Here is a 288,358-nt window from a genome sequence, read left to right as displayed (position 1 = left end):
TTCTTTTTCACTCTTTTTTTAGAGAGATTTTTTTTAATGTGAATACTGTACCGAGTCAAAACTGTTCCCAACCGTCTAGAGAAAGTTAGAGTATGGAATCTTCAGTTGGGGTATGTTGCGAGGTTTAAGGTACTGAAGAAGGGGAGGAGTTTTAAAAAAAAGAGCAAGGTAGGAAAGTATCTGGCTATTCAAATCAATTGAACGTTTAAACGTTTTAATTCTGGATGGTGGTCTTACACCAGGGCAATTTTGAGAGTATATTCCACTCCTAAACGTGTAGCAAATATACCTAATATTATTTTAAATGATTGAAAGGTCCAATAACCCAATTTTATAAAATAAAATTTACTTGCGCACAGATTTGGCCTGTGACCTTTGGTTTACTAGTAGAGAGCTTTACCTCTCGACCACAGACAATAAATAATTATAAATAATGCAATTCATTTGTGGACCTACATATTTTTGAGGATAGTATAATTTGCCTGCTAACATAACAAAAACTTTTTCCAAAAATATTTTCGGCTCTATTTAAATTCCATTAAATTACTTCAATCTTCCAAGAATCTCCCTCCGATTCTTCCAAATTTGCTCACAAACAATTGAATTTTTTAAGCGTTAGATTGTTAATTTTATTTATTTATTGGATAATTTGTATAGCGCCGCTTTTGTGAGATATCACCTCAGGGTCGCTTTACAGTTGATGCAGGAATTACAAAAATTATAAATATTACAAAAATAAAGTGAAGTTAAGTTAAGTAAAATGAAGTATAGGAACAGGTGACACGAAAATAAAAGATAGAGACTTTGCAGCAAAAATCCTAGGCGGTGAAGAAACTGGACCAGCTGCTGCAGCGAAATAGTCCACCACCTCCACCAACAGCATCCAGGTATGTGTCTGCTGCTAATAAAGCACTGACACCTCACATATATAAGAGACCGTGGCAGCACTGCTGTGACGTTCGGCAAGTCCATCATTCATCTCCATGTAATTCTGTTCCTGGTGATTGTGGAAGTGGTGCATTCTGCCTGCAATAAAAAGCGACGTTCGGGATAATAAATTACCCTGGGCTTAATCTCACTCATAAATCATAATTTTGTATTATTTTCAAAACGCTCTTATATAAAGGGCAATTTAATGAAAATAAAACATGAAAATCAATACCAGTATCCAGATACCTAGAACATTGGGCCCAACCCAAGCTTTTCAAAATATCGCAAGGTAATGCGTTAGAACCTGTTCACTTAATAAAAACACTCTGGGTTTATGCATCATCCTGAAAAGCTTAAGTGATTGAGATCCTTATATTCCTAATAAACCCTTTTTACGTTCTGAAGTTAAGCCGCTCCCGTGTCATCATTATTTTCAAACACACTCATTATAAATCCAGGCTTAATATTAATCACCCGCATCCGTCTGCGATCTTATTCAGGTGGAGCCTTCCTTCCCCGCTAAGTAATACTGCGAGGCTAAACCTTCCCGGCTAGATTTCCCAGAGGGATCCTTTCCAGACATGGGGATAAGTTCAGCAGGTAGAACTATGTGGATATATCACACATAGGTCTGGTTTACTGCATCATGTGGCCAAAAATTTTTTTTAAATATTTTTATCATTAGATATTGTAGAAAAGACTTCGATCTTATTTTTTTTTTATATTAACTCCACACAGGAGGCCCTGAAGAAAATAATTTCCCTCAGGGCCTATGTCATCTTTGGGGATGCTGTGTGGAGGGTCTTTTTGTGGAGAGGAAGGAGTGAATATGGGTCTTGAAGAGTCCCATGTTGTAGGAGGGAGGAAACACAGAGGCCGGCAGTTCGTTCCACAGACGAATCGTAGAAGCGACCCGTTCTCATGTGACAAATGTCAACCGTGTGCAAATGTTGGGCGCGCGTTTGGCGTGTATCTTGACTACGCACCGGTGCCGAAGGGATTAATGACGCTAGTTCCTCAGAACATCTTCCACTGTAATACCGATAGAACAAGGACAGCATACCTACCTGACGCCTGTGTTCTAAAGATTGCAGTCCGTTTGTTAAGATTGGGGAATCTATCAAACGGACTGCCCGTTTTTGCACAGTCAAGGGTTTTTTTCAGGTATTTAGGGGCTCCGGACCAGAGATGGCTGCCAAATTCGACAGTAGGGCGCACTTGCGATTTATACAGAGTCAGCAGTTGTGTACTATTAAAGTATCTGCGGGCCCTGTACAGTACGCCCAGCTTCTGAGAGGCCAGCTTTACTCTGGCTTCGATGGAGTCCCCATACCTGAGCTGGTCACTTATAGTTACACCAAGCATATCAATGGAAGGCCTGTTCGGAAGATTGCTTCCGTTGAAGGAGACTAGATTATCATTTAGATCCCTTTTAGACGTAATCAGACAAGATTGGGTCTTTGAAACATTAAATTCGACGAGATTATTTTTACCCCAGGAGGAAATACTCTCGAGATAACCGTCCATTCTCTGCTTCAAAGCCCTCCGAGCCGTTGGAGTTTGTGTGCCCTTTGGGGGCTTGTCAAACAAAAAGCTATCATGAACTGTACTGTCATCCGCGTAACAATGAATCGGTGCACATGTCAAAAGGTCATTGATGTGCAACAAAAACAAAGTCGGAGACAGAACCGATCCCTGTGTTACGCCAGCATTTATAGAGTGTGAAGATGAGGTGAAACCGTCAGCAACTGCCTGAATCGACCTATCCCTTAAAAAGTCAGCAATCCACGTACACAGGAATGCGGGAAGTCCGTAAAAAGGCAATTTGTTGACAAGTCCTCGGTTCCATACCCGGTAAAAGGCTTTGGATATGTCTAGTGCAACCGTTTGGGTCTCACCGTGACGTTCCAGGCACCGCCCCCAAACATGCGACACATACGCGAGAAGATCACCGCACGAGCGGTTCCGCCGGAATCCGTATTGACGGTCGTTGATAATTTTGTTCTTCTTGAGGTATGTGAGGAGTTTGTCGTTGATCACACGTTCCATCACTGTATCATCAAAATTATTAACAGAAAGATGACTCACCTACTTTGTAGCAACTCATCCCTTCAATATCCCTTCTCGCGTAGACTCTGAAATAATGAATTGTTTTTCCTTTATCAACACTCCAGAACTTATGGATATCATTCACCAATGTCCAGAATAGTCAAATCAAGTCAGGGCCTTAATTTTTGTTTTTTTTTGGTTTCACAGGTTTTAATATTTTGTGTTCATGTGTTCCTGAACTGGGAACCTTGTTCCTGCCTTGACTTGACATTATTTTTATGGTTTATATACCCAATTTTTGTAATAGTTATTAATTTTATCGGTGAAGAAATAGATAATAAGATAAATGAAACATAGTCAATACATCATATGATCGACAATAATGACGTAAAATGATTAGGTCTCAATGGCCGAGTAGTTAGAAGCGTTATCCCATTAAGAGAGAGATCTTTTACCTTTTTTACTTTTCGGTGTCTTGTTCTGTTCTATGGTTCGTTTAGACATGTTACATTAACGGGTATAACCTCCACAAGTCATTAAAAGATAAGTTATTATCATAATTATTTTTTTTTATTTCTCCTTGTATTAACTTCGTGTAATATGTAATGTATTGAAATTGGACCTGGTTCGTTAATAAAAAAAAATAATGCCCCAAAATACCCTGATAAAAACAATTATTACTGTTGACTGTGTAGAAACGCGGCCTCTGTGGTTGAAGGGTAAAGCTTTCGACTGTAAATCAGGAGGTCTTTTTTGATTTAGAACTTTTGTAAAATCGTATATTTAGCCATCTAGTGATGTGATCTGGACCATTGTGCACAGGGGCACAGATCGCTGCATTCACCTAGGAGAATTTACAATTCAACGTACACGGAAAGAAGGGGGATACCAGACGCTGTTCCGTGTTCCCTGTTCTCTGTTCCCTACCAGCTACCTAGTACTACCTGCTATCTAGCCCGGAGCTTTGTATTCTTCTAAACCCTCTAAAAATACACTTTTAAACTCTAATGCTACTTACACCGTAGTTTTTTAGAACAGTTAAACATTTCACAATGGGACGTGTTGCGACATTGTGAATTGTCATGTTAATTAGGAAAAGAGCTAAAAACGCAAGCACTTTTAAATAGCAAAAAAGCGCGTATTTTAAAACTGCTGCAAGCATCCACTTCTAAATGTTGAGATAAGATTAATGAAATATTTCACTGTAACCCCTAAAGTCCCATACGAGAACTTTGATTGTGCAGAAAAAATGATTTTGGATATATTCGCCGATTTTTTTACTAATTTCAAAATATAAATACTTTACTCGAAAGAAAACATAAAACTCTTTCAGATTTTAATGTTACAAATACCGTTGAGTAATTTAATGCTGCTTATAATCTAATTGAAGATATTTTTTTCAGTTTAAGACCCACATAGATACAATACAAAGAGATACTACAAAAATACAAAGATATATTATCAAAACGAACTGTGAATTTCGTCAAACTTTCAGAAAAATTACTAAGATGTATTTTGATGCATTTTATTTTTTTAAATCCTCCTTCAAAATCTCTTTTCAAAATAGTGATTCATACTATTTTCGTTTTGGTTTTAACCAATTGATGTGCAAAAACATGAAGTGTCAAAACGCGAAGAAAAATATATTTTTTTCACGTCACCAACCTTTGACAATATTCGTCTTATTGTAATGCGAAGGCCATCGAGAGTCACTACCTGGAGGCTGGTTAAGAAGGACCTCTCAACCCTCTCCCACGAGAAAAGCTAGCACGTGTATTCATTTGCCTGTGGGATTTCTAGTGAGAAGACGCCTAAGTTAAGCCCCGCATTCTAAATTTCAGTTCTGAAGTATGATCTGAAACTTAAAATAAACCCGTTTTGTTCTCTTATTTAACATGTTATAGGTGTGGAAGAAATTCACTATGTATCTTTAATGCTACTTTACACATTTGTTGAGAGTTTTTTGTTCGATTTTAAATAAGTTATCCTCACTAGAGCGTTCTGATATATAATCAATTTCAGCCTTGAGCACTTTTATTTTTCTATTTTTTTTATTTAGTTACTTTTTTAAATAATAAGGTACATTTTTGTATGGCACATGAAGAAAAAAAATATATAAAATTAAAACAGATCATTGAAGTCTTCCTCACTAGACAAATATACATACATACTACGAAAAAAGATCTTATACTCGCTGTACTCGAAGCAATAACAAAGACTTACTTCAAATTCCTGTAACGCACACTACTTTTGGTCAACGAAACTTTAGATATCTTGCGACAAGACTTTACAACATTCTTCCTGATAAAATAAAAACATGTCATTCACAAAAAAATTTCAAAGATAGCGTAAAAATTTGAATCAAAAGTAATGATAGGGCCTTTACCGGTGCACTCATCCAAATTCGCAGTTATTGATGCAACCTAATTATTGTATGTATTTTCATATAATTGTAGGTATATTATTAGGACTATAAACGAACTTGGTAAATGATGTATTGATATTGATGCTACCTAACTATTGAGTGTTCGTATTTTTAAATAATTGTAGGTACGTTATAGTACTATAAATAAACTTGGTAGATAGCTGCCTCAACACAGGCTAAGCCTAGTGAGGGGGGTATGATAAACCTTAACATATAACTACATTAACATTTCTATTATTTACATTTATTTTACCTAATGTTTATATATTCCTTTCCGTTGATAAAATTATACACTCATCTTATTTATAAACCAATGTACACAAAACAGTCTTTCATGTATTTCTATATTTATAGCTTGAAAATTTGTCACAATAAAGATATTATATTATTATTATTATTTTTATATTATCCTGTGCTGAGGGGGACTATATATGTTAGTATACGTTTTCAGCGACTAAGATGATGTTTTTAATATATTAGCTAGTTTTTCTTCCGATATTTCCCTAAGCCAAGATTAGATGTCCTTAATGTAGTTGTTTTTCGTTTCCTTTGTTTGATGTTGAGAGTGATTGAGTGCTTGCTTTCAAAAAATTATGTCTCCGAATTCTAATATGGATACGTATAAAGTGCTTACAGTACTAAAGAGCCGTTAAATGCCTCTACATTCGTTTGCTTATCGCATATGATTAGAATTCATGAAAATTTAAAAAAAAACGTTTTATTTTTAAAGCGAGAATTCTGCTGATTATTTACTTTAAAATAGCCATTTGTGCTACCTATTTCAAGCAATATTAAATATTATGACTTTTGTTTATTGACTATGGCCAAATTGATAAACACTGCTATAAATTGATATTTTAATACGCATTTTTTAATATGTAAATACATAATAAATGATTTGTAAGAAAAAACATTTCAATAATTTTGGTTCATGGAATGTCAGTGACGAATAAGTAGGAGAGATGCGAGACATATTTTATTAGAATGTAAAATTATTAATTTAGTTTTACAATAACCGAAGATTTCAACGTGCTGGAACTTACGAGACAATTCAAATAAATTTTTAAAAATATCTCGTCAAATTGCCCACATTTAGCCATATAAAATGTGGCCAGATAAGGTCCAGTGGTTATTAAATAATAATTAATTAAAAATTAATTAAAAATTAATAAAATACTTCGTTTTAACCACTTTTATTGTTTATTACCAACATGTTTCATGAGCAACGCTCACTTCTTCAGGGTTTTTAATAATAACAGGGTTTTTAATAATTGAAGAAGTGAGCGTTGCTCATGAAACATGTTGGTAATAAACAATAAAAGTGGTTAAAACGAAGTATTTTATTAATTTTTAATTAAAGTGGTGCCACAAAATAAGTTTGCTGAGTTAGAAGAAATAATTAATTATAATAGTTTTTTTTATACTAACTCTCTCCCTCCAACATTCGTATTTAAATATCTCCCTTTAAAATAACACTTTTCTTCTAAAGTTTAATACTGTACCTACACATCAAAATATTAACAATTCGTGTAAGGCTTAAAGTTAAAAAATACATATAAAAAATACTCTTTCTATTTTACCAGTACGCTTTATTCCAATTTCAGGGGTTATTGGTGAACATCTAGTAAAAATGTTGATTTTTTTTTCCTTAGTGCCGAAATAAAGAAAAGTTATGATAAATTCCCTTTGCATCTTTTACAAATTGTAATAAATAGTCACGATGTAACTTACAACTGTTGTTAATGAGTAAAAAATTCATCATGTATTGACTCATTGTGGAGAATTATAGTTGGTAGAAGTCATAGTAGGATACTGGGATGCGAAGGACTCTGTCTTTTCATGTTGCAAATATGTCCACATTCTTAGACCAGATTAACGCACCATGTACGCGTAACGGCTGTGACCAAAACCTCCTAGATCACAAGGCCGGGAAACTAATTCAAAGAGGCCTCCTAACTTTTAAGGGATTTTACAAAAAGTTTCGTTTTAATTTTTTTTCCAATTTATGCTTAATTATTAAAACATCTTAAAATGTTTTAATTAGTTGCAAAAATAAATAAAAATACATTATTTGAAGGATCTCATACAAGTTAGGAGGCTGATTTGATTCAGTGTCCCGGACTTGTGATCTAGGAGGTTTTGCTGTGACTTGGTTGTGCTGTGTAAAAATAATATGCTCCCAAATTATCTGCAAAGAAATGTTATGTTCCATGAAAATTTTCACAATTATCCTAAGAGAAGACACAGAGATTTTAGGCTTCCCAAAACTAAACTTTCATGCACACAAAACAGCGCGTTTTATAAAGGGCAAAAACTTTATAATAACCTACCAAATGTCATAAAGGAAGCCCCAAGCCTTAGCACTTTTCGTAGGACATGTGCTTTATATGTAAAAAATAATTTTTGATTGTTGAACATACTCACCAATATTATTTTAGTCACCTTGATATCTTATATAATATATTTTGTATTTTTTATATTTTCCTACTAGATGTATGAAAAAATTTGCGTACATCTAAATAAAGATTCAAAAACAAACAAACAAACAAAAATTAAAAAAAAAAAAACAAACTTAGATTTGTCGGAAATTACGTACCTATCGAAAATATTATTCTAATATTGAAAAAACATTGTTTCTCAACCCTCCCCATATTTGCTAGGGTCCGACAGAACTTACCAGGCTGTAAAACGGATGTAACTTCTTCAATTTTTGCACGCGATAGTCGTGCATTTTAGTACTGCCGATAATGAGTCACTCTATGAAGAGAATAAGTTCTCCCCACGCTGCCCTCGGATACATACGCCGTCAAAGTCTGCGCGGGTCCCACACACCCTACAAGGCGTATTAAGTTATTATTATTAAGTAGCTATATTTTTTATCCCTTATGATTTAAAAGAAGAAAAAATAGACATACCTTTCAATAGTAAAAAAATGTATCTAAGAATCAAAATTATATTTATAAAAGAATACCTGATAAAATAATGCACTAAGCACCAAGTAAGGACGCTGAGATGGTTTAGGCATGTAGAGTGAATGAGCGAGGAAAGGAAAATATATAATGCAAATGCGAATCGCAGCAGAAGTCAGGGACGCCCGAGGAAGACATGGCACGATCAAGTGAATCAGATACTTGAGTCGGGCCATCTCAAGAGTCAGAATAATAGAATAGTATGTATTAAACGATGTATGAATGTGGATGAGGCAAGGAGTTTGTGCCAAGACTGAATTGTTTGGCGGTCCGTCCTCTCTGCCTAACCCTGCGGGGAAACGGCGTTATGGTTAGTTAGTTAGTTAGTTAGTTAGTTAAGTACCAAAAATAAAATGACATCCAGGATTTTGACAGTAAATCATTTAAATTGGGAGGGGGTAAAATAGAATCATATAAATAAGTCGTTCAAACGTGGTTAAAACCACAGTTTGAAATTGGCCTTGAAAGCCGAAACAGCTGTAACAACAACAAAATTAATAAAAATACTTGCAGAACTTAATAATTTTATTATTAAATTTGACGATATCTAGATGATGAACTACAATCAATTAAGCATTTCTCCCCCCGTAGTTCTTCCCAGTTACCCTATTTCTGTGTCAACTTTCCGCTGTAATTTCATTCCTCTGTACTTCACTATTCCCCAAGCGACTTTTACTGCATTCATCATTCCCAACTTCACTTCTCACGATCCTGACGTGACGGTAATACGGAAAAATTGTCATACATTTTATTCCGATGGCAAATATAGCGGCTTATGAATATTAAACGCCGCGTCCCTACTGGTTATGGGAAAAGACGGTACAGGGATTCGTTTTAGATGTGTAATTGTATCAACTGTATCCTATAAATAATAACAAAACAAAAACTACACTATTATTGCTCTCCTGTATAATAGCCATTTGCCACTTTTAGCCTAGAATATTCGAGCATCACGAATTTCATAAATATGTTCTAAATTTCAATTTAAGAACATATTCATGAAATTTCTGGAATATTCGATCTTCATGAATTTCATCAGTATGTTCTAAATTTGTAACTCCTGGAATATTCGATCTTCATGAATTTCACGAATTTGTTTTAAAATTAAAATTCTTAACGTTTTTAAAATTGATATAAGACTTACTTACCTACCTATATATTTTTTTAAAATATATTGAAAAACTTATGAAATACAGGGTTATAAAAAAAATTACAAAAACAAATAAAAAAGATTTTTTAAATATATAGTATAGTACATGTTTCAAGCTGTTAATTAATGCCTCCATAATTTTGAGAATAACTCGTGTTTAGGGTTTATTATTTTGTGTGTATTTTTTATTCGGCTTTATTAAATTACATTTACATTGGTGATGTGCCGTACCTCTGTCACTAGGAACTGATGTTTTGAGAGGAGGCGCAGTTTATCACATAGTAGTAAAAATAAGATACAATACTACATTTAAAATAAAATAAAAGTCAAGCAGCATCTTACCATAGAAATATATACTTATATATTGGTTATAATGTGATCTATGGCTGATGATCCAATACTTTGTGTTTGTTCAATTTGAAATATTTTGTGTTTTTTCTAATGACCAGTGGAAATCGTACCATATTTTTTTTGTTCAGAGAGCTGAATGAACCAACGTAAAAATAAGAGTGGTTTGAATTATGAGGAAGGCAGGAATGAGAGACAATTGTTCATCAAAGAATTCCATTTTATTCTAGTTTCCAACATACAACATTTTGATTCTGGCACAATTCAACATATTTCCTAACAAATTTTCGTAATTTTTTTAAAAATGATTTCAGATACTTCTTCGTATTAATTCTTAAATAAATAATTATAAAAATCATATTATACAATGTGTGTGATCACACTACGCCCCAAATCCGAAAAATGTAAATCTATGTTTACCTAAATGTAAAAAAAAAATATAATCTCAATGCTGTTTTTGTGTTTTTTACAACGTTCCTATTTCTAGACAAGGGTGGGATTATAAGCTTAAAATAAAATACTATAGAGACGTGTTAAAATCTTATATTTTCATAGTGTTTGAGTACTTTCGCAGGAGACAAAATAAGATTACATGCAGTTTTAATTACCCGCAAGATTACTCGTAGTTAAAATATTATTAACAAATTATTTTAATTTATTATACTTATTTGTCTGAAACATCCATACAAATAGAAAAAATCTCTGTAGAAAATTTTATTTATATTTTTTTTCTTAGGAGATTTTTTCAGTTTCTTAGTGTGTTTCAGTCTAATAATTATTGCTTATTGCGACATATTACATATGATTGTTATCCTTTGTGCTATGCATAAATAATAATATGCATAATCTTGTCTAAATAATAGTCTTGTATAAGCAACAAAAATTACCCTAAAATACCCATACAAATTGAAAATATTTTTTTTTTCTCTGGCGATTTTTTTCAATTTGTATGTGTGTTGCAGTTTAATAATTATTGCATATTTGTAATAAGAATTAATTTTGTTGCTCATCATAATTTACAGTAAACATATTTAAATTTGTTTTATTCTTCGACAGGAAGGGTGCTTTAAATTAAAATGGTCTAAAATAAATTTATATGGTAATAATTATTGCTTTTAATAATTTTTTATCCTTCGTGCAATGCTTAAAATTTTTGTGTAATGAACATTCATTTGTCATTAAATTAAATATTATTATTATTTATTGAAATAGCAGATAAAATATATAAAAAAGAGCCCATCCCACATCACTGTTAAATGTTTTGCAAGCTTTATTTCGTAGTAGATTGTATTCCGGTGCTTTCCAGTTGCAAAAATAGCAACTTATGAATATCAAACTCCGTTACTGCTTATAGTCAGTTCAGCGATTCGTTTTATTTTGGCATTGTTTCGCAAGGTTGTCGGGATGGTATGATTTTGAATTCTGAATTAAAATAAACTCAGTTCGTGTTATAGAGTTCGAATTGGCACACAGCTCTGCAGTACTTTTGCAGTAACTTTTGTATACGAAATGTTTTCCCCAAACAGCATCTTTTATATTTCCGTTACGTTTTGTTTGTTCTGAAGTTTTATATTATTAGACGGTTCCAATTCTTTTATGAAAACAAGTCTCGCTTCTACCTCCAAAAGTAAAATAAAAACTCCGCATTTTAAGCACTTGTTTTGAAAATCGGATTTATTTGAAAGTTTGTTATTGCTATTGGCGTGACTGAATCTTATGTTATATCATTGAAGAAGAATATAATACTAACAAATATAAACTAAACATGAAACATAACAAGACACAGACATGAAAGGATAACGGTCTCAACTGGGAATCGAACCCAAGATCTCAGTCTTACCGGCACAACTTCTTTCAACTCGACCATTGAGACCTAATTATTACACTTAATTTTTGCTGATCTCATATTTTAAATTCAGAATTAACAATAAAATGTTATAACTATTTTTTCTCATATTTTTGGTATACCTAGTAGGTATCCGATATGCATAAAAAATCGGTTACGTTTATCCGAGACACTATCTAGGTCTCAAACCAATTCTTTAGAAATTTGTGATTATTCAAAAAGCTGTCAAAAATTTGGGAAAAATAGTGAGAAAATATTGTTAACTCTAAATTTTGAATTTGAGGTCGAAAAATATGGCGTATCTATAAGAAATGATAACATCCCAATGTTCGAGTGGATAAAGTCGTTTTCCCGATAAGACAGTCATCTTGGGTTCGATCTCGAGTTGAGAAAGTTATATTGTTATTTTCTGTGTCTTATTCTGTTTCATGTTCCATTTAAATTTGTTAGTATTGTCATCTCAAAAATTTCTCTTTTTCTTATTATATCTTAATTTAAATAGAAAGACAAACATTCCAGGGTTAAGAATAAACTGACAATATTTGAAAATCTCCTAATACCACCACAGTAAGCGGAAAATATTGATTGTGTTGCAATGGAGGACTTAGCCAGCCGAGGAATTGAACACACTACGCCTGGGTGGGACCGAACGCGATGCCAACTCATCCACTAATCGTTTCTTTATTGTTCTTGTTTGAAAATCAAATGTTTTCCGATGAAAAATAGTCCAGATCACACACGGAGAGTATTGCTAATGTTTTAAGAACATCCCCGAATTATTCGTAAACGGGAAATAAACGGGATTAACCAATGAATTGATATGTTTCCTGATAAGCTCTCAGTAAAATAGGAATGTATTATCACGATGTCAAAAACGTGTTCATAAAAATCCAAATATTTTCACATTTTGTCACTATATATAAATAAGGCAAATACAGGTTCATGAAAACGCGATCGAGTTAGGAATTTTCCAAAATTTTATCAGGAAACGGCCTGCAATCCCGTTTTCAACCGGATCACAAATCAGTTGAAGAGATTCTTAATAAGTTAGCATTACTCATTTTCTTAATTAGTTTTCTTTTTTACGTGAACATTGGCAACCTAATTCTGTTCATTATTTACTCCTTCTTGTAAAACTGCGTAGCAAAATCTTGTCCGTGTTCAAAATGTACATTACATAATGTTAAATACAAGTTCGTTGTCAGATATCCGTTAATTAGTAAGTAAATCTATCCCAGACTAGGAACAAGGGCCCTGTTAGGAAAATTAGTTATACAATATTCACGAGGATTGTGTTTGGGGCGTAGGAGAAATGTTTAGGCTGCAAGTACACAATCAAATTTCAGGTCAGAGCCTCCCCAACCCCTTAAGCCCAGATCTTTCCCTACAGCTTCCTAAAGCTCGGTTTAACCTGTTTACCAACCCCAATAAAGTCGACACTACACTTTACTTACTGCGAGTATAGATTAAAACAGAATTTACGATTATCCAGGATGATAGCTGCTTACACAGTACATTCGCATATTAAAGAAATCGATTTCTTGACTGAGCGAAAACCGGAAAAAAATATTATGTGTAGGTGTTTTAACAAATTGCACGGAAACATAAATATTAGAAAGTAGTGTGGACAATTTAAGAGTACCTACTCGACATAATCTGGCCAATTTAAGAGTACCTATTCGACATAATAGAAAATAGTCTGGCAATTTAAGAGTACCTACTCGACATAATAGAAAATAGTCTGGTCAATTTAAGAGTACCCACTCGACATATTAGAAAATAGTCTGCTCAATTTAAGAGTACCTACTCGACATTTTAGAAAATAGTCTGGTCAATTTAAGAGTACCCAATCGACATTTTAGAAAATAGTGTGGTCAATTTAAGAGTACCCACTCGAGATATTAGAAAATAGTCTGGTCATTTTAAGAGTACCCACTCGATATATTAGAAAATAGTCTGCTCAATTTAAGAGTACCTACTATACATAGATGATCTATTTGAATATCACCATTGACAAACAAATTATGTAGCAAACTCACCAATTCCTCGCCTACGTAGTTAAGCAAATGAATATACCAATAAAATCGACATTTTTAATGTAACAAATATAAAAGACATTTTTTTATGTTCAGATATTATTTCCGATAATTTTAGTTTGTTTTAAATTTTATCCAATTATAAACCACTGTAAGAAATTTTTTTTTACAACACTTCTTTAAAATCCGTATTTATAAAAATTTATGCATTTTAATCTACCCAATGTAAAAGCCTTATGGGCGTAGAGAGAGTAAATAAATACCTAAATAAATAAAATATGATTTTAATAAATTTTTCAGTCTTTTCCTAGAGTCTGATGTGAAGAATTTAATAAATGTTTAAATATTGTATCGATATATTTATTGCCTTCCCAATTCGCTGATTAAAGTGATGCTAAAGTAAGTGGGAAGATAATATTAAAATTCTTTGTGGTACAAGATGTAATCAATCATCATAATAGTTGAAATCGAATGAAAATGGGTATTGGAATACGTCGCAACCCCAGTTAACGAGAATAACATCTCTAAAATATTGTTTTGGGAACGACCTTGGAGTTTTTATAGAATTAGAAATTTTTATAAAATTTGTTTATTCTATATAATAATGCTGATATTTATATATTTTTTTATAATAGTGGTGGTACACAAATCATCCAAATATTATTATGTATTTTTAAATACATCTATTCGTATTTGAATTTCAATTTTGTTTTCGGGAATAAATGAATGCATAACTTAAAAGCGAAAATTAACTTACTTCCCGACATCTTATCGAGCTGAAACTCTGTAGATAGACTCTTTGTTGATGGCAATGCAATCTATCAACTTTTGATGGTAATGACGCATACACACTCGGACATTTATGCATTTCTCTAAAATGGATGATTACAGTTAATATAAGAAATAAATGTCGGTCCTACCCAATAGGAATTTTTGCGCAACTAAGTAAAAAATTAATCATTTTTTACGACGATTTAACACATTTATAAGGTTTTTCAATAGTTGTTTATGTTTTACGACGATTAACCATGTTTTTTCAAGGTTTATCAATAGTGTTTCATGTTTTACGACGGTTTAACACATTTTTTAAGTTTTTCAATAATTTTCAGTGCTTTACGACCATTAACCATGTTTTCAATAATATTCAGTGCTTTACGACGGTTAAACATTTTTTCAATATTTTTTATATTTTACGACGATTGAACACATATTTAAAAGTTTTTCAATAATTTTCAGTGTTTTACGAAGATAAACCATGTTTCCAATATTTTTACATATTTTAAAACGATTTAACACATTTTTTAAGGTTTTTCAATTATTTTCACTATTTTTTTGCCATAATAAATGTATCAATAAATGTTGAATTTTTATTAACCTTCGGACAGCCGAGTAAGTCAAAACATCAGACCTTCTCTTCCGAACATGAGTTTAACATGAGCAATATAGTGGCAGATGTAATTATATCGTCAATGTGGCAAGTAGACGACAGAGTTGGGAAATGTTTTGCCTTTACCGTCTAGTAAATTGTTGCAGCATGGCCTAACTAAGTCGAGGCCGCACTGCAATCTGGTGGTGCAAGTTGGAGCCTGCTTTTCGCCTCATATTGAGAAAACTTGTTGCGTTTTCACTAATTTTGTGTTGCCGTACATGCAAGTTAATTAATGCATGTTCGGTTAATTTAAAGTGGAAATTTAACTCTACGATATTATGTAGTTAGACACTGAAGTTTGCAGCATTGTGTGGTACCTATTATCGAGACATATCACAATTATTATCAGTTTTCATCCTGGGGCCCCTTCCATTGCTAAAATATAAACTAAAACTTTCAAACTCATTCTTAACGTTTTAAAATGATAAGTTGACAGCATTCGTGGTTGAGTGGTTTCGATCTTAGGCTACGATTCCAAAGGTCGAGGGTAAAATCCCTTTGCGCGTAAGTAAATTTTATTATATTTATTTGTATTCATTTAAAATAATGAACATAGCATTTTGGCGGCACGTTCAAGAGCGGAACATACTTACAGCCTCACCTTGGTGAAAGATCACTACTCACAAATCGAAACGTTTCCTTGAAATTACTTAAGCCGTGTTTGGTTACCGATCCAAATAGCCAGTTACTTACCCACATACCTCTTCTCAATCTCCTCTCCCTCTCCTTTAGCCTCACGACATACTTTAGACCTTATGGGATGCCTTAGTCTTACTGACTCCAGACGGTTAGGAGTAGTTGAGATACTTGAGAGGTATGATGGTCTTACATCAAGGCGATACTGAGAGCATCTCCTACTCTGGAACATACCGCAAACATATTATTTTAAGGGATGGAATTAATCCTGCGACCTCCTGATCGAGAGCTTTTCTCCTCGACCACGGAAGCCGTCATTTGTGCTATCTTCTTGTTACATTTACATTTATAGCCATACAATATGCTATCGGTGAGTTACCCAAATAGTCATCGCCGCACAAGGCAGAGCTTGATACTCCTATCATTCAAGGTGTGGATTATAGTCGGTCTCCCAAATGAAACAGGTGTCTGCGATATTATATGTTTATTGTACAGGTAATACAGGTTATCAAACAGATCTACAAAAGGTACATAGCTTTTTAAGGCCTAACTGGATACTAGGCAATCTATTGACTCTAAGGGCTCTGATTGACAAAGGTATATTATTAGCTCACGTGTAATTTACGGCGGATGCGGTGAGACGGTCAGCAGGTACCAGGGCAGGTGCCATGGCAGGGTGCAGGATGGGTGCAGAAGGGCGGCCGCGAGGGCACGCCACGCTGGACAACCAAGGGGGCGCCAGGGCGGCGGCTGGAGACGCAGAGACGATGGAGCAGGGCGGGGGCACTGGTTGGAGGGCCAAGGGGCTCCACACAAACAGGCTGGAGCGGCAGACGCCCAGGACTGAGGCAGGAGTCTACGAGTTCACTGGTCTCAGCCTGGCGTGGACGGTAGGAAGGGCGGCCGACATAAACAGAGGTAGGCGGCTCGCTGCAAGGGCGGATGCGGCGAGGAAGAGCTGGAGCACGGGTCGGTTCGCCAAGGGGTTCTTCATGACCCGGCTGTGGTGAGCAGAGGTGTCTGGGCCGTAGACAGCATGTGGCCTGGACGGAGGAGACATGACCCAACTATATAATGTAATGGGGCTGGTGGACCTCAGGCAGATGGAGACATGACCCAACTCTACAATGTAAGGGTGCTGGTGTTTCTGGGGATCCCTTTGAAGTGGAGAACTGGTACTCGAGAGGCGGCACTCAAGGTGAAACAAATCCGCCGGTCCATTTTTACGGCGTCACCGATTTGGGCGGCAAAAGTTAACTCGGAACTTAACACAGCATGTTGTGTTCTACGGGTCTCCCAGGGAACTGAAACGTGGGCCGCTTGCCGCGAGTACTTGACCTGCTTCGGGCGCAAGTGGAAGGGGTATTCTACGATATCCGATTGGTTGCTAGCTCGCGTGACTCGTGCCATGCAGAGACGTCGCGGATGTACTTGTATGTATTGGTGTTCACCCGATTGTAGACACGCCGAGATGCGTATATATTAGTGTGTTTACACGCTCTGGGTGCATGATCGATTTCCGGCAACGCGTGAATATACCTAACTTTGCAGTTAGCTCTAGCAAGCTATGTGCAAACATAACATTCTGTAAAAGAGTCTTTACCGTTTTATTTGAAGGCTGTCAAATTTCGATTAACATTTTTTATTAAAAGAAACGTGAGAAAGGGGCAGGAACAACACTTCTCTCAAAAAATAAATCCGATTGTCTCTAAGTTCTGTTTCAATTTTTGGTAACATATTGAGTAAGAAAGGCGAACCTATTTATAAGTTACGTGATTATTTCTTGGCATCTCTGAACGAGTTAGTTTTATATCAATGTAGAACAATCTCGAAGGCTCTGATGCCTGCGGAACGTGCATTTGTTCCGTTGACTAGACTTACTGTTTGCCTGGCTGAATGCTCTGTAAACCTACCCCTAGGAACGATAACAATTCAATGACAATAACATTTCAATCACAATAAAAATTTGATGACAATAAAATTTCAATGAAAATAACAATTCAATGACAATAACAATTCAACGACACTAACATTTCAACGACAATATCATTTCAATGAGTATGTACGGGGTAACCAAAACATGGTTCTCTGACGCCAATAATTCCTAGTTTATTTTCTGGTAGCCTAACATTTTTTCTTTGCGTTTGTTTATATTGTATTGACGTTGTGATAAATAATTTTAGTATAATTGTTGTTAGTTAATATTCAGGCAACATTCTGCTGATGCGCTCATAAATATGTTTTTTAGGTTCCATGATAACTCAACACACTTTTAAAAAGTGATATAAAGTCATTAGAAACGATGAAAAAAAAATTGTTTAACCTAACCTAACCTACTTCACCCAGTAAATAAAGTTTATTTTTCATCACTTTCCATGACTTTATGTAACTGTTTAAAGATGTGATGAATAATCATTGTGATGATTTATCCGGTCACCGTTTTTTAATACGTATAAATTGTTCATACAAATATAAATGGAAATACAGTCTGTAATGCACAAAAATATCTGATTTCACAGTTTGTCATATAGTATATAATTTATTTATCTATCCATCCTATTTGTATATATATAGTTCAAGTGTCGCCCAAACCTCCAACGGTGTTGGACGCGAGTGAGCGCCGTAAGCGGTGAATAAATAAAATAACACCTTCAATCCAAGACAAATTATATAAATACATAAATTTACGGAAAATATATTTTTTTTAACCTGGAAAAATGGAGGAAGCGGTTGATCCGCATGCCTTCATAACAAAGGCGAAACAAAACATAAGTGACTTACATACAATCATAGAAGAAAATAAACTTACTAAAGAAACCAAATCAAAAATGATGAAAGAAATAAATAACATCATGGAAATGATATCGCACATGGCAATAGAATTAGCTAAATTACAAGAAAAGTGTGATATTCAAGAAAAAAACCAAGCACAAAAATACCCATTATCATACTCTTCTGCAGTAAAAAACTTAATATCACAAACGCAAGAAAAACGATTTCCCATAATAATTAAAAGCTTAAAAGAAGAAGACACTGAAAAAATAAAAGAGAAAATACAAAAGATTAAAATATCGCAGTTGGGAATTCGAGTATGCGAAATTAAAAAAAAACAAAAAAAAACCTTATAATAACATGCCCAGAAAAAGAAGACGCAAAAAAATTAAAAGATAAGATAAATGAAGTAGACAAAACCATAATAGCGGAGGTACTTCTGAAAACGGATCCATGCGTAATATTCAAAGGTCTTGACAAAGACTATACCGAAAAAGAATTCTTAGAAGACATCATTGAACAAAACAACGACATCAAAATGATATGTGAAAAATACCAAGACAAAGAAATATTACAAGTTAAGGCCATCATTACCAACAAAAAAAAAAAAATATAAATGAATGTTAATTTGATTGTCTTGTAGGCGTTCCTATACCATTCATCCGATTTGGCTGAAAATTTCCAAGTATGTTTTAATAACTGTCAGGGAGGTTTAGAGAGTCGTTTGAATTGTAGAAAAAGTCGAGGACGCTCGAAGAAACAACGCATTATCTATGCACTGGAATGAGAGACGGGGTCAAATTAATGTCAATATAATATATTTTTTCAAGATTAACAGTGAGGATTTCATGATACTACACGAAGTGAATAGTAGAAACAGTCGGAGATGCTCGTGGAAGACGTGAATTCAACTATTTATAAGTACCCAAGCATCGCCGGATAAACGTCAGCTGGTACATCATATTTCATTCCCCGTAGTGACATAAAATTAAATTAATACATTCTTAATCAACGACGACTCGTAAATAACATTCGTTGAAAACTTTTATACAGGGTTTTCCAATAAGAGGTGTTATTTTGAATAGCCCGCTATTTCGGTAGATATTACTTTTGAAGCTGCCATTTTTTGATATTTGACAAGTAGAAACTTTGCCATTAATAAAAATGGAACGATACGCGCTTTAACAACGCATTGAAATTATTAAAATTCACTAGAGAGAATCAAATGCAAATCATTTTGAGTGATGAGGCCCATTTCCACCTCGGTGGCTTCGTCAACAAGCAAAATTGTCGCATCTGGGGCTCAGAAAAACCAAGAATTATTCTTGAAAAGCTTTTCAATTCTCAACGTGTGACTGTTTGGTGCGGTTTAGGTCCAGCGAAGTCATTGAACCTTACTTTTTAGAAAATGAGGCTGGAGCAACAGTTACGGTGAATGGATTGCGCTATCGAGAGATGATTAATGATTGTTTATGTCCAAAATTAGATGGTATTGATCTAGACAACGTTTACTTTCAACAAAACGGCGCTACGTGCCACACAAACAACGAAACCATTGATCTTTTACGATTGAATATCAAAATAACACCACTTATTGGAAAACCCGTATAATATTATTATTGAATCGAACCACACGATACAAAGCTGTTTTAAGTTCTAAGTTGCACGGAATGCTCTTTCAAGTCGGTAAGCTCTTTTAAAATGTTATATTACTGCAATATAACAATGTGGTTCTCCGTGCTCTTTATTGGGTTCGTTTGAAATAGGAGTTGGTTATTAACAATGCGTACAGTTTCAATAAAACATTTCTATGGATTCCAACCAAGGCAAAGAGCTTTATATCAATTCTGATTACGAAAGGAGAAGACTTATATTCTAGGATTCAATTAATGTACTTTATCCTTTCATAAGTTTGAAGTAGAACAATATTAATAACAGAAAAAAATCCAATGAAACATTCGTGAAACATTTTCTCATTTTTCAATTAGATCTAAAAGTTGTTAGTTAACCCCTCCATCGTTTGAGGGTCATATATGACCGGGCGTCCGTATTTTAAAAAGTATTCTTAGCTTTTTTTTCTTATCAATATTTAATAGTAAGTTTTTTGTATGTATATAAAAATTGAATCGAATTGCAGCACTGAAAAAAAAATAATAACAGATGAATATTTTTTTTATATTGATAATGTCCACAAATACCTATACATTAGGATACATGGATTTTGTGTATAAATACGCCTTTGAGTGTGTTTGAGTATTTTCTGTGCCTTTAAGTGTGGCTATGTTTATGAGTATGTTGCCTGTACTATATCTATCTGTCTGTATAGTTTTATGTCTTTTTATTTTATTTATTTGTAATGTTATTCTTCTATGCCAATTTTCTATATTGTGGTTTCTCGTTATATTTGTGCTTTACTGTTATAATTATTATTGTTTAATTGACTTGTTTAGAAACTGCTCAGACAATTTAGCGGGTGTTTTTAATCTATATATAGAAAAATAATGTTTCTTTCTTTGTCCCTTATAGACTCAAAAACAACTAAACCGATTTGGCTGAAAATTTAAAGTTTGTTCTTATTAGTGTCAGTAGTGTTTAGAGTAATTTGAATAATAGAAGAAGTCGGGGACGCTTGAGAATGACTTAACGCATTATCTCTGCCCTCTAATGAGATACTGTAACGTATCGTTGTTGTATAGGTTATAGGACAGAATACTGGGCCATTAATCTCCAGTATTCTAACGAGGAAAAGATCTGGTAATATATTGAATAGTCGTAGATTCTTATATACGGACGCTGTTTAATTCGGAATATAATAAACTGACAATACAAGTAAGCAGTTGCCCTAAGGCCGTCTAGCTCTCTTCGCGACCCGACAATGTGACCGGAGGCGGTTGGTAGCATTCGGTTATGTTCGGTAGAACCCGAACCTACCCGAACCTTTTAAATCACCAAATACTACAGATACGGAGTCCAATAAAACTCAGAATAATGTAGTTATTCTAATAGTAACAATGTGGTTTACAGTAGTTAACGGTAACAAAATTGGAGGACGCCAGGGAACTCAGAGCAGTATCTTTGCAATGGAATCAGATACTTGACCGAATTAAAGTCGATAAGAAGTTTTTTTAACAATGACAATGTTAGAAAAAGTCGGGGATTCCCGAGGAAGACATGATATAAATAAACGAAGAAAGATGTGTGGAAGAAGAATATATGACGTGAATTGTAGAAGAAGTCAAGAACGCCCGTGGATGGCACGATCAAGTGACACAAATATTAGTGAAAAAGGAAACTTTTTTATGTGTTTACAGTAATATTATTTTCATCTAAAAAATTAACCCAGTTTTCAGGTAGATTAGAATTCACAATCTTTAAAATTTATTCCGAACCCCGAGCAACGCCGAGTGAACTTTAGCTAGCGACTCAAAACAATTTTTGAGAAAACTGATCATCTCAACTAATTTAACCATTCAAATCTGACATAATTACTTACATAAGCATTACAATTAATCAGCCCTTCTTATATCATCAGAAACTGGAGCAGATGTGGGAGCAGAACGATAGTCTTAACTAAGCGTCACTTTTGTAGGGCGGATTAGAGTCAATTTCCTGCGTCTGCAGCAAACAGCGGAATAGTTCAGTTACAACTCCTAACTCGACTCGTGTGAGATTACGATTACAATTTCACCATAATCCTGGACTTATCCTGACGTTAATTGAATTTCGATTTTTCGAAAACTAACAAAGCTGATGAAACGTTAGAATAAATTTACTATTTGAAGTCATTATTAATTTTATGCTATCGTATTTGAGTAGACGTTTATAAAACAAGACTCTGAAAAGTTTTTACTGCATCGATTTTAGTGTAAGTTAAGATGATAGTACATAAGATGATAAAGATCTGTGTAAAATAAATAACATTTTATTCAAATTTGAAACAGAACGTATTGATATTTTTGTGGAGATTTTTTTAGTGGGATATTTAACATATTTTAAATTGTTATTTCATAATACAGGGTTTTCAAATAAGATGTGTTATTTTGATATTCAATCGTAAAAGATCAATGGTTTCGTTGCTTGTGTGGCACGTAGCGCCGTTTTGTTGAAAATAAACGTTGTCCAGATTAATACCATCTAATTCCAGCCATAAAAAATAATTAATCATCTCTCGATAGCGCAATCCATTCACCGTAACTGTTGCTCTAGCCTCATTTTTGAAAAAGTAAGGTTCAATGACTCCGCCGGGCCATAAACCGCACCAAATAGTCATACGTTGAAGATAGAGAGGCTTTTTACAATAACTTTTGGGTTTTCCGAGCCCCAGATGCGACAATTTTGCTTGTTGACGAAGCCACCGAGGTGGAAATGGGCCTCGACACTCAAGATGATTTGAATTTGATTCACTCAAGTAAATTTTAATAATTTCAATGCGTTATTGAAGCGTGTATCGTTCCATTACTATTAATGGCGTAGTTTTTACTTGTCAAATGTCAAAAATGACCGCTTCAAAAGTAACATCTACTGAAATAGCGGGCTATTCAAAATAACACCGCGTATTGGAAAACCCTGTATAAGAACGAGCGCTTACAAGATCAGACGAAGGTGATTAAAAATAAAACTAACCATAATTCTTTTTGGCAACGTTATTTATTTGCTTATAGTTTTTTTTAAGTAGTATGCATTTCATTTTCGGAAAGATTCACAAAAATATCAAGAGAAAGGCCAAATTAATAGAAGAAATGCCACGTGGGCTTTTAAATTTTTACTTAGGCGAAGCTCAATGCCAAATCACTATTTTGATTAATCTTTATAACGAATTGGTGTACATTATGAATACCAAAAAATTTGCTTTAGATAAATTGAAAGTTTTCCGATCGTTTGACTTGAGTGGAATGCAAATAAAAAAATAAATTACTCAGTAAAAATATAAATGTAAACTACTAAAAAAAATATTTTCTCAATAGAAATGTATCAACGCGAAAAGGAAACAAATATTAAAAAATACAGTATTATAGCTAAAATTATCTGTGACAGTTTCACTTGATTAACTTTTTTGTTTTCTTATAAAATTATTTACAAAATAAATAAAAACCAGTTTTGTACTTCAATACGAACGTTTCTAGACTCCGTTTGTCAAGTGATTTTAATGCCTATTACCTACAATATAAGGTATACAAAGAATATTCACATTCTTGGCTTCTAGCTTCCTCTTAAGTTTCATGTTAGGCAGCACTGAGTTTCTCGTTGATTATTGTGATATACAAATTGGATGGCGATACACGATGTCAGGAAAAACACAATTTAAAGAAACTTTTCAATTTTGAAAGGTGGTCTTACACCAGGGCAGTACTGCAGTACAGGGCAGTGCATATGCAGTGACAGTGGACTATTGCAATAGTGCATATGCCGGCCTACCTCAGAAACAAATCAATAGAATCCAGTCAGTTTTTAATGCTGCGGCAAGAATGATTTTTGGTGAATCTAAGTATTGCCGTATAACCCCACTTCTAAGGGATCGCCTTCACTGGCTTCGATGCCCTGAAATAATAGAGTTTAAGATCTGCTTAATGACCTTCAAAGCATTGCAAGGAATGGCGCCAGCCTATATATTGGAACTATGTATCCGACAAAACTTAAGCAATAGACAGCTTACTCTAAGGTCAGCAGATCCAGATGTTAGTAATCGTCTAATTGAACTTTCTAGATCAAATCGAGCTGTTTAATATGATCGTTCTTTCAGTGTAACAGGCCCTCTCATCTGGAATAGACTACCCTCAGCTCTTACTAATCTCCAGAATTTGGCTGAATTTAAACGGGCTTTAAAAACAAAATTATTTATAAAATCTTACCATTCATGAATTTTAACTTGTTATCAATATTTTATAATAAGCCATATTCTAAAACTTCCGGTAATTGTTTGGTTTCGGTTGTCTCCTTATTGTACCTTTTTAAAGTGTCTGCTCAGAAAATTCTCATTTCTGAGCATAAACTGCCTCCTGTTTTATATAATGTTTTAGTTTTAATATTCGTGTTTGTTCTATCCTGCTGTTATTTTTATTCTAAGTTTTGTCATCACTTTGTATAAACAGTGTATTTAATGTTATAATATTAGATCTGTATTTGGGTAAGGCACACTGTAGGAATAATTTTAAGAACCACTAAAACTGAATTGCCATTTTTTTAAGTTTGTTATACGAGCAGTTAAGCGCACTTGAAGTGAAATGACACTAAACTGCGCTATATAAATGACATGTTATTATTATTATTATTACTGATATTAATCTCCCTTTTACATAAGTTACTGCATGCCTCCACCCAATAACCTGTTACCCAATTACCTGTCCCTGTCTGACAGTGTGGCGTGCATATCTACATTAGTGACCTTCAACAATGTACTGTACAAACGAGTCTGTTAAGAAAGCCTGTACCGTGAACATGTTAAGTGCTCCCTAACATGTCAATTAAAAATATATAATTATTGATTATTGTCCATTATGTTTAGGAGCATAAATTGATAAGCAGATAATATTTTCGACTCCAGACACTTGGGTTAGACAAATAAGATTGAAAGAAGCTTTCGTAATGCAATCAGGAGGATGTCGACGAAACCCATTTAAGACATTGAGTTAATTTTTTTATTGTATTTTGCATTCTTATAACAAGCAATGTACCACAAATTGTTCTAATTGGGTCTCTTTTTTATTGATCGCATTAAAGGTGTTTCACGAACTTTGTTTTGTACATAACGTAACCAGTTTATACGGAAGCCATTTATTTTGTTTGCCAACAAAATTACTTGAAACCATCAACAAAGATGAAGACTTATTTGGAGTCACTTAGAAATGTTAAAGTGCTTCTTAATTCTGTTAGCGGGCCGTAATAATTGTGTTAACTTGTAAATATCATAATTTTGTGACGACGAACCAATGTTATTAATAATTCGTTCAAGTCACGCCGTATTTAAATCTTTAAAGTTTTATAATTCAATATTTTAATAGCATTAAAGTAATTTAATAAATCTGTGAGATTGAAAATGTAATAACTATAATGAAATAACTTTATTTTAATACGACTTTATTGAATTTATTTTTAATATATAAAACTAACCAGTTTCGGTTCACCCAAAAAAAACAGATTAGATCAATAACATAGGTACAGTGTATTTACAGGTAATATAGAAGAGGAAGAGAGAAAATCAACTTTGTAGGGTGGGTGAGGGGGAGGTAGGGGCCAAAGTAGGTGGAGAGGAGGGGAATATTGAGTACATTGATTTTATTAGGGATTTTTATGGATTTTTTTATTTATTTCCGGAGCTTCTAAATTGTTTTGTGCTTCTAAAAAGTTCTTTGAAGTTATGCTTGAAAATGATGTATTTTCTTTAATACCTGTGCAAATTATATTTGTTGCTACATTGTGGCAAAGAGGCGACATTAAATGTTTACACAGCAAACTTATATTTCAACTAATTCCTTCAACCTTTCACGCACATAATTTGGGTGACTTCTGTATTTTGTAAATCACTTACGATAGAATGTCAACTTAAACTGCGTTATCCGACGTAATCGTTTGATTCGCGTGATTAAATTCAAACATTAGAAAATCAACCAGCATCCAAATAGAAATGAACTGAAAACTCAAACTATCACTGAAAACTATCCTCCCAATCAACCGATATCATTTAATTAACGAGGAAATTCAAATAACTTTTGAACCCGACAGATTTCATGTCACGTTTCGGTTTAACATATTAAAATAAATTTAAAGTTTAAGCCACTATATGCATAAACACTTTACAAGTTTTGCCCTAAGCTGTAGAGCGAAGGTAAACATTGGCACTGATTGCAAATTACAACACAATTCGTGCTTACATCTTCGAAAGTTCCAGAGCTTTCAGAACTCACGGGCTGAGTAAAAGCTCCGCGTAAAGTTTATCCCCGGTGTAAGCTGCATTTGAGTGTGTGATCATTATCAAAATCTCGCATGCAATATATTTTCGATTATTATCGTGCTTTGGGCTCTAACAAAGAACCCGGAAATTTAATTTAAACGGGAAATTTCAAGACCCTGAATTCTGAATTTCTACTGACATACAATATACTTCCCTCATACACAATCAGCTTTGCTAAAAGACGTGGTGAATATTTTATTCAATGGAAAAACTACTGTTTGTGAGAAAACATTACTTATATGGAAACTGACATAAAATTGTTCGTGAAAATGTATATACATTGTTAAGACAGCCAAAGAGGGTGTTTTTATCTGTTGTGTAAACATGAAATTTCTCCTCGATGCTCTGAATATTTCTAAGATATTTTAAATCTGCTATACATTTCTTCTTTTTGAAGAAGTCGTAAAAATATATATAATTTTTAAAAATTAGATAAATTTACCCTTTTGTACTTTGTTTTTGAAATAAACTTTGAAATATTTTTATATTAAAGTATATTATAATTTCAAACATTTTTTCATGTTTTTCGCTCCAATCGTCGAAAAATTAAACACATTACTTTTATTTAGAGTATCTGCAAGAAAACTGTTGAGATAAATTAATATACAACAACAAAAAAAATGATTTTGATTTCATTGTTACTGCGGAATGAACGTTTATTTATATGATTCATATTTACCTACACATATATAAAATATTTATGTTGTTAAAAACTTTACTTTCGAAGAATTCCCATTTAACTTAAATTCCAACGGTAACAGTCAAAATAAATAATAAGTCTGAAATAACCTTACTTTTTCAAGACTGGAATTTCATGTGACAGTCCGCTGAAATGCGACGTTGCCAGTTCTTTAGGAACCCAGTTCAGGGTATTTTTATAAGTTCCAACTCGAATCTAAGCTTTTACACTCTTTATACAATATGTAACAAAACACGGTTGTGATGTGATTTTCTTTCAGTAAGGCTGTTTAAGTTTTAAGCTCTTAATTATATATATTTTTTAAGAATATCTCAGATGCCGAATTGCCAAATAATTGCATGAAATTAACTTCATGGAAAAAAATTAAAGTATGCTCCTAAAATTATAAAAAACACACATGGTTCTGTAACGTGTGTCAAATTAACAGTGTTTCTTTAAATGCTACTTCAGTTAAATGTCAGAAATTTTAGCTCTATTTTAAATAAGTCGTGTCTTTTTAAATATTTTCCTATGTATTTTTATTATAATAGTTTTCTTTCTGTAATAACGCGCTCCCTCAATCATTCTATCATATACCTCCCTTTCACATCTTCTTCTTCTTTTAGAACACTAACAGAACCTTAAAGTTTTTGCATAGACATAGAAAATTCATAAGTTTGCATACAGCTGCGTAATTTTCATGAGTAGAGAATTACTTACAGCTGTAATATTCCATTTTTCACACATTCACATTGAAATGATTCTTCTTCTTCATTCGTATGGTGGGAGTTAGACGGAAACATCTAGAAGTCAGTGAGCCAGTCTAGGGCCTCTGTTTCATCAAAAATTTAAAATACCTATATTTCATCTAAATTGAATAATCTGATATTCATATATATTTTGTTCTCTTACATCTTAAAATTAACATAGAGTATTCTTATATTTCAAAATTGCAAACTCACAGAGAACTTCACTTCAACCATTCTATAAACATCATTATAAACGCTAAACTGTGCTTTTGTTACATATTGTATAAAGACTGTAAAAAATTAGATTCAAGTTGGTACTAATATAAAAATATCATTAACTATTCTCCGAAAAAACCAGTAACGTCTTATTTCAGCAGACTGACACTTGAAATTTGCGTCTTGATAAAGAGAGGTTATTTCAGACATATTACTTTTAAAATGACTGCTACCGGGTGCATTAAATAAGAATTTTCTGGAAATGTTTTGTTAATAACATAAATGTTAGAAATAATAGAAATCAATGTTTGAATGGTAATGAATACGAAATTTTGTATGTTGTTTTATTCTCTTGACATTATTTTCATATTATTTATTTGCATAAACGAGATAAAAAATGTTTTCTTTCTGATATATTTCTCGGATGAAAGGAATTTGTTTCCCAAATTTCGCAATGTCTTTCCAATTTTTCGACGTTTGGAGTAAAAATATTTGTTTTTTTCAACTTTCTTCGTGTTTGAAATGTAAATATTTCAATTTATACATATCGAAAATAATTCAAATGCAAAAATCTAAAATGTAATTTTATCAAGTTTTTTTACATGATATTTGTTTTTACGACATCATTAAAAACATAAAATATGTAGCACATTTAAAATACCTTGGAAATATTCCAAAATTTGATGACAAATTTGAAGTTTGTATAACAGCTAAACAATCCTGTTTGGCTGTGTAAAAATTTATATATCTTTCCATGAACTATTTTATGTCAGTTTATATAATATTTTTAATGCTTTCTCATACACGGTCGTTTGTCAATTGAATAAAAATTTTACCACGTTTAGCAAGACTGATTGTATTAACCTACTCGTATATATCATATCAATCAATAGATGAAAAACTTACACAACACTTACTGAACAACTCCCCTTTAGTGTAACATTTTTTAACTGCTTCCACCCACACCATTTCCGCTCATTGAAAAGTAACACGTTTTACGTTTTACGAAGCATATGTCAAACTACGTATATGATAAATTAAATTTGCCTAAAAAAACACTTACCTTAGCGATGTGTACATTTTTCCCAAATAATGTTCCTGCTCCCTCGTAATCTCGAAATTTACATATTTTGCATAAGGTTCTGAAATTCAGGCAGCTTCTTGACGTAACGCCGACGCTCATCTCACATTAAAATTGATGATCGATATGCCCGGAGCGCAGACGTTATATTGGGTTACCTTGATGGAGTAGAACGAACGGCATTACATTATTAACGACGAGCTCCTTACACCTCTGTGTCCCTGGTACCGCGCTGGGTCGACTTCTGAACAATTTGCATAAAAAGCTTGTTATTAGTTTAGGTGACATTATTTTTTAGTAAGTATTTTTTATGAAATTTTAATAATGTTTCAGCGTTACCTTCAGCGTTACGTTATCAATTGTACCACTTTCTTTAATATTGGCAGCATATTCAAGTTATCATTTTATATTCCTCATATTTATATTTCTCGTCACGTGAAAACAGATTGTAATGCAATATTTTTGGCTAATATTAATTAATGACTCGTTGATCGTCATTGTAATCCAATTAACTCACATTCAAATCAACTACGCTAGGGTCAATGTAACATGATTAGATAGAGACAGATAGGATTGTTTTGACATTGAATAAAAGAAGGACGATGATTAATTTACATTTATTCAAAATCAAATAGAACTAGAGACTCTCACATTGACATGATTAACATAATCTAAAGGGGTGAGCGGCAGAACGAAGATTGCTCGCACGGTAGAAATCTAAATGGTAGCAATAAAACAGTTAAAAAAGTGGCATTGTGTACAAGATTTTTTTTTGTATTAGGCAATTTACCCTAAAAAGAGTGCTATGTGATGAATATCTGACCTGATTCACAAAAATGGGCGCCATACAGCTCTTAGGAAAGAACTACAAAAATTTATGAGATAGACATGATGACCAGCGATTACATTCAACTAGCTATATCCGCCATCAGCGTCTCCCGTAAATTATGTCGAATGGAGCAGTTGCCCGAATCTCTCCTGTTCGCGCGACCTCGCTTTAAGGCTGTCCAATTGGTACTGGCTTCTGGAAATCGTTAGCTGCGCTTCCTTCTCGACCAACCATAGAGTAAGAGAACCATAGATGAAGGCAGCCTTTGGATAGAGTTTGTGAAATCTTCTTAAAATTGTAGCGGGGCAAAAGTGAACTGCTACAAGATCACTTGAATAGATTGAAGATATCGGTTAGAATTCGATGTTAAAAATATGCTCATAGTGTGTTCGTTTATTTTTATTTCAAGTTAATACTTAATGGTAGGTATTAGATAAAATAACCCCAGGCTACGAAAAACTGAAGTTAAAACTTCGGGAAACTGAAACTTTGGATTGCTTGACTAACTGAACAGTCTGCATTGTTTACGATTGGAGCGAAATGATTTTGAAGTTATCTCGTTATTTCTTGAAGAAATTTTGGGGTTTGAATTTTAATCAGTCGATTTTAAGAAGAAAGCTAAACCTTGTTATATAAGATATTAAGTGTCAATTTGGGAGGCGGGTGTGGGTACCACCGCCCAGAGAAAAATTTATTGGATAGCAAATACCTCTGTCTTAGGTCACACCAAGTGGTTCGCTGCGTTTGGTAACTTAACAGGGGTGCTTGGGCTAATGGTGTGAGGTATCTCCAGGTATCGGCGGCGAGAGATACTGGTTGAGGGAGATCATTTACAGCAGTTTGAGGAACGTTGGATTCAAAGATATTAGAAGAACGAGATGTACTATGCGCAGTTCGTACTGAGTGGAATTGTTTTGCCGAGTGTCGCCGGTTTTGTTCACCAATACTACTGCACACCTTCGCTTGCGCTAAGGTATCCGCACTAATACATAGAACAGATTTCTGTGCGTAGACGTCCCGATACCGTTCAAAGTACCCTAATTAGGTAGTACTCCGGCTACGGTCCGGCGGCCAACATAGCATATCTCGTTTTTCTAATATCTTTGGTTGGATTAATACATTCGTCACTGCTGGACCTATACACAGCATCTCCAAAGATGACAAAGGCCCTAAGGAAAACTATTTTCCTCAGGACCTCTTGAAATGCGAATAAATCATTCCAGTAGTCAGATTCTTTTGTAATGTAAGGAGTCAGGGAGTTCTCCGCATAATCGTGACAAAATTAATGAAACTACGGAAAGTTATTCTTAAAGCATTTTTCAAAAATGTTCCGAGGCTTAATTTAAGGCAAATGACATAATGAATTTGTGATAGTAAAAAAACCAAAAACCCCATTTTTATCTGAACAATATTTTGTTCATTTTAAGATACTAGGAGTCGAGAATAACATAAGAGAAGAAACAAGCCCTTCATTTTAACACCGCAGCTGAATTGAAATATGCCTCAACATCCCACAGCGTCCGAGTGCCATTTGCATAATGCAATTGTTAGACTCTCCTTGATGAAGTATGGCGTTACTGCGTTTTGAATAATTAATAGTAACTCACTGCTCGGTGTTGGTACGTGAAGACTTCATTAGAGATAAGATAATACATGCGTTAAGGCTGACGTTCAAAACGATATAATCAGAATTTTAATGAAAATTTAACGATGTTATAAAATTTTTAATATTTTTTGTAAATATTTCGGAAATAAGAAAAATATAGTAGAAATAAAAATAATCTTATAATGTACTGATAACCTTGTCACTAACATATATCCTTTGCCAATATCGTTTGAAATCTTGAACACTATCGAAAGCTTTTCGCAAATCAAGCAAAAATATCTAGACAAAAATATATTTTCTGATTTATTGCACAATATGTTATATGTAATTTTTGCAAAAGGTTCACGCATGCCTCATTTCTCACTAAATACAAATTGGTTAGGAGTAAAGTAATAAGTATAATTTTAATTCAATTTTGAACCTCAACACAGGCTTGTCATATTAAGGTTAAAAATTCTAAAGTAACAAAAGATGCAATATAAAGAAACAATAAACAATAACAATGTGATGAAATATTTTATTGTCTAAACGTAAAGAGTACAAGTGAAATTCAATCATTTATCAGGAGTGCGATTTCAAATTTATAAACTGCGAATACTTCCATTGGATAGTGAGTATCAAATGCCTATTTATAATTGAAATATATTTTTGTGATTTTTAAATTTTTTATTCGCTTAAATATATTGTCCCAGATATTAAAAAAATTAAAATTAAATTTTTTGAAGTTCTCTATATACTAGGCATGTTAGAATTATTGGTGCCTATATATTTTTCGATATTTTTTGGAACATTAGATACAACTAGATTTAGCTGAGATAATGTGCGAAAAATGTGTATATATTTCTCAATACTTTTTTGTGAAAGGTATTATTTCTAAAGATCGTTTGATCATTTAAACGTTTTGGAGACGGATATTCAGATGTAGATAATTACATCAACGTGGTAGATTCGCTCAATATCGTCCAGGTGAAAGAGAACAATTTAGAACCAAAACGTTGGTTCTAAATTGGGAAAACATCCTTTTTGGATTCGCTGGCGTTCAAGAGGATAATATTGCATTCATTTCTACCTCTCTAAATTAAAAATAAAGATTCACAGTATCTCCAAGTTATCGAATTCTTGCCATTTATTTTATTTTATTTTTTAATTTATAATTTTTTTTCATTTACAATTTTGGTGATTTTCCCAAGTATCATAATAGGTTCATGCCCGTATTATGTTGGTCTTACATGATTTATGTAAAATAACAATCATAAAACCTAACGGAAAAGAAAATTGTTATTGTAAAACAAAAATTGAAAAAATGCACATTAATAGAAACCATATTAAAAATAAAATAAATATAAAACTAAATAAATCATTTAGTTAATTTTTTTAAACGGTATTTGGAAATCGTGTATTTTTAAAGACAGCTAGTCCTCATTCAAATAGCCAATGTTAAAAACAGATAGTAAAAAGGGATATGGATTTAATTAACTTTATATCGGTGTTTAAAGCATTGTATCTTTTAAGAGCGAGGAACCAGAATTGTCGCTGAGCGTCAATGAACAAATAAAAAAAATGAAATCATAACTATTAACCTGTCATGTAAAAATCAGTTTCATAAACCAATATTAATTACTTATCTACAAAAAACAAGAAGTCATAATTGGTAACTTTATTAGAAAATCTCATAGACATTCAGAAGAAATGAAATTTTCTGCGAATCGTAAAATAAATGTGAACAAAACACATCGGAATTATCTCACTTAATGATTTTTGCTCTTTGAAGTTTCGGGGAACAAAAGGCTTTTGTAGGTTTTTTTTGGTGGAGTCAAATGGAAACTTTTGTAAAGTAGAGAAAAGGAATATTTCTGGAATTGTTATAAATCACCAGTTACGCAACACAGGCATACATTTTATGAAACATATGAAAGGGAACTTATTTATTCTGGGCACGATTTACCAATTTCCGAATTTTGGTGTCGTTCGGTTTCCTTTTCTCTCCCGTTTCAGACATCTAGTATTTCAGGGAGAAAAATTGAGACATGCAATTGCGTAATACGTTATTTTCGACGGAAACGCCGTATAAATATTGGAAGACGTCGATATATTTGTAAAAATATTGATGTGAATTGGTATTTCTGGAAAGCATTACAAGTTACGTAAATCAATACTAGGATTAGAAAAAAACTATTTCTTTACACTTGTGTATTTTGACAGAATCAGTTTTATCTACTTACAATAATTTTTTTCATGGTATCTATGCTTCCCTTTATTTTTCCTATATCATTAGTGGTAGATATGTAATTGAAAGCTTCCTGTTTGTGAATTTTTGGAAAGCTTTAATTTCTACATTCTACAGAGCACTCGAAGATTATAGTAAGAAGGCTAGTAATAATATGGCTTCTGTTCTTATTTTGTAATTTATTTTTAAATAAACTCCATACAGGAAGCCTTAAAGAAAATAATTTACCTTGGGGCCTATGTCATCTCTAGGGATGCCGTGAGGATGGTGTTTTGGGAAAAGAAGGAGAAAGGTATAAGGGGTGGGTAGGAATCTGGGGTTATTTTGTCCAGAGGTGAACGTATGAATCAATCCATCTCTTTCACTGTGATGTTTGATGTTTGTTTCGAAGACAATGTTCGTAGAGAGTCCTACTGGAGACGTCAAAAGGGGTCCCTAAACGAGTCCTGATCCGCAATTGGTGGACAGATGCATCCGCGTCCAAGACCCAGAAAAATCTCACTCCATGAACCCGGGCACCCCTGTTAATTTACCAAACGTAGCTAACCGCTTGGGGTGATCTATGGCAGAAGTGTTGTTTATCCAATAAATTGTTCCTTGAGCAGTAATACCCGTAACCGCCACCGAATATAAATTTAAATGATTAAAATCTCTTGAATTCGTCATCGAAATGACTACAGGAGGAAGAAACAATTGCAATGACCTATACTGCTTGCCGTGCAAATTTAATGAAGTCAAGTTCACCATTCAAGAGTTTGAGCAGCGTTATATTCTATATTAAACCTGTACAAATAAACTATATGTAGTGATGCATCATTTCAACATAATCCTTGCACGTCATCCTATTCATAATATTTTAGGAATTAATTTATCTGGGTTGAATAATATGTAAATCTTTGTTAATAAACGGTACGCAGAAGGATATCCTTAATACCCGTACCGTTGTTGATCTTTTTTCCCACTTTACACCTGCTTTTTCAGAAAACCTATTTGCATAGTCAAAGCTTTGACTCCCCGTATTTTACATATTTATTAAAAATATATTAATATTCATGTAAAAATCTTGCTGGTAGGTAATTAATGCAGTCTTTGGTTTGTCGGTCCGGGCGGGTCATTTCAAAAGCAATCGGGGAAAACACACTGGAAGCTGCAAATTTAGTGTGCCGTAAACATTGTTTTATCGAATCAAAGCGTTGAATCAGATTTAGTTTTTATTGTTATGGTATTACGATTTTACAATTCTCTAGGTTTTCTTATATATGAAGGTATATTGGCTTCTTTTTGGACGATTATAATGTAGTAAAGAAAAAAATTAAGCCTTTACTTGGTGATGATGTTTGTTTCTTACGGAGTCTTTTACGTTTATTGAATATTCCATATAACAACAATTTATAGGTGTATACCTTACACAATCATGGTCAATGTTATATTTACACCAAACGACTTTGTTTTAAATTTATATCACGACAATATTGAATTTGGGGATGAATTTTGAACTATTTAGATAATAGCCTTTTCACGAGATAAATATCCAAACAGTGAAATAGCATGCACTTTCAACGACTACGAGAATTCGGATAAAAAAAAAATTACATAACATGTATTATATTGTTCTTCAACGATAAAGGCAGGTAATCTTAAAAGAAAAACGTCTGTCTAGAAACTCACTTAAAATAAAAACGTTGGTCTTTTGAGACTGGTCACTGGTGACACACATCACGACCATGGATTTGGTGCAATTTCGGGAAACCCGAAAATATAAACCTTGAAAATTATTTTAACTATTAAAACTAACTATAAAAATTAAACTTTTGTTCAGGAATTTAAGTTAGAAAGTCATTATTGATAAAATGGGACTGGAGTTTCTTATAAGAAGGTCAAACATAGAAAAAACAGAAGAACGCGGTTAAAAATGATCATTCGAGAAATAATCGTGAAAAAAAAGGATGCTAGGTTTCTCTTTGCAAGATAGAAGAAAAAGACAAGAAAGGACAAGACGAAAGACTAATGAGGTGATTAGAAACAAGACAAAGGTGGCTAAGATTACTGTCATAATCTTCACACTCTGCTGGAACAATGCTGGGTATGTAATACGAATAAGAAGTGACCTTCTTGTATCATTAGATGACGTCTGAAATTGAAATAAAAAATATGGAAATCGTCCAGAGAACTATCAGTTTCGGATAAGAGAGTTGAACGAAAAGGCGGATCCGAAGATATTTAAAAGAAGTCTTTTTGACAAATGTTTGAAGAACCCTGTTATTTTTTTAACAAAACAAATTAACTGAATATTGTCAACAGTAGATGGGTAGTATTTGTAAGTTCTCGTTCCCCTTAAATTAAATCTACCTACAAGAAAGTTGCATTCTTGTATTGCCTATAATACATCCTAATCGCCATTTTCTAATTGGTTTTACATTATTCGAAATCTGTCTCATGCCGTGGAACATTAAAGAACATAAATACAAAGTATTAAAATAAATACTGGTATTAATAATGGCATTTCGAATTACATGTGTTCAAATTAAGTCCTGTGCGTGCGAACTATAAATAAGTTTCTCTAATAAACAATAAATGCTAATCAACAATTAACGTTAATCTCAAGTGACCTCCCAGGTTATGTATGGTTATGTATAGATATTTTCCATTTGTTCAGTGTACAAAATGCATATTGAAGAAAATTAAATGAATTTCTTTTACATATATATTTTTTTTATTTAACGGCAATTTAAAGTAAAGTAATTGTTAATTACGTTCCCTTAAAGCCTGCTGTGTGTAAGATATCTCAGTAATTTTCATTAAAGTGTCTAAGATAAGATGAATTTTATGTGGAAACTTCACTGGTGCAACATGTAAAATGTAATTTTTTATTTAAAATTGTAAAACTGTTTTTTTTTTCTTAATACACTAAAGTAAAAATAAAAAAAATAGATAATTTATTTGCCTGTACAAAATATCAATAAAAAATAATAAAACAAAATATGTACATTCTAACGTGGCATCACGTTCATTAATCAAAAGAATTGTACATGTAGTTATGTATTAGTGAACAACGAACCGGTGGATATAATCTGTTAAATCTGTGAAGCCATAAGTTGATAATAGTTTGACTGTCTATAGTTATTAATAAAAACAACATTGTACAAATATACTTTATATTTGTGCAGCGCATATTTGTATTGAAATTAAAGTATGTGACCATCATAATATACAAAGTGAATAACCGTTTCCGATTTCGTGGAAACATCCATCACCGACTTCACCCCCGAAATCATCCCTTACACGTGAGAGACTTTATCCCTGACGAAGCCTCAATTATCACGAATAATCCACCCTGTAATTCTTCAGCCACCCCCGCTGGAGTCAGGAGATAATGCTGGTGATAAAGTACCATCGTGTATGCTACATCCTTCTGCTCTAAGATCGAGGGATGCTGTGATGAAGGGACTTCATTAAGGAATACACTTAAGATGAAAAAGGGGAACTTTTATCTTAATTAATTAAAAGAAGTGGTTAATTCGTGGTCACTTATGATAATGCTGTCATCGACAAGAGTAGTAAATTTAAATTTTGTACGGCGCAGATACTTTTAATGATTTATCAAAGAGGTTTACACATTCAAGAGCCTATTATTTAGTAAAAAGACAACTAGAAAACAACACAAAAATTATATTTCTTTGAGACTTCCCGTTTGAAGTTTACATAAGTAAAAAAGTATTTCTATAAGAGGTGTTATTTTGAATAATTGGACCTTACTTTTTCGAAAATGAGGCTGGAGCAACAGTTACGGTGAATGGATTGCGCTATCGAGAGATGATTAATGATTTTTTATGGCCGGAATTGGAGGATATTGATCTGGACAACGTTAACTTTCAACAAGACAGCGCTGCGTGCCACACAAGCAACGAAACCGTTGATCTTTTACGATTGAATATAAAAATAACACCTCTTATTGGAAAACCCTGTAGAAAGCAATCACTTTGTGGTTTGACAAATTTAATAAAATAAAATATTTTTTTGTTTTAAAACCACTAGTTTTTAATAATTTTTATAACCGACCGGTTTCGCTTTACTCAAGCATTTTCAGGGTACAAATTATTACTAAACAAAAAGTACAAGAAGCAGTTCACTGAAATCATGACTACTTTAAGGTGCACTGCAATATGAAGTGTATAGAGCTAGGTTTAATGTTTTAAACGCATTTCAATACTGTTCATGAAAATTCGGAAGTAGAACGTTGGCAGATGCCTGTCAATTATTTCAAATATTATTTTCAATATTATATTTGGCTTTTAGATATTTACAAGTAATAAAATTAATAAGTGATTTGACTGAGGATTGTACCTTCCTAACCCGGGACTGGAGAGAACCGCGCTATCAAAATCCAATCGTGTAGTACAGACATTTTTTTATCATATTAACTGCTGTAATGTACAGGGTTTTCCAATAAGAGATGTTATTTTGATATTCAATCGTAAAAGAACAATGGTTTCGTTGCTTGTGTGGCATGTAGTGCCGTCTTGTTGAAAGTAAACGTTTTCCAGATCAATATCATCCAATTTTGGCCGTAAAAAGTCATCAATCATCTCTCGATAGCGCAATCCATTCACCGTAACTGTTGCTTCAGCCTCATTTTCGAAAAAGTAAGGTCCAATGACTCAGCCGGACCACAAACTACACGTAACAGTCACACGTTGAGGATAAAGAGGCTTTTCAACAATAATTCTGGGGGTTTCCGAGCCCCAGATGCGACAGTTTTGCTTGTTGACGAAGCCACCGAGGTGAAAATGGGCCTAATCAATCAAGATAATTTGCATTTGATTCACTCAAGTGAATTTTAATAATTTCAATGCATTGTTGAAGCGTGTATCGTTCCATTTTTATTAATGGCGTAGTTTTTACTTGTCAAATGTTAAAAAATGACAGCTTCAAAAGGAACATCTACTGAAATAGCGAACTATTCAAAATAACACCTCTTCTTGGAAAACTCTGTGGATAATTTGGATGATTAGGGAGTTTTTTTTCACTGCACAATTATTTTACCAAACTGTATTTTTGAGCTCTGTAATAATTCAACTAGGCTTAGAACATTATCTAGGAGAGGCAAAGGAAGACGAAACAGCGTAGTAATAATTACACAGCAGATCTTGTAATATTAGTAATAGAACAAAACTTAAAATAAAATAAAATAAAGTGTGCCAACTTCAAGGGATGATTCTACACGATAGTACAAGTAAAATAGATGTATTACTTTTTTCGAAATTCCAAAATTTAAAGTTTAAAAAAGTTGAACTATTTTTATTGGAAAATAAATGATGGTGAAAATATATGATCCTTTTATTTTGGGAAAATAAACATTGGAATTGAAACTTCTACCGTGTAGAATCACCTCCCGAAGTTAGTGCACTTAACCCCCGCACTCCCTGTAGTTATGTTGTATGAAGTGTAAAAATGTGGATTAAAGACATAAACAAGCAGAAAACAGGTCAAAATAAATATTTCCATTAACACTCAGAGCTTAGTTAACACATTTATTTTTATTTATATTTTCATCGGGCAGAGTTCAAAGCCTTATTGTTTACTTCGGTACAAACACTAAATCCATTAATTCACTAACCAATCATCTAATTAAAGTCACGCGTCGAGGTGTTATCGAACTCCCCGTGCAAAAACTTAGCGCCTAATGTATTAATGGGTAAAGCTTCTAATTAACCTTAATGCGGGTGTAAATTCCCGAGGCTACAAAGGCCTCCCCCGCTCAACACCTTTCAATGAAATATTAATTAAACACAGAATTTTTGTTTCTAGGAATTAAATTCCTTCAAAGCACCGGAAAGCTATAATCTAAGGCCCTTTGTAGACGCCGAGATTAATTTCTATCCAAAATGCTTTTGTTGATGGGAAATAAATGGTTTCGCCTCTTTCCAAGGCTGTTGTTGGGAGGACGTACAAGAAAACACAACCTCTTTTTGCGCTGATAAAGCAGGTAATTTGTGGTAATTTAAATACATGCTTGAAAAGTTTGTTATATGTTTATTTGATTCCTTGACAGTTGATCCCTTTTATGTATTTGATTATTAATTCTGTGGGTACTTCTTCATCGGTAATGTAAGTATGCAGAGAGGAAATACGGCTGTATAACAAATGTCGGTATACTTATATCTGAAGGCGTTTTGAGTCGAAATCCACTAAACAAATATTTTACAAATAATATTGCCCTGTCCCGAAAGAGTATGAAGTGAGAATAACAATATATGACATTCTTATATGTGCAGTCTGTTGAGATAAATACGCTGTATATAATAACTAAGTGTCCCCTTAGTAGTACGAAGAGAGGATATACTGTCGTAGGTATAAAGATTTTGTACTGAGTTAATTAATATTGTAGAGGTCATTACAGAATAATCAACATTTCCTCTCTGATCTTTACATATTAATCATCGATCTATATTGCGAAAATGAATAGCTTGATATTAAATTCGAATAATGTAGTTTAAACGTCATATAAATGAGATATTATATTAAGATATGTATCGAGGTTAACAAATCACAAAACTTTTATCAACTGTTACATAAGTTAGTTTAACCGCTATTTTAATTTACCCTTTCGTAATTGTGACAAAGACAAACACTTTTGAAATATAAAACAGACACCAAGTCTTGGATCATCAGTCAAGACAGATCTAAGATCAAAATTTTTATAAAAACCCCTTTATATGTATGTTCTCCAATCAGATGCTGATTGACCTCTGTCATTTAATGTAATAAATATTGTTATATTATGTTATCTCAGGTTATACTGCTTATATTAACTTCCATTCATTTTTTCATTAACTATTTTATCTTAACTTTTTGTGTGTAAATTTATAATTTAACTATCCCTGTAGGATAACCTACACTTTCTTTTATGTCTTCACGGTTTAAAATGTATAGAACTTTATAATTTATATTTAAGTTATAGTTATGCATGTACCAAATAACATGTAAATACTCATTTATGTATCCAATACGTCTGTCTCGACACATGTATATCCTAGTGAGACAGATATCGAAAAACACCCGTAAAACAACTTTATATTGATAATAAAAAAATATAAAATAAAAATTCTCTTTTTTTACAAGAAATAATAAAACATTGAACAACCGAATATAAAATTAAGGGGCAAAACAAAACTTGCTTTTTGTAGATATTTGTTTTTCCTTGTATGCCCACAATACTTTATATGGGTTAGTTTGGTTACTCTTTTCAGATTTCCATATAACAGGTCGCTCCGGTCGAATTCATTTTATTTAAAATAAGCAAGGAAAACTTTTACAATACGGAATATTGCTACTTTGCGGACGAAGAAAAATATCTCTGAAAGAGACTACTAGACGCCTTGGTGTCTAGATGACTAGTTATTATATAGCTATATAGCTAGATGGCTAGAAGGCTAGATGGTTATATGGCTAGAAGGCTAGAAGGTTATAAGAATGGCGATTTAAAAAAAACTTAAATGGAACCGCCGAATGTGAAAATGTTAATCCCGTTCACAATCGGGAGACTTCGAATAGAAGCGCTTTGCGAGATTTTCTGCACTCTATATAACTTTATACGTTTATAACATGATAATATGTATAATATGATAAAATAAATGCAAATGATATTGGTTTTACGGTGAAAAATAATTCGATGATTGTATACTGAGATCTTTTGTTTCTGTAACCAATAGTATCTTTTTTTTTTTAATTGAGAGACAAACATTCCCGGGTTGCGAATAACCTGACAATATTTGAAAATCTCCTACTACCACCACAGTAAGCTGAAAATGTAGCTTGTGTTGTGATGGAGGACTTAGCCAGCCGAGGAATTGAACAAACTACGACTGGGTGGAACCCAAACGCGATGTCAACTCGGCCACCGACCGGATCTTGTAAGTCAAGGATTTATAAAAAAAAATCGTAACTCGTAAACTATGAAAATCGCGGAACATACAAGGGGTGGTGATTTGAGAGCCCCTAGAGGTGCTATAACTCTGTATTTTATACTGCCCTTAAAAACGTTCCGTTATGTACGAAACTAAATTACTTTAACCACGATTGTTTTTTTCACAAAGTTATTGAATTTTCTGCTATCCTTGGTTCACCAGTGTTTGCTTTTTTACCTGATTTCGACACAATAGTTCAAAACACGCTAAGTTCATATCTTTTTGGAACCAATAAAAATACGAAATATTTTTGAAAATAATGTAGACAAAAATGTATTCAACAGCAAACTTTTAATTTAATCCTTGCCTTTCTACTACAGAAGTCTCAAAAATAAGAATAAAATCACAGACATTTCAGAAATCTGTATTTGTCAAATAATTGCAACATTGTAGTACATTTTCTACTCTTGCTTGCTACAGAAATACCCTACACGTATATCTATATAATACTATTCTATATCGCGGTAAATCCAGAATGTAGAAATTTCAAAATATAAAGTTTTGCTCGGATCGGAGAGTTGTGCGCGAACCGGCAAAAATTCTATGCGTTCGTGAAACAGCTGGGAAACTTTCTGAAAGCGTTTTGCAACAATTTCTGCTGATAAAAAAACACTCTCGAGTAAATATCTGAGGGACGTTTTGGCTTCCTGTGATCCTTGAAGTAAAGTTTATCCACATTTATAAAAATATGAAGGACGGGTTGTATCGCAGAATTCGAAGAATTTATCACATTTCAAATTGATTTTCAAGCCTAATGAAGGTTTGATTCAAGTTCTGTTGTTATAATCAGTATTGGCCAGTTGTTTCATAAAATTAAAATGATGAAAAAATTTGAATAGAACCCTACAGAACTTGTAAATTTGGCGAATTATTAAAATTCTGTGAAACAACCCGTCCTTAGTGGTCTATTCTGTTTGTTCGATATTCAACATTAACAAGCATTTTTTTATGTGGATGTTAAACCAAGTTATATCCAAGTTTAAAGTCCCAGTAAACGAGAAAGATAAACTGCTTATTGCCAAGATTTATCTTTGCCACCAATTAATATTTTTGCTGGCATCGAAAATACATGGTCGATGCTTTCAGGGCAACTCATTGACCGTCAACATTTTTGTGTCTTGTTTGAATATATCCCGAGTAAAAAATTGTCATGAAAAACACATTTTTTTATAAGAAGTTTCGGTTCATTGATTGTTCATTCATTCAATACTAGATTATAATATGTACAATAACGAACATTACATCGCACCGCTAGTTAATATACTGTGGGATTTAAATTAAACAATAAATATATAACAAAACAAAACTAATAGTACATCGTCCTAATCCCTTGAATATCTTTTAGAACTGTTCCCATTTCAACCGTGGGAAAATTCCCAGCTTTCCCCTCCTTTTTCCCTGTTTTCTGGGAAACGTAATATTTTACACACTCAGTTCTTGCTAAGCATCCAGCGAGAGGGATAAAATCCAATTTATAATGCAGGGTCCAACATAACTTGTGGATAATGATATCTTTATGGTATTCAGAGACCCGGCCAGCACATGTTTTGAGTTTTATTTCGCCCGTTCTCACTAACGATGCTCAAAAATAGCTTGTATTTATTGGCTGGTACCATCCTTACAAATTAAAGGGACATTTGGGGAAAACGAAATGCCTCAATCTATTCACATACCTTTTATGGAAAATTGGGACAAATATTTGGCGGAATACATCAAATCCTACAGAAGAAAAGCATTTTTATAAACATGCTTTTTGAAAATGAGGCTAGAGCAACAGTTACGGTGAATGGATTGCGCTATCGAGAGATGATTAATGAATTTTTTATGGCCGGAACTTTAGGCAGTATAACGGGTACTTGTAATGAAGAAGAAAAATTACATATAAATAATGTTAACATGATTTAGAGATTATTCAAATGCAATCACTTTCAAATCTATGTAACGCATAGAACTTTAAAAGAAATTTATATTTATATGTATTATTTTGTATTGATTGCTACTGCACTTCTCTTTGTAAAAAGGGAACTAATTGTATTTGTTAAGAAACAAACAAATGGAACGTTAAAACGCGCAGAAAACGGCTAGGAGTCTTTCAGGTTAATTAAATGGCTGGCTAGCGAATGCTTTCCACCTCACTGGAAATTTATCATTGTTCTAGCCAACTTATCTCTGTGCTCTTCAGCTTGTTTTTAAAAATCATTTTCAAATCACAAATAAATTCTAACATATTTGACATCTGATGAATTCTGTCTGCGTCTGCGTATAAAAGTCTAACGTGAGAAATTAAAAACCTCTAGAATGATTTGTTATTTCTATTTTTTTATGTTTTCAGTTCAACGTAACGTAATTTCCATCACTAGGTGTGAAAACAAGAGAAGATTATTTTTTGTGCATTGGTTTTCTAGAATATTTTGGTCACAATAAAATGATGAATCTTTCTTGTGAGTATCTTCATTTATGCACAAAATTGACATTAGTCCGATAATTATTATCAACTGAATAATAATTGAAATATTTAACCTTTCGTCACTCGTGCCACTGTTTGAAATTTTTTCCATGCGTACGGAACTGGAGACCGCGTTTTTGCATAATCAATACAAAATTTTGGGATTTATTTGATTTGTTTTAATTTTTTTTAATTCACTTGGCCATCTACTGTAGTTAAATTAAAATCACATTAAAGAGAAATATATTTTTTAATTATAATAATATTCCGAAACACGTGATATTTGATAAAAATCGCATAAACACATTTACTTGTTCGAAAAACATAAATATGAACTTGTTTTCTATAATTTAAATAGCTGTGATTTTTACTAAATTAACTACATTGTTTATGTTCTACAATGAACCATGAGTAAATTAACTCATTGTTTTGTGTGAATACCACACAAGAGTCCCAACTGCTCCCAGTCATCTGGGGTCAGCGACACTATGGCATCCCTAATTGGGGTACATTATGAGACTGATGATAGTGGGGATGGAAAGGTAATAGGGGAGAAGAAGGTGGAAATTTCAAGGAACGTTTCAATTCTGAATGGTGGTCTTATACTTGGGCGATACTGAAATTTTTCCACTCTGGAACGTGATGCAAATATACTTTATAATATTTTGAATAATAAATTGTGATAAAACACATATTAATCAATTAAAATTAACGTGCGCACGCCGTGATTTGAACCTGATATGATTGCTAGTCAAGAGCCTTACTCTTCGGCCACGGAGGCTGGAGACCTCTGAGCGCGTGTCGATCCGGGGATGTCCTGAAAGTATTGGCAGCCTTCCCAAACTTACATGCAAACAGATGTAGATGCGGACTCATGGACCGCGCTCGTGCGGTGAAAGGTTAATAATAATCCCTACGAGAATCCTTTGTTCCCGGGTCATCGTAATTCTATTCGACCTTGACCTACATATTTTTCCTTTTGAATATTTAAACAGTTACAATGACGTATAAGCCTTAAAAGTTTCAGTGTACTCATGTGTAGATTCATGTGTAACAACGCCCCATTTTAAAACTATGGAAATGTTTTATGTTTTACAACGCCTATATCTTGTTCTAAAAAGATTATTTAAAATATTTACTATGAAATTATAATGTAACATGTTTTTTTAATTCTCATTTAATAAACTTCTTGTAAATTATTAGTTGCCCTTAGCAGGGAAAAAATATGTCTTCGTCTAATAGTTTTTTGATGTCATTCCACCACGAATAAAATAATAATTTCAAATAAATAAACATTAAAAAACATGAACATTCCTCACAAGCGACTGGTTCTGCTGTGTACTTTGTAAATGTCTTTCAAAACAATAATAAAAATGGATTGGACATTTATTTAGCATATTAACTGCTGTAATGTCATTCAGAGCCTTTATTTCATTCAGAAAAAAGTGAAATGTAAATAGATATATTTAAGAAAAAACTAAAAAAAAAATCCTTTTAATATGTTTTTTATGACTGAGCTAATCATAAAAACACACAGTTTTCCATTTTCAACCATAACCAAAACTTACTTATCCAAAATTATATTATGCGAGATATTTTCTATAACATGATGCCTTCTCAAATCAGAGGCTAGCTACCATCAAGGCAATCTGCAGGCTGCAGTCCGGAACCATTCAGCGGAATTACACTTGTACCGGCACGTAGGTTTAGAAGTGATGAAAATTAATTCTATTATAAATAATATTTTCATGAGGTCTATCAAATTGTTCAATTGAACGAGGGTTCAATCTTTCTTTCATTTATCTCTACTCAAAGTCAAATGCTTAGATTGCATCTAATATGGGACCGAATAGAACTAATTTATTAATAAAAAAACCCGTTGCAGTATATTCAGCTTATCAAACTTTACCCGCTTCAGCCAAAATTATTGTCGACGCTTCCACTGATTAGAATAAGTCTCGCATTTATTTCCAGAAATACATTTCCTTTTCAGCGTATTTTTTCCCGGATATTTCCTCTGGTGACGGAGAGTCTGGTACCCGTCTACAGCATTTCATGAACTCTGACTTTAGTGGTACTTAATAAATACTAGAGGCTGCTATACAATGCGATATTATTAAATATTATTCTTAGTATGCGCAATATATCACGTGATTGCCGGAAACTTTTCATAGAAAAATTGATAAATCTATACATTACCATTTACTAATTCTAGTAAACATTTATCAGTAACAATAACAATTGTGTTCACAGACGTTTTACTGGTATCTTATTGCCATACAAAAGGCTAATATCAAAGTTTTTCATTCATTTAAAATAATTTAATTTTCAAATTCATTTTCTCCGACAAATCAATAAAAATACAGAACATATTATAAAATATCTTTCTATTATAACATCCTACTGTGCACTTTCAATTAGACTGCCCGCACAAAGAAAACTTGCTGGCATAAAATTTTGTTAATTTACTAAGCCCCCGTAGTGAGCATTCAAAGTTGGTTAGAAAGGGAGATATGTAAATTCAAATGTAAGAGGAATTACGTTAATATCAAAAAACGATAATAATTAACCGAAAACTGTGAAAATATTTAATAAAATACGACTCGTTTGAAATAGAGAAAAAATCTCTAGACAAATGTTTAAGTTGATTATAACAGATGTAATAATAGAACAAGACCTGTTTTCAATAATTTTTGTAGCTTACTTCTATCGAGGGAATTTCATATAATTAGCATTTTGGCATAATAAATTTATATATAATTATATTCAAAAGATAATATTTTTTTTTAGGAACTTAAAAACTTAAGGCGATGCACTACGTCGTGTAATATTTTAAACTGAGCCGCTATCAATAACAACCCTTACGTAGATGGCGATAAGGTTTAAATTCCCGCTTAACACCATCTGCCTGTTTTGATTTATGCAAGAAAGAAACGTGGCTAAAAGTGCCTTTTATTTTATTTGGTCAGGAATAAATATTTATTTTTTTTCGATCATTTTATAAATAACTTAATTTGCCACACTATACAATAAAATAATAACCGAAAATGGATTCGTAAGTAGGAGATTTTGAACTTTAAAGCAGTTTTCATAGACCTTTACATTATTTTTTTCTGGACTTATAAAAAGACCTATTTAAAAAATACTCGATCATTTCAAAGGCCAAGATGTATTCTACTTGCAGTATTTAATTAAAGCATCTGAAACATTTTAAGGCGACCAAATTTTCAAACCAAAAACACATGATTTTGCATTACTACGTAGTGCATCGCTTTCATGTGTTCAAGAGAAATCTGTTATAAATCGGTAGAAATTCGGAATGCGGGGGCTTAAAAATCTCTTCAAAATATTAGCAATCCGGTTGAAAACGGAACTGTAGGCCCTTAATGAATAAATTTTTAGGTTTCCTATTAATGTTTTAGTAACAAAGGAATGTATTGTCGCTATGTCGGAACAAGTGTTCATGAAAATCATTATATTTTCGCATTTCGTGATTATACCTTATCAGTGAAAATGCGATTGTACTAACAGTTTAACAGGCAACAACCTGCAATCCCTTCTTTAACCAGATTATGATAAGCAATACTATTTTTTCTCCATGCGAGAAGACTTGAGTGAAGTAGCCACGAATTTTTAATGTTTCTTGTCGATTTTCGTGTGCAAGTAAAAAGAAAAATTAATGAATAGGGTTATTAACAGTGGCGGTTTTCTCTAAAGTGCGTTTGTGCGGCGAACCCCCATTAAAAATATGAGAAAATAAAACATCCTTGTTTTATAATAATATAAGCACATTATAGATAGCACGCTATTAAAATTTCGCCTTCAAAACCCGCGCCACCGAAAAATACGATGCCTATTCCAAATTTGTGCGAGTTAAAATCCGCGCCAAACTCTCCATACAAAATAATCTTAGCCGGTACAGACCCTATGACGGTGATATATACAAAATTTGGTCTTTCTTTGCAAAAATAAGACAAATTGTGTGCGCCGAACACGCGTTGTGATATCACGTGACCTCCGAACATTGACGAATGTAACCGAAGAAACCCGAGAACTTCGCGGCCGACGTTTAACCTTTGAACCATAGGGATGCAAGTTAAGTGTTATTTTTTTATGTTATATTATGGTATTTAACTTTGTAGTCATTTTTGTACATATTTTTGTTTTCTTGTTTCTGCATTTCTCCAACCGTTTGCTTATGGCATTTGTAAATCTACTACCTATTTTTAAATTTATTTCGTGCCACCTTTATTTGTTTTTTTGATGTTTTAAAATATCTATTATATATTCTACGAAATTATTCTTCTCTAAAAAACAATAATAATTAGCAACGTACCTACATTGAGTGCTATAAAAACATTAAACAATTTAATTCCTATAAAACTTTTCTCATTATCTAATAATTGTGTCTAGGTAAAGTGATTTAAAAACAATAATATGTAGGTAACCCTCCCACTAACTTTATTTAAGTTGTGTGACTGCTGCCGTATTCGACTATTTGACGTAGGACAACAGTAAGTAAATTTTAATTAGATATGTTTATCTTCTCTTGAATTTCTGAACCCCCTGTTAAAAAAACCACGAACCGCCACTGGTTATTAATGTGAAGGGGAGACTGGTAATAAAAAAAATATTTAGATAAAAACCACACAGATAACATTAATCCAAGCTACAACTGCACTAAAAGTTTCACTGGAAGTATAAAGTATCGGTTTAAAGCTTAAAGCAAACTAGTATGATACACGGAAACGAGAAGGCTCTATTTTGCTGTTAGTAGGTTGCTTGTAATGTGTAAGACTGGCCTTAACGCAGAGATCAGCCAAGTTTTATGGCGCCCAACCATTAATTGCCTCACGTCATAAGATAAATTTTAAACTCCACTACTTTTGATGTATAATAACACGCCTTTTTTTTTTTTATAGTTAATACCTCACAAGAGTCCCAACTGCTCCCGTCTGGAGCCAGTGAGACTATGGCATCCCCGATTGGGGGATGTTGTGAGGCTGAAGGTAAGTGGAGATGGGAAAGAGGAAGGTGGGGAAGTACCTGGCTATTCAGATCTAGTCACTAAACACGGCTAAAGCCATTTGGAGCAACGTTTCAATTCTGAATGGTGGTCTTACACCAGGGCGATACTGGTAGTATCTTCCACTCTGGAACGTGCCGCAAATATACTATACATATATTATATATTATTTTAATTAATTAATTGTGAAATAACACAAATTAATCAAATAAAATTTATTTGCGCACGCCGGGTTCGAACCCGCGACCTTCGGAATGGCAGTCCAATGCGTTACCACTGGACTATGCCGGCCGTCAAAGACATATATTTAGAACGATTAATAATTAATTAATACGTAAAAAACTTACTGATATTGCTAATTTATTAAAAATCTGGTCTAATTAATCGCATTCCTGTTAAAAACAGGACTTTAACAAATGAATTGACATGTTTCTTAAAAAAACTTCCATAAAACACGAATATGTCATTAGGATACACGTGTTCATAAAAAAATATAAAAATGTAACATTAAGGGACACCTGCATGAATACATGTTCCGATACATTTTGAATAGACTAAATCGTTATTAGGAAATGGATTGCAATCACTTTTTTAACAAAATTTCAATAAATCAGCCATACTAATTGTTCTCCGTGTACTAATTAAAAAAGATTATATCAGCAACTTTCAATGAACGTATGAACGAGATGAAAACAGATAAATACAGATAAAAAGGTAACGGTCGCAAGTGATTCTTGATCCAGATTCTTACCGAAACTGGCGTCTCTACCATCTCTTCCGTCATATTTATCAATATCATATTTCCGTTTTAGAATTACAAACATTACCTTCAATTATTTCGCATATTATGTGATTACTAAGTTCTACCCGAATAATTTTATTACCTACTTGAAAAAACCTAAACCCTTCCATTTTTATATATTATGTGGGACGTTTTTTTACTTTTCTGAGAGTCTAGAATCAATATTCAATTAATTAAGATTAACTTATTGAAGCTTAAACCCCATTGTAACATTTAATCATTGTAGGAGATGGGTATTTCAATGAGTTTTTTAAGCTTCAATAAGTCAATTTTAATAAATTGAGTACTTTTATGTCATTCGGGAGGCGATTTTACGTGATTGTAGAAGTGTTAAAATTTATTTTGGTAGAAGTGTTATTGTTTATTTTCCCTTACAAACACTTCAACATCTTTGCCTCACAAATAGGTTATAACGTTGAAATTTAGAACAACATTACTTATCTTTTTTACTTGTACTAATCGTGCAGAATAACCTCGGAAAGTTAGCGCACTTTACCCCCGGACATCGTGTTTGTACACTCCTCTTCCAACTACAAGCTAACATTTCCACGCAAGAGTGGTATTACCATCTCATAATATGTAGAAACCTAATTTAAATACTATATCATATGTACTTACCTTGTTTATTAAAATATAAATATATATATTTCAAGCGACTAATTATTACTTATATCTATTTCCTTTATGCTATGCATAAAACCTTGTCCTATAAACATTAGTTTATCATTATAATAAATTATAACACATCGGTTGATGAATATTTAAACTAAGCATTTTTATTTTGTCAATATTAGCACCAAAAACACATCTGCAGATCATATAGACTATATTTAACGTCTTAAAATAATGATGGTGAAAAAAATGGATTAAATGATCGCTCCACTTTCCCTCTGCTTCCTCAATTATTATTAGCATAATAGAAATGTTCCCAAAGAACGCATTATTTCCCTTTCGCCATAAACCTTTATTATATTTCACTACTATATTATATCCTTCATCCCCCTTTGCAAAAAAAAAACAGCACTTTGTCTTGAGAAAACCAATTTCGTCTGAAATGACTGAAACAATACAGATAGGAGATTCTGAAAATTTCACTCAGATATAAATCCCGCCCATAAGGGAGGTTCGCCAATTTTGCAATTTTATAAGGCGGCTAGAAGTACCATGTATTTAATACAAAAAAAAACAGGACTATTGAAAGGTGATTTACAAGAAATCCATTTTATTAATAGCTTAACATTGCTGTTTTAAAAAAAAACATTTATTAAATCCATTTTATTAAACGATTATTCATCGCTGTTTTAAAAAAGGCGTTTATTAAATCCATGTTATTAATAGATTATTCAAGCTGTTTTAAAAAAAATATATATTAAATCCTTCAATTTCAGTATAAAAGTTTTCATTTCAAAATTCAGTTTAATTAACATTAAACTGAAATTGCCTTAAATTATTAACATTATTGAACAATAATTATTGTTAAATTGTGATACTCATCACGGTGGTCATGTCTTTCTTCTGGATCTGTAGGTCCGTGTCCGATATGGAAAAAGTTTTGATAGTGATCTAAATTTGACGATTAGAACACGCTTTAAAAATAATGTAAAATGGACGCTGCTAAAAATATGCAAGCTGGGGTTAGTTAAGTATTTTTACATTCTAATTCAAGCAACGTTTCAATTCTTAAAGGCAGTGTTTCACCAAAGCGCTGGGCGATATTAAGAAAATCTTCCTCTCCAGATAAATGATTAATACGTACTTGTTCTCGGCACACAGTGGGTTGGACGGGGTTAAATTCGACGATTTCTTCTGGCGATATCGTATTCAAAATGGCGGCGAAACGTGCCCTGCCATACCCACCAGGGATACCCACCGTGAAATTCCGTTGCACGGTTAATTCCCCCGATTCCAAAGCTCAGTCAATGAATATGTAACAAATAAGTAGTGAAACGGAAAATTTCTCAGGCAGTCGGCAATCTCCTGGATTTCGGGAGATTGTGGGAATCTGGAATCGCCGCCTTGTTAAATTGGGAATCTAAATTCGGAGCGCAATTAAGTGGGTATTTATTTTGGCCGTTCCGAGGGATCGAACGGATCTAATCTGCATTTTCGGTATTCCATTGGTGTCGAATAACGTCTTATTCGACACCAGATAGAATTTGGAATTAAGAAGGCTGATTACAGATTGGTGATTGGTGACAATGAAAGCCTTCTTTAATAAAACTGTTGGTGAGGTTGTCTAATTTCTATACTATAATGTGCAGCGTGCATTACAGGTTTGTCTTTATTTATTTTTTCTATGTTATCATCTTACATTTCTTAATAAGGTATAAACATACAGTCGGACGTTTTTGGGGTTTTCAAATCGAATTTCAAATCGTTGCAAATTTATATTATTTTTTACATTTAAACAGTCCTCATTAAACGTCTTCTCAAAACGATGTGTTTTAGCATTTGAATAAATTGTGATTCGTTGAAAAGCATGACAACATGACCGTTGCGTTTGAATTTTTCAACAATTTAGTTTTATTTCATTTGTTTCAGTTACTGTTAGTACGGTGCTACTGTTTTGTTAATTATAACAAATAAAAAATATATAAATAAAATAATATGCAAGATTACTTTCAAACTGTTAAAAAGTGGAAACAGTTACAATAATCAATAAAGGAATCATAAAAATTCAAAGACGAAACAATTATCCGCAGAATAAATTTGTAAAAAAACAGAATATTCACGTTCCGTTCTGAATATCTAAAAATGTTTGTTCTTGTGTTTAAATAAACTTGGTATTTTACATTAAAAGTTTTCTAGTATGACGAAATGGTTATGAACCGATTCGTTTTATTTATCTTAATGTGGAAAATCTGTTTGCATACAAATGATAACTTTTATGAACATAAACATATACGGTAACATGCTTTTTCAAAATTAAGTAGTGGCATGCTTTTTTCAAAATTATATGGTGACATGCTTGTTCAAAAATATATGGTGACATGTTTGTTCGAAATTACATGGTGACATAATTGTTCCAAATTATATGGCGACATGCTTATTCAAAATGATATGGTAAAATGCTTGTTCAAAATTATATGGTAACATGATTGTTCAAAGTAAGTTGAAGTTCTATCCACAATTTTTTATTGATAACAGTGCCAAAACTTAAACCGAACTAAAAAAATACCTTATAAGTGATCCGTTATTCAAATAGTAACAAGAAACCAGAGTGATCTGTGAGTTTATAGTGTCCTAACACTTCATGCTGACATTCCAAAACAAACGTCACTCAGCCACAATAACAACACAGATAACGCAGCGAATCCACAAAGAGTAGTAGAGCCAGTTTCCAACCTTCCTTATACAAAGAACACAACAACAAGAAATGTCTGCCGACAAAAACCTTCGAAGCAAAGGACAAATGCCCGCGACAACAAGCTTGGCTACAGATGTATCTTCACAAATTGACATACTTATGGAGAAAATGGAAAAAAAAAATGGTAACAAAACTGGAAGCTTTTAAATCGGCAATTATAAAAAAAATTGACGATGAAAACTTAGAGAGTAAACACTCGAGAGATTTCATCAGCCGTCAATATGACGATCTAATTGCTAAAATGGAAACCATCACTAAATTGGTTTCCGAAGTAGAGTCACTAAGGAATACACTCGTCGAAAAGGACAAACAAATAAAGTGTCTGGAAGTCAGATTGGCGGAAGTTGATCAAAGATCACTAGAAGATTCACTGGAGTTTGCCGGCCTCATTCCAAAAAATGACGAACAGCCCTCTGATGCTATAAAACGGGTGGCTTCAATTGCAGGAGTGGATATAAAAGGAGATGATATAGTGGAAGTGAGGAGGATACCTGATAAACGACCGGGAGTCCCCCCAAAAATACATATTAAACTAAACAATAGACAAAAGAGATACCAACTTCTTACAAACAGGAAACTTTTAAGCTCAACCACCGCGCAGGATCCAGAAAGTCAACGAATCTACATCAGCGAAATTCTTAGTCCTCATTACAAAGACCTTCTATGGAGAACAAAATCAAAAGCGAAAGAAAGGGGATATAATTATGTGTGGTACAAAGATTCAAAAATTATGATTAGAAAAAAAGAAGGAGAAAAAATCATCTACATCAAACACGCTGATGATCTGTTAAAAATGGTTTAGATGCTTCTGGAGAGCTCCAACGTCGGTTAGTTATTGGCCCGATCACCCTTCATAATCAAACGGTAAGGAGAAACTTTACATTTATTGTTTCGAACTACAACAATAATTATCCACTTCGGTAATTCTCTATCTGCAACTAGGGTGAAACTCCCGGTAACTGACACGGACAGTGGAGCTCCCATAAACATATAAACTATTTTTTTTAATTTTCGTATAATTATTATATCAACATGCCTTTCTCAATGGAATTTTTTGATGAGGAATTACACAACCAAAACCTTTCTTACGCAACTTCAGATACTAATATGTGTAAACGCCTGATTGGAAACTCTGCCAATACAAAAATTATGCACCAAAACATAAGATCTATAAATAAAAACTTTGACGAACTCTTAATTCAACTTCACCACATAGATATTGTTTTCGACATAATCATTCTGACCGAGTGCTGGTTGTCAAACACATATACACCTAAAATCATAAAAAATTACACATCACACAATTCAACTACGTTTGATAATCAGAACGATGGGATTGTTGTTTACACAAAAAATAATCAAAACTTCACAGTAACCGAACTAAAAATTCAGGATGCAAGTTGCACACAAATAGAATACAACAATGATACAGTTATTCTCGCTATATACCGCTCGCCATCGACTCGTAACATCACGCCATTTCTAAACAGTCTTAGTTGCACACTTTCAAATCTTTCCAATACCAAAAATATCATAATAATGGGCGATCTAAATATTAACATACTACCGAGCAACCAACACCACCAAAGCCAAGACTATATCAACATGCTAGAATTTCATGGATTAGTGAGTACCGTTAACTCACCAACAAGAACGACAAATGGATCTATATCATGCATTGACCACATTATGGTAAAGTCAAAAAAACCATCTAAAAGTATCGTCTACAAATCAACTATCACGGACCATTATTCAACTATCTTTGCACTACAAACAGCTATCCAAATAAATAAATGTAGCCTGCCTTTAGCATACAATAAAATCAACTTTCAAAATATAATAACCAATTTAAAGAACAAATCATGGCAAGAACTCTTCCAAATTAAACAATCGGAGGACGCATGGATATACTTTATTAACTATTTGAAAAACGAATTACACCACCATACCCTGACGATGACCAAAAATATAAGTAACAAATTGAAACCCTTGAAACCATGGATTAACCACTCCATTATAAATTGCATTCACAAAAGAAACACACTACACAAAAAAACCAAAGAAAATCCGTATGACCAACTAACATTCAACTATTATAAAAAATATAGAAACATGTGCTGTAACGTCATCAGAAAAGCAAAAGAAATTTACTACTCAGAAAGAATTAAAGAAAGCAACAATAATCCCAAAAAATTATGGGAAATACTTAGAGAAGCCACAAACTCGCAAACTACAAAAGAGAAACAGAGCATAAATAAACTTTCTATTGATGGCCATATTGTTGAAACCACAAAAAATCCTAAGCTCGTTGCTGATCATGTAAACAATTTTTTTATTAATATCGGTCCAAATCTTGCTTCTCAAATTGCCCAGAGCGGAATCACCCAATCTACCGATACAGTGGTTCAAACAAATAACATAAATACAAAATTTCTATTCCAAACTGTGTCACAGGAAGAAATTCACAAAACAATTAATTCTCTAAAAAACACTTCTTCTGCTGGACCAGACGAAATTTCAACGAAAATCCTTAAAACGCTGTCTTCGGAGATTACATTGCCACTAGAATACCTTATAAACCTAAGTATTACACAGGGCTACTTCCCCTCTAACCTAAAACAAAGTATCGTAATTCCCATCTACAAATCTGGAAACAAGTCAGATATCAATAACTATAGACCAATTACTTTACTGAATAGCTTGTCTAAAGTTTTTAAAATCCTTATTAATACACAACTTGTAAAATTTATCGAGAGCCATAAAATACTTTCAAAAAATCAATATGGTTTTCAAAAAAACAAAAGTACCTCAGATGCCATTGCCAGGGTGACAGACTTCATTGTAAAAAGCCTTGATAAAGGAAATAAATGTATTTCAATCTTTTTAGACCTCTCTAAGGCTTTTGATACAATATCACACTTTAAACTAATTAAAAAACTTGAAAAAATCGGCATCACGGACAAAGAGCTAAACTTCTTTAAAAGCTACCTAAATGGACGCAAACAACAGGTTAAAATACATAATACCCTCAGTAACCAGCGCTCAACTGACTATGGAATTCCACAAGGAAGCGTATTGGGACCAACTCTGTTCTTACTCTATATAAACAACTTTTGCAACCTTGAAATTGAGGGAAGCATTGTTAGCTTTGCCGACGATACTGTTTTACTGTTTGAAGGCAACAATTGGTCAGCTGTATTTAAAAAAGCTGAAAAAAATATTAACTTAGTTAAAAAATGGTTAGATATAAACACGCTTACCCTTAACACGAAAAAAACAAAATATATCACTTCAAGCATCAATACTGCAGGCCAACCTAATGATGATTACTCCATAAAAATACATAACTGTACGAATTCCAACGTATGCAATGAGTGCCCCTGTATAGAGCGAACTCCACAGATGAAGTACCTCGGCCTCACCATTGACCCATACCTCAAATGGAATATACATACTCAGATCATTGCGAATAAAATTAGGAAAACAATACACTTCTTCAGATCCGTAAGGAACTTCCTTAACTTACAAATTCTAAAAACGATTTATTTTGCATTAACCCAATCTATCATTGAGTATGGTATCATTGCATGGGGAGGGGGTACTTCATCAGCTCTAGATCCTGTTGAAAAGGCGCAGAAAACAATTATGAAAATTATTCTCAAACTTCCTCAAACTGCAAACAGCAACTTAATTTTCAACATAATGAGAGTATTTGATGTTCGACAGATCTATGTAAAAACAATCCTCATGCATCTCTTTAAAAACAAACATGTGTTTTACGAAAAAAAAACAAACTTTAGATTTACACGTAATTCAAACAAAGACATGTTGCAAGTTCCAGCACTTTCTTCCACCTTTGGTCAACGTAGCTTTGGCTACTTTGCCACAAAGATCTTCAACATGCTCCCAGAAAATATTAAAGAGAGTCAAACACGGAAAGAGTTTAAAAAAAATGTCAAAATTTGGATTTATTCAAATGATCGAGCCTACACTGGTGCCCTCACCCAAACGCCTTGTCATTGACAGTTATTGCAGTATGTACGGTGCTAAAACTTACTATATACGTATTGTGTAAATGCAAACAATAATGAAAAGTAACCAAATGCCTTGTCACAGTGAGTTATTATAGTATGTATTGTGTTTAAATTTATTCTATCTGTATCTTCAATATGTAAACAATAATGTAACCTAAAATAGTGGATTGCTGTATGGGAACCCATATTAAACATTTAAATATTAGCAAACCATAGACAAAATGGAGAAATAATTGACTAAAAATTCTGCCTCAATACAGGTTCGCCTAGTGAGGCAGGTTATGCACAACCTAAAATATAGTATATTATGCCATTTGTATATAACACTCTTACATTCATATATATTTTTTCTTATATTAGAAACTGCCGTATTATTGTAACATTATTCTTTCATCAATTTCATTGTTTCTAACTGACATATAATTATACAACTTACTAATGATATATTATATATATTCTGTTATTTTTTGATGAAATTAAAAAAAAAAAAAAAAAAAAAATAAACATGATTATTCAAAATTACACAGTAATATGCATGTTGAAAATTATATGGTAACATGCTTATTCAAAATGATATGGTAAAATGCATGTACAAAATTATACGGTGACATGCTTGTTCAAAATTATATGGTAGAATGCTTGGTCAAAATTATATGTTCAGGTATCCTCTTAGTTCAGGTATCAGGTTTCCTCTTCGTTTCAATTTTTTTCTTTAATTTATGTACCTATATTTCTTATTGTGGTTGAGATGCACGAAAAAGTTAGTATCAAGTACCTTTTACCTGTGAGTACAAATATTATTATATCAAAGATAATTTTACTTCGCATATTTTTTTGATGAATGTGTGATAGGTAACAAGTTTATTTTAAAACATATTTTCAACCTTTAGAAAACCTTCAATGTAATATATACGAAGAAAAAAAAAACTAAACTGGTTTTCTTTCACACGAAAATTTACAAGAAAAACCTCGTTTTACCCTTTTCTAGGATTAACACACCCGCATGGTCCAACGACAAAAATCCTGAATCTATTAAATCGCGTAACCAAAAACACTAAAAATCCCATAACAATCTGATTGGAAATTCGGAAAACATGTATTTAAATCGTATGCAAATTTCCTGAACGGCCCGCGACACCAGCCACCCTACACGGGGAATTACCGATATCAATTTGCCCCACACTTATGTCGGTAAAAGCGCCGCAGGAAAAATAAAGGCGAAAAAACACATCGAAGTGTTCGCGAGGAACAAAAAATGGCGTCCTCATTTATGCGACGGCTCGCACCGGCGCCCATCGCGTCCGCTCTACCCGGCCAAAATGGTGTGGAACTTCGCTAATTCGAATTGAATACTGTGACGGAGGGTGTAACGGAGAAAACTACAAACCCCGGACTGAGATCGATTCTTCAAGATATCGATCGATGAGACATCTTTATTGCTACCCGTGAGCTGCGCAGTAGATTGCGCAGAGAAGAGGAGAATCATTAATTTCTCCAGCCAGTCAGATTTTGGGAGCGGAGCAGACCACTTGTGACTTGCGGAATCATCGGCGACCAGTACCACAACATGGCGGGTTGGAAGAAACTTTCACGTAAATCATCATTTAACTTTAGATAGTTTTTCGGGTTATCTTTATCCTTTTAAATCTTTTTATTTCTAGAAGAAATAAATGGCGCCCTTTATATATATTTAACCTCTTAACTTTTATGATGACTTTCATTTATAAAATTCAACATGCAGATGCTCTTCGAGTCCTGCACACGGCCCTGAGAATCCTTTAGTTTAAAAATAGAGTCTCCTCTTGCTACTTCATTTATTTAATTAACCTTATATTGTGCTAGCCTCCATTCTGAATAAACGATTATTTGTTAAACTCATCCTTCTTTAATTTACAGTTGATTGAATATGTTTTTATTTCAGAATACACGCAATCCATATTTGATTAACTTTTTATTAGTGTTGTTTTGGGCATAACTAAATAACTAATCATAATCAATATCTCTCTTAATAAAATCGTTACAATGGCGCCTGCAACGTGTGTATATCGGTTGAATTTTTTTTGTAAATTTTTCATTTTGAATGTCATCTTTTTCACCCTAGTAGGTAGAATTTTTTTTTAGACACGTGTGGTCAATATCATTTTGGTCGTGTTTAAAGTTTTTTTTTCAACGTTGTGGTTTGGTTCACCGAGGATTTCGTAAGTTCACACTTTTTTCTTCTTCTTAGTTTAAAATTTATTTTATTTTGGTTCCCGCTTTCAAATCTGAACTCATCTTGTGTGCCTCTTGCTATATCTTGAGTATTTACTCATTATTTACCACGTTTTATACGTAGCTTTTTAAAATCCTAACGAGATAATGGTTATTGTGTGCTAATTTGTTTTATTTTGTCCTAACAGAGTATTTAGGTACATATTTCATCGTTCACGAATGGCGCTAGAAATGATCATGATGCGGACAGTAGTTCTTCGCATCTCATTTAAAAAAAAAATACGGAGTAAGTTATTTATTTAACCTCTACTATAACTTTAACATCATGCGATTGTTAATTTTTCTTTGAATTTCAGTGAATGAAACTATATTATAGGTTCCTTAATTTCCGTAATTGTATTATTTCGAAATATTATAGCAACCTTATTGATCCGTAATTTCCTTTCAATAATAACCTTTTTTTCACCTTATAAAGTTAATATTACGTTTTAAGTCATGTGGATGATTGTTACATAAAAGTGTTCAACTCTTAGTAAACCATTTACACATATTATTGTGTTCTTAAATTATAAAAATATAGTTACAAAGATTTATGATTTTTAAATTTTGAATTTTATTGTCACTTTCAATATACTTTAACATAATATATTTTTTCTAATTCCTGTATTTTAAAATTAAAATGTTGCATTTGTTTTATTCAATAATGAAATACACAAAACATGCTTTTCAGAGTAAATGCTGTTTCAACATTGGATAAATGCTTCAGGACTAGGAGCGAGACGTCACACCTGCCTGATCTGCGTTTTCCTTTGCTGTCGGCAAATTGCTTTTTGAAGGTTTTCTTTTATAATTTATTTAGTTTTTTAACTTTTAATATACAAGATAGGACCATTAATATTCAATGCTCATATTTTGTTTATTATGGGAAAAGGGTTTTCAACGAACAGGGAATGTTTTAAATCTTTTTTTCAACGAGCTCAGTTGGAACTAAATTTTTTATAGGTTAATTTTTATTTGTCGGCAATTGTTTTCAAGTAATTCTGAATTTCCATTCTTTCAATTCATACAAGGTTCTGTTTTTTTAATTAATTATTAAACAAAACATAATTTTTCACGTACGACCATATTTTTTAGTTTTTGTATGCTTGTCCATGAAAATAGTTTTTACAGGTTAATAGTCATTGTGTTGAGGCGTATAATACAATTTTTATGACCTTAATTAATTTAAAATATCAAATCTATAAGTTCTACAGGAATTTCCATTCTAAACATTCATTAAACAAGATATTTTACAGAAGGTTTTACCTTTTCTTTGTAATTTGGGTTTTGGATTTTTTTTTATATTCAATATTGTTTATACGATATACTTTGCAATCGTTTTAATCTTTACATTTAGCTTAAAGGTTATTGCCGTGTAATTTGTTCTTATTCAATAGATACTATTTGAAAAGAATTTATTTCAATAACTTCCACATGACTATAATTATCATAAATTTCGTTTTAACGTTATCCGAAAATATCGTTTTAAATGTAGAAAATTACTACAAATTTGATCATTTTAAGAAACAATAATTTCTTTGATATTATTCTTATAATTGGCACAGAGTACCTTATTCTCAGGCACTATTAAGGACATTATCTTGTCACCTTTTTCAAACGTATCATGCTAATACGCATGAGGTCACTTGCAACACATGGTTGTTGGGTGCAAAATTTTCATGTCATTGTTGCATGAAAAGTTTCTTTTTATCGTTAAATTCACTTTATGTTTTGGTGGACGACATTTCTATTTGCCGCCATGAATGGGAACTGTCCATCCTCCATTTGTGTTTGTTTTGTGATGTCATGTTAATGTCATGTACTGTCATGTTTTGTTAATCTAGTGGAAACAGTTACAAGTTGTTACAACCGCTGAGAACTGTTATTATCCCACATATACACGAGTCTTGTGATAGGATTTGTTTTGTATGCATTGTTGATATGCGATAGTACGATATTGTACTTTCAGGTTTGATTCCTGTCTTTTTTATCATTAGTCCATGGGGACCCTGTCACTGAAGAGTTTTGAGGTTACGGGGAGGCCATGTACTAATTGATATTGTTTTTGATACTATTTGGATAGTGTGAAATCTTGGTAGAAGTTTTATTTACGTTCATATGCGCGTACTAAATACGAACGTCACGTTGTATTTTTTAATATTGATTAGGTTTACCTTCTCTTTATGAGGATCTGAGGTACAAAACCATCAATACTAAATTAATCAGACTTTCTGAGTAATTTTCTGATTACCAAAAAGTAATTTTCTTTTTCGTATTAACTGTTAACCTTCGGAGATCTGTTTTAACAAGTTGGCGAAATAAACGGTACTGAGTTTTTTGTATTAATTTTGCATCGCAAATTAATAATCTTGTACCTGAATAAATTAATGTTTTTGTTGAATGTTATATGTTGTGCGTTCATTTAACTCCTTCTGCAAATATCCTTACAATTCTGATATTTGCATAATGAATTAGTTTGTTGTTTTATGGGGGGTTTTTTTTTTTCGCATTGAATTTTGTTTTGGATATCTACACAAATATCTTAAATTAGTTTATTCTATTTGAACTTTTGTTTGGTTTTAAAACACTAGTACTAGTAATATTTTATTAAATTCTTCCGAATTTTTACAGAGCTGACATCTATCGGATGTTTTTAAAAAGTTGTTATTTAATATCGATTTATTTATTTTTCAATTGGTTTGGTCTTAGATCTATTGATTGGGTTTGGGTCCTTGATATTAATATGCTTGCAGGATAATTCACTAGATGGTGTTAATTCTAACAAAACATTTTTAATAAATAAACTTTCTTTTGAATTTCATTTTAAATAATTATTTTCTTAAAAATATTTTCTTAAAAATATTGTTTCTCCAGGTTTACATTCTGTTACTAGAATTTTTGTCATTTTGCTACATTATAGTAAAAGGGCTGCTGTGTTTTCCTTTTGAAAGGCTTTTCGGTTTTCAACATTTTATGAAAAATTTTTTCTGTATAATCCTGTTTTTTGTTGGTTAACCCGTTAGGTAGATAATTATTTAGGGAAAAGAAATTGACTCGCTCACCCTGAAGAAGCGGAACTGGCTGCTCAAAAATATCTGCTAACAAGACAAGATTTTTATATTTTCACCATCATCTTTGGAAGTCTTCATGGTTTGGGACTGCTGCTGCTGCTTACAGAAGAATTTCAAGCTAATATTCCCTGTTTTCATCGTAGATGCTCTACTAGTTTAACTGCTTCAATTTGGAGGATGGAAATCTCAACATTTGTAATTATACACATCTATTGAAGCAAAACTATGACGCCTGAGGGTTCCTCTACACCACCAACACCAGGAAGAAATCTAATGCAGTCATGTGCTTCGGAGCCAGGTGGTCCGTTCTTTTCTTTGGTGGAGGGGTAATGTAACGGAGAAAACTACAAACCCCGGACTGAGATCGATTCTTCAAGATATCGATCGATGAGACATCTTTATTGCTACCCGTGAGCTGCGCAGTAGATTGCGCAGAGAAGAGGAGAATCATTAATTTCTCCAGCCAGTCAGATTTTGGGAGCGGAGCAGACCACTTGTGACTTGCGGAATCATCGGCGACCAGTACCACAACATGGCGGGTTGGAAGAAACTTTCACGTAAATCATCATTTAACTTTAGATAGTTTTTCGGGTTATCTTTATCCTTTTAAATCTTTTTATTTCTAGAAGAAATAAATGGCGCCCTTTATATATATTTAACCTCTTAACTTTTATGATGACTTTCATTTATAAAATTCAACATGCAGATGCTCTTCGAGTCCTGCACACGGCCCTGAGAATCCTTTAGTTTAAAAATAGAGTCTCCTCTTGCTACTTCATTTATTTAATTAACCTTATATTGTGCTAGCCTCCATTCTGAATAAACGATTATTTGTTAAACTCATCCTTCTTTAATTTACAGTTGATTGAATATGTTTTTATTTCAGAATACACGCAATCCATATTTGATTAACTTTTTATTAGTGTTGTTTTGGGCATAACTAAATAACTAATCATAATCAATATCTCTCTTTAAAATCGTTACAAGGGGTGCTTGCACACGGCGCCGCCTATCGAATAATAATAATATGAAAACTGAAAGGGTTAGATATGAAAGTTCAATAATAAATATAGCTTACACGAAGCTCAGAAAGGAAATATTTAGCGATTATCGTCTGTTTATAAGTTGATAGTAAAAACAACACAATGAACTCACTGTGAAAGACTAGAGGGACATTTTCACCACCGATTGTAGAATTTTGTGAGTAAAGCCTGTGTAAGTACCTGATGTTAGCCAACTTTTAGAGAGCGCTTGCATAATAAGAAAGGACAAGGTATCAAACATGGAGAAAAGTTGTGAAATAATTTACATATCATTACTTCTGGGAGACGGAAAAATATTTTTTACATTTTTAAAGCACTGCTATTGAAAACATCTGTTCTTCGAGCACGCCGTTCATCAAAACGATTTCAAACATTGTTTGAAGATTCTAAAACGAGAACACAAATTTATTGGTTTATGGGAGTAGAAGTCAGCGACGTCCGAGGAAGAATGGCATGATAAACTGAACCAAATACTTGAGTCGAGTCGTGTGAGATTCAGAATATGAGAAAAATATGTATTTATTTATTCATTTAGATTTACACACAGTACAATATGATACAAGATATAATTAAAATATTTTGTGATTATTGATTATTGTACCTTATCAGGTCGAAATTATTGGTTCCTAACTAGGCAAATTGCCCGTTCCAAGAAACCAAAAAATATGTAAAAGCAGGTGTGTGATTTGTCTATGTCTATAATATATCTCATTAATGTTTTAATTTGTGATGTTTAATCGTTACAATCTTATGATAGAGTCGAACTTGAGCTGTTGTGTATGTTTCAATTGTGTATGAGCAATAATGAGAATAATGGAAGATATATTATATAGTGTATGATTAGCCGATGTGTATGAGACGATGTTTTAATGTGAATGAACAAGGAGTTTGTGATCAAGTTGAAAGATCAAGTTGTTTGGTGGTCCATCCTCTCTGCCCACCCTTGAGGAGAAACGGCATTGTGGTTAGTTAGTTTTCGAACACACGGAGAATATTGAGCATTACTAATTTATTTCAAATCTCTTCAATTACTTGGTAATTCCGTTAAAATGGTACTGCAAGCTGTTTCCTGATAAACTATTAGTAAATTTCTAAAAATCGAAAAATGTGTTAATGCACCTGCTCTTTCATTTTATCTCTCGTCGACATCGTGATAATACGTTCGTATTTTACTAAATTTTTTTAGGTAACTTATTAATTCATTCGTTAAGGGCCTGCCTGCAATCCTGTTTTTTATCTGGATTACGAATAATTATAATTAGAGATTCTTAATAAATCAGCAATATTCAATATTAGTCAATTTTTTGGGTGGACTCCCATTTCACAACTGTCGAAAACGATACAAAATCTTAATTACAGTTCACTTTAACATTTTGTCACAACCTTCTAATAATTACTCCAAGAGGTATTATTAAAAGGAGTTCGGGTGCCAGAGTTATAGTTTTTCTCTATTTTTTTTTTTTTTTTATTAAAAAATTTTTTGATACATATACAATTCAGGTACACACATAGTAATATAGAATGAAAGAGTAACAAAAAAATCCCACAAAGGCGAAGCCTGAGCGTGGGTATTATATATATATTTGCTTGGGTCATTGTATTTGTATGCTTTTTACACCCCTTTTCCCAAAGATTAAGGCTGCAATAGTGCCATCGGCTCCGACCAGCGGCGTTCATGCGGTGCGCTTTAAAAATAAATGGCAAAAAGTGCTTTTGTTTCGAGAAAAGCTCGGAAATAGCAACGGAAGGATGAAATTGGATTGAATGCAGCGGAAATTCGATTCAGATACTTGCAGAAGGGGAAATTGGAAATAATGCAGCCTCAAAGGAGTTTTAGAGACGCTAATGGAACAGAATGGTATCAGGACACTATGTCGTTTTTATTATTACGACACACAGCGCTATTCCATGGGCTTGATTACAAAACAAAATCTAATTCAACAATGTCAATAATATTATAAACTGTACATTGCACATGCGTATACACACTCACACATACACATACACTTATACACTACACCACACATCACCCGGTAATGACTGATTATATATTACAAGGAAACATATCATAGGAACCCACCTTGAAATATTTAATGTCTGTAAATTGTAAACCATACTCATGTACTGTTTATTTCCACAATTTAAAATAAATAAAGGAAATTAAAAAAATTATGCTCATAATTCTAAAAAATACATTGTATTGTTATACCTACTGTTCTTTCAAGAGTTATGTACAACTCATTGTGAAATAGTAATACATATTTAAATTTATTTCGATTTATTTTATCTACCCTCGTGTAGAACAAACATTCGAAAAAAATCCCAAATTCCTTGTACCTATATGTGCACAATATAATACAAAATTTTACAGCATTGACATTTTTCGTAATAACCTAGAGAAATATCAATATGAAGTAATGCGTATGATCAATAATAATATGAGAGTATGGAATGTATCGGGAGCATCTCCTATCCTCTTCCTATTTTCCTGTTCCTCTCCCCTTCCTTTAACACCAAAGTAATTTTTAGATATTAAAACTTCATTTCCAATGAACTTTAACATAAGAAACTTATGTGGCATGACTTCAGTTAACTTGTATATTTATATCTATCATTGTATTTTATATAAAAGCTGTTTGTTTCTTACAAAATAAATAAATAAATTACACGTGCTATAGATATATAGATGGATACACACGGTAACTCGTGCTAATAATTATTGTAGATATTAATTAAGTCAATATCATTGATATTGTTGTTCTGCGTATCAACGGCTGAAATGGCCGAGAATTTTAGATTAACTGGTACTAAATGTCAACAAACTCTCCTTGTAAAATGCTTTGTTCTTAAAAAAGGAAAGTAATTTTTTTGACAAATCCAGACAAATATTTGCTTTACGCTATCATTGTATTTATATATATTTATTAGCTTGTTTAGGAGAGGAAAATCAATTTTTATGTTAGGCGGTACAACAGTATAAGGATTGGATTATGATACAGATTGAGGTAGAAGGTTTCAAATAATGTAAATTCAATAAGAAACGTGTTTTAGATTGGTATGTTTCTTCGGTAGGTATATTTTATTTAAGGGTATGAGAGTCTAAAAAGGTAAGTTTTTAGAGTTCCTAGCGCTTAGGTTCCATTAGTCTGCCTTGATGAAGTTACATTCAACAAAAATTTAGAGTAACAATTATTTTACAAGCAATAATTATTCGCCTGAAACACTCATCCACATTGAAAAATCTCCTGATAAAAGATAGATGACGCCAACGGGACTCGAACCCGTGTCCCTTCGATTTCCAGTCGACAGCTCTGACCACTGAGCTATGGCGGCTTATCTCTTATCCGCGAAATAATCAATTGTTGAATGAAACACAAGTATATATTGAATTATTTCGCGGATAAGAGATAAGCCGCCATAGCTCAGTGGTCAGATCTGTCGACCAGAAATCGAAGGGAAACGGGTTCGAGTCCCGTTGGCGTCATGTATCTTTTATCAGGAGATTTTTCAATGTGGATGAGTGTTTCAGGCGAATAATTATTGCTTGTAAAATAATTGTTACCCTTTGTGCTATGCATAAAAAATCTTGTCTTAAACATTAGTTTACCAAAAAAATAATAAATAAACATTTAGGGCCTTACTAATAAATAGGTTTTAAATTTTACACAACTTATTACAACCATTATTGCATCGTAAATAGTTGTAATAATTTAAAATATGTAATAAATATTGCATTAGTAAGGTGGGCTAGTATTGCAGTTATAAATTAATTATCTAGAAAATTATTGGTAGGTATTCAAAGCAGTGGCGGCTCGTGACTTTTAGGTGAACTACTAAGAGTGCCAAAATTATAAAAAATGGCATTATTGATGGTGCTGTAGCTGAAAACATTTTTTTTAATTTTTTTAGAAAATTTCAGTTTGGCTGTGCGCCGCACGGACTCCTGAAAATCTTCATGCAAAAAATCGAATTTTCTAAAAAAATAAAATGAAGTGTTTTCAGCTACAAAAACATCATAATGCCATTTTTGTAATATCAGCGCTCTAGAACACCCAAAAGTCACGAGCCGCCACTGATTCAAAATGCAGTTGTTAATTTAAGTGTTTTAAGCTCGCGAGCAGCTCGCAATGAACTTGTTCCTCGAAACAACCTTTTCTAAATCACTTATGGTCCATGGCATTCCTAAATCAATCTTCCTTCCTGCCAGGCGAGCATTCCTCACTTGTTTCCTGTTTGTGAGTTTTCCCATTTTCAAGCAAAGCGTTTTCATGAAAGGGCTTGAGTCTTTAACGTTGCTTGCTAAAACACGAAATGAAAATCTATTAAGAGATTATTTTTATCACTCAATCATTCAAAAGCGTATTGTTTGCGATTGTAAGCGATTTTGAATTTATTTATATGGTTTAATGATTTTATTTCGTCATACTACAATAATAAGGCCCTATTGCGGAAAACAAAGTTATTTCAAAATCTCTTAATTTATTTCATTTGACTGTAGTGATTATGAACATATTAAAAGTTTTAAATAAATAAATTTAAATGCATCAAGGTATTTCAATTAACAGACAACATGTTGTTTGTAATTTCATCAATCCATTCTTGAACTTTGAGTACAAAACATGCAAAAGATATAAAAACGTAATATTCCATCTTTTCCATAAAAGCATCTTTTCGTTTTACTATAAATTTTCCATATCATTTGAAAATTTAAAGAAACTACATTTATTTAAAAAAAAACTCGACAACATCCTTCCCTATTTATGAAATTAATAGAAAAAATTAATGAGTACAGTTGAAGACTAAAAATCAGGCTAACAGAGGTCAAATAGAAGACAAATAAAATAGAATTAAATCAATTTAGTTCGCCTTAGCACAGGACTCCATGGTGAAGAAGACAAAGAAATATCAATTACGAAGATTAATGCTAAATCAATATTTTCGATTAACCTTTATAACGGATTGGTTCACATTATAAATACAAAAAAAAATATGCTTTCGATAAATTGAAGCTTTTTCTATCATAAAATTCAAATAAAAAAAATTTAACTAAATATTTTTTCTTTCTTTCTTTTTTTTTTTTTTTTTAAAACAAAATTATATAAAACATTAATTTTAACAACTAAAAGATGTAGTATTTTTCTATAGAAATTTATGAACGCATAAATGAAACAAGTTATAAAAAATACAATATTATAGCTGAAATTATCTGTGACAGTTTGCTTTTTTTAACTTTGTAACTGTAGATGTGCACAGCAGGCCGTGAATTTTTAATCGAAATAAATCATTTTTAAATCTTATTTTTATAAATTAACAACATTACACCTTGAAAAGATATTTAAATGACTTACCAAATTTATTCAATATTCAAGAAAAAAAAAAAAAAAAAAAAAAAAAAAAAACGGGACATTATGTATGATACAGAGGCTCAAAGAAGAGCGAGTAAACTCGCTATTTTTCTATGGCTGGCCTGCTGGGCACGGCCAAGAATGCGAGTAAACTCGCTCTTGGCACAGAAGCGGTTAAGTATTGGCCGACTTTTACTAAAAGCGCACTACCGGACGTCACCGCTGGCCTTGTACTGTCATCCATGGTTGAGATTTTAAAACGAATTTTGCTGTGAACGTAGTTGGATGTACAGTGCGTAATTTTAATATAAAACAGAATTATTTTTCGCATAAGAGCCTAACTTAATCTACTATTGACTTTTATTTTAACAATAAATATTGTGGTGCGCCAAAAAAATCCGTGTTTGGAACTCACTTTTATTTTTGGAATAACTCATTGGGTAAAAACTCAAATAATATTTGATCGTTCTAGACAATTTAAACGACGCTCAAACAAAAAATGTGAAACAGAACAATTAGAAAAAGATTCGATTGCACCTAGGAATTGAACGCAGGACCTCAGCCTTGCCAAAGTTTTGTTCTATGCCCCGGCAAATCTGAGCAAGGACCCTTCAAGGCTGGGGTCTTGAATTTGATCGCTAAATGTGACCAAATCTTTTTATGATTTCACTCTTTAACGTTTTTCGTTTGAGAGTAGTTAACATAATATTCAACAATAAAATTATTTTTAAAATGTACAAATGACGTGGTGAGCTAAAAACAAATTTTTAGGCCTAACAATTAAAAGCAGAAAAAATTATTTTGGGAGTAATATTCCTCTGGTTTTGAAATCAAATGTGCAAAACTTCATCAATTTCGGAAAAAAAGCTGTTGATTTGCATAAAAAACAAAACCACGCCGCCGCAGACACTCATCTTCATAAAGATGGAGATGGACGTTATGTTTCTTTGCAATTATGACAAATTTGATACATTGTTTACGTAAAACGTATTTTTTTATAGTAATAAAAGTGATACATCTACATATTTGCATATGTTTGGTTTTGGACAAATATTTTTTAATTTGTCAAATAATCATACTTCGTTTTCTTAAAATATAATAAATGCAGATACGTATCTGTTTTTTGTGTGAATATCGCACAACGGTCCCAACTTCTCGTAACTATGGTAACTATCTGAAGCCATTGACACTATGGCATCTCCAATTGGAGTTGTTGTGAGGCTGAAGGTGGTGAGGGGGGGGGGGGGGGGGAAATGAAAAATGACATGAATGAAATGATGACGAAAATAGTTGCCAAACATTTATAAAGCCTTTTAAAGAAACTTTGCAATTCTTAACGCTGGTCGTACACCACGGCGATACTGAGAGTACCTTCTACTCTGAATTAAAAGTCAAACAAGAAAAAAAATACTTGCGCACGCCGCGATTTGATTCCGCCACCTCCAGATTGTTAGTCAAAAGCCTTATTATTATTATTATCAACCACAGATGCCGTTTTGCACATTACATGAATAATATAATCAACAAAATAAATTATTGTACTCATAAATAACCATTTCTATCACCAGCATCAGCCACTTTCCTCCCACTGCAGAAAAAAATAAAAAAAATGTTCGCATTACCACTTCCTTAGTTTGAGCTGCAACGTGTTTCCGCCTAAATTATAGCTTATCTTGTCAGCCCACTAGGTTTTAGGGCGGCCTTGGGCCACTTGGTTCTTCTTGGGCGGCACCGAATGACGAGATTTGGTCCATCGATTCTCCCATTCCCGCCCTTGTGTCCCGCCCCCGCCCTTGTCAGCAACCCTTTCGGGTAAATTAATTTATTGAAGTTTTTCCTTGAATTGTATATATGACAAGAATTTTTCAGGCTGTTTATATAAGATATGTGAACAATGTTAAATATTCATAGAACACGTACATTTTGACATGCCATTATTTTGTGAATTTCCTCAGCCGGTGAGACTATGGCATCCCCACAACGGATCCTTTGTGAGGCTGAAGGGATTAACATGAGAAAGGATATATAGAGGATGAAGGTTTGGAGGTATTCGGCTATTCCGATATGTTCACCAAACACGGCTAAAGCCATTTCAAGTAAAGTTTCGATTCTGAATTATGGTAAACCACCGTATTTATAACATTTCTTTTGTGATAGTCTATAGAATAAAAGCTAACCCTTCCAGCATTAAGCCAATCGTGCATTTTGTTCAACATCAACAGCAGCAGTGTATCGTGCGGACGTAAATTCAGCTGCCAGGAAATGAGCTATCGTTTTCCGATCGCATTTGCGTCCGTATTAATGAAATGAAATCCATTATCTGCGGCCCAACAGTACTGTGGTAGAGCTCGTTTGTTCCGCGCACACTATTGTTAATACCGAATTAGCACACAGCAACCAAAATAGAATAACAACCACATAGTAAAACCACTAAAGTAGTAGGAAACTACATAACTTTCAATCAAAGTAGAATGGTAACCAAAGCAGTAGGGAACTATATAAACTATAAAAACCAAAATTGAAACTAAGAAAATAGTATTACAATCAAAGTAGGATAGCAATCAAATAGTTAGGATATGAAAAAAATCTATTACGCCTTATATCTTTCTTATAATGAATATAGAATTAAAGGATGCGGATTTTTTGTATCTTCATAATAGTACCTGAACTCAATTCAAAAAGGAATCATAAAGACCGTACTGAAAGTACCCATAAGAACGCCTTCGATTGAAATTTTCAACAGTTTATATGTACCAAATGTACAACAAATATATGCTTAAAATATACTATTGAAACTATTCAAATATACTGAATCCTCTACAATACCGCGTATTCATCAAACAAGGTCAAATCACAATGACATAAAAAATATTCCAGGTCATAAAAAAAATTAATAAATAATAATTAATAATTCAGAAAAAGAAATTATATTTATGATGTGATGAAACTCTAAAACATACTTCCTCCTGACATAAAGCGAATATAATATTTTAATGAGTTCAAATCAAGAATAAATATTTGGCTGAAAGAGATTAATGACAAATCTCAAAAAAAAGCATTAAAAACGACATAGAAAACTAATAAAACAGAAATGAATAACTTTAGTCCGCCTCAACACAGGTCACCCTAGTGAGGAGGACTAAGAAATACAACTTACCATACATACGAGTATATTTAATATCATATTTTGTATGTACAATGTTCAAATAGTCGCTATAATAAAAAGAAAAAAAATTTAGGCGGTCATAGTAGTATGGGAACTTTATAAATAGTATTGAAATCAAAGTAGAATGGCAACAAAAGTAGAATAGCAGCAGAATAGTGAGTTGACCAAAGTTGTATGGGAACTATGTAAATAGTATTGAAATCAAAATAGAATGGCAACCAAAGTAGAATAGCAGCAGAATAGTGAGTTGTCCAAAGTTGTAGGGGAACTATGTAAATGGAATTGCAATCAAATTAGAATTATAACCAAAGTAGAATTGAAGTCGAGTAGTTCGGCGAGAAAAGTAGTATGGGAACTATATAAATAGTGGTAACCGGATAAATTATCACAATGATAATTCATCACATCTTTAAAAAGTTTTATAAAGTCATGGAAAGTGATGAAACAAAAACTTTATTAACTTGGTTATGTAGGTTAAGTTAGGTTAGGTTAAAAAAAAAAAATTTCATCATTCCTAATGACTTTATATCTCTTTTTAATAGTGTGTTGAATTGTCATCGACTTATCATGGAACCATAAATAGTATTGCAATCAAAGTAGAATGGCAAACAAAGTAGAATAAAAAACAATCAAAGTAGAAAAGAAACCAAATAGTATGTAGGAACCCTTACTAACCAAATCAGTAGGAGAACTACATATTACACTCGTAGTGAATGAAAATGATAGTGATAATTTTCATAGTGAAATAGTAAGACTTTTTGTCAGAGTGCCATTATTTGAATAGCTGAGGCTCACAGTATTTTCGACATGCTCAACGTTATTTTTTCTTGAAGTTTCGTTCAGAATTCATTTCTGTTGAAGGAAAATCAAACAACCCAATTTATGAAAATAACTATTTGTACTTTGACGACTTTATTAAATTTGAATTTCTATGTTATTATTATTATTATTATTTCAATTTTTTTCTTTCACATAACACTCTTTTAAGGGTGAATTGCCTAATACAAAAAAAAAATCTACGAATCAATTTTTTCTTTCCTTCATTATGAAAACGTTCGATAAAACAACATGTTTTCTAATTCATAAAACAATTACTGCACCAAACACAGGCTGTTGTTCTAGTATTCTCTATCTCAGTAATGTAGGTAGCTTAACACTAATTCAAAACAGAGCAATATGGTGAATTTTGAATTGTAATACAATTAAGAAATTCTAACTACCGGATCTTATTTGGCCCTATTTTGGCCAATTTGCAAAACACTCCAAGCTTACGCTGGCCATAATGTAGATAATTTATCGACAGATATTCTTTTTTTAAATCGAATTATTTCAAAAGTTCCCGCATCTTCGTAACTGTGATATTAACTGAGATAAAAATTTTACACGGTAAATGGTTTCCCCGTTTTTAAATAGATGTCTTCCATCTCTATATATATAGTGCTCCAATGAAAATGAGATTTTTTAGTTTTTAAATACTTTTGGAATGCCGTCTTGTCATTTAAAATTAAAATTTCCATGAATGTTTATTTTGCATAAAATTGTTCTTTTTGGGTACCGTACCTAAATAATCCTTAAATTTAATGTGTAAAATCGTAACTTATGTGATTTCTAATGCTGATTCAGTTAATTGTAATAAAGAAAAATATTAAATTTATTATTATACTTCTTTTTTTGTCTGATAAATTATAAATTATATAATAATAATAAATATTAAATTTATTATTATACTTTTTTTTTTTGTCTGATAAATTATGATTGAAAAATTATTTGTCTATAGAAAACGAACAAGCTATTTTTAAGCACATCCATTTTTTTAAATTAATTTAATTTTTGCTGTAAATATTTTTTTGTTCTTGATTTTAGTTCTTTTAAACTCTTAATACATGTTAATAAAATTTCCTGCAATCAGTACCATTTTAAACCATTTTTTGTTAACAATAGTTTTTTTAAAATTATTTTTATCAAATCAACAACCCAAACTAAGATAAATTACAAAATATAGGTAAATTTATTGGTTTCAAACTACAGTTTATCTATTTTTGTAAAAATATTCGGAGGTATGATTTTTTTTAATGACTGCGGGCAAATTCAAAACCAAACGAATGAAATTCTCCAGCGCTCAACACATTTTACCGTACTTATCCAGAGCTTTAGTTATTTTAGTTTAGCTTCAGATTTTAGTTATTCCTCTGTTATACATTTATGCAATGAATTAAAAAAATAATATTTTACATGGTTTTCAAATTCAAGTGTTTTGTTAAAAATCGGAAACAAATACACCAATACAATCAACCATGTGACACTGCTACGCGAAGAGTGTGCGAGGAAATGATACGCTATTGATGTCCCGCTTTAGTTCGCTATGCGGGAACATGAGAAATCCACACGTCCGCAGTTGCATTTAGATCATCGATACCTATGACCGCATAGCTGTGTGTGTGAGTCCAGCGCCCATCCAGCACCTGCAGCCAGTCGGTCGCGGGCCGTCGTTAGATCAGGACTCCTTGCACGTTTGTTTAGCATCTGCCGATGGTTTGTTCATGTTTTCAGCAATTAAATTACAATTATTATCACTTTTGATATAAAATATAATAAACATAAGCAATGAACTATGAATATTCATATTTTTCCGATATTAAATCGCTTATTTTGAGATGTGTATTGACTACACGGCACCGGAACGCGTGGATTTTTTTAGCACAGTAAGGGAAAGGTTAAAAATAAGTAAAGTGTAAAGTAAAATTCATATTTATTAGACTACGTGAAGTGCAACTGTATTAAAATGAAATCGTACTCGAGATGGATTTAACTAAATTATCTAACCACGTCGAAATCTTCAGATGTTTTTTGACAATTCTCTTCCTTTATCCTTTCCCTCCGTTTCAAACTCAATATGGCTTACTCTAAATGGAGGTATCATGCATTCTATGGTTACAAGCAGTTGTACACTTGGTAAAATATCGATATTATGAAGAACAGATGAATATTTTATTCAATTTGTTCATGTCCCTTTTCTTCAACATACTTGAATGAAAATTCGTAAGTGCTTAAAATTACAATTAAGCTTTTAAAATAAAACCTGCAATTGATTCGATTTCAATTAAATTGAATCAACCATCTTTCCTCACGTGTTTTGGATGTAGGTATTCCGTTATTTGGTAGACCGCGCTGAGTGTGGTGGCAATGGTTAAGATATCATTCGCTGGCTGTTTGCTATTGGTACGAAACGGCTATACCTGAGTTAGCTGTGAAATTAGAGGGATATGACATACCGATACTCTGCTTTGTGGTATTTTGATTAGGGGTTGTATGCAGTGATCCGATTAATTTTCTTTACATTGAATCGTTAGTGATTCAGGGGTGAGCGAAATGGGGTCTTTTACGCCAATTATAGCGTTGATTTTAAACATTCCATTTGGTATGCAATCTTTAAAATATGGTTAGCATCCCAATAGGCTGGGTGTTGGCAGACCGCAGTTCGCAAGAGGTATGCGGCTCTTTTCATTTGCGGCTCTCCCACTCCGCGGTCTCATTAGAAGGGCACATACTCAATAAGCACGATTGTAATGCGCATTCTCTATTTTTGTGCTCTCACTAACACTGTATTAAAATGTAATTAGCTATTCGAAATTATAGTTAAATTAATATTTAGCTGATTGCAGTGAACGATCAATGTTAATCACGAAAATTTTCGTAATCTGTGTTGGATTTGTTTGATATTAACAGTACGCAATTGTACAAACACAATGCAACACCTTCATATAACAATATAAATATAAATGCATTTTTCGGCTCTTTGAAAATTTTGGGATTCTCTTAACGTAATATTTGGTTCTTTGCACACGGAAAAAAGTGTATTGCTAATTTATAAGAATCTCTTCAAATTATTGGTAATTCAGGCCTTAAACAAATCAATTATGTTTAAAAAATTAGTATTTAGACATCGAGATAATATGTTCATAATTTACTAAAGGTTTATCAGGAAACCTGTTAATTCATTCGGTTTAGACCTGAAATGCAGTTTTTAAACAACGGATTACAAACAAGTGCACCAGAGAGTCCGAGCACTCAAATCTGCTGTAAGTAGTAAGAAAGTTAATTAAAAAATATATTATTTTGAAAATATATCAATTAAAAAATAATAGAACCGATAATGTTGGCAAAAGAAATAAAAATAAAATTGCATTTCATTACAGCAAGTACCTATTTCTTCTTATTAAATAAAAATTATTAATAGTAAATTCATATTTATTTGTTTTATTCTGAATGGTGGTTTTAAACCAGGGCAATACTGAGAGTATCTTTCAATTTGAAACGTATCGCAAATGGTTCCATGCTAATTCAATAGAGTGACTATTCAACACACTTTTAAAAAGTGATATAAAGTCATTAAAAACAATAAAAAATTATTTTTTTTAACCTAACCAAACCTAACCTACTTAACCCAGTTTTTGTTTCATCACTTTCCATGACTTTATATAACTTTTTAAAGATGTGATGAATTATCATTTTGTTGATTTATCCGGTCACCATCGCAAATACACCTGATACTATTTTAAATGAATAAATTGTGAAATAACACAAATTAATCAAATAAAATTTACTTGCGCGCGTCGGGACTTGAACCCGCGATCTCCGGATTGTTAATCGAGAGCTTTACCCCTCGACCACAAATCCTAAAAACTTACTATCAGTAAAAACTCTAAATTAGATGGAATGACGAATACGTTATCAGGCAGAAAGAGAGAAAAAGTACTTACCCAATTTTGATCTTTAGCTGTATCGATATAATAGTCAAAAGGTATAATGTCAGTGTAAATTTTGGTTTCTACTCAAATCTACAGGTTTTTCCAATAAGAGGTGTTATTTTGATATTCAATCGTAATAGATCAATGTTTTCGTTGGTAACGTTGTCCAGATCAATACCATCCAATTCCGGCCATAAAAAATCATTAATCATTTCTCGATAGCGCAATCCATTCACCGTAACTGTTGCTCCAGCCTCATTATCGAAAAAGTAAGGTCCAATGACTCCGCCGGACCATAAACCGCACAAAACAGTCACACTTTTAGGACAGAGAGGCTTTTAAACAATAACTCTGGGGGTTTTCCGAGCCCCAGATGCGACAATTTTGCTTGTTGACGAAGCCACCGAGGTGGAAATGGGCCTCATCACTGATTTGAAGATGATTTGCATTTGATTCACTCAAGTAAATTTTAATAATTTTAATGCGTTGTTAAAGCGTGTATCGTTCCATTTGTATTAATGGCATCGGTTTTACTTGTCAAATGTCAAAAAATAACAGCTTCAAAAGTAACATCTACTGAAATAGCGCGCTGTTTAAAATAACACCTCTTATTGGAAAATCCATATGGAAGGTATTTCTATTTGAAGTTGTGTGTACATACGAGATGACTTCGCACAAAAACGACGCTATACAAATCATCAAAATATTAAATATATCGTCAGTGCGTAAGCAGTATACGTACTCGTATAATATTACGTACCTACCTAGTACACGGAGAAAAATGACTATTGCCAATTTATTACAAAATCTCTTAAATTATTGGTAATTCAGGTTAAAAACGGAATTGCTAATCTATTAACGACAAACAGAACTAACCGATCAAATTACGAACACATCATCATGATGTTAAAACCGAATATATTTGCATAACAACGAAATTCCTGAATTGATGTTTTATTAATAAGGCATGTTAATTTATCGTGGAGTCAAAAATCGATTTTTCTCGGTGTAACTTTTGTACACTGGAAAAATGGTTGAAAAGATGTAAAAGTGTATTTGCGAGTGTAAAGGTGGAATATTGGAAAGGTCAAAGCTGGGACAAGTGCTTCGATTACATCGCCACGTTTCAATGATTGTAGATATAAATAAAATCACAGGTGGCGTTTATGTGCCAACAAGGTAAAAATGAGTCTGGAATATAGTTTTGGTCGCATTTTTTCTTTTCATACAGTCATAAAAGGGATAATAAATGAATTGCAATAGTGATAAAACTTTAATTTATATATACAATTTCTACGAAAAGTCTTTTAAGTCGCCCAATCTCTGCCGATTTATAACACGTTTGAAAATCGAAAAGTAGACTTGGCGTTGTGTTTATTATTCGGATTTGGCAACTCGCAAAGATCATACACTCGGAGCTGGCGGATTAAAATGGAACCATCAAACACAGCTACCATCTTAAGCACTCGGATACCCAATTTCTACCGATTTATAACAAGTTTCTTGTTAACTATATAAGTATTTTAGTTCCAAAAATAATATGTTTTATTTTTTAAGATAATATCTATACATTTGTTATACCGAAATTTATCAAATTCCCTGGATAGAAAAAAATCGCAATGTAAGCTCCGAAAATTATTAAAAACACATTTTTTTCAGTTATTTAATATGTTAGGCATGACAAATTTCACAGCGTACCTTTAAATGCAACTAAAACATTTGTGGAGAGATTTTAACTCCAATTTAAATTAGTGTTTCACTAAACATTTTCACAATTTTCGCTTAATTATTATCATTTTTTTTTATATAAGCGCCCTCCCTCTAACAATCGTATTTACATATTTCCCTTTGAACGCTTACTACGGGAACTTAATACATTACAGCCTTACTAAAAAAACTCGGAGCACGGAAAAAAATGAGCTGATTTATTAAAAGCCTGTTAAAAACGGGATAGCTAGCCGTTTCCTCATAAACTTTTCTCCGTATGTAATTATTACAAAGCGCGTAAGGTCAGAAGAATGAAAAACTTGAATTATTACCATGTCGTCTGTTTGATTAAACAAGGCTCAAGGCCGGCTTTAACACACCAACATTGAAGGGGTGTCTAAGAATCAATGAAAGCCTGCAATTTTAAAACCTTAAAAATTACTGCTTAATCAACCACTACTTTAAATACCGTTTTAATTATAAATGTGTACTAACGTTTATACTATGGGTTTTTTAATCCTATCTATGATATACACAATATCTACTTAGCCAAATACAACCGAAACAACAATATCTTGTTTTTCATATCAGACGTTTCCTACAGCGAAACTGTGTGATGCCATTATTTATCAGCGTGTATCTGATTTATGGAAAAGATATCTCCATCATAAAAAAGCACACATAACATTCTACGTTCAGGCAGGGTAAAAGGGGTATTATTTTGTTACGTGAAGTTGCAAAAATGCTCTTTCAAATTTATCTAAATCGAAAAGTAAAGTCAGGACGCAGAGCAGTAAATCATCTCTCAGTTCCTACCCACAGCATATTATTACTGGCCCAACCGTAAACCAACCCGTAATCCGAATATTCCCGAAGCACCACGGCCGGAACTTCGGAAAAGTTCGGGTTTTTGATGTCACGTGATCCGACAAGGATAGTTTGCAAAGCCTCCTAGAATAAGGGTTAAGTTTACCCTGATTTCGCCACGGGTATATTTGAATCAAAATGGATTAACACGATCAAACTAATAATTGGTATAAATCCAGAAAGCATTATTTCATTGCTTTAAAATTTCAAATTGCTCACAATGTAATAGTATAACGGAACAAATAGATTACACATGACTAGATAATAAACCTAGAAAAGTATGCTAGAATAAATAAGGTAGAGAATGGGAACACATAAAAGGAATAGGGTAGAATAACTGCTGATAATAATTGGTGAAAATTGTGAACACGTAAAGGGTAAATGATTTTAGAGAAGTTACCATGTTGTAGGACTACTGCGGGGTTACATTTTATATAATAACTAGCTAACATGTACCCGGCGTTTTTGGGGGTTATTCGTAGGAAATAGATACATACCATAATGAACTTTTTTGTAGGCCTTTTTAAGATATAAAATTCCGTTCTACATCACTTGGATGTATCTCATAAGGTTTAGCCAGCGTTAGCAATGTAAGCGCCTGAAAAAAAAAATTGTGATTTGATTACAAAAAATCGACTATTCTCTACTTTCTATAAATATAATATGAATGTATTATATATATTAATCTTAAACCATAAAACCCCATCAAAATCTGATGCGTACTTACTTTAAAAGAACTACGCGCACAGACAGACGCGGATAGCTACTTAATTTCGCACTATTTAGAGATTCACTTTTATAATTGATTTTATGTTTTACACATAGTTTATTTAGTTCACACTTATGTTTCGAAAGGCAATAAATTTTGATTCTTTTTGCAAATAATGAACTTTTTTTTCTCTATTTATTAAATCTCTTACAAATTTTACTAATATTATATATTTAATATGCTAATTGATTGTACCACACTCGAATAATTGTATGAATATACGTGTATAACTGTTTATATATTACTTTGTTTTATTTACTGTATCAAATGGGGAAAATAAATCGTCTCATCTTTAGGGATATATTGTAGAGGGTTTTTTCAGGAAATGGAGGGGAGGAAATTCTGGAAAGGAAAAAGGTAAGGGGGTTGGTAGGAATCTGAGGATCAGTGTGTCCAGGAGTGACGGATGTATGAATCCATTCCTCCAACTGCGGTGCAAGGTGATTTTCTAAGAGTCCTGCTGGAGAAGTCATAAGGTCTTTATCAACCAGTCTCCTCCGATCTGGCCTGTTATGCAATTGGAGGGCAGACGCATCTGTGGCCAAGATTGTAGCCGGTTAAACCTCAAAACTTGAACCGATGAACCCATGCACCCCTGCTAAGCCACCAGACGTAGCGAACCACATGGGGTGACCTATTTCAGAGATGCCGGTTATTCTATAAATGGTTCTCAAAATGATCAACATTGACATAACATATTTGATTGCATCCAATGAAACTTGAGCAACGAATAGATCTAGCTTCGTAAATTCACTCGTTGCTTCGCCGCAATAAATTTAAAAATCCACACTCTCCCTAAATCTGACTCCTGTAATGAAACCGTCCGGAATAATCCCTAGAAATCATTCATTTATGACCCCAAGCGTTGCTTTGACGGGATCCCTTTTACTGCGGCCAGAACCTTTATAAGCACTGACGAATGGTTGAATGATTTGGAAAATACTCAAAGCCTTCCAATTCGTTTCTGAGGAATTTGTATTATTTATAGAAATCCCTAGTCGAAGGCGAATAATTTAGCTAAACTGTAACTCGTTTATCGATATGTACCTTTCGTTAAATTTACTTCGCTATTAAAACAGTTACATTTGAAATGTTCGGCAACCTCATTATTGATGACTATTTTCGATTTAATCTTTACTGCCAATTGGTTTGCATTAGGAACACCAATAAATATGCTTCTGGTAGATTGAAACTTTTCCTAGTACTTCGCTTGAGCAGAATTAAAAAAAAAATATTGAGTACATTGTAAAAAATTTTGGCTTAATATAGTATATTAAAGTATAAGTGGATTAACAGGTCTTTAAAACACGCGCGATTTTTCGAGCACGACGGCGTAGCCGAGTGCTCGAAATAAAGCAAATGTTTTAAAGACCAGTTATTCACGAATACTTTAGGCTATTTTTTTTTATTGGTACACTTTGAAAACATAAATATTGATATTATTATTAAAAATTTGGAAATAAGAACTATTAATGAATTCGTGATGTGACATCACAATATCTTGTTGTCATGGAAATGAAAAACACAAACATTAATTTGCAATCTGTCACATAAGATTAATAGTTGGATTTATAGTTAAAAGTTGACATTTAGACTTCACATTTTGTTGATTTGTTGATGTTGCCATGGTAATTTTAAAAAACGCGCGTTCCATAAAGTGCGATTTAAACACGCTAGAGCGTACTTTAAATGAGTAAAAAAGGGCACCAATAAAAAAAATAATGTTTTTTTAAATTTTAAAATTGTGAACGAACATAAGAAACAACTTTAAAAATATACTGTGAGTAAGTTTATAGTTTCCGCCTATGTTGCCTGAAAACTAAACCATACTTAATGTTAATACGGAGATATCTCTCGGTTACGTAAAGCATTGATTTTAGGCACTGCAGTACTGTGTCTACTTGTAGCATACCTTGCAGACCTGCCAGCCTTTGCCCAAATACCATAGAAGTTTAATACCACAATACCCCATAGAATATCAGATTATGATAACCAAAATACAATGCAATCTAAAATCTCTAAACAGCAAGCAATAAAATTCATCGTTTCTCTGTACGAGCTTCGACCCAAACAACCGCTATGAATCCATAACGGTATAGGTAGAATCCAGGCAATTAAAGTGATAATCCTTTCGAACAAACCCCAGCCAAGAACCTTTCAATAGATTTGGCAGGCGACCTAATGGACCTTCCCCGCCAGAGTAATCTTTGGTTTTATTATTTTTTGGATCAGATCTTTGCGATTTTATGTTTTTTTTCCAAAGTTACGAGAGCTGAAGGCAAAGGAAATGACGTCATCAGTGAAAATGGCCGCCGGTCGAAAGCACGGGTAAACTTTCTGAAGCACGCGATATTACGGGAACGGGTACAATTTAAAATATCGGGGCTTTGAGGTAAGCTAGCGATTTGATTTTGAAATCGTTTTTATAGAAAACCGTCGCGTAGTTAAAGTCCTTACAACTCCAAATTGAGGATTCTGTTGGAATGCTTCATTGTAAAATGACTTCTTGAAATTTTGCCGATATTTCGTAAACCTATCACAATTATTAAGAATCGATAACAAATATTACTCCATAATTATAATATCTATCAGTAGCATTAGTTGAAAAGCATTTATTTTGAAAAGCTTAGTATTTAACCCCCAGGCCTCTGCATATTCTGTCAGAAGGTCATACTATTTACGTTTTCCAATAAAATCCCAATAAATGGAATATTTCTGAAGAACGTATCCGAAAAATAAAAACTGTTTTTGAAAGGTGATGAAATACGCTTTTAAATTTTATCATTAAAAATAAATATATTATTTTTTAAATATTAAAAACTTGAATGCAATAATATTTTTTTATATGGCTCACTACGTTTTTCACTAAAATGATCGATAGTGAAAAAACACATTCATATTTTATAAGAATGTTGTATTATAAACATAATAGTCACCCCGCTTTTTTATCGTTTCCTATAAAAATATATAATAAAAGATTCGCAAGATTTCATATTTATTCATAAATTGCGGTCGAAAACTATGGTTTCATAGAGGTGCTCATTTTAATTCTTCTGTGGTTGACTACTAGATTTGAATCTAAAGCATGCTACTCGTAGTTTCTCTTTCTAACAGCGTTTATATTATATTTATCACCATGATAGTAAGGGAGACACAATGATTTCTATGAGACCGTATGAGTTGTTCTCAAAAGTGAACAAATTAGCCTGAGGGGTATGGTACAGTTTGTTTTATAGAATTTTCTCCTTTGTTTGGGAAAATCTGAAACTCCTGTCTTTTCCAGATGTTCTATGGTATATTTTGTGGTTTAGAATCTTCTTAAATTTACATTAATGATTTTTGTCATACGGTCCTTCTATTCAAACAATTCGATTAAAACATAGTTGTGCTATTTTTTTTACACTAACCCCACACAAGAGGCCCTAAGGAGAATAATTTCCCTCAGGGTCTACGTCATTTTTTGGAACGCTGTGAAGAGTGTCTTTTTAAGGAAATGAAGGAGAGCTATGGGAAGGTACAGTGTATGAGGGTTGGGTAGGAATCTAGGGATCAGTCTGTCCAGGAGTGACGGACATATAAATATATCTCTATCGCTGCGGCGTAAGGCGATAGGTCGAGAAACCAGTTGGAGAGGTCAAGGAATCTCCACACATCAGCCTCTACCGATCTGGCACACCACGCAGCTGTTGGTAGGCTCATCCAGAACACACCTTATCCGATGAAGCCGGGTACCCCTGTTGATGATGACCACCAACCAACCACTTGGGGTGACATATTTCAGAGGAGTTGGTTATCCAATAAATGGTACCAGGATCGAAGGTACCCAAATCCACCTCCATAATATATAAACAAGAAATAATTCAAATATTGTGTGATTGAAATCCTTGGCCTAAAAACATTGTTCTTTACATTTGTCACGTATTTTTATTGTTTATTCTGGTATTTTAAGTAGGTACATAGTTATCTATGTCCTAATACAATCCTTATATACATATAATTATAGTTACACATTTAAAATGAATCAATCACATATTTTCGTAATTTAATTTTAAATGTTTTTATGTTTTCTTCTGATTTTATTTCTTCTGGTAGCTCTCCAAATATCTTCAACGCTCCGTACATCAATGACTTTTGACTCTGTGTTTTTTTCCTGAAGGGGAGTCTCAATTAATTTCTTTTCCTCGTCTCATATGTGTGTTTGTTCTGTAGTTTATCAATTTTTCTTAGGAATTCACTAGACGTTTGGCCATTGATTATCCTGTAGATTAAAAATATGGTATTAAAGTAATTAATTTGTTTAAATGTATTAATTATTTGTTTTTATACCAGTCCAACAACAAAATGTCTGTAATATTACCACAAGGATATTACTTTATGTAAAATCGTAAATTCCATCATTTACGAGTCCAGACTCTACGTACAGTTCAGATATGCTGATCCTAATAAACAGCTAGAACTGCTGACAGCAGATACAATTTTAAAGCAACATAAAGTATATCAAATAACTAAACCCCAAAATTCTACTTTCACAATACCTTATGTACCTATCATGTATTTATTTATAGAACAACTATTACTTGAATGTACAACAATTCTACACAACTATTTAACTTTTTTTTTTTTGTTATTTGTTTTTGGGGTATTATGCCGAGTAAGCGCAACACGGCATAATACCCCAAAAACAAATAACAAAAATACTTTTGGTCGTGAAAATCTTAAAACTATTTAACTTATTTATTGTTTTTGTGTTTAATTCGTAGAACTCCATTTAATTTTTTTTTTTTTTATAAATTTAATTTAGATTAAATTTGATAATATTATTATTAAGTTCTGCAAGTGTTTTAGTTTTTTATTATTGTGACAGCTGTTTCGGCTTACAAGGCCATTTTCAAACTGTGGTTAGTCCACATTGAGACGACGTTTTTATACTATTTCAAATGTAAATTTTGAAGGTGCATACATTGATTTATTACTGGTTACACCGATGACATGATCTATTGTTGGTTAAACCAATCTATGTTTTCCCCTCAGTAAATGGTAATGGGTTCTTAATTATTTACTAATGACTTTATTGCTATGAATTATTTGGGTGCATTATACTGCTTGGGTTTTGTGAAAATACTGAGAAGTGGTGAGTAAATTATTTTCCGTACTTTATTAATTAGTGTTAAATTTGGGTCATTCGTTCGTTTATTGATTTCTAATTGTTCAAGTAAATTTAATCTAATGCCCTTTTTTTCTATATGCAATGGTTTAGGACCCTTGTTGTTAAGTGGGGTATGATTATTCACCAAGAGATGTTCTGCGAATTTTGAGGATGTGTTTTTATTATTATAACATCGTATATGTTCTTTGAATCTAGTTGAGAATGCCCTCCCCGTTTGTCCGATGTAAGTGGCGTTACAATCGGCGTGGTCACATTTTAATTCATATATGCCACTGTTATTGAGTATAGGGATTTTACTTTTAGAGTTTTTAAGGCTTGTTCCTAAATTATTGTTTGTTCGAAAAGCTATATTTAAACCACATTTTTTAATTTCTTTTGCAATTTTTTCAGATATTGGGCCGAGGAATTCGAGACATGCAAATTTTTCTATATTTTTGTTATTTACCGGATATATTAAATTGATTTTATTTTTATATTTCTTATTTTTTATTATTTTTTCAATGTTATTTGCCTCATAGCCGTTATTAATCGCGATCGTTTTTATCGTTTCCTTTTCTTTTACATAAGCTTTATTGTCTAAGGGAGTGTTAATGAGTCTATGTACCATTGAATGGTACGCTGATAATTTATGAGACCAAGGATGATTTGAATTTGAATTTATTGTTGTATCTGTAAAAGTTGGTTTTCTAAATATTTCAAAGGTATGTTTATTATTACTTTTACCAATTGTCAGATCTAAAAAGTTTATTTTACCTTCAATCTCATGTTCAACTGTGAAGCAGATTTTATTATTAACGGTGTTGGCCCAATTAGTAAAGATATCTAACTGTCGGTTGGTACCATTCCAACATATAAGGATGTCGTCTACGTATCGGACATAATATACTATATGTTTAGCTAAGGGAGATTTAAGAATTATATTTTCAATATAATCCATAAATATCTCCGCTAGAAGTGGACTTAATGGTGACCCCATGGGGAGACCATCATGTTGTTGGTAATATATATCATTGAAAAGGAAATAATTTGTATCTACGCAGATTTTTATGAGCTGGAATAACTCTTTTCTTATTACCGGATTGATATTACATTTTTCCAAGATATTTTCAATTATTATTAGGCATTCTTTAATGGGGATGTTGGTAAATAGGGATTTTACGTCTAGAGAAATGAATTTACAGTTATGCGGGAGATTAAAATTTTTTATTTTATTAACTAGTTCTATCGAGTTTTTGACACTGTAACGTGGTGAAAAATTTGTTAATTTTTTGAAGATGAAGTTAAGTCTTTTAGCCAGGTTTGATGTAGGGGCGTTAATAAAAGATACTACGGGCCTTATTGGATTATTCGCTTTATGGAGCTTAGGTTGGCCATACAGAGCTGGGGCTCTTGGGTTCATGACCCTTACGTTTTTCTTTGACCATTCGGTGGGAAATATGGCATTGCAATTATTTATAAGGATGTTGACGTAATTGACAATTTTATTGGTTGGATCCTTAGTTAAAATTTTAAAATCTTCTGGTAACAAGAAGTCTTCCACCTTACTGATGTAATCAATTCAATCTAAAATAACGATTGAGTTACCTTTGTCAGCTTTGGTTATAGTTAGATTATTATTTTTAATTTTATCTCTAATTTCTTTCAATGTTCGGGTTTCTGTACTGACAGTATATTTATTTTTATTTTTTATCGATTTTAGTGTTTTTTCTAAAATAACTGCCGTGACGTGTTTTGTTAAATTATTATTTTCCACTTTACGTAGAGAAATTTCAGTGTCGATTGCTAATGATTCTATTTGTTTGGGTGTTACTTCGCTAGGGATTTTATATTTAAAGCCTTTATCTAATAAATTATTTTCATCCGTTTCAAATGCAGTGTTTGACAAATTCACAGTTTTTTTATAAAATTCTATATTTTTTCTGGTGGGAATCTTAGTTATTTTCGAACTTTTATTTTTGTTATCAATCAAATTTTGAAGTTTATTTTGTTGTGTTTTAAATTTTTCAAATATAATTCCGTTAATATGTTCACGTGTATCAAAATCTAGGGTATCAAATTCCTATGCGTGAAGTTTAAATGTTAATTCTGAATGGATCACCTTTATGTAGTGAAGCAATGTGTCCCGTTTCCGACAGCACTCCTTTGTTTCTTCCTTCAGCCATATCCTCTGTGCTCTCACCACAGTGGCTATGGCTGCCGTACACACACGGGACACATTGCTTCAATGTGTCCCGTTTCCGACAGCACTCCTTTGTTTCTTCCTTCAGCCATATCCTCTGTGCTCTCACCACAGTGGCTATGGCTGCCGTACACACACGGGACACATTGCTTCAATGTGTCCCGTTTCCGACAGCACTCCTTTGTTTCTTCCTTCAGCCATATCCTCTGTGCTCTCACCACAGTGGCTATGGCTGCCGTACACACACGGGACACATTGCTTCAATGTGTCCCGTTTCCGACAGCACTCCTTTGTTTCTTCCTTCAGCCATATCCTCTGTGCTCTCACCACAGTGGCTATGGCTGCCGTACACACACGGGACACATTGCTTCAATGTGTCCCGTTTCCGACAGCACTCCTTTGTTTCTTCCTTCAGCCATATCCTCTGTGCTCTCACCACAGTGGCTATGGCTGCCGTACACACACGGGACACATTGCTTCAATGTGTCCCGTTTCCGACAGCACTCCTTTGTTTCTTCCTTCAGCCATATCCTCTGTGCTCTCACCACAGTGGCTATGGCTGCCGTACACACACGGGACACATTGCTTCAATGTGTCCCGTTTCCGACAGCACTCCTTTGTTTCTTCCTTCAGCCATATCCTCTGTGCTCTCACCACAGTGGCTATGGCTGCCGTACACACACGGGACACATTGCTTCACTACATAAAGGTGATCCATTCAGAATTAACATTTAAACTTCACGCATAGGAATTTGATACCCTAGATTTTGATACACGTGAACATATTAACGGAATTATATTTGAAAAATTTAAAACACAACAAAATAAACTTCAAAATTTGATTGATAACAAAAATAAAAGTTCGAAAATAACTAAGATTCCCACCAGAAAAAATATAGAATTTTATAAAATAACTGTGAATTTGTCAAACACTGCATTTGAAACGGATGAAAATAATTTATTAGATAAAGGCTTTAAATATAAAATCCCTAGCGAAGTAACACCCAAACAAATAGAATCATTAGCTATCGACACTGAAATTTCTCTACGTAAAGTGGAAAATAATAATTTAACAAAACACGTCACGGCAGTTATTTTAGAAAAAACACTAAAATCGATAAAAAATAAAAATAAATATACTGTCAGTACAGAAACCCGAACATTGAAAGAAATTAGAGATAAAATTAAAAATAATAATCTAACTATAACCAAAGCTGACAAAGGTAACTCAATCGTTATTTTAGATTGAATTGATTACATCAGTAAGGTGGAAGACTTCTTGTTACCAGAAGATTTTAAAATTTTAACTAAGGATCCAACCAATAAAATTGTCAATAACGTCAACATCCTTATAAATAATTGCAATGCCATATTTCCCACCGAATGGTCAAAGAAAAACGTAAGGGTCATGAACCCAAGAGCCCCAGCTCTGTATGGCCAACCTAAGCTCCATAAAGCGAATAATCCAATAAGGCCCGTAGTATCTTTTATTAACGCCCCTACATCAAACCTGGCTAAAAGACTTAACTTCATCTTCAAAAAATTAACAAATTTTTCACCACGTTACAGTGTCAAAAACTCGATAGAACTAGTTAATAAAATAAAAAAATTTAATCTCCCGCATAACTGTAAATTCATTTCTCTAGACGTAAAATCCCTATTTACCAACATCCCCATTAAAGAATGCCTAATAATAATTGAAAATATCTTGGAAAAATGTAATATCAATCCGGTAATAAGAAAAGAGTTATTCCAGCTCATAAAAATCTGCGTAGATACAAATTATTTCCTTTTCAATGATATATATTACCAACAACATGATGGTCTCCCCATGGGGTCACCATTAAGTCCACTTCTAGCGGAGATATTTATGGATTATATTGAAAATATAATTCTTAAATCTCCCTTAGCTAAACATATAGTATATTATGTCCGATACGTAGACGACATCCTTATATGTTGGAATGGTACCAACCGACAGTTAGATATCTTTACTAATTGGGCCAACACCGTTAATAATAAAATCTGCTTCACAGTTGAACATGAGATTGAAGGTAAAATAAACTTTTTAGATCTGACAATTGGTAAAAGTAATAATAAACATACCTTTGAAATATTTAGAAAACCAACTTTTACAGATACAACAATAAATTCAAATTCAAATCATCCTTGGTCTCATAAATTATCAGCGTACCATTCAATGGTACATAGACTCATTAACATTCCCTTAGACAATAAAGCTTATGTAAAAGAAAAGGAAACGATAAAAACGATCGCGATTAATAACGGCTATGAGGCAAATAACATTGAAAAAATAATAAAAAATAAGAAATATAAAAATAAAATCAATTTAATATATCCGGTAAATAACAAAAATATAGAAAAATTTGCATGTCTCGAATTCCTCGGCCCAATATCTGAAAAAATTGCAAAAGAAATTAAAAAATGTGGTTTAAATATAGCTTTTCGAACAAACAATAATTTAGGAACAAGCCTTAAAAACTCTAAAAGTAAAATCCCTATACTCAATAACAGTGGCATATATGAATTAAAATGTGACCACGCCGATTGTAACGCCACTTACATCGGACAAACGGGGAGGGCATTCTCAACTAGATTCAAAGAACATATACGATGTTATAATAATAAAAACACATCCTCAAAATTCGCAGAACATCTCTTGGTGAATAATCATACCCCACTTAACAACAAGGGTCCTAAACCATTGCATATAGAAAAAAAGGGCATTAGATTAAATTTACTTGAACAATTAGAAATCAATAAACGAACGAATGACCCAAATTTAACACTAATTAATAAAGTACGGAAAATAATCTACTCACCACTTCTCAGTATTTTCACAAAACCCAAGTAGTATAATGCACCCAAATAATTCATAGCAATAAAGTCATTAGTAAATAATTAAGAACCCATTACCATTTACTGAGGGGAAAACATAGATTGGTTTAACCAACAATAGATCATGTCATCGGTGTAACCAGTAATAAATCAATGTATGCACCTTCAAAATTTACATTTGAAATAGTATAAAAACGTCGTCTCAATGTGGACTAACCACAGTTTGAAAATGGCCTTGTAAGCCGAAACAGCTGTCACAATAATAAAAAACTAAAACACTTGCAGAACTTAATAATAATATTATCAAATTTAATCTAAATTAAATTTATAAAAAAAAAAACTATTTAACTATTTTTATTGTACCTGCTTATATTGTCCGTACTCTGCCTATTATGTTATGTAATATACACTAATAGTTGTACTCCTAGTCAGCTGACCTTAAACATTGTAAACATGTAAAAGCCTTCATAGCGTGAATAAATAAATACATTCAATAAAACTCATAAAAAAATAAATTTGTTCATTTAAATAATAATAAGTGTTTTGCTATAGTCCTTTTTGTAATATCACTGGGTTCTCCCGTGCTTAGGATTTCATTTACAGATTAATAAAATTTACTAGTATGGATATTTTACACATCTCCTTTCAAACCATCCTTGAACGCTTACAATTTGTGCTGAGTAAACTATTATTCACCAATCCTTCATTATCCACGTTAAGCAATGAAAAACATTCCATAGTATGTGAAAATAATGTCGACCGTGTAATAAAGAAATAAAACATCAATTTAATACAATTAAACTACAACAACACGAGAAAACATTAATTTTACTTCAATGACAATAAAGTTGTGGTGCACTAGAGATGCAGGTGCAATACTGCACTTCTCCGATGCAGTTTCCTTCAGACAGGACCTAAATAGCCTCCCAGATTGGACTCGCTTCTCCTCGCGGTAATAGAACGACTTGGTGTTAATTCCGAGTTCCAGTGTAAAGGTAAAATTGTCACCTGCAGATATTTATTGCTGTTTCACAAATTGGTTGCGATAAAAAAATAAAAAGCATTTTGATTGCCCAACGTTTTGAAGGAATTTAAAAGTGCTGTAAGAAGGTACACATTGATTAGGGCAGATACAAAAAAATAAATTTTCCTCATAACAATGTAATGTACATAGAATGTTGACTAAAACTTCTAATTTGATAATAATTGTGTAATAATTGTGTAATATCGAAAATAGCTTGGTATTTGCTGTTGAAGACTGGTACTATTTTTAAAAAGAATGCTTCTGCAACATTCAAAAAAAGTCTAGATTGCAATTTAATTCAGGTAAAACCTTGCAATCATACATAAAGATTATTTTTTTAATGACAAACTAATGTTTATAAGACAAGGTTTTATGCATAGCATAAAGGATAACAAATAATTATAAAATCAATACAAATTGAAAATATCTCGTTTACTTTATGCTATGCATAACAAACACCTTGTCTTATTAACATTAGTTTATCATTAAAAAAAAAAATAACATTTGACAAGTCAAAAATATTTCACCAATAAATGAAGATATTAATGTCTTGACGCCATCTAGTGAGAAATTTAGCACTAACAAAGCCTTTCCTACAAAAATAAAGTTGGTTGTTTACTGGTGGAAAAAATACAATAAGCAGTAATTGTTGATTGAGGTACTCGTACATATTGAATCATTTGGCAGCTTGTAAATAAGCCGACATAGCTCAGTGGTTTCAGAGCACCTGACCGGACATCAGAAAGCACGGGTTCAATTCCCGTTGGCGGCATTTATTTTTACTAGGGAGATATTTTCAATTTTTATTGATATTTCATGCGACTAATTATTGCTTACAATTATACATAACGATAGCCACCATAAAATATCCATTATTAGTTCTTAGGCGAAATACGATGAATTTAAAAAATAACGGAAGTTGAGTGGCTGGAGCAATGCCTCAATAAGGCAGAGGTCCTAGGTTCAATTCCCAGATCTTTTTCTGTTATTTCTGTATCACATCTTTCGTTTGAGATTGGCTCACATTGTCTACAATGAATAATTATTGAAGAGTACTTGAATAATTACAAAAATATGTTTCTTCTTTCAATTGATTTTAAACCTGAGTTGACCTGTTGAAATAGTATAGAGCTAATAATTTAAAGTGCTTTAAGTAATATTAAAAAGGTAAAACTTAATAAATGCTGTATCGATTTGGAAATTTTTTAAATGCTGTAGATATAAGGTGGAGGGGAGGATTAAAGATTTGGAAAGTAACAATTTTTACACACAATTCTGTCAAATGTATCGCGACATGTACCGCGACATGAATCGCGGCATGTATTTCGACATTTAACGCGATATGTGTCGATTCTGAATGGAGAAAAATCACTCGTGTTGAATATTGCTTTTTTTAAAGAACCTCTTCAAATAATTCGTAATTCGTTTAAGAACGGCATTGTAGGCTCTTACCGAACGAACTGATCGTTTTTTTAATAAACTTTTAAAAGGTCTGAAAATCCCATTTTCAAGCGGATTACCAATAATTATAACAGATGTTTAAAATAACTTCCAAACTAATTTTTCTCCGTGCATAAAAATGTTGAGAGTATTTCAACACTATGAGGTACAAACGCATCTCTTCAATTCTTGTCCCACCTGTTTTTTTTAAATTTTATTTATGCCGACCTCTGGGGCTAGGTTCATGATCAAATCAAAACATGAAAAATTTTCCTCAATTCACATTACGATAGTTGCATATAAAACGGGTTTGTCATGATGCTGTTTTATTTCCATGGTGATAAGATAAAAGCTTCTTCCAGATTCTACCTGCAGTCGGTTATTACCCTGCTCGTATATCCTAGCTATAAATTAAGTGAACCAACACGTTATACCCTACGAATCCTTACATTTCCCAAAGCTCTCGCCGACACTTACCCGAAAAGGATGGCAAAGCTCCTACTGTACTCGAATAAGCCTTAAAAGCCTTAACCGGAACTTAAATCATCCCTTTCCTTAAAACTCCGCGTTATATTATTTATTTGTATGGAGCCCCTCCTTCGCGGGGTGCGCTCGAAACGCTTCTAACAAAGACTGCGAAACGTGAAAATCAAGTTTTAACCCAACCAAGCGTAATGGCGGCCTCAGAAATAGTAAGCTTAGCCTTTGACTTTGAGTCAGAAGGTTTCCGGATATATTCCCACAAAATATTAATCATTTTAAATTTTTTGGTTGTTTTATAAAAAAAAATTTTTAATGTAAAACCGCAAAAGAGTCCTAACTGTTCCTAACCGTCTGAGCCAGTATGAGACTAAGGTTTCCTCGATTGGGGTACATTGTGAGGCTGAAGGTTATGTGGAGGAGAAGGAGATGGGGAAGAGGAAGGTGGGGAAGTACCTAGGTATTTAGATCTGATTATTGAATACAGCCAAAGAAATTTTAAGCAACATTTCGTTTCTGAGTAGTGGTGTTACACCAGGGTGATACTGAGAGTATCTTCCACTCTTGAACGTACCGCAAATATAATTAGTAATTTGTGAAATAACAGATTAATCAAATAAAAACTTGCAACTAATTTTTCCCAAAATTTAGGCATCTACCTTTTTTGAATGGAAACGTTTCTAATAAAATTTATTTCTAAATAAGAAAAAAATAAATCTAGTTGCGCACGTCAGGAACCCACGATTTCCAGCCTGCTGGTTGAGAGCTTTATCACTCTACCACTGAGGCCGTCAATAAGATGAACTTCGGGAGATTACTTTTTATTTTTTTTATTACAAATTCACCGACATTAAAATTTGCGATTTATTTGCGAAATCGTTTCCCCGTAAGAGTGGGCAAACAGAAAATACATCCACACAACTGTTGAAGTTATTGCACTTTAACCGCGGACACTTTCTAAAATTTAGCAAAAACTAATCACAGAAAAACTATTTTTGTTGTCCGTTATTAACACGCCTAAAGCGGAATTATATATTTATACCCCAAACAATGATATTAAAAATTTATCCGTTTGTATGAAATTCAAGGTTTTTTCACAATCTTTGATCCAATGCACATCTAACATTTACTTTGTTCCGCCTTGTAGCACACGACTTAATGAGCTTATTGAGGATAAACTATGTCTTATGGGGATCACGGTATTTAACTTCCGAACCTGTTTGTATATCTTGCAATTGGAAATAAAGGTACACGGGTAATTGCGGTACTCACATGGGAAGTTCTCGAATTTGATTGTGTCTGTTAAATGATTTAAACTCGCCTTTCTAGAATCTCATTGGTCAATGTTATTTTTAATATATTGTTGACTGTAATCAATATTTGACACAAGTGTTGGGGAAGCTGTGGGTAACAGTTAGAATTGATAAAAAGATTGACTAACAAATTTGTCTTTTCGATCGACATTATGAACTTGAGGGACATTATGAGCTTGGTCATCACTCCACAAAATTCCGCAATATATTAGAATTAAACACAAAAAAGGCACATGTTCTCTGCACTGGTTTTTTTAATAAACTAGTAATTTATATTTACAAGACAGATTGTGTAATCTTTGCGTAGAATGAATAAGTAGTGTTTCATGAACCAAGTATTTGCGAAATCTCCGCTTAAATTTCGTCATATTTGCAGAATTGTATTTTACTGTATAAATAAAATTTTAATGGGTTGGCAATATACGATGTCACGCAAGTGTAAGAGAGACATAGCGCGTGTTAAATGGCTAGATCCAAAATACTAATTCAGTGGCGATATTGGTTTTTATTTAAATCTATATGGAAGGTATTTTTTCTATGATTCTATATAACCTAAATATAGAGAATCAAACCAAATCAGTGCTACCAAAGATTACATCGTACGTGGTTCTTGGAAAATTAACCGTTCCGTAATAGATGAAAGCAAATATCTGCATGGTGTTAGGGACCGTTTGTATTACATTAACAGTGACAAGTTAACCTAATCTAACATAACCTAATCTAACAGAATGTTATCCCTTAATATTTTGATAATACGTGTACTAAATTATTTCGGTGAAAATACACGCTTTTAAATAACGACAAATAATTTTCTGTGTTCAGTGAACTTTCTCCACGGTGAACTATTTTTCCAGTTGAGTCCATGACCTTTTTATTTTTCTGTGTCTTGATCTGTTTTATATTGCGCTTAGATTTCATCTTTTTTTTAATGATATATTACATTGGTGGATATATCTTTCGAAGTTTTTCCAATAAAAATTTGAGCTTAGCTAAACAATTTTACATCATTCTATTTATTATTCTACGTCTAATATACGTTTCTCTAAATTTTTGCATGTATCTTTCATTTTGAGTAAACATTCCCCGACCTGCAAAACGTTAAACGTTTTTGATTGGTCCCATTATGATACCTTAAGAACAATGTTCGTAACAAACTAAGGGGTAAATTGTATATATGTCTTATGAACTTATACTAAGATATAACACACTATAAGTGCCGGCATCCAATACTGCGGTGCTACCTACCCCTATACACTGTGCACATTATTGTTGCCTGCGATGAAGTAACTTGGGAAGATTGGTTGAAGTTTATATTAGGCTCACTGTATGGTTGGTAAATATATGTTATTTCAATACCGCTCAACAGATTTCGTTAGAGTGTGTAGTTTCAAGTTAGGATATTTAGTTTATGTAGTTTTGAGATGTCTCCGTAGATGGCAGTAGTAATACCTCATCATAGAAACAAGATGTCGTACGTTTGGGTCTAATACCCGAATGGTTACGAGTATGGCCGATGCGAGCCGATCTACAGGCGAGCATCTCAGTCAGCGAATTACTTATAGCCTCTTATAAAACGGACGTAAGTCCAGTTAGATACTCACCGTAAATATCTCACGATAATGAACATACTCGTAATGTTAGAAGAGTAATAACAGTCCTCCACACTAATTTGGTGTTTGATCGTGCCATAGAATAAATCAACGGCAGAAAGAACGCCACAAACATCCGTGGTGAAATAATGTATACCTTAAACTTATGAATGCTCCGTAAGAGAATGTATTAGAATAAACACAACAGCCAATTCTGCATTAACCTGGTCAATTTGACCATCGACATTTTCAACGTCACTTACGGACAGTTCAGCAACTTTTGCCACACGTTTGCACCTATGACCTTTTTACATGTGCATCAAATTTCTAATTATCTCCGTACGTATGGTGGATAACCGTTTTATGGAGAAGAAATTAGTAAATTAAGTGGACACGAGGTTGGATTATTGACGAACCATTTATGATAATGCCAGGATACTTCAATATTAAAGGTTATTTTGCAAAATCTTGAAGAAATCCATTTCTATAAAGCTGTTAAAACTTTCGAACAGTTCTCATGAAATTTGTAGTTGTTGTGTTTTATATTTTTAAATTAACGCAAAGTTTATAAGCTTAAAGGACTATTTCCTTTTCGAGCTACGGAGCTTTGAAATATCTTTGTATAAGATCACAGCATCTGTTGTAAAACACGACTCGTTTGACTCATATTTGATTATGATGAGGAAAATACTTTTTTTTAATAACTTATTCCTCTAAGCAAAACCATTTTAAGGTTTTCAGATAAATTGACATACGTGGTTAAAATTTTCAGAAGAACTGGTAAAGTGGATATTTCACACAATGCTAATCTATGATCTCAGTGTCTGCAATGAATATTTAGCTTTAACATCACGCTACTGCATCCCGTTTCCCCAGAAACTCTATCATCCAAGCATATTACCCCGTGGAAAATATCTCTCCGCCAAATAATGCAGAGGATTAATGTATAATTTACACGACCACCCCTCGAAGCCCGTTTGGCTCGCGTTAGCAAACACCTCTAGTGTTAATTAGGAAAGTTTGAGGTGGCTCCGCTAGTCGCGTTCCACCCTGCCAGACCTCCTGACCACCTGCCCGCCTGGCCACCTATCCCCCTGGCCACCCTACTGAACCTACTCAACCACCTTCCCAACTGGTTCCGTGGCCACCCTTCTGAACCGGCCCATCTTCTGCGCCGATTAAATTTTAAAACATCTCAGAGGGGGTGGTGTTTTTACATATTTCGTACTTGCAAGGTTATTGGGGGTAGAGAAATACAGATTGCCAGCTTTCTAAGAATTGGGTTTGAACTTAAATTTGCAATTTTCAAAATTCTTCCATCAAAAGGCTTTTTTATTTTTTCGGTTTCAATATTTTTATCACGCTGTTCTAGGTCTCCCGAAAATTTAGGAATTGTTTTACAATTTGCATTTTAGAAGACCAGTAAGTGACATGTATCAAAAGACTGTTATCCACAAAAAGGCTTACACAATTCAATTATAAATAAAATAGGGTTTAAAATTAACAGTTTATTGCCCTCAATCAAATTATTGGCGGGAATTATTGGTACAAAAGTATTAAAAACGGTATTTAAAACTATGACGAAAACTATTTTCCTTAACCGCTTTCACCAATTAATGTATTATGTATATTTATTTATTCACAGCTTGATGAATTTTACATGAACACATCATTATAGGTTATTTTTTCAAAAGTACAATATTTAGCTGAGTATAAACAATATAAGCAGGTACAAGTTATCATACAAGTTGTACAAAAGAGTTCAATAATTGTATATAGGTTATCCGCGGGTAAAGTGCGTGATCTTTGGGAGGTGATTCTATACGATAGTAGAAATGAAAATGAAAATTAACTTTTTTCGAAATTCCAACTTATTTCCCAAACATATATATTTTTCCATATAGTAATACTTATTTTTCTTGCAAATAATTCAACTTTTTAACCGTAAAACTACATTAAAACGCTAGAATTTCTTTAAAGTTATTTATATTTTTTACTTCTACTATCATGTAGAATCACCCTCCAAAGTTAGAACACTTTACCCCGGACACCTTGTGTAAAAACAAGAATACAAAATATGTACTTAATAAGCCATGAAAGTAGTTACAGAGCAATGTGTAAAAACGTGCTGTTATAAAAAAAAAAACACGAAGAGTTTGTTGTAAAGAATGTTTGTATTTAGCCAACCTTCACTACGACAAGATTGTGTTTAAGGCAATGCACTACGTCGTGTAATATTTTTAATTGAGCCGCTATCAATAACAACCCTTACGTAGATGGCAATAAGGTTTAAATTCCCGCTTAACACCATACGCCTGTTTTGATTTATGCAAGAAAAAAACATGGCCAAAAAGTGCCTTTTATTTTATTTTGTGGATGTTCAGGAATAAATATTATTTTTTTTTCGATATTTTATAAATGACTTAATTTGCCACATGATACAATAAAATCATAACCAAAAATGGGTTCGTAAGTAGGAGATTTTGAACTTTAAAGCAGTTTTCATAGTTCTTTGCATTATTTTTTTCTAGGCTTATAAAAATATTTATCTAAAAAATACTCGATTTTTTCAAAGGCCACAATGTATTCTACTCGCAGTATTTTTTTTTATTTTTTTTTTTTTATTAACAAAATTTTTGATACATATACAATTCAGGTATATACATAGTAATATAAAATGAAAGAGTAACAAAAAAATCCCACAAAGGCGAAGCCTGAGCGTGGGTATTATAGTGTAAGGATAAAACAGTGGTGTTTAAAATATATATTTTTGAAACTTGTTAAATGAATCTATAGAGATCAATGTGATTGGTTTTTTTTTTTTTTAGAGAAGTTTTTATTTTTTCTTCTTTTTTTTTAAATTTACAAACATATACACACACACACACAGACACACAGACACACGCACACACAGACACACGCACACACACTCACGCACACACACACACACACACACACCCACACACACACATAAGACATAGATGCATGTATATATTTCTTTGATTTAAAGAAATTAATCTTTAATTTACAGAAAGACATGTGGTTGTTTAGTTATTTAGAAACAGATGGCTTAAATTATAGAAAAAAGTTACTCGCTTCGAAATTATTTCTTATCCAACTTTTAACATTTTTCTTATATAAGTTCAGGTTTTGACACATGTTGATGGAATTGGGTAAAGAATTGAACAATTTTGGGGCAATATAGTTGATGTGCCTTTGGCCCAGCCTAGTTTTGCAGTGAGGGACTGTGAACACGCATGTGGTATGTCTCTGGCTCGAGCGATTTGTGTTTTTGGTGAAATTGATAGGACGCGTAAATATAAATTTGAGACATTGAATACAATAGATCCGTCTTAGTTCCATGATTTCTGTTTCTTGAAATAACTGGTTGGTGGGATATGTCTTGGTCCTTTGGTACATTATTTTAATGATGGATTTCTGAGCGATTTCTAAGGGTTTTACGTGATTATTGTAAGTTCCTCCCCAGGCAATTATTCCATAGGAAATAGATGAAAGCACTAACGCGTCATAAACAAGTTTCATGGTTCTTATATTGACAATGTTGCTCATTCGTTTGAAAATGTAACTTAGGTATCTCAGTTTATTGACCGTCTTTTCTATATGGTAAGTCCATTTGAGTTGGCAGTCTATAGTAACTCCTAAATACTTGATATATATTCAATTAAAGCATCTGAAACTTTTCTAGGCGACCAAATTTTCAAACAAAAAACACATGATTTCGTATTACTACGTATGGCATCGCCTAGACAGAACATAAAGAAGTTTGAAAATAATAATGATGTATCGAAAGCTGTGCCATGGAGTTATTTTAAAGTATTAAAATAACATATTTAAAGTAAGTTTGTAACATAAATATAAAAATAAACTTGAACAGATTATAATTATAAGCAGACTTTGGAATATATAATACAGAGAGCAGTCAGTCGTATCTTGCGCGTATGTATATGAATGTATATGTCTTCTAGAAGTTAGTTAATCGAATAAGATTTTACCAAAGATATTAGAAGAACGAGATGTGCTATGAGCAGTTCATACTGTGTGGAATTGTTTTGCCCAGTGTCGCCGGTTTTGTTCACCAATACTACTGCACACCTTCGCTTATGCTAAGGTATCCGCACTTATACATAGAACAGATTTCTGTGCGTACACGTCCCGATAGTATTCAAAGTACCCTGATTAGGTAGTACTCCGCCTACGGTCCGGCGGCCAACATAGCATATTTCGTTCTTCTAATATCTTTGGATTTTACAACTAACTAGAAGGTTGCATATCCATAAACGGTATCTTTGTTGGGATATCATGAAAGTCCCATTGTACAGTCATTCGTATTGTTAGTAATTCACAATTATAATAAAGTGGTCGTTTCTCAAATCAGTAAAATCTGGCAAAAACCCATTGTAATTACAAAAAATAGACACGTTGTAAACTAACTAACTAATCATCATACCGTTTCTCCGCAGGGGTAGGCAGAGACGACGTACCGCCAAACAACTCGGTCTTGGCACACACTTCATGCCTCATTCACATTCGTACATCGTCTCACACATACTCTTCTATTATTGTGACTCTTGACAGAGCTCGACTCGAGTATTTGATTCAATTGATCGTGCCATGTCTTCCTCGGGCGACCCCGACTTCTGCTACCATTTGCATTCGCATCATATATTCTCCTTACACACCTTTCTTCAAATTTCAAATTAGACACGTTGTAAAGATTTCAAAAGTGGCAAGTGAAAGATACGGTAATTGCCGTACTTTCGATATAGTATTAAACTGTAACGCAATGCTATATCTTATCAAATTGCTTATAAAAGCGTCAAAATGGCATGTGTGATGAGATTGTGTTTCCATTACATGGCAAACGCTTGTTTAAGCCAAGGAATAACATTTAATTCGTGCATATACCCAAATTACTTCTTATTTCAATAATACAATAATTATTTCAAGTGTTAGTTTCGAAAGTGAGACAACAAACGTAACAACACTCATTGGAAGGGCAATACTGTCCAGTATTCGTCTTAGTGCAAGCGAGTAAGCGTATTGTCGTCTCAATTGTACTCCTGATGTAGAATGTAGTATTCGGCGAAACTTTTACATACGCAAACGCTTGTTCGGTCATAAATCTATATTGTTAATACACAAGTATTTTTGTGTGCGTATCTCTGCCATACGTGACCAATGTTTGAATTAAGAATTTACTAAAAATATAAGTGCGTTTGCTATTTGCCACATTTTGTGTTAATTTTTAGGCAATAACATGTCTAAAAGTTATTAATTTCATTGGTTTTCAGTGGTCTCGGGTGAATACAACAATACCCTACCATGATCAGTGGTACCGAAATGCATTTCATCACTATCTCCATATAATGTTAACTAGAACTAGATTAATCTATAGAGAAAATCAGGCACAATTACTGGAAAATGGTACAATCCTTCCATATGTAAAAGAAATTTAAACCTAGCTTTCAAACGTATGGGTGTCTATACTACTAGGAAGAGTCCTAATTTTACTGAACTAATTACATTAAAAATTCAGGTAACCCATTAAGCCCATTTTTGTATTAATTTTTAATTCAAATTACTTTATATTAATACGTTTACATTAAAAATTTAATACAATAGTATTTACAAAACATGTAGAATTTGATATACGTATAGAATTCTCAAATTTTTTCGACTTAACAGGAATAACTTACTTCTTTGTTATCTTTTTGTACCTATACCTATAAAGTTTTGTTTTTTATTCTTATCACTGACAACACGGCAAAACCCAATACTTGTATTTTTAAATGTTAAGTAGGTATGAATTGTAATTCTCTAAGTTTAAGCCCAGTAGTATTAAGTCAGTAGTTACAAGCCTTAGTCGTTAACTACTAGATAACAGTCTTAGATGTAAGTCACTAGTTATTATTATGACTTTTAGTTGTAAGCCAGTAATATTTATTATGTAATGTATTTGTATAGTTTGCAATTTATTATGTATTTGTACAGCACCAATGAGGTTATTTTTTATGAAAACGAGGCTATATAAATCAGCCAAATATTATTATTATTATATTAATAATAACTACCACGTTTGGGTTTGTTTTTAGGCAAAAAGGAGTGAGGAAAGAATGTTGCAATGTTCCTGTTATTTTTTTTTCAATACTGATACTTGCATACTGATACTGTCAAAAACAAAGGGGTCGTATAGGTTTCATAATTAAATATTCATAACAGATTTCACTTATGAACAATATTTTCAGCTTACTGAGTAGTCGCTTGGTTAAAAAAAATCCCTGATATCAAATTTTAATTTTGTATACTATGTCTAATATGTTGTTTTTTTTTCGTAAATAAGCCTAATCACCGCAATATTTCATTTTATCTGCAATAAAGTTGTTAACGAGTTGAAAAGTCTCCATTTACAGGGTCGGTAATATTTTACAGGAAAGGTTACCCGGACAACAGAAGAGATACGGGGTGACAATAATAATTCACAAGCCGGGTCAAAGTTGAGGCATCAAACATTCCCTCGTGACAAAAGGTTGCAGGTTGCACCGCAAAACTAAATGGAGAAAATGCTCTAACCATCTCTCGTAAGAGTGCATTAGTCCTGCAGTTTCAGAAGTAATGGTCATTTGGACTTGCACTGAGGAAAAGTAAAAGGCAATAAAGACGACTTATAAGGCTATAAAGTTTATAGGTGGGAGCTGTATATTTATTTGTGTTCGTTTTCAACTGTAAAATGTGTTTAGTATTTTTCTTGGTAAACTTTTTTTTAAGTTCCATGCCTTTTTTTGAGATTAAATTTGAATTAATATTGAAATGATTTGCTGTTTTATATTTATAACTATTTTATTAATGAACTTTTAAGTGCCTTTAGTATATTTATTAGTACCTATTGCATTGTATTTGATGTTATTTAAAAATAAATGTTTCCCCCAAATGATCATATTTTGATGATCCTACGTGTTAATCGTACAAGAAAAAATATTTCAAAGGCAAGAATGGTAGATCCGTCTCGTCTATTGATCTTAATAATGAAAACATTATGATCAAAATAACTGATTGCGGTAATCAATAATTAGGATAAAAATTACCTCAAAGGCGCTGTACAACTTATTACTGAGTTCCTAGGCTATTATTATCTAGTTTTACAAACAGGAAAAGAAAGCATACTTAACTGGCAGCTCATTTTAGATAAACACACATTTAGAAAGCTTAAGCTTGGAAAAGACACAAATTTGTACCCAAAGGACATTATATTAAGAACACTGGACCTGTCATTAATGTTTTATATTGGATACGATAACTTTATATAATTTAATAATAATAATAATTGGATAATATATAATATATCTCTTGGGAGTTGAAGTGTTGCTCTTGTATTGTTTTGTATTTATTATGCTTATATAATGCACTTGCATAATGTGGATTGACTAGATAATCATTTGTGGAAAAGTGTGTGGAAGGGTTTAGTTTTTCCTGTGGGGAAGATTTAACCCGAACACAAAGTTTAAAAAAAATATAAAAAAAAAAAAAAGTAAAAATATAAGAATACCTATATCATGCTCCATTTTTGTGAAAAAGTACATCAAAGACGCTGTACATTTAAAAAAAATTATCCTAGGCTCCATCTAATTTTACTATTTACAAACAGATACATAATGTCACTTCAGATTTACACCTTTTTATTCAAAAGTTTATGTATTTCCACGCACAGGACACTGAAGTTAAAACACTGGAAATTAATTTCATTATTGCTATTCTACCCTACATTACTATTAATAATATTTTATATAATGTGGTGCTCACTTCCTTTACCCGTGCTGAGGCCCCCATTTTACAATTTAATAATATTCTGCAAAAAATTAACATTAAATCAAATTGAAATTAAAAGACTAGTGCGCTTCTTTTATCTTAAACTTTTTGAGAGAAAATTTAAAGTGTGTGATAAGTCATAAATGGATCGTTAGCCTTGAATGACTGTTCCTTAGATCAAAGATAACAATGTTTTTTCACAATATCAGCAAAATATCCGGAAAAGCGTCCATAATCGTCCGTTCTTTATAATATTGTTTCTAAGAAAATCTTCGCCAAAACATTTTGAGAAAAAATAATATCTAAAATCATCAATCATGTTTAACGCCAAGGTCAATACGGATATTATCACACTTTCGCTTTAATCCCTTTCCTCGCTAAACTAACCAAAATCCCTCCGCTAGATGTGTCCGGAAGATTCATAAAATATAATGGGATATTTTAATAAACCAAATGCGTATAAAAATATATGTCTGCTTTTAGAGGACTGAGAAAAAAGTGTTAAAGGCAATGCCATACGTAGTAATGCAAAATCATGTGTTTTTGGTTTGAAAATTTGGTCGCCTAGAAATGTTTCAGATGCTTCAATTAAATAATGCGAGTAGAATACAGCTTGACCTTTGAAATAATCGAGTATTTTTAGATAAGTCTTTTTATAAGCCCAGAAAATTAATGTAAAGGCCTAAGAAAACTGCTTTAAAGTTCAAAATCTCCTACTTACGAACCCATTTTTAGTTATGATTTTATTGTATTTTGTGGCAAATTAAGTTCTTTATACAATGATCGACAAAATAATTATATTTATGCCACTTAGGCACTTTTTGGCCATGTTTTTTTCTTGTCTACATCAAAACAGGTGGATGGTGTTAAGCGGGAATTTAAACCTTATCGCCATTTACGTAAGAGTTGTTATTGATAGCGGCTCAATTTAAAATATTACGTGACGCAGTGCATCGCCTTAAAAAGGGAGATGTATCTTTTAAGGCAACGTTTTTCAACCCGGAGGTCGCAATCAATTATAAGGAGGGGGTTTATAAGTCTCCATTTGTCAAAAGTCTTAAGTGCCAAAAATTATTTTACTGTTATCTATACGAATAAAAATGTAAATGTTCGTTCGTTCAAAATCTTAAATATCCGAAAGAACTTCACCAATATCACTGAAAAATGCAAAGTTTGTTGTTACTAGTGTCAGGAGTGTTTAGAGATGTTTAGAGCGGTTCTGGACGCTCGATGAATAATTGTATGCAATATCTCTACACTGAAATGAGATACGGAGTCGAATTAAAATCGATCTAATGTAGTTTTTGAACAGTAATATGGTGGTATACAGTAGTTCATGGTGGAAGAAGGACGCCCGAGAAAGACTTAGAAATAGAGAAGCGTTGCGGGATCCGCTAGTATATACCTAAATGTTTCTTAATTTATATATTTTTTATGTATTTATTACCACACAATTTAGTAGACTGTACGTATGACTAGTAAAATAAATGTATAAGTATGTATTATAACTTAAGTTTAGTGATAGAAGCAAAATTTTTGATCTTATATTTTTATATAAAATTATAAATTATCAGTTGGATAGCCCTGACATATTAATGTTGATTCAATTTCATGTACCTACCATTAGATCAAGGTCCTCTAGTATGTATTATTGTGACAATTATACCACAGTCTCAGGATAAAACTCAGTTATAAATAGATTGCACACACTTGGGAACTTTTATGCTAAAATCGCAGATACTTTTAATATTCGCCTTGTAAAGTTTAAAGCTGCACTAATAACACATTTTAACGCCACTTATTTTAATGAGGTCACTACATAACAGGCTATTGTCATTGCTTCTTTCTTTACTGTTATTTTATTTGTTATGTTTTAAATAAATTTAATTATTTAATTTTTCTCATTTAAATTTAATACTGCACTATGATTTATGTAAAAAATAAAATAAAAACTTTTTATGTAAATGGCACTTGTGCCGTAAATTCTAAATAAATAAATAAAGTAATTAAACACTATAAAAAGCCAATAACTATGCATAATTGAACAGCTTCCGTAACAACATTTTATAATTGCTTTATGATGAATTAAAAATGTCCACTGACTATTCCCTGCATTAGTGTTCTAGACGGAGAGGAAAACAAATGGTAGTTAGTCCCAAAATATATGCCCTGAAATGTAACCTGTAGTAACAAAAAATTTTACAGTTATAATATTTACTGAGGGGGTTTTAAGGATTTTTACTTTATTTTTGGCCTACTGGTTGGTTGTGACGATAAAAAGTTTGAGAAACGATGTTCTTAGATATAAAATAAAAACAGACTTGCAATAAATACATCGAGAAATATCAGTAAATTAAAAGAGTACATAGTACTCACTAATGTACCACCAAGTTAACTTCTAACGTAGTAAAAAGTTCTGATAGCATATAAAGGAAGATCTGTAACTATCCAGAAATAATGTGCCAAGACTTATTTGCCTTTTGACCGCTTTTTGGCAACCCTATCCTTTTAAATAAAAATTCAATGTACATCAAATTTAATAATATTTTTTATTAAGTTCTGCAATTATTAAAGTTTGTATTATTATTAGACCTGCTTCGGCGTTCTGGGTCATTTTCAAACTGTCAGTTAGAGTCAGCCATTTTCAAACTGTCAGTTAGAGTCAGCCATTTTCAAACTGTCAGTTAGAGTCAGCTATTTTCAAACTGTCAGTTAGAGTCAGCCATTTTCAACTGTCAGTTTGAAAATAGCCTTGAACGCCGAAACAAGTGTAACAATAATAAAAAAAATTGATGTAGATAAAAATGAAATGGGATATATATGGGAAATATTGAACACATAAACAAAGAAAACGTATTTCGTAATTAAATTTCAGTAGAATTGGTTAAAATCTGTGTTATAATTGAACTGTTTGTAGTAATGTTTTTACTCGATCGCTTTGCATTACGTCTGTCTATATTTTTTGTTATTGTGATCTGTATTTGGACAATCCTTTCAAGATGGTAGACGTATTATATAGTACAGTTTTATTCCGCCAGAGCTCGTATTAGCGTCACATGCTGTCAAATCGTAATAATCAACATTACACGAGGTAAACTACTGTTCAAGGATTTGCCAGTTCCTTAGTTGTAGATAAGATATTAAAGCCTTCTCCGAAGGATTCACAGAACAAAGACAAACACAAGAAATGGCTTGTGATCCAAACATTTGACCAATCATGGCTTAAATTAAATTTCCAATTCAAAACTGTGTTTAAAAAATCCAAATGAGATGGAGATATACAACGTCGGATGTAAGTTAGACAGAGCGCTGGGCTATTGGGCTAAATGAAACATTTGTTTCCATTCTATTTTGTATCGAAGGCACTTCTTGTTTTTTCTGTGTTTTTATTTTACGGCTTGTTGCAATCATTGGCTAAATTTCAATGGTTAGTGAAAATAATACGCAATAATAATGAATTTTATCTTACATAGATGGCAGCACAACATACTTTCGTCAAAAAGTTTTTGAAGAAATGCGTGATTGCATAATAAATCATTATTTGAATAAATTTCTTACAAATTATACGAACTCTCGTCTATTATTATTTTCTAAAAGAGCTTTTATTTTTTTCGAAAATTAATTTAATATAAAAGAACAGAAGCAAATTGCTTGAGAAAAAGAGCCGGAAAAATAGATTCATTTTTACCCTTTAATCCAATGAAATATGTATGCTGTTCGTTCTTCCGTAATATTATATGATGTGTGACTTTGCAAGATTTCAGAAAAAACAGATCAATTTTTTAACACAAAATTTACCCTATTTTTCACGTTTTTGGCAGGGTCTAAAACGGCGGCCATTTTAAATTATGGCTAAAAAAACGTTGTTTAAATCTTTAAAATTTAAAATATTTTCTTGAATAATCGATATTATTTAGGATATGTAGATATTGTAGGCTTACATTAATTTACAAGTGTAAAAAAAGGTGTTTAAAATGTGTATACTTCAGATAATTTTTCAGTACTCTCTGATTCAATCTTTTGAATTTTGTATTGATCGAAATGTACCTAATTACGACAATTTTTCTATAAACTGCTCTCAACCAAGCCGCAAAAAATAGGTGTTTTCCAAACACATGCCCAAATCTTTAATCATTTCCCGGAGGTGGACCATATATTATTATTTAAGGACAATAAGACATTTTTTCAATCAACTACCTATCTACATTTGAATCTAACGTAGAATTTTTGCTTTATTTTCATGACGTCTTTTACTGTTTTTGGTGTTTTATACAAAATACAGGGTTCTCCAATAAGAGGTGTTATTTTGATATTCAATCGTAAAAGATCAATGGTTTCGTTGCTTGTGTGGCACTTAGCGCCGTCTTGTTGAAAGTAAACGTTGTCCAAATCAATACCGTCTAATTCCGGCCATAAAAAATCATTAATCATCTCTCGATAGCGCAATCCGTTCACCGTAACTGTTGTTCCAGCCTTATTTTCGAAAAAATAAGGTCTAATGACTCCGTCGGACCATAAACCGCACCAAACAGTCACACGTTCAGGATAAAGAGGCTTTTCAACAATAATTCTTAAGTTTTCCGAGCCCCAGATGCAACAATTTTGCTTGTTGACGAAGCCACCGAGGTGGAAATGGGCCTCATCACTCAAGATGATTTTCATTTAATTCACTCAAGTGAATTTTAATAATTTCAATGCATTGTTGAAGCGTGTATCGTTCCATTTTTATAAATGGCGTAGTTTCTACTTGTCAAATGTCAAAAAATGACAGCTTCAAAAGTAACATCTACCGAAATAGCGGGCTATTAAAAATAACACCTCTTATTGGAAAACCCTTTAGAAAAAATGCTAAATCAACTGTTTTCGTATAGATTAATGTATACTTAATATTTTCAATGTCTTTGATATTATTTATATTCAATAAAGATAGCATAATTTAAATAACTGTAGAAAATCTAAATAACAAACTCTTCAACCTCTAGTTTCTTTTTATGGGATTTTTTTTGTGGGAATAACGCACAAACGTTTCAACTGTTCTCGACTGTACTACGCCACTGGCATCCGTATGTTGTAAGGGCTAGGTACTCAATTTTGGAGGCATTTTCGTGTACCGCCGCCCCGGGAACCATTTATTGGATAACCAACACCTCAGTCACTGTACATGGTTGACTACGTCTGATGATTTAACAGGGGTTCGTCGGGTGAGATGTGTTCACTAGCTGCATGGCGTGTCAGATGGGAAGAGGCTGGTTCGGGGAGACCCTTTGAACTCTCCAACTGGTCTCTTGACCCATCGCCTTACGCCGCAGTGGGATATGTTCATATGTCCGTCACTCCTGGACACACCGATCCCTATATTCCTACCCACCCCTTTATATATCTTTCCTTCCCAGATTTTTTTCTTTCCTTCCTTTTCTTAAAAAGACCCTCCAAATAGCATCCCCAAAGATGACATAGAATCATCAGGGCTTCATGTGTGGAACTTAAGTATTTTTTTGAAATTCTATCACCAAACATGTTTTCCGATTTCCGAAAGCGATTTGCAGCAACGATTCATTTGTGAATGGTGTTTTTTCACGAGGGCATTAACGAGTACCTCTCTATCTATTATAATACTGAACTCGAGGTATTTATATATATATATATATATATATATATCTCGTGTAACGAATTGTGAAAACATTTACCCACTTTTAAGGTCAATAATCCCGTGTTATGCATAACATATAAAGTGGTATTTTAAAAGTCGTGCCCAAAAAAATCTCTAAAAATTTGTAAATTGTGGTAATCCTAAGGTACAAAAACTGGGCATACTATACGAACATGTTTTTTCTTTGTTTTTAGTGATTATACTCGTAAATGTACAATACAGATAAGCAACATAATACATGTCATGTTTATCTCGGGCAGAACTATTGTAAGGGAGATTTTATGTCTTATTTCTTTGCCCGGCATTTCAAACAACAACTTTGGCGCCAAAAAACTTGCCCCGCCTTTCATCGTTTGACTTTTTGTATATCACATAATAAACGGGTCACGATGATGCAATAGCGAGAGAGGATACGAAAGCGTTTGTTTTTTGTGAATATAATACACGAGTTCCAACAGCTCCCAACTATTTGGACCCAGTGGGAATGTTGTTCTAGCTAAAGAGATTAGAGAGAGGAAAGATATGGGAAGGAAAGAAGAAAGTGAGGAGGTTGGTGGATTTTCACCACTGGAGGGGATCGACCACTTTCCCAATGGCTGTGTGAGGAAACTATTTTATTTTGTAAATAGCAAGCAACATATATTTTTAAACGATTGTGACCCCCCCCCTTTCGGACTCCTTGCATGGGTAAGAAAGAAAAATCTATGCATACTTACATTTATAGTAACTCAAAATTCATTGAAGATATTTTCCCGATGGTTCAGCAACTAGAGTGAAATAATATAGAAAAAAAACGATATTTACAGGTGTTAGTATTATTAAAATAACAAAAAATATAATGATCAAATATGTTTAGCGGCCTGGCTGCAACGACCCCAAGCACCCACAACTCTTATCCCGTTTACCGAGAGTACCCTCGAAGAAGTGTTTGTGGGAGGGTGATACTCTCAAAGACCATAGGAAATGAAGAGAACCTCAGATCACCGAAAGAAGGACGGAAGGGGATTCACGCAAATATTCTTCAGGCCCGCTCATAACGCTGGGAAAGGCACCGGCGCGGTGGTCCGTGTGACGGCCGCACCGTATTTTTGTCAGCTGACTAGATGCAGGGACGGGGTCCATCTGCCCCCATGATGCAATCCGTTACCTTACTTTAGCGAACTTTACTTTTCTGCACAGGTTTTGGTTATTCGATAAACAAACTGATTTCGTGGTTTATTCAAGAAACGCTGGAACTTCCTGAGGCCAAAATAATTGTCACGTGGTTTGCCTCGAGCTCATTGAAATGATACTCATATCTTGCATTATGGCATGTCTATACTTTTCTTGGTCTGCGGAGGGGTGTAGTTTTTCATAAAAAAATTAATATCCTGCTTTATATTCATCGTTCAGTTATCTTTTCCTGTTACATGTTTTGTTCGACCCCGGGAAAGCAATGTCTCAATTTATCCTTTTGTCCCATTTTGGCTTACAAATGTGACTCTATTGCCAACTTCTTATCATATTTAGACTATTCTTAATGTTGATAAATAGACCTGGAATGGCTTCACTCTTACCTCCTTGTCACGAGGGAATGACAGTGAAAAGTTTGATTAATTTTAGTACAGAAACGTTGATAGTTGTTCCGTTTAAGTCGGGTTGTATTAATGCGTTTTTCGAAACACTTTCGAAAAAATAACACCTCACATAAATATTTCTTTGAAGCCTTCGTCTTCGGAACTGTTGGTCTACTGGCGGACTGAGTTCTTCTAATTCTATACAATAAGTTATGCTGTGTCGGACAGCAAGAATTTAATTGAATTGTTATAAATGAAATCATTGAGGAAATTGATTGTATGGTTCTCGCATATTTCTAAGGTGACTCATTTTTGATAAGATCCATACCATATTTCCTTTCGAACAACACCGTGGGCAGCTGATTTTCAATACTATGTCTGTGTGCCCTCAGGAACTTATGCGTTCCTGTTTAGAAATGGGAATAGTTAACCACGTTAAAGCATGTAAATAAATATTGTGCGCTTTTTGCTCAATATGTAAGGACACAACTGGCACAATCGGTTCAAGGTTCCTGATAAATTAAAATGCACTGCTATAATAGGTCAATCATTTTTTTATCAAATCATTTTCAATAATTTTGAATTATAACAATTTAATAATACTGATGGACACCTTAGTGTCAATCTGTTCTTTGTTGAGAATTAAACAAAAAGAGAAATAATTTGATCCTGTACTGAAACAGGAAATTGTTCCAAATTATGAAAACTGTAGTTACTACTCAATGCACTATTATTGATAATTCATAGTGATAATAGAGACATCTGTTGCATTATGATAGCAAACATGTGCTATCATAGCTTCAAACCTTTTTTACCTTAATCATTACCCTCAACAGCGAGAAAGCCAGCAATTTACAGTCAATATCAATAGTGTGAGTATCCAGTACAAATGAGTTGATAGATGTTAACTTGTTATTCTGATCTAGATATTTTCCACATCCATTAAAATTAGTCTGACTAAAGAGATATATGAAATATAATATGAAACATCATCCGAATGAAAAGCAATGCCAATCAAATTCATGTTTCCAGTTGCTCTACAGGTTGACACGTCGATTCGACCTAACACAAATAAATCCATTCAGTTCGTTTATTTTTTTAAATTTCGATTCACTTTACAGAGCGGGCCTTTGGGGATGAAATCCAGACGGGTGATACGATTTTATTCATTTCAAATATATGAGCCCATTCAAAACGTAACGATACTGAAAAAAATGATTGCTTTACAGCTGTAACTAAATCAAAAGCTTTATTTATTTTATATTGAACGCATTACAAAATATTTGACCAAATTCTCAAAAAAAATACAGTTTCTTTCTAGTTGGTTGTTGAGGGTTGTACACTATCTACGCTACTGGGAAAATCCTATTTAAATTTCAAATTTCGTGAAATTATTTTAATGCCTTTTGAAACTCATCAACCGATATTCGTTTCGAGTGTCAATTCATTGGCTGGCCGGACAGCAAAATCTGACAAAAATTCATTATAAATATGCTTCACAATAAATACTGTGCAATCTAGCAAATAATTTCAATGCACAGATGAAAATTTTATTAATCATTTTTTATGGTATTTTGAAAATGCACCTATCTAAGTGTATTATTTCCCGATGTATTTGATTAGAAATATCTTAGATTTAAGTAATATGTTTATCAGAATTAATTGAAATAAACCCTCCAGATCAATTTTCTAAGCATGCTAAGGCAAATTCGACCATCAGTCCGTCCAATATGCTGGGCATTGCTGGGCCACGCACTTAATATGTTCCTACTTTATTTCAGTATTTGCTAGGGCAAATTCGACAGTAGGTCTGTCTAATACGCCAGGGCCGCGCTTCGCTAATTTTTGTACACGTCTTCTTCACTTACGTCGTTAGGATTCCGACTTTCTTTTGGGGTATTGAGACGTCTTAACAGATCTATTTATGACTAAATATGACTGAAGATTATTTTAAATAAAGATAAAATGATTTTACCCTGTGAACCTTGAGTAGAATTTTACCATTTCATCAACTGAAAAATTACCAAATTTAGCCAAGTTCAAAACCTTAAGATTTACCACAAGGAAGAGTAGCAGTAGCCAATTTCAACAGACCCATTAAAGTTGAGTAAATAAAAAATTATACATTAAGTAAATAAAACTATCAAAATACGTTTTTGTTTATCATAAAACGTTATGCTTCACTTAATCACAACAAAATTAAAATACCGTATATTTAAGATTTACATAAAATTTTGCTTGATGTTGTGTTTTAGTAATTTATTTTGTGTAATTAGTTTAATACTCTTAAATTTTAATAGTATTTTTTTATACACTGCCTTTGTGGGGGTAACTTAAATTTTTTGAAACATTTTATAAGTTTGTATTTTTTTTACTCTAAAAATATGAAAAAAATATATAAGGGAAAAAAAAGAAGAAAAAAAACATTCATGACTAATTATTTTTGTTATGATACTGGACGGAGAGGTTTTGAATATGATGTTGAAAAGGTCTTGTATGTGTATAAGCAGTTCGGTGAAAACGCACTAATGGTGAGTTATTTATATGTAAGATTAAATTATTTTTTTAAATCATAGTTTGTCAACAAACTTACTGATTACGTTTAGTTAAGCTTACATAAACTTATTATGATAACCTTATTAAAATACATCTTCCATCCTTAGTTGGTATCTATGGAATACTATACTTTGTTCCAGTCCTCGGAGAAAGTTTTAATCAGATATACAACAGAATAATTCCGCTTTTTCAAGGACACAACAAAATTTAGATGAAGGATTGTCTTTCACCGTGAAATTGTACATTCTTTGTGTGACTTCAAATGACGATTCATCTTCTTTCAAAATTTTCCGAGAGAGAAATGATTTAACTTTGTAGAGGTACTTTATACGGCATTTGATAATAAGAAGACAAAAACTCGACTACGCATTAATCAAAATAGTTTTTTTTTATATAAGCGCGCTCCCTCTGACATTGAACATTGGACAGACATAGAATAACATGGGAATTTTAACGACGTAAGTAAAGGAGGCGTGTCAAAAAAATATTAGGCGCGCGGCTCAGCGTAATGGTCGAACATAGGTCGAATCTTCCCTGGCAGGCCGAGAACATTGATCTGTCCGTGGGGTTTATTTTAATTATTTCGGATGAACGTATTACAAAATTCTTAGAGTTTTCTAAGGGAATTCCCCGGAAGGTTACTATTTTATCGTTTACAAAAATAATATCTGGTGGTTAAAAAACGTTTTTAAATTTTCAAAACGTTTAAAATATTTTAATGGTAAGATAATGTACATCCGTAGGTTTCAGTTTAAATTATATATTATCGTTACGAATTTGTTTTAATTAATTAAAATGTTAATCTAGAAACAAGATATAATTCAACTCAAAACTTTTCACATTTCTTTAGTTCCTTGTTTTTGTTGTTTTTGTTTTTTCTCTTTCTGAATAAGTATTTTTAAACTCTAACCACGTTGTATTGTTTCAGGGCAAAGTATTGTAAAAACTGCAATTTATCTGAGGCGGGCAGCTCAAATTGCAGTTTTCGGGATCATGGGCAAAATTACATTTTTGAGGGTACCCATATTTCACCAAAAACAGAACACTGGCGTGTTTAAAAATATAATCCGTGGCCCTAGCTCATACCGCGAAACTTTGGGGATGATTATTAATGATAATCTTTGAACAAAAATCTAGAAAACTCTTTTACTAAGCAATTAAGAAGTTGAGTGAAAAAAATATTATGACATAAAATACATATATTCATACAAATCAGCCAATTCTGATTCTGAATATATATGTTTTACTATAGATAACTAAACGTAGATTTAAAAAAAAATTGTCACTTAAAAACAATTGAAGCCGTGAGTCACTCAAACTCTCTGTGATTGGGCGTTTAATAACCGTTACCTCATGGGTTGGCCGGCCAGTAAGATTGTGGACGATTTTGTGCCAACTTACGCTGGCTTACAAATTATTTCAAAATAAATCATGATTTTTGGAAATCTCGCTAAATATTTAAATTGGGCTTTTTAGTTTTCATACATCATATCAGACCCGAGAGGGATTGACCTGACAAAACTGAGGTACATATGACATCACGCGTACCCTGTCAGATTTCGATAATGTTGGATGGCTTTGAAAAAAACAAACTTATTTCATAGTTGAAAACATTTGTAAAAAAAAATCATATTTAAGTTAGAATGTGGATATATTTATATTCAAATACAGTCTGCGCATGTTTGTGCTCGCAAAACTCGAAAAGTGGTCTATCGATATCGCTGAAATTTTAAAGTTGGTTCTTATGAGTGCCAGAAGAGTTAGGAGAGTGTTTTGAATGGTATAAGAAGTCGGGGACGCCCGAGGAATACTTAACGCAATATCTCTGCACCGTAATGAGATACAGAGTCGAATTAAAGTTAATGTTATTTAGTTTTTTAAAAGTAACATTGTGGTATTCTATGTAGTAGTGAAAAGTGGAAGAATTTGGAGATATCCGAAAAAGACATAAGTAATAGCGAAGAGTAGCGGGGTCCACTAGTTAAGTATATTTTTATATAACATTGATTGTTTATTGAAATTTATTTTTAAAAAGAAAGTCAAACATTCCCGGGGTACGAATAACCTGAGAAAATTTTAAAATATACTATTACCACGGAAAATGTTGTTTATGTTGTGATGGGGACAGCCAGCCGATAAATTGAGTACACTACGCCTGGGTGCGTAAACGCGATGTCAACTCAGCCACCGACCAATGATCATAAACAAACAAATTTGCAAGAAACGCTCATACCAGTTATGGTCCATATAATTTAGTAAGTTTATCGATCCATGTATTGATTGGCAATACGTTGAAGTTCACAATATAGTGTTACGAAGTCTCAGTGTCTATTGCGAGTCTATTATATGATTATATTCATGGATCAGCGTCCATCTCCCAACATTCTATATATTATTATCCATGACTGAGCCAAGATTCTAATATGCCCTAGGCCGTATTATAAATTCAGATGTATAATGTTAATCCGGAAAATAAAAACAATGATTTGTGGCGCATACGATACGCGCCGCCGACAGCCACTGCACTGCAATGCGCGTAGGGATGGTAGGTACTTGTCTTACCGAATACCAGATACGACACGGGTCACAGAACACAGAACACTGAAACTCAAAGACAGGATTTCAGCAATTCTTATTTTTATGCAAGGAGTATGATAAAAACATTACTGTTACTGAATTCATGTTACAATTTACAAATTAATGACCTATTAATTTTTTTTCTGGTTCTTGGACTTGGATGAAAGTTTAAAGTTCCGTGAATACTAGACCTCGCGTAATGTTGATTATTTAGATTTTACAGCTCGCAACTTTCATGCAAACTCTCGCGGATTAAAAAGGTACTACCCAGCACGGCTGTCATCTTGATAGGATTGACCGGACAAGGAACACACAAACAAATTTACAGGCAGACGAAATGCAAAGGCAAGTTAAAACAGGACTTCGCTATGCTCAATCAGCTAATTAAACATCGCGAGTTTACCCGCAGGAGAAAGCAGAAATGATGGAACACCATACAACTCTGTCTTGGCATAAGCTCTTTGCTTAATTCACATACATACATTTTCTAATGCGTAACTAATATTCTGTTATGACGACCCGACTTAAGTATTCTGTAACATCCTTTCATTACCTTGAGGGATAATAAATAAAGGTCAAGAATAAAACTCAGAACTTTATATCAAAATTAAAGAACATAAAATTTATTGTAAAAAAAATCATGATTATTTTATTTATTTATTTATTTAACGCCCAGAGTACAAGTCAACATTTTGCCGTGTTATTTCGTAAAATGAACCGATGATGCCTCGACCATAGTTCGCACAAGAATGATGACGTCACGTTTTCAAATTTCACTTGAGGCCATACGCGAGCCCGGCCGGCTCCAATGGAACCGGTATGGGGAGTGGGGATAATACGCTTTTAATCACTTAGGGCAGGTCTACTAATATTCATATGTCTATGGACATCACCTAAGTATTGGTTTCCCATAGCGTGAAACCGTTGTATTAGGGAGTTCGCAATGTAATTCCGCTTATGTGTGTTGCAGTGGAATAGTGTATTTTGTCGTGTTGTTATTCTAGGTATTCGTAAGCTTATGAGTTGCAGAAGTTGGCAACAGTCTAATTTAGAGTTTAGAATACGCCTATCTTCCAATGTGTGTATTTTTAGAGTATTTAATAAGAAATGATATTGTAAGTCCTCTAGTGGGAATATTATAATGGAATCTTTGTAGAATATGAGACTCTCGGGAATTTATACTGACAAATCTTAAAAATAATTCTTAATCTCGGTCGTGGTTTTCGTCTCGAAGAGACTCAAAAGATTGCAAAAGTTAATATGTATCATTCAAATAATTATCTATCTACCCACAAGTGAAAAGATTAAATCCGATCAATGCCATAGTTTTAACCTAAGGGCGCCAGTCTTCCTCTAGTCATTGGAAAACAAAATTTATATTAACATTATTAAGCGACTAAAATGACATGAATTTAAATAGTAAATATGTACGTCTCACATATCTTGTTGAAAACCCCAACTCGGACACGAGGATCTCCTCTCACAGCACGATACCCCGGCGGCACTTGTTTGAAGACTGAAGCCCGGATTTTGTCTTTGGAAATCTCCTCTCCGTAAATTACGCGTGGCTAGAATTCTCGCAGTTCCATTTCTTGCTAGGTACTCTGTGAAGGACGTAACATATCAGTTCGTTACAATTCGATGCACTTGATGGTGCCATCTTCCTCGGGCCTCCCGGACTTATCCTTACCTTACCCTACACTTATTGATACGTTCATCCGCTCTTTCCAATAAACATGTCCAAGCCATCAAAGCGTTTTTTTTAAAAATTTTATCCATTAGACTTGCATTTGGGTCTTTGGATCTTCAAATTTTCTGACTTCCACACGCACGCCCCAGGGGTCTTATTTCTACTGTGAGTACATAGATAAATTGCATCTAATGCAGTGTGTAAATATAAAACTATTTTATTTTATATTTATTTATTAAGTGCACGTTATAAATACTATACATAAATTACATATTTTGACTGCATAACTAGGAGGAATTCCAGAATTTATAAAACGTAGAATTTTTTTTTGTATTCGCTCAATGTTGTTAATGTGAATTTTGTAAGAGGGAGACCAAACTACTGAGTTGTATTCAATTATGCTTCTAACTAGAGATATGTATATTAGTTTAATGGCTTGCAAAGAGTTAAAGTTTTTAGTTGTTCTTAATACGAAGCCTAGTGTTTTCATACCTTTGTTCACAATTTGATGGATATGATTGGTGAAAGTTAGTTTTTCGTCCAAAATAATTCCAAGATCTCCCATTTCCGTGATTCTTTCTAAAGCTATGTTATTGATGGAATATTCGAATAAAACAGGATTTTTGTTTCTGAAGAAAGTCAAGGTTTTTTTTTTTTCATTTTTTTTTTCAAGGTATTTTCCAGTAATAGAATATTATATATATGATAAGTAAATAAGCCCTGAATTAGTTTAGCAGCACCTGCGAACTGAGTTATTTTTTCGCGTTGTGTTGAAAAATGATTTATTGAATATTTCCAATTATTTTCGTCAAAGAGAAACAAAATAGAGAAAAATCGACGGAGACCAAAATTAAAATTTTGCGAGCTTAGCAAACAACGCAGAGTCCAGACAACGCGAGAAAAGCAATTTATTTTGAAATCAATATCGTTTTCGGATTCTCTTCAAAAACACCACACCTCGGTGTATCAAATAAGACTACACAAGGGAAAGATAAAAAATATTTATCCAATGTAGTAAAATTATGAACTACGTTCGTTATTTTTTAACTTCGAACTGAAAAAAAACTGGTTAAGGTTTTGTAAACATGCAAAAAACATAGTTATTTTATTTAATTACCAACTGAAGTCACTGGAGTTACCCGCAAAAGACACTTTTCTGTATATAAAACAGATGGAAGATAGATATATAGATGTACAGTTAAAATAATAGTAATTGCTTCACAGAACAATTGCTTCAAATTCTTAACGCTTTGCTATGTACCTATTTTGTAACTGCATTACGAGAATTTTTTTAAAATCGTTATAATGTAGATATACTAATAAATACTCTCAGTATTGCCCTGGTCAAAAGCCGCCACTCTGAATGGAAATGTTGGTTAAGGTTGTTTTAATATTATATTTTTATAACTTTCTTGAATGAATTTGATTTTTATATGGTCAAAAATATTTATTAATATTCATATTGCATATGTACGGGCGCAAACTTCCCAATATCCATCCCATCATCATAGTATTTTAAAGCACAACTTGCAAAAAGTATACATTAATAAAATAATTAAATTGACGCCATATATGAACGCGTAGATTATAACGTACGTTACGTTTACTCTTAATGGCAATAGCTGTGTTTAGGTCTGAGCAGTTGCTCTTATTCGGCAATCACTTACTTGATCCAAACTATAGAACATAAGCTTCATCCGCTATATTTTGTGTAGCAACCACAGAACATAAGCTACATCCGCTATATTTTGTGTAGCAACCATAGAACATAAGCTACATCCGCTATATTTTGTGTAGCAACTATAGAACATAAGCCACATCCGCTATATTTTGTATATCAACTATGGAACATAAGCTACAACCGCTATATTTTTTGTAGCAATCAAATCAAACTATTTATTTTTTTTTACTTTTATTGTTTAGGTACTAAACGTTTATTGCTTCACTTAATCTTATCAAAGCTATAGACGATTTATTTCAATTTTGTAAGGCAGTACATAGAACCCTTGTCAATTAAACCCAAAGAAAACCACTTCAATAGAATAAGAACATAAGATTTGCTGGGGCTTTTCCAACCCTTAGTTTTTCTGACTGAAGGAAGGAGAATAATAGTCCTCACTATTAAAGGTTCTCGAAGGGTAGTTGTATCTCTGGTGGATTTCTAAAGTCTAGCCAACAAAAAAAATGCAGCGGGATCGGAGTAAGATTTCATACAGGGATATTTATTTTTGATTTCGTATCAATTGCATATTTCAGATAAGGAACAATCGGATGAGAATCAATTGGTTTTAGAATTATTTACAGTCACTTTCACAAAATTAACCTTTAGCCTCGTATATTACTATATCATTTGTTTGATAAAACATTTCGTTGTCTTTTCGATGATTGTTATAACGTCAGATTTAAGCAGGCAGTCGTTGTCGCAATATATGGCCATTTAAACGTGTCTCTTTGTAATTTTAGGAGCCACCTCAGGTCTAGAGCTCTCAGACTCATAAACTCTTAAGATAAACAGGCTCACCCATTGATACATATTTTGTTGATATCAGTGTATAAATTGTACATATATATATATATAAGGTGAAAATGCGGAGAATTTTCTACTAGGTATTTAAATAATCGGTGCTCGGAAGAATACCGAATATCGATCTCTTTAATATTGATGCATGATTTCAAGTTTTCGCCTGAGGACAGGTTTATCTCAACACGCTTCTTAACATGCTTCAACACTGAGAAATACAAGTGTAACTTGAAACAATCCGCACACGTGGAAGCTTGTATTGATTAAATAAGTTTTTTGTTCAAAGCGTAAAATAAATATATCCGCTTCGTTTCCAGGAACATTTTCTTCCATCGCCTGCTGCAATAAGTTAGTTTCTCTTTAAATTCGAGTCTCGTCTTGCTTAGACAATATCCACATGGAGAATATTTACATATCGCGAGCATACAAATTGCGCAACCTTCTCTCCATCCACATCCCCATCTTCTATCCGGAAAATACTATTAAAATTCGAAGCATAAATCACCCGTGTCGTTCTTCCTTATAAACTGCGTAAGATTTCTTAAACAGTTACCTACTATCGAAAGAGCAGAGAAAATGTATACAATTTGACTGTGAAAGAAATAGGGACTTTGAAAATAAAGTAAAACGGTAAAATTGGGCTCATAAAAACTGTTGTCTTTTGGGAATAGAAGTCTCGGCTCGACTTTCTTTATAATGTTAAGTTTTTTTAACATTTGTCTTTGGAGCAGGTGCCTTCATTTATTGTAAAAGTATAAAGTGTCTTTTTATTGAACTTTGAAAACGTGGCATCCATTTAAAACAGGTATTTTGTAATTATATTTACGAAAAAAAATTGTCTATTGTTGCAGTTCTCCACAAAATATGTTTTTCTTTATGACAACATTATAGTAGGTGCATTGTATATATTACGTCATGAATTTAAAAAGGTTTTCGTCCTCCAAACTATATGTATTGTATTTCATTTAAGGGAAATCAACAGTTACAATATGGTGAGTATATTTATGCGCAATTTACTTAACTGAGAAACCAATTATAGACTTCCTCATTACACTTGTACATTATGTATTAAACAATTAAACAGTATGTTTATAAAATTAACAGATATTACATTTAAAATACATTAATATAACAATACATACTCCATAGCAGGTCGGTTACAAGACAGTACCTACCATATTATTGTAGCAATTCTATATCAACGTCCCAATATCACACTCCTATGCGACGGATTCAACAGCTAGGAAACAAATACTACGATGTTGTTGATATATTTAGTACATCAATTTCAATATATAAGCATACCCTATTGAAGTTTTTTTCATCAAATATTGAAATATTTTAATTAAGGTATTTAATTTGACTAACGCATAATAATTTTGGCAACTGAAACAGAAAAAAATATTTTGGTTTTTTTATGTTTTGTGCCTACATGCTTTGTAGATCAAGTTCAGTGATATTTTGACTTTATATTTATTTTTCTGCAATTGTTTTAAATAGTCGTTTCCTGCACTATTTTCGTGTATAATTTCGTAAATATATTTTTTTTATATATATATATATATATATATATATATATATATATGTATGTAAAAGCCTTAATAGGCGTGAAATAAATAAATAATATATATATTATTACATGATATATCATTACATGTTATGTAGTTTGGTTTCTTCAGTGTATAAGTGAAGATTTTTTTTTTCAATTTTTAATGGAGTTTTTAATGTTATTTTTTGTTGTAATTGAAAATATCTTTAAAGAGAAATTTATTATATGTTGAACATAGTCTCTTAAGGCAAGAATTTCGGTTTGACATAGTTTTACATCGTTTTTCATTTAAAAAATTATTATTCCGGATGGTCAGTAATGTTCTTGCGTCTAAATATTCTCTAAGTACACTCAAGGCATCAATTTTTAAAAATACAGTTGTATCCAGATAATTATAAAATCGATTGTGCGATTTGCAAGAAATGTATTTCTTGATTTTTTTCTAAATCGATTCAATTTTGTATATTTTTTTACAGTTTTTGCATAAAATGGGAACCAAACATTTGACGCACACTTTAGATGGCTTCTAACGTACGAAAAATATAATTATTTGATATTGACAATGTTTGTGATTACTTCTGTATTTATTTTTTATAAAACCAAGCATTTTAGCTGCTTTTTTATGATCTGATTAGTATGACATTTATATTGTAACTTATTATCGAGAAATACACCTAGATACATTGGAGCTGGTTATAATTATAATTTCATTTCAATTTATTTGTCATTTCTTGTGAATTGTGATAACATTTTGAACAATTTAAAAATATGATTTAAGATTTTCACGGCCAAAAGTATTTTTGTTATTTGTTTTTGGGGTATTATGCCGTGTTGCGCTAACTCCTTCTTTAGCCAACGTTTCGGACAGCATTGCAGTGTCCATCATCAGGGCAGATGTCTGACATCTGCCCTGATGATGGACACTGCAATGCTGTCCGAAACGTTGGCTAAAGAAGGAGTTAGCGCAACACGGCATAATACCCCAAAAACAAATAACAAAAATTTAAAAATAATTGAATATTCTGAAAATACGCTACTTAAATGTAATTATTTATATTAAATATGTATATCTATATGTTTCCCCAATTAACTAAAATTAAAATAAAATAATGACTGGGGTTCGGTCGACGATCAATAAATAATTATTTCTGACGAACGTATTACTAAGATCGCAAAAGTTTCTAGAGGGATTCTATCAAAACAGGACCTTACCATTGAAATAATTTATGTAAAACTTTTTCAAATTTATTTTCTATCTTTTTCTTCATAAAAATCAGAAGTAAGCACCAGATTTTATTTTTTAGACGATGAATTAGTAACTACCAGAGGGATCCTTCTAAGAACATTTGATATTTTAGTAATACGTTCATCAGAAATAATTAAAATAAACCCTACAACGCCAAAATCTTTCAAATATTCTTTTTTATACAACTTCATCACTTATGTCGTTAAAATTCCCACATTATTTTAGAGATTTGATAGTACAAATTCGACGGCAGGTCTGTCCAATACACCAGGGCCGCACGTCCCATATTTTTGAGGCTGTTTTACTATGTTCTTTAGATTCTGGCTTTATTTTAGGGCAGTTGTAGGCAAAGTGCGGCTCCGAAGCCGCATGAGGCTCTTTGGCACCTTGAGTGCGGCTCTGGCCAAATATCCACGGGCCCGGACAAGGACATCGCGCCGAGGGAATAGACCCCCACACACGTATACTTCGGAGCGACGGTATCACGCGCCGCTTGAAGCTGCCGCGCAGAAAAGTCTCACAATGAACTGCGCTGTAAAACCGTTACCTTACTTTCGGATTTTGCGTGAGAACGTGGAATCGTGCCTAAAATTAAAAACAACTACATACAAACCTGACTTACTGAAACTTTCTAAGGAGATGCAAAGACATTGTTCGCATTAAGTGTTTGTCAGTCATTGCCATGATTTAAATTTACTTTCATATTATTGTTTATCAACGAATAAATTATTAAGTGTGAAGTCAAGTTTTATTCAGTGTACCCGTAATTTAATGAAGGTCTAAAATTATAATAAAGGTTTAGGTACTAAATTAAAAAAACAGATTTAGCTCTCAGAATTTTTTTGAATCGTTGTAATGTACATTTTTGGCTCTTTGGCCAATACGTTTGCCGACCACTGTTTTAGGATATTGTCCCGTCTTAATGAGCACACAGAGAGCGGTCAGAGTTCTGCGTTCTAGTGACCGTTGACCGCTCAAGAGTTCCAACGCACACAAGCGGCGTTCAAATTCTCGCGTTCTAGTTTCGTTTGGGTCTTTACTATGCAACATGTCACTAGAAAGTTCATCATCCGTGAAAATATATTGCTCTTGTGGAGCTTAACAGCTTCTAAAAAGAAAAGAAAGTATTGGGTGCACCCAATCAACACAACGCGAGAAGAACAAGGCGAATTTACTAATAATAAAATTTACTTAAAATTTAAATTTACTAGTAACAATTTTAAACCAAGCTTCGACTTTTTTTTCGCGTTTTTTATAATTTGCATCACTTAAATCGTATAACAAACTCCTTTCCCTAACCAATTCAATTAACTTTTCTGTGTTTGTAACCTCAAACATCGCGGCGTTCTGGCGTTCTCTGCCTCGGCGGCAAAAGAACTCTTAGAACGCGGCGTTCCGTTTTGACCGCCGCGGTCTGACTGCCCGCTGTGTGCGTTGTTGTTATAGTATCAGTACATTCTAATGAACGCCGAACGCGGAACTCGGAACTCGGAACTCCTGACCGCTCTCTGTGTGCTCACGCTTAAGGGTTTGAAACAGTTTGTTGGAGAGTTTTACGACATTCACTAAATCATTAATATGTAAAACAATTTTTAAAAATAACGGATTGAGATGAGACTCTTGTTGAATGCCCGATGAGATCTCTTTAAAATCAGATTTAAATCCCTTCATTGCTACTGCTTGTGATCTATTAAATATATGTTACCCAACGAAACAAGTGAGCACGTATACCAATAGACTAAAGTTTCTTTAGTAATAACTAGCTCACATGTACCCGGTGTTGCTGGGTGTTATCATTATGACTTAGATATATACCAGTCAATACTTTTCTATAGGCTTTTTTAAGATATACAATTCAATAGTACATTATTTGATGTATCTCATAAGGTTTAGCCAGCGTTAACAATGTAGGGGAGACCGGGGTTAGTTGACTATAGGCCTTAGTAGACTCAGCGGTGATAACTTGAACGGTTCTCAAGAAAGGGCGCTGTAAGTCCTTCCCATCATTTAAATAGCCGGTGAGGATTAGTATTTGTGTTCCTATGAATCCCTACGCACGTGTCGGTTTATATAGTTCTGATTTTCGATATTTTGCTTTGGTGATTAACTTTTTTATTATTGCTGTGCCCTAATTAATCAAGACCATATAAACATAAACTGGGTGCTAATTGTGCTTCTTTTGTAAGTGAATAGCGATAATTGTGTTTTTTGTGGGACTGGTCGTTTACTGGAAATAATGCTTTAAAATTAAAAATGGCGACTTGGGTTAGTCGACTCAGTGGCGCTGGGGTTAGTCGACTCAGCGAGCGTTGAATTTATTTGCATATTTACTTAAAATTTTATTTTTGTAATCCATAAGTAAGTCGCTAGTATACGTATAATTTTAACGGAGAACTTTTCACTTCGATAGATATTCGCAATGAGAAAATACAAAAGAAAAACCGATAAGGGGAAAACTTGCGATACAAATAAAAAAAGAGAAGCAATCTGGAAAAACTAACAAAAAAAGAAATCCAACACTACTAAATTAACAATGGCTACCAAAACTTTGCTTACTGATGACGACGAGGATTCTGAAGATGAAACTTCATGCCTGATTTGCAATGAGCCCTACACATGTAATGTTCCTGGGGAAGAATGGGTGAAGTGTATGATCTGCCAATTATGGGCTCACAAAAAATGTGTATCTGGCAACGCTACCTACTACCAATGCATCAACTGTAATTCAGATGACGATATGTAATGTTTATAATGTGTAATAAATTTTCATGTGTAAATTAAATAAAACTAACCCACTACTATGAGTCGAATAGCCCCACACCCGGAGTTTGTTGACTCAGTGGGAGGGTTTTTTTGTAAACATAATTGCTGACCTGTAGGTGGATGTTTTAACTTGTTTTATCAACTGATCACATAGTCAAATGTGTATGTTACATTATTGGATTAACACTCCATGGTGACGAGCCTTCATTTTTTTTTTAAATCACGAAGTGAAAAGTGGGTCAACTAGCCCCGGTCTCCCCTAGTGCCCGAAAAAATATTTTTACGACTTGATTATTAAACATCGACTTTTCTCTACTTTTTTTTAAATATAATATGCATGTATTATATATGATAACCTCTCCGAAGAAGTTTTCTAAATGATAGTGAAAACTCTATCAAAATCCGTTCCGTAGTTTAGAAGAACTAAGCGCACAAACAGACAAACGCGGATAGCGACTATATTTTATACTATTTATCAATGTTTGATTGGTTTTGAAAGAAGTAATAATTTTTTATATAAGACGCTACATCTTTCCACATAGTCACTGCTTAGGATCTTTAAACATGGATTACGTAAACGTATTAGGAAACCTCAAGATTTATTTTTTTGCAAATTCATGTTGGCAATGTTCATTTTTAATTCAATATTTCCCACAAGATTAAATACAAAAGAAGAGTAAATATCTTAGAAATCGTATTATTAAATCACGTATATTAAACAACGAACACAAAAAGCTTAGGTTAAATCCAAGTGACCTTTGTGTAAAGGGGAGTGGTGCTTGGATATTTTTGGAAAAGCTTCTGAAAAGAAGTCGAATATAAAGCTCATTTACGAAAAGAAGAAGGGAATGTAGAAGAGAGATGGAGTCTGCGGGGGAATCAATTCTTCTCATTTCAATTCTGATTAAGGTATTCACGGTTGAATGTTAATCTGAGACAAAATCAGCTGAAAGGATATTAATCACGAAAAGGATACCCATTTTCAAAGGAGATCTTTTTGCTCCCTAGATTTATTTCAATATAACGATCCAGTTTTCGATCCTACTTATATTTATTGCGTGCTCACCTCTGGGGAAATGTTAAATTCCGTCGTTTGAAATGTTAATGCAATTTGTTATTACATTTTATAGGCTGCAGCTGTTTGTCTTTCCCTAGGAATAAAGAATTATCAATTTTATTAAGAATCCGCGAGAGTAATGACTTTGGTTTCTGTTTCAGGTAATTGATTTCTGGAGTCAAAGCTTCATCGTGGAAAATGATTGAGAACATTTCATTACCAAATTAATCAATATACTTTTAATGTTTTTATAAAGACTTTAATTTTTTTGAAACTAGCTGTATCTCGCTATGTGCTGCTGTTGCTCAGTCTGTCTGTGAATATAGAGAAACAATATCGCGTTGTGCTTTTACGTTAAACAGATAGCGCTGTTTTAAAAAGGAATATTTTTACATGTCACAGGTGATGTTTATATAATGTGTATATAAAAACATACGCGTTTTTTAAGAACTTTCAGAGATTTGAGATTTTGAACAAACGAACATTTTCGTTTTTATTTATTTAGATAAATTAGCAATTACCGTCTAGTTTTGCCTGAGATTCAAGACTTCAAAATTAAAAGTTACAATCGGAATGGCATCCTGTCCTGATTTAGCTTAAGGATATTTTGATTGAAACACACCTGAGAGAATAAAATATGCATACCACTCGACAGAATAGGTCTCACGGCTTAGACATGACACGGAGTGCTCTGCTGATAAATGAGATGTATCTTGATGTCTTCAATATCTTGAGGGACTAAAGATATCATGTTATAACATATTTTAGATTGGATTTTACATTAATTAAATTCAATACTGAATTATATAATAGAACTACACTAACAATAATAGTTAAAAAAACACATTTTTAATCAATATGCATACCTTTAGTCACGGTTGTCATTTATTGGTAATCATAAGAAGATACTATGTACATAAAACCAATTTAATTCATAACAGAATTATAAATACAAACAACAGAGGATGAATTAGTAACTTTGTCATGGTTGTCGTTTATTGGTAACCATAAGAAGACACAATGTACATAAAACCAATTTAATTAATAACAGAATTATAAATATAAACAACAGATGATGAATTAGTAACTTTGTCATGGTTGTCGTTTATTGGTAACCATAAGAAGACACAATGTACATAAAACCAATTTAATTCATAACAGAATTATAAATATAAACAACAGATGATGAATTAGTAACTTTGTCATGGTTGTCGTTTATTGGTAACCATAAGAAGACACAATGTAAATAAAACCAATTTAATTAATAACAGTATTATAAATATAAACAACAGATGATGAATTAGTAACTTTGTCATGGTTGTCGTTTATTGGTAACCATAAGAAGACACAATGTACATAAAACCAATTTAATTCATAACAGAATTATAAATATAAACAACAGATGATTAATTAGTAACTTTGTCATGGTTGTCGTTTATTGGTAACCATAAGAAGACACAATGTAAATAAAACCAATTTAATTAATAACAGAATTATAAATATAAACAACAGATGATGAATTAGTAACTTTGTCATGGTTGTCGTTTATTGGTAACCATAAGAAGACACAATGTACATAAAACCAATTTAATTAAAAACAGAATTATAAATATAAACAACAGATGATGAATTAGTAACTTTGTCATGGTTGTCGTTTATTGGTAACCATAAGAAGACACAATGTAAATAAAACCAATTTAATTAATAACAGAATTATAAATATAAACAACAGATGATGAATTAGTAATTTTGTCATGGTTGTCGTTAATTGGTAACCATAAGAAGACACAATTTAAATAAAACCAATTAAATTAATAACAGAATTATAAATATAAACAACGGATGATGAATTAGTAACATTGTCATGGTTGTAGTTTATTGGTAACCATAAGAAGACACAATGTACATAAAACCAATTTGATTAATAATACAATTATATATATAAACAACAGATGATGAATTAATAACTCGGTTATGTTTTTAATTTATTGGTAACCATAAGAAGATATAATGTGCATAAAACAAATAAAATTCATAACAGAATTATAAATGTAAGCAACAGACGATGCATTAGTAACTTTCCGACGGATTTCTCTAGAAACAATTGAGATTTTAGTAATACTGAAAATAAACACCAGGGATTGATCAATTTTCTATGCCTGCTAGGGCGAATTCAACCGAAGGTGCGTCCATTACGCAGGCCTGCGCACCCAATATTGTTCACTTATGCGTTAATAGGCCAGTGCAATTAGCGCCAAAAAGGGGGTCGCGATCGAAGTAATTCCGGTAGTCCCAATTTTTTTATATGTTATATAAACTGATTCCCTGATGTAAAATCCGAGTTTCCGACCTTAACGCACCTGTGCTCGCGCCGCCATTTTGAACAAACTGGCCGAAATCGGGCCGAAATCTAGTTTTTCCCAAATATCTTATTTCCAATGCAAATTTTGGCTAAAATATTTAAACAAATATAATAGAACATAAAATAACCTACAACTTTTGCAAAAACAAATTTCTTCTATCTCTAATAGGTACCGAGGTAGAAAGTCCTAAAGGTGCGTATATTTTTGAAAAAAAAAGTTTTTTGCGCGACTAGGTTTGGTTTTTTATAAATACCTCGTTTCCAGTGGAATTTCATGAAAATTTTATTGATCTAAATTATGTAGAACATAAAATTTCAAAAAATGCTGTGCTGTTTTTATGTTTATATAGTTTTTTTTACCGATATAAAGAATAAACAAATCAAGGTAGGTACGCACAGAAAATCTATCACGGTTTATTATCACGTTATTAGATTTTTGTTTGCATTTTTAAATACCTACATACATCTATAAATTTACTAGAGGGCACTTCGGTATGGGGGGGGGGCTACCCTCCCCCCACCCTTCTACTCCTCCCAAAAAAAAGAGGGCTTCTTTACGATTCGACAGTCTCATAAATTTTGGTCAGGGATTTGGTCTGACATGACCATCGAACAAACTCTGATGAGATGAAAACATCTGGAGGTTTGACCCAAGGACGGGGAATCACAGACAGTTCCATCCTTCGTTGGACTGCTGGATTCGTTTATCTGCATAACATTTGTGAGGGTATCGAGTCATTCTGTGGGATTAAATCAGGAACGTCAGAGCAACATGTAGAGATGAGGCCTAGAAGAATTAAGAGGGATGATCGAGACGTTCAAACTCTCATTGGCTATATATACACCTAATCATTGGTTTGCTTGCCATGAACCATTTCCTAAAACAAACGTGATTATGTCTATTAGCAGTGGCACAATCGGGGATAGCAAAGTCACTTGCCACATGGCTGCAAAGATGGGGAAATTAGCTATGTCTAAAGTTATCAACCAGAACTTTGGAAACCTACCCTTAAAACGTAATGATGCGATAGTTTCTCTTGCGGCGGTAACCATCAGTGTCAAAAATCAGGGTGTGACTATGGCAATAGATCCATTAATGCTATTCCATCGTATGTGTATTGCCAAAAAGTCTGAAAGTGAACTTAAAGAATATTTTCAATATGAACTCTCTCCTGTACCATTATCTCTTTTTTCAGAGGAAGGCATGCGCAAAGGAACGAAGTCTATATTTTATTCATCATTCAACCCTCTACCAAATAATACAGAAGTGGAAAGCAGTAAAATACACGTAATTAATGGAGGATATTTACTGCACAAAGTTGTATGGGGTCGTGCTCAACCTTTTTCAGTAATTTTCCAGCAATATGTCAGGTTTGTACAAAATCATTATGGATCCAATGCAGTAGTGGTATTCGATGGATACCCAGATTCTATGGAAAAGAAAAGCACTAAAGGGGTGGAAAGAGCACGGCGTGCCAGAGTTACAACTTCTGCTGAAGTTTTTTTTTTGAAAGCATGCACCCACAAGTGCCACAGGAAATGTTTCTGGGAAATGAGAAGAACAAGTCTCGTTTTATTTCCCTACTCAGAACCTCATTTGCACGATCCCACATAACGACAGTACTAGCTGAAGAGGATGCTGACGTTCTCATAGTGAACACAGCAAATTCGTTGTCATCTCAACATGATGTAGTCATAATCGTTGGTCAGGATATTGATCTGCTGGTACTCCTCACAGCTCTCTCACCTCCCAACGTATATTACCAAAAAGTTGTAAAAGGTAAATCACCTACTCGAACAAATGTTTTAAACACATTGAAATAGTTGAAAACATTTTATTCCTTCATGCCATGTGGTTGCGATACAACTAGAGCTCCGTTCGGTCAAGGCAAACACAAATTTTGTAATATTCTTCTCAAGAACCACTCAGTGAATGAACTTGTTCGTGTATTTCAAGACCCAAAAGCAAAGACAGAAACAATCACTTTGGCTGTCGAACAACTATTTGCACTTTTGTATGGCGGCAACAAGAAATCAAATTTGGAAAATTTAAGGTACATCATTTTTGTCAAAGGAGTAAAAAAGAACAAATTCAATTTATCCAGGCTACCACCCACCAAAGATGCAGTCCAGCAACACGCTTCAAGAACATACTTGCAAGTGCAGACTTGGCTTGGCCACGATAAAGATCCGACTGAATGGGGGTGGAAAAAGGATGCTGTTGGGTTACTTACTCCAGTAACAATGTTGAAGGAAGCTGCACCTCAGGCCTTGCTGAACTTCATATCATGTCAATGCAAAAAAGGTTGCGCTGGAAAGTGCACCTGTAGAATGTCGGCTTTGAAATGTTCCCTACTCTGCATTCATTGCAATGGCAACTCCTGCGAGAATGCTGTAGAAGCCTTCGTTGATGACGATGACGAGGAATATGATGACCCAGTCGCCACAAATTTGGGTGATAAGACAGATGAAGAAGCTATTCAGGGCCAGAAGTAAGAAACTATAGTCAAGGGCTAGTACTTCTGTCTAAACTGATCTACCATTAATTTTATTTTTTGTCATGCTGACAAATTAACTAATAAAGAAAAGAATGTCAATAAATGTTAATTTTACGAAAATAACAATTTTTTATCTTTTTTATGTACCTTATCATCTTAATTGTATTAATAATCTTAAATGTATGTTGTGATTACGTTGATAGGCATGTCAGACCAAGCTGCGAGCACAAATGTAGTGGCTTGGCCTATTTTAGTGGTCTTCCCATTGGGAATGTATGGCGACCGATATGCTGAAATAGTCTATCTACTATATTTATAGCTAGGTCTGACACAGGCATGATGATTGTTGTCAACGTATATGTTCTTAGAACAATAATTGTTAAAGAAAATAAAATCAAGGAATGCCAAGTTTAAAACACCTAACCTCTGTTTCAATTTTTGGCCTGGTTTTGGTGGATTAGAGTTTGGATACGTAATAGAGATAAAAAATATAAATTATATACCTATTTCTTTAACGAAATTTTATTTTTTACAAAATTATTATCAATAAATTTTTCACAAAATTGTACTGGAAACGAGGTATTTATAAAAAACCAAACCTAGTCGCGCAAAAAACTTGTTTTTTCAAAAATATACGCACCTTTACGACTTTCTACCTCGGTACCTATTAGAGATAGAAGAAATTTGTTTTATCAAAAGTTGTAGGTAATTTTATGTTCTATTATACTTGTTTAAATATTTTAGCCGAAATTTGCATTGAAAATGAGATATTTGGGAAAAACCAGATTTTGGCCCGATTTCAGCCAGTTTTTTCAAAATGGCGGCACGAGCACAGGTGCGCCAAGGTCGGAAACTCAGATTTTACATCAGGGGATCAGTTTATATAACATATAAAAAAATTGGGACTGCCGGAATTACTAATTGGCCTATAAGATTCCCTCTTTATTTTAGAGATTTGATAGAGCAAATTCAACCGTTAGTCTGTCCAATTCTGGCCACGCGTCGCATATTTTTGTGCATGGCTTCTTCACTTACGTCGTTAAGATTTTGACTTTATTTTAGGGTATTGTCTCGTCTTTAGAACTTACCTCTTTTGTTTTATTGTATTTTGTTACTATTCATGTTTATACGGACGCAGTCTGTTATACAAAAAAAATAATTGTATTTCGCTTAGAATACCAGACAGAGAAAGCTTTGTTATTTTTGCAATATTGGAGGTAGCATGCTGCTTCAGTAAACAGATTTTTAACCTCATTGTTTAATATTCAAGTTTCTTAGCTTCCCTACTGGCATACTATTAAAACTTCCCCATAATAATAAATTATTAAAGTTCGTATGCAATTCATGAAAAATAATTTGTGGTTCCAATACGTAAACTTTCTTCGACTTTCCACGGGTCCTTTCAAATTTCAAAGAACAAACGCTCTTTATGCAGTCTCTAATGCGGCCATCGTTAATATTATGATGTTAACATTAAACATGCATTTTGCATTGGGATTAAATTAACTTAGTGCAACGTCTTATGGTGTGGATAAACTTTGATAAAGTGGGAAAGTTCGGGCGCCAAAGGAAGTGCCTTGAGATTGTGGTGATGAAAAATATAACTTCTTGTTAGTGCATCTAATGTTGTTCGCTTGAAGTTAGAACGAAATCTTTTATTTTATTAAATTCCGGAAGGTACTATGTGAAATTTCAATTGACTTATGGTCTGTTGTGTCTTAAAATTAAAACCCTCTTAAATTTCAGGAGATACTACTTCGTAAGTTAGAACAATTAGAACAATCGATTAAACTAAAAAGACAACCACAAATCATCTCAATAACTCAGATCAACACACAATACAAAACTGTGTAGCGACCTCTCACTCTTATTATTATAATATGCATGTAACAGAAAGAGAGATTAATTATTAGGTTGTACAAAAATAACACGGAGTATATTTGATCACATTTTGTTCGACCAATCATGGAGCGTATACTCAGAAAAGCTTTTAATTCATTTTTAAAGAACTTTTTATTAATTCTGAGCATAAAATCATAGCAACATTTTCAGAATCGGCGTTCATCTATATTAAAATATTCTTTTAAAGTTAAATTCCTTATTGCTTATCTTGAAGGTTTATCTGATCAATTTGGAACATCATCGATCGACTTTTATTCAAGCATCATGCCGGTATGTGCTGGTAGAGTATCCACAGTATAAATGAGATATTTCCTTATAACAGGGGTGGATTCAGCTTAAGATGGTGTACATGCTGGTGGCGCTCCTTCAGTACCTCGTTGCTAATGGGTTGTCCCCTCGTTACATGTGTTGGGTTGGCCTAAGATGGAATAAGTAATGGCGGCTTTGTAGAGTACCTTGTTGCTAATGAGTTGTCTCATTATTATAGGGGTAGAGTCAGCTTAAAATGAGGTATGCAATGTTGGCGGTGACACAATATCTCCAGTACTAATGATGTGTTTCCTTTTTAAATGGGTGGAGTCAGCCTAAGTTAGTGTATATGCTGGCGACGCTGGTAGAGTACCTTGTTGCTAACGAGTTTTCTCATTGTTACTTTGTAGTCAGCCTTAGATACAGTACTAATGAGATATTTCCTCGTTACAGGGGTGGAGTCAGCCTAAGATAGTGTATATGCTGGTGCCGCTAGTAGAGTACCTTGTTGCTAATGAGTTGTCTCATTGTTACATTGGATTCAGCCTTAGATACAGTACTAATGAGATATCTTCTTGTTACAGGGGTGAAGTCAGTCAGAGTAACTTTTTGTTATTAACTTGTCTCCTCGTTACAGGGGTAGGGTCATGTAGTGGTGATGCTGGTAGAGTACCTTGTTGCTAATGAGTTGTCTCATTGTTACTTTGTAGTCAGCCTTAGATACAGAACTAATGAGATATTTCCTCGTTACATGGGTGGAGTCAGCCTAAGATAGTGTATATGCTGGTGCCGCTGGTAGAGTACCTTGTTGCTAATGAGTTGTCTCATTGTTACATTGGAGTCAGCCTTAGATGCAGTACTAATGAGATATCTCCTTGTTACAGGGGTGAAGTCAGTCAGAGTAACTTTTTGTCAATAACTTGTCTCCTCGTTACAGGGGTGGGGTCATGTAGTGGTGATGCTGGTAGAGTACCTTGTTGGTAATGATTTGTCTCATTGTTACTTTGTAGTCAGCCTTAGAAACAGTACTAATGAGATATTTCCTCGTTAAGGGGTGGAGTCAGCCCAAGATAGTGTATATGCTGGTGCCGCTAGTAGAGTACCTTGTTGCTAATGAGTTGTCTCATTGTTACATGGGAGTCAGCCTTAGATACAGTACTAATGAGATATCTCCTTGTTACAGGGGTGAAGTCGGTCAGAGTAACTTTTTTTTAATAACTTGTCTCCTCGTTACAGGGGTGGGGTCATGTAGTGGTGATGCTGGTAGAGTACCTTGATGCTAATGATTTGTCTCATTGTTACTTTGGAGTCAGCCTTAGATACAGTACCAATGAGATATCTTCTTGTTACAGGAGTGGAGTCAGCCTAAGATAGTGTATATGCTGGTGCCGCTGGTAGAGTACCTTGTTGCTAATGAGTTGTCTCATTGTTACATTGGAGTCAGCCTTAGATACAGTACTAATGAAATATCTTCTTGTTACAGGGGTGAAGTCAGTCAGAGTAACTTTGTTAGTAACTTGTCTCCTCGTTACAGGGGTGGGGTCATGTAGTGGTGATGCTGGTAGAGTACCTTGTTGCTAATGAGTTGTCTCATTGTTACTTTGGAGTCAGCCTTAGATACAGCACCAATGTGATATCTTCTTGTTACAGGAGTGGAGTCAGCGTAAGATGGTGTATGTTCTGGTAGAGTAAATTTTGGTCAAAAAGTTGTCTCCTTGTTACAAAGGTGGGGTCAGGTAGTGGTGATGCTGGTAGATTACCTTTGTTGCTGATGAGTTGTCTCAATGTTACAGGGCTGAAATCAGCGTAAGATGGAGTATATGCTGGTAGAGTCTCCACAGTACTAATGCAATATCTCCTTGTTACAGGGGTGGAGTCAGCCTAAGATGGTGTATGTGCTGGTGGCGCTGGTACTGTGTGCGGCGGGCGGCCCCGCCGCGGCCAACCCCGAAGCCAAGCGCCTGTACGACGACCTACTGAGCAACTACAACAGGCTGATAAGGCCCGTCGGCAACAACTCGGACCGGCTCACGGTCAAAATGGGACTCAAGCTCAGTCAGCTCATCGACGTGGTGAGTGCCAACTGCTTTAATAATATAATAATAATTTTTATTTATTTCAGGATGTGGGGAGGTGAGTGCAATTCCACACATCCCATAGAGAGTATAAGTACACATAATATTTACATCATAGGTATTTTATAAATAATGTAAAATATCAAACTAAAAAATAAGAAAATAAAAAAATAGATTCAAAATTAAAATTAAAATGAAATCATAGCAAAGAAGCACAGGAATCCATCGAATCTAAAATTGTGGGAGCAACATTGAAATATTAGTCTATGGGGAGCAAGTATCTTTCTCCAATGGTCTTCAATGCTTGATCCAGAAGTCATAAGGGATTCTATGATGAGAATATTTCTGGAATAGTTTATCCTTCCCCCCAGTCCTGCAACCCTGGTTCTTAGAGCTGTAAATCCTGGAACTCGCCCTTCTGTAAACATTGAGGAGGCACTGCAGTGCCTGGGGAGTCCGAACATCAATCGGTAAGCGTTGTTATATTGCACCCGAAGCCTTTCCATTGTTCTTTTTTGAAGTTTGCCCAGAGCTCGCATATGTACAGGGTGGTGCAAAAGTCTATGAAGAGCGTCATTTTCACTCGTGGACTACAGAGTCGAAATCTTCTACTGAGCATGTTACATTTTATACTCAATACTTGCCTCTGCCTGTCAATATCTTCATCATCCGTTAGCTTTTCCCTACATTTTACTTATTATCGTGTCATACGACGATGTAATTTTTTTTAAAATATTTATTTTGTTTTATTCATGTACACAACAAACAGAGGTTTGACAAAAAAAACGGAAAAATAGCATAATATAAATACAAATCGTCCAATAACGATTTACAACACTGTCTGTACATAAATCTTATAAACTCGTATTAAGAATAGACGTTTTTTAAAGTTTATACAACTGATGAACAAATATTTGCGTAAGATAAACGCTTGTTTATCAGTTCTTTAAAATTTAAAACGCGTTTTTAGTTAAACTGTAAGTGTGAAAAACATCAAAGAAAAACAATTTTTGATTCAAATGAAATTAAATTAAAACGTTAAATTAAAGTTCGCGGTGGTCAAAAAACTAACATAACCTAACTTTTTGTTTATTTTTCATATGAAATTAGTTTAGCACATACCTAAAATTCTAATATGCGATCAATTCCAGTAGGATTTATTCTCTCCACGTGCAATTTCGTTAATGTGTAATTTTATCCGTGTGTAATTCCGGTAGTGGCACGTGAAAGTGATAGTGGAATTGATACGTAGAATTCACGCATGTATAAATTTGTGTTGACACCATCCCGAACATACATTATTAACAGAACACATCGAACAAGTATTTTATCGATTACTGAATCATACGAACTAAACCGTTGGATGCCTTCCTCCCTTGACAGGGGTAAAATGCCACTAGGCCACAGAAAGCTGGCTGCCACTATTTTTGTAATAACTTGTTTTTGCGCAATGATGTTTCTGGAATTTTTTCTGTCTTACCTGATAATGTGTGTATATAATTAGAAAAGATTGATATACCATCTATCCTATGTAGTTTTCCCAGGTTTACTTCTATTATATTGTCAGAGATATGTTTTTTTCACTCTAATTTTATAAAAATTTAAAAAAATAATAATTGGAATTAAGACGTTAATATTTGCGACGCGCTGTATACAGGTTGTCCGGGGGTAAAGTGCGCTATCTTTGGAGAACGAGTTTTTTCGAAATTTCAAAGTTTTAAGGTAGTTTTTGGTAAAAATAAGTTGAGTGATATGAAAATAAATATTCATCTATTGAAAAATATTTTTGTGTGTGAAAAAAATTGTTCGAATTTCGAAAAAAGTTATTTATCTTTTATCTTATACAGTCATGTAGAATCACCTCCCGAAGTTAGCGCGCTTTACTCCCGGTCACCCTGTATTATTTTATTTCCTAGACAAGCGAATTAGATATATTGTTAAGGGTTCCATGCTAACTCAACACAGTGACTATTCAACACACTTTCAAAAAGTGATATAAAGTCACTAAAAACGATGAAAAAAATTTTTTTTTAAGCTAACCCAGTTAATAAAATTTTTGTTTCATCACTTTCCATGACTTTATATAACTTTTTAAAGATGTGATGAATTTTTATTGTGATGATTAATCCGGTCACCATTGTAAAGCACTTTAAAGTACTTTTTTTAAATCTATCACTTTTAAATCTATTTGAATTGCACTTTTGTTTTCGCCAATGAATGCAAATCTTGGAAGTGGGAATTAACCCACTTCCCGATATCCGGCCGAGCTGAAACTCAGCAGATAAACTCGTTGTAGAAGACAATGCATTTTGTCAACTTTTGGTGGCACTTATCCAATCGGTATGTGTCTCAGTTGATAGATTTTTCGACTTCAGTTCCTGGATAGAAATTTGTAAACAATTTAAAAGACACTTAAAAATAAAAGTGTAATAGTGAAAAAAACTTTATTTTTTACGAGTTGCTTTTTCTAAGGATAAGAAAACCATAAAATCGAGACAAGTGCGAAATCCTAGCAAATCCACGGATTCGGACACGTCAGAAATCCACGGTGGATATCTTGGCACATTAAAGCTATCAAGTGTAAAAATAAGACTTCTAGGTACTCCCACATATCCTTTTATCGTTCCTCCGGCAACCTACGTGCCATGTATCTCTTCCTTTTTTCAACTTATAAACATGTCAATCACCTAATTGGCCTCCTGGGTACAATAGCCTCCGTGACAGACTCGCTAGGCGCTCTCAGGAGCAGGCCGACCTAGTGAACAGCGATTTCTAAAAAAACAATATCACCCCATACAAACGGCTCTCGCGAGGGCCATCGCCACTTTGATGTCGTGATCATTCAGCCTGGTAACTGTTCGACAGTTCTGAAATGTTTTTTCTCTCTCTCAATTTTTCGATGTCATTATTTGGGTCGCTAACAAAAAAGATATCTATGGAAATATCATACAAAACTTGGCAGGTGCGTAGGCAATTAAATTGATTGGCTTCTCAACGATTCACGTCGTTTCCAAAAATGATTCAGTGTTCAATAAGTTATTTTTATTACTATGCCTTTGTATAATTGAAGAATAGAATAGAATTTTTTTAATCATTTGACACCCGATGTCAATTTAATGGCTTCATAAATATATCATAGAAATAGTTCTTTAAAAGCACTTTAAATGTTGGAAAAATGTTTATTTTATTTCAGAACATAGATATTTGAATAACAAAAATAATATTTATAGATATCGACATTAAATATCGAAGTAATTAAACAGAAAAAAAATGAAAAGTGCGATCTATACCGACTTGAAAAAAACCTGAATTCATCAATTTGAAAAGGGTCGTTCGGCTCCTAGGCCCTAGGGTCGATGAAATCACATAGGAGGCTCTGAGGAAAATGATTTCCGTAAATGCCTATGTCATCTAAAATCACCAAATCAGCTAACCACAGGGTTGTTGGTTATCCAATAAATGGTTCCAGGGGTGGCAGTACCCACGTTGCAAAAAAATCGTAACTATTTTTAAAGAACTTTAAAAAATCCAAGTGACAATAACCTTTCATGGTACGTTTATTTATGTAATTAAGTATGTTTTCAGTTTTGTAAAGAGTCATATTTTTCAGTTTTGTGAAAAAAAATCCTCTATTTTTGAAACGAAATTTTAATGTTTTGTATTAAATTTGTTTTCAAAAAATATTTCTGTTGGGAAATTCGTTGAAAACAGCAATTCGTTTTAAATATTAATGTCATAAGGGAATATTTATTACGTAGTTTTTCATTTATTTATGACACCCCAATGTGGGCTTTTAAAAACATATATTAATTCAGTAGAACAGTTATCAAAAGAAAAAATTCTTTTAAAATTTATAATACATATATATAATGAAGGTTAGCATAATAATTTTCTTCTGCACAGATTTTATAAATTTTTAAATATATTTTATTCCTTCAATAACTGTTTGATAACCTTAATGAAATGGTATTATGGTCTTATTGTAACTATATTCCGTGAAGTTGAACACATCTACAATTTCTGCGAAAGTGTTGCCAACTACATCCAATCTAGGTACAAGCGAGTATCTAAATGATATTATTGTTGCAATTAAATTAATTTTCGATCGAGTCGTTCTAGTTGGTATGTTGTAGGTGATTAAAATCAATAAATCAGGGCTGTCTACAATTCCTTTTTTTCGTGATACCTGATTTTACAATTGTCCATTGTAAATAATTTATTTGTATGAGAATATTTAAAAAACTTGTAGTTACATAATATAAAAACATACAAAGAAGAATCCAGACTAACCTACTCGTGAAAACTGACTTCCTTTAGCAAAACCTTTTCGGCTATTTCAGTCCTCAGCGCATTTGAACTGTTAGCCTTTGACTGCCTAGTCTGGCAGCGGAACACTAAAATGCACTCAACTGCGCAATAATTCATTCGAATCGGTCTGTCGTCTGAGCACGTCCATGTTACTGCTGTGTGCAAATGTGCATACTGCATACTGCATGTGCAATGTGCACTAGTGAACATATGATTATTCTGCTGTCTGTGTTTATAGAGCAGTGTCTGGGAACACACTCAGACCGAGAATGTGATCTGTATTAGCATTTTGGTGTCTCGTCCAAATATTAAAAGTTTATATTTAACAAAACAGCAAAACAATTTACAGACAAGCTGCCATATGACAGATTTGTGGGATTACCCTTAATTTGTAAAAATGTTTTATTTACTAAATAAATAAAAAATAAATAAATAAATTATATCATTAAGTGTTTTGTTGTTGAGAAAGACAGCCTTCGTGAGCCTCGATCACCAATACAGAGGTTGAGTGTTTGAATCTCGGCGTTCGAAAATAAGTTAATTTAAATGATATTGATGATAGTAAAAATATAAATGAACCTTTGTTCAAAATCTTAAATTTCATAATGTTCTTAACCGATTTCTTTGAAATTTCGACACAACATTGCATTCGAATACTCAAATGTTTTCATATTTGGCAGCCATCTCTGGTCCGGAGCCCCTAAATACCTGAAAAAACCCTTGACTCTGTGCAAAAACGGGCGGTCCGTTTGATAGATTCCCCAATCTTAACAAACGGACTGCAATCTTTAGAGCACAGGCGTCAGGTAGGTATGCTGTCCTTGTTCTATCGGTATTACAATGGAAGATGCTCTGAGGAACTAGCGTCATTGATCCCTTCGGCACCGGTGCGTAGTCGGGATACACGCCAAACGCGCGCCCAACATTTGTACACGGTTGACATTTGTCACATGAGAACGGGTCGCTTCTACGATTCGTTCTTAAGTTCAACAGCTCGGCTGTGGAACGAACTGCCGGCCTCTGTGTTTCCTCCCTCCTACAACATGGGACTCTTCAAGACCCATGTTCACTCCTTCCTCTCCACAAAAAGACTCTCCACACAGCATCCCCAAAGATGACATAGGCCCTGAGGGAAATTATTTTCTTCAGGGCCTCCTGTGTGGAGTTAGTATATGGAAAAAAAAAGAAATATATGTAAATATATATATATATATATATATAAATATATATATATAAAAATATATATATATATATATTTATATATATTTCTATTTTATATATGTCATCTGTGACAAGTAAAAACGTGTTTTTTAAACTGAATCAACACGCGCTATTGTTTCTCTATATGTACAGACAGACCTAGCTACAGCAACGCGTGGCGATGCCCAGCTAGTAAATTAATAAAACGTCACGTTTTATAACTTGTAGCACATTTCTGTGTGGAAGATACTACCGCACTGATGAAAGACCACCATTCAGAATTGAAATATTACTTGAAATGGCTTTATCCGTGTTGAATAGCCAAGAACTTCACAATATTTCTCTTCTTCGTCTTTTTTCTCCATTCTCTTCGGCCACACGCAACATTCAAATTGGGAATGTTATAGTCCCATTGGCTTCGTACAGTAGAGAGCAATTGGAATTCTAGTGGGGTATTTATATTAATACAATTATATCATAGAAGAAGCGATGTGTGTAATTATGTTTGAAATGTTTAATTATTATTTTGCTGTCCACAGCGACTGCACAATGAATTTCCCCAGTAAACCGTACAAATGTGGAATTGTGGAACCCCTCTAAACAAAGCATTATTGCCATTACACATGGCGTTCTCCTGAGGAAGTTTTATGGGTGAAGTTTGTTGACTCCGCCGGAGGCACCGCGGCCCTCGGTACCACGGACGCCATGAAATAATCCAAGTGAAAATACGTGGTCTGAAATACTATGGGAAAACGTGAATGCGAGGACGGGATGGAGAGAGAACGTTTATACATGAGTTGAAAATAGATAATTTGTAAAACAACAGTAAGAAAAATTATCTTCTATCGAAACCGGAGTTCAGCTTAGAAGCAGCTTCATTCTAACTGATTTTCGATGTCTTTGTAATTATGTTTTCGCTTATTTAATCTTCGTAATAGTTTTAACTATTACGTCACGTCATTTTGTATATCTGACGCACCCTTTTAGCAAAAGCTGATAATCAAAGACAGACCCTGAGCGATATGCTTAAGACGTGTTCTCCGATACTTTAGACATCTAGCGAGAAGAGATGACAGCTTGAAACTTGCTGTGGTCGGAAGGGTTTAGCAAGATGGGGGCGGAAAAGGCTTTAAACTCGTTGACGGACCGCACCAGACCGCAACAAGCACTTCAATGTAGTCAGCATAGCTAGCCGCAGGGTTATGGAATAAATTGAGGGATCTCGTCATGAATATAAAATCCATTACTCTGAAAATACTGATTTTGAACTAGACGCAACAAGTTCACTAAATCGTAAATGGTTTTTTTAGTCATAGTTTTCCAACGTTTTTATTGAGGCGCTCTTCAAAGTACGCAACAATTTAATTCTTAAAAATATATTTTGAAGTTCCTAGGTGGATCTTCCAGAATGCGACTTTTACATATTGCTCAATAAAATTTAGCCTTCAGGCCATTTCTCACAGTTTGTATTTTCAAAGTTAGTGTAGTTTCCCACATTTGCAGATTCGACCCTACAATAAAACAATTCATTGGCCTGGTATTTTTATAAAAAATATTGTCTTGTTTGTGTATCATTTATAATTTAAGAATTCGTGACACTTTACTTCAAGCGGCGGCAGCTTTCAAATAGAGCTGTCCGCTCTCTATTTTATGATCACCCTAGTTAAACCATTATGCCTAAAAATATTTTTCAATATCTTTCCCACCCCTGTCCCATAGTAATAAAAGCCCCAAATAAAGTTTCATCTCCCTTAAAATAATCCCTTTAAAATATTTGTATTGTTTAAGTCACGTCTGTTTTATTTAGGATAGTTAAGTGTTTTATTTTTTATGTTTAAGAATGTTGTTTTCCGACGAGCGGGTGGAACATCTTTATTTTTGTAATATGTCCTTCAAAAATTTAGTTTAAATACAGATACCTCCCAGAAAAAGGACAGTATTCATATAACTGGTAGGTACAGGCGTACCTACGCAGGAGCTAGTGTTGAAATAACTGGTAGGTACATGCGTACCTACGCAGTGAGTCGTGAGATAATTACTAGGTTTATGTAAACCTAGGGAAAACTGAAGAATAAAGGAAACTAGACCTTTATTTCTTTCAGTATAAGTTTGTGCAGAGGAAAATAAGATCTTCTGCAATTATATTGTGATTTAATACATTTATATGTCAAGAAGAAGAAGTGTTTTCCTGCATTCCATCTGACGGCGTGTTCTCGTACCACGATAGCAGAAACACTAGGTTTGAGAAGCAATGATTTAAAGCGTCCGTACCAAGAAAAACCTATCCAATGCATTCAAATATATGTAACAGCCACTTTACACTAATGAAAAGGGAATATTTTTTCGTTGAATAGTGAAAATGTATTACGCAAATATTTCTTCTCTTTTCATTAAGCGTGTGGGTTTCACTATGCGCTCGCACACCATTTTCTTTATTTGTGAAACCCAACACGAATAAAAAGGAATTTTATAAAACATTAGCATTTGAAAACCCGCATTTAAAATTATTTATCTCTTTCTACTGGGTGGTTTAATTTTGCAAGAAGCTCCGTGGTTTCAGCTTCGGGCGCGCTTTAAACGTCGCGACGCTTTCAACTGGAAAGAAACTCGAATTTATTAGTCTGTGAAACCAGAAATCCTTCGTAAATACATCCTTTCCGAGAAAAAACACACATTCACAGATTTAACACTTTGTAAAAGGTGTTGGATTATTTGTTTCGCGGCTCTAAGATAACCCTTCAAATACGAGGCCTTTTTGTGGGCGACCTTCCATTTCTTCTACAAAAGGCTCTCGACTAGCAAGCTCAAGATCGCAGGTTCAAATCCGGGCATGCGCCGTTAGAAAATGAGTTTACTTATTAAAACCACCATTCACAATTGAATTGCTTGAAATGGCTTTAGCCGTGATTGGTTACAAGATATGAATAGCCAGATACTCCCCAACCTTCCTCTTCCCGTCTCCTTCCCCTCCCCGCTACCTTCGGCCTCACAACATAGCCATTTATTGGGTATGCCATAGACTCACTGGCTCCAGATGCTTGAGAGCAGTTAGGACTCTTGTGTGGTATTCACGTAAAACGATAATCACGAATTAAAGAAGAATCTAAATTGATCTTTACATATATAACGGCACTTATAAATACTTCACAGACAGACTAAATGCAAAACGGTTGAGTTAAAGCAGACACTTAAAACGACACGGAAAAGCTAAACGATTTGGCGGCGACCAAAACAATTAATCATATTCTATGCATCAATCTGTGTGTCCTCGCCAGTGAAGAGAAAATCTCTAGAACTCTCAGTTATTCCAATTTGAAAGAAAACGGTTTTCGCCAATTTACATAAGACCTTTCGGCTACTAGGCGTCAGACAGGCTAATAAATTTAAAAAAAAACCTTATTCTGTCAACACGGACACACCCATAAAACAATTCTTTAGACTTATCTCTGCAGTGGTCCTCCTGCAGTAGGTTCCAAGCTCTGCATCTTTTTCTAAATCACGTTTTTTAAGAAAGTACAATACCCTAAAATAAATTCGGAATTTTAACGACATAAGTGAAGAAGTCGTTTCCAAAAAAATACGGCGTGCGGCCAGGCGTAATGGACGGATCTACGGTCGAAATCGCCTTGGCAGGCGTAGACAATTATTATTAGTATTACTAAAATCTCATTTTTCTAGATCAGTACCTCGGGAAGTTATTAATTAATTCATTGTCTAGACAAATAAAATCTGGTGCTAACTACTAATTTTATAGTTGAAAAACCTTTTATAAAATTTTAAAACCGTTTTACACAAAATATTTTAATGGTGGGGTACTGTTTTTATTGATCTAAAATATAAATAACTTACATTCGTAGGTATTCGCCTAAAAATATGTTTACTATCGTTACGAATTCATTGGAATTAATTAAAATGAGAGTCTATTGCCAGTGCCAGCGGGACAATTTTATTTTGAATGAAAAATCTTATTGTATCTCATCATTGTTAGTTCTGCTGAGACAAGAAATGGAAACAACGTAAGACTAGAAAAAGCTGTTTGGTTTGCATGCAATCTATTTGTGATATACATTCAGTTTCTAAGAATATCTATAAGTACCGCAAAAACGGAAAAGATTTATTTTTGAACGAAAAGATTTTTTTTCTATAATACATCTATTTTCAATTTTCGACCTAATTGTGCCATCTCTTGGGCCGGTTTGTATCTCAAAGGTTTTTTATTGAACCTTTTTTCTCAGGGACTGTTTCACTGCTATGAACTTTTTTATGTGTCTATTGGAACTTAAACAAAAATAAAAGAAAACTTAAAATTGGGTTTGACTGAAAATTGAACCTTTCTCCACGTGGACAGGAGTCAACCGCGTTAGTAACGCGTAGAACTGACATTTATGTCGTAGATTTTTTGCTGTAATGTCATCCAATTTCAGAAAAATGCATATACGTCCACTTCTGTGTGATTTCTATCAAACGAATGCATTGTCAACGACAACGAGTCTATATGCCGAGTTGCAGCTCGATCGGAGGATGGGAAGCGGGTTAATTTCCACTTCTAAGATCTGCATTCATTCATTACCGAAGACAAAATTGAATTAGAAGTATTTAAGAGAATGCAGAATCGTCCCGAAATTTCAGATCACTACGACTTCTACAAAAAATCGCAATCAATAATCGCGAAAGTTACAATTGTACCTATTACGCTGGTCTAGTGTTAAATCTTGTTTAGATAATTATTCATTTAAAATTCTACAACTTATAATTAACAGTTCAATTATGAATTACATTTAGGACGGGTTGTTTCGGAGAATTTGAACAATTCATCAAATTTCAACGTTCATTTTCGGGTTCTGTGAAAGACTTATTCAAGTTCTGTTATTATATCATTGTAGGCTAGTTGCTTGACAAAACTGAAATAAAAACAGAACTTGAAAAAATCTTTCACAGAACTTGAAAATGAACGTTGAAATTTGATGAATTGTTCAGATTCTCCGAAACAACCCGTCCTTAGTAATTGCTATGTAAATGTAATTCACAGTTGAAGTGTCTTTAGGAAAGGCTACAAATGAATAAGTTTTCTTTTCTATATTTAACAAAAATAAAATAAAAAAACTCATTTTGTTTTCAAATAGAAAGAATATATAAAATTGATCTAATTTATTTTTACATGAAAGCGTTTTACTTTGTAGAAGATCTTTACTTAATGTTTTGCTCGATCGGATACAAAACTGTTTTTAAAACACGATTCTAGACGAAATATCCAAATAATGTTTTCCCAGACGTATTGCTATAAAGATAAAATGTCATAAATTGATCAAAGAATTTTTTTTAAAGTCGTCTCATTTTCTGAATCGAATAAGTTTATTTCATCATAAATAATGTAAGAATATTCCCTTTGAGAGTGGAAACGAATTATCTTAGTCATTTTTATTATTTCTTCGTGTTGTCAACAAGAAAATAATTAAATTATACTCTAAGAGTTCAAAAATGTTGGTCACGTCATAAAACAAATATTAAACCAATTTTTAAGTGTACAAAATTACACAATATATACATTTATATCATGCCAAACATAAAGAGTATAAGTCAAAAAGAATAATATTAGATTTTTAATAATCTCGTGGTATCAAAATAAATAAAATCAAAGAAATATATTTCAATTAAAAATAGACATTTGGCACTCAATCACCCAATAGAAGTACACACAGTTTATGAATTGGGAATCGCGCTCCTGAAACGTTGCTATTTTTGGTTCGTACTCTTTATGCCTTACAAAATACTTTAATAGTACACAACTGCTGACCCTATAATTTTTTTAAATTATTGAGATTATTTAAAAATAGATATTACGTAAACCGGAAGATTTAAGTAACATATTTTCCGAAAATTGGAAGAATCTACCTATAGAGTACCTACCTACCTACCTATGAATATAGAGACAGAGTTTTTTTGAGAGATTTTCCCCCAACCGTCTGGATCTAGTGAGACTAAGGCAAATGGTAACCCCAATCGGGGTATAATGTGAAGCTGGAAATAATGATGAAGAGAATGGTATGGAGAAGAAGATCGTGGAGAAATATCGGAATATTCATATCTGGTCATTAAAAGCAGCTAAAACAATTTCAAATTTCAAGCAATGTATAGTTACTAAATGGTGGCTTTTAGAATTCGATTCTAACAGTATCTACTACGGATATAAAATAAAAATTTACTTGTTTTAAGTTAGGAATCAGAGAAAATGGTATTTTTTATAATATTTACCTTTCCCTTGCTGTGCTAAAAAAAACCACGCGTTCCGGTGCTGTGTAGTCAATACACATCTCAAAATAAGCGATTTAATAATAGCTTATGTTTATTATATGTTATTTCAAAAGTGATAATAATTGTAATTTAATTGTTGAAAACATGAAAAAACATCGGCAGATGCTAAAAAAACGTGCGAGGAGTCCACATCTAACGACGGTCCGCGACCAACTGACTGGCGGCTAGCAGTGCTAACACACACACAGCTATGCGGTCGAAGGTATCGATGGTAAATAAAAATACAACTGCGGACGTGTGGATTTCTCATGTTCACTCATAGCAAACTAAAGCGGGACATCAATAGCGTGTCATTTCTTGGCACACTCTTTGCCTAGCAGTGTCACACGGTTGATTGTATTGGTGTATTTGTTTCAGATTTTTAATAGAATTTGAAAACGATGTAAAATATTATTTTTTAATTCAGTGCATAAATGTATAACGGAGAAATAACTAAAATCTGAACCCAGAATTTATTATATTTAAAGAGTTGTTAAAGTTATTAGAATTAATGTGTAGTAAATACACAGCACAGTAAGGAAAGGTTAAGGGTACAATAACGTAATATCGTCACAAGGCTCAGTCCTAAAAATTCTTAAAAATATAAAGCCTAAAAAACGTTTTACGTAAAATTTCTTTAAAAATACGTTCCGACTCAATTATTTTCTCAATCTTACCCCTGTACAGTAAAGAAGCCTCCAGCCACAATAATCGTTCATAGGGGAGTAAAAACGAATTTGAAAGTGCCTTCAATAATTGAAGATAAACATTTTCTGATCATAAAAAAGCCTTCTTTTCATAACCAAGTAACTTTATTTAGATTGAAAAAGTTTCTTAAAAAAAAACTTTGCGGAATAATTCCTTTGATATCTTATAATATGGTGGTACCCAATAGAAAAGTTATTTCATTGAACCAAATATCTACTCTTTCATCCTAAAATCAGAGCAGTAGATATTGTATGTTGTTAATACCTATTGTCTTGTCAAAATACCATAATTTAGAATCAAAACGTTGCTTAACCCCCTCCGGTATATTTTGTAATATAATTCAAATAAATGGTAAATTTATGAAGTATCCCGAAAACTAACATAAATTTTTTTTATTAGAAATAAACAAATATAAAATTTAAAAAAAATTTAATGTAATTTTTTTTTTTTAATTGATTTCTACGTTTTTTGTAACTAAAATTACCGATAACAATAATAATTACACAAATGTATTACAAACATCAACATTTTATTATCACCTTACTTTTATCTTTTGTGGTCTCTGGTATTTCAAAAGTGCCGTCGGAACCTTGGGTTTCATACAGCTGTACAATTTAATTCTCCTTTGGTTAACTTTTAGATTTGAATACAAAACGTGGAGTTTTCTCTTTTAACAGCGTTAAGATCATATTTCTCACCATAAAAATGATTTTTTAGAGACCATGTGAGCTGTTAAAACGATCAAATCAACCTGAAGGTTTAAAATGGCCTTGGCTTTATTGTGACCATATCTGAAAAGCCAGTCTTCTTTTTCCCTATGCCCTTCCCTTCTCACGCCTTTTGACCTCGTAATACCCAAATAAGTAATATCGGACAAATTTTCACCTTCTAACAAAACAAGTATTTTTTTTAATTGTAAGTACCTAGATAAGGTATCATTTTCGAATACCCGCCAAAAGGTTCGAAATCTGGCGGGTACGTAGGACGTCATACGTACCTCGATTTTTTCGGTTAACACTAAGGCCATTCCCACACTGGTCGGAATGAATTAACAAATCCCAAGAAAGAAATAAAATAAAACATCAGTAGGTACTTATTCACACTTAAATTTTTTACTTTTAAATAGTATTCGAATGTGACGGGACATATTTCCGCGAGAAACATCGAAAAATCAAATGAATTTACTAAATATATATATATGTATTATGAAGCTTTTGAAAATTTATTATTCCAGATATTCATTGAAGAATATTACGTTATCATCCTTTCATTTTCATTTATTCGTGAAAGGATATTGCAGAGCGGATATTTCCCTTTGATTTCTCCTTCTATTCTGATTTCTCGTTTTATTCGCTGAAGAATCCCGGCTATTTGCTGCTACTCTCGCTATGTTGTAAAAGCCGTACATTGCGCCGTCATGCAATATGCGGCTATGTGTTTCCGCTGTAGGTTGCATTCTGCCACTACAATGCAACCCAGTGCATTCAACGTTTTACCGTCATAGTACTAAGGCCAACTGCATGATTTCAAGTAAGCCACCCTTTCACCATTTTAAGTAAAACTATTTTATTTTAAATCGAAAGATTTATTTATGTATTTGCTAGGCAATTGTGAACCCCTTTAGCGGTTTTCTATAAGGAGCGTACGTTCTGTAAACTCTCAGATAGTAACGAATGACACCGAACAAGATAAACTTGAACTATTATAATATTACCACATCTTGAGCATCTATACTAAACGTATTACTTAAAAATTAGTTCGTTTGAAAATCCGTCTATTGGAGCGGAATCCCGAACGCACCTATTGACAGATAAATCATGTAGAATATTTCATCCGAACAATATTGTCTCGTAAAGTGAATGGTATCCTTACTAAAATTGGCAATGGATCCGTTATATATATTTGTAATGGTTCCCAGTGTATTTATTCATCATTCAACGAGGATAAAAATGTTCAAATTGTAAAAGCTACATTTTTACTCATTTGAGCATTTTTTATTCCTTCAAGAAAGGGTTGCAATATTTTGATACAGTTACGAATTACGTTACCGTTCTTCACCGTTTAAAAGGCATGGTTGTGAGAGTACCACAAGGATTCGGATTGGGACTACTTTATTAAACTACTATTTTGCTATTTATGATTAGGAAAGGGTTTGCACTTATACTGTTTTTTTTTCATATATCTTGAGGGAGAGTTACAACATGCTTGGCATTTCGGCACAAAATGTTTTTTTACTGCTCATATTTTATAACACACTGAAAAAAAGTTATAGTGGGAAATATTATTATTTCTCGAGAAAAGTGTCGGAATATAATGCGACTGGTAAAAAGAGTTCAAATGAGGGCTTACAAGACGTATAAATTAGTTAGAAACTCCACTTTATTTGCGAATGGGAAATGGTACAACACGATCAATTTAAAGGAACCTCTCAAACAGTTACGTTAAACCTTTAACGGTTTTGCCTTAATGGGTTCCCAACTCTCAAAAAAAAATTATGAATGCTAAATTATAATTATATGCCACGGAGGACAAATACAAACATGAGAATTTTAAAGAAATGAAATTTTTTATTACCCACCCCAAAATATATTTTTTAAATCATTTTATTCAGCGTCCGGTAAACACTATAAAATTCACAAAGCTCTGCTTTTTGTCTTATGAATTTGAAACGTTAGTGCCATCCATGGAGCTTTGAAATGTGCATTTATCTGTCAGGCTTCTGGCATATTGACCGTTATATTTCTCAAGACGCTGTCAGAAGGTTAAAGAATTTGTGTGTATTTCCGTTTATATTTCTTGTTGACTCAACGTTATGAAAAGTCCTTGTGAATTACATTTACAGTAAAAATTAAAATTAATAATAACAAAAAATATTTTTTCGGTTGCCGACTCCTGTCATTACTGGCTGTGAGCGGAACCTACAGATACAAAGCCCTTTTTTCCCGGTCTTTATTGTTTACGTTTTGTTCACAGAGCGCAGACTCGGGAGAAAAGAGAGGGAGGGAGCAAGCGACGCCAGTAATTTGTGAATTGTGATATGTTTACGCTTTTCTGTTTTAAACATCGATATATAGTAAACTAGATGACATATTCTATAAAATATGAAAAAATAAAATAAATTGGAACACAACTACCTAAAATGAAAAGCTGTGGGATTTTTTTTAATTAAACAAAATTGCATGAAAAAGTCAGTTAAAAGTAACAAAATTGTTTTTTTAGTGAAACATAGACATACAAACTTTGAGCGTTCGGCAAACTTGTGCGGTAAATCACGAAAAAAAACATTTTATTTTATTTTATGAAATTCATTTACACGACAATAATAACGGAGTAATAATTCATACGTTTTTTTGACATTAGCTCCACACAGGAAGCCATGAGGAAAATAAATCTCTCAAGGCCTATACCATCTTTCAGGATGCTGTGCGGAGGAGCAATTTAGCGGAAGGAAGTTGAGAAAGATCTGGGAACGAAAGGTATGACGAGTGGGTTGGAATTTATTTATTTATACTGGGTTTTTACAGATGTTCTCACTTACATGAGAACTATCCAGTTACAAAAACTCAGTTAAGTTATAGACAAAAATGTACAAATTACATGCATACAGGTAAAAATGCAATTAAATACAGGTTACGTACAATTAATAAACCAAACAAATAATAATTTAAAATTATACATAAGCTCAGTAAAATGACAAATAATAATAGGAGAGTTACAGTGATACATAATATAATTATTTTAATATATTATTTAGCAGCAGCAGAACATTTTTTTTAATCAGTTTAGGTTATCGACCAAAATATCTACTTCAGCACACTCAATTTTATTATACAGTCGACACATTTGGGTTAGGCGATATTATTTTTGAAAATATTCAGGTGAAAAATGCTATGGTGACTTAAACAATGGGAATTGGGGACATTTATTTCAATATTACTAAGACATAATAAGGTATCAAGATGGCCGTGGATAAATTTAAGCAAACATATTAGGTCAGTCAATTGCCTTCTTATTTTAAGGGTATTAATCTTCTCCGATTCTATAATGTTTCCATACTTGCCATAATGTGGATTCCAAATAGTGCTTCCATATTCAAGTTTACTTCTAATTAAGGCATAGTAAAGGGTTAGAATTGATCGAGGATCTTTGAAAGGTTTAGTTATTTTGTGAATAAATCCCATCATTTTAAGTGATCTATATGAATCCATCCCTCCCACTGTGGTGCAAGGCGATGGGTCGAGAGACAGTTCAGATAGAGAGGTCAAAAGGTCTCCCTCAACCAGTCTCTCCAGATCCTACCCGCCAGACCCGCCACCAGTAGGTTGGCCGACGCATCCGCCTCCAATACCTATACAAACCTCACCCCATGAACCCAAGCATCCCTGCTAAGTCACAAAACGTAGCGAAACAATTTGGGTGACCTACGGCATTTGATATACATAGTAATATTTATTTTTCATAATTATATATCAATATTTTTATTTAAGTTAATCACACATAAAAAGCAATTCTTGTTTGTATGAGAGAAAATGTTATCTGTATTGTTATTACGAAGATTTTTACTACCGTTGTTTTTTTTTAATTTAATAACATATATACCTACATTTAAATGAAAGTTTTTGTTTTTTTATGTATAATTTTTCAGAAAACTTTTTGAATTGTGTTTTTCAATTTTTTAAGGCTGCATATCAGAGATCTTATATTTTTTCGTGTAATTTATCAAAGAATAATGTTCCTGAATATTTGTCCTTCGATTGACCCAATTTTTTTTTACATATCGAGCCTCATCACTCAAGATGATTTGCATTTGATTCACTCAAGTGAATTTAAATTATTTCAATGCGTTGTTGAAGCGTGTATCGTTCCATTTTTATTAATGGCGTAGTTTTTACTTGTCAAATGTTGCTGAAACAAAATGACAGCTTCAAAAGTAACATCTACCGAAATAGCGGGCTATTCAAAATAACACCTCTTATTGGAAAACCCTGTATTAACATATGCAATTAATCTTTTCAATTTGGGAGGCGGGTACAGGTGTCGTTGCCCCTGGAACCATTTATTTGATAGCCAACACTTCTGCCATAGGTCACCCCAAGTGGTTCTTGGTTTGCAGACTCACCTGGGTTCATGTCGTGAGGTTTGTCCGCCTCTTGGCCACAGATGCGTCTATATTAGATCGGGTGAGACTGGTTGAGGAGACCTTATGACCTCTCTAGCAATGCTCTCAGAGCACAGCAGTGGGAGGGGTGGATTCAAATATCAGTCACTCCTAAACACACTTACCCCCAGATTCCTACCTAACATATCTTTTTCCTTCCCAGAAGTTCCTCAAGTTCTTTTCCTAAAATAATCGCTACACTGCATCCCCCAAGACGATATAGGCCCTGAGAGGAATTGTTTCCCTCAGTGCATCATGGGTTGAACTAATGTTAAAAAACTATTTAAAAAAGTTTTAGCAAAGACCAATATCATGTAGTTTATATCAATGCTTATGGCGTACAGCACTTTCCTCCCTTTCCTCTTTTTTCCTCCATTCTTCCTAACACTCTCATCCCTTTTCCTCCTTTTCACTATTTATTAAGTATACTTCCAGCCACACACGCCTTACATATCTCAAATTAAATATTTACCAACGTACCTACAAGAAAGATTTCTCTGGGTAGTAAAATTTTATCTTTTGAAAGCAATAGAATTTACATGTTACGGCAATAAAGTTTATATTTACAATTTGAATGTTCACTAAACAAACAAAAAAATAGCATTCCTGGATAGTAACGTTCTGAGAAGGCTTTCTCAAATTTAAATCTGAACCGCTTGAACACTAATTTTATTCGCTTCGGGAGATAATCCTAAAAAATATTTTATTTGACCATTAACTTACACTTGGAGAAAAATAAGCAATGCCGATTTATAAAAATCCTGTTAAAAAAGTGATAGCAGGCCATTTTCTAATAAACTATTTTAAACTTTCACAATACATCGGAAAACTCCGTTTTTGCTGTAATTATAGAATGACGAAATGCGAAAATATTAGAATTTTTATCAACACATGTTTTGACATAGCCATAACACATTCGTGTTTTACTGATAGTTTATTAGGAAATCTGTCAATTCATTCGTTAAATTCCTGCAGTCCCGTTTTAAACAAATACGAGCTACCCGCCCTTTCGGTTTAATTTTCAATTTAGACTCATGATAACAACTGCTGTGAAAGGGAAAAATTAGCGCTGTGGAAGCGCTAATTTTTCCACACTTTAACATGATTTGAAAATAAAACATTCTAATCCCCACTTTATGTGTTGTTATCACTTCATTAAAGTTGGTATGCATTTTATTCTAAAACAACTGAGCGATCCCCGCTTAATATCAAACATCGGCCCGTTTCAACGTTTGATTGAGAATATACAAGCTGGCAAGTATAACGATATAAGTGTATTGATGAACAGATAATCACATTTTGATCAAAAGAACTGGGACCGTTCAGACTTCAAAATTGCTTAGATCATCGATTTGATAGTTAAATTAATTTTTTTTAATGTGAATACAACACAATAGGCACAATTGATCTCTGCTAACCGGAGCCATTAGGATTATGGCATCTCTAGTTGAGGTTTGTTGTGAAGCTATAGGGTATTAGAGGGTAGGAGATTGAAAATAAAAAGGTGGGAAAGTACCTGGCTATTCAGATATGGGTCTACTACTCTATTATTTACATATGAATTAAACGTGAAATAACCCGTCAACCCAAGACCTCCGGAATCGTTGCATAATTTTATGTATTTGAAAAATACTTTTTTTTATTTTTTATTTATTCACTTTCAAAAATACAGTTTTTTTACTATTAAGTCCCGTTAAACTGATTAATATCAGTTTGTTAACGGGTTCTTTTAACAATAACTTTTTAAATACATATACAATTTTAACAAGTACATAAAATATACACATAATTACATTAGTACAAAAAAATTATTTCACATAACCATTTTTTAAACATACATTTCCTTCTGTGAGTCAATTCACAGTTTTTTATTGAGTTTGATAACATGTTGTAAATTATTGGAACGAGATATTCTAGAGTTCTTTGACCGTATTTATTCAGGTATCTGGGAACTACAAGTCCATCGTTTGCAATTAGTCTTGTATTATGAACATGTGTCACTATTTTATTATGTTCAGATTGAGATGTATGCTGACTCGCAATTTTAAGCCATAATATAGCACGAACAGATAATAAATGTACATAATTGTATAGTAATGACTTTGGTCATGTCTTTGTTCGTATTTAGTTTTGTTTAGTAATAATTTTACCAAAGAATATTGTACATTTTGGACTGAAAGAAGATTTGTTTTTGTTGAATGTCCAGTTATTCCATATCTTATTAGGGATTCCGACAACAATATATAACAATACTCTTCAACAATATATTTTGAGAACTATACTTTGTCTGTTTATCTTGGTTTATTCCGTTTACACGGCAGTTATTTTGGAAAAGAACAAGGCAAAAATGATTTCTTTTTGTTTTGCCCTTTCAGAACCGATAACTTTTCATTTTCTTTTTTCATTTGGAAAATTACGCATATGGAAAAGAAGACGTAGAAGAAGAAATGAGGGGAGGTTAGTAGGATCCATTTATCCAATTGGTCGAGAAGACAATCAATACTATGTCGCGTTATAGTTTAATATTGCACTTACTGAAGTCTCCGGCGTTGCCCGAGCATTATGCAGAGTTTTTTTTTTTAAATCAGATGTATATGTTTTCTCAGATGGACCATAAAAAAATTCTGCTTAAAGGGGTGGAAAAATGGGATGGGGTGGTTTTTCGAAATATCATATAGACAGTTACCTTCCTCTTGTAAGCAAAATTTCATTTATATTTAAATAAAAAATTTGATTTGTAAGCAAACCAAATTCACGCCGCTTGCCACAGACACTCTCGATGTAAATATATATTGGTTTTGGGGTACATGAAAATAATCATTGAATACAGTATGAACGACTCTCGCTAATATTTATTTATTTATTCCTTTAGATTTACACACAATACAATATGATACAAGATATAATTCAAATATTTTTAGTGATTATAGATTATAATACTTTATCAGGTCGAAATTATTAGTTCCTAACTAGGCAAATTGCTCGTTCCAAGGAACCAAAAATAGAATCTAAGAATTGAACTATATTGCATTTAGTTTGGGTAAAATCTGGCAATCGTACATAAAGATAGCAGCCAATTGCGTTTGCAAAATGAAGACAATGTTGGTAGCTTTCAGTCGCAGTATGAAACATTTAAAATGACGTAAGTTGATATGGTAAAATTAGCACAGTGGTTAGAGGAAAGCCTTGGTAATGAAAAGGTCCTAGGCTCAATTCTTAGATGCCACTGAAAGGTTTCCTGTCCTTTTGTTTCACATTTATCGTTCGAGAGTCGTTAACATTGTCTTCAAGGATCAAATATCACAATTTGAGGTTTTATTCATTAAAGACGGGTTGTTTCACAGAATTTGAACAATTCATTAAATTTCAAATTTGATTTTCAAGTTCTGTGAAAGTTCTATTCAGGTTGAAACAAACCGTCCAAGGTTATTCCGAAAAAAACATAATTTTGTTATCATGTATCTAGTGATTTCAATAATGTCAATAGTGTAAAAACATTTTATGTGTCACTAGTAAGGAATCATGTAGAATACAATTCCACGGGTTAGTCCCCAAATTATGAGGTTCATTCACATGCGATTGAAAGAATCCAAAATAAATGTTTAAGATATGTAAATTTTAAAATGGGCATTCCTAGAGAAAACCTAAATTACGATCACGTACTTTGTTCATTAAATTTATTAAAATTATCTGATCGTAGAGTCATTTCCGATTAAACCTGTTTGTATAAAATCATTAATTCAATGTTTGATACCCCTGATTTATTAAATTTAATCTCTTTTCATACTCCAAGCAGGTCGGTTACAAGACAGTACCTACCATATTATTGTAGCAATTCTATATCAACGTCACAATATCACACTCCTATGCGACGGATTCAACAGCTAGGAAACAATTTTTTATTTTTTTTATTATTTTAATATATTTCATATGGGTTACATTAATACATACATATTTTGCAAAATATAATATTTAGGTTCATAATTGGTCATGTATACCTTATCAGAAAAGAGGAGCTCTTGTGCCTGATAAGAGAGCCACGATTCTTACTTAGATTCTTAAATGTAAACTATATATCATAATATATATATATATATATATATTTTTTTTTTACTATATATTTTTTTACTATAAATTTTTTAATATAATAATTTTTTTACTATAAATATATATTTTTTACTATAATTTTTTTTGCAAAAAAAGTTTGATTTTATTTATTTGTTCTTGTTGGTTCGTAATACAGCGCAATTAGGAAAGGAGATTATTGTAGTTTTTTATGGCTTGGTAAATATAATGGTTTTGCATTTGAGTTGTTTTAAAGATTTTTAATAGTCCGATGTTGTTGATATATTTAGAACATCAATTTCATTGTTGAGCATACCTTATTGAAGTTTTTTGCATCAAGTAGGGAAATATTTTGATAAAGCTATTTAAATTGACAGTATTACAGTATTTTGCACGTTAACAGTATTTTGTCGGCTGAAAGAAAAAAAATATTTTGGATTTTTTATATATATTTTTTGTACCTACATACTGTGTGGATCAAATTCAACAATATTTTTTTATATATATGTGTTTTAAACAGTCATTTCCTGCACTATTTATGAGTATAATTTCTTAAATATTGTCATATAAAAAAATTTAAAAAATACCAATTCTCTTGGAATACTTTTTCTAAAATTTACCTACATCTATAAATACATAAAAAAGTTGTTTCTTTGTTTGCCCCGTACGCGTTCCTACACTGTTCATCCGATATCGCTGAAAATTTCAAAGTTTGTTCTTTTTAATACCAAGAGTTTTTAGAGAGTGAATTAAAGATAAAAGAAGTCGGGGATACTCGAAAAAGTCCTAATGCATTATCTCTGCACTAGAATGAGATACGGAGTCGAATTAATGTAGTTTTTACCTGTAACAATGTGGATTTCATGATACTACATGATGAAGTGAATAGTCGATAAAGTCGGTGATGCCAGAGGAAGACATCAATCAAATAATTATTTGTGGTGAAATGAGACGCAATTGATGAACGAAGGAAAATGTGTAAGGAGAATGTATTAATTAGAAGTTATTTTTTTTATTTTTTTTTTTTTATTATTATTTTTTTTTTTCATGTGACAACTCACAAGAGTGTCCCTGCCTGTGCAGTGTACACACAGGGGAACTATGTCACCACCCGGTTGGGCGGCGTTGTGAGGCGGAATAAGGTAGGGGCTGTAGGAAGGGATTTGTTAATGCGGGCCTTGAAGAGGCTCGGATTATAGGAGGGAGGAAAAACAGATGCCGGTAGCTCGTTCCACATACGAGCCGACTTATACAAAAACGAGTCGTAAAAACGGCCCGTTCTCATGAAGCCAACGTCAAATTCAACGAGATCGTTGATGTGCAATAAAAACAGCGTCGGAGACAGCACAGATCCTTGTGGCACCCCCGCATTGATTTGGTGCGGTGAGAAAGAAGAGCTGTCAACCACGGTTTGAATTGTTCTTCCCCTCAGAAAGTCTGCAATCCAACTATGCCGGGTTGGTTGGATCCCATACGATGGTAACTTCCCGATAAGCGCCCGGTGCCAGACTCTGTCAAAGGCTTTGGAGATATCCAACCCAACGGTTTGAGTTTCACCAAAACGTTCCATGTACCGCCCCCAAATATGCGTCACATATCCGAGTAGATCGCCACACGATCGGTTTCGACGAAATCCATATTGTCGATCCCTTAGGATATTGTTATTCTCGAGATATGTGATCAATTTGTTGTTAACCACCCTTTCTTATACCTTCGATAGTATGGAAGTGATGGCTATGGGGCGGTAGTTAGAAGGGTCGGAGCGGTCCTCCTTTTTTGGGATTGGGTGGACGATTTCCTTTTTCCAAAGATCTGGCACCTTTCCACCTTTGAAAGAGAGCCTAAATAATTTCGCGAGCACTGGAGTCATTTCTGCAGAACACCTCTTGAGGACCAAGGCAGGTATTCCGTCCGGCCCACTGGCTTTGTCGACTTTCAGCTCGTTCAAGACTCGGAGAACCTCTCTGTTCCGGATCTTCGGTTCCTCCATTTGAAAACCGCAGTGCGGAATGGAAGAGGGAGTCTCTCCGTTATCTTGAAGAGTTGAGTTTTCCGCGAAAATTTTGCCTAATAATTCAGCTTTCTCGCGGACCGAGTTAGCCAGCCGACCATCAGGCTTGGTCAGAGGTGGGAAAATGGTTCTGCAGAAATTTCTTCCGATCTAGCTAGCGAGTGACCAGAAAGCACGGCTACCAGTGGGGCAGTCAGCCAGCTTTTTCGCAATCCTCTGGTCGTGATCGCTCTTAGCTCTATTTAGAACTCTTTCAATCCCTTGCCCGTTTTCGGTATTCCGAAAGGTTATTCATGGATCTAATCTTCCGGAGTGCATTAAAAGCCGTATTTTTGAGTCTGACAGCTTCAGCACAGCGATAGTCAAACCACGGTTTTGTGCCCGCTCCAGAGGATTTGACGGAGAAGGGAATGTAGCAATCCATTGCTGATGTGATTACTTCTCCTACCTCGCGTGCACAAGTTGATGGGTCCTCGGAGCTAAAGCATACAGTACTCCAAGGAAAGGCGCCGAAGAAAGACCGCATGCCGTCCCATTTTGCTGCCCTGTAGTGCCATACCTTCCTCTTTACATGTTTGTCGGGTTAACGGTTCATGGAGGATGGGACAGAGGTGGTAATCAGGCAGTGGTCAGGATCCTAAGGGCGCTGTCACCTCCACTCTGTACCCGAGTGGCTCACTAGTGAGAAACAAATCGAGTAGGTTGGCTCGATGTGATGGGATGTCTGGTATTCTAGTTCTACGAGTTGGCTTAGTCCATGGATAAGAGCAAAGGATTCCGCTGATCTACCGGCAGAGTTTGTTGGGCCCGAGAACTTCAGCCATTGTTCATTGTGAACATTGAAGTCCCCCAGGATTACAAACTCGGCCGATGGGTAACGGGGCAAGAGAATACCAACAGTGTCACTCTAGTATTTAAACAACTCAACAGTGTCTGATTCGGCAAGGTTTGGTGAGCGATATAGGCACGCATAAATTCTCATCATACCGGTGAGATCCACACGTACCTATAACACTTGTTTTGCGCTCTCGATATTTGCGAGACGAGCGCAGCTGATGTCAGCACGGCTGTAAAGGCAGACACCTCCTTTTGGCCTGAAAAGGCTTTCCAGATGATTTCCTGGGCAGTTCAGATAGGAGGTATCTGGGGGCTCGGCAATCTGTGTTTCCGTAAGGAAGAGGAGATGGGGATTTTGTGAGAGAAGGTGGTGGTGGATTGGAGTTAGGTTGGTGTGCAGACCGCGAATGTTGGCGAAATTCACCTTCATCCTCGGTCCACACTGAGGACTCCTACTGTTCGCTGTCGCTGAGTTTATATTAATTTGTTGTGAGTTCATAGTTTTTAAGTTTGTTTTATTTGTTTGTGGGATTTAGGATGGGTTGGGAAGGATTAGGTTAAAAAGGTTGGGTGGGGAGTTGAAGAGTGGAGCAACTGGATACACCAAATGTAAGGTATGTTCTTCTGACTGCGGTTCCAGGCAATGGGCAGGAGAGTCCGGCTGTGGAGGTCGCCCAGTGCGCCCCAAACGCTGGATGCTGGGTCCTCGCCGGTCACGAACCGGCACAACATCAGCGGCAGGGTTTTTTCGCTGGCTAATGGGGCAGCCCACCCTTGGTCGTGAGCCCAAGGGTCGGGCCCCTGTACTATCCAGCGGCCCGGACAGCGATAACCGATTTACTGGATCTCCCTCAACCGGCCTCTCCCAGCCCGGCCCGCCCCGCAGTAAGAAGGCCGACCCATTCATCAGTGTGATCCAGAACGCACAACCCTCCATGAGCCCGGGCACCCCTGCTAAGTCACCAAACGTAGCGAACCACTTCAGGTGACCTGTGGCAGAGGTGTTGGTAACCCAGAGTATGGTTCCCGGGGCGGCGGTACCCATTGACCACCTCAGAAATTAAGAAATTAATGGTTGAAGAGAGTGACGACGCCCGAGAAGGACATGGCATGATCAAGTGAAACAAATTTTACAATATAATAATAATATTACCAACTTAAAAAAAGCACCCAGCTGTCAGGTAACATTGAATTCATAACCTAAAAACTTTTTCGCAAACGATAATTTTATTAGTACCCTAGCAACGCCGGGTACACATCAGCTTTGGTCTTCCGGGAGGGCGATACTTATATTATACAGGGTTTTCCAATAAGAGGTGTTATTTTGATATTCAAAGCAAAATGCTATTTTTTATATAAATGATCGAATTTTTGTTTCATTATGAAGAAGAAAGTATGCCGTTAATAGTGAAAAATAACATCATTCAAATTACCACCACGACAACGCCTACAGGACCATATCCTTTTCATGAAATTTTCCATAACCAAATCGCAAAGTGGCTGCCTTATGTCCTCGATAGCCTCACGAATTCCATCTTTGAGGTCTTAAATCGAAGCTAGGCTGTTGGGGTAAACCTTTTATTTCACGTGGCCCCAAAGGAAGAAGTGGCAAGGTGTTAAATCACAAGATCTCGGTGGCCAATTGTGATCTTCGAGAGATAACACGGTCCGGAAACTTTTCCCGTAAAAGATCAATGGTTTCGTTGCTTGTGTAGCACGTAGCGCAGTCTTGTTGAAAGTAAACGTTGTCCAGATCAATACCATCCAATTTCGGCCATAAAAAATCATTAATCATCTCTCGATAGCTCTTTGAATATCAAAATAACACCTCTTATTGGAAAACCCTGTATATAAGAATCATTTTTTTAATATTTTCATAATTATATTTATATTTTAAATAATGCTCTTAAATAAATAATGAGTTCTCGATTTTAAAACAATTTTAAAAACATAATATAATATATGTTTTGATCTTAGAAAACTCGTCACCATTTTCAAGAATTTCCTACAAAAGACTTTTATGCGTCATTTCTCACAGTTATCTCTTTGCTGTAAATCTTTATTCAGTTTCATAAAATTTTGGAGCACGGCCATAAAAGTTAATTGAAGTAAAGGAAAACGGTTCATTGAACTTGCGACGGACGAAGTTTGCACGATATTAAAACTAATCGAATGATCCTTATTTAAACTGTAAGGATGATCAAATATGAAAAGGAGAAGTAACTTTAAATATTCTCAAAAAATAATGCCTTATGTTAAAGAAAGGGATTCTATGGCAAACAAAATTTTCTAATGTTTGATTTTTTAGGGAGGGTTGTTTCTCTGAATTTTAACAATTCATTGAAATTCAAAGTTGATTTTCTAGTTCTGTGAAGATTTCATTCAAGTTCTGATGTTATTTCAGTTTTGAGAAGCAACTGGTCAATCGTGATATAATAATAAAAAAATAAAAATCAGTGAAACAACCCGCCCTAAAAAATTTGATGAATTGTTTAATTCAATTTCAATTGAGTCCCAACTGCTCCTAACCGTCTAGATGTCTTGCCTTATTGGGGTATGTTGTGAGGCGTTGGTTGTGGGGAAGGGAAGGAGTTGGAGAGTTGGAAAGAGAGGAAGAACGTGCCTATTCAACAAACCAAATACGTCTAAAGCCATTTAAAGCCACGTTTCAAATCTGAATCTTGTTTTTTCACCAGGGCAATACTGAAAATAAATACCCAAAATTACTATATTCGTTATTTTAAATGAATAAGTTGAGATATAACTTAAGTTAATCAAGTTAAATTTGTCTACTTGCGCACGCCGGGTTTTGAACTTGCGACCTCCGTATTCAAATGGGATATTTTCATAAATCAGGGATAAATTTAAAAATGTGTTGGTTATTAATAGTTAATATTTCTGATTCTGATTCTGATTCGGCACAAAAAATTGAATTATTGTTGAAAAGAAATACATATGTTTTGTAAACGATCTGTTTGAAATCGCAAATTCCAAAACAAATCAAATTAGGCTATGATGTAGATGACGACATTCGCAGGATAACGACTAGCAATCCGGAGGTCGCGGCTCTAATCCCAGCGTGCGTAAATATCATTCGATTATTTTGTCTTATTTCACAATTTATTCATAAATAATATAAAGTTTATTTACTCCTCGTTCTGGGGTGGAAGATAATCTCAGAATTTCCCTGGAATAATAATTTTCTAACAAAACGTATGAGGGCACAATTGTACCTTGGCCAACTGTTATGAATTTAAAATAACTCAACTTCCTGTCCTGTGAATGGAGGAAATTTTTTATATGTGAAATTAGTGCAATCGCGCACGTCCCATATTTATTATACGATTAATTATTAAAAATACAAGTAAGTCTACAAATTCATAAAAATAAACAGTATTCATGTGAATAAAGTAATTTATAATAAATACAAGAGATCTAAAAATAAATAAAAAAACTAACAACAGTAAATAATATAATTTTATAAAAAATTTAGAGTCAAGAAATTCTAGGTCACTAAGATTTTCAGAAGAAAAAATCGACCATCTTAATTCGCAAAAGGTACAATTGTGCCTATTCCGGTGTACAATTCAAAAAAAATCATATGACGTAAAACTAATTTTTTTATAATGTTAAATCTAATCGGGAGTGAGTCAGGTTTTAAGGCTAGTTAAAGACAGATGTATTCCATCATTCTTGGCCTGATTCATAAACGAAATATTTGTGGCACCGTTTTTAACTAAATATATAAGCTCGAAAATAAATAAAAACAGGTTTCAAAACCAGGTAGTTTTCTCTCTTTACTTTGTAAGACCATTATCCATTTTCTTTTGTAACCTTCGAATCTCGATCAATATCTTGATTAACATTTTTTTCCTGCATCCTCCGCAGTAGATGATCATCCCCTACAATTTGCTCTTCTTAAGTTAAGGAACTGAACGCAGAATATTTAGATCTCACTTTACGACAAGGCTTAAATAGGGTTATAAGGCCGTTGTTTGTTTACAAAGAAAATGCATAAAAGTGAAAAATTCTACGAAACAAATAAATAAATGTTTTCTTTTAAAATGTCTGGTTAGTCGAGAGATGACTAATGAAATGTAAACGACAGGACTAATGGTGTCCTCTCTTACAGGAGGTTGCCTATCTTCAAGCTTTGCTAGACGGCACTTTTTCACTTACTGTACTTTTCACATAGACTTTACAAGTCATAAAATGTGTTAATTTCATCTAATATTCTGTATTCAATCCGTCTTTACCTAGATTAAAAATGGGATAATCTTGTAAATGCGTTCCTCTTAGCATGATCAAGTTATTGGAATATTCTTATTTTCATAACTTGTACAATTTCACATAAATTGGAAAAATTTGAAGAAATTCGAAATTGGTTTTACTATTTATATATTTATTTAATTATATAAATGAACGTAGCTGGTAACAATCTTTTGTATTTATTAAGTTATAAATTGAAGATGTTCACAAAGTCGTCTTAATTATTTCCTTCCATTAACATTCTGGGCAATGAGGAGTATAATATATGGAAGTTAGCCTCAGAATGTTTGCACTGTAATCCAAAAATTCAGTAATGCAAGTAATTCTAGACTATCAAATTTTATAAAAAAGTCCAAGTGAAGATCTTTCTATCAGATCATTTAAAAGAGTATTTCAATTCATCAAAAATGCTAATATCTAGAGTTTTGAATAGAATTTAACATTTTTTAAATGGTAAACTATTGTTAAAACCTTGTCTTATAAACATTAGTTTATCATTAACAAAAATAATAATATTTGACATGTCATAATATTTCACCAACGGCATTTATTTTTACTCGGGAGATATTTTCAATTTGTATTGATATTTCAGGTGACTTATTATTGCTTATAATAAATATATTTACATTTTTCCACACTGATTCTAGACCAAGACCACTAGTGTCCAGTTTTCCATGTAGTACAGAAAAATATAGAAAGCAACAAAAAATAATTCAAATTCTTAAAATGTAGACTTATATAGATACTGTTACGTAACAGATCTCTCAAACACATTTAAAAACCCCGCGAAATAATATTCAACGCAGAACTAGGCGGCGCAGAACGGTGCGCATGCATTCCTGCGCACCGCGTCAATAACCCCAACGGTTTCAGCGCGCGTCGGCCATCTTCACTTTGACTCGCACAGCATCGCCCATCCTAACACGCGCCCGATGGCACGTGTCGACGTGACGAGCAATACCTTGATTTCCACTCTAACTCCTCGCTAGTCCTAGCCACCCCGCATTCATGAGACATCTCATGTAAGCGTACACCAAACCTTTGCCCATTATATGCCTATTTAAAAGCCTGTCACGGACGTCTGCCAGACGAAACGAAAATGAAAGATAGATTTGTTAAATTTAATCAGTCAGGATTTATTTTGTGCCCCTTTTTGTGTGTACTTGTTTAACTGTAAATACACTCATGAATCATTCCATTAGCGTTTCATTTGACGAGAGAGTGGAGTTGAATTGTTGAATCTGTTCCCCGTGTAAAAGCATGATTGCTGACCCCTACTCAGCTAAACCATGAGTTTCCTGATTCTACCACTGGAGCTGACTGCCGGCGACTCAACATTGGCCCCCATACGTGGCCCTCGAAACCCAACAATATCCAGATTAAAGGACACAACTCATTATCAATTGTACTCTTTTTAAGTGCAATAACGTTTCATCCTTTTCCTCATTTCTACCCTACCCATCATTGCATTCCACCTAAAAACATATCCCATTTTTTAAATACATCTATTTGAATTTAACTTTTTTGGGTAATGAATAAATGCAAATCTTACAAGCACACTTACCCAACCTGATCGAGTTAAATCGGCGTTGTTGATAACAACGCATTCCATTAACGGATTTTGTAGGCAATCACGTATATATATGCAATTTTTATGAAATGGGACGACAATGCAGCAGTTAATATACGAAATGAAAATAATTGCATCCATAAAAATATCCCGACTAATTGTAAATGTGAAAGCTTAGAATTAGTTACGGAATATGTCTATCTTGGTGTAACAGTAGATTGCTTTTTCAAATGGGACAAACATATTAAAAAAACCTGTAAAAGACTCAGATCAATTGCTGGCAGATTGTACACATTAAATTTTTTCCTATCATAATATAATTTATATGTCAATGGCAGAATCTCTTATAAGATATGGATTAACCATATGGGGAAATACTACTATAACCAAACTGAAACAAGTCCAAGTTGTACAAAACGCTATTGTAAAATTACTAGTCGTCCCTAATATTTTTAAACAGAGACATAATACACCGTTGCTGTTTCAGAGTGCCAAAATTTTAACTGTTAAGGCTTTTCTATGGCAAAAAATCATAATTCAGTATATATTTACCCCGCAGCATAAAGAAAAATTAGAACATAAATACAGTACTAGATTCACGCGCAATGACGGGTTAATAGTTCCGAAATTCAATAATAAATACGGACAGAGAACGTTTAAATACAACATACCGAAGATATTTAATTTATTACCTGACACTATAAAGCAATGTAAGTCTATGAATAAGGTTAAATATATGGTGAAAAATTGGCTATCGGAAAAAAATATTTAGTTTAATATGTATGAAAAATTGTATGAAATTGTTGATTCTGTAGATATAAGATGTGAATTATAACTTATAAAAATGTATATGTAACTAAACTTTAAGCACATGTTGACAAGCCAATTCAATTGGCTTAACAGGAATTGTTTGTTGATATGTATAAACTATTTATTCAATAAAAAATTAAAAAAATATTTATATATACATTAAAGTAAAAAAAAAAATTTATGCTTTAATTTTTATTTCTTAAATAAATACTAATTTACACTTAATGATAATATTCTTGAGCATCACCTATAGGTTCTAATTATTATTTGAATTACCTAGCTTAATTTACTCTATAATTATTGTTGCACTATATTAACTAACTAACCAACCATCACGTCGTTTCCTCGCAGGGGTAGGCAAAGACGACGGACCGCCAAACAACTCGGTCTTGGCACACACTTCTTGCCTCATTCACATTCATACATCGTCTCTTACATGACATGGCCCGACTCAAGTATCTGATTCACTTGGTTTTCCTCGGGCATCCCCTACTTCTGCTACCATTCAGATTTTCATAATATATTACACTCCTTTCTTCGCTCATTTGCTCTACATGCCCAAACCACCTAAACGTACCTTTTTTATGTATATTATTATTTCAAAATTATGTAAAGGTCTTTAAGAGCGTTTACTATAACATATAAATGAACAAAATTAGTTTGTTCATACCCTGGTTTTGGGCATACAATAGGACTCTAGCGTTTTAGTATATTTTTAAAGTTAGACAATATCACCAGATCTTATCATTGGACACATAAAACAGTGCAATAACTACTTCTGTGAATTTATTTTAGTGGCGGTATATTTTGATATGGTGCATAAAAATATTAACTCTGTCAACCATTGTGTCGAGGGTCATGAAGTCTAGCATCTAAAGATTTGAAAAGAGTCGTGTTTATGGCTGTCTGCGTATGATTTTTTGGACAATGAAACTTTTTACAACGTTGTTGATGTTGATGTTGTTTAAAATTTAAGCACATAATTAGATTTTAAATATTTTAAATGAATGCACGCTTTTTTGCAACGATCGTAGATGTGTGCAATTAAACAGAATATAATCCAATATAAATACGAATATTTTCCAATAAGAGGGGTTATTTTGAATAGCCCGCTATTTCGGTAGATGTTACTTTTGAAGCTGTCATTTTTTGACATTTGACAACAAAAATGGAACGATATACGCTTCAACAACGCATTGAAATTATTAAAATTCACTTAAGTGAATCAAATGCTAATCATCTTGAGTGACGAGGCCCATTTCCACCTCGGTGGCTTCGTCAACAAGCAAAATTGTCGCATCTGGGGCTCGGAAAACCCAAGAATTATTGTTGAAAAGCCTCCTTATCCTCAACGTGTGACTGTTTGGTGCGGTTTATGGTCCGGCGGAGTCATTGGACCTTACTTTTTCGAAAATGAGCAACAGTTACGGTGAATGGATTGCGCTACCGAGAGATGATTAATGATTTTTTTATGGCTGGAATTGGGTAGTATTGATATGGACAACGTTTACTTTCAACAAGACGGCGCTACGTGCCACACAAGCAACGAAACCATTGATATTTTACGATTGAATATCAAAATAACACCTCTTATTGGAAAACCCTGTAGTGTGATAAAATTATAATTGAAGTTTTTAGGCGAGATTAAAGTTTCTGGTACGCGAACTATAATGTATTTCACTGCAACAATAATGTGAATGCAAATTCATTTGCACACGCTTAAATATACAGAAGTAGTAGATATTTTAAATACCACCGAAAAACCTGCAATATTAATTCACATATATATTTTAGTTATTAGTTTTTATTTTGTTTTTGTACCAGACTCAGAGAGAGGTTGTATGTGATGTATCTTAAGTTTTTTTCGTTTTCATACAAAATGTGTGTGAAGGAAGAGAACGGTACCAGCTCTAGCTGGGACGAATATTATGTATAGCCTCATTGTAAATTTTAGTTGATGTAAATCATACACAGTTAAAATTTTGTATGGTATATTTTAAATCTCTAAATAGTATAACACAAAGTCGCTATCCGAGTCTGTCTGTTTGTGCGCTTAGTACTTCTAAAATACGAAACTTATTTTGATGGAGTTTTCATTATCATATAAAAAATCTGTTCTTGAAGGTTTATAGATATAATAAATCCATATTATATTTATAGAAGCTAGAGGAAAGTCGATGTTTTGTAATCAAGTCGTTAAAAAAATATTTTCGGGCGCTTACATTGCTAACGCTGGCTAAGCCTTATGAGATACTTATAAATAATGTAGTACGGAATTGTATATCTTAAAAAGAAAAACAGAAAAGTCCGCAATAGTATATGTGCATTTCCTAAGTATAACCCCCAGCAACGTCAGGAACACCTCAGCTAGTAAAAAATGATTTAGATAATCTGGGTATTTTAAATCAATAAAAGTTTTGCTGGCAATCTTATGAGTTTTAAGAATCTCAAGTAAGTTAATTAAAAATTTTAATAGGTTGGTATGTTAAGATGTTGATTACGTGTCGATCAACATATCGACAATTAACAAGACACGCCAATGGTTCACGCCTTACTATATTTCCTCCAAGGTTCACGCCTTATGCCTGATAACGCCTTATAAAACCCATTGAACAGAGCAATGCAAACATTATCGAGGCTGTCATTTCCTTCATCATTACTTCCGCCACGTGGCTATCGACAGATAAACTACCAGTGTTTCTGGCTTATAAACTTTCGACGCGTAGATTAATAGTAAGAATGTACCTAATGCAGTGCAACAGTATATTATTTATAGCATGTTTAAAAGAAGGTTAACTGAATATTTTTTGTATTCAACCCTCAGAGTTATTTCATAATCTTTCTCGTTATTTTTTTCAATATTTTAGATCAGAGGTTCCCAAACTTTTTTGCCCCGTAGACCACTTGCAAAATATTTTTTTTTCCGTAGACCTTGAATTTTCCTAAAACTATTAACGTCCCATGTGATAATCATTTATTTATTTTTTTCGTAAAAAGATTCCCTTCTCTTGCCTGCCCTACAACCGGGTGGCGATATAGTTCCTGTTTTTGCATTGTCCAAACAGGGGCGCCCTTGTGAAGTATTACACCAAATGAAAATGGAGCAGGATAAGCAACGGGAATTTCTTTCTGTAGCTGGACCTACAGAACTGCCCTTTAAGTTCTTTGTTAGCGCTTATTCCGATCAGTTCTTCTTGTCATATGATATCCGATTCTTCAACATTCCATTTTCACAGTCAAAATATCCTCAAACTTAGTTATGAAACCTGTGTGAAGTACATCTAAATGTTGAACGTCATTATTACCCTGGGCGTTTTTCAAAATGTTATTAGGTGTATTGTGTCATTTACGGAACTCTAAAATATTGAGTTAATGAAATATTCATGATCCGAGAACGTTCATTCATTTAAAAAAACTATTCATGCTAGCTACTAACAGTAAGTTCTAGTACATCGAATGCTCGAGGACTTTCAGAGCAGCGCGCAGTACATATAGTTCCTTTTTGTGACTGCTGAAATATCTCGAACACGTGTGCTTTATATACAGCCACTCTAAGTACTTAGACAGCCTGAGACAGGCGGTTATACCCGCCCCCGTGTTGTGCACAGCCTCCGCATACCGCTCCGCACCCCACCAACTCTGCACAGGGCCTTGGGTACAATTTGCCCGCGCTGCGAGCTCAAGATCCACAGCATCTTCGGCTCTTACTTTACGCTGAAGCACCTGGAAGACCCATGGTCTTCACCAGTACTGAACATCACCCACGGCACTAATTCGGCCTCCACTAAAGTGGTGTATACTACCACTCTAACACTGTCCATCTCCGCTTCGTATGGTGTTGACCATTGACCTGGAGGATTCCCCGTTGACTACATCCACCGACGATATATCGATCTTCGGCCTGGGGAATTCACCGTCGTTCATGCCCTCCAAGTGCGTCCAGCATCGGTTCGGAGTCTTCACTACAACCTCACTGACTTTAATAAACATTATGATTACTAAAACATATTTCATTCGTCTCCATACGATCCCCAAACGTGTATTTATTCAAAATGAAATCAAGGTCAAAATGTAAATATATATGTTTACGCAGTTCTTCCATTGCGTTTAGGGAGTCACCAATCTACTTAAATTCCGCGGCGCCGGGAATGCCTTTCCATTTTCCGAAATTGGAAGTAAAATCACCGTGAAAGTTGTCCCGCCCCCATCGCCTTCCCGCCATTTCTCGCGTCAAAGGCATTATAAATCCCGCGCCAAAAACGCTGTCAGATTATTTTTATAATTTTGAAGACTCAGAACTGCGATGAAATGTTTTGTGATATTTTTTTAAGTCTTACAAGATGGTTATTTTTGAATTTCATAAGCTAAACTAACTAACCATCACGCCGTTTTCCCGAAAAGATGCACATTGAACATAATATATTTCATTCAAATTCATACATGATATATATTCGGTACACACTATTCGGTTATTTTGACTCTTGACACGACCCAATTGAAGCATTTTTTTTATTCATTTAACTATTTATGTAATCTACTGAAATATTTTGCAATAGAATATCGCTACATTCATTTTCTTACACTTCTTAGTTAGAACTCTAATTACGGTATGTAGTGAGGTGGAAGGAAGTTGGTATAAGATGAGATGGAAGAAAGGTATTGGTATCACCAAAATTATGCTGAAAAGATCTGCTACCTTTGAGGTAATTGCAATTTTAGGCTCTTAGATATTTATTTTTTTTACAAATATTTCATCACGTTTCCTAGGGCCCCCGCTTCGCCCTTGATCTGATGGTGAAATCACTAAGATGTTTCTGTAATACTAAACACTATAGAATTTATACAGGGTTTTACGGAACGTACATGACTTACTTTAACCAGTGATTCCTGACATTATTCGGAGTAAAAAACCCAAATAAAATTTTGAAATTAAAACAATTTAAAAAAAAAGTAAATTGGTGTTGCACGGTTGGGGTCGATGTGAGGGATTAGGCGGTTATTTGGCTGATTGAACAGTTATGATAAGTGGATTTTTTTAACTGTTTATATTGTCCGCACACACGTTTTAATCTTCTGTAAATTTCTTGAATAATCACGATTATGAAGAAACATTAACGGACAGTAAAATAGTTTTTTTGTGATATATTTTATTAATTTGTGTTAAATTATCTCGATTGATTATTTTTTTTCTACTCATGCTTGATTACACTAGCTTCTTTCTTCCTTTAATAACTTGCACAGATAAGTTGAAGGCCGCACACACAATTAATAAAATGGAGTGAACGACGCATATGATCCAAATTCACGATATCAACCCAAAAAATGGTTTACAGTAAAATGACATTACTTGAAAAATTGGCTGAAGGCTCCTTAAAACTGCATTTTAATTATAACTCGTTTTCTTCATCTTTTCTTCACCTCTTTGCAAGCAAATGAAGGAGAGGAAATGCAGGGAAGGTAAAAGGTAAGTGGTATTGGTGGGAATCCTTCCTACTGAGTTGCAAGGTAAAGGGTCGAGATACCAGTTGGAGAGGTTAATGGGTCTTAATCCTCTCTCGATCTGGCACCTCATACAGCTGATGGGCAAGCACATTCTGAACACACCTCACCTGGTGAACCCGGGCACCCCTACTAAGTCACCAAACGTAGTGAACAACTAGGGGTGATCTATGGCAGAGGTGTTGGTTATCCGATAAACGCTTTCCGGCGCGGCGGTAGGTACTCTAGCCCTCCTCCAAAAATTCTTGGCATTTGCATGGCCTTTATGAAAATTGCATAAACTAACTAACTAACCATCACGCCGTTTCCCCGGTAGGCAGAGAGGACGGACAGCCAAACAACTCGGTCTTGGCACACACTTCTTGCCTCATTCACATTCATACATCGTCTCATACATACTATTCTATTATTCTGACTCTTGACATGGCCCGACTCGAGTATCTGATTCACTTGATCGTGCCATGTCTTCCTCGGGCGTCCCCGACTTCTGCTACCATTTGCATTTGCATCATATATCCTCCTTACACTCCTATCTTCGCTCATTCGCTCTACATGCCCAAACCATCTAAGCGTCCCTTTCTTAATCTTACTCATTAATATTACATTATTCTTCACACGATCAAACATGGTTTTACCACACAAACGCCTCAGAGATCTCATTAAAACAAATATTATTATGCTCAATTTCATCAAGGTTATCGAATATCTATTGCCATTGATAAAAAATGTACATCACAAGGAATCCATACTTTTTCATCGTTAGGATCGGTAAGCAAATACTCCGACAAGCATTTATTTCGCTAAAGTCGGTAAATATAATAATGCCGCCGTGTATGGACGCTATTTCGGTGGGAGCTTTCAACAAACAAACTTCAGCATTCAACGATCAACCGGCGGAATTTCAACGACAAGCGACAGGCGGTGATGGTTTTACGAGTAGAAGTAGGTACAGACTGTTCGTAATACGGGTTTGTTGGTTGAGGGTAGAGAACGACCAGAATGGCCTCTCTTAACTCAACACAGAATCGATGTGAATGTTTTAACAGAGTTTTAGCCAGATTGGTCTGACACGTTATTTGGTAGACACCATATAATTTTTGGTTGATCTTTAGTTGTTTAATTTAAATCAATTAAAGGAGCATATTTAACAAATGTATTCAATTAAAATTGCGTTTTCATATGCAAGAAAAAATCAATGATCATAATTTGAAGCTCGTCCCATGGTAATGTGTTGCACTTTCGCCGTGAAAAGTTACCATCATTCAGAATCGAAACATCCCTTGAAATGTAACTGTTTATTATTTATATATCACGGTTTTTATTGAAAAAGTATTATATATTTATTTTATTAATATTATTATTTAACCCATTACGTATTTAGACTTATTAATTTATTTATTTATTATTCATTAACGCCTTATCGGGCTTTTACAGAGGAAATTGTGTATTTATGTATGTAAGTGTAAAATAATACATGGATAATAGCATAAGTATACCTATACAAAAAAAAAAAAAAAAAATGCTAATCAGATAAGATAAAATCCAAATAATAACACCTAATATTGTAAATAAAGCAAAATATAAAGTAAATGTGTACATTGTACATTCGTATATGCATATAATTATTCATGTTTGTTGCAAACCTGTAAAACTGAAAACAGGAAGTTAATTTACTAGTAAGGCAAATAAAAAATAAATGTTTTAAGAGAAGAAAAATAATGTCTGTTGAATCTAAAATAATTTTTTTTTTAAATAACTGATAACTTACAGCTAAGGTTTATAACTAGTGACTTACAACTAAAACTTAGCCCGTCGTCCCACGGGTCGGTAAGCAATCGACATAAACCAATGCTGCAAGACTCTGCGTGTTACGTGACTTAATTAATATTCTGCTCGTTTGAGTCGCACATTTCCCGCTCTGCATTGTCGATACAGGTAAAACTGTTGAGCTGTTCTGCACAAATATTGCATTCTTCTTGGCGTTATTCCTTAGAAGAAAATCCGCAGATATGTTGCCACCTCTACCACAACTTTTTAAATAAACTTGAAGAGCAGCTTACACAGTAACAGCGGTAAAAAAGTCGTGTGTAAGTTCACGTCAAACCGCTAGTTTCCGAAACAGCGCGCTTAAGGCGATGCACTACGTCGTGCAATATTTTAAATTGAGCCGCTATCAATAACAACCCATACGTAGATGGCGATAAGGTTTAAATTCCCGCTTAACACCATTCGCCTGTTTTGATTTATGCAAGAAAAAAACATGGCCAAAAAGTACCTTTTATTTTATTTTGTTAATGTTCAGGCATAAATATTTAATTTTTTTTCGATCATTTTATAAATAACTTAATTTTTCACATTATACAATAAAATCATAACCGAAAATGGGTTCGTAAGTAGGAGATTTTGAACTTTAAAGCAGTTTTCATAGGCCTTATACATTATTTTTTTCTGGGCTTATAAAAAGACTTATTTAAAAAATACTCGATTATTTTAAAGGCCAAGATGTATTCTACTTGCAGTATTTAATTAAAGCATCTTAAACATTTCTAGGCGACCAAATTTTCAAACCAAAAACACATGATTTTGCATTTCTACGTATGGCATCGCCTGAATTCGTTTTAATACTGTAAAGCATAACTTTCAAAGAGCGTATTATAAGGTTGAACGCGAGGCTTGTGATATTCTACGTGTTCGTAGATGGCGTTAGTTAATTTATTTCATTGGTTTGAACCATCGGTATAATATTGTATTTGTATGCCTCTCTCGAGAGAATTGAGTTTTTAAAGGAACAAAACTATTTATTCATATTCATTGTTATGAAATGAACTTTCTTACAATTAAAACATTCAACCCGCAATATTTTCTTAAAATCAAGTACTTTGTATATTTAAACATTTTCATATGGTAACCCCTTGGGGGCGTTGAACATTATCGGGGGAGGCGGGGCGAAGGCCCAGTCCTCAGCTCCGACGGAAGAGAGACCTGGGCTCTTTAGTTCTAGCTTTCGTAAAGACAGAGATTTGCTTTGCTAAACAGTGTTTTAAAAGTGTTTGTCACCAAAAATTAAATACTAGTATATTTCGATTCATTTTTTCTTCTGCCTGCCACCCTGGACGTCTACAAAATCCCTGCGGTATCGTTCCATGCTATATTCTATTAATTTCTGTCTCTGCTCTCTTCACATAAATTTAACATCATTTTTCATTCGTTTAACCGTCCACAAAGAGATTTAAGCTTTTCCGCGTAGATTCAAGTGCTGTAATATAGGTCTTCTTGAAGGCATTTAAAAGCACCAAATTAATAGTGTTTTATTTCCAAGAAACCCCTTTATTCTATCCACTTATAGGAGGCGTCTGTTCTCTCTTAATACAATCGAACTAAGAACACGGAACCTGCTTGGGCTAGCCCGGTATCCTGTATTATTGTATCTTACATTTCTCTGCGCGGTTCTATTCCGTGGAAACCCATTATCTAACATCATATTGCGTATGCACTGGCGCAAACAGACAAATTTCTTAATATTATAAAGCAATACCTTGCGAAAAACGTATTTTAACAAAAATAAATTCATTAACGCCATAGACATATGAATATTAGTAGACCTGCCCTAAGTGATTAAAAGCGTATTATCCCCACTCCCCATACCGGTTCCATTGGAGCCGGCTGTGCTCGCGTATGGCCTCAAGTGAAATTTGAAAACGTGACGTCATCATTCTTATGCGAACTATGGTCGAGGCATCATCGGTTCATTTTACGAAATAACACGGCAAAATGTTGACTTGTGCTATGAAAACTTGTAAAAATAGATGTGAAAAAGAGAATAAACCCAATTGTCGTATTACATTCCATATATAAGCATTATTTTACTTGATTTTAAGCATATTCACATCGTATAATAGGGATCAGTTGTAGAAACATAATATACTATCACATCGAGAAACGTCTGGACGCGAAACACAAAGCTGGTTGGTTGCTGGGAAGTAAATTATGAACATTTATAAAAGTGTCTTAACTAAATACTTAAACGAAATATTCGACTCTGAAAATAGAAACGAAATTTTCGCCGAATTTGGACTTCGCAAATTTGTTCATGACGTGGCGAGTAATTTGCGCTCCCATGTAAAAATGTCTATTCATTCAAAAGCAGATTTTACTTTTAAGAAGTAAATGGTGATATTATAATGTGAGATGCCTATTTACTGTCAGATTGATTTATTGACGAATCACAGTCAGCTTCACCCCCTTCGTTCTTCAACAAATGATTTTACCCCTCGCCATTATCTTCTCGTCTATTAATTCCTACGTCTGTGATTAACGCCATCCACAAACGCGTAGAATATAACGAACGTCGCGTCCAAACTAAAATAATCAAATCAATGCAATCTATTAACTCGTAGATTATAACCATAGATATATGTAGTTATCTATTGTCAAGTAAAGAAAGTCTTATTACAGATTTATTAATTATCTAGCTGACGTGTACCCGGCGTTACTGGGAGTTATCTTTAGGATATAAACAATAGACATATACCATTACAAGCTTTTCTGTAGGCCTTTTTAAGATGTACATTTCCTTAGTACAGTATTTTGATGTATCTCATAAAGTTTAGCCAGCGTTAGCAATGTAAGCACCCGAAAATATTTTTTTACAACTCGATTACAAAAAATCGACTTTTCTTTACTTTCTATAGTTATATTATGCATATATAAATCTTTAGGAAGAAATTCTCTAAATTATAGTGAAAACCCTATCAAAATATGTTGTGTAGTTTAAGGTTAAACGCAACGCTCGTTGTATTCTACGTGTTCACAGATGGCGTTAATTAATTAATTTTGTTTAAATACGCTTTTGCAAGGTATTGCTTTACAGTATTAAGACAAATTATTTGTTTGCGCCCTCATATACGCAATATGAATATGAATAAATAGTTTTGTCCATAAAAAGCTCAATTCTATCGAGAAAGGCATACAAATACAATATTGGATTGAATCATCGGTAAAATATTGTATTTGTGTGCCTTTCTCGAAAGAATTAAGTCTTTAAACGAACAAAACTATTGATTCATATTCATATTGCGTATATACGGGCGCAAACAAATGATTTGTCTTAATATTGTAAAGCAATACCTTGCAAAAGCGTATTTAAACAAAATTAATTAATTAACGCATCTGTGAACACGTAGAATACAACGAGCGTTGCGTTTAACCTTAAAAAAACAAAGCGCACAAACAGACAAACGGGGATATCGACTTCATTTTATACTATTTAAAGATTAGAGATAAAAACAAAAATAACTGTCATTGTTTAGGATCTCGCACTTATTTTGTGTGAAGAGTCATCGCTTAGTTCCGGGTGTAAAACCAGCCATTATTTTCTAGGTAAGACGTGCTTCAACAACTGTCCCAACGGGTTATTGAGTTTGACAGTTATTATACACATGTTAAACCACATAGTGATATATTACACTTTTGCTGCCGGTATACAGATGTCGCCTGGTTATTTATGAATTTAATAGCGCGGTGCTAAGCTAAGAAACAAACCACCGAGCAGTGACGTAATTAAGCTAATGGTTTAATTTCGAAGTTCGCAGGCAGTTACTGTGACAATAATGTGCAACTAGTACGTAATGAAGATAGTACAGGGTTTTCCAATAAGAGGATAAGGGTAAATAACAAACTGAATTTGTTTTTTTCTTTAAAAGGTAAATCTAATCCAGTACAAATATGTGATATTTTATTTACTTGTGTCGTAAGTTATAATACAGGATTTTCCAATAAGAAGTGTTATTTTTAATAGCCCGCTATTTCAGTAGATGTTACTTTTGAAGCTGCCATTTTTTGACATTTGACAAGTAAAAACTACGGCATTTATAAAAATGGAACGATACACGCTTCAAAAATGCATTTAAATTATTAAAATTCACTTGAGTGAATCAAATGCAAATCATCTTGAGTGATGAGGCCCATTTCCACCTCGGTGGCTTCGTCAACAACCAAAATTGTCGCATCTGGGGCTCGGAAAACCCAAGAGTTATTGTTGAAAAGCCTCTCTATCCTCAACGTGTTACTGTTTGGTGCGGTTTATGGTCCGGCGGAGTCATTGGACTTTACTTTTTTGATAATGAGGCTGGAGCAACAGTTACGGTGAATGGATTGCGCTATCGAGGGATGATTAATGATTTTTTATGGCCGAAATTGGATGGTATTGATTTGAACAACGTTTGCTTTCAATAAAACGGCGCCACGTGCCACACAAACAACGAAACCATTGATCTTTTACGATTGAATATCAAAATAACACCTCTTAATGGAAAACCCTGTATAATAAATTTAGACTTTTACTGTTACTTGGTGACGACAGGGTAAAATGGTTCTTATAATGTAAAATCACCAAATGGCCAATCAGCGTCATTTTATGTCAATGAAATATAACGTTTTTTTAAATAATTATATTATAATTATTTTTATTTATATTATTTCGGAAGATTCCCAAAGATTTCCACAACAATTCCAGGTAACTTTCAGCTCTATATCAAATTACAATCAGCTGACTAGCATAACAACTGTGTTTATTTCTTTTCTCCTACAGAATAAATACTACGTGGATTCGGAGAAATCGTAATCAGCTGCAAAGCATTACAATTTTATTTACCTCTTTTCTCCTACAGAATAAAAAATAGTCTGTCGATTCATAGAAATTTCACCAATTTTCATGAGTTGTATAACATTTGTAGCTATCTATCCGTATATATTATTCCTCATAACTTTCAGTTTTCCATCAAATTGTTGTCAGCTGACAAGCAAAACAACTTTTTTTAGCAATCCCGATAAGTTATGAAACAAATTTTGGGGCAAGATGTATTAACAAAACATACATGGGATGTAATACAATTATTATATATTGGTACCATAGAGCTACAATTAGATGCGCTACTGCATACTATCATCTCGTCGAAATTTGTTCCACTACCAGAACGCAATAAGAGGTGCACGTAGACCGGAATCGCTAGTTTTATTAAGAGCGTTGGGAGAGGTGGAAGTCAGTTGAGGTCAGAAAGCTAGTCCCATTTTTTGCTTCACGACTCATCAAAATATAATACATCAATGATTGGTACTAATTATGGCTTTGTTCACGTTGTATTAGGGAGAAAATACTGTACAGTAAATTTTTCAAATTTATTGAAAGTAGCCTATGTCATTTTCTAGTTCAAATTCCAGAGTGAGAAGTAGCATATTTCATTTTCTAATCTTCCTACTAATCCTGCGCAAAAATCACGTCAATTGGTTGCTCTGTTGTGACGTAAAAGAAGGACAAACCAACTAACAAACACACTTTCGGGTTTATAATATTAAGAAAATTGAAATATTTTGCCAGTACAGGCCTTACTATGGGACAAAATATTGATTCAGCATAAATCTGACTCTGAATATAAAAATAAATTGGAACATGAACACAACACTAGATTCACAAAGAACGAAGGTATGCTTGTTCCAAAATACAACAATAAATACGGAGAGCGAACCCTAGAATATAACGTGCCCAAAATGTTTAAGATGTTGCCAAGTAACATAAAAAAAGTAAATTCCCAAATAAATTTAGATATATGCTGAAAATATGGCTCATAAGTATAAATACTTTATACTAATCATTACTGTCAATTAATAGTTGTTTTTTATTAGCACGAGTGTTATTTTTGACTGTGTGTCAACAATAATAATCTGAATATCTAATAAGTAGCAACAACATTATGTATTTGTATAATTAGTAATAATATTATGTAAACATATTAACTTGTAATTGAACATATACATCCTTTTGACAAACTGCTTAATTGTGGTTTAACGGGAAGAAACTTATAAGAACAGTAAAAAAATTTTAAAAAATTGTGATTTCAACAGGAATCGTATTATAAATTGCATTTCCATCTTGCAGTACATAAATAAAAACGAAAGGTCATTAATAAAAATCAAATATACAGACTTAAATAGAGATAAAAAACAAAAAGAAAAAATAACAATTAAAAAAGATATACAATAATGTAAACTAAAGAACGAACACACATTAGGAATTTACAACAAATTTATTTGTTGAAAAGCTTATAATACAAAGACGACCACAATGTCTGTGATTACTAGTGAGTGTATTAATTGGTATAAAATATTCTTTACTACGGGAGTCATCAATAATGTTTGATTCGTTCAAGATTACAAGAAATTTATTATGGTAATAATTACAACATAAGTCTTAGTGGACACACGTCTGTTAGAGTCTATACGTTTTTCTGCTAGAGCAAAGAAATACAAATGAGCTCCGGGCCTAATAATCGGCTATTATCCTATTACTCTTCGGATGCAGTCGGAACCATTCGGGACACGACAGTACAAGCACTGCCATCTATGAATTACTCTTGATAAAATTACTAAATCAGTATTGTACAATTTACAAACTATTATATTATTAAAATCTTCAATCTGTTAACTTCACCCGCCATAATGCAGGGGCGTCCATAGCATGGCGGTTGAAATAACATCTAAAATGTATCATCCAATTTTATTTTCTTTGAAATAAAATATATATATTTATAACTTCATCACATAACAACTCTAAATGAATCAAGACTAGTTTAAGAAAAGATTAACATAATATAATCGATTTTTTTATGAGTAAATGTATCAAATTGGTAAAAATATATTTATAAAAGCAAATTCTATATTATAACTTACGAAAACGCCGAGAAGCAAAAAACGATAAAACAAATATTCACAATGATGTAGCAAACTAGTATAAGAAAGGGCTAATACAATAAATTATAAAGTACCTAGCTAAGAAAAAAAGTGTTTATACAATCATATAACTAGTACATGGGTTAAATATATGACAGTTGCATTTTGAGTATTTTTTGTAAAAATGTATATCAACAGCGCTTTAAAAGTGGCTAACAAAATGTTTGTGTTTTTTTTAAACAAATCTATTTTTGTTTTGAGAAATAAACGAATGCAAATCATAGAAGTGGAAATTAACCCACTTTCCTACATCCAATCGAGCTGAAGCTCGACAGATGGATCACAATGTATTTTGTCAACTTTTGTTGATAATCGCGTACAAATACACGGACAAGTACGCATTTCTCTGAAATTGGATCACATTGTAGCAGCTAGTATACGAAATAAATGTCTGTCCTACCCAATCGGTATTTATCTCAGCTAAGGTGGTTGACTCCAGTCTCTGGAGAGGAAGGTTTAATCCTCACTGAAACCAAAATATATGTGTTTTTTTTAAGTTTTAAAGACATGTTCAAATAGATGTATTACGGCACAAAAACAGTTTTGTTTTACAGTTGATTTTTTTAACTTCTATTCCAATGCAATCGATACATCAGATTCTCGATTTCTCGGGTTTGAACACCTGCTCCGAGGATTGATAGGAAGTGGATTCGTAATCAGTATGCGCATCATCCTAGACCTAGAATAATAATGCGTAGGATAAACAGGGATCAGGCGACACATGAAGAATTAGATTGACTTTCTACCTTTCAAAATCTTTTATTATTCTTTCTATATTCTCCTCTTCCCTTTATATACCGTTAAAAGGTTGTATATTATTAGATTATCACTTTTCATGAAAGATCATGAAAACAGTTTTGTCGCATAAATTCATTCTGAGGAATTATTTTCGAAAGATCATTATCGATCATACAGATTGCACCAATTTCATGACACCAGAACTCACCGCCCTGTGCCTTTTGCTGCTACAGAAAACACATTATTAGTTTGTCAGCTTTACTAAATCATTTGCATTGAAAATGTAGAAGGTATTTAATGTTGATTTTCATTATAAAAATTTAGCAAAAACTGTGACATATGTTAACAAATTTTCTAGTATTATTTATTCAATTCAGTGGGTAGAATATAAAAATTCCTTTTCCTATCACGTCCCATCTTATTTTCCGTGACAAAAAGGTGTAGCGAACCTTCGCGTTAGAGGCTCAGTAGGTTCTTTGCAAAAACAACCCCTAGGCTGCTGCGAAGGGTTGCTTTAGAACCTCGAAGCTTCAGGCTGTTCTGTGAACCACCGTAATTATATTTATTATCCACAAATAGTTCAAAAAGCTAGGGTTTGATAAAAATATGGTTTTCAGGACGACAAATACAAGTAAATATTGAAATAAAGATTGGTGTTATTAGATTATAGACAGAACGGTAATACATAACCAATTCCGTAACGGTTACAAAAACTATCATTACAAAAATACAACGCCACTACTAACGCCATTTTAGTGAAAAATCACGTCCTAGGCTCTGTCTAATTATATGCACAGAAAATATATATTACTGGCAGGTCATAAACATTAACACACTTTTATTAAGGCTAGTTTCCGAAACAGCGCGCTTAAGACGATGCACTACGTCGTGTAATATTTAAATTGAGCCGCTATTAATAACAACCCTTACGTAGATGGCGATAAGGTTTAAAATCCCGCTTAACACCTTCTTCCTGTTTTGATTTATGCAAGAAAAAAACATGGCCAAAAAGAGGATGTTCAGGCATAAATATTTAATTTTTTTCCAATCATTTTATAAATAACTTAATTTGCCACATTAAACAATAAAATCATAACCGAAAATGGGTTCATAAGTAGGAGATTTTGGACTTTAAAGCAGTTTTCATAGGCCTTATGCATTATTTTTTTTTGGGCTTATAAAAAGACTTCTCTAAAAAATACTCGATTATTTCAAAGGCCAAGATGTATTCTACTCGCAGTATTTAATTCAAGCATCTGAAACATTTCTAGGCGACCAAATTTTCAAACCAAAAACACATGATTTTGTATTACTACGTATGGCATCGCCTTAAAAAGTTTACTTGGATATGACACAATTTTTCACGCAGAAGACACAATATTTAAAACACTCGACATTGTCTGATTTTTCAGTTGCTTTTGTATCCTTCTTTACTATTGCTATTACTTGTATTAAAAGATTACCTGCAAGATCACAAGCAATATTTAATTCTAACTCTTGCCGGCGTTGCTGAACTTTACGCAAGAGTTTTACTAAATCAGATATAGACAGACTTTTTTCTTCGTATTTTGAAAGTCAAGTGTTCAAAATTTCGTCAGTAAGTATAAAAAATCTGCGTTGAGGGGTGGAAAAAGAAGATGGGGTGGTTTTTCTCGTGTAAACACAGACATTCTTCTTTACATAAATAAATATAAATTGATCTGCTGCGGTTTACATACGAAAGTTTATTTTTTTACACATTCTGTCATTTACAATGTCGCGGACTGTAATAGTTTTCTTTTTTTTATATAGCGGTATCTCGACGCGACCACTTTCTTGTAGTGTCGAGAGTAAACCTCTTTCGCGGTTGGCGCTCTAAAGTGAAAACGGTACCAGCTCCGACAAGAGTCAAAATAGAAAAACTGCAAAACGATAATGTGAGAAGTAAGTATGTGAATTGTGCAGAGATAAGATTGAATGCGAAGGAAATGGATGGTCTAAGCATAGACGAAACATGGAACCACATAAAAGTGTGTCTTTGTGAATCTGCTAGGGAGGTTTGTGGAATAAGTACGCAAGGTAGGAAGAAAGGTGATGCATGGTGGGATGATGAGATTAAAGCACTGGTCTCAGAAAAGAAGAAAGCATGGTTGTGTCTGATTGCGGCTGGCAGTGCTTCCAGCGAAGAGAAGTATCGAGCGAAAGAAGTATATAAGGAATGTAAGAAAAAAGTAAGAGTTGGAGTGAAAGAACGAAAGAAACGCCTGGAAGAGGAAGAAGGAATGAAAATGACAAACCATTTCCAAGAAAACATTAAGTTGTTTTGGAAAGAAGTCAAAAGGTCCCGGAGTGGCCCAGAAAACGGAAGCATGAAAGTGATAAAATCAAAAGATGGAAAAATGTTGACGAATGAGGAAAAAATAAAAGAGAGATGGATGAATTATTTCGAGGAAGTCTTCGAAAGCGAAGTGAATGACAGTGATTCCAGTGGCGAATCAGATATGAATGACGATGGAGTGAATGTTACCGAAATTAGCATGGATGAGATAGAAAGCTCGATTAAATGTATGAAGAATGGTAAGGCTGTTGGGTTTGACAATATTGCTGCTGAATATTTTAAAGGAGGTAGCCGTGTAATTCTCACATGGTTGTGCAATCTTTTTAACCAATGTTTAAAGGAGGGTTACACGCCTTTAGATTGGAGAAGGGCTGTGATCATGCCATTATACAAAGGTAAAGGGTCACGTATGGAATGTGGGAATCATAGGGCTATTAGCCTGCTTAGTTCAGTTGGCAAGCTGTATGGTAGAATTTTGATTGAAAGAGTAAGAAAGGAAACAAAGGATAAAATATGGGATGTGCAAGGTGCTTTCATGAGTGGAAGGGGGTGCATGGACCAGATCTTCTCATTGCGTATGCTCACTGAGAAGTTTCTGGCAAAAAACCAGAAACTTTTCTGTGCCTTTGTAGATTTACAAAAAGCATACGACCGAGTCGACAGGAAAAAGCTATGGAAGGTGTTGTCCAAGTATGGAGTGAATACGAATCTGATTCAGGCAATTGCGTCTCTGTATGAGGGAAGCGTTGCATGTGTTAGGGTAAACGGTGGTTTTACGGGGTGGTTTGATATCACAAAAGGTGTTAAACAAGGCTGCGTAATGTCACCGTGGTTATTCAATCTATACATGGATAATTGTATGCAAGAATTGAAAGAGGTGGGATTGGGCGCGAATTTGAATAATTTTAAAGTATGTTGCCTGTTGTATGCTGATGATGCGGTGCTGATTGCTAATAGTATAGATGATCTACAGTCTCTCGTGTCTAGGATGAACGAAGTATGCATGAAGAATGAGTTAATGATGAATGTAAGTAAGTCTAAAGTAATGGTGTTTGAAAGAGAGAGTACGAAAACAGTGTGCAATATAATTGTGAATGGGGAATACTTGGAGCAGGTGGATGAGTTTGTGTATTTAGGAAGTATGTTTACGAGAGATGGGAAGGCTGACAGAGATATCGAAAGAAGGGTAAATGCAGGTAATTCCGTTAATGGAGGACTAAACGCCGTAGGCGCTAACAAAAAATTGTCCAAAGAAGCGAAGTTAGCAGTCCACAACGGAGTGCTGGTACCTACCTTGATGTATGGAAGTGAGGCATGGAACTGGCAAAGAAAGGATGAAAGTAGATTAAATGCTGTTGAAATGAGATCCCTGAGGCGTATGTGTGGTAAAACCATGTTTGATCGTGTGAGGAATGTGGAGATCCGCAAAGAGTGCAAGGCTGATGTAAGCGTAATGAGTAAGATTAAGAAAGGGACGCTTAGATGGTTTGGGCATGTAGAGCGAATGAGCGAAGATAGGAGTGTAAGGAGGATATATGATGCAAATGTGAATGGTAGCAGAAGTCGGGGACGCCCGAGGAAGACATGGCACGATCAAGTGAATCAGATACTCGAGTCGGGCCATGTCAAGAGTCAGAATAATAGAAGAGTATGTATGAGACGATGTATGAATGTGAATGAGGCAAGGAGTGTGTGCCAAGACCGAGTTGTTTGGCGGTCCGTCCTCTCTGCCTACCCCTGCGGGGAAACGGCGTGATGGTTAGTTAGTTAGTTAGTTATCTCGACGCATTCGCGCACTAGTGCTGAAAACAACACAAGACTCCTATAACGGGGGCTTGCTCGAGGCTCACATTTGAATTAATTCCAATGAATCCGTAACGATAATTTATACATTTTTTAGAATGATCCCTACGGATGTAAGTTATATATATTTAAATTTAATAAAAACAGGACCTAACCATTAAAATATTTTTTGTATTATGGTTTGAAAAAAATATAAAAAGGTAATATAAAATTAGCGGTAAACAAATTGCCAAATTCAACCGTGAAGGTCTGTCCAATACACCACGGAACAAGTCAAGCGTGCATGGATTTTTTGCTCACATCGTTAAAGGTCCAGCATTATTTTAGGGTATTGTCTAGACTTTTTATGTTTTTTTTTTTAATTTTCTTCAAGTTCCTAACTGTCTGGAGCCATTGATAATACGTCATTCAAAATCGGGGTATTTTGAGAGACTGAACGTAATGTGGAAGGGAAGGAGGCGTAGTAAGAAAGTGATTAAGGCGATGCACTACGTCGTGTAGTATTTAAAATTGAGCCGCTATCAATAACAACCCTTACGTAGATGGCGATAAGGTTTAAATTCCCGCATAACACCATCCGCCTGTTTTGATTTATGCAAGAAAAAAATATGGCCAAAAAGTGCCTTTTATTTTATTTTGTGGATGTTCAGGCATAAATATTTAATTTTTTTCGATCATTTTATAAATAACTTAATTTTTCACATTATACAATAAAATATTAACCGAAAATGGGTTCGTAAGTAGGAGATTTTGAACTTTAAATCAGTTTTCATAGTCCTTTGCATTTTTTTTCTGGGATTATAAAAATATTTATCTAAAAAATACTCGATTATTTCAAAGGCCAAGATGTATTCTACTCGCAGTATTTAATAAAAGCATCTGAAAAATTTCTAGGCGACCAAATTGTCAAACCAAAAATACATGAATTTGAATTAATACGTATGGCATCGCCTTAAGTATCTGGCCATTCAGATCTGGTAATCAAACATGCCTAAGCCATTTCAGTCTTTCTCCAGGGCAATACTAAGATAATCTTCCACGCTGGATCGTGCCGTAAACACACTACATATCTTTTTTAATGAATAAATTGGAAATAACACAAATTAATCAAATAAAATTTACTTGCGCTCGTCGGAATTTGAATCCTCGACCTCAGAATTCGTAGCAAGCGTCGTAACCACTTAACTACTGAAGCTTTCATACGTACGTATATCATGAAAATTAAGGATAAGTGGATACAAAGACTTCTTTCAACTTTTAATGATCTAAAAATTACACTTGCATTTTTATAAAGAAAAACTTTTTGTACAGATTTTCCATTAAATTCTTTCTCACCTACCAGGAGTACATGTATACATAGGATCAACCCTAGGCTTGAATCAGTTTTCGAAACATGGGAGAAATAACAAGAACCAAAATGGCGCACGAGGCACTCGACGTTTCCCGCCCTTTCGTCACACGTCGCAAAAAATCTTCACATTCTCGCTACAATATTTCACGTCCGTGTAGGGGTCGCCTCGTGGGGGAGGCAGTCTCTCCCCGGGGTTAATGCCATAGAAATACTACTGAGTATAGAAGACCGTTAGTGACATGTTGCCTAGCACATTTATTCTGTTTGTAGCTCACTTTGGATTGGCAGCCATTTTGTTGAGATATCTTGGAGAAAGATTTGTTTCCTTTTCAAATTTCTTGGAATAACTTTTGAAGGTTCATCAAATGAAATTTTCTGTTCGATAGTTATTGGTTTTCCATATTAATTTGTTTAAAATGCTGTTTTTCAGCTTAAAGAAAATTTTTATTATAAATTATAAGTTATAACTTGTCTAACAGAGTTTTTCACCTGTAGGTTGTGTTAAAAACTCATAAAATTGTTAACGTAAGCTGAAATTGGTCAGTTTTCACGTTTTATTTACTGACTATAACGTTAGATTATAAAAAAATGCTAAAGATAATATTACAATTACTACAGTGTATAAAGATCTCATTTTTAGAAACATACATATTACGTTAACTATTATCAATACGTAAATTTGTTTTTTTATTATTTTGTGCCATTTTTGTCAACAGGAACAAAAAAATAACACTACGGATTTTCTCAAATGTTGCCATTAAAAAAATTTTGTTAAATAATAATGTACATATTTTTAACCTGTGGTTCATTTGACTTCTATGTTTGCTATGTCTATGGTCGGCAGCAATACCACTCATATACCCACGCGTCCAGAACTACATAACACTTCAATAAGGTCACGCGTGGTTCATTTATCATCGGAGCTGGGTAACTTGCCACGTCATTTGTCCCCTGTGTCTTATGTTCTTCGGACGTGTTGTGGGAATAAAGCTTTTTTTATTCCATTAGCTAAAGAATAAATACAAAAGATTAACTTTTCTAAGAGATCTTTTTTATAATAAAATAAATAAAACATTCGAAAAAATTCCCCAATTCCTTGCATATGTGCACAATATAATAAAATTTTTTACAGCATTGACATTTTTGGTAATAACCTAAAGAAATATCGATATGAAGTAATGCGTACGATCGATTATTAATATGAGAGTATGGAATGTATCGGCAGCATCTCCTATCCTCTTCCTATCTTCTTCCTATTTTCCTCTTCCTCTCCCCTTCCTTTAAAGGTTAACACCAAATTAATTTAAAGAAACTAAAACTTCATTTCTAATGCACTTTAACATAAGAAACTTCTGTGGCTTGACTACAATTAATTTGTATATTTATATCTATCACTGCATATTATATAAAAGCTGTTTGTTTCTTACAAAATAAATAAATAAATAATTTTTATACGATGAGATAAGAACAAAAATTAATTTTATCAAGCTAGCGTTATGGCGAAAATTATCTATTACCTTATTACCGCCGGGGCAAAAGTATGGTGTCTTTTCTGTTTTAGACGCTCATAAGGGCGCTTTATTACTTATGCATTTTTAATTTCTCATGTTATAGTTTATGTCTTTATAAGGTATATTACGTAAAAAAACGAACGGCGTTAATGAAATAATGCTATTAATTAAACCGTAAATTTATGGTGTTCGGCATTTTTATTTCAATGTGCTGTTTTATTATTGTAGTACATTTTTTATGCTTTCCCAAATTCACGAAAAAAAAAATCTATAAATTATTGGTAATCTGGTTAAATCGGGATTGCAGGCCTTTAACCAATGAATTAATAGGTTGCTGTTAAACTTTTAGTAAAATACGAATATATTAGCACGATGTCGGTAAACATGTTCATAACATTTCGCATTTCGTCATTTCATAAATATCATCAAGACAAATATAGTTGGATAAACACGTGTTCCGAAATATTAAGAATTTACTTAATGTTTATCAGCAAACGGCCTGCTATCCCGTTTTTAACCGGATTAACAATAATTTAAAGAGATTCTTTTGAAAAATTTGCACTATTCATTTTTCTCCATTTTAGCCGGGTTTCCCCTTCATGAAATTCCATTACACAAGGGGGTCAAAAATTAAAAGAAAAAATACAATCCAATCCAACCTAACATCTATATCTTAATCCTTTGGTTCAAGAATCAGTTCCTCAGAAGCATACATTTCTATGCAGCATTTTAAATCAATGAAAGAAAAATACTTTATATAGAAACATTCACAATGAAAATCCCAGTTTGTTTGTATCTTACCTAAAATGTTTTTAGATGTCGCAAAGAATCAACTCTAAAAATACGTATCAATGTGGTCACATTTCCTCTGATTTAGTCTCACGTCACAAGTCACAATCTCCAGAGAGGTGAAAATAAAAAAAAAGTACTATCAGAACTTGTGAATCATGTGTGTTGTCAAGCGTATTCCCCAGGCATTTTATTTTGTTAACTTAACAATAACCGAAGCCAAACTTTGTGAAGATTACAAAAACTCTAAATCAAGAATGTGTTTCTTTACCCGACTGTTTTATTGCGTGTCCTCAAAAATATATTTGACCAGTTGAAAGTGTTATATCATCTCATAAAATTATTTAGTACGCTCGACACCTTTGAAGTGAAGGCAAATAAAATATAAATCCGTAAAAATTTATTAAGTATCTTGGGTAATCGTTTGGCTGAGGATTGAATATTCCTTCCCAGGGAACGGAGACAACCTCGCTACAGACTATGTTAGATTCCGAGCGGGTGTAAAATAACTGCTTTAATGTCGTCCCATTTCAGAGAAATGTGTATAACTAGTCTATCTGCTGAGTTTCAGCTCGATCGGATGTCGGAAAGTGGGTTAATTTACACTTCCAAAATTTTCATTAATTCGCTGTCGAAAAAAAGTTGAAATTTAAATAGACGTATTTAAAAATAAGGAATATTTATGTCCCTACTGCTTGGAGTATGCCGAAGTATGACACCTTTTTTTAAATTTTATATAATTGTATTATTGATTGAAGAAGAGATGGTAACGAGAAGCCAAAGAGGAGTGTTGGAAAGTGCTTCTCTTTTACTATCTTACTAGTATCTTCCAAATTTCATTCCCTTCGGCAAAAATTTATTATCTTACTACAGGGTTTTCCAATAAGAGTTGTTATTTTGAATATCCCGCTATTTCGGTAGATGTTACTTTTGAAGCTGTCATTTTTTAACATTTGACATAAATAAAAACGGAACGATACACGCTTCAACAACGCATAGAAATTATTAAAATTCACTTGAGTGAATCCTACCACCTCGGTGGCCTCGTCATCAAGCAAAATTGTCGCATCTGGGACTCAGAAAACCCAAGAGTTATTGTTGAAAAGCCTCTCTATCCTCAACGTGTGACTGTTTGGTACGGTTTATGGTCCGGTGGAGTCATTGGAACTTACTTTTTCGAAAATGAGGCTGGAGCAACAGTTACGGTGAATGGATTGCGCTATTGAGAGATGATTAATGATTTTTTATGGCCGGAATTGGATGGCATTGATCTGGACAACATTTACATTCAACAAAACGGCGCTACGTGCCACAAAAGCAACGAAACTCTTGATTTTTTACGATTGAATATCAAAATAACACCTCTTATTGGAAAACCTTGTAGTATCTTCCATATTTCATTCCCTTTCGAAAAAAGTTATTATCTTACTAGTATTATCCATATTTCATTCCCTTCGCCAAGAATTTAATAAACATTTATCAAAATCTTGTCAAAATTGCTAATTTACTGTTTTGGTATCAAAAAAAAAGTTTTAGATTTTTTTTATTTACTATATAAACAGCCTTTATTCATTCATATATTATAGTGCCATGAATTTTTATATGATTGACTAATATAATAACGACATCTAAAATTTAAGACCGAAAGAAAAATATATATCGATCTAATAATAAAGTTCCAATATAGTGCAACTACTTAAAATTGTTTTATGAAATATTTCCCAAATTAACATTAAAATGTAGAATTGGTATCAATAATAACAATGAGAATAAAATAATCTCGCAAGATAGAACCAAAATAACATAAAAAACTTTCCATGTTATAAAACCAAGTTTGGAGAAAGAAACTAGATTTATTTTACAACAAAACTCCACAACATCCTTCCCTCAGATATAAAACGAAGATAAAAGTTTAATGAGTACAAATCAAGAATGAATTTCTGGCTCAGTGAAAAACCTAAAAAAACACTAAAAACGATATAGAAGACAAATAAAATAGAAATTAAATAACTTTAGTCCATCTCAGCACAGGACTCAGGAGGACAAAGAATTAACATTACTTTACTCGAATTTACAATAATATTTTGTGTGCACAATGTTTTATAAAGCTTCTTAAATAAAAATAAATGGATTGATGGGAAAATCGGCTGCAATAAGCAATATTCCAACATAACATGGGTCTCTGTAAGACCCATGTTTATTCCTTTCTCTCCTCAAAAAGCATTCTCAAAGATAACAGGCCCTGAGAGAATTTTTTTCCTCAGAGCTTTCTGTGTGGAAATAATGTAAAAAAAACAAACGTTTAACTTTTCTAAAAAAAGTTAAGGTTCTAATTCTAAAATCTTTTAAGAGCATGAGACTTTTTTCTAATTTAAAAAAAAAACAGAATATCCATGAGATTGATCTTGCTCCCCTAAATAGGGGGTGTTTCGGTAGTAATGTGCATTGAATCTATCAGGGGTCCTGGCAGGACCAAGGGATCGCGCTATCGTAATTAGATCTTCGACGTTTTGCGGGCTTCCGAGATCCCGGGCTGCAGGGCCTGGGGAAGTGGGGAACAGACCGCTTCTGGCTCCAAAATATGCTACACTTAACGTTATTTCATTCGAATACAGAAGCACATATTTTTACATTAGGTCAACAACCTTGCTTCATTCACAGATTACATTATTTTGTTTGTGAATTCTATTATTTGACGATGACCTGCATAGTACTTTTAAGGCGATGCCATACGTAGTAATTCAAAATCATGTGTTTTTGGTTTTGAATATTTGGTCGCCTAGAAATGTTTCAGATGCTTTTATTAAACACTGCGTGTAGAATACATCTTGGTCTTTGAAATAATCGAGTATTTTTTAGATAAATATTTTTATAAGCCCAGAAAAAAATAATGCACTATGAAAACTGCTTTAAAGTTCAAAATCTCCTACTTTCGAACCCATTTTCGGTTATGATTTTATTGTATAATGTGGCAAATTGAGTTATTCATAAAATGATCGAAAAAAAAAATATTTATGCCAGAACATCCACAAAATAAAATAAAAGGTACTTTTTGGCCATGTTTTTTTCTTACATAAATCAAAACTGGCGGATGGTGTTAAGCGGGAATTTAAACCTTATCGCCATCTACGTAAGGGTTGTTGCTCAATTTAAAATATCACACGACGTAGTGCATCGCCTTAAATAGTCAATTAGTAATACGAGTACATTATTTTGTTTGTGAATTCTATTATTTGACGATGACCTGCATAGTACTCTTTAGTAGTCAATTAGTAATACGAGTACATTCAAAGTATCTGACGTCACGTGTTTTCAATTTTTTTTTCTTTTTTTATAATAACACCAAACAGAAGGACCTAAGAAAAATAATAAAAAATGAAAATTATGTAATTTTTAGGGTTGCTGCGTAGAGGGTATTTTTAAGGAAAGGAAGGAGAGGAAATAATGGGAATTAAAAAGGTATGCGGGGTGGGTAGGAATCTAGAGGTCGATGAATCCAGGAGTGACGGATAAATACATTATACCACTTGGTGCAAGACAATTTGTCGAGAATGACCAGCTGGTCATTCAAGTCATTAAACGTATAGCTCACTTGAGGTGACCTATTGCAGAGTTGTTGGTTATCAAATGAATGGTTCCCGGAGCGGCGGTACCAATACCCACCTCCCAAATTAGCATAACCCCTCACGCTGATTCGTTCGCTTTTGGGAACAGCTCACATGGTATGATTGAAGCTGAGAAATATGATTTTAACGGTGTTAGAAAGAGAAACACTACTCTTATGGTTTAAACACTTTAAACAAACGAAATATCAATTTTGTGTGATCCAACAAAATTTAATGCAACTGTTAAACTGCTGAGAATACATAGAACTAAGACGTTATTTTGTTTATAATCTACTATATAACACATGTGAACATCGAAAATATTATGATTAATTTAATTAAAAGAATGGTATTTATCAGACCTCCTCACTAGTCCTATTCTGAGAAGTATTATTTTTGATGAGGCGTGCCTTCCTTGCCGTTTTTAGTGGTTTTTTGTGCGTTTTTTCCGTGACCTCCTTCCGCCAGATTTTAATTCTCGAATTATTGCACTCATTAAACTTTTCTATTCGTTTTATATGTGGGAGAAGAATTTTGTAAACTTTTGTTGCAAAGACATGTAGTTTTTTCGACCGAATATGGTTTTTTAACAATTTTGATTCGATCTTATGTAATGGAAACACGATCTTGTGGAGGATTTCGTAATTTTGCAATTTTTTGATTTAAAAAATTCGGGATAGGAAAGAGAATCATTGAAAAGTGTTCCTGGCTATGCACTTAGCAAATCTAAAGCCATTTCAAACAACGCCAACGTTTAGATTCTGAATAGTGGTGAGTGTCATTCTCTCTGGTCTTTGGTTTTAAATGAACCTGCTTTTTTAATATTTTTTTGACCTGATAGGGTCAATATCATTGATTTATTACAAAAGCCCATTCTCTTTTGTCATCACGGTTGGAAAAAAGGTTATCTACGGATAAAATAATTCAGAGCCCTGGTTTTGAGAAACGCTTATTTTACTTACGCCCCTCTCTATCCAAGTTTCATGTCCCTAGCTTACCGACTTACATACAGTATAAACATCCACATAACTACCGCACACAATTTGCTACCAAAGACCAAAGAAAAGCTTAGGATATGTTGTTGTCATTCGATACGTGTATACGAGTACATTGTTGAAAGTAAGTTTTTCAGGTGAATAAAAATAAGTGTATAGTACCTACATAATATAATAAACTGAATGTGAAAGACATAAGCAGTACAATATATGTATCTAGTTTCATTATCTCAGAAAGCTGTACAAAGTAGTTTAATAAGTGTGTAAAAGAAGTAAATACGAGTATTTAGTTTTTTGTAAATATTTTTACCCCACGGGTACTGGACCCTTAGTTTGTGGTTATAATTTTATTTTTGAGTGAAAACCTGTCATTAGATTTTATTTGAATTGTTTATAAGTTTATTACTTGAAGATGTAAAATAATCAGTTGGTTTTCCAAAAAAATGAAAATAAGGTCCTACGTGCAAGAACTTAAGGATAAACAGTCTGCTGAACAGTTGGTTGTGTAGAATGTTTGTATTGAACAGACCTTTATTACGCACGATTTGCTGCTTTATAGAACAAAAATAAATGGGAATAATTGTAAAAGGTGCATATGAAATCATATGTATAGTTTTTATTTATACTGATTCATTTTTGGGGTATTATACTAACGCAACACGACATTGTACCCATAATTCTGCGCTGGGTGGAGATGCAATTCAGCGTATGTCTAATTGGTACCTACACACTGAATAGCATCACCGCCCAGCGCAAAAAAGAGGACTTACCCATACGTTGGTGACCCAAGCGACCCGAATTTGTGAAAAACCAAAAATTGGGTCGGAACTTATAAAACCAACCGACGCATTAGAGCGGAACGGTTACCCTACAAAACAGATAAAGCAAATCATAAGAGCCAAATATACCCCAAACGAAGACAGAATTGAATAAAAGCAAAAAGGCTTCACTTTCTTACCTTGTGTTCACAATGTGACAGACAGAATTCACAAGATATTGAGAAAAGAAAGCATCAAGACTGTCTTTGGTACCATGACAAAAATACAAGACCTACTGCGGCCTGCAAAAACCAGGTTTCCTCTTCAAAAACATGGAGTGTATAAACTCAGATGTTCCGCATGTGACAAGATTTATGTAGGCCAGACGGACGATCTTCTAAAGAATATTATTACACTAGAGTGTAAACTTGGAGCATGACATACAAATTGGCAATTGCGGGCATTTAAAGACCCAAACACATATTGCACGTCTTTATACGAAGACAATTGAAATTCATTAAAATCCAATTGAAATATAGTCAAAAGATGACGGGGCTAAGCTCAACAGTTCTTGGCATCCTAAAATTGACGGCTACACACAAACTAAACACAAAAACCATCATAAAGTTTAATATATTACCAGCTCTGACACAATCACACACTTGAACACAATCTTTACACATCTACCCTGATGAGACACTGTAATGCTGTCCAAAATGTTGGCTAAAGAAAGAGGTAGAGCAACATGGCATAATACCCGAAAAATAAATCACTCTAATACTTTTGGCAGTGAAAATCTCAAATCATATCTTAACTAAGTCAAATAAACGGTACCTGCGGTCACCGGAAAATCGGGAATTACATTATCTTCACATGCTTGCTGAATTCTCCACAGTTTTTAAGTATAAATTTACCGCATGAACCTCAAATGAAGGTACAACCTTCTCCCAATCCGGCCTGACACAGCAGAACCTTAATTCCCCTATATACTTCTAAAAGCCTTAAATAACTTTGTTAAGCCACTTTATTGACTTATCCTGATAATTGGATGCTTGTTCCTCTGCCTTTCGAGATGGTTTCTTATTACGAACCCCTTGTTTTATAAACTGTTTACACAGCAAAAGCTCTAGGTATTTTTTTAAAAGATCTAAATTCAGATCAATGTACCATGTGAGTGATTATCGCTCATACTTTCCAACTACTCGGAGCAAATAGAACTCTGACTTTCCAATTAGGACAATGTTTTTAAGCTGAAGTAATTGGAAGGAAAGAATACGAGAAAGAGGAAGGTTTGGAAGTACCAGATTATTCAAATCAGTTTGTGTTTGGTGGACTCGCAATAGGGCAATGCTACTAATGCCTTAATTGAACCGCAAATACTTCTCTACTGCCTACTAAATCCTGTCGAAACGTGTTCCACTATCGATTATCGGTGCGCATTGCGCGTAGAACGGATTTCGTAGCTTCCTGTCGGTCGGCTAGCAGTCGGTCGGTAAATTACTGTGAGCATTGGATGCCGAATCGTTCTAATTGGACACACAAAAGCGAAAACTATTTTTTCACTTCATGTCTCATCTATATAATAAGGCATTCATTAATAAACTTGATTCAATCACGCTAGGTTTCAAACTCAAGATATCTGGTTCCAGAGCCTATGAAATTTCAGTTTGGCTATGAAGATTATCAAACTATGTATAGGGTTTTCCAATAAGAGGTGTTATTTTATTATGTATATAAATTAAAAATGACAGCTTCAAAAGTAACATCTACAGAAATAGCAGGCTATTCAAAATAACACCTCTTATTTAAAAACCCTATACATATATTTTTTACATTTTCTTCCTTCAAGTAGCGTCTTTCACATAATCATTTTTAAACAATTGGAGCTAATAAGAAGTTCCTCTTTAGTTATTGCAGACTAAGCTAATGGGACCATATCTCCTTCAGTCATATTTATCTGTATCATACTTCGAATAAGAACTACTAATATTATCTTTATCTTTATGTATGATTGCAAGATTCAACTCGAACTAAACACATTCTAGACAGTGTCTTGAATAAATATATCATATTTTAATTTTAATGTGCGACATCTATTGCCTTTTCTGCAAGTCTAGGGTGAACATTAATTTTTTTGTATAATTTAATGAGTAAAACCCCAAATTGTAATACTAAATCATCGAAGACAATATTAGCGATTTTTAGACGAAAATTTTAAAGAAAAAAAATCAGAAAGCAATACGGTCACATCTAGTCATAGTTCCTGTCCTAGATGTGAAAGATTGAATCTATAACAGAACTAAAACTAGATTTCCAAATTTTCCAAAATTAAAAATTCCTCTTTCATTATTTATAACAAAGGAACGTTCCAACCAAAAACTAACATTAGTTTTCAATTTAGTATTTAGTATTTTTTGTATTTCTTGGGCATTAACTATGTAACAATTTTTAGAAATTTTTGTTTTATTTTTCAATGTACATTTGTTACTTAAATTTCGTTTACTTTGTTACCGGTTTTGACACAACCGTGTCATTAACTGGCAATCTTGAAACTAATTTAAAAATTATACAAGTACAGAAGGATTTAGATTTTATAAGGTGAGTGGGTGATTTTGGTTGTTTGGGAAGGGGAGGGGGGGGGGAGAAAGGTGGGAGGAGTAAAAAAAAATGAAAACATTGTCAATAAACGTGACTTGGGTGCTATGATCTAGTTAACTAAATTAATTTTTGAAGTTATTTTTTTTGTTTATTTCTATTTCTGTTAGCAAACTCAGAATAGTTTATACGATTATTATTATTTCATTTTTAAGTTAGTTTAAAAAAAAAAAATTGTTATTTGTTTTTGGGGTGTTATGCCGTGTTGCGCTAACTCCTTCTTTAGCCAACGTTTCGGACAGCATTGCAGTGTCCATCATCAGGGCAGATGTGTTATTTGAGGTTATGTTAAAATGTGAGCTTATGTATGAGGTTGTGATACCGTGTTGCCAGCTCCAACCCTCTGAGCTAACATTAACGTATCATTTTTTATTTAAAGTGGTTTTCTTCGTTTAGCTCTGGTGTAGCTGTCAATTACCGGATACCAAGAACTATTGAGCTTAGCTCCATCGTCTCTATTAATGTTTACGGGATTTTTATGAATTTCAATGGCCTCCGTAATCAGCCGTGCTCTATAAGTTTTGGGTCTCCCCAGGTTTAGTTTAAAGATTGCTAGTTAATGACACGGTTGTGTCGAAACCGGTAGTAAAGTAAACGAAATTTATGTAACAAATGTATATTGAAAAATAAAATTTAATAAAACAAAAATGAATAAAAGTATTGTTTTTAAAAAAATCAATAAAATTTTCTCGCTTAGAAGAATAATAAAATGTTGCTAGTTTGCCAATATAAAGGTAAAGGAAATGATAGGAAATTTCTCATAAATCTTAATTTTGCTTTAATGAGCTCTGGGCTTATTGTATCGAAAAACTTTTATATTCGTTTTTGTACAAAACCCAGTAGGTTTCAAATCTATTCATTCAACTTATAAGCTTTTCCTGGGCGCTATTATTGTAAGCTGCCTGTGCCATATTATTATGAAGGTTGTGTAATAATTTAGAAATTTAAGAACAGAAAGTTTGGAAAAGAATCGAAAGTTTTCAATGGACAATAAATAAAACAACGCGGAATTTTCGAAAGAAAAATTAAATTCAGAATTTTGCGGAGGAAAGTTTTAAGAGACTTACGGATGTTCCAAGGTGGGTGGATGCCAGCGTAATTATTTTGAAATTTTATTTTTCGGAACAACTTTATTGAGTAAAACCTCAAATTGTAATATTTAATTATTGAAGACAATAAGATATCGAGTATATAAGAAGTACTCAATATTTAAAATCTTTCGCGGTACTCATATAAAAAAAGAACACCACACAAGTTCATGACGAGTTGACCAATTTACAATCATTTTCGTCGTTTTCGTCTAGTGGGGTCAGTCACCTTGTGCTCTGTTTAAAATATTACATCGACAATGTGCAATCCCTCAATATGAGCAAAATCCTTGAAGTGTGAACAATACCTATCGATTTAAAGTAAAACGGTAGTCACCAATTTACCTGAGACCTTTTGGCTCCTAGACAGGTTAACGTAATCGATTGTCTCTTCAATAAGGCTCTTAACTAGCAAGCTGGAGGTAGCTGGTCAAATTTCAGAAATGACTCATATAGTATTATATATTAGCGGGGGCTTAGGATCACAGGGGCATAACTACTAAAACTGGTGTTTTGAGCCAAGCTTGGTTTCATGTTTGCATAATGTCATGGAAAGTGATGAAACAAAATCTTTATTAACTGGGTTAATTAGGTTAGGTTTAGTTTTTTTTTCTTTCATCGTTTTTAATGACTTTATATCACTTTTTAAAAGTGTGTTGAATAGTCACTGTGTTGAGTTAGCATGGAATCCCTCACAATATACCCCAATAGGAGATGCCATAGTATCACGTGTGGTTTGAACTTATCTCTTATCGGTATTCGTGGCAAGTTTAAACACATTCCTTTTTACGTAAATAATGTAAAACTGTGATAAAAATAATTATATACATTTTTTAAATAAATACTAGAAATAATAATAGAATTTCCGATTACATGTTATTATGTGTTCCAATCATGTCCACTCCGTGTGACCTATATCTAAATTTTTCTAATTAATCTTGTTGATCTCGAGTGACTTTTCGGGTAAGTATGGTCCTGTGTATTATCTGCCTATACAGAATATAAATAAAAAATAATGTATGACATTCCAACGCAGCATCAGGTTCATTGGTCATATGCATTGTACATATAGGGGGTATTTCACTATGTCGGGCTAAATATCTGACTAGCTATCCGTTGGCTGGATTTAAAGATCAGAATAACTTCGTTATTCAACGGCGACCGTTTCACCATTGTTTCTAGCTTCCGGATAGATAACACTCGAAATAGTCTGGCAACATCGCAAAATGTTTGCAGTTACTCCATCTACTGCCACGGCTGTCATGCGTCACAGTCCGCACACCGCGAAGTGTGCATTTGTTTGGTTATGTTATGTTGATTATCAGGTCATTTTAGATAGATTCGTGTCGAATTAATACATTGTTTCTTATTTTGAACACAATCAAATAATTCAGGATGGATCATACAAGCATTCAAATTCATTCTATAAAATCGACTCACTTCTCAGCTGTTAAACTCGGAATGTTTTGACGCCATCTTTGATTCGAGGAATAGCGCCTAACGTGAAGTTCGAGCACTGATTAGTCAAATCTAACTTTAACCCGAGCGTTAGCGTTATTCAGATATAGTGAAAACGAAAAAATGACTATTCCCCGGATTAGTGCTTGGTCAGAACATAATCAGAGATAGTGAAATACCCCCCATAATGTTGTATTAGTGATCGAAGAACCGGTGGATGCAATCTGTTAGCCATACGTTGTTATTAGTTTATCAAGTCTACAGTTAGTAATAAGATGAAGCATTGTAGAAACATATAGTTTTGAATTAGCGATCGACAAACCGGTGGATGCAATCTGTTAGCCATAAGTTGTATTAGTTTTGTCTAGTCTACAGTTAGTAATAAGATGAAGCATTGTAGAAATATATTATATATTTATACAGCGCCGTTAAGGTGATTTTTCACAAAAACGGCGCAATTCCAATCGTCCAAATATTGTAATTATTACTAAACTTTTTTAAATGCGAAATTAGGGGATCGTAAGATTTTTAAATTTTGTTATTTAAAGGGGTTGCGAGTTGCGACACTAAAAAGGTGACCGAACATAATGTATGATATTCCTAATAACCCTTACTGTTACGTAAACGTTAGTTCGGCCAAGCATTACAAGCGCGCATACAATAAGGGCGTAATACGCATAGCCATTGACAAAATTTCCATTATTTATTAGCACATTCACATCGCGCGATACAAAGCATTATCCGTTATCTTTGCGATGTGAATGGGTCGTTAGCGCCATTGCGCCCGGCACCGGGACGCCGTGTTGCGGGCAAACTTCGCCCGTACGGGCCGCCGCACAAAACCTGAAACCGACGTGTTATATTACCCGTAGGGGGTGGAATCACGCGTCATTCAAGGGTGGGGTCGGCTTCGGAGCGTATTTAAATAGCCAAAGTAATTAAAGTTAAACATTTGAGTGGAAAATGGAAATCACCATTCAAGACGTGTAATAAATCACTTTGATTATGTTTACTTACAAGATCTAAATAAATTGATTCATCAGCCTTCTTGTAAGTTCATCAGTCTTGTAAGTTATTCAATCTCTTTAGAGTATGTATCCCGCTGAAGAGTAGATTATGCCAATAGAAAGTATGTAAATACGCATGACGCCTCAAATAGATAAGCATAGGTAGCTAGTACGCGGAGAAAAATGAATATTGCTAATTTATTAAGAATCTCTTCAAATTACTTTTAATCCGGTTTTCAGTCAATTTTAGCCACCTAGTTTAAGAAGAGCGGATTTTCAAAAACCCAAGTCAGTAAACTATCTTGTCAAAGTTTTGCTTGCTTGAATAATGAAGTAGATGCAGCTGATTTTCGGAACCGAAAAGATAACGTACAAACAATGTTTATGGACCAATGATATTACACATGATCGAGTTAAAACAGTACTTTGCTAAGCTCAGTCAATAAGGCAAGTTGTTTTTTTACGGTTTAAATGTGTATTTAAGGCAAGTATGTTTGTAATTACGTGTTTTGTCAAATAAAGGTACTGTTTATGGTGTCAATCTTCTTCCTTTCTTTTAATAATGAAAAAATAGAAGGACGGTTTGATCACAAGCTGTTGTTCATTTAGTTTGAAAATTTTAAGAGAAAAATATATAGGAAAACAAAAGAACAATTTTTGCTATTTTAAAATTGGAATCTACTAATGTGGCTCTATTGACAAATAAAAGAATCTGGATATTACAGTAAAAGAATAATCTACTTCTGTCGCTCTATTGACAAATAAAAGAAACTGGATATTACGGTAAAAGGGTAATCTACTTCTGTCAACAATTATATTTATTTAAATTATAAATTATTTGTTAGTATTTATGAATGGAAAGAGACTCCATCGGATTTGTTTTTTGCTCGAACGATTTTTGCACCTCTCATAGGCACAGGAAGGCATTTTTTCACAAAAAAAGCCCAGAGCGACGTGTTTACATAGCTGGTGACAGCTTGTCTGACAGACGAACTTATGTGCTATACTAAACGCAGTAAATCTCAAGTATGTCAACTGGACCTAGTTCAGTGCAACCACGCGAGTTGTCTCAATAATATATCTTCTCTTGTAATTCATCTAAGCCATCTACTAACACCGAGGCAGAGGTAAACTGTCTAGGTTTAGTATCCACAATGTTACCATACAAAAATTTTAACATTTTTTTGAAAATATTATATAAATTTAACTGAGAATTTCTTTTTTAATTTTTGCAATAATGAAAAATCAATTTAGCTTTTGTGGTATTATTTTAAAAAGCTACAATATTTTTTGGAAAGTCATGTTCTACTGGCAGTCAATTATTTTCAGTCTAATGGAAGGCATTTTTTTCTAGGCTTAATTTAAAAATAATGAACGATGAACAATGTAATTTTGATTTTCTATTAGACCAAATTTTCTTTCAATTACTTTTGAAGGTTATAGCCATCTATGTAATATATCATTTGACGAAGAAAATATGCGTAAAATTAGTTGCAAGATAATACTATTAATTCTGAATTTGAAATATGAGACCGACAAAAATGACGTATAATAATTATATCTCAATGATCGAATGGTTAAATATGTTGTCTCGGTAAAACAGAGATTCTAGGTTCGATTCCCAGTTGAGACCGTTATCTTTTTATTGTTCTGTTTCATGTTTCGCTTAGATTTATTATTATTATCTTCTTCTTTAAGTTATGTAATTTTTTTAGCATGCTTAACAGTTAAGAATTAATCAGCCACTTATTTGTTTTACGATGTTGTATTTATTTATCAGAGCGCACCATGACCTAATCTTTTCCCCTTTTACGTCAGCCATTCCTCACATAAAAGGTACAATAGTCCGACTAATTCCAGACATCGGGCCTGCCGAAAGATATTGAAATTAGCACTTTTGATAGAATTTCACCAAATGGATATATTTTTTTAAATAATTTCTCTCAATATTTGACAATATTTATCATTTGTAACGAACATTCATTGATCTAAATGTATTAAATAACAATTTATCTTGTACAAGTTTGCTATTTGGAATAGATGACTTAATATAAGAACACATTGGGCCCACGTACGATATCTAGACAACTTAGAACCCATACCGTTTATCTATGAAAATCAATGCTTCAGAAACTTCTTACACGAAAAACAATACTACGATTCCCAACGCCGATCTGCTCTGACCAAATCAGCGTGGGAGGTGTGAAAGAAAGATGGCGTAGGTAAAATGCATTCTAATGAGTTGATTTGATCTTTGAGGTTATGTTTGTTTTGGCGTTTAGCATTTACAGACATTTGTTGATCATTTTCTTTTTAAAATGGGATATAAACAACCAATGAATTTAGTAAGATGTTTATTTATTTATTTTATATTGTTGAAGTTACAGTACATTGGTTACAGTGATGAAACAATTTACAGATATTAAATATCTCAAGGTGGGTACTTGTGATATGTTTCCTTGTAATATCTTATATGTACTTATTACTTGTGAATAGGTGTGTGTGTATGTGGGAGGTATGAAAAGTTTACATCATTGATATGTTGCTCATTTTAAATTTGGGTAGAGAATCCAAAAAAATGTCGATGTTGGTGTTTTGACAAATGTACTGAATGTGTCAAGAGCACGGTTAATTTGCGAATTAGATGCTATATTTTGTAATTATGCGTGTGGAGTAGTGCTGTATGTCGTGTACGTCTCAAAGGTATGTTAAAAATGATAAGGGATAGAAGTTCGGTTCGATGTATAATATTCAGTGTATATTCGGTATATAGTTCGGTATTCGATATATACTTTCGATGTTATTGAAAAGTTTTTATTTTACGACTTATAACATTAAATCAATTGAATATCACGATAGTTCCTTTAAACCTGACTAACCCAGTTAGCGCTTCAGTCCAGTCGATCTAGAACCCCTCCCATCAGGTCCTGTAGACTTCCCTTACTCCCAGGTCCTTTCGACCTTCCATCCCCACATCCTATAGACATCCCCACCACCAAATCCTCTTGGCCTACCCACTCCACATCCTTTAGTCCCCCCCTCGGGTCCTGCAGACCTCTCACGCTCCGGGATATCCCAACCCCCAGATCGCCACCAGAACCCTCCGCCCACTGACGCTGGGATGTGTAATTAATTTACTGCACAATTATATAACTAGAACCATTGTGCCCGGGCTGGCACTGGGCCCGTGCTTCAAGCCAAATTGTACTCATTACGAGACGTTGTTGGACGCCATCTTTCTGAAGACTCTTATTTTAGACGTGTTTATGGGTAGGTCTCCATTAGGGTAAACGGTTATGGCAACCCTAAAACAGTGCAATGTCTGTGTTAGGGGATGGAGGATTGATTTAATCCAAGAGAGACTCTTTAAGGGGTATTTTTGGGAACACTTTGCTTCGGTAGTTTGCCGCATTTGGCAAACTAGGAGGGTATATTTTATTTAGCATGGTTTATTTTTAAAATAATGTGTTGTAACCCTTTTTTGTAAATTTTGTTATTACGTGTTACGCAACATTCACATTTTCTATCTATCCACTGCTTTTTACCATTAAAATCAACATTGTGTCTTCTCTTGAATTACTTGAAAAATAACATTAAAACTTGGAAATTTCTTAAAACGTAAGTTTGATAAAATATAAACATAAGGATGGGAATCTTTAATGTAACTAAAATTTCTTTTTAAACCATTGAATTACAATTACAATATCAACAAACATTTGGAACTTTCCTGACGTGGACTGAGTCTAGTCAACATAAGAGAACGTACTAGGCATAAGAACTTTGTTCAATTTGTTCGCAAAAAAATTAAAAGGCAAACTCACCAATTCCTTGCCTACATTTTTAGCAAATGAATATACTAATCATATCGACATTGTCAAATTACTATTCGATGTTTAAAATAATTCTGAACGATTGTTTTCGTATCATAATATTAAATTACTGATTTTTTTAAAACATTATTACAAATAATTTTAAACCATTGTAAGTTTTTTACACCAACTCCATACAAGAAGCCCTGAGGAAAATAATTTCTCTCACGGTCTATGTTATCTTTGGGGATACTGTGTGGTGGTTCTTATACTCCTTTCGCTGGGGCGCATGTCGACAGTTCGAGAAACCAGTTGAATAGGTCGAAGGGTCTCCTCAAACCAACCTCTCCCGATCTGGCACGCCAGGCAACTGGCGGGCAGGGGCATCCTGAACACACTCTGAATGAACTCGGCCACCCCTTGCTAAATCGCCAAACCCGCCTCCAAAATTAATGTATGCTCCATTGTTTATTACTTACTCTTATAACCCGGCTTGCAAGTTGAGAGCCTTACCCCTCGACCAGTATAAAGAAAAATAACTAAAGAATCCTTAAAATAAACATGAACATTATGACTCAATAGAGTCACTTAATAATATAGGGTTTCCAATAAGAGGTGTTATTTTGATAATCAATCTTAAAAGATCAATGGTTTCGTTGCTTGTGTGGCACGTAGCACCGTCTTGTTGAAAGGAAACGTTGTCCAGATCAATACCATCCAAAAATCATTAATCTTATCTCGATAGCGCAATCCATTCACCGTAACTGTTGCTCCAGCCTCCGAGCCACCGAGGTGGAAATGGGCCTCATCACTCAAGATGATTTGCATTTGATTCACTCTAGTGAATTTTAATAATTTTAATGCGTTGTTGAAGCGTGTATCGTTCCATTTTTATTAATGGCATAGTTTCTACTTGTCAAATTTTAAAAAATGACAGCTTCAAAAGTAACATCTACCGAAATAGTGGGCTATTCAAAATAACACCTCTTATTGGAAAACCCTGTAGTTCCACCTTTTGTAGTAAATTACTTAGCTCAAGTTTTTTCGTATTCCTTATAACTTCTTTATTGAAAAGAGCTAAATAGATGCTTCCAAGTTTCTTTCAAATCCAATGTTGTCTTTCTCCTACAATACGCGACTAATTTCAGAAAACTACATAAATCCTCGTGTCTGAGTATTGCTACAAACTTTTCCCGCACAACAGTTCAAAATGAGTACCCAGTCTTGTTAAGTACAAACTTCTATATCCATTGGGTCTACGCTTTTGTGTTGCCAAACGAGAAGTTAAAAGTTTGCGAAGAACTTTACAGTCGTGGGCACTGGGCACCCACTATATATACTTACTTGTTTACTTGATCATGTTTAGGAATCTAAACTACGAAATCTTCTCTAGGATTATCTCGAGAGCATCATTATTGCTTGTTCATTCCAGCATGAATGCGACAGTACCTATTGTAAATAATTTAGACGTAAGATTCATTTTCTACCATTTTTAACATAAAATTTTCCCCCACGTCTGCAAACAAGTAAAATCCCAAATAAAATAATTTAATAAGTAAAATCCCAAATAAAATAATTTATCTAACAGCCTGATATTTTATAATCACAGTGTCATTCAATGATTTTGCGAATTCTAGGATTAAAAAAAATATTTCTCACTGTTAAATATATGCTTACTTGTCGGTTCGTTTGTGTTGTGTTGAAGGCGATGCCATACGTAGTAATGCAAAATCATGTGTTTTTGGTTTGAAAATTTGGTCGCCTAGAAATGTTTCAGATGCTTTAATAAAATACTGCGAGTAAAATACATCTTGGTCTTTGAAATAATCGAGTATTTTTTAGATAAATCTTTTTATAAGCCCAGAAAAAAATAATGTATAAGGCCTATGAAAACTGCTTTAAAGTTCAAAATCTCCTACTTACGAACCTATTTTGGGTTATGATTTTATTGTTTAACGTCGCAAATTAAGTTTTTTATAAAACGATCGAAAAAAAAAAATATTAATGACTGAACATCCACAAAATAAAATAAAAGGCACTTTTTGGCCATGTTTTTTTCTTGCATAAATCAAAACAGCCGGATGGTGTTAAACGAATTTAAACCTTATTGCCATCTACGTAAGGGTTGTTATTGATAGCGGCTCAATTTAAAATACTACATGACGTAGTGCATTGCCTTAATTACCTACTTTCCGATGCCCTTGATTATTATTTTGTTTATTTTAAAATCTCCCAAAAAATGATTGCATTCAGCTCCGAAGAAAAGGTCCGTCTTTATTGCCAACTGGGGTGTAATAATTGTAAGGATGCCTTTGACCAAGGCAACGATATTAATGTTCAGCCATAATAAATAATAAAATAATAAATGCAAATTTCATATGGTTTCCTAAGATACACTGTAAATATATTTCTATTGTCATTTTGAAATTATTGTAAGTTTAAGAAAAAAATATTTCAAACGCCAACCAAGACGTGGGAGAAAATAGCCTTAGTAAGGTAAATTTTTTTATTTCCACAAAAATCGCAAAACAAGCTCCTAAAATGATTAAATACGCGTTTTGTTTTTTACTATGTTATAGGCATGAAAAAATTCACAGTGTATCTTTAAATGAAACTTGAGAGATTTTTGCTCAGAGAGCAGAACATTTTTTGTCGAGAGATTTCAAACGAGACGTGTTTTATTAAATATTTTCTCCATTTTCGCATAATTGTTATCGATTTTTGATATAAGCGTGCTCCCTCTAACATTAGTATTTACATATCTCATTTTCAAACCATCTTTAAAGGCTTACTACACGGGCCCTTAATGTCGGAGAAGAAGAAAAAAGATAGATTACAGTTCCATTAGAAAGACATTTGTTGAGAGATTTTTGCACGTTTACCAAATTTTCGACGGTTTCTCCGTGGTCGAGGGATAAAGTTCTTGACTAGCAAGATGGAGGTCGCGGGTTCAAATCCCGACGTGCGCAAGTAAATTTTATTCAATTAATTTGTGTTATTTCACAAATATATCATTAAAAATAATATGTAGCATATTTTCAGCGGGCCACATTGGAAGATGTATCGCCCTGCGTAAGTCTACCATTCAGTTATAAAACGTTGCTTGAAATGGCTTAGGCCGCGTTTGGGGACCAAATCTGAACAGCCAGGAACTTCCCCACCTTTCTCTTCCCGATCTCTTACCCCTCCCCAATGCCTACAGCTTTACAAAATACCCAAAATGGGGATGATATAGTCTCACTGGCTTCAGTTGGGACTCTAGTTCGGTTAAACATTAAATAAAAAAATTAAAAGTATCTTCAATAAATATCTTTACTTATGCCTTTTTATTTATACATCTCCCTTTCAAACCATCTTCTTCTTCATTTAAACCCATTAGTTACTTATTTAAGACTTAAGCCCCTGCATTTAGAATTTCCACCGTTTAATTTACATATTTTCTTTGCATATATAAATATTTTAAACTCTAGAAAAATTTATATTATTTTTTAAGATAGTGTACAGGGTGTCTGGGGGTATGTGCGCTCAATTCGGTGTGTGATTCAACATAATTTTAGAAGTAAAAAAAAAAAATTCGAAATTCCAACGTTTTAAGGTAAAAAAATTAATTGTTGGTTAAAAATCACGATACTTTTTTACTTCTTCATCTTGTTGAATCACCTCCAGGAGTTAGCGCACTTTACCCCCGAACAACCTGTATTTGTATTTGGCGAGCCGAAACGGTAAATGTAATAAATTTACCCGATTTGACATTTTATACGCAGGTATGAAAAAAATCACAGTGTTTCCCAAAATATTTAGACATCAGTACAGATTTATTTTTGCTATTTTTTTAATAAGTCATGCTATGGTAAATATTTTCTACTACGCCAATTAATTATTATCGATTTTTTTTACACTGACGCAGTCCCTCAAAAATTCATATTTACATATATATCCCTTTCGAACATTTTTTGTTATTTTTAAACGCATACTGCATAAGTGGCGCTATACAAATTGTCCAATAAATAAATAAAATAGACTTTACATTACATTCGGAATTCATTGTTGTGTGTTCAGTAAATCCCCTTGTGGGTTTGTATGAATGCTTGTAAGTGCAAGCGGGATAGCATGCTTGCGGGATGCTATAAAAGGCGATGCATACTAGGATTGTCTCTCTTTTGTTACAAGCAGCTCCCCAATAAATATCAGTAAAAGACCAAGTATCATTATCCATATATTACACCCCTTAAAATATTTTTTAGTTTTTTTGCAACCATTCATTGTTAAATCTTAATGTTAGAATGTTCTAAAATTATTTCCAATTCTTACTAAAAAAAATCAAAGGAATTCATCAATTAATATTGTTTGCATTTCTTTGTTTCAGAACTTGAAGAACCAGATAATGACAACGAACGTGTGGGTAGAACAGGTAAGTTTCAAGACTGTAATATACTTGATATTAGTGTAAGAGATCACCCATAGATGACACTATAAGTAGTCTATTAGATTACCATAGAGCATTAATCTGTCGAGTATTACAGAGACCAAAGATACAATCAATAAGTTGGGAACTTAAAGGTTGGGGTCCAGATTATTCCAACAGCCTGCTAAATAAGGAATCGGATCCCATTGTCGATCTATCACACTAAAGTTGAATTTTTTTTTTTAATAAGAGTTTGAGAACCCAGAGTTTTTTTAGTATACTCAACAGTTACAATATTGTTTGTTTGTACATGTGTAATATACCCTACTGAGAAACTAATTACAGATTTCCTCACTTTACTTTTTACGTGTTAAACAATTGCATTGCAAATTGCAAAGGATTCTTTCAATCGCATGTGAATGAACCTCATCATTTGGGGACCAAACCGTGGAATTGTATTCTACATGACTCCTTACTAGTGACACATAAAATGTTTTTACAGTATTGACATTATTGAAATCACTAGATACCCTAATATTTATGCGTATAAGGGAGAAAAAATACATTCAAAGTATGATCTACCATTCTACTGAATTTAATACAAACGTAGATCTATAAACATAATCATTTCGGTTGTTGGTGAAAGAGTGGGTTAGTTTATTGAAATATCACTGCGCGATGCCTGAAATTATTCAAATTCGATGAACTTTGAAGTACTTATCCTAAGCGATAAAGATGAGACCGAAATTATTATATTGATAAATGAATATTTTTTTAATAACCTTATAAATAAAAGCTCAAAGTGTAATATTTATTTTATTTTATTCATCACCTGTTTTTCAAAATTCCAAATGCTTTGCAGATGCTAAGATGAATTAAAAGAAGGAAGAAACGTTTATATGCTTCTTTGAAATACTATCATTTTCATAAGCTACTCCTTTTAAAACTAAACGCAATGATTCGGAGTAAAATATTTTTAAGTACTTTCAACTTAACACATCCTACTATTTTCTACAGGCTTCCTAGTTCAAAATGAATAAACTTTTTAAAAAACTGCACGGAGAAAAATAAGTTCGGCTGTTTTTATCAAGATACTATTAAAAATGTGACTACATGACTATTTCCCAATAAAATATTTGTCATTCAGAATATATCTGAATATGTGTTCACGCAGGTATCCTTGTCCAAATAAATGCAATGGACAAGATGCAAAAATAGGTATTCCAATTTCCTTTTAACATATTCGAACTTTACTGATAGTTTGTTATGAAATATTTCAAATCATTCGTTATCGTTTTTAACGGGAAAACAAATAATTTCACCAGATTAACAACATTTGTTAGTAATTTTTAAATATAAATGCAGCTTGGTGGCGTTGTGAAATCGTTATTCCTTCGTCAGATACAGGGACATGTAAAAATGAAAATGTAATTTCTTTAATATATATTTTCCTCGTGCCTTGCAATATACTTAAGGTAAGATTATGAGGTACTTCACGGAAATATGAGCCTTCAAACCGTTGACATTAACAAATTATGTGCTCCCCCGGAAGCCGCCTTCATTTTGCACTTGAAGGGGATGAATAAATAAGGGATGGTGGCGCAAAGCTGCATCCGCAATTCCTTAAAATTATGCAGATGAAACTTGCGAACATTGTCCCGCATTGATATATGAGACCACATCTATTGTGCAGAATTCAGCTTCCTCAGCGTTCCACCTTCAGTATTATATCTCTCGCAAACACCAGATGTACTAGTCAACTTTTACTAGTCGATTGCATGGGCGTTTCGTGACGTTTGTTTCATTAATTCAAAACGGTTAACTTTTTTTACTAGACCAGTTTTAGCTTTTTGAAGCAACTTATCTTAAGATTGAATATACTATCACTGAAACAATGATGTTTATATGTGACAAGATTAGGGGTAGATAACGTTTAGTATATATTTATTTTAGTATATATTTCTACGGTTTTAAAGTGGAATGAGGTAAAATGAAGTAGGTAATTTTACATCCCTTACACTCTCGTTCCAGCGGGGATTAATACTCTCACCTCAAATGAAAGTTTTGTATGATATCTAAGTTGCTTTTTTACATCACTCTATAATAGGTAATCATTGAAAAGTATTCTTTAATATACATTATTATATTAGATCTACCAAAATTACGCAGAAATAACTATCCCGTCACCCACTACATTTTACAATATTTTTGAATTGACTGGAAAGGGCTACAATAGTATATTTTGTGCACGCTCGCCTTAATGCTACCTCTTTTTCCCTTTTTAACTTTTTTAATTAAATGGTACTATTTTACGTCCATGTGTGATATTACAAACATGTGATGTATATGGAATGTATGGTGGAACTTATAAAAACACACAAAACCGCTTTTGTGCTTTACATGACACAAAAAATAAAATTAAAAATAATTCTATTTAAATCATCTGATCTGATTTACGAATTTAAAGTCAGAAAGCTACATACATTCTACTTCTTCTATGCACAAAATTAAAAAATCGCAAACAAACTATTCTTAATAAAAATGAATCATTTAAAAACAACAGATTATTCAAAAAAACGTCAATGCTCCCAACGACGAAATGTAAAAAAATAACTATTTAAATATTAAATTTAAGTAGGAATTAAGTATTCTATCTGAAAGTTTTAAGAAATTTTAATTCTTTCATCAAGTGGTTGTAATTTTAGATTTCTGTAGATAGACCGAGTTTAATCTTGAGAATATTTTCAATGTAATCAGAGTGGATTTTAAAGTGACCAGGTAGAATAATATTAATGATTTTTAATATGATAAATGACCGGCTTAAACATTGGTTGCTAATATCAGTGAGAATGGATACGGCAAATGGTGTGTTAACTTAACACTTCTGAGAGTCAGGGGGTGAAAAATCTCTAAAAGATGGGATGGGATGGGATTACACCTGTGGTGACATTACATAATGACAAAATGAACCGCATCTCTCCCCCAAGATCCTCAATAGGCCATTACCTCCCATTCATTTCCACCGCGATCACCCCAGCTCTGTTATGGTGTAAGAATTTATTTTAAAAAATAAACTTGTTTTTATTTCTAAACAATAATATGATTTCTACCTCATATACCCAGTTTACTAGAATTCACAACCTCAAATTTTACCTCAAACCCTTGGAGTAAATGAACTCCAAGAAATGCCGAGTATACGTTAACTAGTTTTACTTAAATTGATATAATGTATAAATAAATTAATAATAATTAACTGATAATTAAACGATAAATAAATTATTTGGAATTACGAAAAATGTGGTTTTTTTACTTCAACATCGTGTATAAATCATAAACATAGAAGTTCTCCTCAGTTAATAAATTAATTCAGTTTAGGGAATCAATCTTTTTAAATCCACTCGAGATATTTTTATTTTGCAAGGAACTGTAATAGTAATTTATTAATTTCGTAGATATTCCCAGCTGCACGAAATTAAATTATTTGTTTATTTGTGTGGCAAATGTCACCAACATTTTAAAAAGAAAACCCACTAGTAGTTAATTGTAATGCTAAATAGCAAAAATTAATTGTAATGCTAAATACCAAAAATTGGATTTGCTGCAAATCGCGGTACGCCACTGCTTGGCAGTAGTATAAAAGTAGCTGATTAATAAATTTAATGAGTTGGGCTAACTTTGCGAACAATGGCAGACCGCAGAAGTGCAATGCGCAACTAATTCGTTTAATATGAAACTGCAACGAACCGTGTCGGAACAGAACGGATTCGGAGACGTCAGAACTGCAACGGTGCATCATCTCTGGGATCCGCTAATTCTAATTGCATGCGCATATTTAATGCGCAAGATTTGAATTTCCAGAATAGCTCTGATGTGGTTTTGAGTTCTTAACCAGACCAGGATCTCGGTTTTATGAAGGGGTGCCGATTATTTCTGTTACTGGCGCAAAGCAAGCTGTCATCTCAAGAAGTTGTAAGAATATGTTAGATTCATGGTCAATTAAAAGCGTTTGGATTTTTAAAATTAATTTTCAGTCTCAAATTCAATTAGATTATTTTTTTCTAAAATTTTTTAAAATATTAATAATTCTTATTGAAGACAAGAGTGAATCAAGGTGCTTTGTTCCGGCATTTCAATAACAGTTGTTTTATCATGCATCGTAAGTAACATTTTAACAATTTGTTTTAATGTGAAACCGTACAAGAGTCTCAACTTTCCAAACCGTCATCCCCGATTTGGGTATTTTTGAGGCTGAAGGTAATGGAGAGGAGAAGAAAATAAGGAAAAGGAAGGTAGAAAAGTACCTGGCTCATCAAACTGGTCACCAAACAAGGCCTAAGCCATTTCAAGCACGTTTCAATTCTGAATGATGGTTAGAAAATCGAATCGTAAATACACTATACATTATTTTAAATGAGTAATTTGTGAAATAATGAAAATTATTCAAATAAAATTTACTTGCCCAGGCCGAGATTTGAATTTGCAACCTCCAGCTTGTTGTCGAGAGCCTTCTCCTTCGACCACGGAGGCCGTCAAAAGATTGATTTTATGACTGGCCTAAAACAGCATCCATTCCTAGTTGGCTAGTCAAAGTTTCCGCATGTTTTATTGTATGATTTTTATTTGAAATAAATTTATTTCACATATTATTATTAAAAAGTTTTTTTAATTTATTTTCTTAATTTTTTTATTATGTATCAGATTTTGTTGTCCGGGTTAAATCTTCCCCATAGGAAAAACTAAACCCTTCCACTCACTTTTCCACAAATAATCAGCTAATCAATCAACACAATGCAAGTACATCATATAAGTCAAATAAATACAAAACAATACAAGAACAACAACACGTCAACTCACCAGAGATCAAATAGGAAAAAAAAATTCACCGACTCCAGATATTTTCATATCAGAGGGTTCGGCTCGGTAGAACTTCTAACAGGGCCTATAAATCATTATTATTATTATTATTATCATTATTATTTTTCCTAGTTTTGATTTGTAGTTCTGCTGTTATAAGAAAAAAAAAGTAGCTGGAAATTTTCAATGGATGCATTCTGATATACGCGACCTTATATGATTATCAACCCATTATACTAAAAAATTCATATGACCATTAAAAAATTAGATAGAATTATACCCAAAATCATCGGCGATAGGTACAGATTGACCCACCTAAAATCATCGGTGATAGGTACAGATTTACCCACCTATAATCATTGGTGATAGGCACAGATTGACCCACCTATAATAATTGGTGATAGGTACAGATCGACCCACCTAAAATCATTGGTGATAGGTACAGATTGACCCATCCAAAATCATCGGTGATAGGTATAGATTGACCCACCTAAAATTTGAATTTAAATGCTTACCGTGCAATTTTTATCCATGTTATATTTTTTAATATAAATATGATCTTTTGGAATTTCTCGTAGGTAGGTCTTTTATGTTTCTTCTGAGTAAAAATTGTAAAGTTATAAAAACTAAATATTCCGTTTGCGTTCGAGTGAGCCAGACGTTTATATACACACTTATAGGCGCTGCTGGGAGTCATCCTTAGGAGATAGACATATAACGTAGTGGATTTTTAAAGTTATACAATTCCGTAGTAGGGAAGACCTGTCCAAAACCGTATAGCTAAGGCAGAAGCTCTGTAGTTCAGTAATTAAAAATAAAACAAAGTTGATAATAATTATTTATATTTATAAATTTAACAAGGAACAAAACATAATAGAAAAAATAACGAAAATCTTATTCAAATATGTATTTAAAAAAAAAAACACAAAACCTCTAATTTTTCCGGTTTTGCCCCGGGGGGTGGGTAAAACCGTATACCATATACGGTATTGCCCCGGAAAACCTAGCAACGGTTGCATTTGAATTTATGCAACTTCTCGGGTCCCCAACCTGGGGATCCCTCGTGAGCCCATTGCTTACACGTGGTGCATTGCATCCATCCTTGATCCACATGGCTCGGGCCATACTCTCCTAAACAATATAAGCAAATATCGTTGACCGTTTTTATTGCTTTGACTGGAGGGATTCTTGTGCAATTATTTTGTGGGCTTATCTACATTCATCTTAGGTGGATTTTTCTTGTTTCGAGTAGAAATGTTAAGCAGTAATTTATTTTTATATGGAGACGAAGTAATTACATTGCCGTTTTTCCTCGACGGTGATAGGTTTTTCTTCTTTGATCCATATTTACTCTAGGAGTTGGCATAATATCCGCTGGAGATATCTGAAGAGTTAACATCTGATTCATTTGAAGTGAATTAGAGGTATTATGTGAAGCACTAGATATTGAAGGCATCTGATAAATTTGGAGCAAACTAGAAATTGACGGCAACGAATTTATTTGTGACGCAGTGGATGTTGATGGCATTTGGTCAATTTGTGGCGTGCTGGAAGTTGACAGCAACAAGTTTATTTGTGGCGTTGGTAATTACGAGGTACGATGATAACGTCTGTAAACAAATAAAAAAATGCTTCAACGAAAATACTGCGGGTCAAAATCGTATACTGGCCGGTTTTACCCCGTACGGTTGTGCCGGAGAAACTTCTATTCGCACATTCTTTCACAAATGTTAAACTTGTCATGAAAATCACCCAAATGTTTGACGTAATCAAATTTAAAATATACATAATTATAGTATGTGATATGTCACTCACCTGCAAATGATATAAACTTCACCATTAATTATTTCAATATCCGTAAAATTAGATCAGATCACCGAAAAACTAAATAATCGTATTATCTCGCCATCGGGCAGGCTTGTTTTGACAAGTTTCTGCTGACTTGCGTTGATTTGGGGGCCTAACATGGGCGGAATGCGTGGCGGGAATATTTAAAGAAATATAGCTTTTATAGAGAAATACGGTTTTACCCCGGTATACGATTTTGTACAGGTCTCCCCTACATTATTTTGATGCATTTTATAAGATTTAGCCAGCGGTGGCAATATAAGCGCCCGAAAATATCTTTTAACGACTTGATTTTAAATATTGACTTTTCTTTACTTTCTATAAATTTAATATGCGTGTATAATATTTCCGGAAGAAATACTCTAAATGATAGTGAGAACTCTATAAAAATCCGTAGCGTAGTTTAGAAGAACTAAGCTCACAAACAGACAGACACGAGAAGCGACTTTAATTTATACTATTTAGAGAAGGAAGTGTCATAAGTAGATATCGATAGCTATGTATCTTTGTTAGACTTATGTATGCAATCCGCTTAGTGTATTTTTCAAACCGTTAAAACCTACTGCTCTGAGTAATTGATTTAGCCTTGGCGTTCTATAAAACTCTTCGCTTTTTACAAGCTCATTTTCAAGTAACCAATTTGAGTTTTCAATGTCTAATTCTCGACAAAAGCACATTGTCGTCCTTTTCATTCAAGTAATTCAACTAAAGGTAAAATGGTAAAAAAAACTTACCAAAAAATTGGTTTATTTCTATTCGCAAACTTTTCATCGCGTAGCTCCTTAGAAGAATAGGGAAGTGAGTGAAGAATTATAGAGGTTCTACTAAATAATAAGGTTGTATTAGTTTTGTTTAAAGTACCATAGTCAAAGAGTTAATAACGACAGGATTGTAAAATTAGTTTTTCGATATATCAAAAAATGACGAATTTATGAGCATTTAAAGTAAACTTTGGTAAAACGTAGGCAATGGTCTCATTAGCTTTCAAAGTGAAATTGTGTAAAACTTAGACAATGGTTTCATGAGCTTTCAAAGTGAACTTGGGTAAAACGTAGGCAATGGTCTCTTTAGCTTTCAAATTGAAATTGTGTAAAACGTAGGCAATGGTCTCTTAAGCTTTCAAAGTGTACTTGGGTAAAACGTAGGCAATAGTCTCTTGAAGTCAGATTCCAATTTAGAAAACAATAAGGAACTCCAGCCCATTTTTTAATCAATATCAATAATCACATACTAACTTAAATAAGATCATTTTTATTTTTATAGTTAGTTTTAATAGTTAAAATAATTTTGAAAAGTTTTAATTTTTTTCACAAGGAGCCTTGTAACATCGCAAGAACTTACTTTTTGTATAAACAGGGTCAACTCAACTCAAACTTAGAGGGTTTAATATCAATAGTCGATCTATTTCCATTTGAATTACAGTGAGATAGAAGGTATAGGACCATGCTTTTTATTTTATTTGCCATTATTATATATTCCAAAAATCACTGACCGTAAAATTTACCAGGTTTCTGAAAAATTTGTTTTCATTCTAGATTGTATGACTCTGAATTTTATTTTAAATTTATAAATATCTCAGGTTGTCAATGAGATTAACGTGTTGTAAGTGCGTTATAATTACGATAAACGTGTCGTTATGTAAATTAATACATCTTTTAACATAAACCATTTTATGGAGCGCCATTTCATTTCAACATAAAGATAAAAAATAAAATTATTAAAACAAGAGGTAATAGTTCGAATTACCACCGTGTGTCGTAAACTTCAATGATTTATTATCATTGAGCCCCTACACTTTTTGCAATTTTTTTAACGCGGAGTTACATTTAAGCATGTCTTATATCACACTCCACACCCAATCTGCATTTATATCATCCAACGGGTGAACTTAATTCAAATACTATTAAGGATGCAAGAAAGCTCTTCTCGGCTGTGACAGTTTGGAAAAGCTTAAGAACTAAAGCTCTAGGAAAGTCTTCTGGTAAAACATGTCCTTCGTAATTTATTTATTCGTTTGGTTCTCGGGTTCCAGACGCGCGTTTGCGGAATAAATCATTGCGGTTACTCAAGTTACGGTTTGGAAGGAACCCACCAGGGGGCGCTGCTTTGTTTGCCTTCATCGTTAGGCTAGATTAGAAGTGAAATAATGGTGCTAATGATTGATGAGAGTATGAGATAAACGAGCACAAATTAATTATAAATATAATGTGCTCCCCAAAAATCTTTTGCCTAAATAGTATTTTTTTACACAACATGCGGACTTTTTATTCTAAATCATACTGCCATCTCTAATGCGCAGACGCAATGAAGGCATGCTGAGTCTGATCTGCAGGTATTTGAATGGAGCCATCTCTAAGAAGCTAGCAACATTGATCCCCGGTGCCCCGGTGCACGTGCATGACACTCAACAGGCACGAGCCGAAAACCCATTCCCATTTGATGCTGGCTTCATGAGAACGTGCGTTTCTTCGACGCATGTCATATTTGGAACGAGCTACCGCCATCTGTTTTTCCGGTGACCGGATAAATCATCACATCTTTAAAAAGTTATATAAAGTCATGGAAAGTGTTGAAACAAAAACTGGGTTAAGTAGGTTAAGTTAGGTTAAAAAATTCTTTCAATTTAAAATTTAAAAAAAATATATCATCGTTTTTAATTACTTTATACATGGAACCGTTTTTTTACTATTTATTTATTTATTTATTCAAACTCCATAAAATGGCTTTTACAATAGAGTGATTACAGAACAAGTAAAGTGTACACAAACATATTGATGCAAGTGATACAGTTGTTAATAAAAGTGCAGCTAAACAATACATAATTAAAAGAAATATCTACTAGTGTAGTAATAGTTGAATGAATACTAGGTTTGTATAAGACCTGACATAAATCGAGGTATGAGTTGTTCATGATAATGAATAGTAATTTTTCTCCTTATAATCTGGGCTTTTTCAAAACCTGCATTAATAATAACCTTCCTACAGCCCTGCTCGGCTGTAGGAAGCTCTCAACGCTGACCAACCCGTAGGCGTGAGGTGTAACACAAAAAATATATTTTTTTTAAATGAACTTAACGCAACAAATATGTGCTTAATTATGTTGCGTTAACTCTTTTTCGATAGAATAAAGTGTACCACTTACCCAGGTTTAAAAAAGCCGTATTACGGGAGAAGGGTAGTTCAATACTTTCTACTTAATTTTATTTGTAACTGAAGACATGAAGAATTATGCTTGGGCACATATCTCTCCCTTTTAATTCTTCCTCGTTCTCTTGCATAATTCTTCCCTTCTCATCCATTTTCTTCCTTTTTGTTCCTTTTTTTCCAGTCTCTTGTCGCATTCGGGTAATTTATTCCGCTGTCCTAACCGCGCGAGCGAGATGAGTTTTATATACAAGATTATGAAGGTCAGTGAACCGTGTGCTTTATAAGATTTTTTTCAGATTTTATTCAAGATGTTTCCGGACTCATTTGCGAGGTCCGTGATAATAAAGTTAAACTTTTATTATTACTTTAAGCTTTGTTGCCGATTACTTTATGGCCGGGTTCAAGAGTTCAATTCAAGGTAAATCCTAATAAAGCCAGTAGTTCAGAGGGCTGTTTGATTCTGTTCAAACAAATTTAAAAATATCTTTAGATTATTTTCCGCAAAAACATGATGAAATAGGTATCGGAAAGGATGGTGAAACAATAAATGAATAATGAATGGGTATTTTTTTTCATTTAATATATATATTTTTAAATTGACTTAAATGAGTTGATAATTACTTAGTGAGTATTGATATATGATAGGGTTTTTGGTTTTATAAACTCTAATAAAGGGTTTCCAATAAGAGGTGTTATTTTGATATCATTTAAAAAATCGTATAATACTAATGGTTTCGTTGCTTGTGTGGCACGTAGCGCCGTCTTGTTGAAAGTAAACGTTGTCCAAATTAATACCATCCAATTTCGGCCATAAAAAATCATTAATCATCTCTTAATAGCGCAATCCATTCACCGTAACTGTTGCTCCAGCCTCATTTTCGAAAAAGTAAAGTCCAATGACTCCGCCAGACCATAAACTGCACCAAACAGTCACACGTTGAGAATAGAGAGGCTTTTCAACAATAATTCTTGGGTTTTCCGAGCCCCAGATGCGACAATTTTGCTTGTTGACGAAGCCACCGAGGTGGAAATGGTCCTCATCACTCAAGATGATTAGCATTTGATTCACTCAAGTGAATTTTAATAATTTTAATGCATTGTTGAAGCGTTCATCGTTCCATTTTTATTAATGGTTTCTACTTGTCAAATGTCAAAAAATGACAGCTTTAAAAGTAACATCTACGGAAATAGCGGGCTATTCAAAATAACACCTCTTATTGGAAAACCCTGTAGTTTGACATTTACTTAAATTAATTTTCCATCATTGATTAAAATGATCTGCTTCATCACCCTCTAGAAAGTCTTCAACGTTTTTCACCCTTAAACCACATAAAATTAAGAATCTTTACAAATTTTACATCGTTTTGGTAACATCAAATTACAATAGTTTACAATTAACAAAAACATTGTTCAAGAATCTCAGTTGATGAAAGTTCCACCATTCTTCCACCTTTTCACAGAAAAACGTCGCACGGGAATAGAATATTCCGGAACCAACTTTAACTCTGTGGTCTGAAATAATTACATTACAAATGCATACAACGTGGAACTAGGAATTTAATGAGGAAATCCTCGGAACATTTGCGGCTACGGAATGTGATTTATTTTACCTGTCCGGCGGAGTTTAGAGTTAACTGGCGAAGAAGTTTGTCGTGCTTCTATAACGTTTCAAGAAATTAAAATATTAATTTCAATAATTTCGAGGAATCTAACCTACCTACTTTTATTCAAAAATCTTAATATTTTTAATTTCTCTTACAAAACATCAGTCATTAGAGCAAGACAGTATTTCGTGAATGTTAAATATTTGAACAAATGATAATTCTTTTGTAAACTTTTTGACGATCTGTAAGGAACGTGTGATGATGGCTCGTTTTTAAATGATGAGATGATAATTCATTAATTATCTTTCCTTATTAATCAGTAGTAAATAACGAGTCTTGTCGGTTGATTTATGCTGTTATTATTATCAATAGTATAGTAATTATTTAGTAGATATTTTACATTAGCTCCACAAAAGAGAAACTGAAGAAAATAATTCACCTCAGGGCTGTCATCTTTGAAAATGCTGTGTGGAAGGTATTTTAAGAAAAGGAAGAGGAGGAGGTTCTGGGAAGGAAAAAAGTATGAGGGGTGATAAGGAATCTGGGGTTCAATGCGTCCAGTAGTGAGGAACGTAAGAATCCATCCCTCCACTTCATTGCAGGATGATGTTCCGAGAGAGTCCTGCTGGAAAGGTCAAATTTCTCCCTCAACCAGTTTTTTCACGATGCTGCTACGCAGATGCTGGGCAGACGGCTCTGCCTCACCCCATGAATCCCGAACCCCCTACTTAGTCACCAAAAGTATCGAAAACTTGAGGTGACCTATGGTAGAGGTGTTGGTTATCCAATAAATGATTTCCGGGGCGGCGGTACCCATCCCCGCCTCCCAAATTGAAACTTAATATAAGCAGACATGCTCATTTATACTTCTCATTCATTCACGATGTCTCTTTCGTACAATTATATACACGTTCCTTACATGTTCTAAACAAAAGTTCTAAATCCTCGTTCAGAGAGATGAAAAAGAGGGTGGTAAAAGTTCGCCAGATAGGTCCATGTCTAATCGTTTACCTTGGTCGGAATACAATACATATTTTCCGTTAAGTCAGGTACATTTTAGTTTTAGAAAATTTTACATGAAATAGTACCCAATACCCATGCAAAATCTTTTTTTTGTTGTAAAATCGCATTTGAATTTTGTTGTTATGTACATTGACTATTCATCTCATATTTAAGCCATCAGTTTGATAAGGCGTAATTCAGGTTACTACGATACTAATTACAATTTGCTAAAATTATCGATAGCAAAAGAAACATCTTGCGCATGTATTATATGTATGACAAATGCATAAAATATTCGATAAAGCGTTATTCAGGTTACTACATAACTAACACATTAAAAACTCTGTTCACATCTCTCGTTGGAAGTATTCTAGAATACAACTCTACAATTTGGCCACCTGTCTTTAATAATCACATTAATACCATTGAAAGAGTCCAACGCAAATTTTTGAGGTGTATTAATTTAAGGCTTGGAATTCCTTTAGAAACAATAGATTATGATTTCTTATTATATTCATTGAAATTGCTTAAGTTAAGTGAAAAAATTTCAAAAAAATTTTGATCTTATATTTTTATACAAAATTATAAATTATCAGTTGGATAGCCCTGACATATTAATGCTGATTCAATTTCATGTACCTACCATTAGATCAAGGTCCTCTAGTATGTATTATTGTGAAAATTATACCACAATCTCAGGATATAACTCAGTTTTAAAAAGATTGCACACACTTGGGAACTTTTATGATAAAATCGCAGATACTTTTAATATTCCCCTTGTAAAGTATAAAGCTGCACTAATTACACATTTTTACGTTATTTTTTTTTGTTATGTTTTAACTGAATTTAATTCTTTAATTTTTCTCATCCAAATTTAATACTGCACTATGTATATTTAAAAAAATAAAATAAACACTTTTTTTATGTTAATGGCACTTGTGCCGTAAATTCTAAATAAATAAATAAATTACAATCAACGAATTCAAAAAATTTACTAAAATTTTCTTACCTTAACTGCAAAAAATGTAAGTCTAAAGCAAATGAAACTACTGATACTCATAAATATTTAAATAAAACTTTTTGAAAACTTGTGGAATACATTATTATCTAATGAAAACTGTGCAATCAACTGTCTGCCCTTACTATGTGAAATACGCATTCTACAGAAAACTAACAAAAACACTAACGGCCTTACTAATAAAGGTGGTGTAAATTTTATACAATTGATAAACAACAATGCAAGTGAAAACCTTACTAATAAACTAAAATTTGTCTAAACTGATATTAAACAGCACTAAAAAGATATACACATTGTTTATACAGTGGATAAAGTCATATTAAATTTGCTAAATATTTCTCCTTTTTGAAGATATCGGTAAAACAAAAACCGTTTTTAGAAACAAGATAACATTTTATTTCTGATTTTTGTATTACAAATATTTTTTTTAATATTTATAAATTGGAATTTTTTAATTTCAAACATCAAAAATAATGAAAAAAAAACATAAGTTAATATTCCAGACGTCAAGAAATACTAAATTTTGAAAACTCATTCCTTTTATTTAGGAAATCTGCAAGAAAACTGTCACCCCACTTGTTATGTCATTTATCTTTCTAAAAAAATCACTCGTAATTTCAGAGATTAGCGCTAATCACCAAAACAGCCCAACTGATTTCAGTGAAGTTTTGGTGAATGTGCATGATCGGTTCCTGCTTGAAACAAGGGGTAGTTTTGGACCCGATAGGTGGCGCTGTTGTCGAGATCTAAAAAAAATCAAATTTTTTCAACGAATTTTTTTTCAGCTTTATCATCAAAAAATATCAATACCACAATTTTTAGCTAAAAAAGTCTACACCCCTCCCCCTCAATATTTGTAATACCAATAAGATTTTTTTTAATTTAAAAAGGTTCGTTATTCATTTATAAGTTGTGGTAAACTTTATCTATTCATATTTACAACAAAATATTGTTCACCAAATTGCAATACATAAAATTAAAATTCATTATTAAAAATTAAAACATCAATAATGTTTAGACGTAAGAATCAATCAGTATTGATCTGATTTATAACATTTAATTTTTATCAATTAAAATAAAAATAAAATCATTTTATTTATTACAGTTGACTATGAAATGAATACAAAATGAAATAAAAAAATGTTTACCGAAAGTGTTTTCTATGGATCGTAAAAACAATATCTACGATGGATGTCACTTGCGCATGTATTCTATGTGTGTCAAATACATAAACTATACGATAAAGACTACAGATAAAAGGCGGTCTTCATAAAATGTGGTCCATTTAAAATACGGTCTGCATAGAAGGCAGTCTGTGGCAGGACAACGTCTGCCCGGGCCCACTAGCACAATATAAATATATATTATATATCTTCCCAAACAATAACCAAAAAAATTACACATTGAATTCATTGGTAGCGCAATATAAACATTGATTCCTTGTATTTACTTTTACCTACACACGCATAGGTCACTTGTGTTATTAAAAAGCAATTTGAACGCCATTGTAAAAAGGGCTGGTAATTCGTAAGAACATCTTAGTTTCACGTACTAAATGTTGATATTCTTTGATGTAGTTGCCTGTATACTGTCAGATAAATTAGTGACAAATTGTGGGAAAAAAATTCATGCAACTTGGTCTGTTAACCTTTCCCTGGTGGGATAATCTGTCAATGTGTATGGTACTTCTGGCTGTTATCTTCATAACTTTGTTTAATTGAAGATTCTTTTCTGGTATGAAATGAAAATTGTCGTTTATTTCCAGGAGTGGAATGATTACAAGCTGAAGTGGAACCCAGACGACTATGGGGGAGTGGACACTCTTCATGTACCTTCAGAACACATCTGGCTACCTGACATAGTTCTTTACAATAAGTGAGTATTTATTCTTTTTTTAATAGTATTTCAGATTTTTTTATTTCCTATTGATGTGCAATGCAAAATATTACACGGAGAAAATCGATCCTGTTAAAAAAGTAATAGCATAACATCTGGTCTTTTCCTAATAAAGACCATGACGGAATGCGTCAATTTTAAGACGGGTTTGGGTAGCGCGGCCCTGGAAACCATTTATTGGATAACCTACACCTCTGCCATAGGACAAATCAAGTGGTTCGCTACGTTTGGTGATTGAGCAGTGATGCCTGGGTTTATCGGGTGAGGTATGTTTAGGATATGCCTATCCGCCAGCTGCGTGCCGGATCGGGAGATGCTATTTTAGGGAGACTTGCATCAAACTTGTCAGGAGGTGTCAGGCGAACCTCAGACTTATAGCCATAAGTCCTTTGGCTGAGGGGGCATTGTAGCAGTCATTTCCTGCCCGCTACAGAGCATTAGCATTATTCACTGCCCATCTCCGATTTACAACTCCGCAACTATGGCAACTCTGGACAACGCGGGACGGAGCTCGCGATCAAGACACGCACCTCGACAATTTAGTATTCAACTGGCTGGCCTTCCGGAACATCGCTTAGCAGAGAGGACACGAACCGCACAATGAGCTGACAAAATTTACGAACGGTGATGACGCCTCAGTTTAATAATTTACCTTTGGTCATCCTTCGTTCTACGTATAAATAACAGCAATGCTTACCGCATCGCTTGGCGCCCATTATTACATTCATCAGGTTAGTTTATAATAAATGTCACCATCCATTTGTCGCTTTCAATCCAATTTTTAAATTACCCATCGTGCTTTCAACCTTCGGTTGTAGCACACGCCTGAGTTATTTGTCATCAATTAAAAGAGTTCTCATGTTGATTAAGTGTTGTAGTAATAAATGTTGTATTATGGAATTCATTATCTCCGTTCTTTTATTTACTACACTTACTGCCCTCGTGGCAATAACCCCTCTTACAATGGCGCCAACGTGGTTGGATGGCCAATAATGCTCTTACACCTTTAACCTCTCTAACTGTTCTTAACTTGAGGGATATATTCATATATCCGTCACTTATGGTAACACTGATCCCTAGATTCCTACCCAACCCTCATACCCTTTTCTTTCCCATGACTTCCTCTCATTTATTTCCTTAAAAAGACCCTTCACACAGCATCCTCAAAGATTACACAGGCCCTGAGGAAACTTATTTTCCTCAGGTTCTCCTATGTGGATCAAAATCGATAATAATCAATATTAATATTGATAAATTCAAATTTTCACAAGAAAAACTTTAAGGCGATGCCATACGTAGTAATTCAAAATCGTGTGTTTTTGGTTTGAAAATTTGGTCGCCTAGAAATGTTTCAGATGCTTTTATTAAATACTGCCAGTAGAATACATCTTGGTCTTTGAAATAATCGAGTATTTTTTAGATAAATATTTTTATAAGCCCAGAAAAAAATAATGCAAAGGACTATGAAAACTGCTTTACAGTTCAAAATCTCCTACCTACGAACCCATTTTCGGTTATTATTTTATTGTTTAATGTGGCAAATTAAGTTATTTATAGAACATCCACAAAATAAAATAAAAGGCACTTTTTGGCGATGTTTTTTTCTTGCATAAATCAAAACAGGCGGATGGTGTTAACCGGGAATTTAAACCTTATCGCCATTTACGTAAGGGTTGTTATTGATAGCGGCTCAATTAAAAATATTACACGACGTAGTGCATCGCCTTAAAAATAAAAATTTGACTAAAAAAAATTTGCCAACCACTGTTGTTTATAATTCTAATGTCTGAAACTATTTTTAAATTAAAGCGGTGTACGAGTATACAGCAAACCACTAGTATTAAAAATTTAGTCTCGGGTTAACTAACACCCGCCCAACAGTAACCTATCTCCCACCTTCAGAGTGCATTTTATATCCCTACACTTTGTTCCCGCCCTAGCTTTTATGCGGGCTAATGCATTGAAGATAAAACGTTTCGTTATACCTAGTAGGAGCTTCTTAACGGTCTCGTAAATAAATAAGTATTTTGCTCGGAATTCCGATTGATAGTAAGAATATAAGAACACAACGACGGTAAGATGTTAACAAGTTCTATGGGTATATGAGCTGCAGCCTAGTTTAAAGTTTTGATATCTCAAAATATTTTTTATTCGACCTAACTAGTAACTGGCTAATTGGAATCTGAAAAAGTAAGTTTCTCTGAGAGCCTACCCACTGGTCCTGGCGACAACTGGCCACTGGCTCCATCTTGCGGACTTCCACGCAAGCTCTATGCACTGCCATCTGTGCGTGCATCTATGAAGCTCTTACTTCCCAACAATATCAAATGCTGTATTTCAACGCTGTGCCTGGGTTTCAAAGAATCTGAAGGTCAGTGTGTCCATACGTGGGCAGACGCAACCTGCCAAGACCACTTGAGGTGACCTATGGCATTGGTGTTAGTGATCCAACGTGGGCGGCGGTACCGAACCCGCCTCCCATAGTGAACAAGCTGATGTAAGCGTAATGAGGAAGATTGGAAAGGGACACTCAGATAGTTTAGGCATGTAAATCAAATGAACGAAAAAAAGAGTGAAAGGAGAATATACGACGCCAATGTGAATTTTAAAAGAAGTTGAGGAGGACATGATACGATCAAGTGAATCAGATACTAGAGTCCGGTCATGTCAAGAGTCAAAATAATAGAATAGTATGTATGAATGGGAATAAGGCAAGGAGTGTATGCTGGGTTATTGCAAGGAGTGTGTGGATGATGATAAGTTAGTTTGATGGCATTTTAATTGATCTATGAAAGAAAACCCTTTCTTACATAAAATCAAACATGATGTAAGCGCCATAAGCAAGTTTAAGAAAGCGACGCTAAGATGGTTGAGACGTATTGAGAGGATGGTCAGTAAAAGGAACTCCAGCTAATATGTGAAAGGCATGATCAAGTGAGAATTTGGTGATGATTTTCTAATACAACTTGGCAATCATTCCCCGATACTATGCAAAAAAAATGATTTTTTTTAAAGAAAGATAATCATTTCCAGATTACGAATAAACTGATAATATTTTAAAATCTCCTACTACCAACACAGTAAGCGTAAAATTTTTCTTGTTTTGTGATGGAGGACTTAGCAAGTAGAGGAATAGAACACACGACATCTGGGTGGGACCCAAACGCGAGGCCCACTCAGCCACTGATCGGTCATATTTACTCCTTTAGTACACATGAACAGTCTTAATACACATAATGTATGGAAGAGGATGACAAAACCAATTCAATTATTAATGTTATCTAAAATATTAAAAAGGCAGAACTAAGTAACAAATATAAAAAATAAGAAAAATTTATGTATGAACAATGTAATATAGCAAGAATATATAATAGGTACATTATACAACAATACTGCCTCGGTAAGTAAAAATACAGCGTGTCCCTTCAAACTCTCAAGGAAAACACTGTGTTCTTACTTACCGCGGCAGATCACATGCGATTATAACAAGAAGCACATAGTTTTATTGACTCATTACAATTAAACTGCGCATTTGGAAGAAGAAACATAAATAAAAATATGGCTAAAAATTTAATAATCTTTTAACACCTGCATAACAACGACAATTTTAGGCATCTCAATATGTTAAAAAACATATTTCAACATTTTTTTTAATCAATAACATTTTAAAACAAATCAGGTTAGTTTCACATCCCCGAGACGAAGAAATATTTAAATATATTTTTCAAACTTCTTTCATTAAAATAACTTACGTTAAGATCCTTATAAGGAGTTAAAGAATTATTTGAAAATACCGCGATATTATTAGGTACGTACCTACATTTAACTACTTTTCGAAGCAATATTGAAAAGTTTTCATTTGTTGGACCAAGTTTCCTGCAAAACTTTGTCGGCTTAATGACCTCATAAGTGAAAAGTTGGCCTAAGCCCTTAGACGTGCGTCAAAATCCACCATTTCCCGGGAAACGTATGAAACCTACAAAGAGTTAGAAAGGAAAGAAGTGCACAAATATATATGTTCAAAAAGTTCACTGTAAAGTGTTTAATGTCCGAAGACTGAAGCCATACACTTGAATTTTTGTATTATATTTTCAAGCACTAGAAACTTCACGCTGTAAACTGACAGCCTAAGCCTAAGGACGGTGTTTGGTTTTGAAATGAGAATATGATTAGTTCTTACCGGGATATCATTTATTCAGTTCATATCTATCCCTAGCCCTCACCTAGTAGGAAAAGTATTTGAAATTTGGAACTATGGTAAGATAATAGTGCAAATTCGAATTCATTTGTTTTGAAAATAGACGAAGTATTGGGACTACCTTGGGAGCACTTGGAAGCAATTTGTTGGTATTTGTCGTGAACATAAACTCGTTAAAAAGTTAAAAAAGGGAATTTAATTATTTTGAAAGTGCATAATATCGTTTTAAGAGATGTCGCGGTGGAACTCTTCATATTGTGATTTGTGTTCTCCTTTGCAGAGAGATAGTGGTCAGTAATTAATCATCCTGCTTTCCTTTTTCCGTACATTGTTCATTCCTACATATACTATCACCCGATTTCAGCAAATACTAATTCATTTCACAGTCCACGTTCATGTTCATATGAAACTGTATTTCTTAAGCAGTTTCGGATGTAGCAGGGTTGTTTCCCAAAAAAATCATATGTAACATTATCATAAAATGCCCATTCAGCACCATTTTTTTTGACAGTTGTAAGGTTTCCGTTAGATAAAATTTTACCTTTTTAACAAATTATGATCAGCAGAAGAGGACAACCAGCATGTCATCAGATTATTTCAATTTGATAAGATGAATCACACTTAGAATTGGCTTTTATCGGGTACCTTTTGAATGTTAAAAAAAATGGTGCTGTTTTGACATTTTATAACTTTGGTCTCACGTAATTTTCTATTTCTCTTTCTAAACAACTAGACCCATAAATAAACCACTCACTAGATCGATATCTTTGGGCTTATTGTATGAAACAAATGGGTCCTAAAAAACCATAGATATGCCAATATATAGATGGTAAAATTCTCATTCGGAGCCTATTTATTATACTTATACACCAATGGAAAACTCTGAAAGTTTATTCCATAGACTTTCAGAGTTTTTCATTTGTGAATATAGTCAGGCAATCATATGACGTCTCAATATTTCGGTTCCAATTTTTGATCGGAGTTTTACCCCCCTGACTAGGTTTAACTATTAGTTCTGACAGCTAGTTAATTTTTGTTAAACTTTCTTCTGCCAGACAGGTTCAATTATATTTAAAAGCTCCGTCAAACTTAGTCACCTTTCCAGAGTTAGCCATCTATTCAAAATAAGGGTTGCTTGAATAGGTTTTCAAAAATAAAATAGATGGTTTAATAGTGTAGAAAAATCACAGACATAGGAATTAATAGACGAGAAGATAATGGCGAGGGGTAAAATCAACTGTTAAAGAACGAAGGGGGTAAAGCTGACTGTGATTCGTCAATAAATCAATCTGACAGTAAATAGGCATCTCGCATTATAATATCACCATTTAGTTCTTAAAATTAAAATCTGCTTTTGAATGAATAGACATTTTTACATGGGAGCGCAAATTACTCGCCACGTTATGAACAAATTTGCGAAGTCCAAATTCGGCAAAAATTTTCTTCTATTTTCAGAGTCGAATATTTCGTTTAATTATTTAGTTAAGACACTTTTATAAATGTTCATAATTTACTTCCCAGCAACCAACCAGCTTTGTGTTTCGCGTCCAGACGTTTCTCGATGTGATAGTTTATGTTTCTACAACTGATCCATATTATACGATGTGAATATGCTTAAAATAAAGTAAAATAATGCTTATATATAATAATAATAATAACATGGAATTTATATAGCGCAGTTTAGTGTCATTTCACTTCAAGTGCGCAATATGGAATGTAATACGACAATTGGGTTTATTCTCTTTTTCACATCTATTTTTACAAGTTTTCATAGCACAAGTCAACATTTTGCCGTGTTATTTCGTAAAATGAACCGATGATGCCTCGACCATAGTTCGCACAAGAATGATGACGTCACGTTTTCAAATTTCACTTGAGGCCATACGCGAGCACAGCCGGCTCCAATGGAACCGGTATGGGGAGTGGGGATAATACGCTTTTAATCACTTAGGGCAGGTCTACTAATATTCATATGTCTATGAGAAAAACATATTTTATATGATCTACAAAATTAGCGAAGTTAACATTAAATATGCCAATATCACCGGTACTGGTTTCTCATAGTGAGAAACCGCCGTATCGGGTGTGACAAATGTAGTGCATTTAGGTAGTAGAATGGTGTATTTTGTCGTGTTGTTGTCTTAGATATCTGTAGATAATAAATAAAGGGGATGAAGTAGATTTTGGAAACCGGAAACGAAACGTAAAAACAAATTAACAGACAGATGAAATGCCAAACAGTCAGTTAAAACAGGACGAGTCAATAATCCACGACAAGTGAACATCATACAGAGAAAAATGTGAATTGCTAATTTATTAAGAATCTCTTCAAATAATTGGTAAATCCTGTTAAAAGCGGGATTGTAGGACTTGCGAATGAACTATCGGGTTTTCTGATAAACGTTTAGTAAATTATGAATATATTATCACGTGATGAAAATCCGAATATTTTTGCATTACTACTAAAATTCTTTGATAATTAACATGATAATTTTATCAAGGCAAATAAATAAAACATTCAGGTAATTAACATGATAATTTTATCAAGGGAAATAGATAAAACATTCTAAATTGATGTTTTATTAATAAGGCCTGTTAATTTATCGTGAGGACAAAATTCGATTTCTCTCCGTGCATAACATAAAATATGAAATGTAATATTCATCAACGCCTTCTACTCGTAGGCTACGAGGTAACAAGTACAACACTGAAGTAGTGCCACCCTGGTGGCACGAGTATAAGATACTATTGGGTGGGGTTGCAACCCCCCGCGTTGAGTAGCAACCACTTCCCGCCCTGGGATAAAAAGCTCAAAGAAGAAAAAAGCTTCTAGGCCATTAACGTATTACGGTGACCGGAGGCGGAGCTGTAAGCTTCTCTTGCATTCTCTTAGGGAAATATATCATGACATAGCTTCCGGAAATAAATGTTCACTTCGCTTTTATAAGGCAGGATATGCATCCTTTGAACGGTTTCTTTAAGGCGAGCTGGATGAAATAAAAGCCTATTATAATTTAAAATGCTGCCATCCAATATTAATTTATTTAGAATTCGATTCAATGTTCTAATAATAATATATCCTTATTGCATAGACATATGAATATTAGTAGACCTGCCCTAAGTGATTAAAAGCGTATTATCCCCACTCCCCATACCGGTTCCATTGGAGCCGGCTGTGCTCGCGTATGGCCTCAAGTGAAATTTGAAAACGTCATCATTCTTGTGCGAACTATGGTCGAGGCATCATCGGTTCATTTTACGAAATAACACGGCAAAATGTTGACTTGTGATATGAAAACTTGTAAAAATAGATGTGAAAAAGAGAATAAACCCAATTGTCGTATTACATTCCATAAGTAAGCATTATTTTACTTTATTTTAAGCTTATTCACACCGTATTATATGGATCAGTTTTAGAAACATATACTATCACATCACAATGTAGCGATTCTCAAGTGTGCTCATCGTTGTTTACTGGGGTAAGTAAATTATGAAACATTTGTAAAAGTGTCTTAACTAAATACTCTGAAACTAACTACGACTCTGCAAACAGAATAAATTTCCTTTGCCGAATTTGGACTTCGCAAATTAGTTCATAACGTGGCGAGTAATTTGCGCTCCCATGTAAAAATGTCTATTCATTCAAAAGCAGATTTTACTTTTAAGAACTAAATGGTGATATTATAATGCGAGATGCCTATTTACTGTCAGATTGATTTATTGACGAATCACAGTCAGCTTAACCCCCTTCGTTTTTCAACAGTTGATTTTACCCCTCGCCATTATCTTCTCGTCTATTAATTCCTATGTCTGTGCCTTATTGTAATAAATTTGTAAATAAAAATGCATTTCAGGTGTACATTTGTTTAAAAAATAAAATCTACAATCTACAGTCTACAATCTAAATAAATAAAAATGAAAAATTTTGTTTTTTCAAAATCATCTCCGAAATTTATTCACCGATTGTTTGAAATTTTGACACAACGTTGCATTCGAATACACGTGTGTTTTTTTATATACCTATAGTATGTATATATTTTACCTGTGACAGTTAAAAACAGCTCCATCTGTTGGACAAATATGCTTTTTTGAAAATCGCGCCATCTGTTGGATGTAAAAATAAAATGTGCTATTCTTTCTCCATCTGTACAGACAGACTGAGCCACAGTAACGTGTGGCGGGGTACAACTAGTATACTAATATAGTGCCGTTTTTGTGAAAAATCACCTTATATGCGTGAGGATGCGTCATATGGGTGTATGTACACATGTGTTGTTATATGTATATAGGTATGTCTGCTGCTATATACACATGTGTGCTTGCATGCACACATATTAAAAATTATATATATAATTATGTGCATTTTTACAATCTAATGCTAATTTACTTCTTTCTCCTTTCTAATTTCTATCCAAAATTTTAGCTTCATCTATAGTTACTAATTTCATATGTTTACACTAGATTTCATTTTCATACAAAGTAATTACAATTGGTCACCATGAAACAGGCAGCCGCCTAGTATGGTGATTCATTATATCTACTTTATGTAAATTTCAAAACAATGTAACATGTATTAAATAAATAAATAAAAAGGTAATATGAAAAAATATAGAAATGTAAAGTTATAATCGGAGGTTTCTCATATTCCGCCTTACTAGGCTAGCCTATGTTGAGGCAGTCCTTTTACAAGTTAATTAATACATATTTTTTTAATGCTCTCTGGAAAAATATTGTAAAATTTTGTTGCGAGGTACCTGATTTTTTTTTTGACCTATAGCAGTATGCATTACAGGAATTTGGAGTAAATCTTTGTTATTGTTTTGAGAACAGCGAGTATTCAATCTTTTTGTGTAGTATTTGTGTATGTTTGTATAAAGATGCGTAAGGATTTTTTTAGCGTGTGTCTGCCGAACGACAAGCAAATTCATAATATTTAAGATGAATTTCGAGTCTGTACTTAGAGGTACATTGGGGATTATTTTTATGTTAGTTTTTTGTGCCTTTATGATTGGGTCTAGTGCAGATGAAGAGACACCTCACCATGCCACGATACCATACTCAATAACAGAGGCGGATTTGCCCTTAGGCCTATGTAGGCCCGGGCCTAGGGCGGGCAGATATTAGGGGCGGCCAACCGTGACAAAAAAGTCACAGATGATAACAAGAAATTACTTCATAAGTATCTACCTAAATATTCTACGTACGAAATAGCGATATGCAAGAGCGTGTTCACACACAGCAGTAACTGTTCTGGAGAACAATCATTTTCTTGTTTACGACGTGTAAAACATTATTTACGCACAACAATGGCGGAGCAAAGGCTGAACAATCTTGCTTTGCTTAACATAGAGGCAGATTTTTTAAGGAAATTGGATTGCGAAGATCTAATTAATGATTTTGCTGCACTTAAGTGCAGACGAGAATTCTAACTGCCAGATTTTTGTTTTGAGTTCAGTTTTTTTTTATGTTAGATAATGCTTTAAGTAAATTTTTTTACCAACGTTTTAATTTGTATTTTAAGTTTAGTTATTATATTCGAATATGTACCTTAAGTTGATTTTTATTTAAAAGAGATGCTGATTTCTTTTATTTGTTTGGAGACTTAATAATAACTTTTTATCCAACCCGTATCTGGCAACCCTAATTGTAACTGTGAAACACTTATATATTATTGTTTGAGAATAAACCTGAAACTAGTTAAATAAATTAAACCTAAAACTGTTTTAAATGTTTTATTCAAATCCTTGAAACCTTAGAAAGTATTACAAACTAGCAGCTATTATAGTTAAATAAATTTCTGAATCGATTTCGATAAAAGTTGTCAATAAAGTAAATTCATTATGTAGTCTATAGTCTATATCAGGGGTCTCCAAACAACGGCCTGCCAATGTCATCAATCCGGCCTGCGACAATCGACAATTATACAGTAATTGAACTAGCGAATTTAGCAAGCGTATTTTTTTACATTAATTCCACACAGGAGGCTTTGAGGAAAATATTTTCCCTCACGACCTATGTCATCTTAGGTGATGCTGTGTAGAGGGTCTTTTTAAGGAAGGGAAGGATAAGAAGTTCTGAAAAGGAAAATGTATGAGGGGTGGGTAGGAATCTGGGGATTAGTGTGTCCAGGAGTGACATACGTATGAATACATCCCTCCAACTGCGGTGCAAGGCGATGGGTCAAGATAGTCCGGATGGAAAGGTCAAAAGGCCTCCCTCACCCAGTCTCTCTTGATTCGGCCCGCCACGCAGCAGGTGGGCAGTCGTATCCGCCGCCAAGACCTGGACAAATCTCACCCCATGAACCATGAATGATAATGGCAGGAAAATTAAAACGGTTTTGACCCTAGGAACTTACTGAAAAGTTTGGATACTCCTGGTCAATATGATTGGTACTGAGAAAGGGGCGGCTACATGGTCTGGGGCCTAGGGCGGCCAAGACTGCAAATCCGCCTCTGCTCAATAATATGTACATTGATAGTCAGCAAAATCAATCATTCTTAAGTGTTATAAGTCGAAAAAGTTTGAGTATTCTAATAAAGGTACTGTCATGGGGTTGAAAAAATTATATTAAAAAAATATCCTGCTTCATCAATTTAAAAATACCCATATGTATGAAGAACGAATAAGCACTATAGTCTAGAGACATTCACATGCAAAATCTTTTAACATCCCAGTTTCTCAAACCTCCTATGGACAAAAAAGCTTTAAAAACAATTCTTTTAAGCTATTCAATTCTCTACCTATTGACATTAGAAACACACAAACCAAAACTTTCTTTAAAAATAAAATCATTGATTACCTCAAATAAAAATATAGATTAGAAGTATTTCCTAACATACTAAAATTGTGCCTACTGTCTATATATATGTATTATATGCCTTTTGGTAAAACTGAAACTTTATTAATTAATTACTTAAAATAATTATCGCTTCGCCTTCATCTTCTGCAATCTGCATTCATTCTTGAATTGTGTTATTTAAAAAAAAAAAAAAAACAAAAAAAATACTGATTTTATTTTATCTGACATTTTCACAATATTTTATAAACTAAAACCTAGCTAACGATCACTATGTAAATTGCCATCTCAACACAGGCTTTATACACCCAGCGAGATGGGCAATACGTCACTATTGTAACTAAATGTAATATTAAAATTTAAAATTAAAAAAAAAAAAAAAATTACCCAAAGTTCTATGTTTATTAGGTTTTGTTTATATTAACTGTTAATTACCTGATCGTCGTTTGTTTTCTTGTGACGTTCCCGACTTCTTCTTTCAACTTGTTCATTCATTCTCCTGTTACTCCTTTTCCGTTCGCTGTAATTGAACTAAGTAATTATTTACTTATCGAAGGAAGCAAACACTTTGTGGCTTGACATTATTACACAAATGAAAAAATATCTTAGTTTTAAACCACTTTATTACATTTATAGACGTCGACCGGTTTCGGTTGAACTCAACCTTCATCAGGACAGTACAAATATAAACTCTTAGTTTATATTTGTACTGTCCTGATGAAGGTTGAGTTCAACCGAAACCGGTCGACGTCTATAAATGTAATAAAGTGGTTTAAAACTAAGATATTTTTTCATTTGTGTAATTATTTACTGTTAGCAGCAGGACTTTTAATTGGCAATCAACCTCATATTTAAGGTTTTGTTGGCGAAAAACATGACAACACATTGCGTTCCCTTATTTATTTTTGGGGCACTTATTACTTCATTCCAAGTTTTTAATAATACGTCGAGATTGGAATTAACTTATTCATACAGTTATTAATCTCCACTCAACACAAATAAGTAATTTTACCATTGTGAAATCAGTAGATTCAACTTTACAATCAAAGAACAGTATTTCTTTTTCACTTGCTAATTCTTGTGCTAATTTCAAAGAAATTTCAACAACAATCTTATCCACGGATGACCCAGCATTCATAATTAACAAATTTCAAGAAAAATCTTATACGCGATGACACAGCAATTATAATTAACAAATTTCAACAACAATCTTATACACAATGACCCATAATTTATAATTAACAAATTTCAACAACAATCTTATACACAATGACTCAGCATTTATAATTAACAAATTCCGCATTTTTATTTTGCGTTATTTTTACTTAACGCTTCATTGTAAAATCTTGGTAGATTGCGCCTTGTTTTCGGGAGAGACGTAAAGTGTTCAAAGTTTAAAACGAAGGAATTAGAGAAAATAACGTTTCAGATAAATTTTGTCCCTCCGCAAGATTGATGGGGAAATGAGCGCCAATAAAATCCACCAATAAATTTTAGTTCCTACCCAGGTCTTAATGCTTATTTTACCAGATATTTTCTTTGTAAGTTTTATCTCTACTAAGTTTTTACTAGCTTACGAGATGTGTGAGTGTTTTTACATTTGCCTAGGAAAGTTGGGGTGTAAAAACTTAAAGACATAACTTTAAATTTTTGCAAAGTTAGACTTGGTCGCATGAAGCTAATTTATATGCATAATTTTTCTGCTAATCTTAATAATAATAGTATTTTTTGAAAAAATAAGAAAATACACAGATTTAGGAAATTAAATTAAAAGAATTTGGCATTCTCAGACTTTAAAAGTATTACCATTTATTATTTCGGCTACTTGCATTATACCTAGCACTCTCATTCAAAATTTAGGCGTATTAGATCTGTCAAAGAATTTATACATAAAAATGCAAAATCAGTCATTTTAAATACATGTCGGATTAAGAAAGATTTTTTGAATATTTATAATAAAGGATCAGTAGGATTTATAGGTCCAATTAGAAGTTCTACCGAGCCGAACCATCTAATATGAAAATATCTGGAGTCCATGAATTATTTTTTATTTATTTTATTTTTTATTATTTAATAAATGTTTACATGTTACATTTTTTGACATTTGTTTAACTACCATACTAGGCTAATGTCCGTGTTGTGGTAGTTATACATGAAATAATAATAAAGATAACATAAAAGAACAAAAAATAATATTTTATAGAAACATAAGTATGCAAGTATGAATCATACATGAAATAATAGTAAAAATAACTTAAAAGAACTAAAAAATACTATTTTATAGAAACATAAGTATACACGTATAAATCATACATGAAATAATAATAAAAATAACTTAGAAGAACTAAAAAACACTATTTTATAGAAACATAAGAAAGAAGTAAAGAAAAAAAAAACAAATTTGCTGATAAATAAAACTAAGAACAAATATATTAAAATTAATAGTAAACTGAAAAATAAAGAAAAAGTATATGTATATTTAAAAAGATACAGATAAAAATTAAAATATTAAATTATTTTCACATTTGATCTCTGGTGAGTTGACGTGTTGGTGTTCTTGTATTTATTATTCTTATATAATGCACTTGATTAATGTGGATTGACTAGATGATCATTTGTGGAAAAGTGTGTGGAAGGGTTTAGTTTTTCCTGTGGGGAAGATTTAACCCGGACATAAAGTTGGAAAAAATATCTGACTGTCAACTGCGGAGAGGTTAATCTCCTGGCGATCGCGTCTTTCGGAAAACCGCTTTCGGTCGATCAGCGGTATTTACACAACATTTCACACAACAAAAAAACCATTAACTCCCTATAGAGACGGGTCTGTTTGAAAGATTCGCTTTTTTAACAAGTTATTTGAAATCTTTATAGCATTGGCGTGGGGTGGGAGTACTGTCCTCGTTCAATCGGTATGCCAGTGGAAGATGCCCTGAGGAACTAGCGTCATTGATCCCCTCGGCATCGGTGCTTGGTTGACATTTTTTGCTTGAGAATGGGTAGTTTCTACGATTCTTTTTTGAGTTCAACAGCTCAGCTATGGAACGATTTGCCGACTTCTCTGTTTCTTCCCTCACATACAACATTGGTCTCTTCAATATCCATGTTCACTCCTTCTTCTCCTAAAATAAACCCTCCACACAGCATCACCAAAGAAGATTATAGGCCCTGAGGGAAATTATTATTTGAAAGGCCTCCTGTATGAAGTTAATATAAAAATAAACAAAAAATCACATTTACTTAATTTTTGTAAGAATATTTAATTGTAGAATGAAATATAACAACATCATACAAACGAATCAATAGCAATAATCTAAGCAACTTGATCACTAAAACTCTTACTTTTTCTAGTGCCAACGGTGTATAATATTAATTTATTTACGCCCTTTTAGAGGCTATTACATATGAATAGTCAAAATTATACAGTATTGTGCACAACTGAACTGCCTAAGTCACAATATTTAAAATTTGTTAAGTGATAAATTGAATATGTCCACTGACTCGGAGTAATTATTTGAGGCGTATGTGTAGTAAAATCATGTATGATCGTGTGAGAAATGTGGAGATCCGCAAAGTATGCAAGGCTGATGTAAGCGTAATGAGTAAGAATACAAAAAGGACGCTTAGATGGTTTGGGCATGTAAGGCGAATGAATTAAGAAAGAGTGTAAGGAGAATATATATCACAATGGTAGAAGAAGATGAGGACGGCCGAGAAAGGAGTGTGTGCCAATACCGAGTTATTTGGCGGTCCGTCCTCTCTGCCTACCCCTGCGGGAAAACGGTGTGATGGTTAGTTTGGTAGTTAATTAGTTAATCCCAGAATTTCTGCAATGAATCAATCCCGACGTCTAGTGTTACGTAATAGAACTCAAAAGCTTATCAAATGCATTATTTAGAATTCTATATCGAAATATCAATTGAGAGAAAATTCTTTTGTCCGACTAATTAAACATGTTCATTTTACTTAAAATAGTGTTTTGGTTCAACAAAATTGCTGGAATACCCATTTAAGAACTTGTATTATTTCAATAGCTTGTAAATTAATATTGAAATGTGGGTTCCAGACGGAAGAAATGTACAAAAGTTTCAAACAAAGGCAAAAATGGTACTGATTGTGTGTTTTTTTACTTGTTTCAGTGCCGACGGTAACTATGAGGTGACCATCATGACGAAAGCCATCCTGCACCACACGGGCAAGGTGCTGTGGAAGCCGCCAGCCATCTACAAGTCCTTCTGCGAGATTGACGTCGAGTACTTCCCCTTCGACGAGCAGACCTGCTTCATGAAGTTCGGCTCCTGGACCTACGATGGTTACATGGCAAGTACTTTTTCAAGCTTTTACTGTGCTATTGGGATGGCTAAATAATATAGATATAGGTATCGACCAAGTATTATCTGAATTTTGTTAAAATTTTAGAAAACATTTATCAAAAATAAAGTACAAAAATAAAGTTAAAAAAATTAGTTTTAAAATAGCTAGTTAATGATACGAACGTGTCGAAACCGGTCGCTAATTAATAAATTTTATAAGTAACAAATACACATTGTGAATAATAAAACTCATTAAAAAACAAAAAATGTCTAGAAATTGTTACATAGTGAATGCCAAAGAAATACAAAAAAAATAAAGTGGATTATCTCCCAGTCCAAAGGTTGTAAGAAGTATTGTTTTTTACCTTTTGATGGTCCGGAACAAATTTGTGATCCAGCATGTTCGTTCTGTGAGCTTTATGAAGATCAATTTTCTGAAATTGAGGCAGTTTATCATTAACCATTTTATCAGCTGGGTTGTTAAGTTCATCTCCATATCTTGTGACGCAATGATTTTCAAGCTCGCTATTGGCCGATAAATTAATAAATATTATTTTTTCACTATAAGTTAAAAGAAATATACATAATACACTTTCTGAACTTAAAAAATTACATTAACCAAAAAATTAAATATTATTTTTTACTACGTAACTTACATTAGTAGATTTTAATTCTGCTCACTTACCTTGATCATAAAGTTTTTCTTAAATTTATTTATTCTATTTATTGTTGTCAGCTATCGAGAAGGAGATTGTACGTGTGCACACCCTCATGGCCTATATTTCTATTGCCTCTTTCAGTCTTTTCTAAAATTGTGTAAAGTTTATTGTTTTATCTTGTATAGCGTTCATGTACTTGTGATGTTTTCATAAATGTTGTATTCGTGTATATAAATCTTGGATTTATGGTTCAATACTCATTATTTTATATTCGTATAGTTTTCTGATGTTTTAAGTAACTGTTAGTTTGTTTCATATTTTACTTTTTTAGTGGGGTCATCTCGGTCGTTTAAATACCCGTGTTTTCCCATACTTTTTCTAGATAATTTAAATGGGACTATATTAAACAAATTAAAGTATAATCGCCTCTTTACTTGTGATGGTAGAAAATGACCTATTCTACCAAATATACCAATTAGTAGAATATTTATTTTTATTATATGTGCTTCTTAAATGACAAGTGTCATGGAAGTGTCTTGCACCATGGAATTTGAGCGATAATATTGTGCTCTGTTTTATATTGTTTTGAACTTGCATTTATATTTAGGCTTTCAAAGCGACGCACGCATGAGAAGTTGTATTATAAAATTACTTTCAGGATGTGTTATTTTTAGATAGAAATCAGGTATGACGGAACTTATCTTTTTTTATTATATTATATTTCGATGGAGATTGTAACGCAATTGTTTGGGCTAGTATTAATTATGACACATTAGTCTCCATTGTAACGTTATTAGGATAACTAACAGAAAGGATTGTTTGATATTGAATGAAAGAAAGATGCAGTTAACGACATTTATTTTAAAACAAATAGAAACATGAGACTCTTAATTGGCATGGTTTACATATTCTCAAGGGTGTGTGCTGCAAACGAAGATCGCAAGCACGATAGGAATTAATGGTAGCAATTTACAGTTAAATTTGTGACAAATGTATACAAAGATTATTGTTTGACCTGATTAACAAATGGGCGCCATACAGCTCTTAGAAAAGAACTGTAAAATTTATTAAGGTTAACATGATGACCAGCGATTACTGCAAGCTAGCTAATTCAGCCATCAAAATCTCCCATAAAGTTTGTTTTCTGGAACAGTTGCTTGAACCCTTCCTGTTGACTCGACTTCGCTCCAAGGCTGCCCGTTTGGTACTGGCTCCGAGAGTTCCTCCGTCGCGCTCCCTGCGATCCACCATAGAGCGCAAGTCCCATAGAGGAAAGCGGTCTTCGGATAGAGTTGCGTAAAGCATTCCATAAAAGTAGCGGGGCAAAAGTGAACTGCTACAAGATAGGCCGGAAACATTAATATGGTATCGCAAATCGCATATACGAGTATGCACAGTGACGTCCCGCCTTTACCCTTCAGTACATTAATCACATTTGTTCAGTTTGCAATGTTTTCAAATACACTATATAAATCTTATTTTTTTAATTTTCCATAAAAAAATACTCTTTTAGAAACTACATAAAATTATCTTTCCGGTGTATGCATTTAAAATAAACATAACTAATTCTAAATAATTATTTTTTGATATCAAACATGAAAAATGTTGTCAAAAACGCTAACCACATTTTTACTTATTTTTTTACTTCAATCATAGAAAAATTGAGAGAACTCTATATTTCGAGAACACATTCGTTTTGTTTAGAATTTTTTTATGAAAATTGAACCTTCACTTTTATCTCATTAATATAATAAATAAGTTAAGACGATTGTTACGAGAGCGGCGCGAAATATGAATTATTCATTTTGACTATTTTTAGGATTTTATTAATGGATTCTAGTATAAATATTTGAGATAAACTGGAAAGAACTATTATTTTTCTTTCTAACGTCGAAAAAATGTATTTACGCATTATAGAAAAAAAGGTAAAAATACTTTTCTAAAATATGGACGCCCGGTCACATATGACCCTCAAACGCTGGAGAGGTTAATTCCACCACACGAAACGCATCACTTTATTGCAAACCCAGTGCAGTTTTGTCAAAGCTCATCGACTTCTCATTCAGTTTTGAATTTTAAATGATGGTCCTATTTGTATAGAGAGAAACCGTTCACATTTCATTTTACGAAAAACCATTTAGTTTATTAATTTTCTTTTTCCGAGTAAGAATTTCGTTAAAGGGTTTCTTTTAAGGAGCATTTGACATTGAGATTATCATCTGAATACCCCATCAGAGTCCCTATTGGTATTCCTAATAATTATCGAGATACGTTGTGAGGCTCAAGGGCAACAAACTTACTTAACGATATAAAATATTACTATTTTTTTTTTATCTAGTAAAATAACCTGAAGTCCCGTTTTTAACAGATGAATTGACAAATTTTCCAACAAACTATCAGTCAAACATCAACGTCTTATATATATATAACACGAAAAATTCTGCCTCAACACAGGCTAGCCTAGTGAGGCGGTATTTGAGAAACCACAACTGTACTTTTATTTTCTGTTTACCTTCACAATATTATGTTTGTATTAATTTTTCTTCATTTTTGTTAATTTTATAATCTTAAATATAAAAGTTACAAATCAATGTACACTATAATATGTATGTATAGTTGTAATGTGTAAACTTTCCTAAATAAAGATATTATTATTATTATTATTATATTCCTATGTCTTATAGTCTATGTAGGAACACGTGTTCATATAAATTCTTTTATTGTCTCATTTCGTCATTATATTTATCAAGAAATGCTCAGTTGCATGAACTTGTATGACGGTGTATTCTGAGTGGTGACCGGATAACTCATCAAAATGATAATTCATCACATCTTTAAAAAGTTATGTAAACTCATGGAAAGGTTAGGTTAATTTTTTTTGTTTCATCGTTTCTAATGACTTTTTAGCACTTTTTAAAAGTGTGTTGAATTGTCACGGTATTGAGTTAACCAACCGCTCTGAAAAGTACCGCAAATACACTCAAATTAATTAAATGTGAAATTACACTAACTTAATGCATTAAATGCATCAACGCTTCAATTATGTAGCATCCAATTCAAAACTTTACATTTCGAAATCACTTCTGACTTCTGACAACTGCCGCTGTAAATCTTAGATGAGATCGTTAGCTAATGAGTACAACTTTTCCAAACTAATTTATCAAATATCACAGCGGTGACATTTCTCAGTACTTCTCTTTTTAAGGATGTCTTCAAAATACGATCCCGTTTTCCATTGTCTCATTTGTCTTCGAAACAACGTGTCCTTGTAAGAGTTGTGTCTCACAAAGGAGTTCTGGAATAAAGCTGTTTATCATAACAAAAGCATTTCTCAGCATAATTAAAGTCTTGTTTTCTAGGTCTATTTTTGAAAATATTATTGTTCATCAATTTTTGGTATAATTTAGAATAAAACTCTGAAGGAATGTTCAAAACAATGGTACGTATAACTGTTGACCCTAAAATACAAGATAATAATAATAATATCTTTATTTAGGAAAGTTTTACAAATTACAACCATAAATACATATTAAACATTGATTTTTAAGGTTATAAAATTAACAGAAAAATAAAAACATAATATTGTGAAGGTAAAAAGAAAATAAACGTACAGTTGAGGTTACAGGTAGAATAAGATAGAAAAATCATGGGGTCGTCGGAAGACCCACTTGGTTACAGACGTTTTGTTTGGTATCTTGGCCTGTCAAGAGTTAAAAAAATGTATATTATTTTTTTATGACGATCACTATTCAGTTCCCGAATTGAAAAGTTAATTATCTGAAATTCCCTCAACAGAAAAAATCACTGAGTAAAACAAAATAAAAAAACACCTCTGGTTATGTTATTTAACGTACTATTGTTATTAAAAATTGGGTGTTTTTTTAATGCTACTTAAGAAGAACGGTTGCACAGCCTTTTTCGTACAGAACCTTAATTCAGATTTAAGACCAAAATACTAGACTTATGTAATATTTATTTTTAAGTCACGAAGTGTAACAAATATCTTTAACAGACATTTGCTACTTTCTTTATTTGTGTTTTGAATTGTTAAATACAGACCATTAAAAATTCAATTAAACATGATTTTTAAGAAAATATTACATTTTTTTAGAGTTAATGGTAATACGTTATTAAATCCAACCTGCTACGTAAATAAAACAAAATGTAAATTTTTACAACAATCATAATAACACATTAATCCCATCAAAATGCTTGTGTTTAAATAATAAAAAAATATTTAAAAAAAATCATATATAATTATAGAACCGAAACCAGTTGGTTTTATATATTTAAAAATATACAATTGAGTGGTATTAAAAACAAAGTTATTTTTATCCTAATTATAAGTGTTTGCTACCATGTGAAAATTTACTAAAAAGTAATTTTTTGGGACTTTTCTCCGTTTTCATATTTATTTCTAATTTTTTTTTTAATAAATGGTAAAAAAAGTAAATATTTTTCGGGCGACAGAAAACACCAACAAAAAACAGCAAATCTTCAATTTCGCTGTGTCCCCTTCTTAATGTTTGATGAATAAGGTTTGGGGCGGCCAAGCGTGTAACCGTTTCAGGTGTTTTATTCGAAATAATTTATGGTTAAACGAAAAGCCGCAACTCCCATGTATAAATATTCTGTTTTCCGTATTGCGGCGTTTCCGATGTGAAACGAAAATGGCGAAATACTTGACCCTTCCTGCCAGTGACGTCCCGTGACTCTCGAAATTTCCACAACAATGAGCGATAAGTTTGAAAAGCAAAAAACCTTCATAAATATAAATGTTTAAATAGTGACAGCAACAGATATAGAGCATTTAGCTTGAATTCGCAAATTTGGAGCATCACCTTTCCAACTTTTCTAAAAAAAAAAGTAGAAAAATAGTAAAAATCTGAAAAAGATTCGAAATCAAACTGTAGCGATGAGCTACTACAATATTCGGTAATGTTCGCCCATATTAGAATCTATTAGCAAAGCATAGTAGGTATGGCGCATCTACCTACTTGCTGGATTATTCTCAATGCACGCGCGCCTATAAAGACGGCAAGCGTGAAGGTACATTCGGCCGCTGTTCCCAATCCCACTGATCAACAGTTAAGCCGAAGTTTTGGCTCAACACTGCTCAAGAGCACAACTACGCTCTTTCCAACGGAAAGGTGACGACTGAGCGATCTACCAATTTAAGGAAGGCAAACTACTGGATTAAGCCTGCCTCAGTAAATGACTACTTATGAAAAGGTCGACAAAGTGAAAAATATTCGCGACGCCAAGACACGATGGCATTAAAGTCAAGCACATACTTTATTTTTAACCTATTACATACGCCAGGTAAATAATATATAAAATATCGGTTTATGTAAAAAAATTAAATGCATTAATAATAAACACAATAATTAATTCATCAACTTTAATTTAACATTGAAAGTTTTTACTTTGATGTCATTTTATTGTTATGAAAGTGGGCGGGGCCACTTAGGATAATCAATGGTAAAACTGTTTGGAAACAGGCGAATCGAATGTTATTGAACAAATTACTTGGCTGATCGGAGTCTGAGATTGATCCTTCGAAAAGTTGGGAACAACGGCCGTTAGTCAGTCAGTCAATAATCAGCAGAGCCCGCCGCCAACTTATCGGCCGTCCGCTATGGTCGGCCCGCCCCCGCTGTGCCCCAGCTCCTACTTCACCGCGCCACTACGCCCGGCGTTGCTCGAATCTCAAATGAGATGTCTTAGATATCATCTCTGGCCTGCGTTTCCCAAGTGTCTAGACCCTGCGACATCTTCGCCGGTCTGCGCCTTGGCCCCGCTAAACCGTCGCCGGCCTGCATCTCCCGCGCATCTGCCGACCAGGTCAATTATACCTTCGGCTATCTTGCTTCACACTAGAGTACTCAACGCCTTCGCCAATGCTGAACACATCCAAAAGTCCGGTCTCCACTAACGTCATCGCCGTTTACACCTGGTGTGATATTCGACATGGAGGATTCGCCGCTGATAACATCCTCCGACGCGGTGGCGATCTTCAGTCCAAAAATTTCACCGTCGATCTACAACATCCCCAAAAACCATTGTTCTGTGTTCAAATCCAAGATGCGGCGTAATCATTTATCTGTTTCAAATTTTTGATTGACAATCGTTGATATTTTCTTCAATAATTAAAAAAATAATAGTAATTTCGTTCGTACAGTTGATTAAAAAATGTTAGGAATTAATAAAATCAAGCCGTACGAAGCAGTGACAGTATGAAATTAAGACAGGTTATGTCTAAAAAGTTTTGTATTTTTTAAGCTGGCTTCAAATTCAAAGGTTTTGTTATAATTTTGACAAAAATATAATGCAATTATAAATTAAAAATCTTATTTGGTATTATGTAGCAGCGTGCCCAAAGTAAATATCAGTTTTAACGACACGCCACTGAACCAGAGAACGTTTAATGTAATGTACTTGGTGTTTGGGAGAACGACTACTGGGAAACGTAAAGAAAGTAAGTTTAAAATTGTTCCTGGGACTTTTCCAACCAATAGCTGAGAAACGCCAAGTACGCCTTGAGTAAATGTTACGTGCACTTGAATGACTGATGAAAAAGTGCATTTATTTGCTTTTGGTGACGAGGAAAACATGCAGGTTAAAAGGGCATTTTAAAATAATACATTTTGATTGTTTTGTATGTTTTAAGTCGTATAATCTAACGGTTTCTGGTTTAAAAGTTTTTTATTTCTTTTTATAAAACTTCATGCATTGTTTCACTATTTTCAATGGTTTGCACAAAAGGTTTAAGGATAACGTAACGTTCGTTATAATCTACGCGTTCGTAGATGGCGTAAATTTAATTATTTTATAAAAATACAATTTTTGCAAGTCATGTTTCAAAATGTTAAGGCGATGCACTACGTCGTGTAATATTTTAAATTAAGCCGCTAACAATAATAACACTTACGCAGATGGCGATAAGGTTTAAATTCCCACTTAACACCATCCGCCTGTTTTGATTTATGCAAGAAAAAAACTTGGCCAAAAAGTGACTTATTTTATTTTGTGGATTTTCAGGCATAAATATTCAAATTTTTTTCAATAATTTTATAAATAACTTAATTTGCCACATTATTCAATAAAATCATAACCGAAAATGGGTTCGCAAGTAGGAGATTTTGAACTTTGAAGCAGTTTTCATAGGCCTTATACATTATTTTTTTCTGGGCTTGTAAAAAGATTTATCTAAAAAATACTCGATTATTTCAAAAGCCAAGATGTATTCTACTTGCAGTATTTAATTAAAGCATCTAAAACATTTCTAGGCGACCAAATTTTCAAACTAAAAACACATGATTTTGCATTACTACGTATGGCATCGTCTTAAGACGAATTTTTGATTTGCGTCCGCACATACGTAAAATTAATATGAATACGTAATTTTTCCCGCATAAAAACACAATTTAGGCAAAGAAATACAATGTCAGGTTGAATCACTGATACAATATTGCATTCGTTTGGCTTTCTTTCAAATAATTGAGTTTTTATACGGATTTTTTTTTTATATACGGACGTAAATAAATAATTCGTCTTAGTATTTCAAAACATAACTTTAAAAAGTATATTTTCATAAAATATTTAAATTAACGCGATGTATGAACGTGTAAATTATATCATACGTTACGTTTACCCTTAAACATTAATATTCGATGTAGGTACCTAAAAATCTATAGTCTGCATCTAGTTTTTCATTTAAAATAACATTTAATAATAGATCCTTGTTGCATTCGATTATGCGGTCCTCCCATCTGCCTTCCCGTGCGGAGAAACTGCGTAAAATTTAGTCATATATAAAACTGGCTAATTTATTTTCCCCTGTAAAGGTCGTCTTGTACGTACATAAATTTCCTATCAACCGACACCCTAAAAAGTCTCTTGAATTTTATTATCAAAAACAAAATTACATGTTTTCCTGCAAACAATAGCCAAAAAACGCCGCCGAAAACGTTAGAAGATTAATGCAGAATCGGGGGGAAATAAATTTTTAAAAATACTCTGCTTTCATACGCCACAAAAATATTTTCCATTTGGTTATACTTTATGATTTTTATAACATCGAATATTATTCCATATTATCTTAGCTACGCGGAGTAATATTAATCATTCAGAATATGTCGAGAACACGTGTTTTTTTCCTAATAGATATCATGACGTAATGCTGCAATATTAGTATGTCAGTTTCAATATTAGTATTTGTATTAACACGTGTTTAGCCGTCCTCACAAAATATTTGCTTTTGACTGGTACTTTGTTAGGGACTCTTTCAATTCATTCGATATAGACCGGCAGTCCCATTTTTAACTGATTTTTAATAAATTAACAATATTTCATATCAGTAAGTTTTATCCGTGTTGTGTTAACCGAGCTATGATTGTATGATTATCACAAAATCATGCACGGTGGTACAGTTCGTAATTAAAAATTAACCTAAAGGGTGTTCTCTACATCATATAACTCATCAAACGACAATTTGCCCCTCCTTTGAAAATTTATATAAAGTCATGAAAAGTTATGAAATAAAAACTAGATTAAATAGGTTACGTAGATTTGGTTAAAATGTGCGTTTTTTCGGCGCTTTTTATGACTTTTTTTTTTCGTAAAATATATTTTTATACAGTTTTTTACGTGGTTTTCCACTACCACACTAGACACATGTACTTTGTATTCCATTTTATCGTGGAACCAATTTTGTAGTAAAACTTTATTATTTGGTGCTTTTATTTTCGAGTAAATCAATTCCAAAATTCTATTAATTTTTGTATTTTTTTAAATCGGTTGCTAGGAGTTATTATCAGATGTTTGGTATCTTTTTTAATTTGTCAAAGTGTAGACTCGGCCAAAAAAAAAATCGAAATACACAAATAAAAAAAACGTTTATTTGGGTTCTGCGTTTTGTAGATTCATCAGTTTCCGGCTTTTACTGCGAATTTCCGGAAGCCGTATATAATAAAAACGTTTATGGATGCAAGGTATTCGCTAAAAAAATGTAAATTTTCGTACGCGTCTATCGATTTCGTCGGACTCGGTTGGTTGCTACAATTTCTTGCCAACATTTATTCTGCCGAACCCAACATCTTTTTACGATTAAAAAATAGATCTACGAGTAAAATCAGACAGTATACCGGCGATAAAACAGTCTTTCCAGGTAATAATATCATTGATATTAGTGTATGATCTCACCCGTAAATGATACTAGATTAGTCTTAGATAATCTTGTTACGGTTAAAAAATAGACCTACAAGTTAAATCAGATAGTATATCGGCTATAAAACAGTATTTTCAGGTTAAAATATCTTTGATATTAGTGTGTGAGCTCACCCATGAGCTGGATGAGCTCACCCACAGATGGTATTGGATTAGACTTAGAATAGTATGATAATAAGTTAGGTGAGACCTCAAGGTCAGGGTCCAGATTATTCAAACCGCCTGCTAATTAAGACATCAATCTTTCACAAAGTATTTTGTTTGTTAAAGCCGGAGTTTTTTAATTAGAAAGCTTGTGAGAAAACCCCGGATAAGTATTTGTAAATATATTTCTCATAATCTTTTGATAATCGTGTTCATACTTTATGTAAACAGTGTAAATTATATATGAATTTGGTTTCTTATTTTTTTTGCCTTGATACTCTTGGCAAAACTTGATCTTTAAAAATATTTTAGAAAAAGGAAAATATGGCGAGATGCCCAATTTCACTCACTGTTGCCTTTGAATTTTTTTCTTGAGATAAAAACAAGAAAAGTTCTCATTATTCGTGGGCGTTGGGGCATAAATAAAAGAAATAGCTATTTGAGAGAGATTTACATGTAATGACTCACAAAATAAAGAGAGGTTCGAAGATTCGTTAAAGTTAACACTTCAGTCCCGGACTGATAAAATCTATATAATATATCTACTATAAAAATAATACATTTCTTCAAGTAGTTATGAGAATTGCGAGAATTAGAGATACAAATATGAAATAACGAACCTTATTGGTAACGTGATTAGTCACCAATAAGGTTCGTTCTTTCCTAGTTGTATCTCTTTCACTCATTATTTTATTTTCTTATATACATATAAGTCTCCGTAATTATCTTTAGTTAATATAATAAGCCCTGACGAAGCTTGAGATAAGCGATACCCGGTTTGCTGTCATTATTAATTCAAATAAAAAGTGGTGTATTACAAAGTGTGTTTTTTTCATTTAATATATAAAAAAAAAATTTTTTTTAGCACGAGGAAAACATTGGAAATAAGGAACTCCAGTCCCCTTTTTACTATCAAATACATATTTACTGTCATAATTATTTTAATTTTTCGGTTCTCACAAAATCGCACAAAATAAGACGTGATGTATGACGTCACTAGTCACCAGACGCCAGTCTCAAAAAGCCTAGGGTTTTTTTTCAACCAGCGCTGTACGGGAATCAGAATTTTTATTGTCAAGATCACCCGCTTTTAACATTGAAGAAATCTAGGTAAAGTGTGAGCATCTCGTTACTAATTTTATTGTATTGAACCAAATTGCTAACATACATCCACGACCGCACCTGACAAACAATTTACCGATGTTTAAAAACTTGCACGACTACGAAATAAAACACATTGTAGACCATAGATATATTACTTACGTAGACTGGTTGTGATGTCGAATTGTGTCAAAATCAGCAGATTCATTTGTACCTACCAAAAAATACATTACACTAATATATTTTTTGAAGCTACAGTATGTTTTACCGGAGTTCCTTATTGAATATTTTAACTATAATTTTATTTTTCTTTATTCATAACAATATATTTGAATACAGTTTTTTACATGCTTTTAGACTACCACACTAGACACATGTCCGTATTATGGTAGTCGAAATTTGTGTACAATTATATAAATGCAGTACATGATTCATTTGTCAATATATTATTTTGTGAATTGTAATGTATTTGTGAAATAGGTAATTCTTTAACTGAAAATAAGAAAGATATGAAAATAAAGATAAATTAATGAATTATTTTAAAAAGAAATTTTAAACATAATTTAAATGAAAAGAAAAGAAAATTAACTTCAATTTATGATGTGAGGCATTCTTTAAAATAGTTCCTTCCCTTCATAAATAACCAATTCCGAATATATAATATTAGGTAGATTGAATCTTGTAAAAATAAGAAAACAAATAAAAATAAAGTAGGATACAAATAAACATAATAGATATTGTTAGTAATAATAGAAATAAAAATAAGAATAATCGCATCAGCGTAATAAAAACTTTTGTTGAAGTTAATTTAAAGATAAAATTTTTACTCGAGAAATATGAAAAAATAAATTGACTTCCGTGATAGCTACTTTACTATGGATAGATACTAGACACCTAGTGAAATATTTTTCCCCATTAATAATTACAGTCTCTTTGAGAAATATGCTCAAATGGGAGAGAATGCATTAAAAAGTGGTATTTTCTACTACCCAACGGCCAGTTCTTAATGAAATGCAAAGCAAAACGAAGATCCTTTGAGAATTTTCTAGTAAGAAATAATGCCGTTTGCCGGTCCTATATTAAATTTAAATTCAAACCTCCTTGAAGCACTGGCATTCATTATTACCAAAGATATTAGAAGAACATTTAAATAAGCATAAAAAATTTTGAAACCCAGCTTCGTAAATCCATTATTTATCGTTATCCATATTGGATCAAAATAATATTTCTGCAGGGGGTTGACATTTAAATTATTTTGTACCACAATTAAATTCTGTGTCGGCTAGAATTTTATATAATAATACGACTGTGCTTTGGTAGAACCTTTCAAGTCATATTTTTGAAAATGTTACTTTTCAATGGTTTCATATTGAATAGTCCTCAAAATATAACGTGGTAAAATATTTTTTGCTGAGGCATTTGTAAACAAATAATAAATGTTTTTTTTCAAAAAAATCATGGATGAAATTGCTCTACAGTCAAATCTCTCATAATTATATGAAGAATTCAATATTTTACCTCAAAATTTTAATAAACAAATAACCAAAATCATGTAAACATCAAGATTCTTAGTTAGTTTTACGTATTTGTAAATATAAGTTTTCATCTTCTCCTGTAAAGTTTTTGTTTTGTGACTTGAAGGGTTTTACCAAACCGCAGTCGAATTACTACGTGAAGTAAAAGTCATCACTGTATCTAAAGATGCTGTCATTTTTGCAAATGACGACTTATCATTAGGACTTTTTCGTGAAACAGAAGCAGAATAAGGATTTCCAATAAAAAATATTATGGCTTAAAAATACACACATATTCATACAGATCGGGTTCATTTTTTATGTAGAATGTATAAATTGTAATTTAAAAATCCGACTGAAACACCATCACATTAAACCACCATGGTTGGTTGGTACGACTTAGTACGTTGATGCAACTCAGTCTACAAATCAACAGTTTTGTAGGTAGTTATATTGAGCAAATGAAACTCTGATGTATTTTTGCACTTTGGTAGAATACAATAACAGTTAAGTAGTGATGAGAGGGTAATATTTTATCCTGTTTTTTTATATTAAAAACTGTCAAATTCAAGATGCAGCACTACGTAGTAATGCAAATGTTTGTGTTTTTGATATTTAAATATCATCGCTTGGAAATACTGCAATTTGAACACATCTTGGCCTTTGAAAAAATGTACTTTTAAAAGTTTTTTTAAACACAGTAAAAAATTTTAAGGCCTCTATAATAAAGTGCTTTAAAGATCAAAAACTCATACAGTTGGGTGCTAAAAGTATTGCCTGTATCTATGGTACCCAGTAAAAATACCGGGTATTTTCATGCGATACTTGGTACTTGTGACAAATCTCCAAAATACCGGGTTCCAAAATATTCACAAGTATTTTATAATGGGATAAATTATTTTTCAAAAGTACTTTTACCAGGTATTTTTGATAGGTATTTTAGTGGGTACTTTTAATAGGTATTTTTGATGATTTCCGATGGGTATTTTTGATGGGTATTTTTGAAGATTTTCGATTGGTATTTTTGATGGATGAATTATTGTGGGGAATCACATATGAATTTTTGTTTTTGGGGAAATTTTTTTCTCAGAAGTTCTGTAACAGCCCCCACCCCCCCATCATGGATTTTAAATATTTTGTGGAAGTACACATCTGAAATTTATTTGTGGGGAGTTATGTTTCACATAAATTCTCTAAAAACCCCCCCTCCCCATGGATTTCGAATAATTAATGGGGGAATCAAGCTTAAGTAGAAAATTTGTGGGGAATATGTGGGTAGAATTTATGTGAGTGCAGTTTAGAAATATTCTTATTCTGAATCAATCCTCAGGTCGGTATTAAATACTTTTGAGTATTTTTTCACCGGTTTTTTTACCAGGTATTTCTTTGTACCTGTTCTCATTTTACCAAGTAACGAAAAGTACTCACAGGACCCACCTCTAACCTGTACCCCTACGACAGGTCAGGTAAACCTTCTGCGGTGAAGAGTGTGAAGACATGGTGAAGGACACTAGCATGACACCAGCAAATAGCAATTTTGAAGCTTGTGTGATCGGTATGTGAGCTGGAAACTAAAGTGGCGTCATCTCGCCGAAGAGTTAAAGAGGCTGTCACATACTATGTTGGGCGCAATAAAGTCACAGGTAGTTATGGTGAGCTAGGTGTAGAGCATGATTATCTTGTTCAAAGAGATTGTTGGGAGTGAATTCATGAATAAAATAACTCACTTGCTCTCAAACAACACAATATGGGAATTTAATCAGATTGAAGTACAAGAGTGTAACTAAAATATTTGTGACTACAATATAAGCAAGAGAGAGAGTGCAAATCATTTTAGATGAATTTATGTTAACGTAAGCAATTTATGGAGATAGTGCTGCGATAGTTATCTTGGATCTCGTTCTCTCAGTTTCAGGTTGCCTCCGAAAATTAATCCGCAGCTTCCTCATGTGTGAGTCTAAAGGATCAGGATCTTGTAGTTTTGGAATTCATCCGAACTACGCTGGTTCGGAGTAGCGATGTCCTCGTTCCTCATACAGATGCGAACCCAAAGAGATTAGAATTAAAATTCATGTGAAGAAAGTATCTTGATTCATGTCTTCCCAGTATAACTTGCTCCGCTCGCCTTTAAAGAACTTTCTTGAATGAGCCTGGTTAACTCGTACAAAGATATTGCAGATAGATGATCTATCATTGCGCTTGGACGTTTGGGAGCCTTCGGCGAAACTCCGGTCAGAGTTATGTGACGATTGGGTAGTAACTCACATGTTACAAGGCATTGGCGAGCGTCGTTCACGTTTCGGATAAATTTCAATACCGTAGTAAGCAACCACGCTCTGCGCGTATAGATAATTGCTGTTCCAGGGTGACGTTTCGCAATGAGCGGTGTGGAATTTGCTCGCACCACGTGACTTATTACACGTAATACAAAGAACGAAAATTCTTGCCGGTTGATTTTAACCGAATTCAAGTAACAATATGGTATCATTTTTTTTACTGAATTTGCTTTGATTTTCGGTGATATTGTTATCAGTAGATAATTATTGACCTAAATTTTGAGAGTGCGTTGCTCCAACGCTCCTTATGGCTTGCCGCCACTGTTTTTGAACCTATTTTTGGTTCTATGAAACGGCAAATCAAATTCGTTGGAAAATGACCGTAAAATATATAAATATTTGTGCCCAAGCCCCAAACACTGAAAAAAAACATTTTTATCATGTTTTTTCTTTCATAAATCAAAACAAGTGGAATTTGAACTTTATCGCCATCTAGAATAAGGTGTGTTATTGTTAGCGGCCTTAAGAATAAAAAACGTCTCTACTCTAGACGCCGCCATACAAAATACAGCGTCTGTTGAAATAAAACATAGGTTTTTGTGAATGATGACGTCACACAGACTACCACAGATTTGATGCGATTTCGTGAGACCAGAAATTTAAAACATTGAAAATTATTTTAACTTTTAAAACTAACTATAACAGTTCAAAAATTTATTATTATATCAACCAATTGTTTTTATTTACAAACAAAGCCTTCGAAAGGAAATCGAATGATGACATTTGAGCCACCTTTTATCCTTAAACCATTACAGAAAACTATAATAAAAGATTACGTCCTTGACATGACACCCGAAAATGATTTAATTGCCTTATCTTAATCCTTGGAATAGTGTGATTTTATATTTCAAGTCATACAAATGTAAGTAATTAGTAGAGTCTTATAGTAAGCAGTGAGTAAAATATTTTGTTTTCCTAAAAAATGGAGATAAGGATGCATATTATGTTTGAGTTCAGAGTACATAGGTACTTTAAAACTCATCAAAACCCTAGTACCAAAATAGATCCACCTATAATAAGGCGATGCACTACGTCGTGTAATATTTTGAATCGAGCCGCCATCAATAACACTCCTTACGTAGATGGCGATAAGGCTTAAATTCCTGCTTAACATCATCCAGCTCTTTTGATTTAGGCAAGAAAAAAAGATGGCCAAAAAGTGCCTTTTATTTTATTTTGTGGATGTTCAGTCATAAATATTTAAATGTTTTCCGATCATTTTATAAATTACTTAATTTGCCATATTATACAATAAAAACATAACCAAAAATGGGTTCGTAAGTAGGAAATTTTTAACTTAAAAGCAGTTTTCATAGGCTTTATAAATTATTTTTTTCTGAGCTTATAAAAAGAATTATATAAAGAAATACTCGATTATTTCAAAGGCCAAGATGTATTATACTCTCGGTATTTATTTAAAGCATCTGAAACATTTCTACGCGACCAAATTTTCAAATTAAAAACACATGATTTTGCATTACTACGAAGTGCATCGCAAGCTTAAATCCGACAGAAAAATGGTATTTAATGTTCTTATGATAATCATGAATTCCCTTGTTGACAGCCCTGCATAGTTACAAACTGATTTCATTTTATGTTCCTAATAGTGTCACGCGCACTAAAAATAAGTTTAACCTCAACAATAATGTCAATACCAAATTATTAATAAACTCTATTATACCACGCATATACCGCTAATGTAACCGATATGCAGAAGTTGCAGATAAGAATAAGAACTTACAAAAAATGATGTTACATATTTTTGTAAGCTTTGTTTTCTGTGGTCTCATTATAAAGATCATTTAATATTAACAATATTAGTAAGTATATGTATACTTTTTGAAATGAAAATAATTAATTATAAACATACTTGTACCGTAAATAAATAAGTAGATGTATTTGCAGTCCGACTTCTTGGGGAGCAAAACCCTCCGAACCGGAAACAAAGGTTCTGTTGTTCTTGAAAATGAAAAAACTTTTCCTCTTATCAGCGCATTAATAGTGAAGGGTTGTAGTTATTTTAACCATAGACAATCATATTTTAGTAGAAAAATCGTTGCTTAAAATAAATAGTTTTCCTTTACTTAACTCCAACTTCATTTATATTACATTTTGGGGTTTCTTTACAGATCATGTGTAGGTACGTTCAAATCAAGGATAATCAAAAGATGTTTTATAACTCCATCTTACAAAAAAGAGTCTATACGCCTCCGTGGTTGAAGGGTAAGGCTCTCGACTAGCAGTCCGGAGGTTGTGGGTTCAAATCCCAACATTCCCAAGTAAAATTAATTTAATTATCGAAGAAAGCAAACACTTAGAAGCTTGAAATTATATAAATGAATTATTTTTTTACTTTGTTTTAAACCACTTTATTTTAGTTATATTTGAGTTTTGAGTTATTTGAGCATATTTCCATTGTCCTGAAGAAGGTTGAGTTCAATTGAAACCGGTTGACGTATATAACTCAAGTAAAGTGGTTTAAAACAAATATTAAAAAAAGCATTTAATATTTTATTTGTTTAATTGGTGTTATTTCATAACTTATTCATTTTGAATAATAAATAGTTTATTCGCTGCATGCTCCAGATTCGAAGATACTTTCAGTAAAGCCTTGGTGTAAGACCACTATTCAGCATTTAAAAGTTTCTTGAAAATACATTGTTTGATGACTAGATCTGAATAGCCAGGTACTTCCCCACCTTCCTTTTACACATCTCCTTCCCCTCCCTACTACCTTCAGCCTCACAACATATCCAAATTGCTGATGCCATTGCCTCATTGGCTCCAGACGGTCGGGTAATTAGTTATCTAAATTTATATATTTAGTTCACTATTGCCCCAGAAGGCATATATTCAGTGTTTTCCAATAAGAGGTGTCAATTTGATATTCAATCGTAAAAGATCAATGGTTTCGTTGCTTGTGTGGCACGTAGCACCGTCTTGTTGAAAGTAAACGTTGTTCAGATCAATACCATCCAATTCCGGCCAAAAAAAATCATTAATCATCTCTCGATAGCGCAATCCACTCACCGTAACTGTTGCTCCAGCCTCATTTTCGAAAAAGTAAGGTCTATTGACTACGCCGGACCATAAACTGCACCAAACAGTCACACGTTGAGAATAGAGAAGCTTTTCAACAATAACTCATGGGTTTTCCTAGCCCCAGATGCGACAATTTTGCTTGTTGAGGAAGACACCGGGGTGAAAAAGGGCCTCATCACTCAAGATGATTTGAATTTGATTCACTCAAGTGAATTTTAATAATTTCAATGCGTTGTTGAAGCGTGTATCGTTCCATTTTTATTAGTGACGTAGTTTTTACTTGTCAAATGTTAAAAATGACAACTTTAAAAGTAACATCTACTGAAATAGCGGGCTATTCAAAATAACACCTCTTATTGGAAAACCCTTTATGTAATCGTATTTTAATAGTGGCTGAAGTTGTAATTTAGCCTAAGTGCATTTTAAACTAAAAAAAATTTTGCCTTAACAAATGTAATCTACAAACTCTTTTTTTATCGAGATTTACAACAAAGGCTCTAAAACATTTTCTTGTCGTGAGTTGTATTGTTTTTATTTTTTTTGTATTATTTGCGAGAGATTAATAAAGGCCGAACACAATAGCTCATTGTCTCTGCGTGTGTATTCCCGTTTATTGTACACTTTTCAAATCTCAGTGAGATTTTAATCCCTTAAAATAAAATGTAATTGCGAAACGGAAAAATAATGAAGAGATGGCGAAAAATACAATAATTTTTGGACGATTTGATTTTGTTGTTGACGTTATTCGAGATAACTTCCGACATTGCAAGAGTAATTCAACAAACAACTCTCAAATTAAAATACTTTGTTTGTTTATCAAAGTTAATCTTTTCTAAGATTCTTCTTTTTTTAAGATATTTACGAGTAGTTCTGGAAAAAAAAAAAGAGTTTCGAAAGTATTGGTACGAGTTGTACGTAATAAGAATGCTAACAAGATGAAACAGAACATCATAAAATAATACAGGGTTTTCCAATAAGAGGTGTTATTTTGAATAGCCCGCTATTTCAGTAAATGTTACTTTTAAAGCTGTCATTTTTTGACATTTGACAAATAAAAACTACGCCATTAATACAAATGAAACAATACACGCTTCAACGACGCATTGGAATTATTAAAATTCACTTGAGTGAATCAAATCCAAATCATCTTGAGTGATGAGGCCCATTTCCACCTCGGTGGCTTCGTCAACAAGCAAAATTGTCGCATTTGGGGCTCGGAAAACCCAAGAGTTATTGTTGAAAAGCCTCTCTTTCTTCAACGTGTGACTGTTTGGTGCGGTTTATGGTCCGGCGGAGTCATTAGACCTTACTTTTTCGAAAATGAGGCTGGAGCAACAGTTACGGTGAATGGATCGCTATTGAGAGATGATTAATGATTTTTTATGGCCGGAATTGGGTGATATTAACCTGGACAACGTCTACTTTCAACAAAACGGCGCTACGTGCCACACGAGCAACTAAACCATAGATATTTTACGATTGAATATCAAAATAACAACTCTTATTGGAAAACCTTGTATTTGGGTTAGTTTAGGTTAGGTCATCGTTTCTTAACCTGTGGGTCGCGACCCCCAGGGAGGTCGCGATCAGGTATAGAGGGGTCGCAGTCTGCATTCTTTTGATGAATGAATTTGGAGATATAATCAAGTGTAACATTTACCTGCTTCCTAATAACCTAATAAATTAAGATGTGATAATTAATTAATGAATGCGACAGTTGAGTTTTTTTTTCACTTAAAGGGTTTTCTGTACCGTCTCGGAACAGACGATGTCTAGTGAGACGGGTAACTTACCTACCAACATTGTCGAAAAACTTTTTTTTAATACAACAAACGACCGGTTTGCGGGCAAACTATATATTTTAAATATAACAAGAACCTCAATACTAACTACTCTATGTGTTAACCAATTCCAAGAATTCATCAACTTGCAAACAAATACTGTAAACTTATTGATATATTTGGTGTTAATAACTTTGTGAGTTTCAAAAGGCATCTAATTTCAGACCCATTTGCTATTTATTAACTTGTATTATTTATTAGCTTTAAAAAAAGGTCTTGTCTTCATACTTTGATTTACTTTACCATATTATTTTCTAATTACCTTATGAGTAAATTATATTTAGCTATTTTATCCATGTACATGTTATACTTGCATACATATACTGTCAACGTACTATGTAAAAGCCCGATAGGGCGTTAATAAATAATAAATAAATAAATAATATATACATTTACCATATTTTTTAATTAATACCATTCCTCAAATGAAAAAAAATCATCTTAAAATGGAAACATGAAATTTGCTACCGCTGTTTAAAGCTAATGATTCCACTTATATAAATTTGACATACTATTGCAAGGGATCGCTCAAAACGTTTTTGCAAAATCGGCATTGGCATGATAATAAACGATTTCTGTTTTCAGTTTTTAAATCCTGTTATAAGACGCAAAACGCATCATTGTTTTGGAAATATTGGTTATTATGCTTCCTTATTTATTTGGTCGTGCAAGTCTATCTAAATCTTCCAGTTATAAAGTTTTGTCAGCCTACATTTCAATGAGCTGACTGTGAGCTTTTTTTTATAATATTTGGCTAATTTATTTAGCGCCGTTTTCGCTAGAAATCACCTCAAAGGCAACACATCCATTTAACATTAACAATGTAAAACTTGATAATTTTTTTTATATTTAGGAGGTATCGTAACTTTACTCTATATTATTTTTCTGGCGTTTAAGAGGGTCGCGACGCTAAAAAGGTTGAGAAACGATAGATTAGGTTATGTTAAATTAGGTAGGGTTAGATTTGGTTTGTTTTAAACATAAAATAGAACGAAATATCGGAGTATGCTATTTATACCAATGAATTTATTTGAAAATTAGAAAAAACTGATTTATTTAGTTGTAGAATATTTAGATCACATATTTTTTGGTTGTCCCTCTCTAAACAAATATCCTCTCTTCTATCAAGCCTTATCTAAAATTGCCTCCCCTCCATTCAACATCTCATCTCTTCTAAGTCTGAACTCGACTCCAATTTTCATTATAATTTTGAAATTTGCCTATTTAAATAAAATTAATATTTAAATTCACCTTTCATTTCTCAATAATTTTATATGATGGCCAAAAACACCCTTGAAGGGTGAAAGCCAGAAATAATAAGAAAAAAAAACTGTGATTCCTGAGGCGTATGTGTAATAGAATCATATCTGATCGTGTGAAAAATGTAGAAATTTGCAAAGAATGCAAATTTGAATGACATAAGACGCCCATGGAAGACATGGCACGATCAAGTAAAAGAGAAACTTGAGTCGGGTCGTAATAGACGGCCGGCATAGTCCAGTGGTAACGCATTGGACTGCCATTCCGAAGGTCGCGGGTTCGAACCCGGCGTGCGCAAATAAATTTTATTTGATCAATTTGTGTTATTTCACAATTAATTAATTAAAATAATATATAGTATATTTGCGGCACGTTCCAGAGTGGAAGATACTACCAGTATCGCCCTGGTGTAAGACCACCATTCAGAATTGAAACGTTGCTCCAAATGGCTTTAGTCGTGTTTAGTGACTAGATCTGAATAGCCAGGTACTTCCCCACCTTCCTCTTTCACTTCCCCACTTACCTTCAGCCTCACAACATCCCCCAATTGGGGATGCCATAGTCTCACTGGCTCCAGACGGGAGCAGTTGGGACTCTTGTGAGGTATTCACCATAAAAAAATAAAAAAATAAAAATGTTTGCCAAGACCCAGTTGTTTGGCTCTCTACCTACCTTAATTAGTCTATCATAATTTCAGATGAAATTTAAACAGCATCCCTTTGATGTTCATCGCCAACCACTCGATTTCCGGGTACAAGGCGACCCCACTATTTTAGATCCCCCAGCCGAGATGAAGGCGGGATGGGGAGGCTCTATCACCCCTACTAAAATGTCCTCGTAAACCTTCCGAGAAGGTTGAGAAGTAATTCCGTCACCCCCGAGGTCGGAGCCAATATTTATATTTGTCGAAACTTCGAAAATGCTATTTAATATTGATGGTGGACGGCTCCTTCGGCGAACTCTGAATTCTAACATCTCTGCCCAATAGTAATTCATTAAATAAAGGGATTGCGACAGATATATCCGATTTTCATCTCGGTAATGCTAGTAGAAATGTTTTTTTTTGTATTGTGAGAATAATTCTAATGACATGCAGGTAAGAGAAGAAAGTGATTTTCATTTATTTAGGTTGGTAGGTACCCACTCAGTAATGATTATAATTTATTTAGGATGGTAGGTACCCACTCAGTGATGATTGTAATTTATTTAGGTTGGTAGGTACCCACTTATTAATGATTACAATTTATTTAGATGGATAGGTACCCATTAAGTAATGATTATAATTTATTTAGGTTGGTAGGTACCCACTTATTAATGATTACAATTTATTTAGATGGATAGGTACCCATTAAGTAATGATTATAATTTATTTAGGTTGGTAGGTACCCACTTATTAATGATTACAATTTATTTAGATGGATAGGTACCCATTAAGTAATGATTATAATTTATTTAGGTTGGTAGGTACCCACTTATTAATGATTACAATTTATTTAGATGGATAGGTACCCATTAAGTAATGATTATAATTTATTTAGGTTGGTAGGTGCCCACTTATTAATGATAACAATTTATTTAGATGGATAGGTAACCATTAAGTAATGATTATAATTTATTTACGTTGGTAGGTATCCACTCAGTAATGATCTAAATTTGATTAAAAAAATAATTTTACAATCTAAAATGCAGTACTTTTCTAAGAAAGTCCCCATAATATCTGGATGATAGTTATTTATTTAATATTAACGGTATAAATAATGTACCATAAGCAATAATTCCTCGTCACAATATACAAACATTTTCAAAAACAAGAAATATATATTTTTAAATACCAAATAACTGTGGTATTTGATCGTAAAATGACGACATAAAGTATTAAATTAATTCAAGCTCGAGAAATAAAATTAAAACAAATGGTTCGCTACGTTTGGTGACTTAGCACGGGGGCCCGGGTTCATGGGGTGAGGATTGTCTGGGTCTTCGCGGCGGATGCTTTTGCCCGCATGCTGTGTGGCGGGCGGATTTGGAGAGACCGGTTGTGTGGAGATCCTTTTACCTCTCCAACAGATCTCTCTCGACCCATCGCCTTGCATTGCAGTGGAAGGGATTCCAACGTCCGTCACTTCAGGACACACTGACCCCAAATTCGTACCTACCCCTCATACCTTTTTCCTATGTATAACTAAATGTGAATAAATGCTTAAAAAAAAAAAATTTAAAATGTGTTTTAAAAAATGCTCTTTATTTTTCTAAAAATATATTTCAGATGTAGGTTCCTTTCAAAAGAAATTGAATGATAATACGGATTTACTTAATGCCCATCACAAAAATCTTTTTCGCACTAAGAATAAGCCGTTTTTCTGATCGGCTTATTGGATGTAACATGGAATCCAAGTGGGCTTTAAATAGACTTTATGTCCATTTGGATTATTATCTATTCTTTCAACCTTCCTATATATAAATTTTTTTTGAATTTTACACAACTTACTGGTAAACAACCTTGTCTATCAGTTTTGTAAAATTTAAAACACAAAGTAATCATCACGCGGTTTCCCCGCAGTGGTAGGCAGAGACGACGGACCGTAAAACAACTCGGTCTTGGCACATACTCCTTCCTCATCCACACTCATATATCGTCTCATACATACTCTTCTATTATTCTGACTCTTGACCTGGCCCGACTCAAGTATATGATTCACTTGGTAATGCCATGTCTTCCTCCGGCGTCCCCGACTTCTGCTACCATTCACATTTGAATCGTATATTCTTCTTACAATCCTTTCTTCGCTCATTCGCTCTACATGCCCAAACCATCTATGCGTCCATTTCTTGATCTTAATCATTACGCTTACGTCATCCTTGCACTCTTTGCGGATCTGTACATTTCTCAAACGATCATACATGGTTTTGTCATACAGCCTCAGGGATCTCATTTCCACAGCATTCAGTCTACTTTGATCTTTTCTCTGCCAGTTCCATGTCTCACCTCCGTACATAAGGGTAGGTAACAGCACTTCATTGTGGACTGCATGCTTCGCTTCTTTGGATATTTTTTTGTTAGCGCCAACTGCGTTCAGTCGTCCATTAATGGAGTTACCTGCATTTACCCTTCTTTCAATATCTCTGTCAACCTTCTCATCTCTCGTAAACATACTCCATAAATGCACAAATTTAAAACACGTTTTTTAGTAATGCCCTTTGTGTTTTAAAAGTGTACCTTGATTCACACTCCTCTCAATATTGAATGAACCATTTTTGAATAAATTCTCAATGAGTAGAATAGTTTTTTTTTAACTTTTTTTAGATTTTATTCGCAGAATTTGGAAACGGTTTAATATTATGAACAAAATTGGTATTTTTTCTAAATTCTATTGCCCATTTTATTCTGAAGAAAGACGAAACGATTATTGTAATACACTTTCCCATTAAAGTGCGAACCAAATCCGAGAAAACACGAACATATCTCATTCGGTCAATTTACATAATCATGATACAGACAAAGGACACAGGATTGAGGAACGATCTACGATTAGTCAAAAGTTAATCCCGGGTTTAATTACGCTCGCCAAGGCTAGGTGCAAAGGGCGCCCCTTTTATAGACAAACTTGGAATTAACGGAAGGGTAGTTACCGTATTCATTGTCGTCTTCTGCTCCCCGGATTTATTTTGCCAGAGATCTTCTCCTCGGGGCAAAGTCCTAAAAAGTAGAAGTTCGCCCATAAAATTCCGATTGCGATTCGGTAAATTAACATGGTGATTTCATCTTAATAAATTGCTCGTTTTATTCGGGAATAATCCTGCTCGAAGCATTTTATGATGTTCTTGGTAAAATTTTGGGTGTAATCAAATGAATAATACGAAATGAAGTTTGTTTGGAGACTACTTATATTGTGTATTCAAATTGGTTTATAATATTAAGATTCACGAAATGTTATGTGGGGCATAAAACATTAATATAAAAGTCACATTCGTACAGGCTTACAGCAACATCAACGTTTATGTTAATTTCGGTCTATAATTAGTACATCATTTAAAAGCTCAATAGTATCGTCAATATTAAAAATAATGACCCCATTATTAAAGGTGTGCTAACAGAAAAAGCATTCAACTTATTTTTCTTCAGGGATATAGGGTTTTGTGCATTTTAATTTTACAAACTTTCATTTTAGGCAAAAAAAGCGAATACTATTTTCGGCACTTTGCCAGCAACTTGGTATTCAGAAATTGTCATAATATCAGCTACCAGGTGTATTAAAAAAGAACAAAAAGTAATAAAGTTTGTTTGCAGGTGGATCTTCGGCATCTGCAGCAGACGCCAGATTCCGACATCATAGAGCTGGGAATAGACCTCCAGGACTACTACATCTCCGTGGAGTGGGACATCATGCGTGTACCGGCCGTGCGGAATGAAAAATTCTACTCGTGCTGCGAGGAGCCCTACCCCGACATCATCTTTAACCTCACCATCAGAAGGAAGACGCTCTTCTACACCGTCAACCTCATCATTCCCTGCGTGGGGATCTCCTTCCTGTCTGTTCTCGTGTTCTATCTCCCGTCCGACTCGGGGGAGAAGATCTCGCTCTGTATCTCGATTCTGCTGTCGCTCACCGTGTTTTTCCTCTTGTTGGCGGAGATTATTCCGCCCACTTCCCTGACTGTTCCTCTCCTCGGAAAGTACCTGTTGTTTACCATGATGCTCGTGACGTTGTCTGTGGTGGTGACGATCGCAGTCCTGAACGTCAACTTCAGGTCGCCGGTCACGCACAAGATGGCACCGTGGGTGCGGCGGTTTTTTTTAGAACTCTTGCCTACTGCTCTTTGTATAAGAAGGCCCGCTAAGCAGGAGCCGAACGATGACGAAGATAAAGGACTCGAAGGGATTGAAGTGTTTAGTGTACCGCCCGAGGCGGATAAGTTTGTCGCTTACGGTGGAGCGAAGAGGTTCAGTGCGGACTACGACATCCCGGCGTTGCCGACTTCGAGGTTCGAGACGGGGTCTCCCACGGGGCCCCGCTTCGGAGAGCCGCCCTTGCCACTGCCGGGGGCTGATGATGACCTCTTCAGTGCGGGCGGCGTCAGCCCTTGCGGAGACGGAGGGGACGTGAGCCCCGCCTTCGACAAGCCTTACCTAAGGGAGATGGAGAAGACGATAGAAGGCTCCAGATTTATCGCGCAGCATGTCAAAAATAAAGACTCCTTCGAGAGTGTAAGTACAATTTTAATACATACTTTTCGTGTAAAAATGTTCAGTTACACTAACAAATGAAATCACCAACGCTCTTCACCAAACCTAAAACTTTTGTAATTATTATCTAGACCGAGCTTCCTTAACATATTAATCGGACTGTAAATAGTAACCCAAACAAACTTCATAACTAAATAGTAATATTAGTTGATGACATAATTTGTACATAATTCTGACTGGATACTATTATACATACAAGTAAAACCACACACATAGTATGCAGTATTAAAAGTTTGTCTGAGAAATTTCGAAAAGCGAAAAACAAGTCAAAAGCTGTTACCGTGAAATAATTGCAAAGATATCCAATTAATATGAATTTACCTTTTATTTTGTACGAGATGTCTAAAATAGTAGTGTGTGATTTTTATGTGGTTTCCAGTTCAATAATAGCAAGTTTCATTATTGTCCCAGGTTGAAGAAGACTGGAAGTACGTAGCGATGGTCCTAGACAGAATGTTCCTGTACATCTTCACGTTTGTGTGTCTTCTGGGGACAGCGCTGATCATCCTCAGAGCTCCTTCTTTGTACGACACCACCAAACCCATAGACATCCTATACTCCAAGATCGCCAAGAAAAAGCTGGAGCTGCTCAAGATGGGATCCACCTCTGACCCGGCCCTCTGAAATTCGTCTCTCGTCTTTGGCGGGGACTCGCCGCCGAAGACGTTCTGGGAGCTGATAGTCATGTGGTGGGATGGATGATAGACAGAGATCTGGTATTCCTGAAGATAGTTCTCCGAGGCCGTCGATTACACCTCATCACGTCTGGTGTGCATTTGCTGACTGCACCACCGCCGCTCACTTCACATTTCACCAAAAACTGTTAGTGCCGTTGCCTCCACCATTCATCATCTGATGGGGCTTTTGACTCCACATGCATCATGTGCTGGTTTTTTACGCCACATTACATCATCTGCTGGTGTTGTTGATTCAACTTGGCATCAGCTGTTGGGTAGTTTACTACTTTTTCAACATCTGCTAGTGCTGTTGACTCCAACTTTCGTCACGTCCAGTTGTTGTAGACTTCACCGTACCCCTTCTGGGGGAAATATTGACTTCACGCCTCTCCATGCAGTTGGCACCATGCCAAGACTGGTGCTGTTTACTGCGCTTCTCGTCGGGTGTACCAGCGGCACCCTTTAGCACCTCGCGGATGTTGTCGACCGCACCTCTTACGGTGTATCAACGGCACCTCGTGGTTGCTGTCGATGACACATTTTCTTGTCTGGTGCTGTCGGGGGCTTCGACTCGTCACAGGTGTAAGCGTTGGACTTTTGCAGTGGGTGTCGTGCTCAACGGCCAATGGTCACTAACGTCGCGAATCTCAAGATCTCGAAATGTAAATGAAATTCATGAAACTTGTGCATAAAATTGTTATTCGTGTTTTATATAAACGTACCATAGTTAAAATTAATATATACGTGGAAATTTTCGCGACTTGAATTGATGTTTTGTTTTCATATTGTATAAGAACTCTATTAAATCAATTTCGTTTTTTATGAAATGTATTTAATATGTATAAAATTAAATGAAAATTAGCGTTCAACGTGCGTACGAATATACACAGTGGGCGGTAAATTTTATTCCTCGGTAAGACTGTTAAACATATTCTTTAGAAGTGATTTAGCCAACGGTGTAAGCCATTAATGCAACAGTTCGTAGGTGTAACCTTTTTTACAATAAACACACATCAATGGCGATTAAGTGAACGTGCGTACTGTGTACCATTAACATACTAATATTATAATATAAGTCCTTGGCGAGAAGTCATGCATTAAATAGATTTTAAATAAAGACAGCCGTATGAAATTTTTATATGAAATATTACAATATGCTCAAATAGTGTTTTTTCAATCAATTTTAGGTTTACATTGTACAAAATGCAATAGGATTATATGAGATTAGTTAATTAATTAGTGTTTTTACTAATTAACGATTTTTAAAAATACTTTGTCATTCACTTTAATTTTTGCATTCCTATGATATCTAACGTATTACTATTTGTAAAATGTTATTAAAACTCAAAGAAATAAATTCCTAACTGTGCAAAATTTTTCACAATAAATTCCTCGATAATGGTGTTTTTGAGGTTGATATTTCTTAGCGCTACGGAAATTATCGACTTTAAATACACATTTTAACCTGATACAAAATTGTACATTCAAGTCATTATTAATAAACCAACATTATTTGCACTGGTCATGTTTAAAAACATGAACTTTTATTGTTGCATTATATCATGTTTGTGTTCATTTCATTTAATTTTGCTTTTACTGTGTTGTTTTTAATTTTAAGAAGCTCTGTTGATGCTATTTTAAAATTTAATTTTGAAAACCAATTTCCTATTTAATTCTTATCCTCTAAGAAACCTAACTGTAAATCAAAATAAAATAAGGAGCCGCGGTTCTAAATGAAAATCTGTACTTTTTTGGTTGTAGGAAAAAATGTCGCAGTGGAAACATAAATTTAAGATATTTTATATCATAAAATGACAGCTGTACAATCATTGCACTTGAAATTAATCTTCTCACGATATACCCATTATTACAATCATTATTACACCACACTCCATAATCACCATAGTTTTTGTACTATCCTTAATTATTTCACCATAGGTTATGGACACTTCCATCGGTCATCTATTTTATCTAGATTAAGTCCTGGCGGATCACATAGAGTAGGTCATGTGACTGAAACAATTGGGAATTGTACTCACCTGCGTAGTTCAATATATATTCAATGAGCTAGATTAGATTGAACGGCTTCTATTTCACGACAAATTGCCAATTATTACAGCCCTTAACTGAGACAAAGCGTGTTCATTCACAAAGTATAATGTAAAGTACGAACGGTTCTGCCTGCAAGCCTTTTGTTGTCTATGCATATGGCAGGATTATGGCGTGACATAGGAATATTAAAAACTATTCACGCGAATTGAAACTCCGAGTATTTAAGTAAGCAGAAGCTGAATTAAAGTTTTTGGAATAAGTAGAAGTTATTTGATGAAACGTTTATTGCTTTATAAACGTCACTTTATCAATAACAGCAATTCAACACGATAGCGCCACCATCTGGGCAGATTTAAAGTTTTAATCTATCTACCATGACAAAGGCACTATTTTGTCGAACTTTGAAACGTACTCGTATTTGTATAAACAGATGTAACTTTATGTACGTCACTTTTTTGTCTAATAACAATATGCCATTTCATTTACATCCCTTTTTTGTTTTATAACAACATTAATTTAAGTTTACATCACTTTTTTTGTTTTATGACAACATGCCATTTAGTGTGGTTCACAAATTTACCTGCATCAGGGCGTATAATATGATTTTTAAATCTGTTCCTCTGCCCTGATGAAGTTACATACTTTGTGCCGAAAGTGTTTGGCACGATGTTACAAATAACTCATGACTTGCGTTCATTACTTATTATTAAAAACCACTCCAAACATGTTTTGAAACAATCATGCAAGTCAGGGAAGATGTAAATTTTATATCTGCGTGTCTTTTCCGACTAAAGCACGGATGTGCTAAAATCGTGGCATGTTGTTGGCAAAGCTTAGATAAAACTTTTCATTGAATGATGATCTCCAAAGTTACTTAATTGCCAAAAGATATTCGGTTCACACTGTGAGGCGGGAGTTTGAATCAGCGCCAGCGTCCAGAAGTTTATTTGAGTGAGGCTGTTTGTTTGAGTCACATGGCGTATGAAGCCGTTAGTAGTTCGCAGGACACAGCAAGGCACGCCGCGTCCGGGAGATCGCAACGCAACCGCAGAATGCCGACGGGAGGTAGCGTGATGGCTCATCGCTTCCTTCCCAGTTCAACGGCTGCAGAACGAACCCTTTCGAAACCCGCCCTGTCGCGCGATACCTTTAGTAACTTGACAATGGTTAATTATACTATGAATGTAGTGTACAACGTCAGTACAAACACAGTATAATACGTATGACGTACAAACATATTTTTTATTAACCGAGACGTAATTATATTAAAAACTAGTTACTGTATTTAATCGTGTATTATACACAAAATATTCGCCTAAATCGATTTTTGGTGGGTACTATTCATAGGTAGGTCTTGTACATTATAACATTATTGTTGTTGATAAATAAATAAATTATGTATTAGTAAACACTACTTCATATTATAATTATTAAATAATAATTGTATATAGCTTATATTAAGACGGGGTAAACCCCATTTTGTAGAGGACAAAAATACATATTTGTGTTTTTAATGAAAACGTTATAATATTGTGATTCCGATCGGTTTTAGCTGGGGATTTAGAATTTTTCTTCAACACAGGTGGAAAAATTAGATAGATATTCCGACATTGTTATAATTTTATAATATCGAAGCGATTAAGACGAGATATATTTCCCATGTATGCTGGTAACTTAGATGTGTCTTTTTACCGTCTCAGGCATCTATCTTAGATGCTAATAAACAAATACTCATTTAAAACGAATGCGGTTGAAATAATATCAATGGTAACCGTTTTTACTATAAATAAAAAATACAATAATATTTTTTCACAAGAAAACATAGTACAGCACTTAGACAGTTGTCTTAAATAATGTAAATCACATTTTTAGAAGGTTTGCTACAGTTTCATTGTCACTATCATAGAGAAGAGAAACAATGGGAGCTAGGACTAAAGTTTCCCAACTACGAACTACTACGAGCTACGACCAAACTGCACGCATCAGAGCAGCCGGCGCACAGTGGGCTGAAAATCGCCTTCCATAGACATAGAGACTTGAATTTTCAAGGGTCTTTTTTGGCTAGAAATGGATTCTGCTGATTATGCTATGATTAGACTATGCTATAAAATTTCAATTGCTTGTACAAATGAACGAGTTATCATTTTTTTATGAAAAAATTGTATAGCACTGACATTAAAAATGAGGCTATCTCTGGAATCATAAGGTTGGCCCTTATATCCTTACACACAGATATACTTATATTTATTTGTATTTTTTTGACATACTTCGTATTGTGGCGCAACGTGCGATAAACGAGACAAAGCATACTCATATGTAAAGCATTTAAGCATTAAAATTAATCATCAACATAAAAAAGTTTTTTTCACTTTAAAAAAAATTTTTTTTTTTTTTAAATCGCATGTTGCGCCACAATACAAAGTATGACAAAAAATACAAATAAATATTAGTATATCTGTGTATAAGAATATAATGGCCAACCTTATGATTCCAGAGATAGCCTCATTTTTAATGTCAGAGCCATATAATTTTTTCTTAATAATTTTTTTCTTAATTTCTTCTTTTCTTAAAAAAATTATAACTCGTTCATTTGTACAAGCAATTGAAATTTTATAGCATAGTAATGATCAGCACAATCCATTTCTTGCCAAAAAAAATACCCTTGAAAATTCAAGTCTCTATGTCTATGAAATGCGATTTTCAGCCCACTGTGCGGCGGAGCCAATGAAAGTTATGCATTTGGTTAGTTTGTGGTAGAAACAGAGGCGTGGCGTCGCTGTGCCCGAAGTGATTTGCAGTAGCATGGGTGAACAATATTGGCGACAATTTTGTGCTCGAGGTTCTATACTAATAATGGTGCTTGGCCCATCTCCCTGTTTATATTATCTATGATCACTAAAGATACATTAGGAATGGTAGAAGTTTCATAATTTCTTCACTCACCAGCTAACACCAGATGCAAAACAACTGCCAAAATGCCATTAAATATAAAATAAATGTAATAATTTTAGATTTATTAAACATAAGGCTGTTTTTATAATATTCCATTAAACACTCAATTGACGCTTCGTAAGCACTATTTTTCTTCGTTCATTCGTTAATCTATGGATAACTTAATTATTTACGTAAATAAATAATCGTTCAGTAAAATGTTCCTCCCAATTAATTCGCAATAAAAAATAGAATGCAATGTTTGTTTTGTTTTCTCTTTTTTGTGCGCTTTTTTATGGTATCAATGTAGGCACAGGGTTGTTACAAAGGCTGCGAAAAGAAGAGGTTTAAGGTAGAAAATTAAAATAAAAAATTTATCCGTATTTAATTTATTCAGATTGTATGTAAATAGCATCAAATTTATCTGCTCACAGCTTGAAAATTTTATTAATTTATTTACCCTGCCCTCTTTTCAAGGTTCAAAATTATTATTTTTGTGTAAGTTTGGGGATTGACATAACAAATACCAACGATATCATCATCATCCTTTTGAAAAATAAATTCAGTTTTAAAAATCTATCTAAGTTCCGAAACAATTGAGTATAGTTCAACGAGAAGCAGAAAGTTAATATAAAAATGTGAAAAGAAAACAGTCTAAAATTAAAAACATGGACTCATTTTAAAACAATAAAAAAATTAATGGATGGATTAAATGACTCACTATGTTCGAGTGAAACAAGCGAAATAGATTACGTATGTACATTGTAAATTCAACTAAATGTCAAATTAATAAAGAAACTAGTTTTTCATTTTCAGACCATGTTTTTTTATGATCATAAAAATAGTTTTCTACTTTTAGGCTTGTTCCTTGCAACTTCTGTTCAAATAAATGAAATTAACGACTGCCTCATTACGAGTTTGACTATAATATACATTCGGTGTATGGTCAAAACTACGCCATTATTGCCAATCAGCGCCATTTTGTTTTTTTTTTTTGTTTTTACTTGTTTTCAGCTGACAAACAAAACAACAAGACAGTTGCACTTTTCCGTCTCTCACACTTTTTTTAAATGTGAAACGGACGTATAATTATGGATGATCGTGAATTTTCGAGAAAAAATGGCACTAATTGGTAATTTGATGGCAATGTTACATTTCTGTGACGGACGCCGTACCGAATGTATATCACAGTAAAACTCCTCCTTCGCTTGCATAACTCAGTAGTTTGCGTACCTGACTTCTAGTCGGAAGGTTTTGGGTTCGATTCTTTCTGGTAATTTCCTACTTCCTAGAACTACGCTCAATTATATTATGACCTCAACCGCAAAACTTTTCTGAAACTCTAATGTATTTAAATTGATGACGGAATACCACTGTCATTCAAACAGGAATCCACTATAATATTATACAAATTTATCTCTCGACCACTTAGAATAACACGGTTCCATCCAATAATACAAAATGTTCCGCACTCATGCTGCGAAAATTTGGGGAGGTGGGTTATTCATGTTAATCTAAGAAAAACATCCTGATAAAGTTTTGTAAAAAAGGCAATTCGCATTACCAAAAAAAAAAGTTACAAAAATTGTCTAGTGTAATCGTGGCTTTAATTTTGTACGTACACGTCTTTGGATAACAAAATGGCCACCCTTACATTTCAAATATTAAAGAACAGTTAGCCGAGAGCGAATAAATATAAAGGCGTGTTTATACGAACGCTTTGAGAGCCATACAAAAATAAGAATTTAATCATAATTTTATTTTTTATTTGGGTACTAAAAATTTTTTTTAATGAATAATCTCGAGAGTTGAAAATGGTATAAATGTATAAGGAGAAAAATAATTATTTTGTAATTTATTAAAAATCTCTTCTAATTATTGGTAATCCGGTTAAAAATGGGCTTGCAGGCCTTTAACAAATGATTTAACAGTTTTCCTGATAAACTTTTAGTAAATTGCGAATATTCTGAACACGTGTTCCGATATCGTGATAATGTATTCTAAAAGTTCTAAATTTACTAAAAGTGTATCAGGATACCTGTCAATTCATTCGTTAAAAGTCAATAATAATATAGGGTGGTGTGATAATAAACGCATCTTTTTCTCGGTCTTACTATCGCACGACATTGCCATGAAGTTAGAACCTTGTTATTCGAAGGAGTCGAAGTGTCATCAGCCTGTAAAATATTATTGTGTTTTTCAAACAAAAGTAATAATTAACAAAGCTGATTCCAAACAAAAGTTTTTTTTTTTTTTTTTGATATTTTCATTTTCACATTTATAAGGAATAATACAATTTGGTTGTGTCAAAATGATTTAAAGCAATCAATTCTAGCTAACATAATATATATAAATATACATTAATATGTCTATCTATTTGTGTCTGTGTGTTCAATATTGCGGTACAACGAAAATGTGTAGCTAGCATCAATATGTAGAGTAATAATTGCTTGCTTTATTCATTTCGCTATTCTTTCTTTTATTTAAATCACAAATTTTCAACAGTGTTCTTAAAATAAACATGTCTCTTTTGGTTATTAATATTCCAAAATTGTCGGTCGTTAGTGTTTTTCAATTTATTTGTAAATTTTCATCGTTTATCATAACAACCTAAATTTCTTTAGGAATTGTTTCATAGGTTTCCACCTTGAGAGTTCATAATGTTGTTTATACAAATGTCGTTTAAACATCGACAACCTTCTTGAAATTTATTGCAAAAGTAGTAACGGCCGCTTCGACCAACAAATTGAGCGAACGCCAAGTTAAGTGAAAATAAACCCTTAGCGGAAGACTCAATAAATTATTTCGTTCTCTAACCCTTGTCGCTCACCGGTTAGGGATGATAAACCTTTTTGGAACCTCTGAGCGATGCTTCAGTTCATGAATCTTACTTCACAAATGTTGCTTCATATTTTTTTCTTCTTGGACGTTACACAGTGAAGCATGAATGTTACTTCACGAATATTGCTTCATGAATATTACAAAACATGAATGTTACTTCACGAATATTACTCAGTGAATATTATGTCATGAAACATGAATTTTACTTCACGAATATTACTCAGTGAATATTATGTCATGAAACATGAATGTTACTTCACGAATTTTACGTCATGAAACATGAATTTACTTCACGATAACTTCAAATTTACTTTTATAATATTATTCCGTGAACGTTACGTTACAAAAGATGACATAAGTCATGAAACATGAATGTTACTTGAAAGCCAGTTAATTATGTAGAAGGGAAAAGTGGCAGCATATGGTTTTGATACGAGAATCAATTTGCTTTAATTCAGCGTTACACCCTATTAATTTGTTCACTGTACTGTAAATTAGTGTGTGATTTTTTAGGTACATAACTGTCTGCAAATTAAAATCGTCCGATTTAAAAAAATCGATAGTGGCCAAAAACTCCTACATTCGCCCGGGCGTAAAGATGCAGCGTTCTGAATCCAAAGTTTTGCCTAACCTAACCTTATACCCTTGCAAGAAGGAGATCATTTACAGTTAAAAAACTATCTTCACTAAGCGTTCGCTCAATGCCAATAGAATTCACAACTTTGTCATGGCATAACTTTTTAAAAAGCGGCCGATAACGAACATCATTTACATACTAGTACAAAACTGCAAAATTTGGGAAGAATCAGTAAAAAATCAACAAACATATTATGAATCATGAATATTGATGTTAATTTTTATTTTTGTACTTTGAAAACATTAAAAAAAATATTGGTTTTCACAAAAAAAAATCCGTTTATCCGAAAAAGCGCTTGCATTCTAAAATCAAAAAAATGAAAATAATTTCTGTCCACTACTGCGTGACTCAAAGAATCGTGAGTGTTTGCTAAGAAACTCCTAGGTGCCAAATACATGTCCTGACTCCTGAAATTTGTGATTGAAACCTGTCTTTCATTAACTAATTTGTTATTAAATGCATAGAAATGTTGCCTATAATTTAGTCCGTTTACTGCTTGTCTTAGATTTCAAGAGATAGATATAATATTGATCCCCAAGTTAAACATCAAGATCATAATGAAATATATAGGTAAGTTGACATCTCTGTAATACAAGTTGATTTTGATACATAATGACAAATCAATCGTCTTCCTTAAAAGTAAAGTTTCTCAAGGAATATTGCCAACCATTACTTGTATGAAAGTTCCAATATTTAGTATTTGAACGTGCATACACGTTGTAAAATAGTATCAAAATGCTGTGCACTGCTCTTTTGTTAAGAGCTTTGCAAAACGTTTTTTTATGAAGGCAATCAAAGTCTTAAATACTGATTCTCTATTACTAGAACTCATGTACAAAACATCTACTGTATTCTTTGCTAAATTTGAATTTGAAATTAGAAATGTGCAAATCATTTAGTAATCTCGTGTAAATTATTATAGTGAAGCAGTCTATTGTAATAAAATCACTCAACGACTGATTCTCATTTGAAGAACTGGCCTCGTTTTGGGGTAAAAAACACTGTAAAAATAATGATTCGCGAAACGTTTTTTATCAAGTTCTTTACTCGTGTTTTCCTGTAGTGTAGTAATACAATACATTTAAATCCATACCGCATCATTTTGTAAAAAAAAGTTCATACTTGTATGTACATATAATATGTTGATGAATAGTACTTTTCGTGAGAATCAGTCGGTCATGTTTATGTAGATGTAATAAATAATCACTGAATGTTTCAACTATACCGTTGATATAATCTCAATGTTCCTTGTTACACCTTGTATGAATCTAGAATATTGATAGTGTATTGGGTATTTGTGTATACTTAAAACAAAAACTTTGCAACTTACTTTAGGAATCCGAGTTGATAATAAATCTATTGTTTATATTTTCATTATAAATATCTCATTATCATTTTGATTTCCAAACTATTAAAACTCCCGAATGACGGCAAACCATTTTGTTTATGGGAGCTGTGAAAAAGTTGGACGCTGAATATTTTATCTCTTGGCTCTAAAAGTGACTAACACAAGAAACTTCTTGGTCGTTAATCAAAATCTTTCGATTTACAATTTTTTTACAAGTGACGAAGTCACGTTATGAATTTTTTTTCATTTTTCCACGGTCTGCGTTTAATGATCGGCTCAATTTTGCTCAAATTATTGAATATTGTTTATAAAATGAAGCTTCTTGTCTTAAAATCATTGAATTAGCAAAATCCTGGAAAATACGGGTGTATATTTATAAATAAGCGATTAGACTTGTTATTAACTGATATATGAATTAATATACCTACTACTTTTAAGGTTTATTATCTATTGTCCATTTGTTTTTAAATGCTACGGTATTCAATTTCGAAGAATTTATGATTAAAAGATGATTATTCCGTAATTATACTTTAAAAGATTATTTCATTTACGTTTTAATATCCGGTAGGGTCTAGGATTAGCTACAGATAGCTTTCATCCGAGAAGTGAAATAACTTCTTACAGCGCACAAATTAACTTCAAAAGAGAACCTTAGTTAAGTCACCAAAGTAGACTTCTTTAGAAAACTTAAACCACTTTAAACTCTCAAACCACGCTTTCTAAAAAGTGCACCACATAACGTAAAATTAAATAATCAGCGATAAATACGAAAATTACGTGTCACCGATTTAAAATTTGGGCAGAATAGACTTTTAGATTGGCGAAAAGAAAAAAAAAATATTTAAAAATTTAATTTTAATAAATTTTTAACATTTTTATTATCTAAGGTACTATATTTTGATGAGCAAAGCGTGATTTGTGGATGATTTTGACTGCAGAAACGAATTATTTTAATTGTTTTGTTTATTTTGTTTCGTTCATCTAATGAGCTTGACGGTGTGGCAAAAAGTTCAAAGTATAGCAAGCACTTTGTAGTAAATGTGAGACTGTATCGAAAAGCCAAACGTTCTCATTCAGCGTTTTTATAATATTATTATAACCGGTAGATTAGAATGGAGGCGAAAGGCTTTGGAACCAGTTTCACAAAAACACTTTAGATAGCAAAATCATTCGAGCTGAGCTTCCAAAAACATTTAGGTGTACATAATTATAAAACTTTAAATAAAATGTGTTGTTTAAGTATCAATACAGTGAACTACGTTAGCCTTTTTTTACTTTATTACACGAAATAGCAAATTAGCATTCAAAGCACACTTAAAAAATATAAAATTAAAAAACTGTTTAGCAGAAAAAGCAAGAATTTTTTCAAATGCTTGGTTACCCAGCGTTTCTATTATTGATTTTTAAGGTTGATTTATCTCCGCTTTACATCCAAAGGATAAGCAAGAAAGAGTTTTTATATAGACTGTTTTCATATTGTGATTCTCCTTATGGACTGGATTCTTTGCAAGTCTCTTCGATTTCGGTTGATCGCATAACTCTTGCCAATTGTAATTGACATTTAAAATTTAAAACGATCTTAGTAATACTAAATGTCAGCATTGTTAAAATTTATGTATGTGAATATATAAAAAAAATACTTTTAAGACGTATTTTATTCCCTAAAATAATGTAACCAATCAAGTTCATTAAAGTCTTTATTGAACCTATATTAACTGTTATGATATAAATTATTATTATTATTATGATTATTATAATTGTACAAATATTGTTTATGTTTTTTACAATCATTACGACTACAGTGGAATGACTTACTGGTATCAAAAGATTAGAGTACTCCTTATAACATGACTTAATACGTGCCCTAAGACAAACAAAATATGATTTTTATTTATCCTCTAAGAATAAACCCATTAATGATGATTTTTATTTGTGCATATTCTCAATCGTTGTATAAACATTTCAGAACGAGCCAAGATTAATTTTTAGATTTAGTAAATAGCTTACGTACTATTGTCCATATTCCTTTAAAATTCTCTTATTTTTTTTAATTCGGAATTGATAACATTACGATTCAAATTTTATACAAGCATTCAGAGAATTGATTAAAAATTATATAAATTAGAAAATTACGCCCATCAAGTTGTTGTAACCCTTTTTGTTTATATTGGTTCTTATTTTTGATATCCATCTCAATGTGAGCGAAAAAAAATACGTCTCTTATGATACCAGTTACTCTGATACTGATAGATACAATGATATTCACTGGCAAACACCACTTTAATTATAAAATGTTATAAATACTGTAATATACTAGTTTAAATATAGACTTAATGTAACTTTTTAGATCTAAGATAAAATTGAATGAAAAACAATAATATCGATTGGATATATTATATAATGATTAAAAAAATCATAAGAAATTCTGTGAAATTGATAAATTAGTATAATGCATTTTACAATAAGAATTATAGTTGATAATTTCATAAATAATATATAATTATTGTACTATAGTTTAACAAACATAGATATTCAATTCTTTATTTATATGAGAAGGTGTAGGCACTTATAATATTGTTTATTATAACTATAGTAGGTATGTATTGTATAATAAATAAACTATGAATTCAATGTTATGCGTTAATGATACATATTGTCTTTTATTGGTAACCTCTAGAATTCATTCCTTCGTAAGTTTTGTTATCATTTTATTGGTTCTAATGATCACTACAGCCCTTCTTCTTCTGGTGAAGTAACATTTTTACCATCGTGGCAACATTTGCCCTGAAGACGACAATCTAAATAATAATACGAGTTTGTTCCAGAATGTATACAGGGGTAGTGCAATGCAATACATTCCATAATAATAAAACAATGTTTATTCCAGAATGTATGCAAGGGTAGAGCAATGCAATTCATTCCATATTTTAAAATAACAGACAAGTAATAAAAATAATAAGAGTTTATTTCAGAATATATGCAGGGATAGTGCAATGCAATACATTCCATAATAATAATAAAATGTTTATTCCAGAATGTATGCAAGGGTAGAGCAATGCAATTCATTCCATATTTTAAAATAACAGACAAGTTATAATAATAATAAAAGTTTATTCCAGAATGTATGCAGGGGTAGAGCAATGGAATTTATTCCATATTTTAAAATAACAGACAAGTAATAACAATAATAAGAGTTTATTCCAGAATGTATGCAGGGGTAGAGCAATGCAATACATTCCATATTTTAAAATAACAGACAAGTAATAATAATAATAAAAGTTTATTCCAGAATGTATGCAGGGGTAGAGCAATGCAATTCATTCCATATTTTAAAATAACAGACAAGTTATAATAATAATAAAAGTTTATTCCAGAATGTATGCAGGGGTAGAGCAATGCAATACATTCCATATTTTAAAATAACAGACAAGTAATAATAATAATAAGAGTTTATTCCAGAGTGTATGCATTTTATAATAAAAGACAAATAATAATAAGAGTTTATTCCAGAACGTACGCAGGAGTAGTGCAATGCAATACATTCCATATTTTAAAATAACAAACAAATAACAAGAATTTACAGATAGTCAATAGAAGTGAAAAATGTGTGCAAGCAGCCGTTTATGGAAGATATTTGAATATTTCCCGTCTCCATAGGGCCGTCAGAGGGGACTCCATCCAAGCAAACATGGCAGTTATGATAGTATTATTTGATTGGCGTAGTCTGCGCTACAAGCTTCCCATGTGGTGGCGGAGAAGCGCTCTGAAGTAGTACACTCGTCACTTTAGGAACACTTCCGTTGCGCTGCAGTATCTCGGTACGCGGAATAGTTGGCGATAAGCATTATTTTAAGCCACTTTTAAGTTATGCCATTGTAATCTACCTACAGTTCTGAAGTGTACAGCGAACTGCAGAATGCGTTGAACAGTATTCTTTTGACGTTTGTACTGCAAAAGTGAAAACGCTTTGACAGCATACCTGCTCTAACGGATATCGCTCTTCTTTGCCTTTCCATCCTCGATGTCTTTCAAGTCGTTTGTGAAAATATGTCCCAGGTTGGCGGACGATACTGCATTGGTGATTTCTTGCAGTGATTTGCAATTATGTATTGAACTATTACAGAAAGATTACATTGAACTTTTGAAATAGTCTCACGACTCTGGTTTAATTATAAATGCCAAAAAAACTAAATTGATACATATTATTGTTGTTTGTTTTTGGGGTGTTATGCCGTGTTGCGCTAACTCCTTCTTTAGCCGACGTTTCGGACAGCGTTGCAGTGTCCATCATCAGGGCAGATCCGGTAGATCCGAAGATGTGTCACATCAAAAAACCAACACAACGTTCGGTGAGACCTTTTTATACTGAACCATCACGTGAAATAATTACGTTCAAGGTCGTAAAACACGTAGACAAACTAGGATGCGTACACTTGAAGGGATGTGTAATAAAGAGAGGAGCAAAGGCTTGTACAAACGGCAGGGAGGATATTCCTACCCCGGATATATACATAATCAAAGCCTTATGGAAAAGTTACCTATGGGACTTAAAGAAAATTTATCGTAGAAAGAAGAGAAGGAAAAGTTTGAAAAGTGCAGATCATTACATACTCTATTATATGTTTAAGGTATGTTTCGTTATTTATTGAGTTGAAAAAAATTAAGAGCTTTCTTAAATCAAAACAGTCATAAATAGTAAGAACCAATAAAATAATCAAAATTCCTGTTTTTTATTATTTTATCTTTTTATTATGGTTTAACCCAAACATTCTATAATACATTATATTCTATTAAATTTGGCTTAACCAAATTATTCTTTAGCCAAAACTTAATTCTTTGGACTCCGTTCTAACATCCACAAGTAATGCCTGAATTACTTCTGACGAGTGCTCGCCGCAGACAATGCATTCGGCCAAGTGCTAGGCTGATGTGATCAGGGCGAGTGATTCAGGCGAGACAGTGTACAGAAAGCAAGGCCCAATGACTCGGTTAAATAAGTACCCCCTCCATATGCATTCTACTCGCTTTCCACTCGGTCATCAGCGGAAGCACTAAGTGAAAGAAAAAAATTATGTATTTAAAAAAATGTATTCTTAAGGAGTGTGTGACGTTTGTTGTTGTGAAACTCTCTTAATTTTCTCTTTTTCCTACATCGCGAAACTATGTTAATAGCACGTTCCCACTGTCTATTCTAAATGTGATCGCCTCTATTTTACAATTATTTGGTCGGCCGAATATCCATGCGAGTGATTCGGCTGAGCACTCGACATGTGTAATTCGGCCGAGTACTCGGCATGCGTAATTCGGCCGTGCACTGAGCAGGTGTCATTCGGCCGAGCACTCAGCAGGCGTAATTCGGCCGAGCACTCAGCAGGCATAATTCGGCCGAGCACTCAGCAGGTGTACATCGGCCTTTAGCATTGATATAAACATTCCAAAAAGTTGTCGCAGTAGTAAATATTGGAGCAGAGTTTCATGTATGAAATTCTGAATAAGTTAAAGATTTGCTGAGAGATGTATTAACTCGGCGTTAACTTTTGTTGACAATTTGGTAATAAATATAAGCATTTTCAAAAATAAAAATACAATACTAACGGGTACTTAAGAAGTTATATTTTCAAACTAGAACTAGGGCTGTAGTATCCTAAGGCAAGATCCAGCAATGAAACTGGACACTTTGGATATCTGTACCCACAATCAGTATCCAACAAACCATTTTTATGGGCATTTTCATATAAAAGGTGTTCTTTTGGCTCCGACGGATGTGCTCTGGACAAAGGATACCTAAAAATGAAAAGAAATTTAAGTAAGGGTGCTTTTTAATGAAAACACAATATCACTGAAGATGATAATGTTACTAAAATAATTGGAAATGATAATGTTACCAAAATCACTGAAGATGATAATGTTATTAAAATAATCGAAGATGAAAATGTTACCAAAATCTCTGAAGATGATAATGTTACCAAAATCACTGAAGATGATAATGTTACCAAAATCATTGAAGATGATAATGTAATTAAAATAATTGAAGATGAGAATGTTATCAAAATCACTGAAGATGATAATGTTACCAAAATCATTGAAGATGACAATGTTACCAAAATCATTGAAGATGATAATGTTACCAAAATCACTGAAGATGATAATGTAATTAAAATAATTGAAGATGAAAATGTTATCAAAATCACTGAAGATGATAATGTCACCAAATCTCAATGAAATTAAACAGAACAAAAAAATTACACGTAAAAGTTTTTTTACACTAATACATGTATTTTTATTGATATACGTTTTTAAAAAAAAAAATTGTTTGACTGAAGATTGAACCTTCCTCCTCAGGGACTATCTCCCAACTGATCTTTTAAAATGTTTTTTAAAACTTAAAAAATATTCAAACATGCGAGTGTGTACATATTTTTTGGTTTGACTGAGGATTGAACTTTACTCCCCAGGAGTCAAACGTGCTTACAACTAAGCCAAATCCCGATTAGGAAGGAGCGATATTTATTTAGTACATTAACTGCTGTAATGTCATCCAATTTCAGGAAATGCGTATATTTCCAAGTGTATATATTTGATTGTCACCGAATTGATAGAATGAATCGTCATTGGACTCAGTAAGAAGTAGATTCATTTGTGGCGTAGTCCATTCACTATGCATAACAATGCACTTCCGCCAACCATAATGAAAAAAAAAACACATTTTATAAAATAAATTTATCGAGAACGAGTCTGTCTACCGAGTATCAGATCGATCGGATGTCGGGAAATGGGTTAATTTCCACTTCAAAGATTGACATTCATTTATTCACGAAAACAAATTTGAAATTCAAAGAGATATATTTAAAAAGGTAACGATCGCAACTGAAAATGGGATCCTAATCCTCTTTCTCACAGGGACAATAATTTATCAATTAAGCTGTAAGACATAATGATTTTGATATTCTAAATTTAAAACATAAGTTCGTTAAAAATGACGGAAAATAATTAGGTTTGATTGGTAGAGTATTGTTCAAGTGCGACTAACCAATAACCTCTCGTGAAATGAATGAACGGTCTAAATCTAATATGTTGAATTGTTAAATATTATATCAAATTATTTATTAAATTAAAACCACCTTTTACTTTGCGTACTGACTATATAAATACCAGGAGCACAACATGTACGCCAAATCTAAATGATTTAAAAATATTTCTAATCATTCAATAAATGATCATTTATGAAACAATATAGTAGAACCACAAGAGTTTGAAGGGGTAAAGAATTTTTTTTATGCACCTCTCTTTAACATATGTTCCTGCATTCCTCCACCAAATTATATGTTACCATTTACCTATCCCTGTCTGAGAGTGTGGAGTACTACATTCAGTGAGAGAACAAAAAAATATTAATTCATTACCAGTCTGTTACTAAAACCGGTTCAGTGAACAGGTTCGTTTAGTGCGTTTAATTCTACTCTATTACGGAAATTTGTGTTGTTATAACTAGCATTGTCTTTTGAGACCATAATATCGATTGAAAAGACCAAGGGTAGGTCAGAATCCTTTTCCAATTCTAACTGTTAACTACCCCAATATTTGTGTCAAATATTGATGATAGTCTACAATAAAACCACAATTTGATTTTTATAAAATATTTCGACTCCAATATTTTAGAGGCATAAACTAAATTGTTTAAAAAAACCACGTAAACTGATCAGATAAGGTGTTTATGACATCAATGTAAGAAATACATAATAAAACATTTTTAAACCATTGGTTTTTTCTGCAGGAATCTTCGAAGCATGAAATAATAAATATGATTCAATGGATCAAATTTCTAAGATAAAACAGTTTAAACTGGCCATTGTTGGTTTGAAAGAGGGTCCATAAAGGAAGAGATAAAACACGTCACGTTGCGTAAAATATATTCTGACATAAAAAGCGACACTTCGAAAATGGGTTTTTAAAAAGAATATCGACGTCAAGTTCCGAGAGTTAACAGTTTTCTTCGAGGCGCTAAAGGGTATTTTGTAAAAAGGCTACATTTAACTTGAAAGTACCATTGGAGATTGTAAATGTTTGGTGAAAGGAAAGTGATGTTAATGCTTCGTTCTAACAAAGACGGAGCAGAATGTTAAGATACGTTTCACTCGAGCTTTTATTTTGGTACAGCGAAAGCTGGGATCAAGGTGCGAGGAGATGCGAAGGAGATAAGCAGGTATTTAATTGTTTTTAAAAGGTTAAGCTAACGTAACATTTGAATATTTTCTAAAACTTCTAAAAAATAATATATTAAGAAGGTTTCTGCTGTCTGCGAATAACTATATCTAGCACTCTTATGGTAATGACAGAACCTTTTTATAAAATAACTCACTGAAGTACTGTTTTAACTCGGAAACTCAAGCGTTTTGCATTTCATCAGTTTCGATTCCGGTCAAGATGGTAGCCGTGTTGGAATCTACCTTTTTATACCGCCAGAGTTTGCATGATCGTTTTGCCTACTAAGAGCTGTCAAATCGGAAAAAATAAAATTATGTTGCCTACCTACATAAAAAAAGAATTGTCATTGAGATGGTGACATTATACATTGTATAATTCATTATTTGAAATAAAACAACGTAAAAAAATAATGGATTATAATAAAGCAAGCAGTATTTTAGTAGTACCTACATAAAAATCATATGATTTCAGAAGAAATTTTGGTTTTGATTTATTTAAGAGAAAATTAGAACAAAACATTTTTGAACGTGAGGTTAACTGTTCACAGAATAACTTGTACGTCACAAAATATATAAGTATCATAAACACACAGATTTAAAAAGATGTTAGTGCAGTCGGGGGCGTCACTACCACTGTAGTTACATTTAAAAAAAAATATATCGAATAGCTTGGTAAATCAGAAGAAACGGATATTAATTTGTATGTGCACATTTACGGTTGGAATGACTTCTCACTATCAGTACGGTAGCGTACAATTTAACCATGAAAATATTAATATTATTTCAACCTTTTGGTTTTGGTACTCCAGTTAGTACAGTTTTTGCACCTTTCATATGAAATGGCGACCTTAGCGGAGGTCACCCAAGGTCGAAAAATTGTTTTGTTTCAGGGTTTTTCAACCTTTACAATATAAAATCTAAATATATTTTTGGTTCCTTTTTGCATGACAAATGCCTTTTTATCATTATTGACTGGACTATAACTCCAAAAAGTATTTTTTGCAATAGTAGCTCCGCGCTGAAGAAGAGCATTAAAAGCGATGAATAACACCAATAGAAAACTAGTGCCGTTAAATAGCATAAGATTGTTCAACTTCTAGGTCATAGACAAGCTATTGAAACTGATATCTTTTCATGTGAATAGCGCACAAGAATCTCAACTGTTTCCAAACCTTCTGAAACCAGTGAAATTATGGTATCTTCAATTGGGGTATGTTGTGAGGCTGAAGGTAGCGGTGAGGGGAAGGAGATGGGGAAGAGGAAAAAGGAAAGTACCTGGCTATACAGATCTGATCATCAAACACGGCTAAAACCAATTCAAACAACAATTCTGAATTGTGGTCGTACACCAAGGCGATTCTGAGAGTATTTTCCACTCAGGAACGTGCCGCAAATGTATATGTACTCGTATATTACGTTTAGTGAATACATTGTAAAATAACACAAATTTATCAGATTTCTTTCACCACGGAGGCCGACTGTTCAAGAATGAAAATTTTCGATATTTCAAATCAACTCCTTCGCCAGAGCAACGAAAAAAATATTTGTTTCGAGCGAAGGGATAAACCAACAGAATACTTTTTTCTATTTGTTTCTTCAGCGAAATTAAAGGTCTTTTTCGTACAAAATAGGTCAAATTTAAGAGGAATTCTGGCAGCTTTCACTTCGTAAAAAGATGTCAGTGAATATTTAAACAATTTTAAAATGTCAGAAAATGTATTAATGTATTCTTCCATAGATTTAGGTTTTCTTTGGAGATTAGCCAATCCAAGATTTAATTTCCAAAGACCGCGAAGAACGGACTTTGGATTTTTTGCGCGGGAGGTGAGTATTATGCAAATATATTAATGGATTAAGCTTGGCCTACTATTTTTTAATGTGGTCCCTAGTCCCTGAGACCGAAAGCAATTATTAGTCTAAACCGCACTTAGCAGTATGCCGCCTTTCCATGTATAGATTATTGGATTTATTGTATTTATTGCGTATTTGTAAAGGACTGTAATATTAACGAGAAAGAATGAATCTAGTCATCGTGTTTGTTTATTACAAGAGAAATTAGGATTGGGGATAACGATGCCATCACTTTGTGAATGATTTTTGTTTCATTTGAAAGTTCTGGTGGATTCTGGAAGGTTCCGTGGACTATTTTAGTAGTTCGTAGATA

At 33.5% G+C, this 288,358-nt stretch overlaps 2 protein-coding genes and 1 non-coding gene across 3 annotated transcripts in view; 1 reads left to right on the top strand and 2 right to left on the bottom strand.

Annotated features, from left to right (window-relative positions):
- Window positions 1–67,191: 67,191 nt before the first annotated feature.
- TRNAS-GGA (transfer RNA serine (anticodon GGA)) lies at window positions 67,192–67,264 on the bottom strand. The gene has a single exon. It is a non-coding gene; the product is annotated as a tRNA-Ser (tRNA).
- A 65,310-nt stretch (window positions 67,265–132,574) lies between these two features.
- Window positions 132,575–269,487, top strand: nAChRalpha1 (nicotinic acetylcholine receptor alpha1). Its single transcript, XM_089642541.1, has 7 exons — window positions 132,575–132,595; window positions 136,465–136,656; window positions 210,420–210,464; window positions 225,697–225,806; window positions 240,961–241,141; window positions 266,548–267,465; window positions 267,916–269,487. The coding sequence occupies exons 1-7, from the start codon at window positions 132,575–132,577 to the stop codon at window positions 268,126–268,128; spliced, it is 1,680 nt and encodes a 559-aa protein (XP_089498667.1). The 3' UTR covers window positions 268,129–269,487.
- A 13,955-nt stretch (window positions 269,488–283,442) lies between these two features.
- LOC149425965 (uncharacterized) overlaps window positions 283,443–288,358 on the bottom strand; it is a 16,195-nt gene continuing 11,279 nt past the window's right edge. Inside the window, exon 4 of the mRNA XM_089645366.1 lies at window positions 283,443–283,774. Within this exon, the coding sequence (XP_089501492.1) occupies window positions 283,600–283,774 (175 nt within the window). The 3' untranslated portion in view covers window positions 283,443–283,599. The remainder of the gene's footprint in view (window positions 283,775–288,358) is intronic.

Source organism: Hesperophylax consimilis, chromosome 2 (genome assembly GCF_061612785.1).
Source record: "Hesperophylax consimilis isolate HC1 chromosome 2, BYU_Hcon_1.0, whole genome shotgun sequence".
Classification (NCBI taxonomy): Eukaryota; Metazoa; Arthropoda; class Insecta; order Trichoptera; family Limnephilidae; genus Hesperophylax; species Hesperophylax consimilis.
This window is presented reverse-complemented; position numbering and strand designations above follow the sequence as displayed.

What these genes read in the sequence shown, in the direction of transcription:
- nAChRalpha1 (XM_089642541.1), top strand. Translation starts at nt 132,575, where the DNA reads ATGTACCTTATCATCTTAATT. An exon ending in GGACCTACGATGGTTACATG is followed by an intron (nt 241,142 to 266,547) that starts GCAAGTACTTTT and finishes GTTTGTTTGCAG; the next exon opens with GTGGATCTTCGGCATCTGCA. An exon ending in ATAAAGACTCCTTCGAGAGT is followed by an intron (nt 267,466 to 267,915) that starts GTAAGTACAATT and finishes TTATTGTCCCAG; the next exon opens with GTTGAAGAAGACTGGAAGTA.